This window comes from Osmerus eperlanus, chromosome 6, assembly GCF_963692335.1.
Source record: "Osmerus eperlanus chromosome 6, fOsmEpe2.1, whole genome shotgun sequence".
Classification (NCBI taxonomy): Eukaryota; Metazoa; Chordata; class Actinopteri; order Osmeriformes; family Osmeridae; genus Osmerus; species Osmerus eperlanus.
Genome location: NC_085023.1, coordinates 16297868 through 16558479, shown reverse-complemented (window position 1 = coordinate 16558479; position 260612 = coordinate 16297868). Strand labels below are relative to the sequence as shown.

Below are 260612 nucleotides of genomic sequence, written 5' to 3'. Positions count from 1 at the left end.
CAAGCCAAGTGTCAAGAATGGTGATGTAAGGAGTCTGGGGTTGGCCTGGAGCACAGACATGACTCCATGTGGATGTGTGTCACACGCCTGACATGACTGCAGTGGGCGACAAGGAGGTAGACATTTTGTGGGCGGTTTTCACCTATTATTATATCATTGTGAGGCTATTTATTCTGAAGTGGAACACACACACACATCTGGAAATAGCTGGTCCATAAAAAATGCATACATTGATTCATGTGATGATGCGGTATGGCGTATAGTTGCTGGAGAAGGAGTACTAGTCCACGCTTGAAGTAGTATTTCTTCTATCTTTTCCATTTTGGCAAGAGGAAAAGTCTGCAAAGAATCCTCCTTTTAGGAGTGACTAAATGGCTTATGCCATTGCATAATTGGGATCAACTGGATTTAGTTACCAGGGTGCTGCAAGCAAGCATGCTTCAAAATATACAAATCCTGGAAAAACTACTGAAAAGAAACGTATTGTAACCTTGTCTGCCTATGAGTATGAAATCAAAGAATGTACACATTCTGAATCTTCCAGCCTCTTGATTCCATTGAGACTCTTTCAATACTACGGTACAAGAAATTCTGTACTATAAAGTCTGTAGTGTGGAGAGCAAGAAAGGAGCTGTTCAAGAGGGGTTTAGAGGTCCTACCTCCAGTTCCTACATTCCTCTAGATGTCCCAGGCACTCTGCTTGGTCTCTCTCATGATTCTCCCAGGGCGGTGATAAGGCTGTCGACAGATGTCTTCATCCCTTAAAAGACTGATGGTCTAGGCTATTGGCTCCCTTATCTCACCTGCCCAATGGAAACAGGACCTCTGACCTGGCCCACAGAACCTGAAGGGAACCTTTGTTTTTGCCATGGATAACAAAGGGGCCCTCTCCAATGAGCCTCAATCTACTTCTTTCATCACTGGGTTCTATAGAACAATTCCACCTTTGTCTCTAGTGTATGTCCATCAAACAGTGGAGAATGTAGAGTCTGATTAGTTCAACAACATCTACCTGTTGTGGATTATCACTATGTGGATCAAATGACTGGTAATAATTTGCTTTCCCTCTTCTAGGTTGTCATAATGACCTTTTAAATGATTTCCTCCTGAGGTCAATGTCAAAATATCCAATTTATATTATATTTGACAAAGGAAGAGCACACAGTTTGTGATATAGTCTACCAAACCTTCCATTGTTTTATGACTCTAAATGCTTGATCAGAGGCCTTAGTCTTCAAAGAGCCTGCACAGAATAGGAACATAGCACACTGGTTTCATCAGAGATTAAATGAAAAAATGAGGATACAGCCTGATGTAAGTTATCAAAAATGTATGTGTATATAGACTTGGTTTTTCCTGATACGTTTTTCCCATGACTAAGGATGACTACTGAGACTGTAATGATATGTTGCCGTGTGCCCACAGGCACAGTTCACAGGTGAGCTAATGATGACCCAGTCCATGGAGGTATATTCCTTCTTTTTTTGCACAAATAATAATTAGGCTTCTTGCTTGGTCAGACTTGTCTGTATGTCACCTGTGTCAAATTGAGTAAACCTCTGTTATTACTTTCTGAACATAGAACTTTACATGAACTTTACTTTACATGGTGTGTGTTACCACACAAAAACTACAATGTCATGTAGCTCTATAATTATGGAACACACAACCAATCATTTCTGCTGCCTACAGTATTTGGACATCTGCCACTGCTGCTGCCACCGTGCTTGTGTGTAGCTGCCACCACTCTTGCATGTAGCTATCAAAGTTGCGATAGTGAAACAGCCTTGAAAATAATACTGGTTGCATGAAAACTAATCTAGGACATATTTTCCTTTTCATTTCCACATAGCATAGTGCTAAGCAAAATACCAGTAGGATGTCATGTTGATCATTTCAGACAAAATGGCACCACAATGTTCTTTACACAATGATCCCTTGCCACAAAGTTTTTTTTACGCTTCCTGAGGTGTAGGTTTGGCTAATAAGGTGTGTGTGTGTTGATTTCCCTGTCAAATTCACATCTCCTACAGCAACATCTGTTACCATTCCAATTTCCCGCCATGACCATGATTTTCAAAGTGAAGGGGACAACTAAGGAATTTCAATATGCAGAGAAGACATACATTATATAGTAATGTACGTCAGTAGGGTTTTGCTTTGCAGACACGTTGCCCAGGACTAGCAGTGCTGTGATGGAAAACAACAAATCTCTCTGTCACACTCTCAAGTCAAGCTACAGTTGATGTCAGTAAGTATTTTTCCTGGGTGGGACAGAAACACACCCAATATGTCTAAATAGCTTTAAATAAAACCAAGGATTGATCTGTCTACAGTGACGACATTGGTCTCAGAGACCCTGTCACAATATGTAGAGAACATAAAGTTTATTTCAATAAGAAAGTTGATTGCCATGATTTGAGGCCGATTCCCTAATTTAACATGAAGTCAAGAGCCTTTGTTGGGCCAAACTGAGGGATGGTGTAGGAAATTACTGAAGTCATAGTGGGTGCCAACAGCATATGACTTAAGGAATCAAAGCAAAGCCAAAACAATGGAATAATACAACCTTTACAGGGCTCACTATTTTTCTGACATATATATATATATAAATATATATATTTCTTGAAACTCTCTCAAATATCTGTGCAAAGGGAAATAAACAATCCCAGATGATTTTGAAATGTTGACATCAATTAGCAACGCACAAACAAATGAAAACAAAGGTTTGTCACTAAGTCCTGCCAAATGTGTTGAATTCTGCACCCTCCTCAAAACGCAAGGAAGGAATGGTGAGGCTTACACACCACAATGGGAAGCTGTCAATGGCACTTTCAGCAAGCCGGTAATTACTGAAGGGCTTAAATCACACATCCAATACTACATTGAGGAGGACAGCTTTGAGTCTCACTGTAAAAAGCCTTCTGAAGATCAAATACTAAATGCACAAATAAAGGCAAAAACAAAGAATTCAATTGGATTATAATTTTAATCCGAACTCAAGCTGTTTGCCAACAGTTTGAAAAGAGAGCTAGGCTCCCCAGGTAAATAGAGAACCCTTCTTGGCCTACTTACAGACTGGTATTTCAGTCTGTCATTTAGGTAACCACAACATTGTTTGTGTTTTGCAAACAGTATGTGCAATCATTCAATTAACTGGATAAGTGTTCTATGCAGACAACGTCTTTCCGAGACAGTGGTTACAGTTTTGTGGGCCTGCTGGGAAGATGGATTGCTCAGGATTGGATTGGAAAATATTGCCCCATCTCACATATGGAATCAGAGCTTTCTCCATAAGTAGTTGCCCCTTCACCCTCTCTTTTGCAGAATGATTGTTAGTTTGTTTTGAGCTAACATTAATGTATCCACATGTGGACCACCACCCTGTAGCTGTCGGCCACAATGGACAGATGAGGACAGGAAGGATACATTAAAGGCTAATTGTTGTACGAATATCTTTGTCACAATCAAAAGTGCAGTTCTGATTCACCAAGCTGTAAACAACAAATGCAAAATACAAATAACATTGACTCATTTGTTTTTGTTTTCATTTTATTTTGCAAACAGTACGATCAGCACAATTTATTAAGAGTTACACAAGAGCTTCATGTAGTATTTGAAAACACAACACTTAATACAATTTTCTAACAGTATGTTGTGTTATACAACAATAATTTTTCAAGTGTTGAGCAAAATTAATTTGAATAAAACACTTAATTTATTACAGGAAATATCCAGAGGAATATAGCGTTATGGTTCCCAAAAGTAGTTTTGAGTTAAACATACTTTGTCTATAAGATCCGTCACTGTCTCTGTCTGGTTTCCATCACATTTTCTCCTCCCTCATGGTATCATTTCATGACAAGACAGTACAACAAAAAGTTGTCCGGGCAGAGCTGCCACACGAAAGGGTTGCACTAAAACAATAACTCAACAGCAGCTCACCTTACATCTACGCACACTGCTTCTACTTAACTCTCCCACAGGAACCAGGAACAAGGCCTTGCCCAAGTAAAAAAAAATAAAAAATTACCAACAGACCACACATTATTAATGTAATTTAGCAAAGCATAAGCATGTGAGCAAAGCCTACATTCCATATCATAATTATTTTGTCAAAATTCCACAGTAAACAGAATGTCAAACACTGTTAATAAACACAGCAATGCCATGATAACTGCCTAGTCTATCTGTCTAGTACAAGCCCAAGAAAGGGGTGTGTACTGGCTTGTGTGTGTACGTGTTTGCGTGCGAGAGCCTGGAGATTACATAGTCCTCGTGTGTTCCTACAGCTGAAACCTTGCCAATCCAGTTTGGGATGTTCCATTCAGCCTGACACACACTCCATTACCTGGTTACATAAAGGAATGTAAACTAGAAAGAATGGAATGGGCCTGTCTGTAATAAAAGGCACTCAGTCACATTTTACAGAACACAAGATTTTATCAATGGAAGGGGACATTTTCTCTCATACCATTCATAAATCCACACAAATGTGCTCACCTGCTGGGTCACATATTCCCAAACAAGTATCTCACTGAGTGACAAATGTCTACCAAATGTCTGTGCAGTGATGAGCAACTGTAGAAAACATGGCTGCCCAAGCCATCTCCTGTATAATTTATCGTTGTTGGAATTGGAGCAAATAACCTGCAGAATGGTCGAATATTTTGAAAGACACTTCAGTCACATTGTCATTTACAGGTACTCTAAGATCTCAAATGGTAAAACCCAAATACACATACAAACATGCCAACACACACTTATGCATGCAGGCACAGAATTAACCACAGCATTTGTCTGGGTCGTCTCTTAGTTATAGGAGCCAATCCAAACACAAAAAGGAAGCGTAGGTTCCTCAGCGTGTCAAAGTTATCTGCTGCTGTCACCATACATCAAAGCCTGCTGAGACAGAAGTAATCCAAACTGACAGGCCAGCCCTCACCTACATGCTGGAGTACCAACTCCATGACAGCCCATCTTAATCTCCTCTTCAACTGCAAAAACAAAACAACCCTGAACAACCCTGGCACAACTCAAGACGTCTTGTTAAACCCTTAGCAACCACTGCCACAGCAAGGGAACTGAATGGTTGGCTCCCGGGTCGGACTGGCCGTCGGGAGAGCTGTGAGATTTCCTGAACAGACGGTCAAACGACTGCGGCATAATGCAAAAAATAAATAATAATAACAATACACGGTCGGGGGCTGGTCTGTGTTTCAAAGTCCCGGCCTGTTTTTCAGTCCCAGTCCAGACCTGGTTGGCTCTAAACATGTATGCAAAAATCACAACAACACGGTAACACTCAACATATGAGTGAAGCAGCTAGATCACACGCTAGAGTGTAAATGTCATAAACAGTCATAATTGCCAGAACTCATGTCTGCTACAAATGTAATTAATAACTGAAATGGACACATACACCATATTTACCTATGGGTACAAATAAAGAAACCTGAACCTACTTCTAGGGGTCAGGGTAAGGCAGATGGGTGTGTGGCATTATTTTGGGGTGTGGTAGGTGAATGGGTTCTAGTTCTGGTGGGGTTCCTAGGAGGACAGCTGTACTGGTCTTCCTGGCAGGTGGGTCCACAGAGCTCCTTCTGTCAGTCCATGTCTCCAGCAACGAGCAGGACAGAGACCAAATCAATAAAGAAAACTCATTAGAGATCTACTCAGTTTATTGGAGCATGGCCGTCTTTGTGGCTTTGACGGTTAGGAAACTCAAGCTGTGGCTGATGGGATCTAAATTGGACTTTCGTTTGATGGAAACATCCACATTTATTTTTGAGATGAACGCTCAGCAAAGGAAGGCTCTGTTGAATACGTTGTGTATGGTCATTCAAAGAAAATGTATTCATCTTTGTATACAGATGGAGAGAATCTTGGACAAAAGAAAGTTGGACATTATTTTGGTACTATAATTCTGTTTCCCTTTCACACATCCCTCTGTTAGCATGAGGGTTTTAAGACTTCCTCAAACATTCCATTACATCATACAGTAACAAGTTAGAACAGCAGAACTGCACACAACATGACATTACACTGTAGTTATGGGCTGAAGCTTGTTGAAGCCGTAAACAGGGATAACAGTTTGCAGGCTTCCTGAAATCTGTAAACATGTGCACCCTAATTACTTTAAGACATAAAATGGACAATAGGAATTTGGAATACTCTAAATCAGCAGTGTTTACACTAATTGTTCAAATACTGTAATCATCTCCAAAAGGAACATTTTGGCGGCACCAGTTTTTTTAAATACTGTACGTTGGTTTATTGTTTTTGGACATTGTTTCATAAATCAAGTTGAATATTATAATGGTCTGTGCCCAGATAGGAGAAATGCAGACCAATTATTTGCCATAATGAGCTGAACCTCATGGTTCATTTTGTCTACCTGACACTTGTCACATTCTGCTGATGTTGTGGCAACATAGTGAGAAAGATCTGCTTGAAAAACTCAAAAGGTTTCCAGACTCTTTGAATTCTTGAAAATGTTGACCATCTAACTTGCAATTTTACTAACTGTATTAAGTTGTCAATTAAAACAGTCTCTAAGAATGACCGCCGGGTATACCTCAGACTGTGTTCATAAGAGAAGAGAAATGTATGGACACAAAAACCTAAAATGGGTCAAAGACATACAGCCATCTGAAAACACTTTTTAATTTCTTCTTAACTTAATTGACTTATTATTATGTCCCCTCATCTTAGAGGTTGAACCTTAACAATAGCTTTAAGACCAACACAAACCAGAACCTGAACAAATTGTCCTCCACAAGACTTTTGGATAAACCGTTGATGACGTTTCAGCAGCAACCAAAAGCTTAGACGAAATACCAAACCCTCTCTGAAACAAGTCACTGAAAATTGCAGGGACCCAGAAGAGACTGTCAAGGAATTTTCTCTTTAAGGGGAATTTTTCTCTCTTTCCTCCAGTGTACCGAAGTCACGCAAGCCTCGAGACATACTGGAACACCCTGACACACGTGAGTCATCGTGAGAAAAAAGACGATCACTGGAAAACATAATCCTCTGTGTCCTCAGTGGCTGAGACAAAATTTGGTCCTGAAGATTGATTTAAGAATTATTCCTGCAGTCTCTTTTAGAAGCAATAATTGAAGATTATTTCCAAAGCATTGGGGTATTCTTATGTATTCTAATATGTACAGTTTACACAGTCCAGTGTTCACAAAACACACATCCAGAAACAAAGATGAGCACTAAGGAATTCCCCAAAATGTAAAAGGCGCCGGGTTTTCATCTTCCTTGTCCAGACAATGAGTCCAAAATACGATCATCGGAGAAAAAAGACAAAGTTCATCCTGCGTTTGTGTGGCAACAAATTTGATACACTCTTGGTTTTCGCATGAATGGCAAGGTAAGTCACGGTTTAGTGCTCCAGAGAACAGTCTGACAAGCCTCTTTCAGGTCGTTCCCAATACCTTAAACTTTTTAACTCTATATACACTTTGGGTCCCCTCTGTGCAGAGATTGTAAAAAGAAGCATATAGGTAAAACTGTGATGTCAAATTAATTACATGTATTCAATGGCAATGGGTTGATCATTGGGGTTTCATGGAATTGGGGTCGATCCGTTATTGTTTGTGTACACATAATAAAGGTAACCTGACGGGAAATGTAGAAGTTGGTAGAGATCTGCAAAAGCATTCAGAAATCGCTTTTAAGAAGCTGGTGTTATTAGAGTCGGCCTAATGACTGTCCATGAGCATGCTGAGCCATGCTAAGGTGCCCCATGACTTCTGAACTATGAAGCAGACAATACACCTCGCGTGACTAGCATGCTGCAGGCTCATGCCCATCGTATGTGACGCTCAGTCATCATTACCTGCTAGTGAAAACACAAAGATTGGCTTTAGAAGGGGGTAAGGGGGAAGCTTTGCTTGTCTTTGAATTCTGCTTCACCTCTGACCTCTCACAGGGGGAAACAGATCAACAGAAGGGGGGGTGGGCTGCTAAGCTTGAGTGACTTTTAATGACAGACTTCCTAAGGGTTGGAATAGCAACACTGTCATCTTGTAGAGAAGCAGGGCAGAAAGCCTGGTTATCCACAAAGCTCTGTTCCCAGTGTTCAAATGCCTGAAAGATTCCCGCAACCACAGGAAATGTTTAAGCTATGTGGTTTGAAGCCGAAAAATACACATCTTGTATCTATCTGAAAATAGAAACAACAAATTGTTTTATATTATCTGGACAGTTATTTATGTACAGGCCAAATGTAATTTGTTATTACAAGGAATATATCCAGTCCCCTGTCAGGTCACACAAGACAAAACAAAATATCTCTAGACTCATAATGAGGTTTTTCTTTCTTGCTTTGATTGACTAAACCTTTTACATAAAGTAAGTACATTTGTCTCTTTAAATAAGACCATAAAAACAATGATAGCAACCAAAAAGGAGTAGTGAGGATGCGTCAATCTTCCCAGAAAGCGCAGTCATGCGATTTGACAGGCACTATACAGACGGGCTTCCATTCTTCCCAAAGTACCAATAGTTCAGCTGGCCTTCCCAGACTTGTTACAATGGCTTTCCTTCAGAATAACAAAAAATCGGATTCAGGATTCAGAGGGAAAATGCCCTTTTAGTGTGGGGATGGAGGGAGACGCCTTCACGGGCTGCTGGCTACGCTTTTGGAAAGGGCCTCAACAGCAGTTGGCCAGACAAAAAAGACCACTCACATAGAGGTACCTCAATGAACACTCAGTTCATCCGCAAGGTCATTAGGATACTAACACTCATTAGCATGGTTCCCTTTTCATGAACTTTTAGTTTTTTTTTTCCTGTCTGTTTCAGCAAAACACTGGATTTGTGCTTCTCTGGGTCGTGTCTGGGGGGAGCAGGAGGGAGGGTGTAGTTGTGGGGCAGTTTGACATTGGGAGTCAAAGAGGTCATTCGGTTAACGAGGAGTAAGAGAGAGCGGGCCACGGGAACAGGGTATGCCTCTGTGTATAACCCTAGCTGTGTCACACCGAGGGACGCTTTACTTGCCTGGTAGTCAAACAACCTCAGAGCGTCAGGTTACTTCATCTCTCACATCAGAGAGAGGCAGGATAAATCCATACGGACAGGTACTCTTATATTGCTGTATCAGTAAGGCATGTGGATATGTGTACGCGTACATTTCAGAAACTTGTGAGAAGAACAGGGTTTATCTTCCCGTGGTGTTGTGCTCCAATCACAGTTGTACTGACACTAACCTGATCACGCTTGTAAACCCACTCATTAACATCAGGACACTAGCTATCCATGAAGAAAGTTGGGCCCTGTATTGAAATAAAACTGCACAAGGAACATGCTCAGGTATGTGTAACAGGTCTTCATTTTGGTTAACATTTGTGTCCGACGTCTTTCAATATACACAAGATCATAACTGGTTTGTGGCTTCAGTACAGTATATCTAATCTATGTCATACTGTGTGCACCTGAAAGGCCTAAGGAATGCACATTACTCAGTGGTCATGTCTGCCTGACAAATATATGCCATAGGCACTGGTATGTATCAAGGACTTTATAACCTGTGTGTCACTACACGTTATTACACAGTTACTATATGGTCTGTGTGTTTGGCCTCTTCTGAATAAATGCAGTAAACACTGAAAAATGGGATGTCCTTGAAGACTGAGAAGTCACGTAACAAGTTGGTGTGATGTGTTCAGATGCTTTTTAAAAGGCTGACTGCAAAACCCATTCCACACACTTCACTCAGTAAGCAATGCAATTCCAAACCACACGCAGCGTTGCGTTTTAGTGAAGCTGTCAACAGCATTCCCCTCAAAAGTCACTCTCATGATAGAGTGCACTTGCATGACTGCTCTCTATGTTTGGAACAGCCTAAGGCCATTCTCTCGGGTCGTCTATCTCCACCAGACTTTCATAGCATCAATCTGAAGATGAAGATAAGCCAACTGAGAGCAGAAAAGTGCAGACCTCTTTTTCGTGAAAAGTTCCACTAATTAATGACATAAATCAATGAATGGGCCTTTTCTTGATTCATTAATGTTGTTGCCCGTCTTGTGTTTTTCTCGCTTTCAGCAGTTGCCTCAACTGTCTTGTCTGCTGTACAGAAAAGCATACCCTAAAGATACATTCTCACATCACCTTTTATTTGTTACCATCGTTTTTAAATGCAATGTCAAGGAGGGATACACAGACACCCAACCTAAATCCCTCAAGGATGATAAGGGAAAACTCCAAAATCCTGGAAGAAAAAATTTAAGAAACCTTGGAAGAAGCAACTCAGTGAGAGATCCCTTCCTCCAGAGATGGTTGGTGATACAGAGAGGTGCAGACCATAGGCTGAATAGACTTATGCAGTAATAATAGATATAATAGTAAATATTTTGCACGTAAATGGAAGGTAAAACAGATATGCAAAGTTCTGAATAAGTAAAGCATTTGAAGTGTTCTACATTGGTGTTTGTCAGTTTGGGATGTGGTCAGCTAAAGGGCTTGGGAGTACAGAATTAGCACAACACCAGAGGATAACAATGCAGGAACCAGGAGCTCTGTGTGGTCCATCAGAGGGCATACGTGACCAAAGTCTACGCTGCAGTCTAGGTACACAAGATCTAGTCTAAAAATGTGTTTTACATTTTTTCTAGCTTTACAATTCAGTCAATAGTGAAGGAGTTATCTCCCATAGATTATTTGGGCTTGCTTGGGTCGGTCAAGATTCATTGCAGAGAAAAGGTCCACACACACGCATGATGTCCCTGACCTCATAAATCTAGGTTGCCCGACACTGAGATGCTGACAGATGTCAATATAACACAGCTTGGTGCCAAGGGAGATCACAAAACATTGTAGTGGAACCCTGATTTCTTAGCCATTTTTTGGGCAAAGTCTGTATTGTGAGGAATTTCAAAATGTAATTAGCTTAAGTGAGTTTGATGTGAAACGCAATGTTAATTTAGATTGCAGTGCATTAAACGGACTAGGTACAGAAGAGAAAGGTTGTCGAAGGAGAATGTGTCTTCGGAATTGGATTTGACTGTGTTGTTTGCCACATGAACCCTTTCTCATGACCGCAGATGTTCAGGATCACCAGTTTGACTGAGCAGAGCTGGCCAAATCCAGCTCATAGGCACACACACACACACACACACACACACACACACACATAACCTTCTGTCAGGGTTCAGCTCACTTCCTGAGTCTTGAGTCCAACAAAGAAAAAAGTGTGTGGATGTAGTTCCAATTACTGAGGTTAAGAATGGGTTTTTCCAGTGACAGGGGCTGGGGATAGTCTGTGTTCATCTACTTCTCTCCGCCCTTATGGGTCCCGTTACCAAAGGAACACTACAGGCTGGCACACAATCACCAAGCCAGGAGGAATTCCATAGAACCAGTACAGCTAGACGGCTCTAAGTGTTCATTTATTCTTAATAACTCAGGATTCAAGATCTGAATCAATACCTAAATCTACAGGAGCTCCAAAAGAAGATTTTATGTTGGATATGATGTCTGACAATAAAAAGGGTTCTGATAGGACTTCTAATTAATCCAACTTTGATAAATGTACTTCTAAGACTCAAATAACATTTTAAAATATTGCAGATAGTGTTTATAATCACATATTTATTACACTCGCATTTATTGTCTCACCATGTGAGGTATCGTGGAGGTATCATGGGGGTCTACTATCCTGTATAAACATTGACAGTAATTATAAAACACATAGGTTGAAGTTAATGCAGCCCAAACTTTCGACAAGGAAGTTTAGTTTTGTAAATCAGATTTGGCCCACTTTAAACCAGTTGTAGGAATATATTAATTATACAAGGTTCATGGAATAGTGTGCCAAATTAAGTGTGTCTATGCTGACTGGGCACATGCCCAACAGTTAATGTACACACTAGTCAATTATTTTGTCTATACCAATTTTTTTTAAATGGCTGTGGCTTTAAATAGCATAAGGTAATATGATCCATGTGATAAATAAACAAGAGGTTATCTCGTATGCGCTGTCCGTGGTACTGAAACCCTCAACAAGTCCTAACAGGTGCCCTACCGAGCTCATGCTTGTGTAAATTAATATTGATGCTGGGTGTTTATAGAAAGACGATGCTTTCTATAAATAAGAAAATCTGAGGCTGTGAACAACATTGCATGTCTTACCTCATTAATTTGCATACAAAATAATCTGTAAAAGTAGCCTAGGTTCGTAAGGTTAACTTTACACAGGCTTAAATATAGGTCGATTAGGCTTTTCTTACGCTGTAAGTGATATTTTAGTTCTAGACAAACACAAATAGTCGGATACGGGACAATAATAACAGTTATATTTTTCTTCTGTGAAAAATAAAACTGCTTAAAGATGATGGTAAAGTAATCTATATTTTGCAAAACATTTGAATGAATGCCGTCTTGACATTATGGTTGCTAGCTTTTGACGTGGGTCACATATTGCCTAATGTGTTTAGCCAATAGGCCTATGTGTTTTTTCAGTGCCTGATAACAATAATAATAATCCCCATCACATGATAAAATATTACCTGCTAAATAAAAAGATGCACGTAGCCTATGGGGCAATATTATTATGGATTTTGAATAGAAATGCCGGCTAAACGGTATAGCTTTAGCAATATCCTTATATCTTTTACTAATTGACTGTAGGCTAATTCACGAAATAAACGAAATAGGCTAAACAGTGATGACTTCACAAAGCATTATGTCACAACCAGTTTACCAATAACCAAATAAAACTGTAAATATATTCTCCGTATTACATTTCAATCACAGTTGGTTCAGTTATTTTATGGTCATATAACGTTTGAAGTTATAACACAAATAATTAAAATGTCATTTTAACTGTAAACTATATTTTTCATTATTAATACAAATTACAATAGAATAACACTGCTGTTAATAAACAATATGCTAAAAATAATATGAACCAAATGTTTGTAAGCCTACAATTCAGCTCTAAGATTTTGTATTCCACATTGTACCTTAAAGCTTCTACAATAGGGGGCTAGCCTACATTCATACATATGCAAACATTTTAAATGCATTTTTGCTATTAAAGAGACATTGAACAGAAACTGCAATAGGAAAAGGCAAGTATTTTGAAAACGAAGCTCCACGAGGACAGTCTTGTGCAGCTGCTTGTCGGAAAGTGCGCTACAACTGTTTGAGAGAGAGCAAGAGAGAGAGAGAGAGAGAGAGAGAGAGAGAGAGAGAGAGAGAGAGAGAGAGAGAGAGAGAGAGAGAGAGAGAGGGGGGGGGGGGGGGGGAGAGAGAGTAGTTGGTGGTAGCGGGGCTGAGGGGGCTGACACTATGCAACCTACCCACCCATTACAACAAATCACGACGGTGACGGTCTATGATGCTATTTAACACTCCTCTGTTTATGATAAATCATTTGACTCAGGGCTGTCAGGTGTTTGATAGACTACTTGTGGAGAACGAGTGGAGTGCCTGGAACTTTGCGATACGTTAGGTGAAGATGGTTGTAGAGACATTGGAAAATGATTGGCTATAGACTTTTTAATAATCCGTTATGAGGACACAACAATCGGACATCTCGATCGTCAAACGTTACCAATTCAAGTGATGGATATAAACTTTTTACAAACAGCAAAGTAATTGTCGAACATCTAAACAGACAAAATATCGTCGCATTTAAGAAACTTTGTGTCAAAACCCAAAGCCTTTCTTTAAGGACGCAACTTATTAGGCTAACTGCAAGGTGGTGTATTCATAATTGCCTATTTGATGTCTAGCATGGTTTGCATTCTGCTTATGCTTAAAATAATATGAATATTAATTATAATAATAACCCCTGCAAAACACTCTGAAATCTGACTTTTTGTAACCTGCAAATGCACTTTTACATTACATTTGACATTTTATTCATTCAGCAGACTTGCAAAAAAAAGTTTGACAGAATGGAAGATATGTGTCATAGCCTATAAATACATATATTTGGTTATTTCTGACATCTGATATTTACTCATTATAGGCTTCATTATGAACGTTCTAGTTATGTTTAAGGAGGTCAACCGCTTATCAACACAAGCTATACTACTGGCGTCTGTTACTGTACTGTTTACCATTTACCTATGGCGATGCATTCGGCCATTCGGCAGTACTGGGACGTACACCATCCGCCAGGACCCTTCCCGTGGCCGGTTATCGGTAATGCTGCACAGATAGGCAACATGCCTCACCTCTATTTCTCTCGCATGTCTCGGATATATGGGAATGTATTTCAAATCAAACTCGGCCTCCGGACCGTGGTGGTGCTGAACGGCGACGCAATCAGACAGGCGCTCGTAAAGAAAGGAAATGATTTTGCGGGAAGACCAGACTTTACTTCTTTTAAATACGTTTCGAATGGCAATAGTCTTGCTTTTAACACATTCACTGAGTGGTGGAAAATTCATCGAAAAATTGCTCAGTCAACTGTAAGGACGTTTTCTACTGGGAATATAAACACCAAAAAAGCGTTTGAGAACCACCTAATTTGTGAGGTCAGGGAGCTGCTTCAGCTGTTCATTAAAAAGACCGAAGAAGAAAAATATTTCCAACCTGCTGCATATCTAGTGGTCTCAACGGCCAACATAATGAGCGCGGTGTGCTTTGGAAAGAGATACTCTTACGATGACGCTGAGTTTCAGCAAGTGGTGGGACGAAATGACCAATTCTCCCAAACAGTGGGGGCTGGAAGCATTGTGGACGTGATGCCCTTCCTTCAATATTTTCCCAACCCAATCAAAACAATATTTGATAATTTTAAGGCTCTAAATCGGGAATTCAGCATTTTCATCATGGAGAAAGTAGTCGATCACCGAAAGACAATTGATTTAAGCACAATTCGGGACATGACAGATGCTTTCATTCTGGCATTTAAAAATGTCAGCGGTAACACGAACGAATTATATCCTCATTGGAAGGACTACGTGTCTCCCACTATAGGTGATATTTTTGGAGCAAGTCAAGACACACTGTCAACCGCACTTCAGTGGATCGTCCTTATTCTCGTGAGGTAGGTTGTCAATAAAAATCTATAGCCTACTAAAATAAAATGGGCTGTACGTTACCGTGCATATACCTCGGTAGAATTTTCAGCAGTATTCTGCTGAAACAGTTGATAGCTGCTTATATGAAACATTATAACAGTAGAAAATGTTTTAAAAATACATCCCTATTTCTAAATCTGTTACCTTTACTTTGACCTTTAAGGTTTCCGGAATTGCAGTTGCGTCTCCAGAATGAAGTGCACGCTGTGGTGGAACGCAGTCGGCTGCCAGTCATCGAGGACCAGGCTCATTTGCCTTATGTCATGGCCTTTATCTATGAAGTAATGCGCTTTACTAGCTTTATGCCTCTCACCATCCCCCACAGCACCACCACCGACACCTCCATCATGGACTACAACATCCCCAAGGACACTGTGGTCTTCATCAATCAGTGGTCCATCAACCATGACCCAAACACATGGGCCGATCCAGAAACCTTTGACCCCCAGCGCTTCCTGGACCTGGATGGGAACCTGAACAAGGACCTGACAAGCAGCGTGCTCATCTTTTCAATGGGCAAGAGACGGTGCATCGGTGAGGAGCTGTCCAAGATGCAGCTCTTCCTATTCACATCACTGCTGGTCCACCAGTGCCACTTCAGTGCAGACCCAGACAAGCCGGTGACCATGGACAGCATATATGGCCTGACCCTGAAGCCTCAACTCTACTCTGTGGCAGTGACGCTACGAGACAACATGAATCTTCTGGATGAGGTCTGCATATAGCCCGTACGTAGAGGGCCAAGACAACAGAAGACTGCTTAACTCGTTACAAAAGACAATACAATTAATGAAGGTTGAAGGACAATGAAGTAGTCTTATTAACTGCAGTTTCATCCTTGAGTGCCATCAGGTAGTTTATAGTTATGCTAAGTGAGCTCATTAAGGATAAGGACAAATATGCAAAGTCCAAATGTGCTCATAAATGTAATAATGGACTCAAATAACTCAGGTTAAACACACATCTTACACATCTGCATTTTACCTGATGTACAGGATCTACTCTTCAGTGTTACGCTGGATGATCTCATTCACTGGAAACCCTGATTGTACAGTACTACAGTTTACAATAGAATTCTTATCAAATGAGAGGTTCTATCATAGCCGGTTGCATTACCATGTGTTTGATTCTGTCCTTATGCTTGTTTCCCCCTAAACTTGTTCACTATGTGTAGTGTTGACATCATGCCAACATTAAATTCCAATCTTCAGTCTTGAATGATATGGATATATATATATATATATATATATATATATATAATTATTAGGCTCACATGTAGTTGAATAAATATTAACATTAGAGATATAATCAGAAGTGTTGCAGAATACAATGTTGTGTGGCAGTACAACATTGTACAATCTTTGCAATCTTAAGTTTTTGCAGTGGTTGATAAAAAATAATAATTATTATGTATTCCCCATAAAATGGTTTGCAAATATAACAGAGGAATGTCAGTGAAATCATTTGTTCCTTTTGTCACAACTGACACCCATGACCAGGTCTGGACTGGGACTGAAAAACGGCCCACGACTGTATATTATTATATATATAAAAATTGTTATATATATATATATATATATATATATTGCATTATGCCATTTGACCGGCCGTTCGGGAAATCTCACAGCTCTCCCGACGGCCATTTCAAGCCTGCCCATGACTACTATACTGTAACTGTAGCATATCTCATAACATTACAAAACAACACAAACAGAATGGACCAAACAAGCTTTTGATGAATACATAGCATAGGCATATTTATGACATACTCTAGGCCTATCTGAGCAGCTACACAAATAATAATAAAACATACAATTATTCTAGATGTGACAGTACATTCAATTCACATTTATATGTGTAGTAGAATATTCAGTAATTACAGTACTTTGTTGTTGTACCTATTAGTTCCCTGATAGTTTAAATATATGACCTATGTTTTTGAATGTTAACTAACTTCTACTTTCAAATAACAACCCAAAGGCAATGATAGGATAGATTAAGGGTACAATCCTCTAGTACGGTTTGTGAATGTTACTGGTTTCTGTGAACTGTTAGCTATTTCATTTGATTAATCTAAATACTAATATCAGATCTACGAGATGTGTTATCTTGTATATAGTCATATTCAGAGAGATGGTTATTTTTATTACACAGTACTCAATCATTTTGCTTTCTTTCGATTGTATGTTACACTTTGAATTATCTTAAATGTGCAAGATGCTGCTCTTCAGAACTGTTGGGTAAACAGTAACCCTAAAATTGAATCTCAACTTAATGTGCCAGTTACAAAATATTCATTCTATTTCATAGAACACAGAAGCATGCTTTCTACTGCAATGATGAGAGGTTGCTCTTCTCTCATGTATTTTTATATACAGAACAAACTGACATAGCTTTATTTTGTGTTAAACTGTATATCAACACTTAATAAATAACTTTTATTCTCTAATTTGTAACTGTGAAAAACAGCATTTTATGGCAGTAGAGCATCCTGTATCATACATGCCCAACAGAGTCAAAGAAAGAGTGGCAGTTTAATTAAGAACATCCTCATTTAGCACATCCTCAGTGTAACGTACAGAGTATGTATCAGAGCAAGTGGGAAGAAAAATTGGAAGAATTTAGTAGAAACCTTTTGGCACGTTTATCCAGCTGTTTATCTTGGTGAGGCTTGCAGCTGGCTAGCTTTAGTTTTGTGAACATTTGAGATAAAGCCACTCGTGAGAATGAACACTGAATGTTGCCTGACAATGTCATCCCCATCAGTAGTTACTAAAGTATATTGTTAACAGGTCCTTCTCGGCCTCACCTCTAGGTTACAGGTCCTGGTAGGCCTCACCTCTAGGTTACAGGTCCTGGTAGGCCTCACCTCTAGGTTACAGGTCCTGGTAGGCCTCACTTCTAGGTTACAGGTCCTGGTAGGCCTCACCTCTAGGTTACAGGTCCTGGTAGGCCTCACCTCTAGGTTACAGGTCCTGGTAGGCCTCACTTCTAGGTTACAGGTCCTGGTAGGCCTCACCTCTAGGTTACAGGTCCTGGTAGGCCTCACCTCTAGGTTACAGGTCCTGGTAGGCCTCACCTCTAGGTTACAGGTCCTGCCACCGATTTTATATTTTGTCAAAAATACTTTATAGTGAAGGCAGACACAGTTGATACACCGAAATTTCAAAATTGGCACATTTTTCCCATTTAGAAGTCTGCTTACACCCATGTTTTTGACCTGGGGATAAACCCAGGCAACTGGCCAGCATTTGTCATGCCCTGCTTAGCCCCGCCACAGGGGTGCACAAGGACTCCCCCTGTTCTCTTGTTCTCTTTAGGAATAATGAGGGTGGGCAAAGAGCTCAGGTTCTTTAGTTTTATGTTGGTTTTGGTCCTAGCTACAGCTCAGGCACAAAGGAAACTCAGATCTCTGGCTGTATATATACAACACAATAAGAAAAGGTACAGTAATTAGTATTGTATTTTGCTACATTAGAGGTCAGCAAGACTTCACTCTCTAAGCTCACACGCCTGTCCGTGTCGGTCTCTATAATTTCCCTCTTCTTCAGATGTCAGTAGTTGCAGCAGAAGAAAAAATATGAGTTTTGAAGAACACCTGAACGTTCACAAGAACTTATAATTCATAGTCCAGCATTTGCTGTGATAGTTGACTTTAATGCAGCTAGTACGCACAAAAACTAGTCACAGTGGAATGGGTCCAAATATGAGGCAAAAAACCTTAACAAGAATCTTTCTGATTCAAATGTAGCTCTGAGTAAACACTTGTGTTTATGGTTCTGCCAAAGATAACATGAACAGACTGGCGGGAATTAGGAATTGATTTGATCCAATGACAACTTCCAAAAGACTGTCAAAAAAAGTAAGCTGGGCTTATAAATAAAACTGAACATTCACCTCAAGTCAGAACTTGTTTAAATTCCTCACATTTCTGTAGCATTTGGTATGAGGCCAGTTTAAATATTTGGTTGGTTTGGTTTAATCAAGTGGACAATTCATCAGAAAAAACACAGTTGGAAACTGTTGTTAAAAGCGTTGTATTTTGTTCAATGACCACATGCGACAAATATCTGGATTGCACATATTTATTGACTTAAATGGCAAGGAGATACTCCACTGCCATTGAGTAGTGTGTGATGTAGCATTTCTACATTGTGTACTGATTATATACATTTTATATTTTTAAGACAATTTACTTCACAACAAACAGTATAAGTCGAGACAAAAACACAATCAATTGCCTTTTCTGAAACAGAAACATTAACATAGAGGGCAAGACATTTAATCATTCATAAAGTTCAATTGGAGGACCATCGTGCACACCATCAAGGTTATACAACCTTAACTCATCAGCAGCCAATAACCAAAATATTTTATTTTACCAGAAAATAATCCTAAAAGATATCAACGTTAAACTGACATACATAATCCACTATCCAAAGTTTAAAATTAAAAAATATTGTATCAAAATCACTGTATCAATTTCTATGCCAATGAATGCTGTTGGAATACAAAGTACAGCACCATGATATCAGGTAAGACTGGTACCGTCCAGAAGTGTAGATCTCCCCTAGATCGGTACTAGACCCGTCGCTCCACTACAGACAGTCTGCTATGCTCAACTCTGACTATAAAGATGACAGGACCATGACCCTGGAGTCTTTTCAGGTGTTTTCTAAAAATGACAAATATTTGAAAAGATGTCAGAGATGGGGGGATACTGGGTAAAACAAAGACAGGACATGGAGAGAGAGAGAAAGAACAACAAGACTTGAATATCATTTAGTCAAAACCAGGCAGTTAAGAGGAACTTCGGGATATATAAAACACACTGTAGAGCATGCCAATGCAGGTAAGATCAGTGCAATAATCAATGTCATACAGTCTTACTTGATATGCATCCATATGTGTTGCTGATATGATAGGGGACTCCAACATGGATAAAATAAATGACTGTTAAAATCTTCCATTAGAATTGTTATCTAGCTACATAATACAATGTAATATGCTTTAATGTGCCGGAATTAACCTCAAGGTCCCTTGATAGGTTGTAATTGTAGTTTCTGATCAAAGATGTCACCTGGGACTCCAGGTATGTTACTGTTTGCGGCACAACCAGATGAATACAAATGAAACATTGTAAACGTTTTTCCAGATAACAGCGATAGACTTTTGTGTTTGGAGATTTTACACAATGTGATCCTTCACACAGCTGATTCAGTCACCTCCACTCACAGAGTGCACCAGCAAATACTCTGTCCCCCCTCTGTCACAAGGCTCCCTGTGGATACTGCTACTGAGGACAGACTTTTGGTTCCCTTAAAGAGCATGGAAGTTCAGGGTCTTGTGGGTAGTTAGATATAACCCTTGGTCCTCAAAGTCCTTAACCTAGCGATGGGTGAAGTAAGTCCAGCTCCTTCTGTGCCTCTTCATCCTTGAAATAAGACAGAGAAACAACTCGCATATGGAGCACTGTGTCTAAAATATGGACCCTTGGCCTTAAAGTGCAGTAGTAAGTCATGACATACCTCTTTGGAGACTGTGTCCATTAAGCATGCATCTTCACACATCTTCTTAGCCTGGCCTTTCTGACCCAGGTCTTTGTAACACTGGCCACACAAAAAAAACCTGTGTTACTGCCCATGGAAAACAACAGGGTACCGTACACATCTGACCAATAAGGCATCAAAGAAAAAAATGTATGCCACATTCTTACCTTGGCTAAAAACACATAGTTGAGTTTGGAATATTTGGGACTGAGCTCCTCCACCTGTGAGGAAAATCCCCAAATAACACGTTATACATTACGTTATTATACTATTTTTTGATAACAACTGTACAGAACACACTTTGATGCATAAATTCATCAAATAAGTTAAGGTAGGGTCTGAAAGGCAATTGTCTGGAACACAACAGCTCTCCGGATCTACTAACAGCTATGCCTCCCCCATCCCACCCACCCCCTAACCATTACATTATTTGCACAATTGGTATAGTAGCCCATGTACTATATACACCTGAGCCCTGAGTTGCCGGGTTTTTGTTTTTGGCTGTCGCTACCATCAGGATGTGTTTGTGGAAGCGAGACACAGCCTCTGCAGAGTGCCCTCCTCGTGGCCAAGAGGAACAAGTCACAACACAGACCACTTCAATCCAATAGATTGGTGAGATACACAAGGCGTGAGGCTAAGGCATGAAGGGGAATCTTGGCCATTTTAATTTCTCTATATAAACATGCGAAGCACGGGAACACACAGATGAAGCCTCTTTTAAATACCTGGGGTCTTGGAACATATTATTTCCAGTGCTATAGGTATGTTTGAATGGAAGACGCCGAGGTTTGCAGAAGCCGTGCGTCTCGTATGTACCGCCTAAATCTAACAACTTTGTACACGTGTGCTCTGTACAGAATGGTGAATTAAAGTACCTTGAGGAAGTACTCAAGAGCATCTTGGACGGTGGCACTTGGAGGCTCCCCAAACAATGTAGCAGCAACTTTCCTCTCAATCCAGGACAACTGGGCCACCTGAAAAGAGTCAGAAAGGCCACATAAGTAGGACTGCTGAACCAGGCTGCAGTTCCCAATCCTAGAAGACACCACAGGAAACAGGAAAAAGCTTCTAATCTCCACAGACATGCTCAATTTGACATTTGGTGAATTTAGTTGAGAATCGTCTAGCAGCACACGGACCATGGCACCATATTCAGTCTGGGAGTCAGCTGGCTGAGCGGTTAGGGAATCGGGTTAGTAATCTGAAGGTTGCCAGTTGGACTCCTTGGGCAAGGCACTTCACCCTACTTTCTTCGGGGGAATGTCCCTGTACTTACTGTAAGTCGCTCTGGATAAGAGCGTCTGCTTAAATGACTAAACGAAATATTCTATTACACATTTCCAGGAACAAGATAATTGGGTCAAACACACGCAGAGCTCCTTCCTTCTCCCATTCATAATAGCAACCTGTAATTGCAGGTGTAGTATTGCCCTGGCATCAGCAGTAGCCTTTCAACAAGGCCGCTGCCTGAGCTTCAACAGAAGAACATTGTTGAACAGGAAGGTACTGATGTAGCAAGACTTCTAGATTCACATTCGTACAACATTATTGAACAGAAACGCAATAAAACATACTGTGTTGGGAGAAAAAATGCATTTAAGGCTAACAATACTACAGAGGGCAAATAAATGCCATGGGATAGCTAAACTGTACAAATGAATCTGGGGTTTGGCCAATAGCAGGATCCATTCAAAAAATGATATAGAAATCAAGAAATCAACAGTGATGTAAAGTGGTATAATAGATGTGCTGGTGCAGTGGTCTCTGTCCCTTGAGGGAGAGCACATACCGCATAACACCAACGACCCAGCAAGTAGTAGGACATGGGGTCCAGAGGCTTCAGCTCGATGGCTTTATCTAGATGTTCCTGTAAATAAGAAAGCGGGAGGGAATAAAAGGAGCCGTCCTGCTACACGCACTTGCAGGTATTTAACAATTATCACTCACACACGCGACAGCACGAAAGCCCCACACACTCCCTCGGTATCTATCATGAAATCTCCATTTGCTCCCTCTCCTCCCTCCCCCCCCAGTCTTTTTCTCTCTTCTTTCATACCCTCCTGCTTTGTTTGTTCCCCTAGACGGCTCACCTGCTAGGCCTTGCAGGTAAGCCGTGTTTGGGAAATGACTGTCAGCTAAGATAAATGCTACGTGCCGTTTCTTCTCACGAAGGCGTTATGCAACCGACGCCGCAAGCTCGTGAGTGGCAGAATGGAAGTAGTTTGAATAGCCAACGGGCATTGAACACCTGTATCGCATAGAAGCACTGTCCTCATTTGTGTGCACAGGCACAGTTGTTTCTGTTAACTTAAAGCGCATGTAAATGATGCACAGAATCATTCATATCTGACAGACTAAATGGGTTAAGACGTCAGAAACAAAACCTTTCTTACATTAATAATTTTGTATTTATTAGTTCTTACAAATTCAGCTGGCATAAGTGATCAGTTGAGATGCAGATAGTGTGGTTACTGTCAAAAGTACTTACCTTAAAGATATAACCATTCTTTATCCTATTCTGGACAGTCTCATACTCTGCCATGATACCACACATGATGGCATACCTTTAAACAAAGAGAAAAACACAGTGGTGCCCTTGATCGTTACTTGGAAAGGGAAATGCACAAAAAGGAGGACTAAAAAGTGTTCTAATTCAGCACACACAGTCACGGCCTCACTTGTCTTGTAATGCGGATTTGTACAGTAATTCGACCTCGCTCCCACAGGAGTGGTAACAGAGTGAGAGCCGAGGGTAGGGCACTGGGCTGGGTACCTAACACCACCCATTCCTTGGGTCACTAACCAACACTCAACCCAGAGGCGCTGGACGCCCACAACACCCAACTCCCGCCCCCCCCCCCCTCCCCCACAGCCTCCTCGTTACACAACTCCATCAGAGATAAGATCAGTCTCCAAATGACTAATGAGGGGTGGCTAGGGCCAGTCAGGGGCTGAGGGGTAGATAATACTAGCCTGTGTGCAGGACAGGGGGACATGGTCACCAGCTCCCAGCGGGTAACTGGGCTCTGTGGTGAGGTGATCAAAGTCCTTTCACAACAAGGTTGCTCTAATCCTGCTGGTACTCAGTGTCAAACACTACAGCGGGACACAAACACCTTTTGTACAAAGAAGGGGGGGAGGGGGGTGTGCGTGTGTGTGTGAGGGGGGGGGGGGGGGGTTCATGTGACAGTGAAGAGGCTATTGGCACTGATGGTAGATTGGTGTGTGTGTGTGTGTCGCTTGATATTCAAAAGAAACAAGCTCAAAAGACATCAGCTAGGCACACTGTAGTGTAATGGACTGGGCTGTGGCTACAGTTAAGTAAACTAAGAAACCCTTGTTTTAGGTTAGTTTGCCTGTATTTGTCCATTCAGACTGTTTTAGATTCATAGCTTCAGCCTTGGCTATAACTAAAGCATATAAACTGAAGACAAGTTCACACTGATTGTATGCAATTCCATAAGTGGGTGGTAAAAAAAAAAAAAAACTGCAAACGAAAGAACAAGGAAAAAAAGAAAGAAAAGTAGGGCGTGTCTTTTCCATCAATTCTCCTCCAGGGCGATAGAAGGCAGCTTGTTTAAGTGTTACTCAGAGTTGTTTATTTTAACAGATCTGCATGGGGTGCAGCCAGAGAACCGCTAGCTGACACTCGCTGTAGTGGGGATCTCAACACCTTCAGATATTATCTGCTCAGTTGTGCCGACTGGCTTCCAATGAAGCTGTTGTGGGGTGTGATGGTCTTAGCAGCTGGACGTTAGTTGTGGACAGTTCGACAGTTAGTTGTGACCAAACCAATGGATGATTATCTGGTTTCACCCTAACCTTTGTTGAGGTCCACTTTCCTAATCTGGGAACTAAGAAATACTACAGGGTTGTTTTATAGTATGTAGAAATACTACATGGTTGTTTTATAGTATGTAGAAATACTACATGGCTGTTTACAGTATGTAGAAATACTACGGGGCTGTTTTAAAGTATGTAGAAATACTACATGGCTGTTTACAGTATGTAGAAATACTACGGGGCTGTTTTAAAGTATGTAGAAATACTACATGGCTGTTTACAGTATGTAGAAACCAATGGATGATTATCTGGTTTCACCCTAACCTTTGTTGAGGTCCACTTTCCTAATCTGGGAACTAAGCAGACACCAGGGCTCAACGTTAAAACCAAAGACTATAAGTTATGTTATTCTGTTAACATGTCTAACCATTTATTAAACACATCCTGGATATAAAAAGAACAAAAATGAAATCACATTGCTAGTGATAAAAAATTAAAAGGTAATAGTCAGCAAAACAATGGACATTTAACCTCAAACATGACGTGCTCTGTCCCCTGCTGACAGCCATCTCTGCACAACTCTGCTTGGCTGAAACTGTGAAACCTCTGGTCCCTCAATGCTAATATATAAAAGCTTCCATAGCATTTCATCAGTATGATACTGAGTACCCAAGTCGACAATATTCTTCTGCTGCAGTTCAATAGCCCGGGGGAACGAGGCGAACGTTTGGTCCGTCTTAATTACGTGATATGCCGTTGTTATAAGTCGTGCAATAACACAATGGGCATCTGCATTTAAATTCTGACCAGCATGGTCAACGGCCTGGAAGATGGATTGTCAACCACCCGTTTAGCTGTCACGCAAACCAGGTGCTGTCTGCTATTAGCATGGCTGGTCAGGGATTGTTTTCGAAAATTGTCGGTGCCTGTGTAAAAAGATCCACTTTTGTCTGCTTTAGACGGGAACATATGACAGACGCCACAGTGCATCTTAGTTCCATAAAAAAAGTAACGTCCATTTGAGCTCGTAGCTTTCCTTTGCTGCCATCTTCACTTCAGTATCTCGTGCCAGTTGTTATTTTTTTTAATTGAGATTAGAGAATTACAATTTGACAACCACTCGTCACTCACTACTCATTCTTGATTGGCCAACGGTGGCCCAATCGGGACAGTGTTGGTAGTTTAACTGTCCCAACGTAACTTTTTTACTGGCCCCGGGCCATCGGGCCATCGTTATTGTCGAGACCTGAGACACACTTTGTGACTTAAAACGTGTTCAGGGTCAGAAACTTACTAGAGGAGGGGCTAAGCACCTTGAGAAATACTGACATTAGAATACTTGACAAAATAAACAATGTACTAAAGAGACAACTAGAATGAGGTACCATCTGTCTAGCACCCATATACAGTACTCCACTTATACGCTTGCAATGTGAAAAGAATGACAATGGAAACAATACATCTTTGTCTAAGTCAATATAATGTGATGTAGTAATGTTAACTGCAATACATTTAGTGTGCAGACAGGAGAGGAGAGCACTGAGAGGCATACCAGTGGTTTTTAAGTTGTGTGCAGTTTTTAGCACGTGTGCGGATAAGTTGTTTAGTTTTTAAATTGTTTGTAGGGACTGACTAAGCTGTAAATGAATTGCCCTTCTTGGGATCAACAAAGTCTGAATCTGAATGTAACCGTAGACCCGACTGTGCACAGGTGAGGGACGGGGGGATGTTGCTCAAGGGTTACCACAGGGCATGTTTTCCTGCTCTGAGTGGTGAGCTTAGTATTATTCAGCATATAAACAGTCTGGCAGTGCCTAATGAGAGGTATGTGTGGATTCAGGGGTGCTGGGGTTGAAAAGAACAAAATGATCTTGGCTCATCATGTCTTTTAGGAGGGCTGGAGTTCCCCTGTGAGGAAATACACCAGGGCTGTTATACAATGTGTAGAAGTACTACAAGGCTGTTTTACAGTATGTGGAAATACTACAGGGTTGTTTTATAGTATGTAGAAATACAACATGGCTGTTTTACAGAATGTAGAAATACTACAGGACTGTTTTACAGTATGTAGAAATACTACAGGGTTGTTTTATAGTATGTAGAAATACTACAGGGTTGTTTTATAGTATGTAGAAATACTACATGGTTGTTTTATAGTATGTAGAAATACTACATGGCTGTTTACAGTATGTAGAAATACTACGGGGCTGTTTTAAAGTATGTAGAAATACTACATGGCTGTTTACAGTATCTAGAAATACTACGGGGCTGTTTTAAAGTATGTAGAAATACTACATGGCTGTTTACAGTATGTAGAAATACTACAGGACTGTTTTAAAGTATGTAGAAATACTACATAGCTGTTTTACAGTATGTAGAAATACTACATGGTTGTTTTATAGTATGTAGAAATACTACGGGGCTGTTTTATAGTATGTAGAAATACTACATGGTTGTTTTATAGTATGTAGAAATACTACATGGCTGTTTACAGTATGTAGAAATACTACGGGGCTGTTTTACATAATAATAGTGTAATGGATGGTTACTTCTGATCTGGAGAACAGATTAGGTTTAACCTGCGTTACATTTGCATATTCATCCTTGTCAACTACGGTCTTAACCCTTCCTACTCCTCCACCCTACTTGTAGACATTCACCTGTCACTTGTCAAGCCGTTTCCAAATCAAATCTGTTTCTCACGTTCTTTCTAGGAGAATTGGAAACCACTGTTTATGTAACGTTTACATTTGATACAAGTATAGAGAGAGAGAGAGAGAGAGAGAGAGAGAGAGAGAGAGAGAGAGAGAGAGAGGGTAGGTGAGAAGGCAGGGGGTGGGAAAGGGTGTGCTAAGCCTCAGGGGCCTTTCTCATATTCAGTCTTTTTTCCTCCCTCTGCTGAAATAATATCTTGTATAACTTCTACGTTCCACTTTGTGTGGCGGTGAGGCAGCAAGGAGTGATGAAAAGGGGGATTGCACAAGATTGCTCTTTATCTTCCGCAAAGGCCATAAAAATCCCCCTGGTCTACAGGGCGAATAAGTGAAGGGGTCTTCATGTCAACTGCTTAGCGGAAGAAGCAGATTAATTTCAGTCTTCAAATCCAAACATAGATAACTAATTTAAGTAAAGACAGGGAGAACCAGTGCCGCGGGTAAAACACAGCAGAACAACAAGAAGGGGGAACTCTGGTTTCAGGACAACCTGTTTTGGAGTTTGTGGGAGTGGTGTGTGCTAATGTATTTAGCCAAAGGAGATGGAACAAATTGTGCTTTGCGTGTGTTTTTTTTTTGGACACTGTCACAACTGTTTTTGACAGCTTGTGAAAGTGCGAATCGTCGTCAGCCGCCGTCAGATGCTCTAGAACATGTGGAGCCAGGGGAACATCTGATCAAACCAGGTTTGGGTGGCGTGCGGGTAGTAACACACGGAGCAGAATGCAACGATGTCACGGAAAGCAACAACAAAGGCCTGCGTGGAGTTTTAAATGGCTGTCCCACGGGTCAGAGTGACCCCCCTCCTGACAGGCACCGACTAGTAATCCTCAGGCCTTTGTACTGGCCTAGGGGCCTTACCGTTGGGGATTTACATGGGCTAAATTCAAACACGAGGATCAATGAAAATGCACCTAGAAACAAAGCTGGTGATGCCACAATGCAATTATGCCTCCTGTCTGCCAGCTGAGGTTATCCAAATACACATACAATGATACCCCATCATACACCAACAGCATGCCGTGCCCCCAGCAGCTTCAGAGCTGCTAAAAGAAGCCTTTCACATAAACTATACTGTGTTGGGCAGATTGTTCTTGTGGTTGAAACTAGTTCTATTGTCGAACTGTCAAGTAGCTCTACTATGTGTGCAAGGTAAACACTCAAGGAGAGACAGTGTGGATTGCTATGAGCAGCTCAATTTCACTGCCTTAGGTTTCTGAAGTGACTCACAGCAGTGCTACAGTGTTTCAACAGGGTATACATTGTCTTCCTCCCTCGGACTGGAGCTTGATGTACTTCCCCCCGTCCGTTAAACCAAACCACCGTCTCCAAGCAGTTTAAGATTCCTACAAATTCCATTAGTGTGTATAGGATTAAGCATTAAGCTTTTTTAGCTGTTGTTGTTAATTAACTAAAACAACAGACTTCTCTTTCACTTGACATCCAGAGAGCAGCGGTATGTGCAGGAGCTAATGCAAATTAATTTGGAACGAGCTTGGCAAACAGGACTGCTGACTCACACAAGAGCACAAGGCACTCCGGGACACTTCCATAAGAAAATATAGAACCCTGTGTCTTGTGTTCAAGAGCACACACTGGAGATACAGTAATGATACTCACGAAGATCACTTCCAATGGGGAAAATATGTATGTGCATAGGCTTTGTAAAAGACTTTAAATACAACAAACTTACATCATAGTAAATAATGTATGACTATATCTAATGGACTGAGTCATTAAAAGATATAAAGATACTGAAGTCTAGCCAAACAACAACAAAAGTGAATTGGTAACACCGATTTCAGAGTCTGGAAGGTGTTGCAGTATTATAGTCACTGGCTGGATATCTACTAAAGCTGTACCCCATTCAGGTGTTTAGTGTTCTGTATGATGGGCAGTCAAGTCCTGACATGAGCAATGTTCAGATTAGCAATGCAGTAGTGGGACCTCCACCAATACAAATGGGAGGCACATCATTGGCTCGCTCTGCAGAACTCATTAAAAGCAAGGGGATTTCTCCTTTGATCGCTAAGCAACCAAGGTAGCACAGCTTTTTAATCAAAACGGAGGGAAGGGGAGCAGGGCGGTGGGCTTGCCCCTGTCGAGAACCCGTCTTTATCACTGGCCTAATAAAAACCCAAACTGTCCAATCACAACTGCATGGAGGGTTTTAACATCCAACTCTAGCCATAACAATACTGTACAGTATCTGCAATCCTAACAGCAGACTACCGATGAGTGTCATTTAGTTGTACCCAGGATATCTGAAAAAAACCCAAACCTGTTTACATTCCTGGGCCTGGAGGGGATGTGATGATATCAGCTGGAGGGAACTGAACACTAAGTTTGGATATTTCTTGTTTCAGTAAAATTATCTAGTGGTGTGTGTGTGTGTCTATGTATGGGTGCATGTATAAGTATGTGTGTGTGTGTGTTTGGGGTGTGTGTGTGTTTGTTCCCGCACCCTCTACACAACAATGACTACTGATGACGGGCAAGTTCTGCATGTTTCTACAGCCAAGAGAGTAAGAGAGTAAAGGCTCTACTCTCACTACTACTATGAAGTTGACATATAGTAAACACCGACATGTAACCAGCGCTACATCTACCTATCAGATCTGCTCATTGGTACAGAGGAAAACCTGAAATTGTTTTCCATGTAGCGCCATTGAAGTGATGACGACTGTTCTCTTTCGGTTTTTAACTCAAACTAAACATACTCAAGCCTAGTCTGCAGCACAGGCAGGTCCGGGTAACACCCTCTCTCCTGGGGAAACGGACTCTTCTGCAAACATCCAGCCTCTCTCAGGTCTCAGAACAACCGGGAAGCTGTATTGGATCTGAACTCAACCCTGACTGCATTTATGTCAAGAAGGTGCTCCAAAGATAGCAGCACTCCAGGAGGGGCAGTGTAAAGCAACATGTGCTCTTGTGGGAAGTGAAATCAAGCTTCAGTTTGTTTCCGGCTGATTTTGAACCCTGTATTGTTGGTTTAATTACACCCCACACAGTACAGTACAGTTTGTGACCATCATCTCTAACTCTGTCCTGGGAGAGAACGCAGGCATTGTGAAGAAAGAGAGGCCACCTAGCTAACACAGATCCAGTTACAATACAACGTATCACAAAAATTATGACTTGGTAACATTATCCCCGGTTTACCTGGGGAGGGGGTGTATACTTTGCTATACATAGTCCTTGTGGCGTGCCTGCTATTAAAGGGTTTGAGGAAAGAGCTGGTGTCGACAACAGACATACCACTGGTGGATTTCAGCACTGGTGGGGTCCAACGTTACAGCCTCCTCTCCAACCTTCTTCCCTAATGTGGAGATAAAAGGAGAAATGTTCAGGGCATCTTCAGAGAATATCAATCCGTCCAGCACAATCTTCACACATAACATCTATAGGATTACAGTAAAGAAAACAAACACAATGAGACACCTGTACTGGTCGCTTAAATTGTCAATACAAGAAACAACAAAAGGATTCACACACACACACACACACACACACATCAGAAAGACCTAGAATCAGGATAAGACAATAAACAAACAAGATATGAAATTGAATCCAGGAAGGAACATAAACCTTTCATCACTCTGGTGACAGTCTGGTGACTGCGTGGTCTATTAATAATCAAATGATGCCTGGCTTATCTGACGCTGGCTTTTCTTTTAATAGACTAGAGCAGCATCATTCTGTTTCCAGACCCATGACAATAGCACCTTTGCGGAAAGCACCTGGCTCGCCTTGATTCAAGGCTCATTAATGAGGAAAGATTACAAAGAGAACAGGCCAATCCTGTCTGAACTTCAGTACAATCAAACAGTCTCCGTTGAAGGAGGAAAAAAAAAAATTGTATGGTATAATATTGCACTTCCTTCGCTGTGTGCTCATGGTTCTTACTGTTACAGTGCAACACAAACCACGCAGTGTGGGAAGTTATAGTGGCTCGCTTACAAGAGCTGCCGGGGACACAGGGTTTGGCAGGAGTACTGTATGCAAAGAATCAGCAACTTGAACTTGTTGGAGGAACTCTCGATTTCAAGGCTATCTGTCCACTTTGTAGTGGTGCGTGCACTCAGGGCTGAGAAATGCAAACACGACTGCCGGTGTGCTTGAACTGGCTGTTTTACAGAAGCTCTTAAAGGTTGTTTCTGCTGTGCAAGAGCATTGCTCTTGCACAACCTCATTACGTCATACTGTGCAAGTGCACATACCAGGGTATGACTAGCCCTCTAAACTGTGTGTGTACACGACTAGCAATGGTGTAGTGGAGGTAGTGTTCAACATGCATTGTATTTACACTGTATTTCACAGCGCTTTCTAGGAACCAAGTGTATGACAAACATCTGTGGGGTCGAACTTGGCCAAAGCTCAACAGGCACAGTTCCAGCTAGCGTTCAGTGGGCTGATCCCTAGAGTGGCTGATGGACGACATGGATGCTACATAGCTGGACGTCGACTGGGATTTCCAGACGTGGTTCAGTTGTAGAGGTTTTGTCACACTGACATGTGGGTGGCCTGCCGAGCTCCACAGCTTGGACCACGCCCTGAAAGCCACAGCTGGGACCACGCCCTGAAAGCCACAGCTGGGACCACGCCCTGAAAGTCTCCGGTCTCCTTGGGAAGATGGGATCTTTGGAATGCTACATGGGTTTGGAAGGGAGTGTGCGTTTACCAGTTTCAGCATGGGCTTTCTTCTCTTCTGCGTTGGAGCTGATGTCATGAAGGTCAGAGTAGGCACGGACGAATCGCCATAAGAACTGAGAATTGCATCCAAACTATGTACAAAAGATGAATATAAATCGATACAAGTTTTAAAAAAACATACATTTGGGGAGCAAACTCTGCCACAGTAACTTGACAGTGGGCCATTGTGGTTGATGTGACTGACCTCCTCCTTCTTCTCCAGCAGCGTAGCGAGAGACTCTCTCTTGTCGGCTTCTGTCCCTTTATGCAGAACGTCGACCCTCCCCAGGAGCACAGACAGCTCGTCCACAGGAACCTGTTCCTCCCCACTCTGATCTCCTTCGCTCTGCTCCCCTTCCTCAGAATCTGTCAACGCTGTCATGTACCTGGAAAACAGACACACGTTCTCTAAACGTTCCTTTTGGCACATGTAGTGGTAGCTAATCGAGGAGGAATGATAATGAACTGAGTGTGCATGTGGTTCCAATCCCCAGAGCGGTTGCTTCCACACCTCACAGCCCTGAGCTACAACCTTGGCCTGGGCTGGCAGCTCCACAAGCTTTGAGATGAAAATAATTAAGAAATACACGGCTTCATCAGTTCCCTTGGGTCATATGAGTATCCCAATGGTCTAAATGACTAAATGCACAAACTTCTTCTTCTTGTGAGGTGGATTGAAAACATCTCAATGGAGGAATCCCTCTGGTCATGGCAAGGCACATGAGCAATCATTATCAAGTCCTAACGAGGGCCTGGCGTTTCAAACTCTCCTCTGCCATGTGCCATCGCAGGATTAACATTCACTGCATGTTAACACGCAAACAGATTTATGTTTGTTTACACGAGTGGGTCGCCTAGTTTATGCCGGTTGTTAAGAACGATTGATGTCGTAATGTGGATACCTGAAGGCTTTGCCGGAGGGGAACACAAGCCGTCTTGTTTATCCCAGTCATGGAGAGGCACGCTATGTGCCGCATTAGCGCTGCATTTACGGTCTCCAAAAGTCCCTTTTCAATTACTGTTAACTGCGTACCAACACCCTCAACTAACACTTAGAGTAGAGGCGATGAAAAAGCTCCATATTAATGACATGGGTAGGTAGAAATGAAAGGCATGGAGAAAAGTGAAAACATGAAAGGCCTCCATTAAGTGTTGGCAGCAGCTGCGTGTGCGTCACCAGCGGTTGAGGGAACGTTCGGGTCTGCGAGGGATTGTTCTGGGGGGGATGTGTTGGAGCGGGCTCCTGACAGAGGCGCTGTAAGCCCAGCAGGTGCCGGAGGCCCCCGTTGAGGTCCCACCTACACCACTTCAGCTCCAAGCAGCCTGATAACTCTGCTCTTAGCCCCTAGCTGTTTGGTTCCTAGCAGCAAAACAGTAACACTGCTAAGACAAGTAGCCAGGTAAATGACTAGTCAATGGTGGAATGTCGTTACCGACTGCTAACCGACAACATCTTTATCTAGGATCACTGCACCCGTGCCGTGTAACCCATCAAGAGAGCTTCAAACATACTGTAAAAGAAAACCTTAGGGTAACTTTGGTTTGGTCTTGAAGTTTATAGCTGTCTTGTCTTGAAGTCACCGCAAAGAAGCAGAATGTTTGCAGGAACTTCCATTGCTTTAGGCCCAATTTATACATATCTTTAATCCAAAAGAGGCCCTCTGATAAATGGAGACACACCCCAGTCATGGAAGTGCTTTCTCAAGGGATTACACAGTTGTCAGTCAATCTATCGTCCTAGTGTTTGTGTGGCCGGCAGGCCCAGTAGGCAAGCCTGACTGAGACTGACTCCTTGAGCTTGCTGCTTTAATGCCCATGTTTGCTCGAGACCCAAGCTCCTAATCTGTCCACACACACACTGCACTGACAGAAGACAAACACACTTAAATCAGGAAAATGTCCTGGTACCTGGCCCATTCTGGTGACAATCCCTCTGTCTGTGTCAATTAGGCCGACTTGACCTTCCAAAGGACCGACCACCTGCTTCTCAGTTTAGGCCGCAAGTGAGATAATTCATGAGAAACAGCCTTTGTCTTCAGAAATATATGGCAAGAAAATGTTCTATAGACAAACATCGGTATGATTTGACTGGTCTACCCTAATGCAGGGATGCAAATCCAGGTTACTAATCCCTGTCTGTGCAGTGACCCCACAAAAGGGCCTGAACCTGCAGGTCTTTGAACAGGGATTACATATCTGAATGGGAACCTCCTTTTGTTGGCCGTGGGCATTCACTCTTGAATTGCCGTGTTCCATCAAGCATTGTTGTTGTTTTTCCCATTGCTATACAATTTCATTGCCACAGCTCAACCCAACCTAGTGGTAGGCAAACGTGCGGAACTCTACAATGACTGTTACTCTGCGTCTGGGACACTGAGTTCACTTTTTGTCACTCATTCATTTTTCATTTTCAGGGTTTCATTCAATTGTCCTGCCATTCCGTTTGTCCTTTAATTCTTTCTGCGCTCTCTCTCTCTCTCTCTCTCTCTCTCTCTCTCTCTCTCTCTCTCTCTCTCTCTCTCTCTCTCTCTCTCTCTCTCTCTCTCTCTCTCTCTCTCTCTCTCTCTCTCTCTCTCTCTCTCTCTCTCTCTCTCTCTCTCTCTCTCTCTCTCTCTCTCTCTCTCTCTCTCTCTCTCTCTGTCGCTCTGTCGCTCTGTCGCTCTGTCGCTCTGTCGCTCTGTCTCTTGCTCACTCTCTCCTCAGTAGACGTAGTGAGAAAGCCCGCCCAACTACTACTGCATGAACAACACATTCCAGTTCATCATTCCACAGCCCATGAATCATTTCAGGTAAGAGGATAAAAAGCAGGTTGGGATACGTGTGTGCATACAATATGTGTGAGTGTGTGTCCTATCATTTCAACATTTCAAGATGTACTTCACCGCCCTAACAGAAAAGACATCAAAAGGCCCGACTCATCAAAGTAAACACACTAGGCCCTGCTCAACTTCGAAGCCTGCGACCGTGGTGTACGAGTCTGACAGGGGTAGGAAGGGATTTGGTCAGGAGTGCAGAAAGCTTTAACCCTACACTGAGCATTCAAAAGCAGGTACAGTTTAACATGGCCAGTGTATGGAGTGTAGATCTGAGGTACACAGTAGGAATTCTAAATGCAACCTTTTGTAATCTCTGAACTGGTCTAACAAGTCGCCCTCGGTGCTGACTACATGGATACCCAAAGTGATCTACATCTCAAAAATGTTGCCATGACATCATGTACAAGGCCTTGCTCGTAACTCTGAAGAAGCTTAATAAAGATCTCGGATGAAAGGAATTCCTCCCGACTGCTTTGATGGCAAAGAGTGATCGCTGTACACCTATTGATCTCTAATCCTAGAGGTTTGCGCAAAACTAACACCAATCACTCTAACGTGATTTGAGATGTAATGCATAATGTCTCAAATGATCTGAAATGTTAGCCCGTTCAATTCATGGGATCTGTCTCACTCATCGCTGTGATTTGTTAATCTTACTTGACATCCACTCACTACGTTCTCCCCTGCATTCTCAACAGAGACTGGGTACTGCAGAGGAGGAGTGGAGGGTCTTTCAAGGGAGCTTAGTAGCAGTGGTAACCCAGCTAAAAGTCCCTTCACAAACAGCCTAGGGGTGGGCGATATGAGCTAAAATTCATATCACGATATTTTCCACTGTCCAGACGATATCGATATGATATCACGATATATGACGTAAAAAAATATGAATCACATTTTAATATCCCTTCTTGGTTAAATTATATTAGTTAAGGAAAAATATGTATTTGAACCTTATATAACCAGAAAGAGTGAGGCATTGGACCGTATGGACCTGAAAAGTTTTTATTTGTATTGTGCAAACATGCATTCCGTAAACATGAGGTAGGTAGGCCTATATATATATATATATATATATATATAAATTAGATATTAAGTAAAATTAAATAAAAAATAACAGGAGATAAAGAAAATAAGGTAATTACAAATTCAAATACGTGTGTTTGTTTTGGCTACGGTCCGTAGATATGTAAAAAACTAACCGTTTGAAACTAAACCTTTCAAGCCTCAACCATCAATTATCAACAATATCAACAAATCTTCACTAGAACTTTCTTCACAAGTTCCGTGCCAGGAATACCAGCATGTTGACTGTTTCTGGCTTTAGTGCTGCCCTGTGACATGTCACCACATTGCCCCCAGTGCTGAATGCCCTCTCAGAGGGGGCACTTGTGGCAGGGATGCATAAGTATTTCTTTGCCAGACAACTCACACGTGGAAAATTAGATCCGTGAAATCGCCACCACTCCAAAGGATCAGACTCGCTGTCTGCTGCCGTTGCCAGAATGTAGCTATTCAGCTCTTGCTCAATGATCTGCCTCTCTGAACATGAGGCAGGTGCACTGCTGGTCTGCTTAAAGAAGCTCCCAAGGCTCTTCTTGGGCTTCTTGCCTGATTGATGAGCAGTGGAAGCTTCTTTCTCCCTGTCAGTGTGATCCTCTGCAAGAGACGATTTTCCCAGGGCTGTGTTCTCCACCAGGAGGGCTTCGGTCTCTGAGGCAGCTCTCACCTTAAAAAATGAAAATAATTAAACTTTATTTGTATAGCACCTTTCATACATAAAATGCAGCCCAAAGTGCTTTACATTTGAAGCAATAAAACAAGAACAAATGAATAAATACCTTAATGTCCTCCAGTTTCTCAGCGGACATGTACCTGGTCTTGAACCTTGGATCTAGAAAGGTAGCCATGGAGAGCAGCTCATCTGTTGCAGGGTCAGTGTACTTGTTATTCAAGTAATCAAGAACCTTGATCTTGATCTCTTTGGTCAGTTCTGTATCGTCCTTGCTCAGATTTAGAACCTCTGCATTTAACAGATTGATGACAGGCTTCAAATAGGACACGCTCACATACGCTTCTCCTGACAGGGCATCTGTAAAGTCCTGGAGTGGCTTCAGTGCTGCTGTGACTGATTCCAAGACCTGGATGTCTTGCCAGGTAGGTACAAGGTGCCGTGTCTTTTTGTCCCCTGCCAGGACCTGTGTAATGGCCTTTTCCTGCTCCAGGACTCTTTCCATCATTTTCAGACGAGATCCCCACCTTGTCGGAGATTCTGTGATGAGCTTGTGCAGGGGCAGGCTTAGTTCATTCTGTGCTGTCATCAGGGCCTTCTGCTTTTTCCAGCTGTATGAGAACGTGCTAACCACCTTTTTGCAAACCCCTGTGGCCCGGGAAATCGCACACCCCTGTGGCCCGGGAGCGTTTTGGACACTCCTCTCTGGAAATTGGGAATAAGAAATCAAAATAATAGGGTGAAAAATAATCGAATCACAATACAATAATAATTAATAATAATGCATTTTTATATAGAAATCACAATACAATATAACTTTTAATCTTTGTTTGAGGATTTACGGCATTTACATTCAACTGTTACACATTTTACAAATCTGATGTGCTTAGATTTAGCCTACGGTACATGGCTGATGTGAGCTGTATTTTTTCTTAATAATAAGCATCATACAGGGTAGGCCTAGGCTACAGTCCTGAAACTTACCAATAGCATTGTGCAGCCTGTGTCCGAAACATCCAAGGTTTGCCCACTTGTTCAGCTGCAATGCCTTGATCATGTTCGATCCGCTGTCGGTCGTCATACAAACTTGACGCGACTCTTTTAATCCCCAGGACGACAGTATGTCCCTCAGCCCACCTGCAATTATTTCCCCGGTGTGGTCGTCTGGGAAATAAGACGTCTGTAGGCACTTACTTTTCAGTTTCCAGTCACCGTCTATGTAATGGATTGTGAGGCTTATATAAGGTTCTGTGGTACGACTTGACCATAGATCGGCAGTAGTGGAGAAGAATGGAATGTTATTTATCTCACTGTAAACTCTGTCCCAGCATTCTGTGTAAAGCTGTGGCAGGCATTTTTGGCTAAAATATTTGCGGCTCGGGATCTCATATCTTGGGTCCAGAGTTTGAATCAACTTTCTGAACCCCTCTTTCTCCACAGTTTGAATCGGTACCATGTCCTTCGCTATGTGATTTGTAATCGCAGCTGTGATGTCTATCCATTTTTTGCTCGTCTTCTCATAGCAAGTACCGGCAGCAAATGATGATATAATTGATTGTTGAGTGCGAGTCTGGCTTGTCTTCGGGCGAGCTCCTGGGCTTACTGTCTCACGCATTCTGGTGCATTGTTCATACTCACGGACATGTATGTTTTTTAAGTGATTGAACAGGTTGGTCGTGTTTCCACCTTTTGCTAAGACAACACGACGACACAACTTGCATAGGGTAGTGTTTTGGTCGGGGTCGGAGATTTTAAAGCCAAACCAGTTCCAAACAACAGAGGTGCCCCCTTTCTTCTTAACCAATTTATCCTCCTGCTCTTGAGCAACATCAATTTCTGTGTTTTCGCTCATCCTGGATTGTAAAGTTTTCCCCCAATAGTTAACCTGCCTCCTAACTGCAGCTGCCTGCACACTTCTTTGTTGCTAGCACTACATGCGTGCAACAAGTGCATGCGACGTGCGCTCATAAAAATAGGTCAACATATTAACATACATTCTTTTATTCGTAAGAACCAAGAAAGGTTGGATAAAAAAATAAAAAAAAAGATGTAGCTACTTAGTACTATCACTCAGTTGAAATTTGGAACAAAAAAATATTGATGCAAAATTTGAATTTATGAATTCTGAATAAATCGCGGTATCCATGATATTGCTAAATCCATATCATGGCGCGGCACAATACCGGTTTTTACTATCAAACCGGTATATCGCCCACTCCTAAAACAGCCCCTGATGAAGAGTTACCATCCCAACGTGCACTGGTCCTGGGAGTATTCAGCCCACCTCATTCAGCATAAAGCAGATGCCTGTGGTCAGGGCTATTCAGAGGGAGAGAACGCAGAGAGAACTCAGGGAACTCAAGAACCTGGGATCAGGTTTCCCTAAGACACCAGCTCATTAGGATGCATCGGACACCTCTGCAGTTGACCAAGTCACCCTTGGCTTTTCCAAGAGCTCCGGACGAGTAACGCTAGCTCACTTGGTCCATTGGAAAAAGTTATGCCAGGTCATTGATGACTTTGGGACTTTTCTTCCATTACCTGCGGAACATCATTATAAGATTATGGTCCAGACTTCTGCTTTGTTGTCTGGTGATATTGAGCAAGAGGGGCTGAAAGCAGTTTCCTTCTCATGGAGACTTGCCAGGGAAGTGAATGGATAAGCGATCCGTCCCATCAGTCTGGCAGACTGCATTGTGACCTCAGATCACTTCTGCACAAGGAACCTCTTTGTCTGCATAGGAAGCCTACGCTCGTAAATGAACCTTGCCAAAAGACCATTAGGCAAGAGATTCTTTCCAACAACACAAACAAGGGAAAGGGAGAAAAATGTACACACAGGCGCTTATGACTGCAACTTGACTGCACCTGCACTGATTGCAAAGCAATACAGAAAAACCATCAGTGATATACTGGAGGGATAGGTGACTGGCCTTACACAAGGTTCTCTTGAAAAGGAAGGGACAGAAATGGTGCTTTGTCCTCTACAGACTGGAACTCATGGGACAGGAAGCAACGAGGCTCGCCAACCACTGGCTGGCACTTGGTGGGTTGCATCATCTGTGAGCTGCAGTTGTCAGTGTTGCAGGTGGAATGAGTTATCCAGCTTTACACATCGTGTATGTGACCTCATTTTCCAGAAGAATCCTTTCTACAGGGGTGTACTCTGATTGCCAGGTGACTGGAGGCCTACTAATGGTGCGTGGAAGGAAAGCCTGGAGCCTAGCGTGTCAGTGCCACGCTGAAAGAGAAATGAAAGGAAAGTGTGATAATGGGGGAAGGGGGTAGTAGTGGGTGGTCACGATCACTGTGGTAAGCGGTACACGGATATGGTGTTGCGCGGTAGGTCTTCCTGGGCAAGCTGGGAAAGTAGACCACAGATCTCAGAGGGGTTCAAAATTAGCGAAATAAGGTAGATGAAAACTGGCTATGACATAATTTGGTAGGTAGCGTTTTTGATGACAACAGTAGACAATGAGTTCCTTTTTCTCTTCGTAAACCTGTTTTAGTGGATGATCAGACATGCCCTTTATTAAATAAACAAAAGTCTTCTCCTTAAATCAACAACTATCCAATGTCATATTAAACACTATTATTCTCGACACAAAAGTTAGAATGTCCTAAAGCTACACAGAGCAGTGTGACGTGAATAAACTGCAGTGGGAACTAGGATTTACAAGTTCCTACAAGACGTTTTGAAATGAACCAACTGACAGCTCGGCACACATGTACAGGGATTGATGGCCCTGTGTGGCTGGGGAGGAAGCTGTAAGGAAGCTGTTATGACAGATGAAGACTAAACACCGCTGACTGTGGGAGAGATTCACCTTGTGTGTGTACAGTAGCTACTTTTGTAACCCAGCTGACGTATTCAACTAGCCCTTGTCTTGCATTGATCTGTGGCGTTGAGCTGACGCTACTTCTGCCCTGCTCTTCAAATAACTGTTAGGCCATGCTTGTTTGAGCAAGACCTGTCCTGATCAGCACATTTGATGCCAAGTTTGCCAGTCATAGTCTGAATGTTTAAAATCCTGCTTTACAAGAACTAGAATAATTTTGTATGAATTAAACTTTCACATGAAAAAAAGCACAAAAGGTGACAGTTTAAGATAGATCTGTTCAATAACTGTAGGCTAAAGTACCATGTATTACCATATCATTTTACCAATATTTGGGATTACTTCTCAAGACAAAAACTTGGTAAGAGCATTTTTTTAAAGTGCGATGCAATCATCACCGTCACCATCACCGTCAGAAGGTGTCTTGGCTTAAACAGTTCTTAACACGGTCTCGGCACTACTGTGAACCGTGAAGGCCTGGTGAGTTAAACAATTACATTTTGCAACACTTGGATCTCCAGACAACAACATTTCAGCTAGAGCGTGATGGTGCTAGGCAACAAATGATCTATGATCGCTAGGATCTTCAACAGTTCCGAGACGGCACAACAGACAAGTAAAGCTGTTGAGATGGATGCTGGGATTACGGGAGCAGCCTTGCTCAGTACGTCTGGGCGAGGGCCAAGCTTTCCCTGCTGCTCTAACAAATCATAGTGCAGAAGCATAGGCTCTTTAATTATGGGAGGTGTGCGTGATTTGACTCCATTCAAAGTGTAATAACCTGGGCTGTAATTTGATGTGGCTCGAAGCAAGCTTCTCTGTGTTCTATAGAGCGGTCTCCTTCCAGAGTTTGGCTTTCTATCTAAAAGGGAGGGGTAGGTGAGTTGAGGTAAGGTGAGAAATGTAGCAAACCCATATGACCTCAACAACCAATACAAATCATATGATAGCCTACACCAAATGAAAACTTGGCCAATGACACAAGCATACTGATAAGGCTAACACCCAGAGCAGCCAGGTGTTGGCCTGCTGTTCATTTTGTTCCAGAGAACTCTGACAGGAACTACAGTAAATCTGGAGCACACCTGGGAAGATCCCCAATCACCTCTGATTTACATCCAGGTACACACCTCCTCCCTGCCCACTGGTTAGGCCAATCCTGGAAGCAGTGTTATTTCCCACCCTTGGCAAATCATATTAGGTATGTAAACTAAATACACACAGGGTTATTGTCATCCCAGGGTAATAGACCAGAGCATACCAGGACAAGTTCTTAATCGTGTTTTATCATATCCCCCCTTGAATGCACTGAAATAAATTCTAATAATCGGGCCCAAATTTACATTTCCATTTCCATTTAGTCATTTAGCAGACGCTCTTATCCAGAGCGACTTACAGTAAGTACGGGGACATTCCCCCGAGGCAAGTAGGGTGAAGTGCCTTGCCCAAGGACACAACGTCAGTTGGCATGACCGGGAATCGAACTGGCAACCTTCGGATTACTAGCCCGATTCCCTCACCGCTCAACCAACTGACTCCCCTTTAAATTAATCCAGTTCATAATTTTTTGTATTGATTCTGCACTAAATGCTCCTTAAATGCACTAGCAAAAAGACATTATGAATAAAATGAAGCCCGGGAGAAGTTTGACACCTACATATCCTGCGGTTCTTTCTTTCATATTTCCTACTGTGTCAGTCAGTGTGATTGTCACGAGGAGCCATATACTATAACAGAAGACAGCTTTTGTTTATATTATTTTAGCCTGGCGTGTGATGAAGGTATTTGGCTGCAGATAGAGGAGGACGACTGGGTGTGTTGTGGAACATTCTAAAAGCAGTCTCTCACACCGCGGGCATATTCTCATACCTCTCATTGGGTGTGCTCAAGCCTTCGGCGAGAGCACAACCTTTGTTCTCTCACATATATATTATTGGGTGTGCTCAAGCCTTCGGTGAGAGCACAACCTTTGTTCTCTCACATATATATTATTATTTATTTATTGTTTATTTTCGCCCCCCTAAAACTCAGTCAATATTTGGCCTACATACACAACGGCGGTGTCAAAAGTTTCGTCTTGGTAGCGATTGCGTTGCTTCTATTGGAATTTACGTTCCGTTGCATGGTTTGGGCTTAAGTTAAGTTTTTGTGGCGAAAAGTGAAGCTAACGGTGGCTAATTTGCTAGCCACAGTCACTGACGTTACTAACGTCACTACGTCGCTAACGTCACTACGTCGCTAACGTCACTACGTCGCTAACGTCACGAAAACACGCGTGACTACCTTTGGCAGAACATTCGTTTCGCATCTGTTAACTTGGGGGATAGCTAGGCTAACTATAGCTTTACTGCAAGGCAGCTGCAGAAACGCCACAAGCAAAGAGGCTAGGGTGATAACTATTTACTCATTTTACTTTGTGATATGACACACAATTGTGATGTGTAATGTACAATATACGCTGATATTATTAAGGAAGTACATCTACTTTCGGAAACAGTAGTCTACTATTTCACTGAAGTATTAGCATCATGACGTTAGCCTGTGTTGCCCGGGCAACACATACTACAGTGGTCTATGATGTATCTGTTTTCAATCGTTAAAATAAACATTCCTCACATATACATTTTCGTTGTAGGATTTATTCTGACATTAGTAAACGATTTGTTGGTGAAATTACCATTACCTGTGGTTTCTAACCAGTGTAGCTCACTGCAACACTGTAGCTTACGCGAGACACACTACAAAAACATCTACACTACACAGCTGTTTAGGAAGTCAAACGGCGACAGAACATGTTCGGCACTCCCCTTACTTAAATCAAAAGTCTATCTAACTACTAACCTGAACTTCATTGACACATCCTAAACGTTGTCAATCTGTTCATGAAAATAATTAATTTCAGCTTAAACCGTACAACGGAACGTTAAATCCAATTCAACCAACGCAATCGCTACAGTACCAAGACGAACACAGCAGTAGTCTAGTACTGTACCGTAGTAGTACAATTTACCGGGGCAGCTTCTCCATACAGGGCTATATCGCATTTTGCGTTGTTACTGACAATGATCGCTACCAGTGTGCTTTTTATAAATGAGCGATTTTCCATTAAATAAATGTCAAGCTTATTTACGTTTTGGGGGGCATATTTTCAGTTAGCAGATGGTACTGTTTGAATCGCGATTCCATCTTCTACTGCCGGGTAACGTCGTAGAATAATCTTCAAAGGGGGTTCTTTATTAATGAATGAATGCAATGAGTAGGCTAAATGCCTGAAAATATCATGAGAAGGGAAAAACTTAAAATGACGTTTAAGTCATAGAGATTTGGTCAATTTTTACACCGGTCTTGTAATCTTTATAAATAATAAGTATGCATTTTTATATAAAATATACAGAAATATCAGTTGTAAAAATGTCATTCAAAAACGGACCCCTGTGCAACCGACGCAAGCAAGCACACCCTACAATTTCCCCAGAAATTGTACCCTCTCTAGTTAAGTCATATAATGGTTGAGCAGGTCAATTTGGCAAATGTGTTGAACAAGCATGTGGAGTTGGCTAGATCACCAAAGCACAGCTGGCTTGGATTTGGTAATACTAGTAAGATAAAGCAAATATAATCTAAGATGGGTGGCAGACAGATGGGATGAAAGTCAGGGTTCTTAGCTCTGATGTAGAGTCCTTTTTCACATTTAACTACAATCTTTTAAATGTTAAAAGGTTATGAATGATTAATTTGCATGCAATGTAAACATAACAGACTTACCCCCCTTCGCTTTCTGCCTCCTCTGAACTTTGACCCTCGGCTCTTGCCGCGGCCCCTGCCACTCTCCGCCTGCGAGAGGGGGTGGCCCGGTGGAGGGGACTGGCCCTACGCACAGTAGCCACCTGCCCACCACGCCCCCTCAGCTCATCCCTCACATGGTCCTGCAGCATTGGGAGGGCTTCCTTTAGCGCCCGCACCTCATCCTTCAGCTCCGACACACTTTGCATCAGTGCTCCGAGACGTTCCAGCACCTCGGCCTGCCCCCCCTGGAGAACGGAGCCGTCCACCACCACGAGCCCACCCACTCCACGCTCATCGTTGGAACTGAGGTGGAGCTTTGGCCAAGAGGCTCTCCGTCTGCTCTTCCTGGTCTGGTACAGCATGATGGCCAAACTGATCCCTGTTGCACAAGTCAGGACCCCCAGAGCCAGCACCCTGTGGTCTGACGACTGGGTCATCCTGCAGACCTGGAAAGAGAGGGATGGAAGATTAGGATGTAAAGAGGAGTTTGGTTGAATGCAAATCACATAAGTACACCTCACAGTTCAGGTCTTACTGTAGAAAACAGTGCTTGCTGCATTATGCTTTTATTCAAAGATGTATTCCTACTACGTATGAAGTACAATTATTACCACATCTTACAAAATAATACACATGCACTGCCCACTCAAGAGGTAGAGTAGTATTTGATCAACAGATGAGTCACAGACAGCGTGCACGTGAAATCTGGAAGTAAACTTTGTTTCCTACTATTTGGCATTCTTACACAGTTGGTGACAGGAATAATTTATCTTCCACTGATTCAATGGCATCAGTTAAATTAGCGTATCAATTTCACTGGCACAACTAAGGTGTACTTTTCAAGGTGACCGCATATTGTAGCTATATATTCTTAGCACAGCAAATCTAAAATTGGCAACCCTAATGAGGGATTACTAGTGTAATGTTCTCCATTCACCTCTTGGTGTAGTAGTACCTACTTTACACGGCGCAGTCTATGAAGGACTACTAGCACCACTAGCCTAAATGGATTACAGTCTCAAATGAGGCTTATCTGTTTGCTAGCTAAATAACTTTGTCAGTCACAATGAGTTTCACTGAATGGGGTTCCTTAATTTATGACATGTTACAACAGTCAAGAAACAAGCATGTCAGCACTTCTGCATGAACAATTTCACAGCCAGAGACCTTGAAAGGGTCGAGTTAGCTGGTTTGCTAAGAGATTAGACTAGCAACATCTCTGCCAGGGAGGACTGCTTACATTCAAAACAATTACATAACATAACACAAAGCAATATGTATTTCGTCATACGAATACGTGTTCAATAAAGCCTAAAATTTTAACTGACGAAAACCTTACTGGGGAGGAGAGCAGCCCGCTCCTACTGGGGAAAACCTTTCGCTTTCAAAGTACTGTTTAAAGCAGTTTGACAGTACTTGGTGCAACTACCAAAACATTCCGTACGATTTGCCTGGCGCCTCAATTTTTTTCAAACGTTCCGATAACATTAACTAATGAGCACACAGGTAATCTTCATTCAGATGAACATCAATTATTATACAGCAAACTGTCCAAAATGTTATAAAGGGTACCATTCAGATAGTCTCAGTGTTTGTCTGAAAACAGAACACAGACTGTCACAATCTCCTCAAACTGAATTTGCAAAATACAAATACAAAGATTATGTTAATTGCTAGGTGCTTAAGCAGCAGTCACATTCCTTAACATTTGTCTTAAAGTGTATGCAGTTTTTGCAGTGTAAATCGAAAAGCTGGTTTTAGGTGCTGGATGCCCAGCACAAATGTGTCCACATAATCATTTGTAAACTGAAAGACTAAAGTTCACTAAATCATTTACCTGTGCCACAACCTTTGTAACAGTTAAAAACAGCCCTCTCAACAAAGTATTTTAATTGTATTATTCTCTTTAGGCTACTCGACCGTGCACGTAGTAAATGTATTCTTTAGCAGTGTAGCCTGAGATCTTTATCCTAGATCTGAAATGAGCATGCTCATTGAAAACATCACTATTAGATTAGGAATAAAAAATATGTCATGTAATGTATAATGCAAAAAGTAATGCTAACTCACTTACCTCTGATATGTTTGTGTCTCTGACAGCTTTTTTACAGTGTATGCAGACAAGGTATACAAATACACGTATAATCTGATCAACCTTGAACTTGTAGACAGCTAGTGGAGCTCTCCTATTTGGCTTTCTTTTAGTGCAACAAAAATAATTACGATTCAGATTTTTTTAAATAAGCCTCTTTATACTTCGGTTATAAGGTATTTCATGCACGTGTAACCATGACTATCTTTTTATCTTTCATTTTGAAAATTGTGTCTAGAGTGACGTTAGTATATTAATATTATAGTATATACAAATGTTAATCAAATGTATTTGATCAAATGTATTTGATTAACATTTGTTACAACCTCACTTTAGTTCAGAGAATGAGGACAATTTGACCAAAATATTAACATTTCAGCAGCAGTTACTACAATGTAGTGCACCACAGAGTGACTACATCCTGTTTAGTCCATTGAAGATAAAGGGAAACTTTTTTATTTTTTTAATTTTTTTTAACATACTTAACTTAATAGTGTAGACACTGTGGTTTGTAATATTACGTTGAAGTTATATATAAAAGGGTCTACTTGACTTTTCAGAAGAGGGGAAAGTCTAAGAACATTGATTTGGTGTGGGATAGGGGGTGGTTCCCATGGGTGATGCTAGGATAGCTACGTGCAGTTTCTTCAGTGTTTGAAGTACAGAGTATTGTTTTCCAGCCCACAGCCTGCATTCTCCCAGCAGGACAAGGAACAACCCATAGGCATTGCCTCAAAACCAAACTGGCCAGCGCCCCTGGGCTCACAGACACAGGCGTAGCGATAAAAGAAAACCATCCAGCCGTGGCCTTGCTCCCATCAGGTCAAAACCTGCAGATAAGGGCCCATCATCAACACTGATCTATTATCCACCCACCGCAGCTGCCCAAGGACTCCATCCACACAAGGAAAAGAGAAAATCAGCCTTGGATTTGCTTTCTGCACAGAAATAGGCTCCTTGCTGTTGTGACAAGAAAGAGGGTGAAGTCAGACTTTGCTATCAGACACCTGGTGGGAGACCACAAAGTTTAAATTGTTCCCACTCAAAGTCCTATGGGGGTTTTGACAACTTACACGAAACTGGCTATCTCAGATGAGGGAAAAACCACCCTAGTGTTCCTAACCTGTATTGCCAAACCATTGACATTTTCAGCCACAAGGAAGGAGTATGTGTTGCATAACAGCAGGCACGTTATCATCAGCATGTACCTCTGAGTGCCTTTAAGGAAGTCCAATTCCTGTGATGTCTATCACAGTATCAGTCCATTCTTGAGCTACAGTCTATTGTTTTCTTCCAGTCAGGCATATGGAAGAAACGTAGAAGATATAATCAAAATAAACATATAAAACCATGTAAATCCCTTTCCTTGCGGATATATGACAAACGTGTATCAGTTGGTCATATGAATAAGTACTTTTTTATTGTAACATTGACCTATTGTTTTACATTTCATTATGTTGGAGTGCAGTATGATTCTGACTACTGCCTCTCAGGTATACTTTGACACCAGACCAACATAAATCTATAATAGTTTCTTGGTAGTCTCTCTTCTACAGGGTCACATCATGTGCATTCCCGTGGCCCGCACACCCAAGGCTCTTGGCACTGCTTGGCATGGCAGTCACCCCCAGCCTCCACTGCTCTGCTTTATAAACCGCCAACCAGCTTAATCTGTCATTTCTTTCTTCATTACACGCTACTGTGCACTTGGTGTGATTGTGATGTGTGCTTTTCACCTTCCAAAAAGGATTTGGGGTTAGAGATATTGTGTGTGTGTGGTCTATACTACAAACATAAAAAAAACATTGATGTTCAAATTTAGGGAGGCACATAAGGAAGCAAACACCTACAACTTGATGTTGTAACAGTCTGAGAGCATTTTTGGAGTAGGTACAGAATGTTTGTGGTGCTGAACAAAGATAGCACTGCCCCTCAGTCAATCAGTGGTATTGCAATCTATGGTTGAAGACCTAAAGATTACATTGAAATTATATTTGCTTGCTAGATTCAGACAGTATACAATATGATGATACTTTTCACTTTGAAAATAGTGATTATGAATTGAACATGGACACATATTCTTTTGAAGCTAGCTTGACTTTCAATTCCCCATCAACAGCTGAGGAACACTATACGGCTACATTTCACAGGGACTAGATAGTCATTTGTTGTTTGAACTAGAGGCCTTCAGTTTAGTGGCTCTGGGGCTGCACATGACCGAAGACCAAGAGAAATCCAAACCACATGGGAAAGGTGCATATCTCCTTTTTATCTATCCTGAGGGAGAACCAGGATATACCCTTGTGAGCTCCTGTAGCAGATAACCCCCACACACAAATACATACTACAGCAGTTTATTCAGCATTTTCTAGTAAATGTTACATTTAGTCAGGACACTTATCCAGAGCAATTTACAGCAAATACAGGGACACTGCTTGCCCCAGTGTACCTCTGCATTGATACTTTGTTGCCAACCCTTGCTTGCCCTAGACTACGAGATCGCGTTGAATAAAACTCTTCTACCGCAAACCACCCCGCTTCCTGTCCGCATTTGGGTCCACCATCCTGCCTTGTGACAGGTTAATGATTCATTGATGCACCGTTGGTATCCAAGCACCATTTATTCAAAGCCTACTACATGAGACGTGATATTATAGCACATGTTTACTGGAAACTGGTTCCTGGCCTTGAACTTTGTTCAGGCCAGTCCATTTGCGCAATGACGTTCCTGGAATGTGCATGGTGTTTTGACTGGGTGTTAGATCCACCCAAGGGATGCACAATCATGCATTTATATTCAGAATTTCCTTACAACATTTTCCATCATGTTTAGTCCATTTAAAATTAATAGGTGTCAAACCTGTGACTCAGTGGCAACTCACATTCTAGTTCTCATAACATTGACAAAGATTTCCGTAAGTTTACATAATGTCCCAGATTCTTTACTTTGACTATTAGATGTTCTGGAGAAAATTCAATCAGATCATTTGTTAAATATTTCCATCCTTCCTAATCAACACATTCTTTACAAGTCTGGAAGTCCTAATCTTTGCCAGCAGATGGCGCTTGAAGAGCTGTCTTTGGGACATGCGAAACAGACAAGACAAATGGACAAAAGGTACACATAGTGTTTTTTATTTATTTTTACTACTATGTTACGCTTATACATACTTCAATAATTTGTTCACTCAGATTGGGACTCAGATTGGGTGTCTGGACAAAATAAGAACAACATAATTACAATAATTACACCACGTCAACATGCTGACTGATTCAGAAGCATTGCATAGTTTTCCATGCTACCTCTCCCTTTGGTTCAGTTCATGCCTGTCTGTATGGGTTTAATATGTCTTAGTCAGCCCTCCCGAGGTTGTTGCTGGATGTCTGGTCTGCTCAGGTATGGCGACCAGGGATTAGACATGGGTGAGCACCAAACAGGGTCTTGCCGGGGAGGCGGAGGATGGGTTGTCGTAAACACACAGGCCATCTTTGTGTCAGTGTAAATCATTAACCTCTGTTGAACACCTGCAGACTGAGGTGAAGTCATGTCTGCTCAAAACCACCATATCTGCTGCATGTGGCTTTTGTGAGACACATACCGGTATCTGATCAGCCTAGCATGTTAGCCACTGTACTGAGTGCTCCTCAGTGTTTCTCAACCAGAGATCTGTTCAGGGGAATGGAGGCTGCTTTGTCCTGCATGCCAGTGGTCAGGGGCCAGCCTACACACCCTTTGCTATTTATGTCTTTCGCTCTTTCCTTCTCTGCCTCTCTTCCTCCAGCTCAAAAGCCAGCTGCCCTACACACAGTTCGAAAGAGAGATAGATAGAGTGAGTGAGAGACATAGAGAGAGAGAGAGAGAGAGAGAGAGAGAGAGAGAGAGAGAGAGAGAGAGAGAGAGAGAGAGAAAGGAGGAAAATTGAGTACATGGTAATTATAGTAAATTAATTTTCTGAGGTATTTATACAGTCGGTACAGTATGCACAGTATCTTAGCAAGATGTTAAGCAAGTGAAGTGGTCTAAGAATTGAGTGTGATTTAAGTAAACAAAGCATAGGTAAGAACTGAATATTCTTGTCATTCAGAAGATGTAACCGTCCCTTTAGTTTAACACAGTATATAATGTGCTCTCTTGAGACTAAACTGAATTAAACATATTAAACTGAATTGAACATAGAAAGAAATAGAAGACTATAAAATGATTGTAAAGTGCTTGAACTCTTTATAGAGTGGTTGTTGTTTGAAGAAGAACTGCGATAACGTTAACATATTTTTCTTCGGCATTCCTGAGTGACTCAAAAGAGTTGCATTCAGTTTGTATGGACATTAGGGGGATTTTTCCTGCTTAATGTCCACCTCGATAAACAAGCACCCTGTGACTCATATACACAAAGACACACATAAATATTCAGGTATGCATACTCTCTTACACAAACATTCTCTCATCTCTCAGTGTCAGGCCTGTTCATTTCAACCACTGCATACATCTCTCCTTGGCCAGTTTCTCTAGTAAAAGCAGTAAAGGATAATGCTGTGTCTTGGCTGTACAGTGACAGATAAGTAGGCCCAGATGGAGCAGGACTGGTTTGTCTGCCTGCATGATTTATCCCTGGGTCTGAGACAGGCAAGTCGGCTGAGGAAACCAGACCTGCACCAGTATCACAACTCTCCCCGTTCCTCAGTCCCATAACCCACCCGGAGAAATCCAAACCACATGGTAAAGGTGCATATCTCCTTTTTATCTATCCTGAGGGAGAACCAAGATATACCCTCTAGTGAGCTTCTTCTTTTTTTCCCATTTGTGATAGCCTTTCTTTCGACTCTGGGATTAAAGGGTTTGGTTATTTTGCAGCCCCTTTGAACTGTAGGTTACCCACTTGAACCCATCATCTGATAGTAGCAGGGTCATCTGACAAAAAATTCAGTTCAACTCATCAAAGATTTGATCGTAGGCATGAAATGTTCAATCTGCATCCTGTGTGCTTCATATCTACGGTACGTTGTCAAATTCAGTGCTGTTTCTATTCTGTCCTCCACTGTTTTGATTTACTATATTTTATTATCTTATAAATCGTACCTTTGTAGCCATTTTACAATAAACTCAACCTCTTATGTGACTTTTCAAATACAGACATCAATCTCTTCTCAGCCTCTGAGCGCTACACTTTCTACAAGTTCCACAAGTTCTACACATTCTGTGGTTCTAGATGTTGCTTGACATGAGTTACCTGACTCTCAAGCCAACAGCACATGTTCTATAGCTCTAAGTATGTTCTCAGGTGAGGCCATAAATCTGTGTTCCTAGGATGTTGCCTTCAACATATAATTCACCTTTTTCCTTGTGAACAGTTACCCAGCTACAATTTCAGCCTGATGTTGAGGGTTAGCTAAACTAAGTTCCAAGCTTAGTAGATAGGATATGGTTAACTTTAATTATGGTGATGTGTGAATGGTGTTGAATAATTGATTGCTTGTGTCCATGGAGCAGAGTTCACTTTATGCCAATAACAATTACATCAAAACTGAGGAGTCTTACACCATCAAGAAATGGTGTAAGTCTAATCATGAGAAGCATGCATGGCTCATTGGATCTTGCGTGGTTATCAAATGATTTCAAAGGCCTATTTGTCTTCCATTTATAAGCCAGACACACAATCAATGAGTTCTTTCTTTGCCTGTGTTGATGACACAAGCTTAATGCCCTGTGCCCATCACAGCCCCTTCCTTTTGCATGGTCAGCTCCTTTGTTTCCTCTCCGAGCTGGGGACCTTTGCACACGCTCAGTTTCACCACACGCGCTCAGTGTCTCTGTACTTCTGCTCGCGCTCAGTGTCTATTCTTCTGCACACGCTCAGTAGCTCTGAATACAATAAAGGCTGAAGTATCTGTGGCATGTGCCTTAGCCCCACAGTCGCCTAGAGAATCCCTGACACAGGCTAGAAGTTCTGAGAGACACTGCATTTAAAGACCATTAGTCTGCAAAGTCTACTGAATTATTACCAATCCGTTATCGACTGTCAGGACAGAAGCGTAATGCCGCTGCACCTGTATTTAAAGCACTTCAGTCTGTTGCTTTGAGCAAACCAAAAAGACAACGGGACAAGAAAGCAATAAAGTGTTTATTTTGTGTTCCTACACTGTCAAAGAGTCAGTGATTGGTCCTCTTGATCTTCTAAATGTTCTGTTGTTCACCAGGCAAGTTCAGACAGGTAGAACCTACATCCTACTTTTCCCATCAGAAATTTCCCTTTCCTACTGGTTCAGGCAGGAAGACTCAGAAGTAAGTTAGTCATTGACATTTTATTGTCAGTGCAAACACTTCGTTCTGGAAGTATGGTTTTGCTCACAAAGGCTCTCTGCAGATAAATCCTATAGAGACTACGTTTCATCATCTGTGGCAGAGAGCTATGATATTCATCATTCCCCCAGTAGAGAGAGCAAGACAGAACCAAGGGTGGAGGCTGCGGAGGTGGAAGCAACACAATTGAAGCTAAGCACATCCTGTGTCACACATCCTGTGTCACACTTGAAGCAATGAGTACGTGTGACTTTGGTCCTTAAATAGACCGCCTTGTATTGGAGGAGTGGTAATGAATGTGAGTAATATGACAATGATAGTTGACTGACATTGAGAACATCTCGGAGGGCATGAACCAGCTCCACCCGTTACTTCAAAGCAACAGCAAAGTAAATGATCACTTTTTGGACTAGGAAGTGAACGCCCAGTGTCTTAAACCAAACTAGCTGAAGATGGCCGGTAGAGATACAGGAGACAGAAGACAAGCTCTAGATGAGAGCTGTATTCTAAGTCGGGTTTAATATTTAGATGATAGCTTTTACTGTTAAGGACTAATGAGTGACATTATGCCAACACAACAGATGGCCCTTAGTGGTTCTGATATCAGGTTTGAGAAATATTCATAATTTTGAGAGATGTATGTGAAATATTACGTACATTCAGCTGCCAGAAACTAGACTGTCCCATATTAGTCTGGTAAACGCTTTCTATGTATTCTTATACTCTACATTCCTATGAATTCAGTCAATATGATGGTTTGATTGAAGCAAGAAAACAAGTTAATGACACCATCTTTTAGGTGACAGCTGGGAGCTTCCATGGCTGCTAAGAAACTGTTGAGCCTGTGTGAGTCAAAGCTGATGGGGATGTAACACCAGATGTCACATGCATATTGCTTCACTGAGAGTAAAATCATGAGAAACTGGATGTCTACAATATTTAAAGCAGATAAGTATATGAGCACAGTCTGATTGTATGGGAAAATATGATTTTTAGATTTTAGCAATATAGTGACTCTTCAGTACAGCAAAGAACACATTCTGAATGTAACCCTATGTGTGAGTCAGGATTAACAATAATACCCGATGTAGGACAGTATATAAAAGCCATGAGAGAGCCAAGAATGGCACACAGCAGAAATCCAAATGTTCAAACTAAATCTTTCTCCTGGTCATTTTCTCTAACTTCGGAATGTTATTTACTGACCACACAGATAAGACTTTTGGAAATCCCAACTAGAAAGACATGCGGTCCCTATGGACGTTCTATCACGGATGCAGAAAAACAGGAAGCTCTCATATGATCAGATTGCAGGGACAAACTGACACACTAATGCATTTCATGGGAGGGCATTCTTACTGGCAGGGTCAAGAAACATTAATCTTTTAGATGTGGCGTGTTTTTGGAGCAAAACAGTCATTTGTATAACATCTCACAATGTCAACACAATTTTTTCACTTTCCCCTGTGTCCAATTGCTTCCCCACCATCTACCTTATTGCAATCAACACTCCTGACTGTCGGTGAGACTGACATCTGAATCTCACAGTTTCTTTTCTTTTCCCTTCAAATGATCCGATGAGGGAAATACAATTATATAAGCTTTTAGTGTGTACATTCTTAGAATTCCTAGGCTGTAGAACATGTTCCCGGAGACTTTAGCACGAGTCTAATGAGAAACAGGCTCTGACAGGGGCCATGTCTTTCGCAGGATAAATCAAGACCTACCAGGGGCACCGAAACTCCACTATGTTCTTCCAGCTCCATCAACCCCACAGGCCACATACAGCATAACAATAACCATCTGTAACTGGTGTCAGGAAAACTGATTTTATCTCACGGTTGGCCGCTCAAATACTTTGTTATTAAGAATTGGAAGCTATTGGTACTGTATGAGGTCACATGATGGCCTCCTTTTCAAACTCCAGCACTGGGGATGAGTTATGTAATGGCATCAAAACAGGAATTTCATTCCATGTGCTTTATCTCCTGAAAATAAGAATGTGTCTTTCTCTTTCCTACTTAACTCTAGCCTGTGTAGTATTGGAGTGGCATCAATCCTTGGTCTTGGTTTGGCCTCCATTTGACTTCAGTCTATGACCTACCACTGCCTGTTGTCACCACCAGTTATCAATCTAGACAAGAATAAGCCACCAGTTCATGTTCCCATGGCAGAGATAGTGCTGTGGTTGAGATTGGAGCAAATTAAGGGCTGGTACTACCGGACAACCACAAACTGATTGCAGGACAGCCTGAGGCAAGCCTACTGGACTTCCTTCCAAACATCTCTGGTTCTCTGATCTCTTCTTAGCAGTAGTAGGATTTTGATACAGCTGTCTAGGCAATTACTTTTTTGGTGAAGTTCACAGTTCAATCTTTCGTACTGTGTACAAGAAAATACCAGAAGTCTTCTGCCCCTACAGTGTGTGGTCTACTGCATTCGCCTGTGATCTGAAAGACAGCTCCTGACCGTTATCTGCACATGAGAATCATTTAGGGAAAATGGCCACAGAGCAAGATGGTGTTTAAGCAACCCACAATGCCCTCATCTTTCCACACAAGTCTTTGAGCTGCTTTCTAGTTCTCTCTCAGAGAGTTGGCCAGTACCCACAGAATGGGTTCCTCCCAGTGAAGATGAAAACATGAAATGAAATGTTTACCATCAATCTGGAAATGAATGTTCACATGACAAACATTTGTAGACAAGAGCCTTAGAGCAGGTCCGATAGTACTAAAAATTACTCATTTTTGAGTGGCCTTTCATCAGTCCTCAGGACTCTACAGTTCAGCATAGGCAACTATTATGTACAATGAAGACAGAGATGGCAAAGAAAACAAGAAAACAGAGAGAACATTTTGTCCTCGTTAAATTAATCTTGATTTTATTCAAGAATGTCACCAGTTTATGGGTGAGAACATTTTTCTCTGAGCCCCAGGAGAGAAGGGAATGTGGGGGGGATTTTCATTGTAATCTCTTGACATATCTGCATTATTTCAGTGCTGTTCTCTTAAAAGGCCATTCATCCCATAATAACAGCCTCTTCTGTTATTGTTCCAAATACCTCAGTTTTCTCAATTTTACTCCCTCAGTTAGCATGTGATAATAGTGAATCTAACACTCTGGCTGGTGTGAGTGCTTCTATCTCTGCAGCCGGCTTGGGAAGGTGGAAGACAGAAAGGAGGGGGGATGTGTTGATTGTCTGAGAGTAGATGAGCTGTCAAGACAGAATAAGAATCCAATACTGAGATTGTACAAGAATGGTTGGGGCAGCGTCATGGTAACACTAGAAACAGGTTACTCCCCTGATGCAGTCATTTTTCATTCAGCAAAATCCAGGTTTCATTAGAGTGCATCACAAGTATTTCTGTAAAGAGGATGAGCAAGACTTGATTACTAGGAATAGAGAGAACCGGACATAAAAAACATGACAGTATAAGGTATGTAAAATGAAGGAATTTGACTAGGAAAGTATAAGGATTGTAGAATTAAGTAAACATAAGAGGTTTGACAGCTGAATAAGATATTTTGTCGGCAAAAAGTATAATTTCAGACATTTCAGTTTGATGGGCCTGTGAGGCTTGTTTACCTCCTGAGAGCCCAGTGTTTGGTGTGTTTGTCTTTGGGAAGTGTCTTCAGTAGTGGTTCAGTCAGAACATACAGGGCTGGAGAGACAAACCACACACACATAGAGCCCTCTTATTCAAGGGACAAACATACTAGCCAAGGCAAATGCAATCTGATGGATGAAATGGAGTAATTTCTCCCAAAACACAGCCTAAATGAACGTTAAACATAACATTGATGGAAAAAAACGAACGACACTTGACAACTTTATTCCTGGCATTATATGCAGTACAGTATGTCTTCAAAGGAGTTGGTGTTTGGCATATTTATATTTAAGGCTGTTGCCAAATGGGAAGACTAGCACCGAAGGGCAGTGGAAAAGCCCATTCCTCCATTCAAACGGTTGCCTGTGAGAGTATGCTTAGAAAACGCTACAGTGTCAACAACATTAAAACACTGCAAATCTGAAACCCCATTAAAAACGTTGAGTGTGAGTATAATTTCAAGTCTGCGCTGACAGATTACTCCCTCTCTTACAGTTTATCGTTTGGGAGGAGTTATTTTTAGTTGGTGCAGTAGCAAGCCCTCCAGCCCTGGAGTTTCCGCTGCTTCGCGGTGTCTTGAAAGAAGAAGACAGTGTGGCGTTCTCATCTCTGATCATGTGCTGGCCATGTGTCCCGCTCAGTGACATCACCCTGGAGCGGCATTGCACCACCATTCTAAAAGGCTTGCTGTTTAAACTGTGCCAAATGATGCAGTTTAACTCAAATAGAGGGTGACTGCAACTGTAAGCTGTCTACACATAGACATGCAACACCCACAACATAGACATGCAACACCCACAACATAGACACACACTCAAACAGAGACACACACCCACACATAGACACACACACACAAACACACAAGCATTTATATATAATTTCAGTAAATACTCTTATGCAATACACATTATTCACAAGAAGTCAGTATATTGGCAGATCTATCTCATAAAACATCATTAGATTTTTGAAAAAAAAGTGTTTGGAGAATAATTTATGTATGTTACATTTAGAGAAGAGGAATGGGAATTTGTGGTTAGTGTTTAAGAGTGTGCTCAGACACAGCTTACATCCAACATGACAGGAGCATCAGTATAATGTGTTTAGACTCGCAAAAACACTCACAACTATCCACAATCACAAACTAAACACACAAACATTCTCTGTGACCCCGCTTCACCCGCCTTCTCTCTCTCCTTCCCTCGCACTCTGTCTCCAATGACGTCACAGCGGAACAGAGCTGGTTTCCTAGGTGACAGGCTTTTTTTTGGGGGGGGGGGGGAGAATGGAGCAGGGTGTGAAGAGCTGCATGATAATCTACTAATGTTGTGGAACACGTTCCTTATGTCCTTGACTGGAGGGTGTCAGAATTGAGGCTTTACACAGTAACAGTGAAACTCTGTAAACATGGTCACCCCTGCCTCTTGACCAAAGAGAAGACAATTAAACACATGCACACACACCAAGTGGGTCTCCTTAAACCCATCAGCCAATTAATGAATGTCCTCTGGTGCTGCAGTGCTGCAGTGTTCTGCAGTAATGAACTAATTCAGCCATAAAGCCCATGTTAACCACAAAACACATGTGGAAGGAATATACACTATTTTCAAGAGCAGTGAGTGAAGAGCGTTCAGATAATAGTAAGGGAAACAGCGTGAGAATGTTCGACATTTTACAGCGGAGGTACGAAGGGGTGGAGAAGTGTGAACGTGTGAACGAGAAAGGTAAGGAGAGAAGGAGAGAGAGAGACAGCGTGAGCAGCAGAATGAGCCAGAGAGCATGAGAAAGAGACAGCCCCCTGACTAAAGCCAGTAAAGTATCTGCTGTCTAACTTTCAGATTTACATGACAGCTTTTGATGTCATGTTTTATGAAGGTGAGTGTGTGTGAGAGAGAGAGAGAGAGAGAGAGAGAGAGAGAGAGAGAGAGAGAGAGAGAGAGAGAGAGAGAGAGAGAGAGAGAGAGAGAGAGAGAGAGAGAGAGAGAGAGAGAGAGAGAGAGAGAGAGAGAGAGAGAGAGAGAGAGAGAGAGAGAGAGAGAGAGAGAGAGAGAGAGAGAGAGAGAGAGAGAGAGAGAGAGAGAGAAAAGAAAGAGAGAGAGAGAGAGCACGAGAAAGTGGGAAGGGGAGTCAGAGCACAGACAGCCCTGTTTTGGAGAGGCGGGATTTCTTACAGAGCGGCAGCATACCGTCTTTACCTCAACACAACACAGGACTGTTGAATAGCTGTTGAGACAAGCACCAGAACCAGACAGCGTCTCCTGACCGGCCTCCATCCCAGCCGACAGCTGCCCACCCAGGGGAAAGAGAAGTGGCCCACCAGGGAGAGGACCTGGGACCAGGAAGGATCCCCACCAGGATTCAACCAACAGATATCTGTGGGTAGGGAGGAGACAGACAGGCACAGGTGCTGCAGAATAAGAGAGAGAGCGAGAAAAGAGGAAGAGAGAGGAAGAGACAGACTGTAAAGAGAGAGCAGAGTGAGAGAGAGAGAGAGAGAGAGAGAGAGAGAGAGAGAGAGAGAGAGAGAGAGAGAGAGAGAGAGAGAGAGAGAGAGAGAGAGAGAGAGAGGGGCCAGAGAGAAAAAGAGAGAGAGAGTTTAAGGGTAGGAGGAGACTGCTCTGGAGAGGACTAGAGCCCGTCTGAGTGGAATTCCTAAACAGCTGTCCGGTATAAGTCCCCAGAACAGAGCTACCAGACAGACACGCACACACGCGCACACACACACACACACTTACACACAGAAACGTGTACAGAAGGCAAATCAGTGTCAGACAGGCAAAAAAGGAAAACACTACATCTCACAGTCACCATCTCCACATACTCTAGGACTGCCAAGCTCACAGTTCTACAACTTCTACTGCCTGGAGCCCGGAGATCAGCTCTGCTGCACTACAAGGTAAGAGAGAATAGGAATGGGATTGCAGAACTGTTATGTTACCTGCTGTGATAACCAGCATTACCTCAGTATTTGCTGCTCTTATGTAAGTAGATAAGGTCTGGTTTAACTTCATTGATGAGCTGCTTGTCTTTGTATGAGTTAGTTGGCTAGATGCAATGCTTGCTGTGTTAGCTGCATTGTTAGATGGATAAATAGTGACAATATGTGCGCGTTAACAACTCAGGTGAGAAATAGGTGCTAAACAAGATATACCGTTTGCAAAATGTACTCAACATGTTGGCTCAGCAAAATTGTTTGCACATAACAGGACAAGCGACGGCGTCTCGGGGCAACCTGACACCTCCGCCACTTTCGTGGAGGGGCATTTTTAGTCAGGCTTCCCGCTGGCTGCGAGGTCTCCCGAGCCTGCTCTCTTAACCTCACCATCGAGCAGCGTCGGTGCTCTTCCCATCACCCATGTGCGGTGGTGTTGACGTTTCCTTCATGTCTCATATGCTTTTATATGGTTTCCTTCCCTCCTGTCGTTCCCTCCCCCCCCCCCCCTCTGCCAAGGACAACTGAGAGACAGTTGGAGAGCATTGCTCAGGCTAGTGGGTGGCGTTTGGTGACTGGGTGCGAGGGGTGGGCTGGCACAGCGGAGGGAAAGTCAAGGAGAACACACACTCCGCCCTGCCATTCCCTACGGTTCCAGCCCACCACTAGGCCCCAGGAGGAAGAACTTTGCCTATAATTGAGGTTTCTTTATGTAACAAAACAGCTTGGACCATTCTGTAAGGCTACCATTACTCTCTGTGGTATGTGCTCCATCTTTTTATAACAATCCCAAAAGAGAGGGTCGTTGGTCTATTCATGGACATGCCAGAGGGGGGTTATGGGTTACAGGTTGAAAATGCATTATGTATGAAATGCTTCAGTTATATTGTCATGCCTTCCTGTATTAATGATTTATGATCCATCATGATATTGTATGGATGGAACTGTCAATCAGTTTAGGTAGAGTCAATACTATGGAATGCTGTGAGGCCAAAATTACTTTAAAGGCTGGATAGTTAGGTGGATAGTAACAGTTTATTTCGGTCCAAATTGTAGCAGTTGCTTTGCTCGAACCAACGTCTTCGTCCTTTAGCCATCCCTGCCCATTGTGTCTTTCTGTGTATCGTGAGACCTAACTGCACGGTGTCATCATCGCACTTATTTAGACTATGACACTGTTACACTTGTTGTAAGAATAAGCTGACCTAGATAGGCCGCACGTGACTGTTGATTAGGGGAGGTCTCTCCAAAACAGACGATTAAGATGAGATGAGCAATGAGTCTTTAATCACCAGACTCCCACTCCCCCTCATAACCTCCTTGATCACGACACACAAGTCTCAGCACCATCCTTGCTCTAAGAGTCTGATGTAACTCCGGATCTCATCTCACAACACACACACACACACACACGCACATACACAGCTGACCCAGTGACTTTATCCAGCACTCTGACTGATTGGATCGTCGCTCAGCAAGCACTTGTGAGGTCGGCGCCACTGCATCCCTCCTTCCCTGGCGGTGTAAATGAAATCCACGTCCGCATTCTGCAGAGGCGTCATGGGCTGGGCCTGGCCGGGGCACTGAGCACGTGCCAATTCCATGCTCCCCCTGCTCTTTTTGGGCCGCATTCCAAATCACAAGTGTAAATCTGGCCTTTGGTGTCCGAGACAGACCAGCAAACACCTGCTCAACTTCTAACACCTTCACCAAGATGAAGTAGGAGTCACAGAATCAGCCAGCCTCAGGCATTCCCCCCAGATGCTTCTGTAATTTGATTTCCTTTGTTGTTGTACTGCTGGAAATCAGCAAAGCTTAGATCAGATGAGTTCATTCAGTAGCTAGTTTGACTGGTGTGACTGGCCAATGAACTGACAGAACCATGGTGTCATCATCAGTTGCCTCACAAAGAGGATGGCAGGGTAGGGAACGGTCAGATGAGTAGCATTCAGCTTCCTGTTTTTTTACTGGTGGCCTCTGACATTCCTATCATGTTTGCCACATGAAGCCAAACGAGAACACAAGGATAGTTGAGACAAAGGTCAGCCTTTCCCTTCACCAGCTGACATCTCATGAGTCCCAACTGTTGACCTTGGGTGGGATGCCCCGCAGATGTCGCTGTGGGAGGTGTTTGAGGAAGTGGGGGAGCTGAGCTTGGATGAAGAATTCCAAAAGGTTTCATCTATAGTATCGATTTCAAAACATTGTTATCCTCTATAGTAACACATGAGCTGTGCATTTTGGAAGGCCCCATGAGGATAGCAGATCGTGATTGGTTTCTCCTGGACACTGTAGGTTGTCTTTTTCATGTTAGAGATGGCGGAAAATCAATAGATATATGTCTGACTGTTGCTGTCTGTTCCAGTGACCTTGTGTAGTTTGGGTTTAAGGAGGATTGAATGACATGACCGGAATCTGCGCATCAAAGGCACGTGGACACTCATGGGAGACTGGCTCGGGAGGTTTGGCTGTTGTCTGGCTCTCTTACTTGCTCTTGTGGCCCAATTCACAGCTGCAGTGTGCTTCAACTGCCAAGGTCAAATGGAAGCAAGGAAAGAGGAAGGAACAGTGAGACAACAAGTGAAAGTGGTCCAATCCTGTAAGCCAGTGGATCCCTTCTCTTTTGTTACCTTGGCCAACACTGCAGCAGCCTCCCTCGTCTTCTCTCTCTCTCTCTCTCTCTCTCTCTCTCTCTCTCTCTCTCTCTCTCTCTCTCTCTCTCTCTCTCTCTCTCTCTCTCTCTCTCTCTCTCTCTCTGTCTTCTGCATACGCTTAGAAACAGCAGTAACAAAACAAACACATTCCCTCTCTCGCACGCATGGCACACGCTCAAACTGCTATCTCTCACGAGCCTAGTAAAGCACCTCATCCAAACACCAACACTCACTCCGACACTCAAACACACACAGCCCCTTGGAGAGCCATGCTGCTGTTCAACACAATAACACATTCTCCATCCTTCCATCATGCGGGTCATGGGTATATTTAGCAGCAAAGGACTTAGTATTGACAAGTTTATTAGTATTAGAGTATACTGCCAACATTTTCTCAACTTCTCGATAACGGTCAGGATAATTTGAGTTTAAAAACCTATTCTCAACGATTCCCCTTAATAAGGATATGTACCATAGGCAGGTCCTGAACATGCCTGTGGTACAGTACACGCAGCACATGCTGTGTAAAATCCCTTCTTCTCTTGAACCATTCAAAAACCCAAACAACAAAACTCGGACTTTATGACTTGTGGAGAAGATTATGCTCTCTTTGTTTTCAGAGTCACCATGACATCCGGTCTGTAATCCAGACCCATATGCACTCAAGTGTCTATGGCACGCCCTGCTAAAAGAGAAATGTGCCACATTTCGTAGGGCTCTGATAAGGAGTGTGTCGGCTGTGGATGGGCTCTGCTGCAGCTGGAATGTGGTTGTTTCCTTAGTTCTTTTGGGTGGACTTGGCCGCCCAGGCACTTTTGTGCAGCGGTGCACTCTGTGAGAGAGGGTCACTACTGACAGACCTCCTACACGTAAATAAGTCTATAAATGGGCAAGCACTCTCCCTTCTCTCCATTGCTTCATCTTCTCCCTGCCCCCAACACTCATCCTCGACTCCCCTCTTCGTTGAGCCTTTCTCCCTTTCTCCAAGGCTGATACATTCTGTCAAGCACCCTTTCTATCTTGTTTCCCTATCCAAATTCATCCTAATTGATCTTTCTACTAAAAAAACTAACACACACACACACAAAAGAACATTGGTCACAAAATATTTTGGAAATACATCGTTGGAACGCAAGCATTTCTGGTGGGCACTGTATACAATTCCATATCCAAGCAGCCTCTTTATCCTTGTATTTTCAAAATCCACCCCAGTAATCTGTGTGTCAGTCCTCCATGAAGCACCCCAACCCCTACTCTGTAATGTTCCCCCACTCTCCTTCTCCCTCTCTGTTTGTGCGTGTCTGTGCAGTAGCCCTCTCCTCTATCGCTTGCCTCGCTCTGATCCCACTAAAGCTCTCTTGCCTCTCTTCACCCAATCTGCCGTCCAGCTGTTCTACATTAGCACGTGTGGAGTGGAGGGGAGCCTGGGGGTGGAGGGAGAGAGAGTCTCATCAGTGGAGCTGAAGCCAATGCAGGAGCTGGCCCTTCAAGTCAAGCTCCAGCAGCAAGACCTGCCTGTCCCCTCAGCTGGCTCTCTCTTTACTCTCTCCAGATGCAGGGAGATGATTAAGATGAGGGGGATGATGAAGATGAAGGGGGATGAGGACACTCCAAGGGGTTGGAAGGTTTATTTTTGCAGCATTGTGTCAGTAACTTAATATCTTTATCTGGCAGAACAGGGAATGAGAGTATAGATCTCTAGAGGCAGATCAGTGTGAAAGAAAGAGAGGGAGATGTCGGAAAATCTGTTGATGCTGACTTCTAGTTTGTCACATAAATATTGGGTGGAATGTAAACTGCTACATTTGCGTGAGCATCTTTGCATGCAACATGCCACAGAAGCACAGTGCGCTCTAGATACTAGACGTGTATGTGGCAAACAGTGTACCTTATTTGCAGTGTTTTTGAATGGAAAAAATAATCTAACCTCTGGCTTTCTCTACTTTCTTTCCTCAGAAAAGGAACCCCCTGTTGATCCCCTACAATCACACTGAGGCAATCATTGGAAAACACAAAGCTTTCCTATCATTGAGAATGTGACTCTAGCATCTTTGACGATCTTCCGAGTGGCAAAACCTTCCAACTCTTTGTTTTGGAATACCCTCTGCTATTTCTCAAGCGTCACTGAGTTGAGTTCAATAGCAAGAACAATGCCAGCCAAAGCACCCATCTACCTGAAACCCATCAACAGCAAGAAAGGCAGGAAATGTCGCCTGAGGGACATCCTCTCCCCAGACATGATCAGTCCTCCACTGGGGGACTTCCGCCACACCATCCACATCGGCCGGGGCGGGGAGAGGGATGCCTTTGGGGACATGTCCTTCCTTCAGGGGAAGTTTGAGCTTCTCCGTGGAAAAGGCGAGATGGCCCGTCCACAGTACAGCCCCCATTGTGAATTCCTGCGAGCCAACAGTGCGTCCGACGCCTCGTTCGCAGAGACGCCCTCGCCTGTTCTGAAGAACGCCATCTCCCTCCCGTCCATCGGGGGCTGCCAGGCTCTCACCCTGCCCCTCCTATCCACCACCATGTTCTCCCTTCCTGCTGAGCCCCTGGAGGGCATGATAGGGCCTACAACTCCCATGAGGGCCACAGACAGCCCTGGTGAGCTGGAGATCCTGCAGATGGACGCCCTGCTGCGCTCAATGGAGGTCTTCAGCAGTGACCACGCCCCCAAAACAACCGGCAACCAATTGAGACCTGATGTCCTGCTTGATCTACTGGAGAAACCCGAGAAGCCATCAATGAAAAAAACTCAAAAAAGCAATACAATTTACAATGTGGAAAACGAGATTAACAAGCCACCCTCCCGTTACATACACGACAAAAGCAGTGGAATGTGCAAAGACAACAACAGCTTCAATGATTACAGCAGAGGCAATGGTGTCTACAATGGGAATGGGAACTTTAGTGAAAACACCAACATCCAAAACATCCGCAATGGAAACGTTATTGGTAAAGATAGCCTCAAAATGACCTATAATGGCAATGGAGACTTCAATGGTACAGGGCAAAACAATGACATTTCAAATGGCAATGTCGGGTTCAACGGGAATGGCAACTGCAATGGCTATGGGAGCTTCAACAGTGACATTACTCTGTGCTGTGAGAAGGATGTGCCTGACTGCAACGGAGACTGGGTGGACAGGGACAGTGGGGTGGAAGAGGGCCGCATCTGCGACTTGGATTTTGAGTTCCTCAAGGAGAAGAGTGCGTCACAGGAGTCCCTCTCCCAGATCACAGGGTCAATGCTGTCTCTCGAACTGGATCTGGGGCCGTCCATCCTGGACGATGTGCTCAACATCATGGACAATCCCAAGGCCAAGAGCAGGCCATGATCAGTGTTGTGTACAGACGCGAAGGGGAAAGGGATATATATGAACTTACTGAAAGAATGGACATGTTGCCTGCATATCTTTGGGATGAAAATGAGCTAAATAGGCAGAGTTCCTTATGTTGATACTTTGAACGCAAGAAACAATTCTTGCTTCTATGGAGTGTTGATGCTTTACCTTGTTTTTCCTTTGTGTTGGCAGGCATGAGCGATGCATGTGCTTTTGAGTCAGTGCTAAAACACACCCATTGTGCCTTTGATTTCGCAATTAAATTAAGATTAAAGGCTAGTATTATGTTCTTAACTTGACCTGAAAAGGGTACTTTTAAGAGTGTGTTCTGTGGTTGCTCTTGCTTTGATACACAACCAGTTTTCCCTGTAATGTTAATACATTTTGTGTGACTTGTAATGTGTTTAGCAAAAGCACGGTTTTGTTCCTCACATTATTATATTGTCACATACTATTTTAAACCGATAAAAAGTCCTATGCATATATTTGTGTTTTGTGGCACGAATAAATACATTTGTCTTATTTTGTCCCATTATTCATTTTAAAAGGTAGGGAAAGCAGAACACTTTGACTCCAGAAAACGTAATGAAAAGTACTTTTAAGCGAGAGAGGACGTATAGGGATGTGTCTGCATATAGGTGAAGCAGAAAGACCAGGAGGTAGACAAGCACAGAGAAGAGAAGGGGTCAGGATAGGTTGAAAGATAGAGCGATGGACAGAATGGCTTTCTTTCTTGCCTCAGGCATTCTTTACATTCTCCCACTCTGCCCTACAGTGGAAGAGCTGGTGGGATAGCAGTCCTTATTTCGCCCATGCAGGCGTCTGGCCCGTTGGTTTGCGTGTGGATAGGACAAGCAGAGGAGGGGGTCTTTAAAATTCCCAGCATTCCAGTAACAGAGAACAAGCGTCCAATACCGGACATAAATCAGCTGTTTCGAGTGGAGGGGGACGGGCTTGTTCTCAGAGTCACTCATCTATCAACCCTGGATGTATGTGGAGGGGGCTGTAAAAGACAAACTAAAAACTTACAAGGAGATGGATGGGCCCTCTCTTCTGTCTTGCCACGATAAAAAGGTGTTGACCCAGCAGTGTTGATGCAACAGGCTGAAAGGGCAAAACAGCTGTGATTGCCTGTGCCTACATAGAGGGCTCTTTACCCCCTGAAGGACTGACCTTCCTGTGCTCTCCACATGCCGCACTAACATTTGTGCTTGTGTCTGCAGACTGATTTCACATGCAAAGGCTTAAGTGTGTTTGACTTCATTTCTGTCGAGGCATTTTATCAATATGGTAAAAGTCTCCTCTTCACATCAAAACCTCACCACGTCCATAAACAAGCCGGAAGCAGATGTGAGCAGAGACATGAACCAACATGCACTAGCAGAGGCTTCCGTCTCTGGAAAATCCCTGGTTTAGGATTCACACACTGTATATCTGGAACTTCTAAAAACGAGTAATAGAAACCTTGGCTTGGAGATAATGACTGTGTTTATACCTGGGATGGTACGTCATTGAGTTGAAGACTGTCTTCAGACAACAAGCGTGGGCCTACGTATGTGAAGTTGGCAAGCGTTGGTTACAGACAATAATGTACCCAAAGTTTAGTATGTTATGTAACACGTTCGTGTTCTACATGCTTATATGAACAAAACTCTTCAAGGAAATACCAGAAATGGTTTAATCCAATTCACGCACACTACAGCTGAAAGCTAAAAGCACACCATATGTCATGTATTAAATAACTGCTTTAGATCAAATTTATGTGAATCTGGTTTTAAAAGTGCCAATACTTTTGCTGAAATGTTTGTCTCTGTGGTTATCCTCTAATAGTGAAGCATTGTGTTCTTGAACATGTGGCTCTTCTGCAACCAAATGGTAAAAGGGCGTCACCGTCAAAACTTGAGCTTTCCATCATTTCCTCTTTTCAGTCTTTCAGTATTTTAATCTCAACCCCGACCTACAGCTAGACTGTTGCTACAGCAAGTCCCCTTCCCCAGATTGCCCTTTCCATCTGGAGGTCTAGACTTCTCAGAGACCCCAAGGGAGAAACTGGGAATGCCAGAGATTGTGTGTCTATATATAGATGCAGGGTTGAAAATAGCATGGTTGGAGTTTTTTTATTTATTGGAAGAGGGCCAGGGCCAAGGTGGCCAGGGTTTGACCTGGATGAACTCGGTGTTCCTCATCACCACAGACTAATAGTCCTGAAAACCCCTGAATATCATAAACTAAACAGAAAACCACAAGTAGGCAGCACAAGGACTCATTTGGCTTGTGATACACCCACAGACATATGACACACCACAACAATGTCCCCAATTGTTTCTCTCTCGCCATCCAGAATTCCCTATTGTTTTCAGCTTGAATTTCGACCTCTGAAAATGTGATCACTACAATAGGCTGTATTCAGGATTTATTCCCCATGTTTGCGTACTTGACTGCTTGGGAGCCAAACACAAGTGTCTTTTAGCTGCTGGAACGGCAGGGGGCATTATAATTGGCTTAGCCAGATTAGTGACCCATCAAAGTGAAAGAGAGAGGCGGCAGGGGCGTTGGCTCCACCTGGTCCCCTGTCATTTACCCAGACTGCTTTGCTCACTCGCTGTGTGAAAACAGCAACTTCAACTTCAACTCAATTCTGTGAATTTGCTGCTGTGGCTTGGCGATGCTGTGGCACTGAGCTGGGAATAAGCAGAACATGAGTGGATAAATATGTTTACTCCCTCACTTATCCCACTGATTCTTACAAGAGACATGGCCAGGAAACATGAGCAAACATTGTGGGAACTCACCAATAGCTACAGTATTTCTGTCATCAAAAGACAACTCATACAGTCAACTCCCTATACAGTAGATAGGAATAAACCATGGTAACCCATAAATCACTCCATACTAATTATCTCAATGCACAAAAGATGTGCTAACTGGTTACTTTTATCATTCAAAACATCAATACCTTAGAACATGCAAAACAGCCCAGAATCACATTCAAGCAGTCCTGTATTGGAGATCATGGGAGTTCAGTTCAGTATCCGGAGGCAAGGTGTAGCTGTCAGCTTTCACATGAATAAGCTCTGTCCGGTAGCCGCGGGTGCCAAAGAAAGCATAACTCAAACCTGAGGAAATTTTCCAACCCAGCTCCACCAGAGTCCAGAATAATGTGCACACTGTCTCTTACATGGAGGTAATACTAAGAAAGCCTCTCATAGCGGTGCTATGCCGGGTAGCGCAGACGTGGGGAAAACTTTAACAGGACATTTCCTTGCTCTCTGGCCCTCGATACAGACAGCAGACAGTTAAGAGGAGAAAGGTGCTCTTGTTCTCCACCGTAACCCCTGTGCCACAACATGAACCCAAACATGACTGCTCTCTATTTATGCGGGTGGGAAAACGACAATAGATGTTTGACTCCTGTACCGTCCAATCAGGAAAGGACCATGGTTGTGGTATAGACATGAGACAGAGATATTGTTCACTGTAGTGAAGTGGACGTACAGCAGAGTGTAATGCCTGGACGTGGAGAGTCAAGTCAGGGTAGCGCACTGTAGAGATTGCTTGGGGATGCAGAGCATGAAGGCAGGGATCAAGTGTTCCCTAAAAAGCTGCTGAATCAGTGCTTTGAAACCCCAGGCTCACCTCAGACTGATAACAACAAAAGAGAGAGCGTGGTATGCTGGCCCTGGGGGGCCAATAAAAAGGAGAGAGGAGCGACGCAGAGCAGACACAAGCGAGCGCGCGGCCAGTGTGGTCTCCAGGCCATGAAAACGTTCAGCCGTACAGTGTTGATGACTGTTTTGCTCCATGTTTCCATGGAGAGGGAGTTTTGTATCTTTGGCACGTGGATGCTGTGCCGAGGGTGGTTGGAGGTCGAAGGTCAAACTCTGGAACAGTGTCACGATTGCAGGCGAGATTACAAGACGAGAACCAGACATCATTCCAGACGAGGACCTCACTGTCCAGCCCTCCCCAAAACAGCCCAAACAACAGCACCACTTAAATACACAAGAACCCTTAACATTGATGAAGATATGTCCGAAGAAACAAAACTGAACCGTATCCAGCCTCATAGTCATGGGCTGTACAGTAGCACTTACATGCGAGGGTTTTACCATCGCGTCGGCCATAGCGCACAAGCTCGACTTTACAAGTGTGTGGCGCAACTCAACAGAACTATAATTTCACAGAGCACTGCGCTTCCAATGTTGCATGACCCGTATTTCATCTCACCCAGACGCATGTCACTGTGCCACCGAGTTCTGGCTGCAGTTAGACACACAGAGAGCCACACTGTGTAGGCCTGTCAGCTCACGGTGATTTATACAGGAAGGCTTTGGTGAGACACTACACAGCGGCAGTCGTGCCTAATGTCTCTTCCTTGCCCGCTAATCTGCTTCATTTATGACATCCCTCACACTGCAAACTGCATGAATAATTCATGTCTATCCCACATTCAGACAGAATGGCTCTGTGACAGAAGTCAGAGGGAGGTAATGTATGCACAGTACAGTAGGACTATATCTGAACTGTCCTCAAAAGGCATAGCAAGAGACTGGCACAGACAGCTCTGGCCATGTGATGCATTCTAATATCATCCTCAGCTCTATTTTGACATGCAGTATTTTGAATTGCTCTGCTCATCTGCAGGGCAACAGATGCCCAATTCAAGTAGGCCACGTCTGTCCAATAAGATGGCCTATATTCAGATATTAGTGGAGGTATTTCTATCTTTGCTCTTTGAGATGGTTCCTCAAAATCCATCCGGGAGAATTCAACCGATGCCAAACCACAGGAAGGTTTGTAGACTGTCAGGGGGAAGTGTCCACTTATAAATATAGTTCAAATCCTGCCAGAGTGACATCACTTGCTCTATTTTCCCTTCACCCCCCTTTCGGCAGCAATCACTGAGCACAGCAACACTTCTGTCACTCTTATTGGACTACTGTAAAGAAGGCCCCAGTGTCACCTTTCTAAATCCCAAAGTGGAGTGGTGATATAGTTATCAACTTAGTGTGCTCTGTAAGCATGTATGGAATAGCTTCTGAAATGAGAGACACCAACTTCACAATGGAGCCTCATATTTTGTTATAACCCTTTTAACTACCTTTTTTAGACTGTGACTAATTCACAGCATTTTGTTGGCAATTACCTGCAGTGATCACTTCATCTTACTGTCCATAACCAATATTGAGACCATGAAAAAGGGAATCCACTGCAACACGCATGCACATAATGTGGATCTGCCCCTTTCTCCCATCTCAAAATGGAGTGTTCAGGTCAGCGGGCTGCATTCCAACTGTTATGGCCCTGCAGACCACCGATTCTGCCTTTTAAGGTAAGACCATACTCTGTGATTCTCTTCTTCCTTCTCCTCTTCCTGATCCCTCTTCCTTCAGGGGACTCCTCTGGTGCCCCAGACTGCTGTAAGTTGTTGTCACTGGGCTGTCATGCAATCACTTCAGCGAGACATTACAGGCAGGTTCTTCTGGCCTTTCGAAGAAGCCACAGCTGATGGCTATATCTTTTGGTTTGCACACAGAAGCTGTGTACGTGAGGCTAATAAATAAGTATGTCAATCTCACAGTAAACTTTGATCTAACTGAGCGTGAGAGCCTCCATTGGAAACATAAGGTGAAGTAAAGCAAGTCTGCTAAATGTTTCTAGTTCACACATGCCAACACGGGGGTGTATTGTAAAAAGTGACAACACATAAGCTACTATTTGGTCCCTACCCTTGACCTGTCAATCACAGCAGAGGACTAAGAGGAGTGTGGTCCAGCTCTTAAGGGAAGTCAGCATGGGGTAGGTCTGGAAGAAACCTGAGGAACTCTGGGACACAGAGTTCCTATGTGCCCTGGGTATTTACTCATAGGACAGAAATGCAGAGCTAGAAAATACTTACCGGTACTAGGCATTATAAATCAAATATACAGCCAGTGCACGGTACAAAAGCCAGAGAACCCTCAGGCTCTAGTCATATAGTTGAAGGATTATGGCACATACAGTACATTGAGATGTCAACCACTCAACGTTAACTCTCTAAACCGTAGGTTTGTTGTATGATATCACAAATTGTATACATACAAAAATTATATTCATGTCACCATCATGGGAGTATCAAACATATTTCCAAATATGAGAAGTCATACTGGACATCCATCACGTAGAGGTCAGCTCTTACATAACGACTCTCTCCAAAAGACCAAAGGGTAAGACAGAGAGGTGAGGTTTCCCAGATGCATGTTCTTTTGGTGGAAGATGCCTTTCTGAGAAGAAGCCAAAGATAGATTGCTAAAGTCCAGTTGAATGACGTGTGAAGACCATTCTGACCTTACCTCGGGCAAGGAGAGGTCATGGTGTTCTAACAGTCCCTTCCAGATTCCTGGAAGCTATTTGTCAGCCACTGACAAGTTTTGCAGTTGTCTTGTTTGCGTTTATGATGACTTATGGCACAGCATGTATCACAAGCAAAAACAACAAATAAAAGGTTAAATAAAAACCACCACCTTAGGCCGGTTTTTCTCCAACTTGATTTGACGTGAAGAAATACCTGGTACTAAAATGGGCCCTACAGTACTTACAGTATACTTTGCAATGGCTAGCAGCACCCTCTAGTGTTTGCAGGAAGTCAATGGTTGATTGATTGATTCACAACCCAACTTGTGTTTTATCACCCAGAGGTGATTCTAGTCTGGAAACACCCGTGGTCTCGATAAATACTCACAGTCAGAGAGGATTAACATTTGTTTCACATTTCAGCACCACATCCAGGCCTCGTTCACCCAGATTTGTCTGACCACTTAACTGGAACATTCCAAAAATATTTCGAAATGTCAAATACGATAAGGCATAAATAGCAGGGCTACTTGCTAATTCTTGGAACTATACTACAGTTATAAGTCTATTAATACAGAATATCATGATGTCTCATATGTGACACATGTGGTTAGTGCAAAGCCGGCAATATGTTATTCACATTTTGAGCCATTCATGTTTTAATCTAGATTAACTAGTCCTTATTAAATCAATACTCAATTTTCTATGAATTTTCCTCTTTGAAAAGTTTCCCTTCACAGTTGGAAATCTTCCTAATCTGGCGCCATCAGAGACTGGCTGGGTTGGGCTTAACCTCAGACTTGATGACCCTGTATGTAGCTGGACTGGTACCTCCAGGTATAACCTATATCCCAGCTCTAGAACCTCTTCTTTTATGTCCCAGCAACCACATACAGTCAGAAAAAAGGTTTCATAGAGGAATCCCACACAGGGATCACATGCTATGAGTAACAAATCAGCATTATGGAAAGAGAAAGACAATGTTGCATTGAAAGATGATCTTGCTATCTTAGTAAGTAAGACAGTAAATCCACTCACTCAACTCAAGCCACCTGTGATGTGCCTCAGTGTTGGTTAATGTAAGCTACTGTGTTAATGTTCAGTCAGTTAGGCTAAAGCTCTAACAAAAGTTATGTTTTACTAATAGGATTAACTCTGATTATGCCTCCCTCCCTCACAGAGTGTAGACAGAGGGAGCGAATATAAAAGGGAAAAAAAGAAAATTACTAAACCATTTTTGCAAATTGGCTTGACCCCAAGTCCTTCGCATGCAACCTGCTAATTCGTCCGGCTGGCTAACGACCCTATTGCGTGCCAGCCAGTCATTAGAAGAGTTCCATTGCACAGACGTCCGAAACAGTCACCAAATATGTCACATGCTTGGGTCACCCTGATTTGGGGTCGGAGCCCTGGGTTGTGCAGGACCTGAGGTGACAGTGTCACAGTCGCCAAGCTCCTTGGTCAGAACACTAATTAGCAGTGAGAAACACAAGGCTCTTAAAAAGGGCTCGTGGGGGTAAATAGAAACAAGTGCTACTGTTTGAGATTATTGGTCCGTGGAGCCGTACAAAGGGAGACAGGAAGGTGGGCAGGGGCTGCTGGATGTGCCTGGCCAGCTATGTGAAATAGGTAGGACCCTCTGACGTAAAGTGGATAAGTGGGGCTAGGAGTAGAATTACAAACACATTTATTCCACTTTTGGGAAGTTCTCCAAGTAAAACAAAATGTGAAAAGCCTCTAAAAGATTCCACTGGCCCTTTAAACACATTTGGCTGTCAGGTCAGATTAAGGTGAAAGGATGGTTGAAAATAGATGAAGATGCAATATTAGACAAGTTAAATGTTCACACATCCAGCACAGTCTTCAACACTATCCTGCCTCCCTGCCCAGGGTGGACTGACAGGCTACCAAACAGGAGCACAAGGTGGCACATTTGCATGTGTGGCAGTGTGTGGACACCTCACTTCCCCTGTGAACAGTTGTTTCCACTTAACTTTCAGGTTCACGATGCTCCGTTCCATATCTTGATACTCAATGTTTTTACATTTTTATTCATAGCTTCACATCTATCATGTCAACCCGTTATCAAATCTTTAACATTTCAAAAACAGGTTATATAAGAACTTGTATAACACTGAAAAGTTAAAGAAAAGATGAGTAAATGTTGAATAAAAGAAACCAGATTAGGGACTATTCCATCTAAAACAGGTTCTTCTTTCATGGCTTGGTTCATGTTTACATTGGGCCCCTGTGCTAATGCAGCAAACTATGAGGAAAATTAAAACAGCTTAATGCTTGCATGCTAACTGATCCTCTAAAGCCCCAAAATGATCCCATCCGAGAAAGCTTTCTTAAATTACATAAGCCATATTAGAAGTGTTTAATAACTCACAAAGTGGAGCAGTCACAATACAGTCTCCATATGACTCCAATCCAATCTCACTGCAGCAAAATGGATGTTGGTTTTAAAGCCTTTTTTTCATTTGAACAAAATACACTTTTGAAATGAAACAGTAATAGGGTTGCCAGCTTTCCGTGTGGCGTTGATGTATGCTAATTCACCCTTATTCATACCTATTTTCATTTCAACAGTTATGTTGTTCTTGTAAGAAATGTATGTGTCTAAAGCCCATCTGTAATGCTTTGAAATGTGTGATTTGTGTGTGTGCGTGTGTGTGTGTGTGTGTGTGTGTGTGTAATTGCAACTGTAATTGTAAGTGTTGCTATGTGCCTCCCAGTGTACCTGTTACAAACTGCTCAGGATGAGAATCTCATTGCACAACATTAAAACACTGAAGATCAAGGAAATAATCAGACACACTCCTTATTCATGGTCCAACTTCAAATAAATCAACGCGAGCCTCGAGCATGGAACAAAGAATTACTAATAGTAGAATTATGTAAAAGTCTATGTTAAAAGTGATAGTCCCCCCCAGCTACAAACCGTATCGGTGTTATACCGACATCAAAGGTAGTGTAGTGTCTAATCTCTCGTGAATTAAAGAAAAAATGGGATGTTGTTATAGTTGTTACAGTACTTAGAGTTGAGCTGATTAGTAAAACTGAGCTGCCATCTAGTGCTCATATCAGGAAATGAACAGATGTATATAGCACGTCTGATAGTCTACCACAGAGTCTATCATGTGCACATTGAAATCTATGTGTACTGTTTATGCTTTTCATCAGAATATTGGAGAGGACGAGACTGTCTTTGTCGAGAACCAAACTATTGCATTGTAGGTTTCAGTTTACATAGGTTGAAAATGATTTGCACAGTCTTAAAATATATGTTCTACTGTCAGTATGATTTCCCACGATTTATGCCATTAACTAGAGTAGACAAACACAGCAGCCAGCATTGTATGCAGTCCCTATAAGAAAGAACCCACCTTACTAATTCAAATATTCTGTACTTTAAATCATATCTGCTTCATGGATTATTGGACTGAATAGTACTACATTTGTGTAGATCTGTTTTACTCTGTGCCACATGGAAAAAGCCTGAACTGTCTCTTGCTTGTAAGACTAGCATGAATTTCAGGTGTATTTTTCTCATGTGTTCCACATGAGCTGATGGAATCTGGCACATTGTTGGTAGCTGAGGGAGAGATGTGGGTGTTCTGATCCCACTGGAGGGCATCCAGGGGCTTTCTTGTGTCCCTACTGCCTCTCCATGTAGCCTGGCTCCTCAAGCTAAATACTAAGATATCATCACACCATGCACAAGAGTGTTTATATAGGTCCATCTCCTGATGGTGGACCTAGAAAACACACAAGTAAAATGAACATTCCTTGTGTTAAATGAACACTTTTACATTTGGGTTGTGGGGTACGCGGGGTGTCATTGGGGGGAGGGGTGTGGAGTTGGTAAGCAACCTTTGGTATGTTATTGGTTCTAGACAGTTTGTTGGCTCTGTAGCGGTCTGTAAACAAGTGTCCTTCATGCCCTTGGTGGCTGTACTTGGTGGCTGTCCATGATAAGAGGACCTCACTGTTTCACCCTGCTGATTATAATGATAGTCATGGGTTGGTGTCTGACCCGCCACTACAGACTTGAATACAAATGTACCCAGATCAATAATTAGATGGTGAAAATTGTACAGGGTAAGGTTTAAAAACAACAACTATTACATGTACTTTATCTAAATGTACTATAGGACACTCATTCTCACTTATCATCATCTCTTATGCAGCAAATCTTTCATAGGGTCTGAGACATGGATAAGCAATGACTGGCATTCAATGGGAAAATGAGTGCACAGTAGTTACAGTATTATCATCAGAGCAACCTTAGAGGACTTGAGGCAAACAAATTACACTGACAATGCTGTGTTGTAATTTGAACTAAGCAACTAAACTTTAGCAGGCCATTTTACCTAAAAGTGGAAATGTTGCTTTGTGTCAGAGATAAGTGTATGATGATTTTGAACACCAGTCTAGAAAGGTTTACGGTGTATTTCTCACAGCAAACAAAGTCCAATAAATTAAACTGAAATGTTAAATGTTAAGTAAAATCCCCACTGCCATGAGTGTTCATACATCTCAAAACATCTTATTACAAAATACAAATAATCCATGATCAAACATTTAAAAAATTTAAATACAAATATTGGTTAGACACATTTTTACCAGATCAGAACTGTGCAGTTAATAATTATAAATAATCCAATGACATACTATAATCAATATAAAATCATAATACTAGTCTGTTTTGATATGTTGCTGCTGTCACCTGTAGGAGAATCACTGTTAGCTCAATCAAAAATAGGTCACCAGTAATATATAGCCATTTAGCCTTGGGGCTGGAGAAATGAAGCTTGCGCAAGTTCAGTCAGGCAAGACCGATCTCTGCACTCGGGCTGCACACCGCTAAGAACGCCCTACCTTCCCCCGTTCCCTGGTCGGGCGGTCACTAGGGTTCAGGTCGATTAGCGCTCCCGCTATCAATTAATGGTGTCACATGATCCGTGCTTTTAAATATGATTCTCTCCCTGTGTAGTTTGTCCATGCTATCAAGTGCGCAACCCTCCACCACCCCGTCGCCACCCGGTTCCTGCCTCAGTCTTCGGCTCGATTGGTCGTCGGCTGCCGCCACCGCCACCAGTGTCTGGACTCCGTGGGGGATTCTTCTTCGGGCGTTGGGCAGGCGCCCGTTGATCTATATAATTCCCTGTGGGGTTCAAGCTCCAAACACCATAGTACATTTATTAGTCTGTAATAAACATCTTTCACTCATCCCAGGTCTCTCCTGATTGAAATTACATTCACTGATTGTCGACATTTCTATAAGGGTTCCCAAAAGGCAGTCACAATGAAGGAAAGGGCACCGTGTTGTGTCCATAGCAACACAAGAACCACTATGTAATTGCTGCAGCAGAAATAAAGTCACACGCTTGTCTCTTTCAGAACACAAACTGTAAGGTGTCTTGCTCCAGGATAATTGTAGTTTTGCATATTTTGCTGAAGTTGATTTTTTTTTTGTACATCCCATCACTGTCATTTCATCACTCTGACATCCCACCAGTCTATCATCCTTTCCCTCTGTCATCCTTTCGCTCTGTCATCCTTTCGCTCTGTCATCCTATGCATAATAACAACCAAAGATGGATTTTTATTATTCATTACCAACCATCTTTTTGGGAGACACTGCTTCAGTATGGTAAATCCAAGCCTCCTGTTCATCTCCTCTCGTGGAATTCCAATCCCAGGTGCACATTCTTGTAACAAAGGATGGTTAGAAATGAATGTTAATGTGGGAACTGGCTCATTTCCCTGGGAAGCATTCGCGCGTAGAGCTGTGAGACATGAGGCCTTGTGTTCCCCTGTTGTGTCGTTTGAGCAGGCTTTGTTTTTAGAAGAGTGTCAGGGGACATCATCATTCTACAGTTTTTTGGCAGCAGACATGCTGTCTGCCGTCTCTCTCCTGTCACAACACAGCACAAGCGCCAATCCACATGATCAATATGCGTACCTTGCTGCAGTTGTACAGACATACTGTCTCTACTTCTACTTCTACTATGTTGTGTGTAGTCCTGGGTAATAAGACAAAAAGCCTTTCTGAGCATTGTAGACATGTCTCAGACCTGTCAAAGAGTTGCGAGTGTACCGTAGGGAATTATCGAAGGCACATAGTATTGATTCTCTCATCTGCTGGCCCACAGATCACAATGACTGACATTCAATGACAACCAAGCCCTGTTCTGTTGCCTAAAGCCTCTCTGCTTTTGCTTCACCAGTACTGTAACAAGCTTAGCCACATAGACCAACCACTTTTGTGAACTAATTGAGATGGTAAAATGAGCCATACCAATGGTGTTGACTGTAAATGATCACTTTCTACCCTTCCAAACATACTTGGATTTACACACACAAACATGTAAAACATACACAGGCTCTCACACAACACACAAAGAACAAACAAATGCACATTAACAGTGTACTTATGTCATCACAATGCATGAACACAATTACATGCATGCCTAGTGGTGCTGCAAACTACACATTTTAAAACATTCATGACAGTGTGGTCATTGATTAGACCTCAGTGACTTAAGGCCATTGTCATTAGAATATATCTTTTTAAGGGAACTGTTGTGAAGTTCAATCACCAGTAAACCCAATAGTTTGCAACTACCCTGTCTCAGCAATATTGGTTTGATTAACCTTCAATTGATTCAAGCCTCAGAAGGGTTCAGTGCTGACTTACTGAAAATGTTCACAACCTCACATCTTGCTTTCATTACAGTGCTGCTACCTTCCTAATTTGAATGCTGTTCAGCCAACCACTCAGCATAAACCTTTTAACTGGACTTTTCTTTCTATTTTGGCAACCCAAGAGTATGACAGATCTCAGACAAGGCAGAGATGAAAAAAGGTTCCCTTGGCCCCTGTCGGTGATCACAAAACCTTTTGAACGTTATAAAGTCATTTTAAAAGCCATGCCTGAAATTAGAATCAATTCAGCTCCTTTTATAGGTCTCTGGATTCTCAGTGCATTCAGAGCCGAGGCACAGGCAAGTCCCTCAACTCTTATTGAGGGAATTGTTTCTCTTGTTGGTTAGTTGTAACTGATTTAACTTCTTGTACTCGCTTTGAATTATATTATTGTTGCTTGCTTTCCTACAGGTACGCTCTTGCACTTTTGAGGTTCATGTTGTTTAATTGTAACTGCTCTTGTGTTTCTTCCCATTGGCACTTATTTGCTTTTCACAATGTATGCTTCATGTTTTGTCTACTCACAATGTTTTTGGGGCTATTTCGTTGTTTATGATCATTGACCTATGCACTTTTGTAAAGCTCTCTCTTGGAAGTCGCTTTGGATAAAAGCGTCTGCTAAATGAATAAATGTAATGTAAATGTAGGAAGTAAAAACTGGGTCAAACAATTCAAACTGTCTGTCCTTGTGGCAACTAATAGTCTTTCACTGGTATGATTCTAAAAGTTGCTGGATTCTCAAATAGCTTTAAATGATTCAAGACATGAATCTGGGATTCATGTAAATTCTCGCTTTTGTTTCTTACTATTTCTTAAAATAGGTAGATGTGTTTCAACACCGCAACACACAGTGCTCTGTTCTCAAAGTTCATATGTGAGAAATTTGTGTTTTTATTCTACTGAAACAATATGTCAGAGTGTACAGTTGTTATACATGCAAAATACAGTTCTATAAAATAAGAGATAAAGTATTTTTACATTAAATATTTTGAGAGAAAGTTGCATGAACATTGCGACATGTTTTTGAGTTGCAGTTTTATTTTAAAAAGTGTTGCAAAGTGTGCACTCAATAAAAATTTATTCTTTACTTGTTCTTTACAAAAGATTTGCTAAAGCTAATGAGTCTGAACTTGAAAAGTCGTTTATTTGTATACATAAAAAATGGGTCCCACAAGTGTCTGACAAACATTCACTTCATTAATTATCCATTTTTCACAACTCACATCCTGTTATATTCACCTGACTGAGAACATTGATTTCCTTATGATGTAGACAGAAAAACATACCACTAAACAGGCTTTCAAAATGACATTCATCTGCTTATATCACATTGGATTATGCCCAGATGTGCCTGCCTAATCAATTGTGTTGATGACTTCATTGAACAGCAATCTTCTCTATTGCAGGCTTTGAGTAAAATCTTCAATTAAATAAAAAAGCTTTCATCAGACATGATTAGCACAGCTGACTGAATATTCCTAAACCCATTTAACAAGAGCAAAGAAACAATTTTGCACATCATTTGACTGTACTGTATGCTTACAAAGCATTATAGAAGACTGGAGTTCAAGGTCAAATGTGATAATCGGATGTAATCTACACTTAATTATTATTAAAGGCAAACCCTGGAGTACAAAACAAAAGTAAGACCTAGGGGAAACACTCGACTATATTCGCATCTTTACTGTCTGGGAGTGTTGATGTGCCTTGTGTTATACAGTCCACACGCTTCTCTAAACAATCAAGTATAAGTGTTTTTTGATAATGCTAAGAAACCGTAGACTGTTCCTTGGGCTAGATATAGCTGTCAACATCAATGTGCACTCACAAGTAAAGACTCTTAAGTGCACTATAACAGCAGAGTAAAGGTTGTGGGGTTACCGTTCCCATGACAATGAGAAGAGAGAGAAGAAAAGCACACAGGAGACGTGAGTAAAGAGATAGAGAGAGAGAGAGAGAGAGAGAGAGAGAGAGAGAGAGAGAGAGAGAGAGGGAGAGAGAGAGAAAGAGAGAGAGAGAGAGAGAGAGAAAGAGGGGACAGGTTGTTGGAGTGTGAAGGTTGATGCAATTTCTCACAGTCAGGTTGCAAAATACACAGTATCCTCAAGTTAACAACTCTCACAGTAATAATCTGCATTGCAACCCCCTGGTAACGCTTGGAGAATGTTTGTCCAATACTAACCAGGGGTGTGTTTCCCGATAACGATGGATCGTAGCAACGATCAAGCAAAATAACGAAACCATCGATATTTCTTACGTGCGTTTCCCAAACATGCTCTAATTTAATCTACGAATTTTCAAGAGACAAGTCAGCAAACAAAAATGACAGAAATCATGATAACAAAGGGACAGATAGCACAGGTCACATGACATCTACCTTGAACCAAAGTGCTTTCTAAGCAGTAAATATGCTCCAGTCCATCCTTCTGTCATTTGATAACTCGAATGATAAATTAAACTATATCTCAATCTGTTACTAAAGGTCCTTATGCCACATGGGCCAAATAAAAGCACTGAGGTATTACCGCACAATTACACATGCATTGTGGGAGCTGCCCTGACCTTGCCTTCGTCACACCATTCAACACTACACATACAAACCAACGCACACAGACAGACACACACAAACAAACCCAGTCAGTCACAAAACACAAACATACACATTCACACATGAACACATACTCTCCTCTCTCTCTCTCTCTCTCTCTCTCTCTCTCTCTCTCTCTCTCTCTCTCTCTCTCTCTCTCTCTCTCTCTCTCTCTCTCTCACACACACAACACACACAACTACACACTGCCTCACACTCAGGTACATACAATATTCATGGCCGAACCCGTTTCCTGGCTCCTTTCCATCTTATTTCAACCTTTGGTTGAGGTCAGAATGAATTTGAGTGGAAATTACATGCTCTCTCAACTCCAAATGTACGACCGACCTTTGATGAAGCCAGTTATCCCATTTTAATGTTGGCATGTGCCAGAAAGCCTCAGGGTCTATCTCCAGTAAGTCTATAGCTCTGCCTTTCCGCAAGCCACAAACCTTGACTGTCAGATGAATGACTAGTACCAGCCATGGTGAAATACATTTCATGCCCCTGCGGTTTTCAACCACCAGTATACGTATTGCAGACATGCTCCCAGGTGGCAGGCAACATGGGCAAACATCGAGATCAATTATGAACAGAGGGAAAGAGCCATAACAGAGGAACATATAGGGTCCTTGGGGTAAGTGAGCAACGCTGTACAGAGGCTCACCACATTTCAAACAATTTTGGATTGAATTGCTACCCTTGAGATAATCTGCCTCTGTACAAACAAAACCGGCCATTTTTTTCCAGTAAAAATAACTCCTCTCTAGTCTTTTGCCTTGTGCTGTGAGAGTGTTCACCAGCTCAACAAAAAAGCTTGTTATCATATTTGTGTCAAGACGTGGCAGACTAAGTGTAGAGAGGACCTGGTGCCATTCTGCAACTTGTAACTATGGAGTTTGCTCCCCAAAAGATTCACTTTACAGTTACCTGTCAGTTCTGCATTCTGTTTTTGGTGTGTATTGAAGAGGCTGATGAGGCTGTTGCCAAGAAGACACAAGACAATAACACAAGACAGACACATATACTGTCCCATATTCCCAGCAGGAATAGATAACACACTAAAAAACATCTTCACCAAAGACTAAGCCAAAGGCAGGTCCATATTGTGTGGAAGTATTTTAAAGGCTTATGATACTATGGCAGTTTTACTGTATAGTTTGTGCTTCCTGATATATGAGTTTATAAGCTTTATAATTATCAATTAACAAGACTCTTGTCTTATTCTTTCACTGACTGTATAATTTCTTCTTTCATTTACATGTTTTGAAATCCACAATCAGAATGTACGTGTAGAGATGTTATTCCTCAATTGCAGTGTCACTAATATGGTACAGACACAGGGAAGTATAATTTGTATCTACGATTAATTTAGGTGACAGAAATGACCTCATAAAGTATGGCACTGATTGTGTACATTTGCTAGCAAACCCCTTTTGCTCTGAAGCTGTTCAGGAGTCTGGAGCTGTCTGTGAAATTAGAATGATCATTTAATGCAAGCTCCGCCTTCTGCTTTTTTATAAGCTCGGCACATCGGTCTTTTTGGAGGGAGAAATGAAAGGACTTAAAGTCCTCCCACCCATGGTCCCAAATCCCTCTTAATTCCTGACATCCATAATCCTTTGAGCACCCTTTCTCTGATCTCAGTCCAAATAGAGCGGTTATCAGGCGCAATAAAAGGTTGTTCAATTCAACGCTCCAGTTCCTTCGGTTCACTGGTGATTGTGTTGCCCTGCAAGGGTTTCTGGGGAGCATTTCTGCCTCACTAGCTAACCTGTGTAAAGTGGTTATCAGCTGGTCTGGCTGCCTGTGTTCCAGTTTAAATACCTTTGGAGCAGTCTCTCTGCCCCTCTCTGTCTAGACAGTTGAGTCTGTGGCACCTAAATATGACACACTCCACTGTCCCCAAATGAAGTGTTGAATTGACAAACAAGTGTATTTCTTGTGAATACTGTTGTGCGTCAGGCACACTTAGAAGTCTGCCGTGTTGGGGAGAGGATGACTTCCTAAAGGGGCACAGACATGCACACACGTTGTGGCTATCTATTTGGACTTTAATGAAAGCGGTGGAGGTTGATGATTTGGCTCATTAGGCAGGCTAATGAAAAAGCTGCTGTTAATGATGTGTCTGCATCGTACTCTCCCTGTAGGTGAGAGCATCATGTGGTATGCAAGGACGACAAGGACAATTACACTTTACATTATCCAGGACTTAAACAAAGCCCTAGCATCACACATTACCTCCCCCTTCAATACACTCACACACGCATGCGCCCATGTCCAGGTAAATGAATGGACAGGAGTCCCTGTACCGCCTACCCGTGTTGGTGACTGATGTAAGGGTAAGAGTAACTGCTGTTGGCTTGTGATAAGGTTAATAGAATCAAGCGAGGAGCAAGAAGTCACTATTGAAAAGTCACAAGGAGAGTGAGGCACCTTTGGGAATGTGGCTGAAAAACGGATAAATCTGTCAACACTGCGTTCACATGTGGGAGAAATCAGAGATTTCTTCTGTGCATTATGTTAATCCCATTGCCTTATTATCTGTTCATGTATTCTGTCTAATTATTCATTTATGTAAATGTGTTGTTGTTTTTATAACCTTTGTTGTGTTTTGATGATAGTCACGGGTCTATGATGTAGTCTGTAACGAACATCTGTTGGCTTTATGTTATGTTTGTTTTTCCCTAATCACTTAAAATATCATGCTCTAACAGTGTATTAACAGAACGAGTGACCTTCTGTGGTTGGCATGTAGTCCATCCTCAGTGCATCCATTGCATGTATTTACATGACAAATGAACAGAAATAAGACCACTTCCATCCTACATGCCATTCATTTTACTAAACTACTCTCTTGCACATACAGACACAGACCATCAGAATGGCAATGAAGCCAATAATGCCTGGGAGATAAAATACAACCTGGGAATGAGTTATTTAAATGAATTGCCACAGTTCACAGAAAATGGCTGTAAACCACAAGTGATGACAGGAAATGATCCTTGAGTTGATTCTTAATTATAGCCTGCAGTGTTTGACCCACATACAGCACACGTACTTTGTTGCAATTATTTGTTTGCACTTCCTGTCTCTGACCTCACATTCGTTTTCATTTTACATCCAATGGTTTGTCTTTGACAAGATGTTTTCAATTAAAAATCACACCAATGTAAAAACACAATTAATAAACAGCACACAATGTTAGCAATGTGCTGCAAACATTATTTAATAAACAACACCATGGCCACTGGCTGCAATAACCTTGGGGGAGATCTTCCTATGACGATATATGTGCAGCATGCAGTGATAATTCATCAAATAATCCTCCTGCCAGGGTGCCCAGGCAGGGTTGATGAAAAAGGAGGATGGAGGGATGAAATGTCAGCAGTGAAGGGACTGATTGCATGTACACTCTCCTCCGAAGGGACTAGAGTCAGAAGACACGTCTGGCAGGGTTATATGGTGGAGGGATTATCATGTTTAATGTTGAAATTGATTCTGAATAGTAATCGAGCCCTGCTGTGCTTCCCTTGTAAATCACCAGGAAAAGAAATCTTGCAACAGTCACCAAGTTGGAGTTGGATGTTACAAACGGATAAGAAGAATGTCTCCGTTTGGCGCAGTGTGGAACACATTTCTTCATACTAGTACAACACATTTCTTCATACTAGTACAAAGATGGTGTGCCCAACCATTCATGCCTTGTATTGAACATCCAACATTTCTAATGTACCATTTGAAAAATGATATTCATGGTGACATTTCAACAAGAATCTCTTCCTGTCCACTGCTGGGCTTTGTGAGCGTTCTGATCCTGCTCTTTGTAAGTCCTGACTTGTAGCACCATGCAGCTAAATACTAGCAGGAACCGAATGAAGGACCCATAGCTGGATCTCATCCTTATATGCATCCAATGTCAGTCTCTTTAATCCTGTACAGGAAGTCACTGAATGCTCAGTTACATCTCTGAAAAAGTAGGACTTTAGTGTCATAAACCAATAAACACTCCATGGCACTGTGATTTTGACCAGCAGGCTCAAGCAGTATCAATACAAGGACCGATCTGAGGCTCCCATGTCCTTGGAAACAAACATGTGAATTGATCTTTAGGGTCCTGGATGTTTCTGGAATTGCATCTTATTTTCCATGTTCTTAAATCTCTACAAGCCCCAAGAGGGTCTGCAGTAGCGTCTCATTAGTTGTACACGGCAAGCACATGTAAGTTGCAGTACAATGTATGTTTAGCATCGGAACATTAAAAGACACTGGGTTACCGTGTCCTCAAAGGGTATCTCTTTCTCACCTCTGTCTTTGTCTCAACAATGGAGGGGGAATTTACACTCCCTCCATTGTTGAGGCTCTCATTTGAATATTGTGTCTCAGCCCAGCAAACCTGAACCGAGTCTGGTATACAGATGCTGTCAGAACATCGGAGCACATCCGATCAATAACACACATGTATGTATTATGATTTCATAATCTGAATTTGCAACCACTACATATGTACACCATTATATATGTATATTTAGGATCAGATATACTGGGTATACACACAAACAATCTGAATACACACACACAAACACACACACGCATGCAGAGATACACACACATACTCATACATCTGCACATACACATACACACAACAACTTCATTAGCACAGGTAGGGATGCATTGCGAATAGGCTTACAGGAATATTGGTTTCTGTCTCCATTCAAAAACACTGTCAGGCAGCCCGTTCTCTGGGGTACTATTCTATTTTCCATTGAAAACAAACACTTCCTACCAGCTGGGTCAAAGCCAGTCTTACCCTCAATGTGTTCTTTTAGTATCATTGTCACTCCACCAGACATGAATAGGGTCGTTACTGTCATAGTGCTTGTCATCCAACATAAAGCATGTCCTTATTTACAATCTGTTTACGGCTGGGTGGATGTTATTTAGATGCTACCCCACTCAGAAATGTGTCAAATACAGTCTTGTTTTATAATATTTCCTGGTGCCTCCCCAAATGTACTTACAATCACTGCACTATAATTATCTGACACAAAGTCACATAAAGTCACAGCACAGGTCACATGGTCTTGATTGCTCGATTGTTCACATGAGTGGGATGTTACTGTCATGGCCACAGCCACGCCCCCCTGTTGTTTTGGTATTTAACCTGCCCTATTGTCTTCACTATTGTCTCGTTTAGTGGTTTGTTTCGTTAGTTTCATTGTGTCCACCTATGTCTTGTTTGGTTCTGTGTATTTAGGGTCCAGTTTTGTGTCCAGTCTTTGTCTTGTCATTACCCTTGTTATGTGAGTACCCTGTCTGTTCCCCGTTTAGAGAAATAAACCCCTTTGTTTCCCACTATGTCTGCCTTCTCTCCCGTGTTTGGGTCCTACCCCACTTAATTAATTTGAATATTACAGGTTCGATAAAATATAATTTTTCAAGGCCCTCTTTGTTCTCATGAGCGTGTGTCTGTTTAGGTGTGTGTCTGAGTATACCATTGTGGCGCTTGCTGATACATTCTAAGTGGCAGGTTGGTCTTTCGTTAGATGGCCATGGTTGCCTGCGGGCAGTGAGAGGGCTAGGGTGGCAGAGCTGAGGCAGTGTGGCAGGCTGCTGGGTCAACACAAGGTAAGGGAGTTTGAGACATGTCACCCTCCACTCGACCATGGTCCACCTTATATCTATAGCCAGAAAGTGACCTCAGGCCTATTCATATCACTAAAGAGATTAGATAGTTAGGTGGGGGGTAGTGGGAGAGAATATAATAGCCTTTATACAGCCACCATTCTCAAACCAGATACTCTAGTTTCACCCTCGCCACTTACCGGAGACCTTTGGGGGGGTGAGTGGAAGGTCTAATGGTCATTTGCATTTTATCATCTCTCAACAACTTGTCCTGGCCCTATCTGATGTAGTGGAGTGGCTGATGGCTTCAAAGTACACAACATGTGGGTCTGCAGGACAAGATGGGACTTAGTATCTGATGCAGCTGTTGCTGTAGCTACTGGGCACATTATTATACACTTCACAGAACATTTTTCGGCTTATGTTTTTTTAAATCTCTATATTAGTGAAGTGATTAGTTAAATGTTGGAGGGTTAAAAAAAACAAAAACCTAAGTCTGGTTAATGATTTACTTTCAAAGAATGTATTTTCAGGTGCCAGTTATATAAGTACATATTTTCTGCTGCTAAGTACAAAGTTGTATTTTTGTTAACTGAATATTGTATAATAGATGCAAGATATTGGCTGTAACGATGGTAAGACATTTCTGTAAACGGTTCCAAGGTCTTTGTCTTCTCCCCAGTAATTCCATGACATTTACCTGACTCTTTACAGGCCCAGCCCTCTGATATATATCTGGTTTCACATGTTCACAAGTCCCCACAGAAAACCAAAAATATTGGAAAAAAGAGAAATTGTACAGTTCATTTTCTGACACACTGCCAATAAGACTGAGATGAGCCAATAAGACCTCTCGCCATGTTCATGCCTTCATCTTGTCGTCTCTCACAGAATTACCTTTTCTCTGATCATTCTGGCCAAAGAATAGAGCTGGATTTCTAGACGTGATTCCAAAGTATTCAGGATGGCCTTCTAGATTTGGCAAGAGGCTTTATCGACTTAATTGAATCGTTATGAAAGGGTTATTACGTATGAAACCTTCCCCTCTAAACCCTGAGTGCTAGTTATTGCTAAATAATGAAATAAGTTTCGAGTTGTGAAGATATATCTTATATTTTACCTTTTGACTTATTTACCTTTGAGGCTCCCACTGACACCTACATTTAAACAGTAGACCTGGCCTAGCAACATACAAGCCAGGATGTACAACATTATACAAACAACATGATGTGATAAGTAACGGGCACACTGCAAAAGTAGAGCAGAACCCCTTAATCGAAGAAGAAGCTCCTTTCCAATCAGATATAACACCATGCCATGCACTTAGACTCCTTTGTTTGAAGTGGAGAGAAACAATCACTTTATCTAAAGTAGAAAGACATTCTGGGGACCGGAGCGGAAGCAGCACAGACATGGATTTTCGGGAGATGGCACATCCCTCAGGAAGAGACAAGCTCAACCTATGACAGAAGAGCCTAGAGTTAAATGCTGTGTCATGTCACAGGAGATCAAAGTCTGTGTGTGTGTGTGTGTGTGTGTGGCATCTCTGCTGAGGACAAACTAATCCTCTCTGTCACAAATCTAGGAGCTTTAAGTACCAGGGGGAGGGAGAGGCATGCTTTCACAAAGTCAATTTGCAGATGATGTCTAAAAGGATTTTAATTTCCTCACATCTGAATTAGCTTGTTTATGTCAATATGCTTTTCAGAGTAAATGTGAGTAAAGTGTACAAGCAGCATTCAAAGGATACAAGGACATGAAAGAGAGAGTGATAGAGAATGAAGGACAGGCAGTGATGACGAAAAGATGGAGACAAGCAATCGCCGACCAAGTAAGCTGACACAAAGAATATCCAGCATCAAAACTCTTTGTTGGATGCGGGGAAACATGGTTGTGGGTCACAGGGTTGACAAATGCATATTCCACAAAAAGGAGAAAGGTATTTCCCTTTTTTTGGTGGGTAAATGACTACTTAGGGTCTTTCATCTGGCACAATATTATACAGAGAAAAGCACCTAAAGTGCTTCCTCCCTTTCTAACACAAACACTGTGTCATCGATTAGTGTAACCTTGTCCCTGTCTCTTTCACATCCTCATGACATCTTTCAACACACCCTGCCAGACCTGGTGACACAAAGTGACACAAGACACCAGCTGAGTTTTTTCGAGTATTGTTGACACAACCTCAGAGGAGAGGGAGAAACCAGATATGGACACCTTTTCTTCTTCCACTACCTATGAGCAAAGCTGAACCTTGACATCAATAATTAACATTTTCATCTGTGCGGTCAAATAATAGCTAAACACACTTGCTCTAACACTCATAATATACCCAACCCTTTCTCTCTTCCTAGGCATTCCCCTCTTTTTCACTTCCCATTATCTGGCCAAACACATACACACACACACACACACATACATACACACACACACACAATGCATAACCAGATAAGGGCTACCATGATGAATAATTCACAACTGCTTCTGCTGTAAGATGCACTTTAAAGGTTAAGGTTTTAATTTAGTCTCTGCTAAAGTTAATTCCATTTAAAGATGACTCTGTATTCAGGTGTCAAACTCATCAATGGCTCTGATAGTCTGTTTGCAGGAGCATCGTCAGGTTGGTACCCTGTGAGTCACTATGTCATTAGAGTCTTTGTTTTCAACACAGGTATATTCGTATTTATCTGCAGTTTTTTTACTCACTCCTTCTTGTGCCACTCATAGTTTGCTTCACTATGAGGGAACATTGGAACCAACTAATTCAACACATCAGAAGAAAAAGGATGTATCAGCAACGTCTTGTGGATACGGCCAATGCGCCATGGGTAATTATGCTTTCCATTACACCCAGAACATTGGACAAATAATGTAATCTTCTTTCTGTTCTGTTTTTTTCCTAGCATTGCCTCCAGTAGTGACAGTAATGTAGTAATGTAGTGTAGATGTGATTCTACAGACTCCTAGGCTTAATGTAGACAGAGCTTTAGATGAAATGAGACATGAGGCACTTACCTAATACCTGACCCGTAAGAGACTTGACAAATGTCAGTTTTGTTTTTGATTGGAAAACTAATCCTAGTTGTAGACTACACGTCCTGTTGAGTGGAAGTCTGTGGGAGCAAGGACATCATTCTCTCCCCCACACAATGTTTGTTGATGTCATTTCATAAAATCATGGTGACTGAATGGATCTCAAAAATAGAGAATGTTCCAAGGCAAGGGCATTGAGAGTTAACAAATATGAAGGATCTCACCACCTTCTCCTTCTGTTCCCATGAAACACTTTGCCACCAAAAGGACTTCATCACATGACTCTTTCAAATAAAAAACTTTGTAATGGAAAACAGGTATAATTTCAAAAGCATGCCACTTCAGTAGGCTTTTCTGTCTCTGTGGGTCTTCAGCATCCACTTACCAGCTAGACGTGACCATGCATTAAACAAGTGTAACGGCTAAATGGCAGTCTAGAAGACGTTTGGGAATCATTCCTCTTGGCTGCCTCTTAGACCAAGTTGTAGAGCATCACACCACGTACATGGACATTCACTAAAATAGGTCATTTATTAATCCAGTGACACAATTTGCAACTCAACCCAAAATAATTACACACTGCATCCATTTGTACTGTACACAAAGTATTTGTATTTTGTTTAGCAATTTTCCAAGTAATGTAAAAAAAATCTGGGTCATTGTTATTATTATTATCATTATGTCAAACATGTGTCCATAACAGTTGTGTTAAATGAGGCATTCAGTGAGTCTAAAGGATGTGGAATAATTTGCTGGCCAAAGTCATAGAGCGATAAACTGCTCCTTACTGAGATTGCAATCAGCACAGTCAATGCTGTGAATTTCCCTGAATGGTACCTCTTATCAAAAAAGGAGGGTGGGAGTACATGACAGAGTAAAATGCTTCGATGAGAGTTTGACCTAGTTCCAGACATTGACTACAACTAATATAAAAGACACAGGGAAGACATCCTTCTTGGTAATTACTGGAACTGCTGCAGAGTTCATGACATCATCAAGCAGAGGAGGAACACTACAACAGTTTATACGAATGGGATTCACACCATGGAGTAAAAATAATATGACTTACACTTTTAATATAAATATCCATTGATGATATGTTGTGTTGACTTAATGTACACTTTATTATATTCACCCAAATGGCTTTCTTGTTTTAAAAATACCTGTGCTACATACTTGTTAGTCTGTTTTTTTTATTTTTTTATTTACAGGATCTCTGAACTTTTTTATCCAACAGTAGGCTCTGATTAAGAAGTTGAGTCATAATAATCAATCATTTCTCAAGACCAACACGGTGACAGATAAAGGGCGTTTTAGAAGGATTCTCAAAATGCTCTGCAAAGATATGTAGCCTACGGAGGTCCATCACTAATTATATTATCATACACACTTCAATGAGGCAGATTTTGAGTAAGCTTACATTTGTATATCATGTGATTTACATGAGCCTATATAAGCTCTGTAATTGAAACGTTGCAGTTATTCATGTAGGCCGACTATATTTTTAATAGTCAAGAATGCGATAGGCAGTTTCATTAGGCTTCCTCTACGAAAAAAGCTAGCCGGGTAGCAGTAGAGAATATGGCCTACACTAAGCAATGAGTATAGGAAGATGAGGTACACTAGATAGATACATTGTGTGTCGGTAGGCTATTAAATGACTTTATTAGTGCTTAACTTTTTTCCCTCATTATCATTGTCGGTTCACACGACGCGTGACCTACCCCATGGTATACCTTAATCTAAGATCTCCAAACAATCCCCTGTATAATTGTCCCGATTTCTTGAACGTCAATCGTCACAGATTTAATTTGATGTCAACAGCACTCGTAGGCTGCTGAAAAGCGGTGCTGAAGATCACACGATTTTTCTTAACACTCGTAGCAGTTTATGATCAACGCGTGCAGCACAATGTTGGGAACGAAGTTATTCACGCAATGAATCCTGAGAATGAAACTACGACTGAAAGAAATACAGAACAATATATTTTTGCAGTCGCTACATACAAACTCCTTGCCTTCACAATCGGAACCATTGGAGTCTTTGGATTTTGCAACAATGTTATTGTCATCATACTGTATTACAAATTCAAGCGACTTAGGACTCCAACAAATTTGCTATTGGTGAATATAAGTGTAAGTGACATACTCGTGTCTCTGTTTGGAATCAACTTTACATTTGTTTCGTGCATCAAATGCGGGTGGATATGGAACTCCGCAACATGCATCTGGGACGGGTTCAGCAACAGTTTATTTGGTAAGAACATCGCTTGATTTAGTTTGATTCAGCATCTAATCTAGATTGAAAATAATTAAGTTATCATAGTTTTTGGTTTGTTTCAGAGTTGTGTCAGAATAAACGCAAGTAATACACCATCCACAGCCTACGTTTTACTTTAGGCGAGGCAAACCACTAATTAAAGGCTATAATTTACATTACTTGGGACAATTGGGACTATTATTTTTACGCGCCAATTAACACCTTGATTAAACAGTTTCTCGTCATTTACATAGTGTTCTTATACTCTATCCCAGTTGTAGTCTATATGTATATATACCGTGCAGCAAGGTTTTTCCGTGTTATAAATGACTAGTTTATACTGCGTACGTATTTGCTTCTGTCTGACCCACCAAGTTCCAATGTTGATTGTAGCAGGTTGATCAATCCTTGACTGAGCTGCTAATTGTATACACAATTAATAACTTTCACTATCATTCATTAGAGTTATTAATAATCAATAGGAAACGATTAGTGTGATGAGTTATGAATGCAATCTTACCCCCCTTGATCAACTGTGGACACGGAAAGCGCAAAATCTTTCGTTGTCATCTCATCTACAGTTTATTGCCGTGGTCTGGTTTTTATTTTAAAATAACAAACTGTTTGGTACTTTGTTTTCACAATAAGTCACAATGATCAGGCATCTTAATGGACTATTGAGGACTGCACGTGCAGAATATGCAATATAGTGTTAAACTGACCTATTACCTCCATAATGAATCCTTATGTCGAGTCTGTGACTTGAATGAATGAATGCATACTTGTTTCCAACAGCAATTGGCAATGACAGAAATTAGGAAATTGATTTCATGTAAACAGCTCATATATCATACTGTGAATGTCCTTATTCATCTTTACTCCAAGTTCATAAGTTCATTATTGATTTTATACAAACGTGCCACTGCCCTCATCAGTATGTTGCTAGCAGACAGAACCAAGGTCATCCATACAAAGACTCCAATACAGTGCCACCTATTCCCAAGTTTAACTGTCCATCACCTCACCATGATAGGGCAAAGACCAACATGTTTTGATTTTGGTCCAGATAAATAGAGAAAATATTTGCCCGGACATGCTTCTAGACATGATCACAGTTAATTAAATGGATCATTATCTGGGGCTGATGTTTGGAGCTGTCTATCACAGCCAGGAAGGCGTATAATTTGATTGGATGTGAATAGCTGGAGTGTGAATGTGGAAAGTATGACAGTACAGATATAATGGGTGTCTTAAAGTTATTCACAGCATGAAACCAATACTCTGATAATAATGAATCAACATCACAGTTGTTTTCCTTTCTACCTTTGACACTGCATATGGTATATTATTTACATTGCTGAATTCCAATAGTTTGGGATATTCGCGAGTATGTTCGAACATACTCGAACATATTCGAGTATGTATCATTTCCCCACATTTTACCTACCCTGTTGGTTACTTGCCCAGCCTATTATACTGCTCCTCTCTCTCTTCTGATAGGCATTGTGTCCATTATGAGCCTGTCGGCGCTGGCCTATGAGCGCTACATCCGGGTGGTCCATGCCACGGTGGTGGACTTCCCCTGGGTCTGGAGGGCTATCACCCACATATGGCTCTACTCGCTGGTCTGGACTGGGGCACCGCTCCTGGGATGGAACCGCTATAAGTTAGAGATCCATCAGCTGGGATGCTCCCTGGACTGGGCTTCCAAGGACCCCAACGATGCCTCCTTCATCCTCTTTTTCCTTCTGGCTTGCTTCTTCGTCCCAGTGGGCATTATGATCTACTGCTATGGGAATATCCTGTACACAGTACGAATGGTGAGAACCAGTCCATTTTACAGCAAAGGCCACTCACCGCCCAGCATATATTTATTAACATTATATATGAAATTAGATCCAACCCGATTGCTTATAGTTTTATATAAGCAGTTTTACTGTTGATTCACTTTCACATAAAATAACTCTGATCTTCACTGTCCATTCAACACAATGTGATGTTGCTCACCTCCTCCACGGACAGTCAGGGTTTTGTTTATCATAATATGTCACTATATGCATGTACCCCCTTGGTGTGTGCAGTTCAGTGGAAAAAAAGCCTTTCAGAGCTCATTGTCCACAGTAGCAGACATAAATCAGTGGTGTTTATTGACTGTGGCTGTACCTGAGCAGCCAGAATGAGCAACCATGTGTAACTGATCTCATCTGCTTCTCACACCAGCCAGCCTCGCGTTAAAGGATGGCTGCCTGGAAGGATGATTACATTTATGCAAGGCTTGCAGAGCAGTGGACCACACTTTTACTTTGGGAGGACTTTGTGTGTGTGTGTGTGTGTGTGCATGTGTGTATGTGTGCAGGTAAGAGACAGGATGACAGTGGTGTCTCTCTGTGTAGGTGGATGTGGGTGGGCCATAAACTGGTCACCATTTGTAACCCATTGATTCAGATGTCTAACAGCCAGACTTACATATGTCTTTCTCCTTTGAACTATTGCTATTTGGGTAAAGTGAGTAATGGATCAATAATCAAGTGCAATTGGGAATGTGCAGAAATTCTCTTATCACCACTATGACCTCTAATGAATTCATCCTTAGTTCCGACTCTCATTATAATTGTAATCAAATTTACCATGCCTATTAGGTTATATTGTCTGACGTTACGGATCAGTGTTAAAGGGCTAACTCGGCGGTTCTCAGAAGGGGGAGGGATGGGACCGAGTGATTGTGGCCTTATGAGATTCATCAACCCCCCCACCCCTCCACCCCATCCTCCTTGCAGCTGCGGTCCATCCAGGACCTCCAGACAGTACAGATCATAAAGATTCTGCGCTATGAGAAGAAGGTGGCTGTCATGTTTTTGCTGATGATCTCCTGTTTCCTGGTGTGCTGGACTCCATACGCCGTGGTCTCCATGATGGAGGCCTTTGGCAGGAAGAGCATGGTCTCCCCCACCATCGCTATCATCCCTTCCTTTTTCGCCAAGTCCAGCATCGCCTACAACCCCCTCATCTACATATTTATGAGCAGGAAGGTGAGAGGACTTCTGGTAGCCTGCAATTGATGCTTTGTAAAAAGGTTTCCTAAAATCATTGCAATAAACTGCACACGTATGCACACATACATAGAAAATGTATCATGTTTGTTTCAAACGGTAAGACCAGGCAGGTTTTGTTTGGCATAATGTATTGGAAAGTGGACACTAATGATATGGGCTGGGAGGAGGATTTGCTCCTCATTAAGCCTCTAATACAGGCTCAGTCTGTTGACATTTTTCTCTGTTTGGCAGAAAAAACAGGGATGTAAAGTAGTAGTTGGTGTTGTGTAATGTAACTCTGTTCTCATCTTCCTCCACCTATGGCAGTTCCGGCGCTGCTTAATGCAGCTGTTCTGCTCCCGGATTTCCTTGCTGCAACACAGCATTAAGGACCGCCCCTTGACACAAATTGAACGTCCCATCCGGCCGATTGTTGTGCGTGGGGGTAGAGACCGCCCCAAGAAGAGGGTTACCTTCAGCTCCTCCTCTATCGTCTTCATCATCGCCAGAAACGATGTCAACCACCTGGAAATGACCTCCAAAAACAGCCCCTCGTCTGAGGTCAACGTCATCCAGGTGCGACCGCTGTGACCTTAGGGTACACCGTGAAGACTGATCATGCGCCCCATGTCCGGTTCCTGAGTACACCTCAGGTCATGCAACTCTACAAACCAAAATACCAATCTGATGCAGGACTGGCAATGTTGTATTGAACAGAAACGGTTTACCCTGGATTTTCAAAGACTGGGTCAGGGACTTGGAAGTTTTCAATGAATACATTCTGTGAGAAAGTGAAGTCTCCAGCTCCTACTATAGTATCAGACATGGCAACATATACTGTAGCAAACTGGCTCGTTTAGATGTTTTTCTGTAGTTTGTCCAGTTTGATTGGCACCTGTCCTTTCAACATGTGAACCACTTTTCAGGATTCTGGCCTGAAGACCAGCAGCTGCTGAGGAGACACCATCAGGGACTGAACAGGCACACCACAGTTTTCACAAACTCCCTGTGACTTTTGATTCGATAAAATAAATCCTACTTAAAAATATGAACGATGTATACTCTTTCATGGCACACAGCAGTGCAATAAGTGCAATCACTAAGGAATTAAGTTGAGTGTAATTATGTTCATTATGAGGCACGAGTATTAAAATACATTGATGGCTGTAAGGATGAGGTTGGAGTCCACTGGGAGGAGTGATGACAAATCCAGCAGTGCTCCTTAAGAAAAGCTACCGGGTCATCAGCTATGAATAGAGATGAGTAGATTTCAAAAGCTGATAACCTTGCTCAGCTTCAGAGTAGCTCGCAGCACAGCAGCCGTGATCCTGGACTGGCAGGAATTTAAGCCAATCAACAGACAACACTTTTAGGTTAACCTTTACTGTACAACTATACTTTAATGCAGGTGTTTCAAGATGGCCTGTTGTGAAAAGCCAGTGCTGTAATGATAGGGAGAATGAGGGTGGCTAATGGAAACTGCTGGGAGCAGCAGGGGATGTTCCTCTGTGTCCCTATGTCGATAAATACCTCAAGAGTCCCTGTGAAAAGTGGCCTTTCACTCTAGACATCTTTTAACCTTAGAGGAAAAAGCTCATTTCCATCCCTTTTTGAGTGACCCCGTCTTCATCTTGTTTTCAAGTATTACTTGATTGTATTCTGACCACCCTTTTTCCATAATTGCATTTATTCAAAAAATATTGTCTGCTTTTTAACAAGTGTACATACAAATTACTTTAATTGGAAAATTAACATTGTGAAGAAGCATGGATAGCAGCTTATTCAGTCATTGCAATTGATCATTGTCTTTAAGTAGCTTCAGATTTGTTTGGTGGCTGTACTGTTTTTAGTTCCATCTGAACCCCTCTCTCTGAGTGTGAGTTGGTCTGGTCCAAAGAAACACTCAGAAGGGTTTGAATGCCTGCAGCCTGGTCCACAGGTGGTCAACGGGGATTTGGGAAATATTAGGGGGGTGTTTTACAAGCAGGTAGGTGCCCCCAAGCAAAGCAGCTGTGGCACTGATGAGTAAGCCATGGTTAATCACCTGGGGAAAAGATTTCCAAACGTCATTACCTCAGATTGCGTTTCATAACCGACACAGCAAGCACACATTGCAAGAATGGAGGATCCACAGCAAAAGCCTCAAAGGACATGTGATGTTTTTCCCGGTCTCACCACCAACAACATGTCACTCTTTATTAGTCATGTTTTGAAGACGCCTTTAGGTTCTGCTCATCCATCTGTCATTCTCTCTGACTTCTAACTTCCAGATGCCACCAGGGCAGGGAAGGGCACATCTGACAGTTGGAAACAGCACAGGGGACTCTCTCCCACTACACCTACAAATAGTCCTGAAAATACTGGAGCATCTTAGTGAAGCTAAAGATAACTTAATTGTTTTGATTCCTTGCTTGCTAGTTTTAGTAAGAATCATTTTCTGTTGAGAATAATTTCAGTTTTAAAGTCCTAGTTACAATTGCTAGAGTACAGAAGGTACTTCTTGGTAATATACAGTGCAGACACAATTTCATAATAAACCACCTAGGTACGGAATAGGAGTAGAGCTTGAACAAAGATAGGATCAGATAGGAGTCTCTTACTTTGTCTTGCCAATGCCAGCGCTTGATTGCCTCATGGTACCTTGTCCTGGTGAAAGTTACCTGGATTGAGGTAGCATGGAAAGAGACAGAGGAAAGAGATTTTAAGCATCTCCAGTCAAATATCAAAATAATCTGTCCATTTGTAAGATCAATAAGAGGAATTTACCATTGTGTACAAGGGGATTATTGTCCTTGGCATGATAATGTGGAGGAAGTTATCCACATGTTTTCGAAAAAGGAACCATTTGGAGTTAACATGTGCACGCATCTAAAAAATACACAATAAATCTGTTAGTGCACTACAACATCTGTGTACAAATGATTACAAATTCACAAAAATCTGAAGAATACATGAATTATATAAAAGGAAACCAATTACTTTAAAAAAACAATCTGAAGTATTTAAAGCATCTCAAACATTGCGCTTTTAGTGCATTTGCTAAAAAACAAGGTAGCTCATAACAGTGAGGAAGGCCACCTTTCTTCTAGACCCTTCTATAACCATATCCTCAGAAAAAAAGATACATTTAGCTCTTTAATCAGGTGTTTAGCTCCGGCGTTGCATGTGCAAAGACATATGCTGGTTCTGAAAAGACCAATCACGTTGTTCAGAACAATTACTTCCATTGTGTTGGTAGGATTTAATGTATGCATGGATATGAAGTAGCGTGCACATAATTACATGATAGACATCTCTGGATGGTTTACTGTATGCTAATTTGTGCTTCAACTACCCCCAACCATAACACTTTACAATATCCACTATCCTATCATGCACCAACACACGATGCAAGAGTATACATTACAGACAGATAAAAAGGTGTAGTATAGTAAACACAGGTTATATTAGTTAATTCATTGTTCTTTTGATCATGATCAAATGATCGGTTTTGACACGTTCATTGTGTCTGCAGTAGGAAATGCGTATTAGATTGAATGGTAATCGAAACCAATCTTTTCTAAACCAAAAAGAGAACTGTAATTAAGTTGTAGTTCCTCACAATATACTTTTTTACAGATATATAGAACGCATTTTCCTGATGTAAGCACTCTTCAGTGTCACACAGACATCATATTTAGTAAGCCTAATTTACAGTACAAGAATAGCATGAATGATGGATATGGACATTACCTCAACATAGTTGTACATGGCCAGGTCTGCGATGGCGTGGTCGTCTGGAACTCTGACTCTACTGTACTCTGGCAGCACAGCACCTGGAAAACCACCAAGAATTAGAATGTTTACTAATGCTCCGGAAGCTCTGACTGTCAAAGTAAATTTCTTATTCAATCACTAAATCTGACTCATGGACTCACTGAAGTCTTCCTTTAGCTGGTCCATTATTTCATTGAAGACGAGACAGTCTTCAAAACCCTAAGCACAAGGATAGATAGTATTTCTCATGATTTATTGCGCTTTTTTGCAAACTCTATCGCTACTCCTCTCCTACTTACTGCGTTCATGCCTTGCCCATAGAATGGTACCACAGCGTGGGCTGCATCCCCCATAAGGACACACATGTTCCCAAGATGATATGGGGAGCACTTCACAGAGACCATGGCCTGGGCTGGCAGGCGGAAATAATCCTTCTTCAGGGCTTCACTGCAAGACAGACACACATAAATCCCAATCCCATTCAGACACTATTGAAAAGAAAAACATGAATTTATAGGAATTAACTTATTAAAATTAATTAATGTACAAAATTGTCGATACATCCATACAGTTCTGAGAATTACATAGTAGAATGATTTCATAGACAAAAACCCACATTAATATTTTCCACATTAGGTTTTATCAAGCATTGAACTTGCGCTGATCACTGGCTTCAGCAATGCATTGAACTAGAAGATTCAAAATGACAAAGATCATTTGAACTCGTTCTGACAGCACATTGACAAAACGTAAACCTCCATTCAGCTATTTTTTCCTTGTTGCTGACCATTACATCAACCCTGAAAAAAATGTAATGAGTTACACACCTCAACTATTCCTACTGTCCAATATTTCCAAGCCCTATGTAGCCTACTGCTCATCTCAAATTAATAACTCATCTCTCCAGGACTTGTAGACACTGTAATTTCTCTGCTAAATGCATAAATGTAATTTCACAGTTCACTGAAGATGGGTGTGGTCTGAGCTGCTCAAATGCAGGAAAAAGCAAGCATGTGAGAGAAACGAGAGGATGGTGGGAGATATGAAGGTAAAGAAGTACTAATGGAAAGAGTGGGAAGGAGGGCATGGGTGTCTTACACTCCTATTAGAGGAATGGTATCTGGAAAGTATTTCTCGAAGAACTCGATGACCTGGTCACCTGTGGTGAGCTTCTCAAACTCTTCAAAGGGCATGAAGAGAGTGCAGGTAAACGTCTTGTCCTGGGAGCAAACAGAAGGAGCAAACAGTATAAACCGCCGCATATTTACATACGGGTGATTATATGCTGAATATGTGTTTCGGCATTTGAACGGAAAGCGAATGTTCTACAATTAGTTGAATCGCTATGCAAACTAAAATACTGGCAGTCAGAATGCGCAGGATGTGTGATGGACAGGAGGCAGATGCCTCCTCATCTATCCAGTAAGCAGGTGTTATCCACTAGTATCAGGAGTGGTGTTTTCATAGCATTTTTTCCCCCTGGCAGCGGGGGACATTTTACAGGCCCTAATGTGTGTTGAGTGCTGAGCGTCAGTGCCAATGTGCAATAGAATGAAGTACTTTCACCTGGCTGCACTACAAAGAGTGTGTGTTCTGCTGAGTCAGTAAGGCAGAACTATCATTATGACATTACCAGAAGGTAATGTCCCAGGAAAAAAAACAGGCCAGGGCCCAAGGGACATGGGGAAAGTGTTTTTAGTTTTTGTTTGTTTGTTTGCGCCATTTGGGCAGTTTGGTGTGTATACAAACATACAACATATGTTTTCACATTCTTACCAAGTTTGGCAATGCTATCATCATGAACGTATTCCTTGGCCAAATGTGCAGAAAGTTGGGCTTCATAGTAAACTGGAACAAAATAAAACAAACAAGGTCATCATTCCAAACTAGAAAACATCTCCACATCAGCTTCCCATTGATCAACATCGGATCAATGGCACCTCCAGACCTAACACTGTGCTGAGGAGAGGATGAAAGAATGACATGATCCATGACTCACGTCTCCGTTCCGGGGCGGCATGGTGAGCTCCAGGTACCCGTGGGGGATGTACGTCTGGCTGTAGTTGAAGCGGCTCCTGCGCAGGAACTGCTTGCGGATGGCCGAGAAGGCTCCATCACAGCCTACTATCAGGTCCGCTTGGATCTCCTCTTTGGTTCCTTCAGGCCTGCACAACAGCAACAACCCAACAAACAGCAACAACTTATCAATTTATGCTGTGTCCCAATTTTTTAACTTTAAATACTATTTGTACAGGTAGATAAACATGCTGCATGGTTTGGTTCAGAAAGTGTTTCATGTTTTGAGATATGCGGGCAATTTCTACCAAAGATAAGCACCAATGACCTGACAATTAGATTGTTAACCAACTCATTGTAAATAATGACCACTCATTGAGAGAATGACCACTGTGTGTGTGTGTGTGTGTGTGTGTGTGTGTGTGTGTGTGTGTGTGTGTGTGTGTGTGTGTGTGTGTGTGTGTGTGTGTGTGTGTGTGTGTGTGTGTGAGAGAGACAAACATCTATCAGTAACTATTTACCCAATAAAGGTCATTGCCCCTGTTTCAGCGTTCCAGTCCAGTAATTTGTGGTCAAAGTTCATCTTTGTGTTTGGATATGTCTCAGCCTCTTTTGAAACAAAAAAAAGGATTACACAAAGATCTTATATGACATATAACACCCATGACATAACAGTGCCATGTTTTCAACATACTCTGTGGCAATGCAAATGTTGTGCAAAAGCTTTGACAAATTATTATGGTTCTGCAAAATGGAACATTATAGAATGGCTATTGAGGATGGGTTTGCAACTGTTATATACTGAAACATCACCCTTGGAGCATCCAAGAATGGCCGGTTGTTCTGTGACTATCGGCATTCAAACTGGCACACATTGAGAAAGCCCCTTGATCATTAGGTTTACTCTGAATCTGAATCTATAGTACCTAGTTAATTGGTCTGGCTTTTGGAGAAACCCGTTCTAGGCCTGTGAGTATCTAGACAAATTCAGTCACACTTAAAAGTACGCCTCTACTTTTATCCTGAGGCTTGAGATTCATTAAATATTACGAATAAGCTTTTACAGAGAAGAAACACTTCCCCTGACTTCAGACTCTATAGTCTACAGCCTGGTTAGCTAAAACACAGGGGAAATCTCCTGAATTGGATTTAAAGACACTCAAATTATTTAATAAGCCAAGTGGAAATTAAAAGACACTCCCTGTCTATGTTTTAGCTTTAACTTTTTCGAAGGTGTAGACTTTTAACATGGATTTAAAAAAGTCTGATTGTCTATCAGCACAGCAGGCCATCGATCAGATCCCTGCTAATCTAGATAAGAGTGCTTGGTGCTACATATTTTATTCAATGACATTAATAAGTTGTATTATCATCCTACCTGATAGAAGTTCTTTGTTGAGGTTGGCTCTGTCTACAGACAGAATGTACTGAGAAAGAGAACATGCTGTGATGTTATAAATACATCTCTCTGTGCTTTTGGTCACTTAAATCACTGATGTATTTAACATATTTGGGTGCTTTAAGAGCTCAGGGAAAAAAAATTAAGTGACATCATACAAGCTGACAGTGTGATGCAAGACTCCTGTTGTTTCAATAACCTTAAGTTACTGTATGTAGTGGGTGTTCATGTACTGTTGTGTGGTTGGGTTAACTTCATATATCTTAGAGAAGTTATTATAATATAATGATCCATCCATGTAGCAGTCTTTCAGAAGAATGGTCTGAAGAAGATCTTTGTGACAACTTCAGTTACATGTGTATAGTCACTTTACTGTCACTGATATTCTGAGACTAAAATGAGAAGCCCGCTTAAATGTGTCTCTTTAGTGCCGTCACATTTCCAGGTGATGAAACTTAGCAGCCAATTATTGTTATGAATAATGGGGTATTTTGGGGATGGAGGTCATGTTTGTTTTAGTAATTCAATGGCAAATGATCCTGTTTGTGTAACTGTGCTGGCTGCTTATGAATAAACAGTAGAATTCTTAACAGCTAGTATGGAAAGACTAAAGACTATGGTACAATATCATTCAGGTTACATCCAGCACATACTCTTGTTTGAGTGGGTGATTAGGTAAGCTATGTGTAGACTACCTGGCCCTTCTTGCCATAAGGTATAGCGGACTGTTTTCCATTCCGGGAGTGGATCATCCTGGCGTGCATGGGGATTCCCTTGGAAACAATCTGAGAAGGATTTCAAATCAGATTTTAACGTCTTCTCACATTTGAAAATTGATCATCATTACTGTTAATTGTGCAGGCAAGTTATAGTTCATTGCAGTTTCTTACAAAACATGCTGACGGACTATATTCTAAACAGCAAGTAGAAGTAACGAGTAAAGATAGGGTGAGGGCAAAGTTCACTGTCCCTCTCATTACGACTGCCCTTGGATGTTTATTTGAAAAGTAGTTATATTTCTGTCATGCTGGAAAGGCATGGAAATGTAAAAAAAAAACACTTTGGATCAAACCAATTAACAAATGAAATGTGGAAAAAGGGCCATATGAATTTCAAAACATGCACCAAATGTGGGTCAACATAAATTGCTGACCTAAAATGCTGGAATAAAATATTTCCTTAAATTGCTAAGCAGACAGGACATGGGGAATGAACATTTGAGGCTTGTGAATACATTACATTATATAATTCAAACTGTTAATATTTAAGAAAACTGCTTTTACTGCCATTTCCATTTAGATGTTGAACACGAGAGCCTGGGAGTGAAAGGGTTGAAATGCTTGACCACTGATAGGGAAGGGTAATGATGTCAAACAAACATACCTTGTCTTCCATCCCAACTTGCTTCAGAGCCTGACGGCCCCTGTGAGATAGGGCCAGGTTAATACTCCGCCCCTTCACTATTTTGGCTTTGCGAATGTCTGATTAGAAGCAGAGGCAGTAGAAAGATTCAGGCACTTCCACATACACCAACGACAGTATGAATCTATGTCGAAATGCTGAAGTGACAGTTTGTATGTATAAATAAATCAGTTTGTATAATGATATCATTAAACACTTTTAAATCAAATGGCCTACTTCGGGTTCTAAGCATGATGGGGGCTGTAAACTTGATGTTAGGTAGTGTGGGAGCACTGAGTGTTGATCATGCTTACCTTCTCGAGATTCAAATACTTCCACTTGAAACCCTCTTTTTGCAAAGTAGCAAGCATTCAAAGCACCAACCTAACACGTGGTTGAATATACAAGGTATGTTAAAAGTTGAAAGGTGTACTGTGCTGGCTGCTGTAGTAGCATACTTAAATAATAATGTATCGTAACTAAAATCAGCTCTCAATATAATATTCACTTTTACTTCAAACAAATTACAAATAATAACTTACCAAACCACCCCCCACTACAGCTACCACTTTTTTGTTGCTGGATGATCTTCTGTCAATGTTTGAATAATCCATAATTATTATGTATGTGTATGTCGCTTTAGCGCCAGTGTATTGTAGAGTATCCGTATACCGTTAAGTGATTTGGGTAAAAAGAGACCCACCTGTTATAGTCCATGGCCAAAGATTTGGGGGAGGAGCGAACTGAGATTTTATAAAAGTCACCCACGGCCGGATTGTCATACAACAACAATACAAACGAAATTTATATATTTGGAGTTGAGGAATTTCACAGTTTCGCAACCCACAGTCCTGGCAAACATTTAAGATAGGTTTGCAATTAAATCTCTTGCTCCCTCTAGCGGCTACGAGAATTCACATACTGTGAGAAAATGAATTCACATTTAGGTGAAATGTTCCTTTAGGACGTTTGATGACGTAAACTTTAAACAGGGTGTGTAATCAATTATTTGATGCTAATGTAATAAACCAGCATTAAAGCCGCTCTTGTATGAATCTATAACTGTGTATTTTGTAAATATTAAGATAATAAGATTTTTTTCTCAGGAAATTCATTGTATTAGCGTGTGGTTCATGTTACATTTTGTTGTCCTCCGCCATCGATTGCTTTTGTCTGTTGAAATCTACCACCGTAAAGAGAGGTATTCTGTTGTTCATGGTCCAACCAAAGTATGCTGCAATGTATTAGCCGACCGGCCCAGTTTGTGAGATACATTTCGATAGCGGGGAATAGTTGTAACATCAATCAATATTTTAGGTGAGTGCTGTCAGTCTACTATTAATTACATACACCAAAATCAAATATACTTTTAACTTGCATTATGATGTATGTTTTAGAGAGCACCTCAGGTTACCTAGCTATGTTGATGTGCATGTTTAGTTAGCTTGCTAAAAAAATTATCTAGCTAGCTAGCGCCTGACTAAGCGATTAAGCTAGCTAAGCTAGCTACGTTAGCTTTTATTTGCAGCACATGAGTATGTTTTCTACCTGTTGAGTACTTCACCCCTAACAGGCCTTAACAGCCAACCATAAGCAAATTACTAGTAGCAGAGCACCAATATTGGCTAGCTTTTTACTATCTATCAATGAACCCAACCGAGATTGAGAATATGAGCCTGCTAGCCTGGCATCGCGAACGTAACTAAGTAGCCAGCGTTACTGTAAGACACATGCTGTCTTCGCAGCCGCAGGCTGTATCAGATGTTTTAGCTAGCTGTACAGCTAACGATTTACCAATCATTGCAACGATGTCATTTATCAAGTTTATTACTAAGCTAGTGTTTGGTAAACTACTGTAGCATGCGTTGTACTGTGACAGAACAGGTAGACCTAGCTCTCTGGAGGCTTTAGCCAGGATTAGCTAGGTTAAATTAACGTCGTATCAGTTTGTCTATTTGCTGTCTAAAGGAGTTATGAAACGACATCACACACCGCAAACTAGCTAGCCTACTTATACTTGTCTAGGTTAACAATATACTCTAAATAAATGGAAATTGATTTAAGACATTGCTTTATTTATGTCCTGACATCTGTTGAGATGCCCCTGAAATATCCTTCCCCCCCTGGCAACAGGAATATGCTGGTCGGTCCTCATTGGGATTTAATTATACTTTTTAACCTATGTAGATCCCCTGCATTATTTTGTGCAGGTTTGTGTCATCGCTACCCCTCAGAATGACCGACCCGGCCGTGAAGAGGGTGGTGAGTGACATCATCCGCTCCCCAGAGGACAAGCGGTTGTACAGAGGCCTGGAGTTCACCAATGGCCTCAAGGCTGTCCTCATCAGTGACCCCACCACAGATAAATCTTCAGCAGCTCTGGATGTACAAATAGGTACGCCAGGTTACCTATACTTCCGATTACTCTTGTATTCAACCCATTGAAACAGTTACTATTTCTACAGGGAGTCAGGTGGCTGAGCGGTTAGGGAATCGGGCTGGTAATCTGAAGGTTGCCAGTTTGAATTACGGCTGTGACAAAAGACATTGTGTCCTTGGGCAAGGCAATTCACCCTACTTGCCTTGGGGGAATGTCCCTGTACTTATTGTAAGTCGCTCTGGATAAGAGCGTCTGCTAAATGACTACATGTAAATGTATTTCTATCAACACAAGCTCTATAGACACTCCTTCTGTACTCCATATCTTAGTGATGTATTACACCACTTATTGACGTCATTTATATTGTTCTCATTAATCACATCTTTGCTTTTCAGTCAGGTTGTTGCATATCTTTCTCTGTCTTGCCTCTGTCTTGCTGTTGATCTCCCACTGTTCCAAACAAACATGTTTATTTTCCTAACATATTTAAGCCTCACTTTTATCATGCTGACATGCCTGCGTTACTGCAGTCTGATATCATTTCAATAATTTAGTCTCTTTCGAGCTAACCATTGGGCTTCTCTCCAGTGTTATGGCTGCTGTCAAGAAGGACATGCAGTTCCCTTTACCTCAAGTATAGCTGTTTTTGGAATAAAAACAAAGCTGAAATGTCTACAGAGTGCAGAACTTTCAAATGGTACATCCTGGAGGAAATGCCACCTGTTGATGGTCTCATCTTTCGTAGGATCTCTCTCGGACCCTGCGAACATCTCCGGCGTGGCCCACTTCTGTGAACACATGCTGTTTCTGGGGACAGAGAAGTACCCCAAGGAGAATGAGTACAGCCAGTTCCTGAGCGAGCATGCAGGCAGCTCCAATGCCTTCACCAGCGGCGAGCACACCAACTACTACTTTGATGTGTCCCATGAGCACTTGCAGGGGGCACTGGACAGGTGAGGCAAACTGCTTATATATTAGGGGAGGCTACCGAGAAATGGAAGGCTAATTTATGCATTGTGTATGTGACATTTCTTAAGTATGAGGTTGGTCTAGTTATGTCTACAGGCATTAAAATGTTAAACTAGGTGTGCCACTGTGTCTCTGGCTGTACTGTATGGCAGTACTCATGAATCATGTGTCCATGTGCTATCAGTTTAGGGAGCCTACAATGGCTTATAATCAAGACTGCTGCCTATAAGGCAATAGAGAACATACTTTTCCAGTGTGAGGATGCTAGTTGTCTGGCTGTTGTACTCTCAAGCCATCACAGAAGAACGACCTACGTGTTGACTACTGATTAATATGTGATGCTCAGGTGTTAGTCCCAGAGAGCCATCAGGTCACTACTTTATGTCTCCAGTTACCTGTTCCTTGGGTGGCTTGTGTAACAACTAGCGTTGTCTTCCCCCCCCCCCCCCCCCCCCACCCCTCAGCACCACCTGATACCTCTGGGACAGTATGGGATCAGGTTCTCTGGAACTGGTAGCTGCTGGGCTCATGTGTCAATTGCAGTGTTAGGCTCAGACCACTGAAAACAGAAAATGTGCGAGGCATGTCTGAACCAAATGATCTCTACAGCGTCCCCCTCAGTGTCGGGTCTTCTGAGTTTTGTGACGTTTTTGCAGTGCCGTGAAGACATTTGGGAGAAGGATGCCCTTTTGTTTTACTCAAAACGCCTGTTCATGCCTCACAGACTTCCCTAATTGTTCCTTAGTTGAACTGTAAACCACAGACCACACTGTAGAACTGAAGACCATCCGGACACAATGGCAAGCCACAGTGCTGAGGAATACTATAAACCAGACACAAATGCACGTATAATCTGATTGAAAAACCATCCGTCTCTGTGGGGCCCTTTGTAATCTGGAGCTGCAGCCAGGCTCTTATCTTCACAAATATATTCAAGCCTTCCTCATTTTCATAGTTACTTTACAGCGTCGATTTGCATCGATGACATGCTGCTGTCCACATGCAGAGTAGTCATGTTAAGGTGGATGTTATAGAGTCAAGGCAATTCTATACTTCTAATAACATGGAAAAGAGCAAAGTGTAATTGACCTGTAAACTTTTACAGCTGACCTACAAACTAAGATGGATGTGTACAATACCATCAACCTTTGTGTTTTTCACTTTGTAGGTTATTTAGCAGCCCCTGTTCATTTGACTCACAAACACACAAGGATTTCAGATAGGTTCAGGTTTGTTTGCCAGTGTGTTAATGTGCATGCCATGTTCCATGCACCTGTAGGTTTGCCCAGTTCTTCCTCTGTCCACTGTTTGATGAGAGCTGCAAGGACAGGGAGGTGAACGCCGTGGACTCTGAGCATGAGAAGAACCTGATGAACGATGCCTGGAGGCTGTTCCAGCTGGAGAAGGCCACGGGGAACCCTGACCACCCTTTCAGCAAGTTTGGAACAGGTGAAGACCTCCGACTGCTGTCCTCCACGACGAGGGGCTTTCGAACCAGTGACTGGTTACAGCCCAGCCTTCCCACCATTGGGTTTTATTTTGTTGCACATGAACAGACGTCAACTCGAACCAAAATGTGTATTATGTAGTGAGATCCAAGGGGAAGGAAGACTTGAAATAAGACCACACATGTGAAGGAACACACACACACACACCTATGGCTTTCAAAGAATTGAATTGCTGACTTTTGTTGTGTCGCTTTTTTGTCTGGTATTTTAAACTCCAACCCCAAAATAGCCACTTGGTGGCAGCATTGAGTTATGTAAGCGTGACTGGAGTTAAAAATAGAACAGGATCAGAATGGCTCAGTCTTATTAAAGGACCAGACACACACGGTCATGACATCCTACACAAGAACTCTCACTTCTTAGAAAAAGTTAGCCAACTCATCTCCACATGTGGAAAACTGTAATACACTGTGATGGAAATGCACACCTCCCTTGTACCTGGCCCTGCTAGTAATTAGGCAGATGTCCTTTTATGAAAATCTTAAGTTTTGTAGTATTGCATCCATCTTATAGTTACTTTATAAGTAAAAAAGAACTTTTTTTCAATGCATTATTTTAGGTAACAAGTTGACCCTGGAGACGAGACCATTGAAAGACGGGATAGACATTCGCCAGGAGCTTCTGAAGTTCCACTCCACCTACTACTCAGCCAACCTCATGGGACTGTGTGTGCTCGGGAGAGGTAGGATACTGTGTGTGCTCGGGAGAGGTAGCCCTCTCATCGGCTCAGCAGTGTGTTTGAGACGACGGGTCGGTCCGGTTCAGAGGGCGAGACAGGAAGGTCCCAAAAGCCTTTGTTCTACTCCAGGGCTGGGATCTGCTGCGTGACCAGTCCTGCTCAGGGCTGGGATCTGCTGGGTGACCAGTCCTGCTGCAGGGCTGGGATCTGCTGCGTGACCAGTCCTGCTGCAGGACTGGGATCTGCTGCGTGACCAGTCCTGCTCAGGGCTGGGATCTGCTGCGTGACCAGTCCTGCTCAGGGCTGGGATCTGCTGCGTGACCAGTCCTGCTCAGGGCTGGGATCTGCTGCGTGACCAGTCCTGCTCAGGGCTGGGATCTGCTGCGTGACCAGTCCTGCTCAGGGCTGGGATCTGCTGCGTGACCAGTCCTGCTCAGGGCTGGGATCTGCTGCGTGACCAGTCCTGCAGCACCGTCTCAGCCATGGCACTCAGCAGTCTAGCTGGTTCCTCCTCTAACGTCAAACTAAGACCGAGTTCATATTAGAAAGGATGGAAGAGCTCTACTTTTACAAGGCTGATGCTTTTCCTACGCTGGAGTTTAAGTAAATAATTTCTCCTGCTTGTCAAGCCACAGACTCGGTGCCGTCAAATTGGCCTTTAGATATGGCAGGGTGCCGCTACTGTGTTAATTACCAGTTGAGAAAGGGGCGTTTTGTAACACTGTGTTGAAACTGACTGCACCTGAAGGCCGCCTTTACGATGGCACAACATCATAATTCTTGGCCTTCACATTTCCATGCTAGAATGTGCCTGGTTGATGTGCGTTAGCAAACAGCACTGACCTTTTTCCTCCTGGGTTGCATTCAGACCGACTCGGGATCGAAAAACGACTGTGAATGTAATGTGGTTCATTCTGAGTCATCCCTTGTTACTGTATTTCTAACACGGGAAATGTAATTCATGACTGCAGTGTTTCGGTCAGGCCTCATGTTGTGTTGAGTCATTTTAAATGTCACGTTTTAAATGTCCTATCTCCTTGGTCCGTGTCCCCCCCCAGAGTCCCTGGACGAGCTGACCTCCATGGTGGTCAAGCTGTTTGGGGAGGTGGAGAACAAGAACGTGCCTGTCCCTGAGTTCCACGAGCACCCCTTCCAGGAGGAACACCTCCGGGTGCGTCCCCTCTGCCGTCTCCATGGAGACGCACATTTTGGAAAAGCGGAAACGCACTCGTATCACTTTTAACCGTCTGGCGTGTCTGCGTTTCCCCCACAGCAATACTACAAAGTGGTGCCCATAAAGGACATCAGGAATTTGTACGTCACCTTCCCCATCCCTGACCTGCAGAAGTACTACAAGTCCAACCCGGGCCACTACCTCGGACACCTGATTGGTCACGAGGGCCCTGGCAGTCTGCTTTCTGAGCTCAAGTCGAAAGGTAGGGAATGGCGATTTACAGACACGGCTCAGGAAATAGTCCTTTGGTTACTGGTATATGCAGGCTTATTTCAGAAGACTTGTTTGGATCAATGGTCGTAATGGTGTTTTTGTCGTTGTCCCCAGGCTGGGTGAACACACTGGTGGGCGGCCAGAAAGAGGGAGCCAGAGGATTCATGTTCTTCATAATCAACGTGGACCTGACCGAGGAGGGACTGTGTAGGCTACAGTATTCATCTGTGTCTGTCTGTATGTGTGTGTGTCTGTGTGTTCCTGTGCACTGAGGTGTGTGTGTTTTTGTTCCTTTTAGTGCACGTAGACGACATTATCTTCCACATGTTCCAGTACGTTCAGAAGCTGCGCACCGAAGGTCCGCAGGAGTGGGTGTTCCAGGAGTGCAAGGTCAGTGCCAGCGCCTCCATCCTCTACACCTTGGTGGCGTTAATGCATTAAGTCTTCTGTTTTCCTTGGAGTGTTACTTGCGTGTCATCGTCAACTGGTTTTCTCTGCAGGACTTGAACAACGTGGCCTTCAGGTTCAAGGACAAGGAGCGTCCCCGTGGTTACACCTCCAAAGTGGCGGGTTTACTGCACGTAGGTTGCTTTCTCCTCCTCCTCCTCCAAAGGCCGTATCCACGGCAACGCACAGTGGAGATCTGTGGCTCGGTTTGGGAGGTGATGTCACCAGTCTGCCTGGGCTGCCAGTCTCTCCTCTTGGCTCCAAGTCACTGTGGAGGCGAGCAGGAGATTATACCCTGGGCAAAATTAAACTGGCATTCTTGCTCAGGGCAAAACGATTACCATGGCAGTAAGCAGGGGCTAATAACAGGATGTCCAGTATCTGCCCTTTTAGAGCTCCTTATGAATGCTAGGTATATACAATCAAAATACTGCTGAGCCAGACTGGAAAATACTATGGTTATTCCCAATTCACATGCCATTGTTGCACTGTCAATCATCAGTACTTGACAACTATTGTATTACTACATGTTTCAGTATTCTGTATACCTCATATAAGTGTGTGTGTGTGTGTGACCTGACCTTTTCCCATGTGTGTTGCAGTACTATCCCCTGGAGGAGATCCTGGCTGCAGAGTACCTGCTGGAGGACTTCAGACCAGACCTCATTCAGATGGTCCTGGACAAGCTGAGGCCAGAGCAAGTCAGGTGCGTCCACACAGCGCAGTGTCCCGGCCTGGCCTGGCCACACGCTCCCCGAACCCCCACAGCTGCCCCCCTCTACCACAGAGGACACGCTTATCTCTGGAGCTTCACTTTCCAAAAACGAAGCCTTCGTGAAAGCAAGTTCAGTTTTATATGCATGAGAAAGTGAATCGGCGGAGAAAGACCTGTTCAGATGGCCTTCATCATGCGAGGGATTGACGTCTGAGTCCAAGAGGAACACTCGTTCTCCTCTCCCAACGTTCCTTTTATGTCAGGAGTTGACCAGGTGTCTCCTTTTGGAGATAAAAGATCCAACTTTTCAGTCGGCGCCTTTGATAAAACTGGTGTCTGTATGGGATGTTTTGAAATGAGCCGCTTTTCAATTTTCCCTTCAAGTGAACGCAAGGCAACTTTACAGATTCAATTTCCTCTCAGGCTTCAAAAGGCTGTTTGTTAGTCTAAAGATAGGTATGCTGTGCCCCCGGGGGGGCCCCCTATACTGTTGGACGTTGGTGGATTGTGCTTTGGTAATGGGATTTCACATCAGTTCATGCTCCACAGTTTGGTTCTCTTTGTGTGTCTGGGTGTACCTGCTGCTTCAATCCCTGCACGGGAAAAAAGCCAGTAAGGCATTTAACCGTATTCAGTCAACGTTTTACTATGTCACTATATTTTGACGTAGGGGAAAATGTTTGACGGGATCTAAAAGAAGATGCATACTAGAGATGGTAGACCTTAAGTACATGAAAACATACACTTGTATTTTTGCCTATCAGCATCAAGGGCTACCTCCCCTCCTTTCTAAACTTGGCATCCTAATTTTTGTAGGTATAAATAAATTCCTCGCTTCCAGTCAATGACGTGACCTAAATGGTCAAAGCTGGGTTGTACATAAAAAGGAGTTGAATCTTCCAGGGCTGAGTGGAGATGACCTCTATTGGTTATCTGAACCAAAAATCTGTTTCCCCACGGACCCCACACCCTGTCACTGACCACAGAAGCCCCACCACGGTCAGCTACTAGGCCGAATGATTGATGCAGGAGTGTGAAGATGACTCCTTCTAAATGAGGCCATATCGATCGCAGTCCCTGCACAGCCAAGGTGCCGGACTTCCAAACATAGCTCATCGATTGGAGAGTTGCTCATCGATTGGACAGTTACAATGCATCAATTCCCCTGCCCTCCGGCAGCCTACAAATAGACCGCTAACATGAAGGATGCTGGAAAGCAACCCGATCCCGTCTGCTCAGTACAGGGTGCTGTGTTGTAGTGGTAACAGAACCAGAGACGGGAGGGTTAGTTCTGGCCCGGCTTGGAGAAAAGGGAAGGTTTTGTAGAGGCTAGTAATCTGACCCATCTGTCCTCCTCTCTGCAGGGTGGCCGTGGTGTCCAAGTCGTTTGAGGGACAGACCGACAGGACCGAGGAGTGGTACGGGACTCAGTACAAACAGGAGGCCATCTCTGATGAGGTCATCAAGGTGAGAGATTTTTTTAATGCTGTTAACACGCACACAGATGCTCAAGAGTTGCCTGCTAGGAAATAAGTGTTTGATGCCGTGCGTTCCTCAGTCTTTGCGGAGGTTCGAATTTGTCCCCGTGCAGCCGAGTGGCTGGCACGCCGTGGTGCATCGCACGAGCCCCATAACATTTTGCGTGTTGCAGAAATGGGCGAATGCGGACCTCAACGGCCAGTTCAAGCTGCCCATGAAGAATGAGTTCATCCCCACCAGCTTTGAGATCTACCCCCTGGAGAAGGACTCTCCATCCGCCCCCACCCTCATCAAGGTAAACCTCTCCCTCCATCTGTCTCTCTGTCTGCCTTGCATCCCTCTCAGGGCCCCTCTCTCTCTCCCTCTCTCTCTCCCATAGCCCTGCAATATCAAAGCGCCCCTCATCTCTTCCTGCCAAACAGCAACAGACGTTAATGAAAGCCTAAGTACACATAAAGAGCTCCAAACACGCAATCAGATTGTAAAATGCTAATAGTTTTGTCAGGATTGAGACGTAACAGATTTAGCCAGAGCCGTTGGTTGTTGAGGTGCTCTGATCATGAGAAGTGAGCTGTAACCATGGCTGACAGGGCAGATTTTCCTGAGGCACCGCCGTGGGGGTTCGCGGACAGCGTTTCACTTCATTATACACATCCTGCAGTGTACAAAGGGAGAGGAGGCTAGTTTAATGTGCCTCATTTCAAAGTGAGTATGCGCACCAAACTTGTTCCTCGTCCGCCCTTGACTCTTGCTGATGAAACTTGCTGCTTTTGTCTTCCAGGACACGGCTATGAGCAAGGTGTGGTTCAAGCAGGATGACAAGTTCTTCCTCCCGAAGGCCTGCCTGAACTTTGAGTTCTTCAGGTTGGTGACCAAACCAAAGAGCCCTTGTTCAATGTAAACGTTCGAGGTTCACGCTACCATGTGACGGTGTTCAGGAAAAATGAAGATGGTTTTAATGATGCTTTGTTTGTTTTTTTTGGCTCTCTTGCAAATAATGTCTCAACTGAATTACCTCACTTGTGCTGCTAATCCTTTTTGCACAATATATATATATAAGCTTCAGTGCTTCGGCTCGCTTCTGTTCCAAGGACGAATTGTGGAGCTGCCTCAGTCGATGTCATGTGTGATTCATCATTGCCATTCTCTCTACAGCCCATTTGCGTATGTGGACCCCTTGCATTGTAACATGGCGTACTTGTACCTGGAGCTTCTCAAGGACTCCCTGAACGAGTATGCATATGCAGCCGAGCTAGCCGGCTTGAACTATGACCTCCAAAATACCATCTATGGGATGTATGTAAGTATTCAGAATCCTCCCCCTCCGATTCCCATTGATTTCACACAGCGTCTTCCGACCCCCTACCCCACCAGCCAGACATCCCACTTCCTGCGTTCTCAACCTGGGCCTCTGTGTCCACCCTCCGCCCCGGCAGGCTGCGTCCTCCTCTTCATCCCTCCTTCCTCTCTCGCTCCCTCCTCCCTTTCCATCTTGGCTCGTTACCACCTGCACACTCTGACGCCCAGAGATGTCTGTCCGGCCTCCCGTTCCTCCAGATCTGTAATGGGGCTCGACGCCACAATCGCTGTCTCTTCTGAGGCAGAGGAACAAAGTTTTTTTTTTTGTTTTTTTTTTTTCAATCCAAACTCCCCCCCCCCTTATCAAACATAAGTGGACACCTCAGAGCTCTTTAAAGGGCATGTCGTGTTCTACAGCGAAGGTGCTCGCTGTTGCGTCAGTGGCAAAAAATTGTCCGTCGCCGTCTGAAAAAGCTGGCTGCAAGGCTGCATATCCATACTCTCAGTCTTCCTGCTCTGTCTTGTCTCCCCCCCCCCCCCCAAACCACACATCTTTTTGTTCCAAAAAACCATACCTTTTTTGTTTCTCTTCTTTCCCCGCCCGTCAGTCGCTACCTATACGCAGACCCCCTGCACTGCAACATGACGTACCTGTTTCTCAGGTTGTTGAAGGATGATTTAAAAGAGTATACATATGCAGCCCGCCTGGCAGGGCTGACCTATGGCATAGCCTCAGGGATGAATGCCATCCTCGTAAGTACAGCCTCCACCCTCACCCCGTCCCTCTTTTCTAACTGTGCAGGGGGGCACCAGGGAGGGCCCAGCTTGAGGCTTTGAGAGTGCGCAGGACTGGCTTGTTTCCCCCCCCCCCCTCTCCTCCTCTTTACGCTGTGTGTGTGTGGGGGGGTCTTGGTCTGTCTGTCTCTCTCTGAGGAAAGATGCAGAGTTGTCTTCACCCCCATGTCTTGTCAGTCAGTGGATGTGTGTCTGTGTGGGTTTTGCAGTGGTGTTCGTTGGCAGTCCTTCAAGGCAGGCAGTTCGAATGTTAATCCTTTTTCCCAGCTCGGTCTTGGCAGAGTTTCTCGCAAAACCCGCTAGCACAATTGTTTATTATGAATTGTGTTTCTGTTCACCCGTTGGCTTGCGTGAAATGCAATCCTTATCTCGAAGGTATCATCTAATGCCATGCTCACAGCCTGAGCCAGCCTTTAAGGACTTGCCCTGCTGGCAGATTCACTCAGAATCTAATCTGTCTAATACAAACAGAAATAGTTGAAAGGACGAGACGAAGGAGAAACTCTAGATAACATGTTCCTGCATTATTTTTTTATTTATTACCAATCCTCTTTGGCAGCCGTTTTTCATCTCCCATTGTTTCAATGTCAGCCAGACTGGGGAACAGTGTCTTCTTCTGTAGTCATCAGGAACCAAGCCAGGATCTGCTGATCCTCCTGACATATTTATGATTGCATTCTGCTGAGTTGTTTTTCCAAAAGCAAGTTTCAGTTTGAACTACATATTCAAAAGTTTGCCAACTTTTTACGTTTTTTTTTTTAGTTTGGTGAACTGTATTTTTCACGTTAAGGTGCTTGTGTTCCCAATTTCACCTTTCTGTCTAAACTATGGTTTTGTGGTGGTGATGCCTACTAACCTGCTTCTACACCTCACACGCATCCAAACTGTCTTTCATACACTCACTGCAGCCGCAGGAAGACTAATTCACTTGAGTCAGCATTTGCGTGGATGGCTGGCGCTCATCAAGGGTAATGATGCTGAAGGAGGTTCGAGTTAACTCGTGTCAGAGACGGAGGGGGGGGGGGTAGCATTATTTTGTGAGAGGGAGGGAAAAGTGGGGCCATGGTTCTGCTGAGTCATGAAAAGCCACAAGGTTTGGATGATGTTGCAGAGCCCTGCTCTGAATATCCTTGAGCGTGCTTGCGTATTACTTTTATTTGCATCAATAAACACATTATTCGCCGCAGACCCTGTCTTTTAGGGAAGTGTTCCAGCTTTTCCTCAGAATAGAAAAATGTTTCGTTTTTTTCTCCCCCCCCCCCCCCCCCCTATAGGTTTAGCAAAGGAAGTTATTCGGTCATGCAACCTGTAACCTTGTCCTAGCAGCCCGAGGTTGACAACCTGGGCTAGATTCTCACCCCATTAGCACTTAAGTAAAGGTGAGAAAGATGTTGGTCCAGATGGCCCATCCAGCTGAGCGTGTGAGTGTGTTCCCCAGCCGAGCGTGCTCTGAGCTGGGTGGACACGCTCGCTGCTCCAGAGCTTCTGTGTGGCTGGCAGGGTGTGACGCCTAGCAGGGTGTGACTCCTGGCTGGGGGGACGGATGTTTCCCCAGGAGGAAGCACGGCAGCCTGGGAGGGCAGAGTGCTCTTAGCGCTGTCCCAGTTCACCCCTCGAGAGCAGCTCTAGAACACACACACACAGGCGTGCTCACGGTCACACACACGCATCCCACCAGCCTGTTCACGACTCCCTGCGGCCGTGTCCGTCCATTGTACTCATCCTGTCTTTCTCTCTCTCTCTCTCTCGCTCTCTCTCTTGCTCTCTCGCTCTCTCTACCCCCCGCGTGTCCCAGCTCTCTGTGAAGGGCTACAACGACAAGCAGGACATCCTGCTGCGGAAGATCATCGAGAAGATGGCTACGTTTGAGATCGACGAGAAGCGCTTTGACATCATCAAGGAGGCCGTAAGCACGACCAAAGGGCAGATGAGATCCTGTGATTCATGTCACTGTTGAACTTGGCTGCAGCCCTGATTGGTTGGTCTGTCCCACTCCCTTCTCCCCCAGTACATGAGGTCTCTGAACAACTTCAGGGCGGAGCAGCCCCACCAGCACGCCATGTACTACCTCCGCCTGCTGATGACCGAGGTGGCCTGGACCAAAGACGAGCTCAAGGAGGCTCTGGATGGTGAGCACCGGTCACCCACTTTGGCTCTGTCTCTCTCTCTAGCTCAATTTCAATTTCTTTCCGTTTCCATCCCAGCCCCTTTCTTTCTTTCCTGACTCTTCCCAGATCTGCGTCATTCCGTCTGTCTCACCCTCTCTCTCTCTCCTTTCTTCCCTTTCCACCATCCTCCTTCCCCCTCTGCCCCCCTCTCCTCATCTGAATGCCGAGCCAGTCATCCCTTCCTCCACTGCAGTCTGCTCTCTGCAGTGGCGTTCTCTTCCCTGAACGCACGACTGGCCGGCTGCCTCCGCCCCGCCTCTCCGTGTGCACACCAGGCTCAATTAGCCGAGAGGTCAAGGCTTGCTCTCTCACCGAGGGTGCAGTACAGCTCGACAGCAGTCCCTCCTAATTGTTACCCACTTATGACTCTGTGCCGCCAGTCCTTGGGCCTCCCAGCGCCCTTTGCCTGACCTTTTTCGATTCCTACAGCCCTCCTGTCCCTGGTTTAACTAGCAGGTGTTGTGTGTGTGTGTCTCCTGTGTGCACTCCTCCTCTGCTCCCTCCAGCCATGGCCGCTCCTTCACATTTCTCCTCTCCTGGAATCTGGGTCAGACGCTCGGTGAATTCAGATTGACCGACTTGCGCCTGGAGGGTGTGTGCGCGTGTGATTGCATTTGAAGTGTGTGTGTGTGTGTGTGTGTGTGTGTGTGTGTGTGTGTGTGTGTGAAGGTGATTTGTGTAGTCATTGTTTCTCTGCCCGTGACAGGACTGCTATTCTGTGGCGTCGCCCACATGGGTGCGCAGTGCCTTTTTATCGTGCCCGGCCCTGATTGCAGGTTGGGAGAAGCTCCGTGATTGATTTCTCTCGTCTGGTTCTGTGTTCCAGATGTCACACTCGCCCGCCTCAAGGCCTTCATTCCGCAGCTATTGTCACGGCTACATATTGAAACCCTTCTCCATGGCAACATCACCAAGGAGGTTTGTTTTGAAGTTGTATGTTTTCATTGAGCAGACAACTTTGTACTTTATCAGCTCCTCACAGGCCTCTCTCTGACACGGAGGCCGTATCGTAAGGTGTGCTGGTGTGTGTCCCCTCTGCGCTCACAGCACGCCAGCTGTAGCACTTATTCAGAAATCATCGACAGGCTTAACAGGTTGTGTGCTGTCGCCCCAAAGCCTCCCGCTTCCTCCAATTCCCTTATCGGTTCTCTGGCCAGCTTATCACTGACAACCTCTGATAAGTCCCTCAGATCTAGTGACGCTTTCTAAAAGGTCCCAGCTGCCAGCCAACCAGCCAGGCCCTGCTAATGATGACTGTCCCAGTCGGCAGGGGAGAGAATTGGATGCAGCACCAGGGGGACAGTGGGCCTCATCACCATAGAGACCCACAAGAGAGGCTCTGGTTACTAGGCATTCAGAACCATGCAAATATCCAGTCACTATAAAGTTGTGTGATTGACTCGAGTCCCGGTTATCCGACATGGTTGACACCAGGCTGTTCAAGAGGTCCTCTGGGAACCTCCTGGGTGAATGAAATGGATAAAAAGGGAAATGCCTTGTAACATTGAAAACCTCAAATGAAGCTGTCCTCTGTCCTCCCTCTAGTCTGCTCTAGGTATGATGCAGATGGTCGAGGACAAGCTCATCGAGCACGCCCACACCAAGCCCCTCCTACCCAGCCAGCTGATTCGCTACCGAGAGGTGCAGGTTCCAGATGGTAGGTCAAGTGCTCTTACCCAACCCCCCTCCCTTCCACAAGCCTGTCATGTCTGCCCCATGGTGACCCCAATCAAGAGGCCTCACCCAATAGTGTGACTTATAGTCACACTGTTGAACCCTCAGGTTTAACACTTTCTTCCACAGGTAATAATGGTCTGATAAGATTCTTATCAACAATGTGTTAATAGACTCACTCACCTATGTCCGTATTACCCGTTAACTAATGTTATTACAAGCACCACGATCGAAAGTGTTACCTGACCTACATAACCGGTTGTTGAGTAACACCCTCAGTGTCTAGCGTGCCGCATGCACCGAGGGAAAAGAGGTCATTAGCGAGCAACGTGTCAGTTGGCAGCACAGACACTTTCTCTCATTCATATTCATACGCACGCGTTATGCATCTGTGCTGCCTTGCTGATTACAGTAGGAGACTCGATATCTGCGCCAGGAAAGGCAGAGCAGTCGGGGTCACCTGGAAACATCCTGGGACCCACTGAAAGGTTCCAGCCCATGTCCAACCAGCCATGCAGTCAGTCAGCTTCCCATCCAACCAGTCGTGCAGTCAGTCACTCATCCAAGCACTGTGTCCGGCACTCATCCAACCAGCCAAGCAATCAGTCTGCCACTTGTCCAACCAGCCAAGCAATCAGCCTGCCACTCGTCCATCCAGCCAAGCGGGGAACAGAAGCAAGTGTGAAGGACAACCTGACCCTCAGACTAATTAGCCAAATGACACAGCAGAGTTGGTTCTGAACAGAAGGTCCACAGAAAACGTTGTACTGCCCACATGTCTTCCAGTTTCTGATTGATTTTCTTTATTTTGACCTTCCTAAGGAGAATCCCCTCTAGTTTTAGACGATGCAAACCATCTCGGCGGTTGCTCTCCCGTCTCCTCCGATTCAATGTTTGCTTGATCGCTGAGGGCTCAAACGCCGCCGCCCCCTCCCCCCGAGGAGGCCCCCCTCCCCCCGAGGAGGCCCCCCTCCCCCCGAGGAGGCCGCCCTCCCCCCCGAGGGGGGAGGGCGGCCTCTCAGCCTCCACTTCCCCTCAGATGAGGAATGAAGAGGGGCTGCGATGCCTCCGCTCACAGGCACTCGCCGAGTGGAAGATGGAACGGGGGCTTAAGAAACTGCTGTCTGGAGAGTGTCGCCGCTGTCCTCGGTCTGAACTCTGCTCGTGTTCTAGTCTGAGACTGGGCCCTGCAGCGTGTGTTCAGAAGTCGTTTCAATTCGAGAGCCGAGTCTGATGTAGTGTTATGCCGGCTGTCTTGGAGAGCACTGTTTGTTCCAGAATGTTTTGGAAAATCGAAGGTACTTCAGTCTCGATTTCCACTTCCTGTTAGATGGAGGATGTCATGTGTGCCGAGTTTAGACTTTTGTCCCACAACAGCTTCAGTGATGTGGATCAATCAAGTAGTCTGCAATAAATAAATAAAATTCTCTCTTCCAGGGGGTTGGTATGTGTACCAGCAGAGGAATGAGGTGCACAACAACTGTGGCATTGAGATCTACTACCAGACAGACATGCAGAGCACCCATGACAACATGCTGCTGGAGCTGTACTGTCAGATCATCAACGAGCCCTGCTTCAACACACTGCGCACCAAGGAGCAGCTTGGTGAGACCACACACACACACCCTCCTGATCTTGGATAATTACAGACACTAATGTTTTGAGTTGTATAATAACTTTTAGAGTCTGGTCCTGATCCTCTCGTCACCTCTGACGTGTACTCTCCCCCCCCCCCCCCCCCCCCAGGCTACATAGTGTTCAGTGGGCCGCGCCGGGCCAACGGGGTCCAGGGGCTGCGCTTCATCATCCAGTCGGAGAAGGCCCCCCACTACCTGGAGAGCCGCGTGGAGGCCTTCCTGCGCACCATGGAGAAGTCTGTGGAGGAGATGAACGACGAGGCCTTCCAGAAGCACATCCAGGCGCTGGCCATCCGCCGTCTGGACAAGCCCAAGAAGCTGGCCGCCGAGTGCGCCAAGTACTGGGGAGAGATCATCTCGCAGCAGTACAACTTTGACAGAGGTGAGGGCTTTGTAAACACACACACACACACCCTGGCTGGTGACCTAAGCACCCAGTTGAAGCTTCTCAGGTGGCTGAGCGGTGAGGGAATCGGGCTATTAATCCGAAGGTTGCCAGTTCGATTCCCGGTCATGCCAACTGACGTTGTGTCCTTGGGCAAGGCACTTCACCCTACTTGCCTCGGGGGGGAACGTCCCTGTACTTACTGTAAGTCGCTCTGGATAAGAGCGTCTGCTAAATGTAAATGTCTGCTTCATAGTTATTGAGAGGGATTGGGTCCCTATTAGGTTTCTCTCAGATTTGAATTCTGCAGGATTATCAGTCTTGGAGAATCCTTGGGGGAAGATAATCATGTTTTTTTTGTGGAGGAGCTGCACAAATTAGCATTGATTAGGCCCCAGAATAATCTTTGCCCAGAGTCTCTGTCTCTCTGGAGTGCTATTATAGATTGTAAATGGTCTGATTTGCTGGTAATCTGCCTAAAGGCCTGTACGACAGGGAGCAGACATTATGCGGAAGGGGAGGGCGAAGGAGGAGGGGGGGGGATTGGTAACGCACCGTCAGGAAGGATGAGGAGACTCCACCAAGGACGTGGAGCAGCAGCCAGGAGGACCGGCCAGGCCCCGGCACGGCCAGGCCCCGGCACGGCCAGGCCCCGGCACGGCCAGGCCCCGGCACGGCCAGGCTAATGGGGCTTTTCCCAGGCTACAGCGAGGATCTTAGTTACATCAGGGGATTTCCTTCAGGAGTTAGGAAAATGTCTGATTTTTTTTTTAATCATTATCAATAATCTACTTGGCCTTTTTGTCTGTCAAAATCCTGTTTTGCTTTCTAGAGAGGGGGATTTTTGAAGCTACCCATGGTTAATCCTGATATGTTGTGTTGCGTTTCAGACAACATTGAAGTGGCCTATTTGAAGACACTGACTAAAGAGAACATTATGCAGTTCTACAGGGTGAGTAGAGCTGTACTGTCACCATGGAGAAACTCACTTCCTACCCTCTATTGAAACTGTACAATGTCACTCACGCTGTCTCCTCCACTCACACACACTGTCATAGACACACACACACGAGCTCCAGGGTGGAGCGTGTTTTTTTTTTTTTTTCCTGACACGAAACCATGACACCCAGTGTCTTCTCTTCGTCCGTCTCCTCCTCCTGCTTCTATTCTTAGCCATGGAGGTGACTGTGACACAGGCCACGCTCTCAGCATATCAGCCCCAGTAATGACAGGTTGCAGCACAGGCTGCTTCCAGGGGATAAGGGAGGAGGGCTCTCTGTCTGTCTCTGTCTCTGTGTCTCTGTCTCTCTCTGTCTCTTCCACCCACTTCAGGATAAACAGGCTGGATGTTCTTTTAGTGTGGCTACAGAGGAGGGAAAATCTCCCATGTCTTCACCTTGCACTTGAAACCAAATGTCCTGTCCTCTTCTGACCTCGTGCTCCCTCTCCCCGCAGGATCTGTTGGCCATCGAGGCTCCAAAGAGGCACAAGATGTCTGTCCATGTCCTCTCCAGGGAGATGGACTCCTGTGAGTATGGAGTTGGGAGGCAGCGATGGGCAGGAGTTGTGTGTGTGTGTGTGTGTGTGTGTGGGGGCCATTTAAGTTTGTGGGCATGTTCATTTGGATGTGTTTGCCTTCCCTGCAGGCCCCGTGGTTGGAGAGTTCCCTGCCCAAAATGATGTCAACCTGGCCCCTGCCCCCTCCCTGCCCCAGGTAAGGGAGACGTGGAGCGGGACGTGCTCACGAACAGCCGTCACATGTCCTGTGTCCAACACTAATGACACCACTGTTCTAATTCCCTGTCCTTGTCCCTCAGCCCGAGCTGGTGGAGGACATGACAGAGTTCAAGAGGAGCCTGCCTCTCTTCCCCTTGGCCAAGCCTCACATCAACTTCATGGCCGCCAAACTGTGAGAGCAGCAGGCCGGCCCCAGAGCAGCATGGGAGCCCTGGGGCGGGGGGGGGCGGGGGTTCTGAACCCCCTCCGCCAGCTGGAACACGTCTGAGCGAGCCGGCATGTGTGTTTTCTCTGTGTGTGTGTGTGTTCATATGTGTGTTAGTGAGTGAGCGTGGCAGGCTGGAGCCACTAGGAGATTCTGCTTGTGAAAGTGTGTCATTCACCAGTCTTGGAGTTGTGGTTTTCATAGCTTGGATTACATAGGTCACACACACACACACCCGCACACATACGGCTCACCTCATATCTTAGCCTCAAGACGCAAACCATTCTTCTCACCGCTGTGTAGTCTGTTGTAGCGGAATAGTACTGACTTGAAGAACCACAGCATCACAGGCCAGGACCCTGGGAAACCAGTATTTCTAGAATGATTCACCATGCCACAGAAGACATGTTTTTTATTTGACCTAGCCACAGTGACATGCTGCTTTGAGAATGAATTTTGGATTGTTATTGCAAGATGAGGTGAAGCCGTTTAAGCATAGGATAATAGCTCTGTAATGGTTCCTTCTGTCATTCAAAATATGTTGAACTGAAACAATTTTTTCACTTTGTACTCATGCAACATGTCAAGATACCACAACCTCTCTTGGGGGTTTCACAATGGCACTTTTGAGTTCACTCCCTGGGCTACAGATGTTCCAATATTTTAGGCTCATTTATGTATCATCAAAATAGAATATCTGCCTTGTGAAAAAAATTGTTTTAATCAGTGTTCAAGTTTTTGTTTTTGTTCTGTTTTTAAACTGGTAAAATGTTGGGGCCCTCTGAAGAGCTGTTTTAAACTGCTTATTTGGTGGATAAAAAACAAAAAAACATTCATAATTATTTTTAATTGTTTGCATTCTATAGGCTTGTGTATTTTCCAGACGTCATCTCAGGGTACCTCAGCATTTTGATGATTTTTTTTGAGACTAAAGAAAAATAAAATTGCCCATTTGTCCTTTAGACGTTACATTTCTCTAGTCATAAATGAACTGTGTTCTTAAGGCAATGATCTTGAGTGCTCTAATCTGAATGAAGATGTAGGTTCTGAAGGCCTCTTGCTGCCTCAAGATGACTGCCTGTGCCTTTCACTGGAGATCTGTGGTTGCTGGTTGTAACTACTCAAGGTCTTTATTAAACAGGGCACTGAGCTGAACACAGGCGTTTGACTGGCAAACTAGCTGCTCTGTCTCTGTGGGTACGACGGGAGCAGGATTGTTGAGTTTTACAATTGCACTCTCTTAAAGACGCAGTACCCTTGACAAGCCATGCCATGGCAGAGGGGTTATCTAAGTGGAGCCTTGCCTTGACCCCCAAAATGTTTTTATACCTTTAAAAAAAAAAAAGGGACTTTTGGTGACTCAGCTGTTTGTGTTATGAAAACACATCACTAAGCAATACACTTTTTTGACGCGAACCTGAAGATCTAAATCTCAAAGCAAGTCTGAACTGTACTGTTGCGTCGTTAGGACAACACTGTGTATTGTGATGGCTAGTTGAATTTTGGCCACAACAGCTACGCTGCGATCTCAGATGCTCCCTTTGCTTCTGCCTAGTGTGTGGTTGCCACATGGATCCGGTCGTACCAGCGCTGTCTGTGCGCCACAGCCTGATCACTCAGGTGTCTAACAAACCACCGCTATGGCACAGCCAAGATCAGCTCCATGAGATTCCCAGTACTCAGGCCTACATCCATTAACTGGTGCTGTCATGTAGGGAAGCAGAATATTCATTATATGAGGTTTGTTGAGAATTTGGTCATTACCTTTTGGAATACGCTTTGTTCAAAGCAGAATAAAGTTTTTTTTTGTTCAGCATTTTACCATGTTTAACTACTATTTCATTTGATAGTAGAAACCCATTCTAATTTAGTCCTTTTATGTGTTGATCCATTTTAATCCTCCTGGCACTGTTCCCTTTAATTCTGCTGATTTAGGATCAATGATTACCGGTGGCTGTCCTGCCATGGTAGAGATGTCATACTGATCTGAGGTCAGTATCCTTGGGTTTAGGAAGGAAATGGGCTAACAACCAGTTGTGCCCCATCATTGCTTGGTAATGCTTTTAGTCAGGAAAGGCTTTTGTATGACATATCAGGAAGGTGAGCCAGTGTCTAGTCTTTCTACAAAGATGGAATAACTGGATGTGGGTGGAAGTTATTTTGTGTTTTCTTTTTTACTTTTCTTTGGAAACTGACATTGAGTTTGGGTGGGTTTGCTGCACATGTATCCCAGTATATAGCTGGTTATTTTATTTGTCATGTGTGTCTGATTAATAAATGACTATGGATGAGCTATGACCATATATCCATTATCATTGACTTGTTCACAAGAATGTAATTTACCTTAAAGGACACACATTGAGGTTGAATGGGTAATACCTATCACATAAGATCTAGCATTAGCAATATTTTGAAACCTTGGACAATATTCGTGCAACACAGTACACCCACATTAAGATTTGAAAAAATACATTTATTGACAATCGACCATGAAACTAAATTCCCAAGCAATGTCTGTACAACACATTTATACAACTTCGATGTCATTCTTTTGGCATACTTGACTTTCTTTCATGGGTTTGTGTAGTTGAGAAGCCAAGCTGATCATATTTGCAGACCTTTGGACTAGTTCATCTGTCTACCAGGCACAGCTTAGAGCTGTGCACAATAGATATTCAAGTGGTTTGTTGGTTTATGGCAAGCCTTTCAAATTCAGGAATAACTATAAAGAGGCAGTACTACAGTATATAACTGAACATGTGAGTTGTTAAAGTGAATGTCAGTTAAGGTGAGATGAATGAAGCACAAACGTTAAGTCTTCAACAGGCGACATCACATACGGAAGCACCAGCGGACTAGGTTTTCAAAGGAGTCGTAACACCCAAGACCTTCACAATCGAAGGGTCATGGAGCTGATGTCAGTGCTACCAAGCTTTCTGCTAGCTCTCCTCAGAAGCATATCCTCCACCACCAAGTACCAATGCAGACCTCCATACAGCCTCTCAGAGCTCCTGATCACAGACTGACGGACACACTGACACAGCCATAAGGGGGATTTATAGGAGAAATGCCAGTGATCCGTCTCTGTAATAAGGGTCCACTGAGGTATTATAAAGAGTATCACTCAACAGGAACGTCAACAAAATGAGATATAAAGCTAAAAAGAGACACTTCAAGGCATATTGTGTAAAAAAAGACCCTCCTCATTAATCTTTCAACATGATACAGTTTACTTACACCTTTTTCACTTATCAGGTTTGCACTCATTAATCTTTCAACATGATACAGTTTACTTACACCTTTTTCACTTATCAGGTTTGCACTTTAGTAAATGATTAAGTATTGATACTTATTCTATATGAGTATTATAGGACTGTTCTAGAGGAAGTAAAGAGTCAGGTTATGAGAGCTACAAGCTATATGGTTCACTGTGATTTCAACCCATTTCAATTATCCTTAAGTGATATTTTTATAATTATTAATGACTTAAAAAAAACATTTTATACATACAAGAAAACAATATTCCTGAACATAACACCCTTAACATTGGCAAAGGTAATTTCAAAACGGCAAAAATTAACATTATAAAACAATCTTTGATAACTACAAAACTTTCTAATTACACGTGCCACATATTAAATTGCCTCTTAAAATACAACAGTTGTTGTTTACGTGGTAAAAAAAGAAGAAGCAACCACTCCGAACTTACCACTCCAACACTGCAGTGACAAAACAACGTCACATTCAAGGGAAATGAAAGCTTGTGTGCATGAGAGAGTGTGTTTTGTCAATGAGCGCAACGCTGCACACACACATTCGTAAGATAAAGTCTTCATAGTCCGTCTGTCTACTCCATGTGAAGCTTTGAGAGTTTTATTAACTAAACAAACGACAGCACAGTAATGATAGTGTTGGCAGCAGCGTGGATAGAAGACTCCACAGAGCAGAGCTGAGGGGAGGCAGGGGAGGCAGGGGGTACCACCGAGCCCATCGTCCAGTCTTCCTACTCACTGTTCACTGCCATGTGCTCCCCCTGCCTGCCAGCCAGAACCCTCCTCCTCAGGCCTCCTCCTGATCGGGGAAGTTGAGGATCTTACGATGGGCTTGCCTCAGGTACTGCTGCTGCTTGAAGTACACCTTAAACGCCCCCTTAATGGCCACAAAGGCAATACCTCCCTGCAGGTGAAACACACGCATGCACATTAGCGGTTATCGCTCTACACAAGCAGTTCACTCAAATCAAATACAAGTAGTGATGACCCATTTAGTTTTCAGGCCATGTTGTAGGGGTTTTCCCATACCCTGATGTTGTCTTCAGATGAGGTGGATACTATAAGCCCCTGAGAACAACACAGCCTACCTCTCCTGGCTAGTTTACCTCACTGTTGGCTAGTTTACCTCACTGTTGGCTAGTATGAGTGGGAGAATGTGGTATGGGGATAATACAAATGGCTGTGTGTGTGCACGTGTTCCTTCGTGACTGTATGTCTGTCTGCGAATCGTGGAAGAGAGAGGACAGAATGTCCAGTGTCCAGAGTAGGTCATTTGACACGAGTCCTACCTCTCTGGTTACCTGGCTGTCAGCACTCATTCAGGTGTGTGTGTGTTTGTGTGAAAGGTTCAGGGTTCACAGGAGGAAAAGTAAAGGGTGGCCTTAAAGATGACAAAGATTAAAATCGGACAGTGATATGGGGGGGGGGGGAGGGGGGGAAGGCTATGCAGGCAGATGTTTCAAGGTGCTACAGGGGATGGTACGGATACTCCTCAGGAGGTGATCACATCAAGTCACCGAACGACGATAATAATGACATATTGTAGTATCCTACTGGCACACAGGGGTACGGAGGGTCTTCCTCACCAGGATGGTCCTCTGCAGGTTCGAGTTGACGCTGCTGAACATCAGCTTTCCCACGATGGTGGCGATGGTGGGGAAGACCAGGGCGCCACACAGGATCCTAGTGGCCGACACGTGGTCGGCGAGGGGGCTGGCCTCCGCGGGGATTCGGGGCACCGGACAGCCAATCCCTGGAAAACAGACGGGGTGGAGGAGGAGAGCTTTAGTGTGAGTGGCTTTGTTCCTGTTTTTATTTAGTTTTGTCCTCAGGCCATGACAAGTCTGTAAAGTGATAAAAAAAACATTCAGTCAGTCACTTACTCTATCTGTGTGTGTGTGTGTGTGTGTGTGTTTAGCTGGCAGGCCAGTGGGGGTGGAGGAGCACACCTGCTCTCGTCCAGGCAAGCTGAGCCTGCACAGACAGAAGGCTGCAGGGTCGGGCTGAGGCTGGGGTCTGGTTTCCCCTCCAGCGTCAATCACTAGCTTTAATGATGAGCTCAGTGGAAAAACCCTAATGGACCTCCCAGCCTTCACACCAGTGCCAGCAGACCACCCCAGCCTGCTCCGATGTCCACACACACACATATGTTGACCCAGGGGGTTCAGGTGCAACATTCATGTAATGTCGCCACGATATCACAGCTACGCTCCCCTAAAGGATATCTCATATTCCCGCCTGCTTTCAAACATAGTCCCGACGCTGAAACGCCCAGCGGTCTTATCAGGCTGGGCCGTGTCCCAGAGCTCCCGGCGGCAGAGTGAAGGTGTGCCCTGACCTGGGAAGATCCTGTCGAGGATCTGCAGCTTGTTGGAGTACTTCCTCCAGAGGCGCAGCACGTAGTCCTCCCAGCGGATCATCTTGCCCAGGATCAGCATGACCGGGATGGTGGGCAGGCCGATGAGCAGAAACAGGGGGTCCGCCCGCTCCATCACATCCAGACCTTCCTTGTGGCCCACCACCTAGGAGGGGAAGGGAGAGGACGGGGAGGACGGCCATTTTATTCACCCATTTAGTTCGAATTCAGACAGGAACTGGTATTGGATACCAGCCAGGATGACAGAGAGGCTGACTCGAGGGGGTCAAAACCTCAGGTGTGTGTGTGAGGCGGTGGTCTGACCTGCATGACAGTGACCGCCCCGTACGTGACGGCTGTCCAGTAGATGGAGCCCACCATGATGCCGGCGGCGGCGAAGGGGCAGGCCTTGGAGATGAGCCTGTCAGCCAGGTCCAGAACATACACCACGGGACCTGAGAGAGCACACACACACACACACCACGGGTCAGGACCACGCCCAGGCATACCTGGGCTGGAGCTGCAGACAGGAACACAAGGCAAGGGCGCTCCATGCATACCAGGGCGTACGTCTAAGGATGGCCTAACCTGCCGAGTGTTGCCACTCAGTAGATCAACCGATCACACAGATCACACTGCATTCCGCAACGCGTCATTCCCCTCACAATGGCCTGCCTGTCTCATGTACGCTTTGAGCTGAGGTAGAAAGATTAGCCTTGCAAAGAAAGCCAGAACTACTGGTCTGTACCAAGCGTACGGCGAGGGATGGGGAGAAAGGGGAGAGCCTCTGTCCAGCAGGGGTCATTAGATGGCTGTTCAGTCCTCTCAAATCCTCACCCTCACCTTCTTAACAATGCTAAAAAAAAGAAAGGAGCACGTGAATTAGCCTACAATGAGGAACGAGGCGATGTGAAAACAAACACGTGGCAATGTGGAAACGCGAGTGCACATTCGCACACACTCCTCGTACATTCTTGAAGCACAACAAGGAAGGTGACCTCAACCATGCGGAAATGCTCAAGAGAATCGACTTCCTTCGGTATGCCACAGTTCTCAGAGAAACAGCAAGTCACTGGGTTGGACTGGGAAACATTAAGGAATGTGTGGCGACAGAGATACTGAGAAAACATGACTTTTCTTCCCTTCTCTGTGCTCCTCTCACTGTCCTGGACCAACAGCATTTCAAGACAGACTTACAGACCCCAGTTTCCTTGAGGCAAATCCCCATAGTATGACTTCACTGCCTGTAAACGTGTAAATAATGACTGCATCATTAGAAACCTCTGAGAAACCCAGTGGTCCACATTGACACCAATATTCAAACTGTCCCCAAGATATGCACCCTCTCCTTTACTACTGGGACCTCTTCATCTCTGTTCTCATCTGCCTCCTCCTCCTCCTCTCCGGCATTCCAGGGCCACTCCAGGGAAATCATGCAATATTTACGGGAAGGCAACCCGATTTCCTCATACAAGCCCTCCAGATGCTATTAATACTGGCCCCAGGAGCTCATACTGTCGAGCAGGACAGACAGACAGAGGCAGGGGACCCCATCTCTCCTGTCTGCGGCGTATTCATGTCCCCCCCCCCTTGTTGGGCTTAAGCCGTTTGCCTCAAAAACGACAGATAAGGGGCATCTGGAAGTTCTTTTGCAGTGTCCTTGTCCTCACAGAGCTGTGTTCAGTGCCATTTGCAGCTCTGGTAGGTGAGGGGAGGTAGAGATATCCTCGGGGACGAACTGAATACGTGGCACTGTCGTCACATTGTGACAGCGTTGCCATGGCACCCCGCTACCATGGTGCTTGCGGTGCCCATACCCCCTAGTGGACCTCATTACTGGCCTTCTTCAACCCAGTGACAGACATTCAACCCTGGCAATGTCCACTCCAAACTGCTTGTTACTACCTGGGGAGAGAAAGAATGAGACACTTTCTCCCATTAAGAAAATTCACCCCAGAAGTCAGAGTTTGCATACAAATTGCCTTTTGAGGGATATTAAGCCCACTATCCTAAAAGGAGTAGTGTCATTTTTCAAGCTATTCTTAGATGACCAGGGTATTCTGAGGTTTAGACTTCAGGCACTTTGAGCATTATGGGGAAAAAGCTATTTTTAATGACATTTTTGGCTAACCATACCACCATGAAGTGATTATTTATAAAGGCAAGCCACAAGTGGTCAAACTATGTTGCCAATTCTAACACGCTTAGGGTTTCCGAAAGCTTGTAGTATATGTTCTATCCTTGGAGAAAGCTATGAACATTTTTCTTGGATGTTGTTTCTGTTTGGCGTTTACGGACAAAATAAATACTTCCCCACTGAATAGTCTCAGAAACCACTAAGCATATAAAGCCAGTCTTATAAGTTAGAAAGACGCATTTGAACAATGAGTGTGAGACATTTGATCTGGCATCAGAGCACATTTCATTTCCTAAGTTGTCCTGAACATACCGGCCCCACTTGCGTAGTGCGAGCATACTGCCAGCTAGTCGTCTGTCCAGGTTTCTGCTTTAGTGCACCTGTGTTTGCCAACCTGATTGATCTTGTACCGCTTGAGAGCATTAATCTGGCATATTTCGATGACAGTGTCGGAATCCCTTCCGCTTTCTCCTTGCCTAAGCATTACGTGATTCCAACCAGAGGGAACTAGGTCATCCTTAATGGCCGCTGGCAGAAGGAAAAGCTGAGCAATTCATTTCAAGCCTTGGCATTTGATTCCATAATTAAGATAATTAAAATAAGGATGAAGAGGGAGAGAGGGCCATCTCCTCTTTGGCGGCCGGGCAGGCATGTGTACCCTTCTCTTCCAGCAGAGTGAAGGGGGGGGGGGGGGGGGGGGCGACATTAGCTCTGCTGTGTCCAGAGGCGCACCACCGCACAACTGATGTTCACCCACAGCTAGCCAGCCAGCTAGCAAGCCTGTCCTCGCCCGCTGCCCGCCACTGCAGCTCCCAGGCTGAAGCTGGGCCCTGAGAGGGATGGGTCCTGTCAGCTCGGCAAATGAGCTGGCCTCCGCAGAGCCCCCAGAGGAAATCCCTTCTGTCAGCCTGGCGTTGGGACTCCTGACACCAGCCCCCTGCTCCGGCGGGGCCCCTTACTACCCCCCCCCACACACATGGAAGGCTGTCCTCCTCATAAATAAGCTGTGAAGGCACCCCCCTTCTAAAGGGGTAATCGAAGTCCTCGCAAACACCCGACAAGCCATGTAACCTCGATAACCTTTTCTTGAGAAGCGAAATGGGAGAAAATGTGGCCGCCGAGAAAGCACACGCGGTTCTTTCCAATCTCGTCCCCCCCCAGTGTGTAAGTACACCACGCAGGGCCCAACCCTTCACTTCGCTTCAGACGACTGCAGCAGGGAGACAGCAGAATTTGTGCTAATGCAGCATTCTCTTCCCTTCCAAGTGCACTAATGCATATCTATGTCTCCAGACCACAGACGGCGGCTCAAAAGATCTGTGGCCAGACTAAGTGAAGCACTTCTCCTCTCAAGGATAAACATATTCTGCTATGCAACGACAATACGGCAAGACCAATGTTATTCAGGTCCGAATTAGAGACCGCTCTTAGCTTAGACGTACTGCAGTGGGTGCGCCATCATGCACACCATTGTTTTGTCTATCTAGAGTAACACATTTTTCGGTGACGTCTCTCTCTAGGATTAGGCTTTACCACCCGAGGGCTGCGGTGCGTTTCCAAAAACCTCCTAGGGAGAAGTTGAGTGGAGATTCTGGCCCTGATGCAGGCTGGGAGAACAAAAGGAGAACGGGGTGCTAGGCAGAATGCTGATCCAGGTGATGCCATCATCAGCACTCTGATTGGTCGCCTGCTGTCCAAGAGAGAGAGCGCCCATCTATTTTGGGGTGCTGGGGTGGGGGGGTGGGGTGGGGGGGTTTAGTGATTCATCAGCAGAGCAGTGGTGGCAGCCCAGCCTCTACTTTCCCCTGCTTTTGTCTCTTCCACCACCGAGCTGAGCCGTTCACTCTGCCTCCCCTTCCCTCTCTCTCTCTCCCGCCGTTTCATGGCCTCATTTCCTCTCACTCGTTCTCCCTCTCTCTCTCTCCCTCCACCCGTTTGTTGGCGCACACGGTTGAAAAGGGAACACTTTTTCCTCCCAGCGCAGCCTTGCTCTCGCTCTCTCTCTCCGCCTCGTCTGTCTGCTCACAGAGATGCGAGGGGGGGCCTCTCTCCGCCTCGTCTGTCTGCTCACAGAGATGCGAGGGGGGGCCTCTCTCCGCCTCGTCTGTCTGCTCACAGAGATGCGAGGGGGGACCTCTCTCCGCCTCGTCTGTCTGCTCACAGAGATGCGAGGGGGGGCCTCTCTCCGCCTCGTCTGTCTGCTCACAGAGATGCGAGGGGGGACCTCTCTCCGCCTCGTCTGTCTGCTCACAGAGATGCGAGGGGGGACCTCTCTCCGCCTCGTCTGTCTGCTCACAGAGATGCGAGGGGGGACCTCTCTCCGCCTCGTCTGTCTGCTCACAGAGATGCGAGGGGGGACCTCTCTCCGCCTCGTCTGTCTGCTCACAGAGATGCGAGGGGGGACCTCTCTCCGCCTCGTCTGTCTGCTCACAGAGATGCGAGGGGGGACCTCTCTCCGCCTCGTCTGTCTGCTCACAGAGATGCGAGGGGGGACCTCTCTCCGCCTCGTCTGTCTGCTCACAGAGATGCGAGGGGGGACCTCTCTCCGCCTCGTCTGTCTGCTCACAGAGATGCGAGGGGGGACCTCTCTCCGCCTCGTCTGTCTGCTCACAGAGATGCGAGGGGGGACCTCTCTCCGCCTCGTCTGTCTGCTCACAGAGATGCGAGGGGGGACCTCTCTCCGCCTCGTCTGTCTGCTCACAGAGATGCGAGGGGGGACCTCTCTCCGCCTCGTCTGTCTGCTCACAGAGATGCGAGGGGGGACCTCTCTCCGCCTCGTCTGTCTGCTCACAGAGATGCGAGGGGGGACCTCTCTCCGCCTCGTCTGTCTGCTCACAGAGATGCGAGGGGGGACCTCTCTCCGCCTCGTCTGTCTGCTCACAGAGATGCGAGGGGGGACCTCTCTCCGCCTCGTCTGTCTGCTCACAGAGATGCGAGGGGGGACCTCTCTCCGCCTCGTCTGTCTGCTCACAGAGATGCGAGGGGGGACCTCTCTCCGCCTCGTCTGTCTGCTCACAGAGATGCGAGGGGGGACCTCTCTCCGCCTCGTCTGTCTGCTCACAGAGATGCGAGGGGGGGCCTCTCTCCGCCTCGTCTGTCTGCTCACAGAGATGCGAGGGGGGGCCTCTCTCCGCCTCGTCTGTCTGCTCACAGAGATGCGAGGGGGGACCTCTCTCCGCCTCGTCTGTCTGCTCACAGAGATGCGAGGGGGGACCTCTCTCCGCCTCGTCTGTCTGCTCACAGAGATGCGAGGGGGGGCCTCTCTCCGCCTCGTCTGTCTGCTCACAGAGATGCGAGGGGGGACCTCTCTCCGCCTCGTCTGTCTGCTCACAGAGATGCGAGGGGGGGCCTCTCTCCGCCTCGTCTGTCTGCTCACAGAGATGCGAGGGGGGACCTCTCTCCGCCTCGTCTGTCTGCTCACAGAGATGCGAGGGGGGACCTCTCTCCGCCTCGTCTGTCTGCTCACAGAGATGCGAGGGGGGACCTCTCTCCGCCTCGTCTGTCTGCTCACAGAGATGCGAGGGGGGACCTCTCTCCGCCTCGTCTGTCTGCTCACAGAGATGCGAGGGGGGACCTCTCTCCGCCTCGTCTGTCTGCTCACAGAGATGCGAGGGGGGGCCTCTCTCCGCCTCGTCTGTCTGCTCACAGAGATGCGAGGGGGGGCCTCTCTCCGCCTCGTCTGTCTGCTCACAGAGATGCGAGGGGGGACCTCTCTCCGCCTCGTCTGTCTGCTCACAGAGATGCGAGGGGGGACCTCTCTCCGCCTCGTCTGTCTGCTCACAGAGATGCGAGGGGGGGCCTCTCTCCGCCTCGTCTGTCTGCTCACAGAGATGCGAGGGGGGACCTCTCTCCGCCTCGTCTGTCTGCTCACAGAGATGCGAGGGGGGACCTCTCTCCGCCTCGTCTGTCTGCTCACAGAGATGCGAGGGGGGACCTCTCTCCGCCTCGTCTGTCTGCTCACAGAGATGCGAGGGGGGACCTCTCTCCGCCTCGTCTGTCTGCTCACAGAGATGCGAGGGGGGACCTCTCTCCGCCTCGTCTGTCTGCTCACAGAGATGCGAGGGGGGACCTCTCTCCGCCTCGTCTGTCTGCTCACAGAGATGCGAGGGGGGACCTCTCTCCGCCTCGTCTGTCTGCTCACAGAGATGCGAGGGGGGGCCTCTCTCCGCCTCGTCTGTCTGCTCACAGAGATGCGAGGGGGGGCCTCTCTCCGCCTCGTCTGTCTGCTCACAGAGATGCGAGGGGGGACCTCTCTCCGCCTCGTCTGTCTGCTCACAGAGATGCGAGGGGGGACCTCTCTCCGCCTCGTCTGTCTGCTCACAGAGATGCGAGGGGGGGCCTCTCTCCGCCTCGTCTGTCTGCTCACAGAGATGCGAGGGGGGACCTCTCTCCGCCTCGTCTGTCTGCTCACAGAGATGCGAGGGGGGACCTCTCTCCGCCTCGTCTGTCTGCTCACAGAGATGCGAGGGGGGGCCTCTCCCGTCTTTGGGGACAGGAGGCAGACTGCCTGCCAGGCACGCGGGGTCCAGACTTGAATGTCTGCCGCATCACGGGGGGCCCTCTTCGGTTTCCCATCTCCCACGTCTGTTACGCTGGGATGCAGCCTCGCCCCGTGTGGTCTCGGTCTCCTTCATCTCCAGTCCCGCCGCCCCCCCCCCCCCCCCTCCATCTCATTTTCTAAACATGAAGGGCGTCGATCTATTCCTCTCCTCCATCCCCAACTCCCTCTACGCCCCTTCCTCCCTCCCCTTTCCTGACGTCAAGGTGATTTGTGAGATTTTGTGTAGAGGTTCATCCCTCATCTCTTGACATCGATTGCACACCCGCCTGTCCGGTTGGTTGCCTGATACAGGAAGTCATTAAGTGATTGGTTGCACACAGGTCTTCCCACGCAGCAGCCCACCTCTACATGTGCAGAGCTGTCAGAGACTTCTATACACTGTTTAATCAGACTGTAAACCTGCCAAAGCCTCGGTTAACTTGTTTACCAGCCTCAATAAATGATGAGTGATGGTGGCCTACCAATATGACTGTATAAGGGCAGCCTCTCTCAACGTATTAGCGCCAGATAGAGGCTTATCCCTTTTCAAATAAACCGTGGTCCTCAGGACTATTGTTCTATGGCGGTTGGTCAAACCGCACAAGTTATTTGGAGACAAAGAAACACAAAACAAACTCTGGAGTGCTTGTGAGAGAGGAGCGGCTGAAAAATAAACACGTTCCATGGCAGCTACATCTGGTGGAAGAGGCTGGCTGAGAAAACAACTAACCTCAAAACAGGCATATCAATATTGTGGTCTGTCGAGAGGCGGTTTGGAAATGGTAGCTACTGGAAGATGAGATTAGACACAAGTGTGTGTGTGTGTGTGTGTGACAAGGGACACCTGGGATACAATCAGGAGACACTGTGGCGGAGTTCACGTTTTCCACGCTCGTTATGCGCCGCAGACTGAAGGGTAAACTGGAGAAATGGGCGCCGCAATTTCACAGCTGGCCACGGCATCCCAGGCACTGTTCCGCAGCCCCAATCAGAACCAGAAGAACCGGCGGCCCGCCGGCCGCTGAAGAGACGCCGCAACAAGGTTATTCAGTCAGCCATCCCTGCCACGCTAGGCTAGCCTAATGCAGTTAGGCTAATCTATACGCAGCACATTCATTTCCATAATGGGAAAATAAGAAGATGAGGCAGAACGTCCCTGACGGACAAATAGGAGTGTGGAAACTTCCCATTGAAATTGACCCTTCACCTTGTCTGGTCTACCCAAGGGATTAAAACAAGCACCGATGACATTTGAACGCCTGCCCTCCAACCAAATCATCTTCACTTACGTGTGGTCACAGTAAATACTATTTGAAATACTAGGCTGTGAATATTGTACAATTTCATAGTATATACTTTAGCCAGGCCACTGTTGAGGAAAGGTAATATTGGCTTTGTCAGTAAGCCAGGTCCTTCAATGAGGTGGGAAGCGAGTAAATGGGCAAACTGTACAAATGGTTAACAAACGACTCCTCAAAAATCACTCTGACAACCTCGTGTGGCTGTACTTTGGACGGCAAATGAGTCAGTGCTTCCTGTCCTGTACTTACAGTCCTGTGCTTGACCTATGGCGTTGTCTTCCCAGTCAGGGCTGTGGGGAGTGCGTGTCCTGCCGTCCACCCTTAGCAGGACATGCTGCTTATAGCCGTGACTGAGAGCACAGCCAGCTCCTCTATAAATACACCTGGAGCTGTTTACCAGGCCTGCAGCCCTCCTGCTGCCCTTCATTGTCTTGTGGCCAGGCGCCACCCGCTCCAAGGTGGCACCTCCACTCGAGCATGCCGGCTATGTAGAGGAGAGGGGAGAAAACGTTTAGCCGGTAATGACGCTCGTTCTTGGCATCGCTGTACTCTTGAGGGCTGCTCGCCTATCCTAATTAGATGTGTTACAAATCTGCGTGACAGGCGGTATTTCCTGAACCGTTGTCAGAATTTCACCTTTCGAAAAAGGCCTCTGCGTCCCCGACACTGTCAAGGCTGAGATTGCGGTCATTAGAGAAGCAGTGGGATGAGCTACGAGAGAGGGAGAGGAAGAGTAGGGAAGAAAAGAAAAAAAAGTACACAAGAGAAAAAATAGAAAAGAGAGAGCGATAGAGAGGGCAAGAGAGTCATCAAGGCAGGGAGAGAAGTTGTAGTCGTCCGAGGAACGGTGGTGTGCATACAGGGTGACTCAGTGCCTCTGTTTGGAAACAATTCATGGTCCCGTCACTCTGACGCGTTGGAATAATTACAGTAGGCAGCACCTCTCAATTGCCCCTTTGCCAGGCAGGCTTGGAGCTTGCCAAGATAATAGGCAGGCACACAAGCTTGTTCCTATTCCTCTGCTAGCTGAAAGGGTGTACTTACTTCACCCAACACTGGCACTGCAGTAAATAAACCTGCTATGAGTCAAGGCAGGCTGAACGGCTTTAGGAGGTTTGTGATTGGCTCCCTGCTGCCTGGTTCTAACTCACAGCCCCTACTCCAGTTATTATGAAGACGGACTGAAGCCGTTAAGACTGTACTCCCAAGGAGTACTTGAACGTGCAGTTTACATGGGACATTGCCCTTGAACGATGCTCTAATATTGTAAAGTAGAGGAGAAAAAGGGTTGCTATGACATTATGGCAATAAAGCGGGCTTACTGTAGAAATAGGAGTGATTGCTACTTGATGGCGTGCAAATGGACTTCAAAGCAGTCTCATTTCTTTCTAATACAATCTCAAGCAAACTGGCAATCACAGGGAACAAAACCATATCAATATTCTCCACAGAGGAAGTTAAAACAATTATGAAGCATTATTTGGTCATTTTAGATGTTCTATATCTACTAATCAAGCAGTCCTCCATCCCTCCCCTCTCCTCCCCTCCCCTGTCGTACCCAGCTTGGGGAAGACGATGAGGTACTCGGCGTTGCACTGTGGACAGGCTACGCGCGCCGTACTGTTGCCCCTTTGCTTCTCGTCCACCCAGCGCTGCAGACACGCCTGATGCACCCACTTCGTGGAGCCCCGGCAACGGCACGGACGCACCCATTCGGCCGTGCGGTCGTCCTCGTCCGTGGCGAAGCACACCCAGCAGCTCCTGCAAAACAGACGGGAGAGAGTTCATCCACACGTCAGCCGACACAAACACATCCACTGTTTGTTTGTTTTGTAGCCCCGCCCCCATCATTAGACGCTCGTCAAGCAATAACTATTCAGATGGATCAGGACTCTTGCATGCCTGTGGTTTATGTGCATTCTGATTACGTGGCCTTCCCCTGTGTAAACATCAGAGCTACTGTGAGCACACTGGATGATTAACGGCTGTTCCCAGGGTAGTGCAGAGACCGGCCTGGGCCACGTCATAGCCACTCCCCTCATATGGGATATAACGATGGCCTGGCCAGGGAAGTAAAGCCTACAGAAGCTCCTCCCCTTCTGAGCTGAGTGGCAGGCAGAGTAGGAAGTCGGGGGGGGGGGGGCAATGTATTCAAACATACATCATCGTGACCTTGTATTCCCCCTTAGGTTGCAGACAAGCTTTCAAAAGCAGTACGGCTGAGCTCTCAAAGTAAAGTTTGTCATGAAATCCTCAAACATTTTTGTATTTGATAGGGACATCGGAGAAAAACACCCCGGGTGTTCACCGAAAAAGCTGTCCGAGAGAGAAAGCGAGCAAGAGAAACCTCCAAATTTTCTGCCATATCCTTAAGGTGACTGCAGCACCGGCGGTAGACTGTCAGCTAAACAGTCACCTCTTAAACATGTTCTAAGCCTCAGTATGGTCACGCTGGAGGCATGTGTGAATGACAACAGTGGTGCTAGTCATAAAAGACTCCCATCTGAGAGACACCACAGTGGAATTCTGTGGCTGGCAGCAACACAGAAAAGTTGTCGGCCAGTGACAGCGCACAAATCAAACAAGATCGATAGCAACAAGGAGAAAAAAAAGAGCAAGAGAAAGAAGAAAAAAAAGCACACTAGCGAATAATATCAAGCACTCCCTTACAGAGTTAAACGTGTCAAAACCAACAGCCTGGACTGCCCATTTCCCTCTGTATCTTGATCCAACAAACTCTGGTCAGATTAAATGGTCGGAAATCTGTCGATTGACCAGCTTGTTTTGCATACTTCCCCTTGAAAGTGTTCTTTGTACCTTGGTGGCAGTGTACACCCAGCTGATAGGATGCTGTAGCTGGACTACTAGGCAGTAAAACAAGGGAGGGCGGAGAGATAGTGAGACGGATGCTGTTCCTCCTCTCTCCCTCCCTCCCTCCCTCCCTCCCTCCCTCCCCTGCTTGCCTGCCTGCCTGCCTGCGTGACATCCAGACAGATGTTGTATCCTGAACCGTTGCCAAGCCATCATTTAATATATCCCCCCCCCTCCCTCCCTCCCTCGCACACAGCCAGGGAGCAGGCCATAACGAGACATTAATCAACCTCTACTCCTCTCCCTTCCTCCTACACCATCACGTACACACCATCACGTACACACCATCACGTACATACCATCACGTACACACCATCACGTACACACCATCACGTACACACCATCACGTACACACCATCACGTACACACCATCACGTACACACCATCACGTACACACCATCACGTACACACCATCACATACACACCATCACGTACACACCATCACGTACACACCATCACATAAACACCATCACATAAACACCATCACATACACAGCATTTAAAGAGGAATGCCTTTTCAGTCCAGGAGAAAGGAGTATGGCTGCAGCCTAAGCAATATCAGTGAGACACAGCCTACCTTATCTATTGCCCACTCACTAATAAGAAGAGACATGACTTGCACTGAGCGACTGATCTCCAGTTAATCACACACACTCCCTGCATGACAAATTCACATGACATATTGGTTTGGTTGCCAGAATGAGACCACCATAAATTACAAGTGTCTCAGTTTAACTTCTGTGGAGATACCAGATATCTGACTATCATGACCTTGTAGAAATACGAGTATACCGTTTTAATCAATCTGTGGTGTGGGACCTATGCCCAGAGTGTGTCGTTGGGTAGCCAAGATACTAATGAGGGACTACAAAAAAAACACCACATATCTCTCCCCTGAGGGTGGGCACAAGGACATCAGAACTATATTAACAGTGCTAAATGCTAAATGAATGCTAGCTAAATATTAACTACCAAAGAAAAAGCAGAGACAATAAACTACAGCGACTGCATCTAAGCTGCCATTTTCAGCCTCGCACTCTCTCTTACAATGGGAAGTTCCATCGATGCTGAGGCCCTATTTGCAGCCCGCCCAGTCTGTATGCCATTTGCATTCCAATTTCCATTATTACACTGAACCTTGAGCTGCTGGCATTTGAGCGGCTGAATGAAGCAATGATTAATCTCCACCTCTAATAAAATTATGGCATCTATTAATATGACGTGACAGAGGGTGACAGTTGTCTTGAGCTCGTATAGGTCTCCACGGATATTATGACATCTGTGAGAGTTCTCCTCCATGAATAGGACGTTATGGCCATATCTTGGTGGTCCCATAAGAATGCAGGCTAATCACTCTGTCGTGGAAGATTAGCCGTTCATGACACATTTTATGGGAACATTAACCTGCATCGAAACTGTATCCAAGTATATCCCACAGTGCTCACACTGCTTATTGAACCAGGCTAAAGTTTGATCTTATGGTCTACATTCCAAGTATTTGAGCAGCACGCTAGAAATTGGAAGTTCTCTCTCCAAGTAAAGAAAGCAGTGGGCAAACCTTCTCTGACCAAACAGGATCACGTTGAGCCGACTCCTACTTCTTGTCTGTATGAAAACACATGGCAGTTGAACCCACAGGGAACATGTGACTCCCCCCCCCCCCCCCCTCGAAGAAAGATGAATGAGCTATTACCAACAGCATTTCATCCCACAGAGTATCACCCTACATCAGCTTAAGTGTCAAGTATCATCCCAAGAGCCCCCATTGTCTTGGTAACAGTGGGTAGCAGCGATCTATCAAGCTAGAAACTTCTCTGGAGGAAGAGAAGGAGCCAATACCCCAAACTCGAGACACAAAATGACACTTCAAATCGATATCTACTCCGCTACTTTGTCTTGTTGTGCTAGTCTTCTAGGGCATCCTCCATGCAGTCACTCCTCCTACACTGGACCTGGTCCATCACGGCTTGTGTGAGCAGTAGGAGGAGGCCGAGATGAGATCAGACATGGCTGAAGAGAATCCCATAATACGTCATGTATAATTAAACCTAGCCTTCTCCCAGACCTGCATAATGGATGCCAAATCTCTGGGCATCTCTGTCAATGCCCCTCAGCCCTGGGTGCGCTCTGCTACGGGGGCCACAGGGGGCATGGTGGTGGGGGCCATCTAGCCTCCCTGAAGGGCTGTTACGGGCCCTGCACACCCGCTCGATCAGGTACCCGTCTTGATTTTCCATCCTCCAGCCAGAGCTGAATAAACCATGAGACTGCAGGAGGGCTCTCCAGAGCTCAGGGATCGAGCTGCTCAGGTGACCTGGACCTGGGGCCGGCCCGTGTGGAGAAACTGAGACTGGGACAGAAGCATTGACCTTGCAGCTTCCCCCCCCACCCCCCCCACCGCCCCTCTCTTTACCATCCCCATCCTGACCTCTACCATCGTCTCTTCCCATCACTACACATCTCAAATGACTTGGTTTGATGCCTATTGGCCGCAGTCACCACATGAAGAACAAGCCTCCTTTTGAGGGGGTGACAAAATAGAGGAGCAGGTTATTTCCTGTTTTAAGTACGGACACTCTTTTTTTTCTCCCTGATCGTCAGACCATGGAATCACGCGGAGGACATTCGTTAGCATAGCCTGGCTAACCTGAGCTGTCCATGGGTAAACAATGGCCCGAAAGGTAAGGGATCGCTTGAACATGAGCTGAGGGACAAGCGGGGACAGAGACGGGAGGGTTGAAATGGGACGATGAGACGCTGATTGGAACGGCGGACAGACGTCTCCACGGGAGCGCGGCGGCGGCAGGAGAACAAAGCCGGATGCGGGCGCTCTCCCTGATTCTGTTGCCGTAACCTGGCCTGGCTGCATGACAGCGCCCGGTACAACAGCAGAGAAACATTATCTCCCCCTCCGCGAAACTCGACCCCCCACCTCGGCCCTTCTCAGCAAAATACACACATAAGCAGGTAAGGCCGTGTACCAAACAGATACAGGTAGGCACAAGGATTCCCTAATTCAATGTTGGTGCCACTTGGTCCTGTACTTGAAACAAGAGACAGTACTCTGCTTAACAACAGTTTACTGTAGTTAGACCACGACTGTCCTACATGTCTCAACATGTCTTAAGTCATTTAAAAGCAGCTTTTGTACTTCTGAATTAGCTCAGTGAGGGGTTTAAAAACAAAAACAAACTAGAAATAACTCGAATCTACACATATTGAGAAGTGCTTTACAGAAGCTCATTTCTGCAAGGTGACCTACATTGTATCACTTATGTTAAACAGGCACATTGAGTAAGGTCTTGCTGTTTCAACAATGCACTTTGTCCAACCATCCACTAAGAGACTTCTTAGGAAATCTCAAGGGTAAGGAGGACATGTATTAATTGTCTTCTTTATGTGCAATAAAGCTTGGTTGGTTTTGAACACCCTCCAAGTTCAACCCTCTCTGCCAGGACTGCATAAATGCTGCTGCAGCACAGCAACCAAAGTAGGCTACTATTGGACACAAGTGTTTATATGAACAAAATCACTGGGAAGAAATCTGGGGGCTTTTGAGAGCCAAGAAAGCAGTTCACCTACAGGTTGGTGGTCTCCACCTCATAGGTGCAAGACAAAAGCAAGCCAACAGGGTAGGGTGGAGTATCCCGGGAGGTAGAGGATGTGATTGACGTTGTGTACAAAGATGAGTGCAACGGCACAGCTATTTTCTCATCGTTTCACAAGTCAGGCCCTCACCCTTTAAGGGCCTAAGCTATTCCACAAAGGCCTCTTTCAGTCCGCGGTGGTCACGTGACTGTGGGAAAACTAGAGGTTCTGCAGCACAAAGGCACAGAGCAGGAGCACCGGATCCCAGCCCACAAAGGTTTCAAATAAAGGATAAGGTCTGGGGGCTTCTGCACGTCTGCCTCTCCTCCAAAACAAACAGGCCCTGTCTGCCTCAAGTTCACAACAAACAGAAACTATCCACTCCACAACAGTGAGATACACTCGGGCCCACAACAAGCCTCAGCTGCAACTCATTTTTCACAAACAAGTAAGCAAATGAACAGCTTGGCTCCCTCGGCTACAGTGCGGTGACACTAAGATATTGCTAAGGACAGTTACTCCATAATTGCTACAAACACCTGCATCTAGGAGTACTCCATGACAACCTTGTTCATTTCTACACAGTCTAGCACATATAGGTACTTCATTCCCTGTTGTGTTATTTTTTTAACACCTGTATGGAAAAAGCAGGCTGGGACTTGCCATATGGTTTTTGTTTCCAGTCTGACTGGCCCTGTTGCACCAAGTGGGGTCTTTCCTATATTTGACTGTTTGGCTGGTGGATGGGATCCGGCTAGCTCCCCTGTCCCCTCTATTCTGCTTGAGAAAGTCACAATACACGCTAAGGATCGCATTTCATGCCAGTGTGCTAATGTGTTTTCCCACATACCCATCACACCCACTTTAAACACGGCACCTAGTAGCACTGACTTTACGCTACGTTCTAATCATTTGTGTCTGTCGGATAAAAATGTGTGGGCTAGAAAAGGCCCATAGGATTAGAGATGGAAATATAGGTTAAAATAAAAGACAGTCTGGCCAAATGCAGACAAGAATAGGAGGCGGGGAAGGGGGGTGGGGGGGTGGAGGTTGTGTGAGCCAGTAAAAGGTCAGGCAGGATTAAAGCGTGTCTCCCTTCTCTATTCCTGAAACACTGCATTGCAGGGGGAGTCAGCTGCTAGTGGCAGGCCTAGATAAGAGCCTGTGGAGCCTTGTGTTTGTCACTGATAGAGCCCAGTACACAACCTTCCAAAAACCAGTGGAACATAGCATATAGTACTTCTTCCTGCTATCTGTTTCTTCAAACAACATCAGGGTTGTTGCTTCTGCACGGTGCCCCACGAGCACGCAGCACTGATGTACATTTCTCACACAGGGTTCCTTTCAGTTCTTGGACCTCACAACAACAAATAGTTTAAGTTCCAATCTTTGACACAATAATAGAAAAATGGTGCGTTACGTGACAAGGTTAGACTGCTTAAGCATGATGTCAATTGTGTGAGATTTCTGATGCCAATGTCTAATTCAAGAAAAACAGCTCACTAATGCACGTTGGTACTGTTGTGGCAGTTTTTATTTATTTTATACCATTCAGACAAGAGCTGGGAATATTCTGCCAAATACTATCCAGAATTAAACAAAGATTGTGTTAGCAGGGTCAGGGCAAGCAGTTCAGCCCTGCTCCACAACAGATCTATAACTCAATGCTGGATCTCAACCACTGTTGTGTCATTCACCAGAGGTCACTCAATACTCAACTCAGAATGAGGTTAAACAACAAATTGTCTGAAAAATCAAGGGAATCGACTTGACTACTCATTTAAGATTAGGCATTTCTTGCACAGCTCAGAACAAGAGAGCAGGGTGGTAATGGAAAGTTAAACACAAGGCTCTACTCTTTATGACAAATAGCTCTTTATGACTTTACCCTACTCTTTATGACTTTACCTTACTCTTTATGACTTTACCCTACTATTTATGACAGTCAAGACAGACAAATTGGCGTACAGGCTATGCACTATGCATTTCAAAATAAATTCTGTGCCTTATTAATAATTTTAAAAAATACACACTTAGCTGTATGTTAAATAGCCATTTAAATGGTGCTTATTGAATTAATTAAATCTGTAATTGAAAGAATACTATTGCACTTCCCAACATGCTCTAGGCCTATACCATGTTAAAATACCATGTATTTTACCTAAATCTGCCTGTTCTCAATAACTGGTGAAGCTATGTTACTTTTTAAAGGAGTGTACATCCGAGTAGATACTGACAACCTTCAAAAGAAAGAAAAACATTTTTGTTGTTGATTCCTACAGAAATTGACTGTGTGACTTTGCTGACTGAGTAGTCGGATACACACAAACTTAACCCTGGACTGTTGTTGTGAGTCCTACTTTGGTCCACATTATCTGGGTAAGAAAACAGGCAAACGGTGAGAGACCTGATGCTGGTGCAGTCGTGTTTATTCAGTCAAAAGTTATTGATGAGACCTTGGAGAGGAGACACGCCCTCACCCTAACACACAAGACAGACAGCTAGTAGTACTACTACTGTAGTTAGTTGGCTCATCCGCTCCCCAATTCAATTGGACACACCTGCCTGGCAAACTTTTTACAAATGTGAGCAAGTTTAGCTTGAAAATTGTGACACTGTGAGATTAATCTGGCCACGTTTTTGATTATTTAGCTAGGTTTCGAATCACAAAGCACTTACTTTTGACTCAATATTCATGGACACGGCGATGCTGATAACTGAGTAGACAGCAGGGCCAGTAGCTGTTAGCTTGATAGCTAAGCTAGAAAGCTTTAAGCTGGCCATTTAGCGTTTAAACATTAGAACTTTATAGAATCCTTACGTCGAGTAAGTTACTCACCTGTCCAAATTTTGTTGCATTGCCGTCGCGTTCTGTTCCGCCATAATCGAAGCAATTTGAAAGCACCCAACAACACTTAGCTAGTTACCAGCTAACTAGCTAGCAAGCAGCTATGCTGCAGTGTTTGGCCTAGCAAGCTAGCTAGCTAAAGTCGGTCAGCAGATCAGGCCTTTTGTTTTGTAACGACACGCAAGTGTGCAAGCTCACCAAAATAATGAGGAAGCTTGCTTTTTCAACATCCAACAATAACCCGTAACATTGCTGTCATGTGAGTTAAGATAGAATCTTGCTCAAACACTTAATTGCCATGAGTATTTTTTACATCGGTGTGACCGCTTGACAGCCTGTCTATGAGGTAACGCAAAGGACCTGGCGATGCGCACTGCGTCACCAACCATAACAAACCCGTCAGCGGCGGAGAGCGCACACATTTGCAATGTGTTTGGGATATGTAGTTCGAAAATATATTTTCCTCCCTCATGTGGCCAAAAATATCAAACTAATGTTGTAAACCGTTCTGACGGAACTACCTAAAAGGCACCAAGCCTTCTTTGGAGGACGAGCATCATGAAGATACACATATGGCTACAGAACACATCTTATTGCGGTAGGATTCTTGCTTGTATATTAGTCAAAGCGTTTTCCAATACCATGTTCATTCTAAGGGATATGGAATGCATGCCTGATTCCAATTAATCCGTTTCTTAAATTGTGATCGCATAATGGTAACCTGCAAAGAAAGGTTTATATTAAGGAACGTCGGTAAAGAATGCTTTCAAGAATGGATTTTGGGTGGTGTAACCTATCTTGCTTAGCCTAATTTGCACAATCAATACAAATTCAGGGACACCAGAGTTGGACTACATTTAGTGAACAAATGCCATGATTGTTAGTAGGCCAACTTAATCAAGTGAATATTCTAGAATAAAATGTTCATCCTGGCAGTGTCCGGCTTTTAGTAGCCAATAAGACTAAACTTTGCATTCTGAACGAGTTGCGCAAAGAAACTACAACTCCCAAAGCCTCTTCTGCATCATCCATGCGCCGCAGTCAATCAGCTGTTGAAGCAACTGCTGACTCTCGGCACAAGGGTAGTTCATTTGTCATATCTAAACCCAGACGAGGCAAACAGAAAGCCTTATTTACAGAGTCTGAAAAGGTGAACGATAAAGGTAAAAGAAATTCCTTCTGAGACAGAGAAGTGACTCGGAGTGCATGCCATTGTCGTGTTTGTGTGGTGATGTGATAATAGGCTACACCGTTGTGGATTAGGAGGTTGTTTCTCTCAGCTTTCTCTATGTATCGGGTGTTGTGTAACCAATGCGAAGGGTAGCCTAATGTGCTCAATTTTGGTTTAGATTTGTATTTTCTTTTTGCCGACTGACCCATAGGCCTATATATTACTTTAATGACCTTGAATAGGCAGCGCATCGAGGAGAAACATATGGATTAACTGGACACAGAATACCGTGCAAGAGGATTTTAGCCTACTGCAAACAGCAACCTCACACCTAGCCTACAAGTTTTGTAGAAACTAAATAGCCTAACAGCTGGGTGATACAGCACCCAGCCTTTGCTGGGTGCTGTATCACTCTCTACAGACTTGAACTACAGGATTTGTATTTGAAAATGTGGATGGTAGTTGCTCAAATGCGACGACTTCAATTAATGTAACATGTTTAGATATGACACCTTGAAGTTGATACTCTATGTTTAATCGCAGTTGATGTGATGTTGAAAGAGACGGCAATATTGTAGACCAAAAGATGCAGCTGAACAAAGTTGAGGCAAAAAATGTGAGAAATAGGCTAACCTACAGCGACATTTGACTATCATAGATGATTATATCATATTTTACTGAATTTTGTGGGCATAAATGCAAAGATCGATAGGCTAACATTAAATAAGCTGCAAATGCTTATTGCAGCCCTCATGACAAGAGACTGAGGGTGGAGCTGTCATGGCGATATTATTAAGTTTAAACCATGGGCTACATTTTACAGAGGCTCTGCAATGATGGACCTATGACAAATTAATAGTTCTAAAGTAGTTCATTGTCATTGACAAGTGCGTCATCACGCAGCCCACTGCAGCAGTAATTGTCGCAGGATATAGAGATCATTGTATTTTCCATTGAAAATAGTATCCTGTGAAGTATCCTTGCACACAGACTTCCGACATATGATGTCTTGAAAGGGTATGTCGGGGTGGGTGGGTCAAGGTGTGTGTGTCTCTTTAACCTTGATGAAGGACGCAGCTGTATTTATTGACATATGCAAATTGATACAGGGGAGGTCCTAGAGAAGAAAAAAAACAGGAACAAGAATCAGTTTCACGTTGCAGTTCTGAGTTCCTGTGTCAAGGAAAACGAGACGTGGCGAATATTGGTGAATATCTGCAGAGCCGCATAGGCTATCTCAGAAAATATTTATCTTAAGAGTAAAAACGAGTGAAACTATTAAAGATCTTTTAGCGGAAGTGTATTCCTAGAATCATACCGGTTGTCTTTGATTTTTTTCTAAATGGGTGATCACGAATTCGCTTTGCAATTGGCTAGCCCCAGCAGCTGTAACATGCCCCTTTCCGAGTTCTCCTCCCATTATAACAGGCAGGCGAGCGTATATGACATCCTAAATAATAACTCGTCTCTGTTTTTCCCCGTTTCAGCTCAGCAAACCATGCAGGATGATTTACTGATGGACAAAAACAAAGCCCAGCCTAACCAGCAACAAGATCCAACCAACGTAGACCCTCCCTCCACCCCGACCCCCTCATCTGAACCCCCTTCATCGGAGGAGAGTCCGTCGACTGTGACAAACCAAGCATCTCAAGCGCTGAACAATAAAGAGAAATTGCCGATGGAGTCGCCGATCCTGCCCGGTTTAAGTTTTCATCAGCCGCAGGAAACCGGTGGCACCCTGTCCCCTTCATTTGGAAGCACTTGGTCCACTGGAACCACGAACGCCGTGGACGATAGTTTTTTTCAAGGAATACCCTCGGTGAACGGAACGATGCTGTTCCAGAACTTCCCCCACCACGTCAATCCGGTATTTGGAGGAAATTTCTCACCTCAGGTTGGCTTGGCACAGTCTTCGCATCAACAGCAGCAAGCCCAGCAACACCAGCAGCCGCAGCAAAGAAGATCCCCTGTTAGTCCCAACCAAGGTCCATTTCCCCAGAGAAGCGCATATAGCCATCAGACCATCATGAATAGCAAGGGTTCATCTTCACCCGCATCATCATCAGCTTGGAATAATCACCAAAATGCCGCTTGGAGCACTGCCTCCAATCCATGGAGCGGACTCCAGGCAGGCAGGGACCCGCGGAGAGCTGTGGGCGTCGGGGTTGGCGTAGGGGTTGGTGTCGGAGTGCCGTCTTCCCTAAACCCCATCTCGCCCATGAAGAAGCCCTATTCTAGCAACGTTATAGCACCCCCAAAATTCCCAAGAGCCGGTCCCCTCACCCCGAAATCCTGGATGGAAGACAACGCTTTTAGGACGGACAACAGCAACAATTTGCTGCCTTTTCAGGTAACCTGAAACAAATGTACACGATTCCTCATTTGAAACGAACTGAAAATAGGGCAATTAATTGGCTATGGTCGCATATGTGGAAGGTTTGTTAGTGTTCATGATGAAATTCTATATATTTGTGTGTCTGATAGTCCCTCGATCAATTTATGTCGTTGACATTGTAAGAATGAATTGATTATATAATTTACACTAATTAATAGAAAATTGTGACGCTTATCTTTTCTTCCAGAATAGGCCTGCTAACAAAAATTATAAACAAAAAACACTAAAAATAAGTAGGCTAAGTAAAATTATTACGTAGGCAATCGGCTAATTTATGATAGTTCTTGAAACTGTATGCTACATTCATTTTACATTTGATTGAAAAGTAAATGACTGCAGTGTCTGCCTACTACATGAAATGGTTAAATTTTCTCCGTATTTTGCCAGCTCACTCAGGGCTGTTTAAAGGGCACTCTGCCTCTTTGCAATAGGCTCGTTCCAGACTAGTGGGTGGGTCCTATCGCTTTCAATTCAGATTTGTACTGTTAATAATATTTAATAATAATATGTTTAATAATGTGATTTGTTCTTGTCAGCCTACATTGTTTTATTTCAAGAGGACTAACTAAATTTACCCAGACCCATTTCCAACTGCTCCCAGTTTCCTGGTTTGTAACTTGCCATAGACACTGACCTGTCAGCTCATTCTTAAAGGCAATGCCTTGACTGCAAGAGATACATGATACCCAATCTGTAATTAGATAAGGGTCCTGTTTTGGCACATTTCAGTATCTGATTGCAGACTGACAGACTTAAAGATTTAATAGAAAATACATTAACATGGAACTTTATGAAGAATAGGTCTAGTTTGTTTCAAGTGTTGCATCACTGACCAGGTGGTACAACACAGATCTTCAAACTTTCCAGTTCTGTGAAGGGCAGCGTTTGTTCACCCAGTCAAAAGAGAGCCCTGAGGAATGGGGTGTGAGTCAAAGAACTGCTACAGAAGGGACGACATGTGCCAACGCACCCCGGCCTGAGGTAGAGGGTGAAATTCCAGCCTGCTTGAAACGTAGCCCTATAACCTAGACTGCCTGCCTCTCCTTATACCCCACCCCCCTCTCCCTTTACTGAAATTAGTTATCGCATATTCCTTTTGTGAGCCCCTATCTCTTGGTTCTCTATTTAGCTAGCTCGTAGAGGTAGTTATCACTAGGACATAAGGTCAGGGGTCTCAAGGCAGGCTGTACAAAGGACCTTGTTTGCTGATGTGAAACATTGGGTTGAGAGAGGAATAGAGAAATGAAGAAATAGGGGAGTGGTTTCAGGGTCACTGAATATCACAACAGCCCCTCAGTGACAGCTGGACAACTCGTGTCAGGTGTATCTGTTATTCAGCAGCTTTAGATGCTCTGCAGATTCCTTGTTAGTCACGTGAATGAGGGGTGGAGTTAAGTCCCAGGTGCCCTGGCATGTGCTCACAACCAACTGCTGTGTAAAGGTCAGGAATGTGTGGAATTTAACTTAACGTTTCCATGTGAAAACTTAAAAACAAAATCACATGAGAATCAGAAAATACATCCTAATTTGAATAGTCAGTGGGGTGGGGCCCACTTAGGTGGGCTGTTCAAAGATCGTTATCATATCAGTGCAGATGGGATAAGAAGTTGACTGACTTGTTCTCCAGTCAAACAGAGCCTGAAAGAGATGTTTCACTACCGGTGGATGTGAGAAGGGTTCAGTCATTCTGAACTTTTCCCATGTTGAAGAGTGTTTGTCTAGATCATGAACAAGTCAGAAAGTGGAGCCTCTTTGTGACGAGGCTGGTTTCATAACTGACCATTTCACACAAGCACAATTTGCGTATAAGATCAAATCTCTTTAGGGATGAATACTTATCGATGACAAAACCAATGTCTGCTCCCCAGCCTGTTACCAGTTAGTTTGCCCGCCTTGTTGAGCAGACATGTGGTCACCCTTTATAGCTCAAAAACCTCCCCAAGCAAAAGTCCACTATAACTTTCATGTTTGGTCTGTTTCCAATCATGTGGCTACTGATATTGCTCATAAATGCGCTCTCACATCCTTGGCATAGCAGGATGGTTCGGAGAGCAGTGTGGCCAAAGAGCATGGATGACCTGGTCTGTATTCCACATGCTGTGTCTCTCGGACATATGTAGTGTGTTAATATGACAGGAAATCGAGTAACAGGAGTTGCCTGGTTGGGGAGCAATAAAGGGATAGATCTCCTCAGGCCATTTCACCCTACTGAAACATCCCCCTCACTCTGTCTATTGGAGGGGTGGGGAAACGAAAAGCTCAGCGTTTTAAGTGTTTACCGTTTGTACCAAGTGGGCAGATTTTTATCTGTGCGTCTGTGCCGGATCTAGAGAGGGGGGAATAACGCTTTTGAACGCTCAGCCGAATGTGCCACAATAGCCCTGGTGTGCAAACAATGTGGCCCGGAGCTAGGTCAGTGGACACAGGACACAGCTGCCAAGGCTAACCCCTAGCCTAGCTGAACTCCTGCTCTCTCTGTCTCTCCCTCTGTAACAGGCTTAATCCTTCTCAATCGCCTGCTTCTTGTTCATTCACTCAGACACAACTTAGGGTATTATGATGGAGGTCTACTCAAAACATGAGTGTGATCTCATTGACCCATTGGTTTGTTCAGTATTGAAACTGGAAGTGGTTCAGAGGCGGCTATGTGAGTCACAAGACCAAACAGATTCCAAATGGCTTTCAACTTAATGGACTGAAGCATATGGAAGCACTGAACTTCTTTTCATGAACGCAGGTGAAAGATGATGATCAAATGGTCCTTTGGCACCTAGTGCTTCTGTGAGTGAGCTCTGCCTCGATGCCTGAGGGCCAGGCTGCCAGGTCAGACAGAGGCAACTGCAGTGGAAGAGATGAGACACAGGCAGAGGATCAGGTGGTGGTCACGGATGCATTGCTGGTCAACCACCTAACCTCGGTGGACATCTGCATGGTGCTCACAGTACTGGTAACCAACTAGGACACACACACACACACAGGGGGGCGGGGATCGGGGCTCAAACTGTTTTTTAGTCTTTGGTTCATTTACAAAAAAGTCATTATTCAACTTGGAACACCTTTATTTCACAGGTGTTAAGTGACAGCCGTCCAAATGCTCAGAAAAGTACATGAGAATCCCCTGGACAAAAAAAGGGAAAGAAAACACTTTCATTTCTGTTGACTACAAACTGGTTTTCTAGCATTGTCTGTAAAGCTGCTGAACATAACAGTTGCTGGGGGTTGTCGTTACATGTCAGTCGCTGACAGTGACAGTCCTCCTCTGTGTTTGAGCAAGGTAACAGACCCAAATTTCAACCGTCAACGGAAATGCAAATCCCCGACAGTTTAAGTGATGGAAGCCACTATTAAAGGCAATTTTGTTACGATACAAAAGCCCCTCTTCTCTGATTATACTCTGCTGTAGGCATACTCATGGTCACGGACAGACAACTAATTCATCAACTAAAACCACAGTCACCCCCCAGAGTCACACGGGGCCCTGTGTTGGACCCCTGTCATCACCTTTCTATCTCGTCAAGTGACACTCCACCAGTGGAATGGTTTTTGCCCTTGTTCCCTATGACAAACAGTTGAGATAACTCTAACCTTTGACTTCTTTCTTCCCATCTCTCACAGGACCGGAATCGGCCCTTTGATGCGTTTAGCTTGCACTCTTTGGAGAATTCCTTAATGGATATGATAAGGACTGACCATGACAAAGGTAAACCCCACCCGGCCGGTGGCCCACCAATGACTATCGCTGATATTATATGGAGGAATCATTTTGCAGGTTAGGAATATTCATACATCCACGCTTATTTGGGTTTTTTGGCTTCATGGGAATCATCTCTGATCCATTTTTTTCTTTTGCTCTATTTGCCTTTCCTACCAATTATAGTACAGATTAACTTTTTAGCATTTTTTTTTATCACAAGAAAATTAACACCTTGGCCCTACCTGCAAAATCTTGCACAGTGTTTGATCTGTGCGTGAGGATGTGTGTTTCGTCTGTGCGTCATTATGGGCTGTCTTGCAAGCTGCTTCTCTGCATTCTCTGCTGACCTTAATCAAGTGACACTGCTGCTTCTGTTGGCTGGGTGTTTGTCACGTTGTAAACATCCGAAAAAGACGTGTTTGTGTTTCAAATCATGATGGTGTACACATACTTGTAGTTCACCCGTGTTTTGTTCTGTATGCCAGTGTTTGTGTGACCTTGTGCAATACACCTTTGAAAACAATTCTAGATTAAGTCAAACGCAAATCAAACACTTCAGAGACGCTAACCCTAAACCTACGCAGCAGTTCCTATGTAACTACAATGTCATTACTGTAGGTATTGCTGAGTAGTTACATGGTCGTTAATGTAATCTTAAGGTACGGCCGAAACATTCTCCATGTTCTCCAAGACCATCGAGTGTGTGTCCCATGGACAAATTCCTTAAGATAATATTTTGATGCTGAAGGTCACATGTCCATTGTAAAAACTCCAGTGCTTCAGATCCTGTTGGGCCGATGGCTCTCGTTAGGTCGAGTGTTGTTTTTGCGCCTGCCAGACAATGAAAACACAGGGGTGGTGGAGGGGGGATATTATGAATAGGGCCTGTTGCTTTCTCATGCGTTGATTCTGCTTTTTCTAATCTTATGTTGAGAGAGCATTGTGTGAGCGAAAAGGGTCATCTTAGCAGGGATCCCACTTCACTAGTGGGGAGAGAGACTGGAATCTCCTGTAAATGTTCCCTTTAAGTTATAATCAGCGTTGGGAGAGAGAGGAAGAGAGTGAGGAGGCTAGAGAGAAAGAGAGGGGGGGGGCGGGCACAGAGAAAGACAGACAGAGAGAGAGAAAGAGAGACCTGTTCCTGACCAGAAAGATCTACATTCCTCCCCCTCTGTCCTCCTCCTCATGTAAATGCATGCAGAGGCTTCAGAGAGGCACGCTACCATCTCAGGCTGTCACTGGTCTGTCCCTGCCACTCTCTTCCTCCCCGCCCCACTCTAGTATCCACCCAGCGTGCTGCTCTAGTCCCAGACATAGTCCTCTAGCCCAAGCCCTGGTCCTAACCACAATCCAGAGACAGGGATTCACAAAGATCTAAAGGCTGACCCTGGAGAAGTGATGAGGTGTCCCCTCTATTAAGGATGTAGGTCTGACTGGAACAGTCAGTCGTTTTTAGGATGCAGTGTTTGTGTTCCTGTGAGGCCACGGCTGGATGTGGGGGGGGGGGGGGGCATGAAGGAGAACACAGCGCTGTCTGATTGAGATGATGAATCAAGACTCCCTCTTTTGACTTTCGAAGAGTAGGCTTGTCCTTCCAAGGGGGAGGGTCACTTTGTTCTTGTGATCCTCTCAAACTCCCAAATGCTCATTAATCCGATCGGAATGGCATGCACAGGGAATTTACGCTCTGTTTTGAAGGGGTGTGAGAGGGGGTGTTTGGGGGGGGGGGGAGCTGCAGCGCTGCCAGGGTTGTCCAAAACAAACGGCCCCTTTCTCAGCACTGCACAAGGGAAAGCACGCAGTTCCTAAATGGGTCAGCTGAGCTCACGTGTGAAGAGTTAGGCCTCACTCAACATACACAAACACACACACACAGGTTCCTCCACTCAGCTTGGAAAAACACTGGCAGTCAGACGGACAGCAGCCGTCATCACCAAAGTCGCTACAGTCAAAGATGTGGCTGGGGATCATAGACTCCTGCTCCCATAGACGTGTATCCTGTTCTCCTCATACTTCACACACACACACATACACACACACACACACACACACCCATACACACAGCCACACACATCCACATACGCCCAGCCCAGCCCACAACCGGCCAAACATCAATGGGCCTACAATGACAATACTCCACCCAGAAACTCATACGCTTCTTTCGTACACCTAACAATGCAAATCGTTGGCTTAACTCCATGCAAAGCACTTCCATTTCCCACACTCTTGTATTCACATTCAAATGTGGGTCGTCTCAATCTTTTGCATCAACACTCAACACACTATGCTGTCTCTTGGCACACTATCACTTATATGACACAATTGCTTGTTTTTGTCTCTGAACTTTATTGACTCAAGTTCAGCTCTCTCCTTGTTTGGAACTTTAAACACTGAACACACACACACACACACACACACACACACTCCCTCAGCTGGTCTCTCTCACATGATCACACACACGTCACTGAGTCCCTCAGTTGAAAAGAGATTTCATTGTCTCATAGCTTTCTGCTCAACTTAAGCTTAGATAATGAGGCCTTTCATGTGTTTTAATTCATTTAGTCATGTTTAAGTTACCATTCAATTCCAGCAGCGCAGTTTAATGTGAGTTGGAACAGTTTTTAAGCTGTAAAAACATGCATTTGCTTTCAATGCTAGCAACTTGAGCTTTGTACAAATAAGCATTTATGGAAGAGAAAAGAGCTGTGGATTGTTCATGTGACAAGGTTTATCCCTGGTCTTGCTTGTGGAAGGTTATTTGTCAGAGACATGCACCAGTGAGTACAGATGGGGTCATTGGTTAGTAGCTGGTCATGCTAACTAACAAGTATGGATAGTAACATTACCATGACCTGAGATGAAATGTCACACTCCAAACATGTTGATTGGCTGGTCAGCGAATGAGCTTGACTTGACCCCTCATGTTTGAGAGTACTGTAGCTTCAACAACAAGAGAGGAAGCTTCTGTACTTTAAACGGTGTGTAATCATCCTAAAGAGATAAGGGGAACTGTTTGTTGGCAGTGGTAAAGGTTGAACACGCCCAGCCACCACTAGACGCAAGTGAAGAGCCCACACAAAGAAAGACTTAGTTGAAACTAAAGAGAGGTTATTCCCAGTTCAGCTGGGATTGCTAAATAAACGTTGAACCCCCTGTGGTGATCTGGTGCAGTGTCCTATGGTACAGCTGGACCTGTTATGATTCAAAGAAGTGGGCCACACTGACAGTACTCTGTCCCCTTATCCCAGTCTGTACTTTCAGTCAAAATGTTGTACACCCTCTGCTCTCTTCAGAAGGAGTCTTCTTCTGCCTGGTAGTGTGTGTTTTAGAAGAAGGGTTTACTTGATGGTAGCCAGCCGGAGTGGGAGACTCCCTCTTCTTGAGGTGTTTTTGTCAAGAGGGTTAATATTTCCACACCTCCCCGCTGGCTTGCTTTGCCCTCCTCATAACTGCTGCTCTGCTGCTTTCCAAACCCTGTTATTGGAGCTTTAATGTGCTCTCTAATGTGGAACAGAGGAGAGAGAACGTGTCTAGGGTAGAGCTGGAAAGGGCTCCAGGTGTGAAGCACCGGCGCAGAGTCTGGAGGGAACTTTAACCCATTCCGCTGTCTTTGCTAGCATTAGCCTACATCCCAGTCAGATCCTATTATTGGTCTGGGCCATGGATGGATTCACTGGGTTCTTCAGGTCAGTTGCCAGCCCAGTCTTCCTGTCACTCTACTGCCCAGGCCAGGAGGCCAGGCTGAGGTCATTGGTCAGTCAGCACAAGATGTCTGGGGACGAGCTGGCTTTGTTCCCAAGGAAACGGATGACATGTCTTTCCAGAGCCGGGCAGGCCCCTGTCCCAGTGATCACACACAGGCCCAGAATAGTCCAGGCCCTAGTTGAGTAAATGTCACAGGAGCAGTGTCCTAAGGCAAAAGCACCCAACTGGGGAAGCAGATGGCACAGTCCCAGAGCTATTTTAGGCCTTTTAGCGGGGCAACTGGACCCCCCCAAACCCCAAAATGGCTGGTTTACTATGGACCCCAGTTATTTACAAGCAGTGTAGAGCCTTTGTCACCCCTAATACGGCCAGGCTGCTGGAACAGAATGCCGTCTGTTGGTTGTGTTAATGCTAACAATCAACACTCGCAACTTTCAAAAAGGGTGATTTCCTCCACAGGAAGCAGTATGAGGATATTGTCTGAGAGAGGCTAATTGAGAAACAGTGGTAACTGACTCCTCATGTAAGGATGAACGACAACTTTTTAAATAGTTCGGGACCTGCATCCGTTTTGAGCATCACGAATGTTGAAATGCTTGTGGCCCAACAAGCCCACCCACTCGCACATTTTACAATACTGGCCCTCGGAGCACTGGGACACTGGGACACGCACTGGGATCGATGCGTATGTGTGCACACGTTTGTGGCATTTGGCTCAAACCTCCCTTTTCTTGGATCATGACGGGCAGAAAAGAGTCAGGAAATCAACTTCTATGAATCTGTTGCAGGTGGTATAGAAGCCCCTCCCATCTCTTTCATTCTCTCTTGGACAGCCCTCATCGGCCTTCTCTTAGCCGAGGCTTGCTTTTGAGACTTGTGACACCTTGCCTTGCTTACGCCATTCCAGCTGGCCTCACAACCACTCCATCTCTCTCAGTGACAGTTGATGGTGCTATTAATAAAGTGGTAAATGTAGATGGCAGCCCCAGGCTCTGCCGTCCTCCCACCCTGTAGAGAGACCCCAGGAGCTGGGCCACGGCAGCTGTGCTTGAAGCTCTGAAGGGTTTAAACCTGCACCCATTTTGGGGGCGTCTCGTTCCTCTCAGATTCTTTGTTGGGTAATGGATGTCAAAATATCCTCCACTCCAAGTGCTTGCTTCATTTCTCATTTCCTCACGATAGGTCTGTGTTTTGAGTGTTGCTAGCCAGCCAGTTTAGGCACGTCGAAAGGAAAAGCACTTGGAAGGTTTGAGGGTGTGTCTCCACGACGGCGCTGTGTTGGTCTAGGCGGTTGACATGACAGCTTGACTGTTGTAGTATCTTGGCACAACATTAATAACCATGTGTACTGAGGCTGGGCTGGGCGATAGGCTGTGATGTCTGACAGGCACACACTCACACCCCACACACACACTCACACCCCACACACACACACACACTCACACCCCACACACACACAGCAGCGCACCACAGACGGGGCTTTGTGACACTCTAACATTGTCACCAGAGCAGAATGGCTGCTTTGTGAAATTCTTGGTATTGTAGGCCCTCCATTGTTTATTCCTGTAACACGTGAGAGAGTGTGAGCGAGAGGTATAGAGGGAGAGAGAGAAGTGTTTGTTTCCATCTTGTTTGTCACCCTTCTGTTTGTGGATGTCTTTGAACGGGGCTGTTTCAGCTCAGCTGTGCAGCTTACTTCAAAAATATAAACACCCCAGTTGCACCCAGTATGGTCTTCTAGATAACATCACCTGGGGTTTCCATGTCTCGTAAAAAGTATGTGGCAATGCTACGTGTTCGAACAGGGGCTTGGTGTGTGGAGCACTGTGCTGAGCTGCCGAACAGATAGGAGTCTAATCTCCAGTGTGCTGTTCTCCTCCAGGGCGCATGGGCCTCAACTTTCACCACCCTGGAGCCGACCACATCATGCCATTGAACAGTGAGTACGACTTCCCCAAACATTCTGTTCTCCCCCACCCCCCAACACCACATGCCTTGTGTCCCCTCAGTATCAATGGATGCACTGTGTGTGGGTTTCATTTCAGCGCTAGCGTAACAATCAACTGATGTTACTATGTTGCGTGATGATATTCCATTTATGTGCCATAAAACACAACATGAACATGACGTTCTGCACAGCGATGTTAAAAATCGACGGCTTGACACGCTCTCCAAAGGTAGTGATGTGACAAGGCCGTTAAGACGAGAGCAGATGCCCACCCAGGCTAGGGCTCCCCCCCCCTCACCAGGTGTTACCCTCCTGACACTATAAACCCGGCATAGACCCCGAGAGGTGGGGGGACATGCAGTCATCTGAATACCACGTCTAAAAATACCCTCAACCTGTAAGACTAGCCTCCCCCTTGGTTCGCTCTCAGCTAGCCTGGCCCCCGCTAGCAGATGGAGACACGGGACAGACCTGGAAACACTCTGCCCTGCTCCTGGGGTCATGGGGTTGAGCCTAGCGCAGCCTCAAGTCGAGGCCAGTCGAGAGAAGCAAGTGTTTCTCCGAAGTTTGAGATTCATATTTCACGAAGTGTGTCATTCCCCCCCCCTCTTCCCTCACACCAGTGGCCGCGAGTGGAGGATAGGCTTCCTCCTTCGGCCTAGTGTAAACCTCAGGGTTGGGACTGTTAAAGCTCACACATCTGGAAGCAAGGCTCTGGTTCTCCTCAGTTGCCTGGTGAAGTCTCCCAGTAAAGGGATGGATGTGAGAGGAAGAGAAGAAGCGAGAGAAAAGGGAGAAGGGCGAGAGCAAAAGGAACAGGAGGACAGGAAGCAGGGGATCTGTCATCTTAATAATAAGGCAAGCCCTCCTGGAGCTTCCTACACTGCTGTCACAGCTTGACGGCGACGTGAACATTTGAGCTCTCCGTTTCGTCTTTTCATCATTGGACCCCGAAGGGGAACACATTCTATGGCAGTTAAAGTGGGCCTATGCCGGGGCCCAGAGCTGCAAGCGTCTCAGCACTCAGCTGGAGCAAGCCCTCCTGCTTGTAGCTTGTGATGGGTTTAGACAGCCAGGCTTCGGAAGCTGGGGATGGTGGCTCATGTAGTTTATCCTATTTCCTCCTCTCTGCCATTGACTCAAACGAATGGAGCCAGCAAGAAACCTTTGCTCTCATCGGTCTCGAAAATGCTCTTAAGTGGCTTAGATGGAAGAGGAGGAATCAGTAGTGAAGGTCCCCAGCATGTATGGGTCTCCTGGCATTCTCTTTTGAAGTGTTGCAGAGAGGGACAGGAGACAACTTCCAGTAGGCCTCCCCTCCCCTCCTCTGTGTGACAGATGCTTTGAAGCCAGGCTCCACCGGGCACATCCACTCATCATGCCCGGAGGAACCACTGAGACTCCATTTTCTCCATAAAGTCTTCCCTACCTCATTAGAGGTGTTACTGCCCTTTCCCTTTCTCTCCCTCCCTCTCTCTCTCCGGCCCGACCGCCACAGTTTACCAAACCACCACTTCTCACAGAACATGCGTTCCACCGTATCCCTGTCGTTGCTAAGCGCCTTTGTTTACGTCGAGGAGTGACAGAGAGAGCTCCGAGTCTGGAACACTGTGGCGCTCCGGTCTTGGCCGGGTGAGAGAAGTTTAATGAAAAACTAGTGAGAGAAGAGTTCTGGAGACAATATCTCCTTCCAGAGCCGAAGTGGAGGGGGTAGGCACACAATGACATGGCCACAATAGAGAGACATATTGGTTTTAGGAGATGACTGTCTGCACTGTGACTCATGACTATGAGAGAGTCTGTAGAGGGTATATTAGGCCGAGGTCCCCCCGCTGTCTGGAGGGATTGGATCCTCTTCTACCTGTTGTGTGCTCGGTCTGAGGCACTGTGAGACTTCTATTCATCTCATTTAGGAAGAGTTGAGCAACCACGCACACAAACGGTAGTCCAATCAGTCCTTAGAGAGAAAGTTGGTGTCAGTCTCGTCACTATGGGTGGTGAGACCTTTGTCCTGCTGTCTAGATCAGGATCTGGCCTGCACTGTCACTCTACTGTGCTTTCCAGTTCCCCTTTTAGTGCTGTCCTCCCCTCCCCTGCCCGCCAGCCAGTCAGCCCTCCTCGCTCAATTCCTCCTTATCCTGTGGGAAGTTTCCACTCACGCCTGGCCTGTCCTCTGAATTGCTCTAATGTTTCACCAGTCCATGATAATGACTAACCAGCAAGAGCTGCTGCAGCCTTCATTCTGTCATTTAGAGTCAATTCTGTGATCTCCATCATAGTAATGAATATTCACACCAGAAATGAGAATATGTGATCTATTACGCATTTATTAACGGCGATGACATAATCTAGCTGGGTTACAGCCTAGACAGTCTGTCATGTCTGGACATATTTCAGACCTCTCTGCACTAACCTCGCCTTCCCTACACAAGTCTAGCCTGTTACCAGGGCAGGTGTTGCAGGTTTACTGTTGGCCAAGGCCAGACCATAATAACTCCCCCACTGCCGACCGACCGGTTAGGTGTGGTCGTCTGTGGTTTCACTGTTGCCTTGGTGATGTCTCTGGTTTGTGTTGCCCACAAAACCCATGTCTCTGTCTCTTTCTCCTCATCCCCCTCTCCCCTTCTGTTTCTCTCTCTCTCCTTCTCTCTCTCTCTCTCTCTCTCTCTCCTTTTTGTCTCCTTCTTTTTGTGAACACAAGCAGCCAGGAGTTATGGCCGCAGAAGAGGTAATGTGTGGAGTTTTCTCTGGGTTTCTGCTTGTCATAGTGAAAAGGGGATCAATCAAACATTGATTGAAACATTAAAGCTAGCTCGCCACACAGGCATCTCCCTCCAGCCCGGGTGTTCTAGTGGGATGTCACCATCTGCTTTCATCTCAGCCTTGATTGGATGAAATCATATTAATTTGACACGCTTCTTTTGTTTTGTTTTTTTCATCATTGCCTTTAATAAGGTCTGGGATTTGGGATGATAAAATGGCCTAATCTTGATTTTTTTGTTGTTGCTTAATGAGCACGAGAGAAACAAAATCAATTTCACAGCTTTTGTTTTCTCTCTGTTGTTCTGAGTCATTGTGCTACCTGTGACATGTATGGCATCACTGTGACTGTTTGTGGATCCGCCATGTATTCACAAGCATAGCTGGTGCCCAAGTGAATGAAATAAATAATGAATAACATGATCCAAACGGACAAATACAGATCACTTCTAACAATCATCTTTGAAACGGCTCCCAGGTTATAATGTTCCTTCCAGCATTTCAAAGATTGCGGCTCAGAAAGGATGATTCATGTCTTGAATGGCAAGGGTTGCTGTTGTAGACATGCCTCTGATTGTGGAGTGTTCAACTAATTCCGCCGATCCTTAACGTGGAAAGCTGTGGTGGTGTTTGTGCCTGTATTTAAACGTTTTAAGGATGTTTAGACTGGGTTAGCCCTGCATTAGCACACACGCACACTATGCTCACCGAGTACACTGAGCTAATGGAGATAGGCTCCTAGAGGGACCTACATCTCCCACACCCATACCACTGCACTACCATCTCAACACGACAGATCCATGGTCTGTGGCCTGTAACAGTCCTCTCTACACCCCTCCCCAGCTCCACCCGCTGTTCCTCCATCCTACACCCAAGAATTGAATACTCTTGTTATTCCTACGCTATGTTATTTGACGGTTTCGACACAGACACTGGATTGGACTGGTTAGGGGTGGGGCAGAGAGGAGGACATACCCCATGTGAATTACAAGGAGGGCTTATGCAGCATGGTACAGTAGTGGGCTATTGTTTGTTGTCTCTGTGATAACACTAGATGTGCATTCTTCCTCTGTCTCATATACCATCTGCCCCCCCCCCCCCCGTCTTCCTTGTTCCCTCTCTCTCTTCCTCTCTACTGTCCCGCCGACTTCCCTCTCTCTTCTTTCTCCGACGTAGGCCGCTCATCCCTCTTTCCCTTCGAGGACGGTTTCCTCGACGATGGCCACGGGGATCCTTCGCTGACCCCCGGGCTGAACTCTCCGACGCGCTGTCAGAACGGCGAGAGGATGGAGCGCTACTCCAGGAAGGTGTTCGTCGGAGGCCTGCCCCCCGACATCGACGAAGGTAGGTGTCCACCAATCGCAAGCCAGATCTGGGACGGCAGGCCCCGCTCTGCTGGTTCTGTTGTCTGCGGGGCGGCCTGTGTGTCTTGTATCCCAGAGAGAGAGCTGGGTCCCTGGCTCGGTAGGCTGGTTAGACCCTGGTGGTTTCTGGCCTGGAGCAGGCTGATAGTCTGGCAGCAGATGTGTGATGGTTGTTGTTCCCACAGTGGGAAGAATGCTTGAGGCGGTAAGGACACTTGGGATCTGGAATGGTGACTTTGCTCAATGTGGCATTCATGAGAGACGTACGCACACAAAAAAAACGATGCTTTTAACTATGCTTGCCCCATGGCCTCTTGAAATATTAATGATATTAATAGAACAATGAGCCCAGAAGAAGGGAGTCATGTTGAGCAAAGCACAGCTGAAATCGAAACTGCAGTGCAGTAACATGCACTGTCTTGGTATGCACAGACTATTTTATAGTCAGCCTGCTTGACATGCGTATCGTAATGAATTGTTGCCATGGTGAATTTCTTTCAGGACCAAATTAACCTATCCTATCTCTGTGTCCCCATTTTAACAGATGAGATCACCAACAGCTTCCGTCGCTATGGGCACCTGGTGGTGGATTGGCCCCACAAAGCGGAGAGCAAGTCATACTTTCCACCTAAAGGTAAAACTTCCCTCTTTGTCCATCTTTTCATCTATTGGGCAGCTGAGAGTCCACAGCTATAGAGCAGAGAACAGAGAGCTGGTGTTTTTCACAGCCAGTTGTGTGTACTAGAGTTCATGTTACCCAGAATTCCTGTATCACCCGGGGTGGGTCATCGAGGTGTCTGCTTATTTAAACAGCCTCCTGCAGTTATCTCAGGGATATACATGCACAGGCACAGACAAGGACACGCACACACACACACACACACACACACACACACACACACACACACTTAGGTCTCCCGCAAGCTCCTCCAGAGCCCGAAGCTCTCGGACCAGGTGGTGGAGAGTGTTTGTGTGATTGAAGAATACCTTGGGAGTGTGAGGAGTGTCTCCAGGCCCCCCCGCTCCTCACTTTCATTTAGACAGGTGTCCAGGGCAGAGGAGTGCTTTCATCTGGCACTGCCATCTGGCCTCAGAGCCTCACATGACCCCAACTAGCCCCTGCTAGACCAGCTAGTCAACCCTAGACCAGCTAGTCCACCCCAGACCAGCTTCCCCTGCTAGACAAGCTAGCCCCTGCTAGACCAGCTGCCCCTGCTAGACCTGCTAGTCCACCCTAGACCAGCTTGCCCCTGCTAGACCAGCTAGTCCACCCTAGACCAGCTGGCCCCTGCTAGACCAGCTAGCCCACCCTAGACTAGCCCAAGCTGGGCTATCTAGACCACACTTGCCCCAGCTCTGTGTCATATTAGGGAAGCTATTAAAGCCTGGCTGGAAATAGTTAGCATTCCTCAGGCAGATGGTAATACGCTGCATCTGGAGAAGCTGCGAAAACTCTGCCAATTTCCCTCCATCCATCTTCCAATATTTTTGGTTCCTTGTTTTATTTGTATAATTTGGGGGGTGGGGCCGGGTGGTGGAGGCACTACTTTTCATAAAACCCAAAGCTCGAGAGGGAAAATGTGGCATCCTTTTAGGGGAATGAGTCAGAAGGCTGGAGGATGCCTTGTAAGGGGAGGGTTAGAGGAGGGAGGGGCAGAACATTGGTTAGCCGAAAGGAAACCACCTCTCGTTGTTAGCACCCACACGGTCTGTGGTGCCATGCGACCACCTACGTCTCTTAATAAAAGACTCTCTTCCTGTATAGAAAAGTGGGAAGCCAAGTGAAAGTGCTGAACTCTCATGTTTACTGTGCAATGCTAATGCTGCAGTGTGAACTCAGCACGTTAGCGTTAGCAAGAGAGTTTGGACTGGTGCCCAATGGCAGCCTTCTCAGCGCTAATGACATGAGGTTTGTGAGAACCCGTATGCACATGATTATGTGTGTGTGTCTCTCACATGGTCGGTTGCTGGTGCTTCGCAGATGTGGGATTTACATCAAGAGGTCATCTTCCTCTCCATATTAAATGTCCTTCCAGACTGACCGAATGGAAAGATACTGGTCACTTTTCCATCCTGCCATGTACTTAAGCTGCAGTTATGTGTCTCCGTACTATTATGAAACTCTGTTTTGAGTTTGTGGATGCGTCATGCTGTGGGCTCCCCAAGCCAGGCCATGCTCCATCAAGCTCTAGGTCTTCCGTCGGCTCTCAGCAGGTGACCTGTCAGACACGATCCTCTCTCAGCAGCTGGGAAGTCAGTTCATGGGCCACTGCATCATTTCTATCTAGGTCCCCTGGTCCCAGTGCTACCCTCACCCACTCTCTCTCTCTGCTTGCGTGCCTGTCCCATGACGTCCCTGATGGATGGGCTTGGTCACCTTGGAGCCCCTGAGCACACCTGATCTTTTGGTCCAGTCTGGACGTCCCTGGCAGCGGCGAGCTCCAAAAGCTAGCGAGCTATTTCTGTCTGTGGCCTCATGGAGGTAGAGAGGAGGAGGTGGAGGAGAAGCACTTCTAGGATTTAGAGTGTCTGCTTTGAGCCTAAAGTGTCCCCATGCTGGAGCCGGAATGATGGGAGCTTATCTGCCTCTGAATGGGGTTGTGGTTAGGCCTACCCTGGCAGGCAGGCTGGCTGGCACGAGGGCCAGGGGCACCAGCCTGGTCCGAGGGGCAGGGGGGGTCCCAGTGCCCGTGTCTGGCTCCCTCTGTGCTCACAGCTCTCTCGGCTGCGGAGGATCCAGTGACCCCTCCAGACTGAGACGATTAGCGAGACTTCATCTCATCCCTCTCTGTCTCGGCTGCTTCTCACCGTGTCACGCTTTAATGCCTCAGGCCCCATATTTGTTTTAGAAAAGCAGATGTTTGTGTCCTCTTCTTCCCCCCCTCCCCTCTCTCCCTCCCTCCTTTGTTTACATTCGGAGGCAGAATTACGGCCCTCTGTGGTTTTGTCTGCTGGGTTTCACCCCTCCTCCTACCTCTCATTAAGATCTACTGCACATCCGAGGCCAGGCTGGGAGGCTGTCAGACAGCTTCCAGACTAGAGACGTTTGCATGTTGGAATCGGGCTAGTAATCAGAAGGTTGCCGGTTCGATTCCTGGCCGTGCAAAAATGACGTTGTGTCCTTGGGCAAGGCACTTCACCATACTTGCCTCGGGGGAATGTCCCTGTACTTACTGTAAGTCGCTCTGGATAAGAGCTTCTGCTAAATGACTAAATGTAATGTAAATGTAATGTAATGTTGGCTTGTGTGTTTGTTGCTCTGCTGTGTGGGAGCTCTTTCTCATCATCCCCACCTGTTCCTAGATATTCCTCTTTATAGATTTTGAAGCGCCTGGAAATCCAGGTCCTTTGTTTAAATCTTGGGCCCTCTCTCTCTCGCCAATGCAGGGATCTAAATGAGGAGAGACGCAGTGTTTCCTGAGAAGATTAGCCCTGATCAGGACGTGTCACTGTTCATTTCAACGGACACGACACTGTACCACATTGTCAAACTTTTTGTGTTGTTGTCATCTGGGTTTAAATCCTAATCTAAGGGAACAGAACCATGTTCAATGGTGACAACAACAGCGAGGTCGACCTCAGAGAGCTACGGAGTTGAGAACATGGCAGAGACGTTTGCTTTATTCGATAAAGTCCTGGACGTTGTGTGTCATAATTAAGTTCAAGTTGTATCCTAATCGCGGCTGAGGTAACCGGTGTCATTCCTCGGTGAGGGCCAAGCCGTTCTTTGTGGCATTAGTGAGGCAAACAGTCGGTGAGGTCACTCTTGGCTACGGAACCATAGAGGCCGTCCTCCGCTCAGGGTTTAATCCGTAAACAGGATTCTTCACGCTGCAGAACGCGGCCGCTGCCAGTGTTTTCCTTCTCCCCTCCGAGAAGAAGGGAGCTCAGCAGCAAAGCTCTAGAGATCTGAGGCACGAGCCACTGCAGATCTGCTCCCCTCGTCTCAGGGTGTAAGCCCCTGCACTGCGCAAGGCTGACGGAGACACAGGAACACAGACAGGAAGGCTCAGTAGCACTGTACTGGGCATAGACTGAGTCCCAGAACCCTCAAGCAGTGTGTGTGTGTGTGTGGGAGCGGATAGAACCAGCCTTGCTCTGTAGTCCAGTAACCTTACCCATTTTGTCCTCTGCATAACGGGCCATTGCATAATGAATGGCATGGTCTCTGACGTCAGCTCAGAGTGTGTGCTTTTCAGATTTGGGTTTGATAGCCTTGGAGTTGGTGGAAGGTGACAGAAGTTAATCCTATACAGTTGACTCTGAGAGGGAACATGGTGTACCAGTACCCACAGCCAAGAACTGCCTCCGTCACTTAGCTGCTAAGGCTAGCCCCTTCCTCCAGTTCTCTAACCTCCAGCTCTGCCCCTCGCCTCCCTGTGCCAACTCCACGCTCTTCTCTCCCTCACCAGTTCTTTTCCTCTCCCTCACTCTCCTCGCGCAACCCCTGTCTCTCTTCCGCTCTCCGTCTCCTCTTCTCTCCCATCTGCGTAGGCTGTTTTTCTGGAGTCGCTCTTTTTTTTTTTCTTTTTTTTTTTTATTCATGCTGTTTGTTGGTGTTGCTCTCTTTCTACTTTGTCCTCTGTCCCCCTCTCTCTCTGTCCACCTCCTCCACTTCCTCCCAGTCTCCTTCCTCCCCCCTCCCCCCCCCCCCTCTCTCTCTCTCTCTCTCTCTCTCTCTCTCTCTCTCTCTCTCCTGCCTTGGGATGGAACACGCTGTTCCCTACTCTAGCTGTGTCGTTGGCTCCCGTTTGCCTTTTCATCCTACATTTTGAGACTGCAGTCTTTTTCAGGAGGGGATGTGAGCTCAGGACCACATACCCCCACCCCCTTAGGACAAACTTTATGTAATGAAGCGGGCAGGCTCTGAGGAAGCCTATACTTGTGTTTGCTGGAGGGAGGGGGGCGGGGGGGGGGGGAGTGGGGATGCACAGTTGCACATTGTTTCCATTATCCCGATTTGCCATTTTTACCCAAGTTACCCAGTGTGAGGGAAACTTAGACGAATTGTTCCTAAGGGGTTGTGGTTGATGTGATTTATACTGCTGTGTGGCTGAACTGGGTGTTTTCGGTCCAGGTTTTGGACTTAAGTGACTTAGTGCTCTGCAAGAACATTGCCATTTGGACAATGACGAGTGTGCATTCCACTGGATGTTGCATCTGCTTGCAGGCCTGTGTGCTCAGCCACTTAGTCGATTACAGGCTTGATGTACTGTGTTTACAGTGCTTTTCCTCTGTGATTCCCCTGTTGTACCCTTGTTAGTGTGTTACTCTGTCTCTTTGACTCTCTCTCTGTCTCTCTCTGTCCCTCTCTCTGTCTCTCTCTCTCTCTGTCTCGTTCTCTCGGTTTCGTTCTCCCTCTCTCTCTTTCTGATTTGATTAACTAGCCATGTCACTGATGTCTAGCTACAGCATTGACCTCCGGGGCTGTGTGATCTGCGACTGCCCATCGCTGCCCTGACGCAGGCAGCGATGGGCAGGGGAAGATGTGTGTGTGTGTGTGTGTGCAGGAGAGAAAAGGAGAGCGACGTCACTCTGACGTGTGTGCATAAAAAGGACTGCGTGTGAGAGACACACCAGAGACACAATGTACACCTTCTGATAACAATAGGTGCATACCCAAGTGTGTGTGTGTGTGTGTGTGTGTGTGTGTGTGTGTGGACTCCTTGAATGGTGTCTTGGCTGCTGTACCATGGTGGGAAGATGAGTAAGACAAGGCACGACTGAAAAACAGGAAGATGTTAGCCAAAGTGACACGCTTGCATGCTCACCTGCGTTACCCCCCCCCTCTCTCTCTCTCTCTCTCTCTCTCTCTCTCTCTCTCTCTCTCTCTCTCTCTCTCTCTCTCTCTCTCTCTCTCTCTCTCTCTCTCTCTCTCTCTCTCTCTCTCTCTCTCTCTCTCTCTCTCTCTCTCTCTCTCTCTCTCTCTCTCTCTCTCTCTCTCTCTCTCTCTCTCTCTCTCTCTCTCTCTCTCTCTCTCTCTCTCTCTCTCTCTCTCTCTACACACACACGCACACACAGACATCCCCTCATACCACAGTTGACTGCGTCTGCTGAGTCAGTATTTCCCCCTCCCCTCTTCATCTGCTGCAGTTACACTCAGGAATGCTCACTCTAACACATGACAGTTGCACATTCCTCTCTGCCCATTTCTCCTGCATCGCTAGCGGCGTGTGCGTGGGCCTTTCTGGGTGCGTGTGCACGCGTCCCGTCGCTCGAAATGCAGGGCGAGTGTCGCATGCGTGAGCGGCCTCGTGCTAGAGGCAGCGGGGCCTCTGCACCATGTGTCCTGTGAGCCTGCACAGGCTGCCCTGTCCTACCTTGCCCTGTTGTGCCCTGCCCTGTTACGGTGCTCTACTATGTCTTGTCCTTCACTTTCCTATCCGACCTACCCTGCCCGGCCCGATTTGACCCTGTCCTGCCCTACGTTACCCTTTCCTGTCCTGCAACTTATTAAGGGTTCCAAAATGGCAGTGAGCCGAGTTCATTAGCCACACATAACACCACCACCGACTGTTAGTCTTTCTCTCCCAAACCGACAGAATGACCTCAGACAAACCCTCTTCCTGAATAATGCATCGTTTGATAACGCACGCCGAGGTGCTCTCGATCTCTCTTTTCCTCCCCTCAGCCATCCGCGGGAGGAAATCTCCCCAGGCCCCAAACTTTCAAAAAGATTAGGACAGTATAGCCCGATCAATTTTGCATGGATCTTTTTATAATGGTGGGCCAGTCTTAGCTGTGTCAGCTCAAGTGGAAAGGGCTGAGCTGACTTATGGGAGCTGGGAGATGAACCAGGGCTGGGGAGTAGAGATGGATGATCTTCAGGATTGCAGTTCTATGGCTGTCAAGAGAGGACACTTTGGGCCGGAATGAATTCCCATGCCTAGTCACAAGTTTACAACAGGAAAATCGCACAATGCAGTTAGTGTAAAGATTGATGACTATGAAAAAAGCCTAAGCTTAGAAGCTGAGGCTTGATCATGAGTTCTTGACTGTAAAACCCGTACAATGCAGCGACTGTAAGAGAGATGTTTCTGTTTTGTGTCTCCCCTGTTTGTCCCAGGCTATGCCTTCCTGCTGTTCCAGGAGGAGACCTCGGTCCAGGCCCTGATAGACGCCTGCATCGAAGAAGACGGGAAGCTCTACCTGTGTGTGTCAAGCCCCACCATCAAGGACAAGCCAGTGAGTAACCACCATAGAACCGTTTTTTTTTCTCCCCATTTTCACAAGTTTTTTGTGTTTTTCTAAACTCCTATTGGAGTGTATCGAATAGAATGCAAGTATTTTGAAGGGGGTTACTCCTGTAGAATGTTTGTCTCGTGTTTCATGACACGTTTACTCCCCCTGTCCAGGTCCAGATCCGCCCCTGGAACCTGAGTGACAGTGACTTTGTGATGGACGGCTCTCAGCCCCTGGACCCCCGCAAGACCATCTTTGTGGGGGGCGTGCCCCGGCCTCTGCGTGCAGGTGAGAGATTGGTTGAAGCATGTCTCCTTCCTGTTCTGTGCTTTCTAAAACCTTTGTGCTGCCACATGAGGCAAGCATATACCGTAAAGGCTGTTTGCCATAATCAGTGTTGTTCAAGAAACCCAATGATTAACTCGAGAACATCAAGAAGCTCGGTGAGGAACTTCCTGCGGCGTGACCTAAGCTAGTATGACCAGGGAAAAACCATAGTGAGATGATGATGATGAATCAGACAATGATAGAAATCATCAATCACACACAAAAAAGTTCCACATCTCTTTCATATAGACCTTCCTCCCTCTGTCCTTCCTAGTGGAGCTGGCCATGATCATGGACAGGCTGTATGGGGGCGTCTGCTATGCCGGCATCGACACTGACCCGGAGCTTAAGTACCCCAAGGGGGCGGGCCGTGTGGCCTTCTCCAATCAGCAGAGCTACATCGCTGCCATCAGCGCTCGATTCGTTCAGCTGCAGCACAACGACATTGACAAACGGGTGAGTGAGGTCATAGGCTGCTGTGTTCTCAATGGCCGTCCCCTAGAGGGTTCCCCTGAATCCTCTGCTGGGTCCTACAGGCTGCTGTAGATCTAAACCTCTGGCGGAGCCTCGCCATCCATCCATCCAACAGTCATTAAACCATCAGTGGTTTCCACCCAACCATCCAGCCCTAAGCCTGGAGTACAGGGAGCCCCTGGTCTGTGGAACAGTCCTCCATGTAATCACTGCAGCCTTTGGCTTTTGGACGGCTGACAGATGTTTTAAGTTGCAGACGTGGGCCTAGTTAATTATAGGAGTTTCCTATACATGTATATATCCACTTCTGCCTGGCTATTTTGGGCTTTTCTTTGGCCATCTTGCCCATAGCAGCAGCAGCAGTGCATGGCTGACGGTAACCAACCAAGACTGGCCGTCTGCCAGGGATCCTAGGCTCTGTCTGGCCAGGCTGTCCACACTTCCTCCTGGCTGTCATCACACCACAGGCCTCGCTCTGACTAGAACTTTGGTTCAGTGGCGCTACACTGCAGATCCTAGTTCTGCTCTCCCATAATGGCCAATGTCATGGACCTGGACTTGAGTAATGAGGCATTTAATGGCCTATAGATTAGATCTCCTCTGCATTGCAGTACCTCATTATCCTGGTTCCCCAGCCACAACCATGGTGTGAGGGCCAAAGAGCAAGAGAGAAATGTTTTCTCCAGATACCCTTAATGGTCCGGGGCTGAGGGGCCAGTAAGAGGGGGTGGAGGGGGGAGGCAGCGAGGCTAGAGGCTACTCTAGGCAGACCCCTCCTTTCCACTATCATGCACTCCACATCCCTGAGTTAGTCAAATACCTCACCCAGGTTCTTAGTGAGCAAGCACTCAACGTTCTTCTTTTTACATTGTTATTAGTGCCCCAACTCAGGACTTATATTTAGTCATCCTTCGGGACCACAATCACTCCATTAACTGTAAATGGCTCTTAATGATGGAACACGTGAGACTCTATCACCTGAGGCCAGCCCCTCTGTGCTCTTCACTGAGGTGATAATGGCTGTTAACAGCCCTGGGTGTGCTGGTGGCTCCTCTGTCTCTGCCTTGTCCTCTCCTGACCTGGGCTTTTTACTGTAGAGCTCTGGGGGGGGGGTGTTTGTTCCCCTTGAGCTAAGTGGAGAAGGAAGCTGCTGATGCAGGCTCTGATAGCCCGTCATTACACTGTCATGACACACTGCGGAGGAGACGCCTCCGCTAGCTGCACCCCCCCTCCCCCTCCTCCCTCGCTCTCTCCAAGGCATCGCCATGACTACGCAGCCCTGCTCCTCGGCTGATGGTCAGGTTCAGTGCTCCCGTGTGTGGGAGGAGTGTGCCTGCCTCTGTGTTGGAGCTCTGTTTTGGTTTGGAAAGGCGATGGGTTTGATTCCCAAGTGCTTAGCGGAAAATAGACTAATAGGTCAGTGAAGCACAGCAGCCCATGTAACGATACAGCAGGAAAGATCAAACGCGTTTCATGACCTGACGGCAAATTGACTCTTGGTCTCGAGGAAAAACTTGAAAGTATAAAGAGAAGACAAATCATTTTTTGTTTCACCTTTGACCTCAGGTGGAGGTGAAGCCGTACGTCCTGGATGACCAGATGTGTGACGAGTGCCAGGGGGCGCGGTGCGGAGGCAAGTTTGCCCCCTTCTTCTGTGCCAATGTCACTTGCCTGCAGTACTATTGTGAGTACTGCTGGGCCAGCATTCACTCCCGGGCTGGTCGAGAGTTCCACAAGCCACTGGTGAAGGAAGGGGGGGACCGCCCTCGACACGTGTCCTTCCGCTGGAGCTGAGGGGGCCAGGACCAGCCCTGCCCTGGTCACCTCCCCGAACCGCCCCCTCCCACTCCCCACGACCAGGGACAGCGCTGAGAACCTCCCTACCCCCCGTACCCACCAACCCACTCTGCTCCCTCCTCCCCCACCTCTTCAACAGCTAAAAGGATAGCAACAAATACATAGGTCTTTCTTTTTCAAACCACACCGCTCTAAACTATTTTGTCTAGTGTACCCTTGAAAATATGGAGGGGAAATTAATAATGAAAGTCTATCAGCTTAGAATTTGCACTTTGGCACAAAACTCACTATACACACATGAGCTGGTATGTAAGCCAAAACCTAGTTGTTTTCAAGTTCTCAGTTCCATGTTCTGGGTGGGTTAGTGTCTCTGTAGGACCCAAGATGAAACTATACAGTACATATATCTGTAAAAAGTATATTGTTTTATATCTATCTATATAGATAATTACGTTTCATGTGAAAGGAGCATGCACTTATTTTCCAACAATATTGCCCCTAGTATGAATAATTACCAAAGGAAAAATAAATTAATGCATACTGAAAAATACAATAGGTGGCGTAAGATGTAGCAAGATTTAACAACTATCCAGTAGTGTGGGCTATAGAAGCTCAGATTGAAATAACATGGGCTATATTTGCTCTCCATTTTGAAATATTAGTATTTAATACCTCATGAGCGCAATCGGATTTATTTGCTTATAATTCCTAGGTCTTTATTTTTGTAATAACATTATTTTAGTGTTATGTAAATGTAATGCTGCAATAGCTTTTGCTGCTAAACCCATGGTATTACCAGATACCATAGTACTTTATTCAGGCTAAGGTGTTCAAACAACTATAATGGCACCCAGTTTAACGGATGACAAGCTATCATAGGAGGAGGGGGCGCTCCTAGAATATGATGGCTAGTTTGGTGGAGGGTGGGGGGTGGGATTTGCCCCTAACTGCATGTTTATTTCAATCAGGTTGCTGCATGCAATAGATTTTCAGTATCATGTCTACTATTCAATTCTGCCCATGTTTGCACAACACAGTATAGATGTACGTACAACTAGCACGGAACTGGAATTAACAGGGAAGACTGGTAAAAAGAAAAAGATGCCTCCAGTGAGATGGTCTGGCAGCACTGGATTGGCTGAGACGCAATGCCACAGGGCAGTGCTAGCAGACAGTCTCAGCACCGCTAGGCGGTGATCAACATACACCCACCAGATGAGAAAAAACAACCTTACTATTAATCAATCCAATTAGATTGTAGGATACCATTTAAAACTATGATAGGTGAAGTACTTTTTGCAGTGATTGTTAATATAATTGTGCAATTTTTTATACCGTATGTAGTTAGGTCTGAGTATGCCTAGAACTGTGATTCGCTTTAACTGTTGTTGATGTCCGACATAGAAGTCCTGTGAAACTTCATAGTTAGTGTGTACACACGTATATACGACCTTGTACTCACATTCAAACAAGTACACACACCCTCTCACACTCACCGACATGCGCACACACACACATACACACACTGACACTAAGTATGACCCAAACACATGAATTGCAAGACAGAATAACGTGAGCTTGACCTAGAAACACAACTGCTGTTTTCACCTTTTGACAAAGCGTAAGCTCGTGTCCCCCCCCAAAAAACCAAAGAGCTCACTTGTTCAACTTGTACCAACCACCAACACATAGAGACCCCAGGTGAAACTAAGCTGATGTGACCCTCGAGGCCTCGAGGTGGAAGGTAGATCGTTGCATCTGTGTGGTCATTGCAAAAAGGAAGAAAGACAGTGATGAGAGAGCAAAGACAACATTAAAGCTACTGGAGACTTGTGGTTTAGAAAACAGAGCTCCTCCTCAGCCTGCACATAATGTTCTCACTACACGGCTACGGAGTTGTAATAACATTGCCAGAACATGTGTGCTAGCTGGGTTACCATATTTATCCAGATTTTCCTGCAAAGCTTGAAGTAGAAAAATGACCTGCTAAAATGGTGGACATATTTTTTTATTAAAAACCTATGGTATATGGGGTGCAGTTGAATGGGCTGTGACGCTACTGCATAGGGTGGGAGGGAGGGTGGGAGCAAAGGGGGGCATTTAAGAGATCTAAATGCAACACTTACAAACTAAGGATTGGCTGTCGAATTTGGAGTTGGCTCGGGTTTGATCAATGGAGTTGGGGGCTAAGTTACACTGGTTTTAGCAGTTTTGTGGACAATCCATCTGGATCCTCCTACATCATTGCGAGTAGACGTGTCGTCCCCCTTTTCTGTGTGTCGTGATTGTCCCGTGCTGGCACCCCGCAGTCGTACTCTCTTGGTTTTAGTCGCAAACTGTTTCTGGTAAAAGAAAACTAATCAAAACTAAACAGAAGATACTTTTTTTACTTATAGAAAAAAAACTAAAAAGAGGCAAACAATGAGTAATAATAAGTATCCCTATGAAAGTGAATTCTGGGTATTTTTTGTGAAATTTCTTTCCCCACCCAGAAGGGTTTTCTATGTTTGTTCCTTCTCTATGATAGACATTTTGTTATGCACTACTCTTTGTATCTGGACAGTTTTCAACAGTCAGCAATTTTTTTTGTTAAAAGAAAAAAGGAGAAGTGTGCTTTCTGACTGACATGATGTTTTGCAATACCTCAATTTTGAAATATATTAGGAGAGAAATTGATATTTTCGAAGTAAGTTTATTCAGATAAAAAAAATATATATTAATTTAATTATTCGAGAGAAATGATTTAACAGATGGTTGATTTTATTTTTATCATGCTTATTTGCTTTTATTTTAAGATTTATTTTTGGAAAAAACATCAACTGAAGGAGCTAGAGCTTTATAACTTTAATATAATGATGTAGTTAGCTGAAGTACAGAGTCTACCTTATTACAGAGGAGGTTAGTGTGTGTCCCACTGGTCGGATCACCGTGGCAATATAGTGCCCCCAAACAACCCTAAAAGCTGTAGTGACCCAAGGAAAACACAAGTTCTCAAGTAAGAGATCTATAGAAATATCTGCTCTATCAGGTGCTCAGAGAAAACAACTGAAGATACTTCCCTTGTTTTGTATATTTATAATCAATCATTTACTATGCTGACCAGAATTGTGAAAGAAATCTTCTGTTCATGTTATTTTTTTAAGAAAACTTTTTTATGTTTCCTAAAAGTATGTGCTCCCTTTTGTTTTGTAAAAGCAACATACCCTGATTTGTTAGCCTGACATTGTTTGAAAATAGACTTTTGAAGGTCCTTGAGCAGATGGTGGAAAGAAAAGAATGTTATTTTTAAAACTAAAAATACAAGTGTTTCACCTGTAACTTGTTTGACCGAAAGCCCCCAAGGTGCATCAATTGAATGGTGGCCTTCTATTCACGCAAGACTTGAATTAGTCCCATTTTTTAAGGCTAGGAACCTTGATTCTTTGTTGTAATGTGCAATACTGTTTGTACTGTTTGTAAAAAAGAAGAAAAAAAGAAAAAGAGGCATAAATCTTTATTGCAGAATTATTTTCATTGCAAGCATTGTGATTCACTAAAATCATTTTCTACTGTGTATTTACCTACTCTACATGCTAGTACCTTCCAGTAGTAATGTAGCCTTTGTACTGAGAAATTTTTCATTATTTTTAGAGATTTTGCTAAAAAAGAAAAGAATTTAAACATATTTACATATTTTCATTTTTATTTCGTATTTTCTTTACAGACTTATTTCTCAACCATTAATAGTTATTTGTGGGGGAGACTTTCATATCTGGTCAATGTCATTAATATTATTTTGTATTTTTACTTGGAATAAATTAATTTTATGATGCTAATTCTTTAAGAAAGTTTATTTTTTTGTTTGTTCACTTATTTTTTGAAGCTGAAAAACCTTTGTAATATTGTTACTAAAATGTCTAGATTTTTGAAATGCAAAGCTTTATGTGTTAACTCGCTGATGTTGCTTACATTGGTGTGACAATGATCTAAGGAGAAAAAAAACCACATAAGCGTTTGGTAATTAATGTTAAGTGATTGGCAATGTAAACAAATAAATGGGCAATAAAATAAAATGACAGTATGGAGAATGGTATGTTATATTATGGAAGCTGTACAACACTACCTGCCACTCCTACTGTTTCTGCAAATACTACTAAGTACTTCAACCCCAATGTGTATAGTAAACTACATTTTATGACCATGATAGATGTCACAACACTTCTTTCGATGGGAAACATCAAACTTGTAGATAATTCACTCATGTTGCATGTCCTCCCCCCGTTTGAATTAGTGATAGTAGGTTTGCCCCTGTGGGTACATCTGGCCATGTCGATTGGTGTGATTGTATTTAAGTATGAATGTAAATGTTCAGAATCACTGCATAGTTGAATGGATAGAGGTGTGTTTGTGTAGTCATAAAAACTGCACTGGTCAAAATCTTTAATTTAGAGCTTTCTGCCCCTACTGTTAAACCCCCCGCTCCCCCCACCAACAAAATTAATAAGATAAAAATCACATACTTGACATGGTTAGCATACAAATGCCCTAACTTGTAAATCTATTTGGCCAAGATGCGCACTGACCCTCTCTTTTTTCATGTGCCCTCACTTCTATTGATACATGCTCTAGACGTGATGTCATGGAATCTCTTTCTAACATGGTCATCCAAGAGATAAAAGAAAAATGTCAACGCTGATCTGAGAATGTTATTTCTAGCTTGCCTTTTATACCATTTTTTACAGGTGGTGTTCTACTAATCCTCGTCTCTTATACTAATCTCATGGTTGCTTTCTCTCGAGGGTCAGTATTATACCATACCACCAAGTATTTGTTAATTTATTGCCCTTTTTTATTTTGCTAAGTAAACATTTTATACCCAATAAAACCCATGCAACTGTAAATGTGCAAAATGGAGGGCAAAGGTTCAATAGAAAGATGATCGTGTTTGGTGATTGAGGCCATTTTCATATAATCTTCTGTATAGATACTTCTATTTCATGTAACACTAGATTTGGCTAGTACACTGTATATTCACTTATTGCTTCATGGACGTTTCTCTCTGGGTAGGTAAACAGTAGGCCTCTTCATCATGTGATCTCAAAACAGGATATATATATATATATATATACATATGTGTATGTGTGTGTATATATATATATGCATATAGATATATATAAAAAAAAGTGCTCAATATTTCTTTTTTCACAGACAACCCACTACTTTTTAAGATGTACTTTTTATGTTATCTGTGTTTATTTTTAGGTTTGTAATTTGATTTGATAACTGGTTCTATCTTGACAAGGCTTTGAGATTGTTGACTTGGACTTGCTTGTCTGACTTTGCAGTATAACTGTGATAAAAAAAAAACATGGAGCTCTATGCTGCTAATGCTTACTACTGCTTCAAGTTTGTAGTTCCTACCTTACTTTCCCCTTTTCTGTACTAATAAGCAAATCTTATTAAACGTAGTTGTATGACGCTGTGAAACATTGTCGTGTTTTGCATGGCCTTTCCACCTTTCATCCCTGTGTACCTTCTGTTTGGAGTGGGGTGTCTGATCATCTGAGTAGAGATAGGAACTCACCTCTTGTACATGTAGATCGACAACTCAAGTCGAGTTAATTAGGAAACACCTGAGGCCAATGGTAATTACTGATATGAACACTTAAAAATGTTACTGCAGTATGTCAGTGAAAGAAAATCGTTATTGGCTTGATTCCATTCCAGTTCTTCCCTCCCATGTGACCTTATTCCACTCTCCCTCAAGACTCTGAGGTGGACGTGTCTGGGCTTGTCTGTATGTGTTTCTATCCAAACTTATCAGATCTGGAGAGAACAGCTTTACGCAGTGACAACGTCCCTGTAGTGTGGTACATTTGCATGCAAGTTAAAACCTTGCTATTGGCAAAGTCAGATCAAACTTCTGTGATATGCAGTAATATGACGTTGTATGCATCAAGCTGTTATCTTGCACCACTGTCACTGTCAGGTTCTCTATCGAGTCTCACTGCACAGCTACGCCAGATGTCAAGGGAGCATGTACATGTCTACATCCTCGCCTGCTAACTGAGCTGTGGAACCATTAGACATCCAGATTGGACACCTGGTGTGCCTTCTGTGTAGGCCAAACACCTCAATCTTATAGCACTTATAACACTGGAACTAACACTTTCAGCTTTGGAAAAGTCGAAAAACGTTTTAGCTTACGTGTAACAAGGATGTTACACGTAAGCAGTGTTCTGCTCTGCTGGTTATTCAAAGCCCAGCCCAGTTAGTACAGGACCACACCCTCTACTGGCAGTAATACAGTATGTTTGATGGTGTTATTGAGGTTGTTACAAACACAAAGAAACAACAGAAAGGTCTGAAGAATTTATTCAAATTCAATCAGTTTAACCAAAAAGCAGCAATTACTGAAATATTTACAGGTCTGCATTTTCCTAAAACACTAAGCGAGGAGTCTAAGGTGCCGGGTTTGGCTGGGCCCCAAGGTGAAGTCCCTGTAACGCTGCTTTGGTGCAGTGACAACTTCTCACAAGGGTTCTGTAGACGTTGCTTTCAGTGATCAGATCTCGCTGTGGTGACGAGGGGGGTCACGTGACTGTGCGTGGGCAGGGATGTGTAGAGCCAACCACCAGAGAGGATGGGAGGGACATCCATTATTGTAGTCTTAGCATGTCTATAACCCACAGCCCAATTCAGTAGCCAGCTACAAAACATCCCAGGGCTCTGTGGGTTCACCACAACGCATTCCCTTTCCCTTTAAATCACACACACACATTGTTTTCCAGCAGACAAGAAGTGGGTGTAGGAGGGCTTTTTAAGACTTTCGGTTTCTTTAGGAGGTTCATGATGTAGGGGAAAGTGTTCCATGTGGCTGCACCACGGCCAGGCCACGAGGCGGAGGAGGAACCCATGTGGCTGCACCACGGCCAAACCACGAGGCGGAGGAGGAACCCAGTCCCTCCAGTACCTCCATGTTCCCCCAAAAAGGGGAGAAAAAAAAAAGATACGGCGTGACCGGGTTGTGGGGCTGGTGACGTGGTTAAGAGTAGGGGGCCGGGTCAACACTGAACATGGCTGGGATTGGAAGAGGAAGGTTCAAGAGACAAGAAGCCAAGCTGTGTGTGTGTGTGTGTGACGGGGCTGGGAATCCAATGAAAGTCCAAAAGAGCCTGTAGAGTCCCCATGGTGTGGGTTACTGGAGGGAGTGCATGAAGCTGTCCAGGTCGTACTCGTTGTCGTACTGCTGCTGGTCCCACAAGTCTCCCAGGCCATCCAACACAGACTTCATGGAGGCCTTGGCTGAGGTTGACGAAGACTCACCCTTCTCCCCCTTCTCCCCCTGGAGATAGTGGGATTCATTAGAGAAGGAATTAGAACACACACACATGGAATGTGTCTGAATTTGGTAAGGACGTACATAATATAAAATCAAAAAACGGACCTTGTCGAGAGTAAACAGGTTGAGGAGCTGGTCTGTTCCCATGCTCTGTAGGCTGGCATTCTCCTGACTGATGATCGTGTTAGCGATGCTCATCTTGAACTTCTGTAGGCCCATGATCTTCTCCTCCAATGTGCCCCGCGTAATCAGTCGGTACACATTCACCACACGTTTCTATTAGGACAAACACACACACACACACACACACACACACAGCATTAAGTAATCACTACACATCTTTGATGCATTTTGACACATTACGTTTTGAGAAGAAACTTTGTTGAAACAAGCAGATTTCATACCCAGAATCCCCTTGAGTAGTGTGTGTGAACAGCATAATGATACTAGGCCTCTAAGTGTGTGTGTGTTGGCCCATCCTCTGGTACCTGTCCTATCCTGTGGGCTCGGTCCATGGCCTGCAGGTCCCTCATGGGGTTCCAGTCGTGCTCCACAAACACCACGGTGTCTGCGCCCGTCAGGTTCAGACCCAGACCTCCCACATGCGTGGTGAGGAGCAACACGTCTATGGACGGGTCATTGTTGAACCTGAGCAAGAGAGGGAGGAGTGAACAAAATAAAAATCAAATAAGTTCAGGTATACAGCAAGTGGGACAACTGACTTAAAATGGAGCACAGAATTTGCTTCCAACAGTGCGTCCTTGAGGTGCCCCCTCCTGGGCCTCACTCCCACCCAGCCTCACTGCAACCCAGCCTCACTGCCGCCCAGCCTCACTGCCGCCCAGCCTCACTGCCGCCCAGCCTCACTGCCGCCCAGCCTCACTGCCGCCCAGCCTCACTGCCGCCCAGCCTCACTGCCGCCCAGCCTCACTCCCACTCAGCCTCACTGCCACCCAGCCTCACCTGGAGACGATGGTGTGGCGCATGCCCGCGGGCACGCTGCCGTCCAGCCTCAGGTAGGTGACGCTGGGTAGCTGGGGCTTCAGCAGGTCCTGCTCCACCATGTCCAGCATGCTCTTCAGCTGGCAGAAGATCAGCACCCGGTGCTGGGCCACCACCACCTCCGGAGCCCCCTCTGCAGAGGCCACGGCCCCCAGCCCACAGTCCAGCAACAACTGGGAGGATGGAATGGTGGGAGAGAGATTAGGTCTTTAGGATTATAAAACTCACCTAATCTTAACACTATTGTCCTAAAGATAGAAGCAATTGCCAAGTGACGCATGTGTAAGGGTTGGTGTGGTTTGAGGGCGGTGTTGAAGTTAGATGGTGCATCAGCGCAGACGGGAGGAGGACGACAGTGCCGCACCTGTTTGAGGGCAGAGAGTTTGGGAGCGTGCTGGATGTCTCGGAGGCTGGTGTGTTGAGCAGCCAGCTGGTCTGTGATGCGTCTGTACTCGGGGTGCTGGGGCGTGAGGACCAGGCCAGGGTGGTTACACAGCTTCCTCAGGTACTGCAGGGCCTGGAGAGGGGGAGCAGTCAACCAAAGTAACCATGAGTAGCTCAAAGTAAATAAATACATACATTTTTCCCTTATTAAAATATGTAGGTAGTCTATGGGCCAAAGAGCAGCACGTGTGTGTTTACCTGGAAGACATGTCCAGTTGCCTTCAGCTTGGGCTTCTCCACCTCTTCCACTGAGGCTGTGGAGATGGTGTCTTCCACACTGACCTTGGCTCGTGACTTGGCAAAGTCTTCATACAACTGAACCTACAGACAGAGAGAGCCAGGGGCTTGGTTAGGGTTGCAAACTGGATAGGAGGGACATGAAAGAAGAAGAAGAAGAGTAGATGGAAGGAGAGACCAAAGAGGTTGAGGGAGGAGGGGGGGGGGGGTGTTACCTGCAGAGGGCTGAGGTTACAGTAGTAGTCCTGGATGATCTTGGGGGGCAGGTCCTGGAGCACATCCTCCTTCATCCTCCTCAGGAGGAAGGGCAGCACCTGGCGATGCAGAGCCTCCATGGCCAGAACGCCTGAGGAGAGGCGAAAAGCTCCCTTTTATTAGTAGACAACTCCTACCATCATCACCACGAGTCTAGTACTCGCTCTCAGATCTTACCCGCTTCCTGCTCCCGAGAGGAACTCTTGGCGTCGCGACTGGCCAGGATAGGCTTGCCGTAGCGGGCGGCAAACTGGCGTTCGGTACCCAGGAAGCCCGGCATGAGGAAGTCAAAGAGCGACCAAAGCTCCAGAACATTATTCTGGAAAGGATAGGTCACATCATCCAATTACATTCGAAAGATTAGAAAAGGATCTCTTAGGATTGAAACACGCCATTTAGGAACCTCACACAAAAGGCCTTTTGTCTAAGGAAAGTCATTTCCTACATACTGCCACCGAGGGTAATGCAGTGGTATATCTTCTCCTGAACAGCACACAGACTCAATGAGAAGCCAATGCAACAAATCCCACTGCGCAGTAAAGGCAGGGATAATTAGAGCGGAGAAGAAAACAGATTAGCAAACATTGATTTGAGGCAGGACTCGGCCCTCAGGAGGATTGCGTTCCTAAATAAAGATTAGGATCCAAATGCTAAAAACAAACTAACATACAGTCCTGCTGGTGTACAGGCAGAAATAATCTCATCTAAACTACAAAAAAAGTACAACAATAAACAAAGTTGTGGATCAACATCAACCACAAGTGCCCAACACTATTCCCACCTGGATGGGTGTTCCTGAGAGAATGATCCGGAAGTTGGCAGCCAGCTGTTTGATGGCCTTGGAAAGCTTGGTCTTCCCATTCTTGATCACATGACCCTCATCCAGGATACAGTAATTGAATTTGATATTCCTAGAAATGAACAAAGAAAATACAACATGCAAAAGTCTTCCAGTATCCCAAAAATAAATGAATATTTGATTTATTTTTATAATAATGAAGAAAATATACATACCTAAAAAAGTCAATATCGTTCCTTACAACATCGTAAGAAGCTACTATAAGGTTATGCTTTTTCACCTGGTGTTGCAACCTTGAATATGAAAACAAAAGGTCATTAAAAACGGGTCTCTCCCATACAAGCCTCTCCCAGCCAGTAGCGGCGTGCGTGTGCCTCTCACCGGGCTCTCTCGGTGGGGGGTCCGGTGTAGTGAAGGGGGTTGAGGAACTCTCTAGTGCAGAACTTGCCCACCTCATCTACCCAGTGGCCCGTGAGCGTGGGGGGGCAGACCACCAGGGACGGGAGGGGGTTGCTGTCAGGCGCCTTGGTCTTGGCATACTCTTGTGTCCTACACACACACACAAGTTTGTGACGGAAACATTTGATTAAATACGCTGACAGTGTGTAGTTGAAATTCAGGTGCTTGTGTGCGTGTGGTGCCGGCTGTACCTGAGGTAATGGTCCCCAGCCAGGATGCAGATGGACTGCAGGGTCTTGCCTAGGCCCATGTCGTCACACAGAATGCCATGCAGCTTGTACTTGTTGAGGAAGGACAGCCAGTTGACCCCGTCCTAGGAGACAAGACAGCCCCGTCACGATCCACAGACGCCACCAAGGCCTTATGTGGCCGACTCCCAACGCTAAGTGAATCATGTCACGCGCCAAGGACAGTGGTGGTATATCCAGTACAACATCACCGTTTACATCAAGCTAATGCATGTCTCCTTGAAAGGGAGTGTCAGCAGATTCCCTTCCACGCCCATGTCCTCCCTCTGCAGCGCCATGGTTGGGGGGGGGGTGGGGGCAGGGCGTGTCGGGGCCCATCCAGCCCGACAGCGCTGCAGCTCTGCTGGGCTCCATGAGGAGCTGGCCCAGTGTCTAAACCTGTTACCAGAGCTCCATTACAGAGATGGACAGGAGGCCGAGCCAGAAAGCACACTACCCACTGCCAACTCTAGAAGCTGCCAGCCCAGCCCAATCCCATCCATTCCACTACTTTAGATTTGTTGTGACCAGAAGCCATTCGCTGTCAGCAGTACACTAGCACCCCCCCCCCCACCCCCCCTACTCCCGCACCTTTTTTTCCTGGCTCTAGCCTTTACAGCAGAAACCAGTTTGTAGAGGCTGGCAGGAAAACAATGAGGGAGAAGATGGAGGAGCACATAAGTGCTGAATCACTGGCAGGGTTATTTAACTTGTTAAGAGCAAGCGCCTCATTTCTCTTCAACCGCCGGGAGTCATGTCATTGAGAAGCATTTGCGCGCACACACACGAAAAGTTTCCATCAGCCGCACACACCTGTTGATACTTCCTGAGTTCGGCCTTGATTGGGACAGGGATCTTGTAGTTCTCCAACTTCCTGGCATCCAGCAGCTGCTCCAGGAAGTGGCGCTCTCTGGCCTTCTGGCGAATCAGATCAGCCGACATCGCCGGAGGGTCTGGTATGCCCGCCTACACACACACACACACACACACACACACACACACGACACATCCATGCCATTTTCTGCATGTAACACATGAAACACCGCCCTCTGGTAGAAACACGACAGCTTCCTCTGAACTGCAACTTCCCAGTTAGTGTGGGAGCATAACTGTGTGCGTGACAGTACCGGGCAGTGAGAGGGCGTGCATGTGTGTCTACCTCCAGGGGCAGCAGGCGGATGAGCGTGGCGAAGCACTGCGTGGCCATGAAGCGGACGCTGTCGCTGGGGTCGCTCATCCTGCCCAGCACGGGCACCACCAGCAGCACGATGTAGGGCACGATGTCCACGTCAAGCTGCTCCATCACACCTGGGGAAAGGCCCGGGTCAAGGAGTCCACTTCACCTCCCGGTCCCGCCCACCCCCAAACACACCACAGGGAGGAACGAGGAAGGATACAGGCCATGGCCTCGATGGCGCCCTCCTGCTTGGTGCAGTCCTCGATGTCGGCCAGCCACGGCAGCACGCGCTCCAGGAACAGGTTCATGGTTTCCAGGGTGGCGATCTTGCTGAGCACGCCCACGCAGCGCGCCGCCATGTGACGCGTGGCCGTGTAGGGGTGCTGCAGGCAGGTGAACAGGTGCGGCAGGTGCTCCAACAGCTGGCGAGGGGGAGACACGGTCGTTAGCGTCACCTGGCCAGGTCTTCTGACAGGTCATTTTTTATTTAACCTTTATTTAACCAGGCAAGTCATTAAAAACCTATTATTAGACACTCTTAAAAATCATGGAGCCTAAAGAACCCTTCCAAACAAAATAACCCTTTCAGGTCCCTAAGAAGTGTTCTAGAAGAACTGACCAGGGGTTTGAGTTGGAGAGCCATGGCCCCTGCCGTGACCTCTAGAACCTGCAGAGAGTTGACCAGCTCCTGGGCGGCAGCATCTCCTCGCTCCAACTGGACCTGGACATCTGGAACACATACACACACTCTCAGGACACATTGCTCAATGACCACACACAGGTGATTTGATGATCGGGGGAAATGGAGTCAAGTCAGATGGCTGAGCGGTGAGGGAGTCGGGCTAGTAATCTGAAGGTTGCCAATTCGATTCCCAGCCGTGCCAAATGACGTTGTGTCCTTGGGCAAGGCACTTCACTCTACTTGCTTTGAGGGGAATGTACCTGTACTTACTGTAAGTCGCTCTGGATAAGAGCGTCTGCTAAATGACTAAATGTAAAGTGTAATGTAAGTCAAGGCCTCGGGACAGTGCAACTGGGATTTGGTTCGGTTGCTGCCGTACCGATGCCTTGGTCGTCGTCCACCACTGCCCTGAGAGGCCCCACCATGGTCTCCCACAGGTAGGGCAGGGAGCTGGTCAGCTCGGGGCCAAAGTGCCTGGCTACCGTCGTCAAGGAGAACTCAGCCCCTCTCCTCTGAACCAAACACGGCTTCTTACTCTGAAATAATACGAAGTAAGACACCCACAGAACATCGTTAGCATCTTTCAACAAGCCAAACGTTGTAAAAAATGTCATCATCCCCCCCCCATGTAGGACCCATACCTCGTCTGTTTCCGTGGTAATTGTACTGCCAGGGGGGAGTTCGGTGGTGGGGGTCTTGGGGTTCCTGGGGGCGGGGCCTCTCTTGCTAGTGATGGCGAAGGCTGCCCTCTGGAGGCGGTACAGGGTAATGATGCCTTTGGTCTTGTTCACCATGTGATGAGAGCAGTCTTTTTCAGAGGCACCAGCTAGCAGTCGGGGGGAGGAAGTAAACCGAGTTAAGCAGCTTCTATGGAAAGTGTTTCAAACGCGTGTAGGATGTGGAGAGACACAGATACTATAGTTTGTTGTGGACACGAGACGATGAGGCGTGTGTGTGTGTGTGTGTGTGTGCGTTCCTCACCTTTGGCCGCCTCCAGGTTGGCGGGCACGGGGCAGGCGGAGGAGGGCGTGAGCAGGGGGTCGACACACACCGAGGCACACAGGTTCTTGAGGATCTTGGGGTTGGGGCAGGGCTGTCGCCCGGCGCACTGCCGCAGCAGCTTGGCGATGAAGGAGGCGGCGTAGCCCTGGACCAGCGTGTTCTCCTCGCGCTTGGCCGCCTCCATCAGGGGCCGCACCAGCGGGTTCAGCTTGTCGGGCAGCGCCCGGAGGTTGACGAGGGCGCAGGCGGTGAACATGTGCACCCGCAGGTGCAGCTGCTGCCACTCGGCGCTGGTCTCGCCCACCGTGGCCTGGGCCTGCTGCCGCTTGCCGTCCAGGGGCTGCCACTGCTTGGAGTGCAGGTTGAGGCCCACGGTGGACTCGGTGAAGATGGTGGTCACCTGGGGGGGTGGTGAGGAGGGAGGAGGGTGTGAGTGAGAGACAAGAGTGGGGGAGAGAAAGAGAGTGCGAGTAAGAGTGCAAGTGGGAGAGTGTTCGTGCGTGCGTGCGTGAGGGCACGTCCAGCATGCAAGCGCGACGCCGATTGTCTGATGAAGCAGTTACTGGAAGACGTTAGCGATTTTGGAAGCGTTGCCTTTAATTACATTTTGTGTGAACCGTTTTGTTAGCCCTGGGGACCATCAATAACTATATCAGCCAGCTGCTCCTTGGTGTGTTCAGCCAAACAGATGAGAGTGGCAGAGGTGAGGAGCAGATAGTCAATATTGACACAAGGAGCATCTGCCACGCTAACAAAGCCTCCCCCCCCCCCCTCTCATATGACTCAGCGGAAAAACACTGGCACATGCATGACTGGGGTGATGAGTGAGTGCGTGCGTGCGTGGCGCCCTCCTCACCAGCTCGTTGGCCTGGTCGATGGTGAACACGCTGCAGTTGAGCCGCTCCCCCACGTCGATGTGGGTGTCGGCCAGCAGGCTGATGAGCTGCTTGCACTCATTCTGCATGCGCGTGAAGGGGATGGCGATCTCGTCGTAGTACAGCTGCTCTGATAGGATGGCCAGCAGGCGTGGCTGCACCATGGCAGACACCACCTGGCAGTCCTGGGAGAGACAGAGAGAGAAAGAGAATGAGTGAATGGAACGGTGGTGAAGTGACTGAAAAAAGGAGAAATTAAGTGTATGGGTCATTCCACAATTACAGTAATTCGGTATCAAAACTGAATCGACAATCTCCTCAAAACCGAGCTTCATAAGCTCCGGTATACAAGTTTTTGTTTCGTTTCTTACAAAAGAACAGCCAAATATGGAATAAAAAAGGAACACAAGAACGAGATGAACTGCCAGGCCCGGGCTTCACCTTCTGCAGAGCGGCCCACTCACACAGCACCAGAGCCACGGCGATGCGCTGCAGGGCAGACTTGGAGTTGAGGTGGAAGAGCAGCAGCTGGCCCAGAGACTCGGCGGGGCGGATCTCCTGGGAGGACGCGTTGAGCTGCGGGTCAGAGATGCACTGGCACAGCCCCCCCAGCAGCCTGCCCACACGGAGAGAGAGAGACACACACACACAGAGAGAGAGACAGACACACACACACAGAGAGACACACAGAGAGGGGATGGTGATGCTTTGAATTGAGCAAACCCCCTTGGAGCCAAGCTACCAAGCTAGGAACATTTGGGAGATGTTAACAGTGTGTGAGCAGGGTGGGTGGTGAAGGAGAGACTAACTTGGCAGCCATGAGGCGAGCCCGCGTCACCACATAGTCCCGCGTCAGGGGGTCTTCCGCCACAGTCTCCGCCCCCGCGATATACTCCTGGACGGCCTCCTTCACCTGACAGACTCCCTGGCGGGCCTTCACTCCAGCCTTCTCCTATCACACCCAAGAAAAGATCCAAGGTTCAATATCTTACCTAGTTTCGATTTGAAGACTTCATGGCAAAAGCATGAGCGATCGTGGTTGCTCTGATCCATGTGTCAACATGGTTGTGGGAACGTTGACCTTGGAGCGAGCCTTGACTTCCAGCAGCATGTTGAGGTCTATGGGGATGTGTGCCGCCTGCATCATGAGACACAGCCAGGCTCCCATCCAGGGACAGCTGGCTGCCACCACATACTGCTGGGGGGCCTGGTGGAGCAGAGCTGTCCACACCTGCAACACACACACACACACACACACACATTACAATCAAGGTGTTCCAGGAATCGGAACTATCTCAAAAAACCTGTGAGGTAGGTCTGTGTGTGTGTGTGTGTTCTGACACACCTTCTGGATGAGGTCCAGGATCTCCTGATTGCTCTCCAGGATACAGGACTGGAAGATGTGGCGCAGCATGTCTTGCAGGATGGGGTTGAGCCACAGCGCACAGCTCTGGAGACCACAACACCAACTGAAACTACAACTTCCACTGACTCACACCACAACAGCTGAAGAAAGGTGACGACCAACTCACTTAATTAGACTAAGTCTATTAAAAGGTACCTTTCACCCTCTTACCTGTAGTGATAACATTTGTATTTTGGGGGTAAACTGTCCCATTAACTAATTTAGGTGTAAACAAAGAAATACATGCTTGGTATCATTATACCTATTATTATAAGCATATTACCCTCACATCATCCCTCGCACACACACACACCTGGTCAGCCTTTGATAGGAGTGTGTACAGTGTCTCCAGTGCGGCCCGTCTGACGGATGAGATGGTGTGTCTCAGGAAGGGCCAGACTCGTGGCACCAGCACCGTCAGTGACTGCTGCATGCTGGAGGACACACAATCACCAGCAACAGGCCTACTTAGTGACGTTTGCAGGTACAAAGACTGTGTGCCATGTTTTAAACAGGGGCTACTTCGACTTACACTACATAAAGGCATAGCTTTTTGAGAGATATATGCGCTGACAAACTCATATACATTATGTTTAAACTTTGCAATGACATGAGAATTTCATAGTAAAAGCAATGTATTAAAATGTAATAAGAAATATGTATGCTCTGTGCAACAGGGCTTGTGCCTGAAATAAATAATGACTGAAAAAACACTTTTGGGTCCATGTTTGTGGCAGCACCATGCATGCACGTGGTACACGACAGAGCTTCGACCAGAAGCGGGGTGCCTGTGTGTCGTGTCGGCCACAGACCTGCACTGCCGGACCTGAGGGTAGGTGAGCAGCGAGGACAGCAGGGTCATAATACTGTTGGTGGAGGCGGTCAGGTCATCAAGCTCCAGGAGAGCGTCCCACAGGGTGTTCACTATGAAGGGCACCTGCACGCGCACACAGAAACACACACTCAGGAACAGCGTTCTGGAGTCTCCGGGGGGGGGGGGGGAGTAAACACCATCTCAACACCAGTGAACCTCAGCACCACTACAGCAGGTAGTGACAGGAGGGCGGGGGGGGGACAGACCTTGTTGGGCAGCAGCTGGACCAAGCCCTCCACCACAGGGATGAGGGAGGCGGCGGCCACGGCCCGGACGTCGTCGTCCAGGTCCTGCAGGCCCTCGGTGATGGCGGGGAGCACGCGGGGGAGCAGAGCTTTAACCAGGTCCTGGGAGGGAGACCAGAAAGGGGATCAGACTCGTCTTCTGGATTCACACAGGCTGATAAAACCACCGCTGCCCGGGCGGGCGGTGTGAGGGACGGAGCGTCGTACCTGCCGCACGGCCAGGGCGTACTTGATGCCCAGCAGGCCGCCGTGGCGGACCTCCCACTGGTCCTCCGTCAGCAGCTTCAGCAGGATGTCCACCGTCATGGTCACGCCGCCGTCGGTCATGTGACGCAGCGCCACGCCCAGGGTCTGGGCGCAGGTCTCTCGGACAGGAGCCACCACCTGACCGGAGAACGGCGACCAAAAGAGAGAGAGAACGAAACAAAAAGAGAGAGGATCAGATACCAAGCCAGCCTCAGCCTGTGTGAATCCCATGTCCGTAGCGCGGAGAACAGGCTCACCTCATCGGACACAAAGTCGCCGAAGCGGTCCAGGGCGAAGACGCAGAGCAGCCGGATGACCAGGTCCTCCAGCCACTCCTGGTGCTGCCTGGACATCTGGGTGGGGAAGGGTTCAAAAGGTTACACCTTCTGACACGGGGGGTGGGGGGGTTATGGGTCTCCGTGGGGAACCTACCTGTTCGGCCGTGCAGCCCACCAGCTTGCCTCCTCCCGCACCCTGACTCTTCAGTATCTCCCTCAGGCCCGTGCCTGCGCCGTGACGAACCTGCACACAAACACACAGTCCGCTCGAAACACGGCAGTCCTGGAGATCCTCGTCATGGATAGGGGAAACCTAGGCTTTTGGCGTTTGAAATGGACTGAGGAGGACTTCGAAAAGGTGGGCCAGATTCTCACCTCCCATGAGGGGTTGAAGAGGTCGTTACACAGCTCATCACAGAAGCTCTCCAGAGGCCACTCCTGGGTCTGCAAACAGAGCAGGCAATACATTTGAAGTGACTTTCTAAAAGGAGATTGTGTTGCTGAAGCTACTGTATGCATTACTGGCAAAGATGAAGCGTAAAGGTGTAAAATGTCACAGATCCTCTGAAGACTCTTACAAGGTGTACTATTAAAGATGTGAAGGTTATTTAAAAAATGTCTGCCCTTGTGTGTTCTTCGTGGGTACTTTGATTTTCACTGCAGCTTACCTCATCGGAGTGACTGGAATGATCTGGAACGTTGTCAATTAAGACTTTGTGCTCAGTTGCCGGTTGGTCGATGACAACGTTCGTCGTTTTCCTGCGTTTTTCTTCAGGTTCCCCCTCAAAACTGTCATTACTGTTAGGGGGAAGGCGTACATTAATGACACTAGATCTCACCCTTAAATAGTCAATAGTGTATCAAAAGAACGAACCGATGCAAACAAGAAGCTAAAAGTGTTCGAAGGCCGTTTCAAAAACCGAAGCTACCTCTTCTCATTGGGATCCAGGTCTCTAGAGCGCTGCTTCGCAACCAGCTTGGCCATACGCTTGGCTTTGTTTTTCTGTCGGTTGCTCATTCCAGGTCGAAACTCTGAGTCGATCAACTCTGCAGCTTGCATGGGCTGGGGAAGAAGAAGAAAAAAAAGCAGAGCGAGACTAAATGGCTCGTTTTGCTTCTGGCTTTGCCAATTTGGAGGCAGAAGCTACAACTAAGATCACATCGGGTAGATAGCGCATGAGCCACGTTCACACCCGTCACACTGAAGCAGATAAGACAACCGCAGCCATTACGGCTTCACATCTGGTCTAGCTGATAAGACAAGATGCAAAAACCACGCTAAAACAGCTGGGCGACATTCTGCTTCGCCTTCCACCTGACAGGATTTCACATCAGAAGACTGCATGAAAGAAAGAGGCCATGAAGAACATGGCATTTACATTTAGCAGACACTCTTATCCAGAGCGACTTACAGTAAGTACAGGGACATTCCCCCGAGGCAAGTAGGGTGAAGTGCCTTGCCCAAGGACACAACGTCATTTGGTTGGCATAGCCGGGAATCGAACTAGCAACTTTCTGATTACTAGCCCGATTCCCTCACCGCTCAGCCACCTGACTCCCTACTGGCAGTAGCGAGAGCATCGCATGCTAGTTCATCTCCTGACTTGGCACCTAAGCAGTAAGCAGCAGAGAGACAGCAGCGCCCCCCGCTGCTGTCTCTCTGCTGCTTACTGCTTAGGGGGGGGGGCTCGTCATCTTCGCTGCTCTCCGGTCACGCCTGTTTCCATATGGCCTGGTAATTCAGCCCACACTAGGGCAGTTTAAATACACCTGGAATCACTGCGGGACGCCAAGAGCAATTTTCAGGCAGGCTACTGAACCCAAAAGAGTTGGACACTCGCTAATTTTCCATACCTTTGCTGGCCAAAATAAAAGGTCCACCAAGGAGACAAAAACCTTACACTGCTTCTCCCAAGAGCAAATAAAATCTTTGTGCAGGGAATAATGCTCAGGATAAACACATTTTGTGATTTCTGTAATCCGACATCAAACTAATTTATGTGAAAGTGGAAGACTGCAGTAGCCAAGGCTTGTACTTGGTGCCACATGGTGTCAAGCTTGTTAAAATGGCTCTCGGGAGAAGCCGGGTCCTCATTAGCAGCTGTAGAAAGCACCGGAAGCCAGTGGTGACTCACCACGTGGTTCCGTGAGCTGGAGCAGGCGGAGGCCTTGGCCCCCGGGGCCTTGGCTGTGCAAGTGTCTTCCAGGTCTTCGTCGTTAAACAGCTCCTCCGTGTCCATGCCCAGCGCGGCGCCCATGTCCAGCCCCAGCTTCCTCTGCAGCAGCTTCCGCTGGCGAGCCAGGCGCTCTTTAGGATCCACCTCACCTGTGGAGAGACGGGATGAGAGGCTTAGGCCTGGGCATTTATGGACCAGAACAACTCACCAGGTTAAGGAATTGACACCCAGTAAGTGGTAATGGGTAAATGTTGGTAGGTTACATGTAGTATTCTGCATTGCATCTATGTACTATCTTGTACGAAATAAATTTAAAGTTAGAATGTTTTCCTTAAGCTTGTGTGTGTATGTGGGATCAGACATCCTTACTGGTTCAGAAAGAAGGTAAGACAGACTGAGTTCTAGAGGTTGAGAAAGTATAGGCCACAAGTCATTACCAAAGGGCAGGGAGTGCCAAAAGGACAACAGGCAGCAATTTCGCATTCAAATAAAGAACAGAGAACAAAAGGTAAAATCCTTCCTCCTCTATTCAAATCCATGCCAGATACTAACCTGACTTGTCATCCTGGACCTCAAACTCAACTCCAGCAGAGCCGAGCAGGGAGGCACCGTGCTTCAGCAGCCGGGACATATCAAACCGGTAGAAGCTCAGGCGGTCAGGTGAGGAGTCCTCAGGGGAGAAGTCTGCACATGACTCTGGAGAACGATTGGAGAGTGCATACCCACAGAGCAGTTAGAACATTCATCAACAGCCATCGTCTCCCATCACCCGAGTAATGGGACTGGTATGCTTATGCACAGAATATAGAAGACAATTACCCTTTGGAATCAAACACCTTCTTCATGGAACCTTATGACATGCTTACACCAACCTTCCTGGTCAACTCCGGCAAGAACTTAAATGTTCTATTAACAATGTTTCATTGCTACATGGGAATGTGCCCCCAGATAATTTGCTCAAATGCTAAAATTCACTTGGAGCATTTTCAAACTCCGGTTCCCTACTCCTCCACACTCCTCGTAACCATGGTAACCATCGAAACCAACTCCCACTTGTTACGCAAGTGCATTCAACTGGCACCCTTGTTGTATAACAACTCGTTGATAAACGTTTGACTGTTTTTCTTATTTTTGCACATACCTACTCCTTACTCCTGTGGCCTAGGTACTAAAATAAAAGCCATTCACTGGTTCAAGAAAAATTCAATAATGGTTAACGGAACATTCAAGCTTTTTCTGTTTCTTTTGGTGCAGAATATGACCGGATTGCAATTCATATTACCAGGGCCTGTGGCTCACCTTCTTTGGGTTTGGGTGCTGGGTTCCACTCAGGGATGTTCTTCACTATGGCTTCCACAGCCTGACCTGCTGCAATGCGTGTATCCCAGTTTGGACTCCTCAGGTAGGTCAACACCTTTGGCACATACAACTGTCAGAGATGCTGGAAGCTGGGGACTGTATAATAGTGTGACTGACAGCACAAAGCACAGAAAAACAAACCAGTCTATTTGTTCAAAACCTGTAACCTAGCTTAGTTTTATGATCAACCCAGTAAAAAGGAGAACGCTATATTGAATGTGAGGGGGTATGATGCCTGCACTGTAGGGAGGGGCATGTCTGGAGCTGACACCTCGGTATTGACTCACCTTGGCCAAAAGATTGTTAAGTTCATGTGGGTGGAGTTTGACAACATCTCCCAGCTGCTGGGCAGCAGCTTTCCTGGTCACTGGGGTTGTCCCCGTGTCCAGCAGGATGAACAAACGATCAAGCCTTAGTTTGGAAGGGATGAGGAAAATATCAGAGAGAATTTAGGGAAAAGGAGGATTAAGTAACAACGCTACACCGTTTCTTTCATCCTCTCAAATGAGACATGTTTTATCCTCCACCTGTGGGTGGATTCTGTCTGCATCAAGTTTGCTCCATTAAAAACAGGCGTGACTCCTTTAAATCTGGAACAGGATGTGCATGCTGCTACTCTGATAAAAACAAACGGCAGTAAAACAAACTCAATATTGACAACAACAAAATCCCCCACAAAATGAACGGCTTTCAGTAATAGAGGACTATAGCTTAACACAATCCTGCATAGCCTACTCTTCTGCTGCAATGTGAAACACCCCTACACATTGAGGTAGCTCAGAACAGTTGTCCTAATGCTAACTCTGTTACTGGATCAATGGATCTAGGCTTACTTAGTTATCACTTGTCATTAGCGGTCAGGTTTGTAATTATAAATAGATCGGATTAGCGAAGCCTGTGCACTGTCCCCAGTTCCCCCTACATAGCGTCACTGGTCACAATACAAACGCCGGTTCTTCAATTATCACAAACGCTGAAAACGTTTTGATGCACTATGAAATCATAGCTACATAAAACAAGATGTTTGATAATAACTCTAAGAAGATATCTGAAGTAAAAAAGCATGTTTTACAAGGCTACTATATGCCTGCTAGCTAGCCAACTAGCCTAACAATCATAATTAATCGAAAATACAGTTTTAACTTTCTAGATCTGCCTTCTGACCACTCACTCACAATGCGTTGATACAGTGGCATGTGAAGCGCAACGAGCATGGCCTTTACAGTACTACATGCAGCTAGTGTAACTAGCTATTGGCTAGTAAAGAAGCCATGACAACATGAGTAGCACCCCTGGCCCTACCTAGCATAGAACATGGCAAAGGCATGTACGAGACAAATTATGGTTGCTAGCTACGCTAGCAAGCGAGCTGTTGGCACTCACAATGCGATTGATCGAGCAATGTTAGCAAAACGGCAGTTTATTTTTGATCAACATAAAAGTTAATCTTACCGAGATACGGCCATGGCGAAATTTTCAGTTTAAATTTGCTATTATGCGTTCCGCATTCAACAGGGAGAACCATGTAGTAGAGGGCCTGCTGGTGCGTCTTGCCACCCGGATTCAGCCTAAATGCGTTCACCAATTCATGGTCCAAAGCAGTCCCTCTTGTTTCTTCAGTAACTTCTTGTGCAACGTATTGCCAATTTTCAACCATAGATCACTTTAAAGCTTGAATTAACCTTCAGAACTACTCCCAGATAAGAACTTTAATCTGATAAGTATTAAAGAGAAATTTTGTTGTTCACAAAGAGCAACCCAGGAGGCTGATTTTATATGAGGAGCCATCTTGCATTTATTCCTTTCTCCATAGCAGGCGGCGGCTGATTGGTTAGAAGCTATCGGAATAGCCAATCAAAGTCCACATTCAAAAAGGAAGCTGTAAAGAAGTAAAAACTGACAGGAAGTACTTTTTTTCTCTCCAAACTTTTAGATATCCAAACAAACTGCAATACATATCTAGTGTAATACATAGCAAATGTGACATTGAATTTGTGCAATTGAAATTGCAATGTGGTACAAGTATGAAGCAACGAACAATGTTTGGATTTAATAAGTAAAGTCATAATGTGCTAATGGTCCTTAATGAGTAGAGAATATCGTTTTAATGTTAAGATGCCTTATATATTTTCTAGACTTTTAAATTAAAATGTGTAAATTCCACCGTGAATTTACAGGTGGTCAAGAAGGTGATCAAGAAGCTGGCATTTTGATCAGAACCATAATTATCTGTGGGCGCTCTCCACGGTGTGCAGGTGCTGAAATGTGAAGCGCATGCCATCGAATGTCACGAACGCCAGATAAACGTTGCCCGCGCAAGTACATGCCAGTTGATCAGCAGTAGGATTAGCTAGCTAAGCTTTTACAGCGCTACATAAAATGTATTGCGATACAGCCAAATACCATAAATAGTACTCGTTTCACAGGTAGCTAGCTAGCTGATAAAACTATAATCAGTTTGTTTTTAGAAGTTAGGTTGCCAGGCTACCTATAATTAATTAAGCATATTTAACAAACAGGCCACGAAAATTGTCAACAGGCTAACAACAGCAGCTAGCAAATTTGAACTTCTAACGTTGTCTGGCTACTCTATCTGGAAGCTTAAGTTTATGATACTTAAGTTCAATTGGTATTTTAAATAGTTTAGAGTTCAGTGTGACTAGACACGATTTGTGGCTGTTCACCTATTCTACTTGGTCACCTAGCCTACTAGGCCTAACTTCAGATTTGTGACCCATTTTACTAAACATGTGGCAGTAAAAGTGTCAAAGACAATGAATACAGCCAAGCAGGTACTGTTGTTGTACTGTTTAACTTACAAGTTTGACCAAAAGGTTTAGTTCTCATAACGTGGCATGCCGTCTTTCTTTTTTTAGGTATACTCAGAGGAGGAAGCGTTTCACTTCTTCTCTTATGATCCTGACAAACCAAAAAAGAAACAGCCTCACACTACATTACAAAAGGTAACTTACAGTTGTAACCAGCACTTTCAGTTTCTCTCATACATGTGCACTTTACATTTTGCTACTTTGTAATTGGGTTATGAGATGCCCCTGCCATAGTATTGCAACCAGTCATCAAACAGTAAAGTATACCTTTCTAATTATGACAAAGACAGGAAGTGATAGTGTCATCCATATTGAGGAAGTGGGGGAGTCTTCCAGTCTTCTTGTTCCTGGTGAAGTTGTGAATCTTGAAGTAGATACAACACTGCTGTTTGTGCCTAGTGATTCACCAGGTGATATATAGTCACAGTTTTGTCCCATTTTGTGAATTGGGATGTGTGTTTTGAATGTATGTGGAATGTAAATTATCTCAAGCTGATAGGTGTACCTAAATCCATGTGAATGCAGTCAACTTGATGAGGACTGTACCAGGGAATAAAAAACCCCGCTTCCTCGAGGATGAAGGCCTGTATGTGTGTGAGAGGCCCCAGGTGCCTTGGAAGATGATGAATAAAATGGAGAACCGGCTAATAGAACAAGAAAAGGTCTTGTATACAACAGAACGACTCATGTTCCAGTTAATTTTAAAACATTTTACGAAGGTTGACTGACATGTTACATAAAATGCATTTGGGCCATTTAATTTCATTTTGAGCTGCCTTTTCATGGTTCTCTTTAGAATTATGATTACGAAACCATGTTATGCAACGCTTAACCCCTGTGCTGCCTTTGGGTCACAATGACCCGAAGGTTCACAACGACCCATCGTTGTGCTGCGACAACTTTACCCAATACAAAAAATATAAAAAGCATTTTCTTTTAACCTTCGCGCTGTGGGGGGTGTGAGACCATAGACACACATATATATATATATATATATATATATATATATATATATATATGTCTATGTGTGAGACAGCCCGACGGTTAAAATAAAATGCTTCACTTTATTTTTGTATGAGGTAAAGTTGTCACAACATGTGGAAGGGTCACAATGACCCGAAGATAACACAAGGGTTAAAATAATCACAGAGTGTGCATGCTATCAGATTATATTTCAGTACTGAAGCTACTGTATGTAGGGACCTGATGATAAAACAGGTTGAAATGCACTCTGTTCTGTCAATACACATTTCCTTTAGGGCAATATAACATCTGTTCTTTTTCTTTAGGGTCAGAGTTGGTTTGGAGAAAATGGTTGTATGTTGGCCCTGCTTGAACCAATACAAAAGCATTGGAGATGCAAAGTAGATGACCCTTTCCCAAGCCAGTCTCCTGGTCTAAGCACTGTGTACATTAAAGTGAGACTTTTCATGGTTGCAGCTCTGTCATAAAACAGCATTGGATTTTTTTTATTATCAAGAATGTGGTGAAAGTGTCTCACAAAAGGATGTAACACCATGCTTTTGGACAGCCTGTGACACACACAGTGTCAACCACCAGTCCTGATTGCTGCAAAGGAATGTGGCAGCTTGACATCAACCTCTTTGAACTGGTTTTCACCCACCATCCCCTGTTCAGCACTGAACATGTATTTGCCCAACGCCTGTTGGGTCTCTATGAGCATTACCAAGCTCGTGAAATAATGGGCACCTCTACCTCCCTGCAGGATAAGGTGCATCATTGTGATACGATTTGTGATTGAAATGATTCATCTAGGGAAATCATTACCTTCTAAGTTTAATTGCTTATTGATTAGACAGTACATAATTACTTTTCTTCCTGACACTGTTAGCTAGCGGGACTAAAGAAGTCAGAAATAGCTTTGAGACAAAGAAATGAAACTCCAGCTCCCTCCTCAAAACTGAAGAAATTAAGAAAGGAAATAAGGTGAGAGGGCATTTTATGTGAACCGATATGTTTCGATTTCTCGAATTAAATTTGTCTGTTGACATTTTGCTGCGGCAATTCTCTTTCACTCTATAGAAAGACCAGTGTCGCTTTTAACAATGAGAGGCAGGCAGACCTTGCCCTGGTGAGGAAAATGATGGAGGCTTGGAAGGGCATCAAGGCCCTCAGGGACAAGAAGGGCTTTGTTAGCACAACCGTGAAACTAAAGATGCACAGGTACACGCCTTTCTGTTTGGATGTACTACCATGGAGGTAGAGGTAGAAGATGCTCACGTCAGAAGGATCCCTATAAGCGGTGGCGTATCTTTGAATCTTTCTTCTGAACAGAGAGAAACCTAAGTGCATTAACAGTTCAGCCCACGGAGAGGGAGACACCGACAGGGTAATACAAATCTAGATAACATGTTTGTCATAGTAGTGTGCTGTTTGTGTGTTTTAGTTGCTGAGTTGTAAAAAAAAAAACGAATGACCGCAATTGTGCATAAACATCCACTTCCAGCCATTGGTCTATACAGATGAAAACGTAACATTCAAGGAGCAATTCCTGTGTCAAGAGCCCCAGATGACTCAGAATGAAGAGCGACAGCTCCAACGAGTGCAGGCCTCTGTTAGTCAGAGACCTGAGCACTCTGGCCTGATTCCTGTTGTTACCAGGACTGCTGTGATCACTCCTACCTCAAGATGTCCCTGGTGGGATGGCCAAGCTATAAATCCTGTTGATTTGTTTCTTACCAGTTCAGTAAAAAAGCTTTGGTGTTAGCTAATAAATGTGCATCTCTTACTGTAAGTTTCCACTTTCCAGTGATGAAAAAGAGAGGAGAAATAAGCTGCAGTACCATGGAATATCAATCAGAATCTTCTACAACGGAAAGCACGTGTCCACCTCTGAGCTAGCAGTGTTAGATAATGACTTCAAAGTGGACATCAAACAAATGTTCAACTTGCAGACATGCACAAACCCAGAAAACATCACCCTGGAGGTATCAAAAGGATATTTATGTGCAATCAGCTGACAGGCACATTCTAAAAGAAGCTCAACAATGTTCCAACTTCCTTGTTTCCAGATTTATGAGACAATAAGGAGTAAATGCACTCTTTTGGCCAAGGTGTTTGTACCTGTTCCAAACAGGAACGTGGTGTCCAGCAATGCTTGTGTGGAGAGATCAGAGTTCAGCAGTGACCAGGTGGTCAGGTCTCACTACGAAGGCGTGGGAAGCAGTGAGTTCTTCTCTACCTTGTAGGAATGCAGTAGAGAATCTAGTGACGGTAAAGCCAACTGCGATGAGGTGTTGAAGAAATGAGGCTTCTTGCAGATTTACCATTCAAACCAGATGAGAATGAGCCCATCATGTATCTCCTGACATCTGGTAAGCTGCTGTATAGTGTTTCCTGGGCTGTGGGTGACACTGGCTTCCCTTTGGCACCTGCAGTCTCATCAACACAACCCAGCTGCACCAGGTGACTTTCAACATCCCATTCTGTCTACCACAAAGTTGGCCTTTCTTACTCCAAACACAGCCCTGCCCCTCCTTGGTGCTCTCTCCAGAGTTCTCAGCATGATCCATTGCTTGCAGGGCCATGACAGCCTATGACGATGAGAGTCGTCTGCATTGGATCAGAGAGCTGCAGTTCGACCCCAACCACCCTGCTAACACGGTCCTCTCCGAACTTCTCAAGGTGGGTGACACAAAACAAGCCCAGCGGGAACGATGTAACCCCTTCTCACAGTGCCTTCTAAGGCCTGAAAACAGGAAGCACAGGTGGTACAGTGAAACATGTCCTGGTTTCCTGGAGCAGAAGGCCTGTGATCTGAGAGAGCGAAAGCTGGGCTTCTTCCGCCTTCGACCCCTGGAGGCGGAGTTTGATTTCACCACAGAGGAGCAGCTGGACGAGTCGAGACGCTTCCGTCTTCTGCAGCTCAGAAACTCTCGTGCCCCGGGCATTGTGTCCTCCGATCCTGTCCCTCTCCATGACAGAGACATCACAGAGAACATGCTTGAAGTAACCAACCCTAACGCTGGCGCTGTTGGTTTGTCTTATTGGTTTCAACTTGTTCGTCGGAATTGTCACCTTTCCTGCGTTTGTGTAACTCAAAAACCTATGTACACAGGAATACAATGGTTCTTCTCATTCGTCCGTTGTGGATGAAGATTATATAACATCTCAGAGAACACACTCTGTCTGCAACGTTGAAAAGGTAGTAGATTGTAGATGTGTGTGTTTCAATCAGAGCTAGTGGATTTCTTACATTTGACCATTTCAAATGATTTGTCACGTGGCTGTTCTGGCTTTTTAAGATACTCAGATTAGCCAGAGAAAGCTTTTTGACCCTGAAGAGGAGATACAAGTTTTCTGATATTGTTCAGGAGCACCAGGCCGAAGACTCAAGAATGTGAGCATCGAGACTCTCATGACCTCTATCATCTCTCTATATACAGTTGCTGAGGAAGCACAGAGTACTCAATGTTTGGGGCTATCTCGTTGTTATGATCAGTGACCTATGCTCTTTTGTAAAGCTCTCTTGGAAGTCGCTTTGGATAAAAGCGTCTGCTAAATGCATAAATGTAAATGTAATGTAAATGTACTAATCCTCATCCCAACTACTCAAGTGTGGCTTAACCCTAGCCTTTGTTAAAGGTCAGAATATGATACAGTGCACAACTAGTTTTGTTCTCACAGTCAGTGTCCGCCCCACTAGAGATTTCAACTGGGACATGTTCCAACGAGCACGACCTTTGAACCCTAAGCGAGCAGTGAGTGAGAAAACCAGCGCCACCGCTGTCACGAAGGGGAACCTGAACATCAACATTGCAGTCAACAACGCCAGGGGACTCCCTGTTCGGCTAAAAGCCCACCTCAAGTGATTATCCACCTTCTGTTCCGTTTCTGCTGTCCTGGACCGAGACTCCGGGTATAAGCGATTCTGTTCTTTTGCCCCTCAGGGAGATGCATGCGCGGACCTCATGCTGTGGCCTGACGAGCAGTAGTCACAGCATCAGACGCAACACAGAGAAGGTTATGTCACAGGTAAAACAACCCACCTCAAGAGTTTCTAAAGTAATACAGACAGCAGGGATAACTAGACAGTTCAATGTTTACAAGATTCTAAAGAGTGAGATGTATTACTTTATACAAAGCAACACCCTATTCATTATTAACCCTTCGATGCCATTTGCACGACTTATCTTCAAGCACATAATGTACAGTTTGTCACATGATCAGTCGATGGCATGGATCCGATGAGCGTATTCTATGGTTGTGGCAGGCTCAGGTTCAGCCCTTCGTCGAGGTTAGGTTTCAGGAGACAACCTATGAGAGCCGTTTTGAGCAGGGACCCAGCCCCTGTTGGAGGGAAGAGTTCTCTCTGCAGTTGAAGTATAACACACAATTCTGTATTAGCCCTGTACCATAACTAATCTGGACGTAACGTATTGTAATCCAGTTAAAACCCAAATAACATGTTTTTCAGATCCGAAGGTAATGACTACAGTCGAGCTGGCCTCTCCAAAATACTGGACAACATTGTCATCAATCTGTTTGATGAGCTTTCATTTCAAGTCGTCGAGGTACTAAAGTTTATAAGCTCACAGGACTAGACTTGGAATGACTCACATAGTTGAGATACTTACAAAAAGCTTTCATGTTGATTTCCCATGAGTGCTTTTGTGGAGTACGTTGCGTAACGTCGCTCTATTCTGATCACAGCTCTTTGTCTTTCTGTCTGTGCCCATGTCTTTGCCATCATTGCTGTACACGATACCATCCAACTTCAGAGCAGCACGCTAAGGGGCTGTGGCACTCAGGGCTTCTCTGGTAGACAGTGGCTGGGCTCCGTCACTATCCCCTTCAGAACTCTGCTGCAGCAGTCAAAGGTCACGCTCAAGCACACACACACACATACCACCGTTTCAGGAATGAGTGGACAAAAACACGATATACAACCAAACATGTGGTTGTTGTGCACTGGGACAGGTGTGTGAGACCCTAAGAATCTGTAATCCTGTGATGTTGCTGGGCTATACCTGGCCAGAGGAGGGTTTCCTTCATGAGGACGGTACACAGATCCAGATGGATGGAAACAACAGCTTCCTGGATGTCTTCATCGCCCTGGATCCACCCGTCTCGCTCTGTTCAGAAGCCACCACCAGGCTACAGGCATGCTATTGTTACAGTACTGCGACGTGCTTGCATGTGAAACTAAACAAGCACAAAACATCCACTTCATATTTTAATGAAATATTGTTCTCTCATCTCATATAGGATGAAGATCAGAGACAACTTTGGCAGGTACAGTCATTATAAAATGTTATTGTTCTCAAAACCTCTCCCACGCTATTGCTTGATCGTGTCCATCTTCAGTTTCCCACTGAGGAGGAGGACCGGCTCCTGGACTGGACCTTTGACTTTGAGAAGCAGTGCAGAGATGCAGCTGGAGGGAGGAAGCGTGTCATCACCATGGTGATGAGCAGTGAGGGCAGACTGGTCTTGGCCACCAGGTTTTTCAGGCCACTTCCTCTTCCAGAGGAAGTGCTACAAGATGTCCCTGGAGATAGTCTCATCTCTGTTTTAGTAAGATATCTACCACAACATTGCTCAACTCAGGTTCAGAAAGTGCTCAATGCACGTATATGGCCTAAATACCTTGAATGAAAACTATCAAATGACAATGTCTTGATTTCAGAATAGGGTAGCAGCTTTCGTGTACCTGATTCCTGTCCTGCCGTTCCCCTCTGATGTTGGAGACTGTGGAGACATGTGGTTCACATCCGAGGTAAACCAGTTTGGAAACATTCTGGAACGTTCTGTATCTTTTCAGTTATAGTCCTATTCTAGTCTTGTCCCCATGCGTCTCTATGACAGCAATGCCTGAAGTGGGTGACAGGAAACCATGTCAGTCTGGCAGTGCTCCTGTGCAACTTCTTCTGTCATCTCCACACTAAGGCTTGGCTTGTCTTGGGAAAATCAGTCGTGGAGGTAACCAAACCAGTTTCTTCATGTGATTGTTATGCAATACAACACCCAATGACCCTGTAGGATGAGCACTCCTAGGTTTTTAGGAAACACACAATACAAATGCACCACATTGTACATTGTAAAGCACTGTTATGAAGGATTCTCGATTTATGTCAAAAGAGAACTTGTATTTTCAGGGTGAGACAGCTTATGTCCTTACCAAGGAGCATGCTTGCTATACCTTGTGGAACCCTAGAGATGGAAAACACTACCAGTCCTCAGAGTCCTACTGCCCCCTGCGCTCTGTGGACTGCTTAGTCAATGGAGAAAACGTAAGACACCTACCAAGACGGCTCATTTCCCATTTCAACAATGTGTACACCATCCATCTCTCTATTTAACTCTATAGACATTCAACTGTGGTTTTGTCATGTGAAAAGGCTTGTTCTGTAAGTTCTGATTTAGAAGTATTTCAGGTGTGGTTCAACATGCAACGGGCGGTGAACACTGCTGTCCTTACGTTTGACACGGCCGAAAATACCACATGGAGACCTTTGTTCAATACTGCTTGGAAGCAGGAATCTTCTTCTGTGGTAAATTTAACATGAGTTATGTCCTCTACCACCTTCCTACTGTACCGGTTCATTCATTCAATAAATACATATATGGCCTGCAGCACACCTACATATTTGTATACACATACTGCCTGATAGAACTTAACTATCATTTTCAGCCACAAGAGATCAGGTATCATCCACCCAATGTGGATCTGGTCTGGCAGCTTCAGAAAAGGTACAGAATGATTGCCAAGCAACAGTCAACATCAGTCACAATGTTGCACTAATGTAACCTCACTTGTGGAATACATAGTGCATCTGACCCCTTGCACCTCAGGATGGAGGTTAAACTAAAGAGCTGTGTGATGGACTGGAGGAGACCCCACCCCACACGCTGGAGCCACCACTGCTCAGCCAAGCTCTCCATGCTCCTGCCCCATCTGGAGAAGTTCCCCGCCTCCTCGTCCTCCATAAAGACCGAGACAGACAACCTGCTGGACTGCATGCAGGACTACAAGGTTATGGGGCTGAAACCAAATCAAAGACAAAACTCCCAAAAGAGGAAACTGCCTAAAAATATCACTCAGACCAAGTGGTGGTTGTTGAGAAGAATCTCCTAACGATCCCTTGTGTTTTTAGGTGTCTGGCTTTCCCATCCGGCTGGCCTATCAGAACATGGGTTCAGTGATAGAGGCAGTGTACAACACACGGATCCACAGCACAGAGATACCTGGGACAGAGTTCGCCCTGGCCATCTACGTCCACCCATACCCTAACTACATCCTGTCGGTTTGGATCTTCCTTGCTACGCTGGTGAAACACCAGCGCGGTGCCTTTTATAATCCTGAGTGAGGGACTAGAGAAAAGCATCACCTACAATGGTTAACTGAGCTTAGCTCAGGATCTACAGTCTCTAACGTAATTCCACTGATCCAAGAATAAGAGGTAGACCAGGTGTCTCAGCCCTCCACAGGCAAATGGGAACACCAAAGTCCAGTGCTTGTTTTCACATTTCCTAAATATTAAAAAAGGCTCTGCTTTTGGAGATTTTTTTCCAACATAATATGTGCGCTTTCAGAGCAACAAATAGATGTGACATTTGCCTGATGGTGTTAGTACTTCAAAATAAAAGACAAGGCACCACTGACAAATTGCATTTTATAAAATAAAATAATCGGTCTTGTAAGTGCACAGCACTCACTAGGCTACATCTCTGTATGATTTTAAAGTTGTTAACATGACACACTCTCACAGAAAGAAACTTTCAATAAATCAACCAGAAAGCAAAATCTTAAATTGAACATAAAAATGACACTGCGCATAAATAAAGAAAAACCAAAAGGTTCATAATGCAAAATTGTGCAAAAACATGTACATATCCCACCATTAGTTGAAAAAAATCCTTAATTCTGCTAAATATTTCCATCAATACTCATCACAGTGACACAGAGAAAGACTAATAATACACTGGACATTCAACACTGAAGTAACTTGGCATCAATAGATATAGAACTGATGTTGGTCCATAATACAGCTGCAGTTACTGCAGCGTTTGTAGTGATCAGTCTGTCATCTGCACAAAATACATGTGCTTAGTATAACTCAGTCACCTAGTTTTAGATAGGAACAAAAACCTCCACCTGGTTAGCAACAGCATACAGCAGAGTAATATTATTGCACATTGTGTATGACACTTTATCCAAGTTGGAAATCAGCTTAACCAAGTGAAATATCTATCATGTGAAATTAAAAACATGCCTTTTGCATTTTAAATGACCCAGGATTACATCCTGTCTGCCATCCTCTCCCAGAACCTTTTGGATATTGGTCATCTGTCAAAGCAAGGAGCAGCACATGTATAGTGCATATTGACTTGGTAGGCCCTGTTAGGAATGTTAGCCTTGCTGTCCAGAGTGGCAGAGATGGTTTGGGGGTGGCTATGAGGAGGGGCATTAGGACCCTGCAGGCTGGCTGAGTGGTTGAGGTAGGTGGCAGACCCGTGGCTCGGGGCAAGGACAGGCTGGAGGGCCTGCTGGGGGTACTGGACACTGGACAGGTGAAGGTATTGAGCCATTGGGGCAGTCTGGCCAGAATTGTGGTACACAGTCTGACCAGGCTGCTGACCGGCCTGTGGGCACTTCTGCTTGGTGGCCTCCTTCATATCACTGTCATGTGCACTAAAATATATATTAAAAAAAACACACCAAGTAATTACACTAGCTCCATCTCTTAAATTGCATGAATGTACACACACAATTGCTGTATTGAAAACATGTACTGTAGAAAAGAGAATGAAAAGAGAGGCCCTCACATGAGTAGCTTCTCCACACAGGGGACAAGGCTCTCCCAGGTGTATGCAGTGAGGCGCAGCAGGCGCTGAGGCCATGTAGGCGACAGGCGGAGGATGATGCGGGAGGCAGCCGCACACCCTGCAGCCACCAACGACGGGGCAAAGCATAGGAACGCGTGATCTGGGGGGAAAACACAATAGCCACAGACTTTCCAATTGTGTCTTAGTCAGTTTCAAAACGTTTTTTCTTCTCATCCTTTCTGAAAACCTTGCAGTTATTGTGTGTGTGTGTGCATGTATAAATATAATCACATTAACATAAATCCCATGAAATGGAGCCCTTGCCTTGTAAGGAGACCTCCAGGAAGTAGTCCGCATACTTGGCCATGTACAATACAGTCTTCTCCAGACAGCCTATGGGCCAGCCATCATGGAGGTCCCCCTCATAGACTGCAATAGACAGGTAGTACTCTATGAAGTGTGCGGCTGTGGGCAGGTAGAGGTTCCACTGGAAGGTCTCCAGCAGGAGGAGCTCCATGTGCAGGAGGCCCTGCTTGGTCAGCACCAGGTTCATGGAGCTCATGCAGCCCAGGCTGTTCAGCGTCTCCAGCTTAGGCACCCGGTCTTCTCTCTCCTCAAACTTACCTGCAGAGTAATGGGGGAGGGTTTACCACATGAGAAACAGGCAATGGTGCCGTGTTTGCATTCAAATAGAAAAAATCCTTATGACTGGCAAACTAACTTACAAGCCAAAAGCAAACAGGAGAGTGCCACCATATGAAGCTGTTGCACTGTAATGTCATAGCGATCCATGAAAAGATCTAGTAAATAGACAGCGAGGTGTCTAGCAGCTGGACACAGCCTGAAGCGGTTGCTCACGATGGCAATAAGGTCAGCAAAATAGCGCCTGAGGTTGAGCTGGGGGGATTGGCATTTGTAAGACGGCAACTTCAGCTCCTGAAATCAATGTATACATAGATCGTCAGAAGCTTGTTTTTAGTCTTGTTTTTTTTTATGAATCATAGCTTATTATCTTTACTTACTTTGTATCGCAGAGCCTGGTAAATGTCACCGGCAAGTTGTCCTTTCCACCATTGCCCCTCAAGCTCCATTTAACTGAATCTCTGAGTGACAATAAATGAACGCCAAAGCGAATCTCAAAGTTCGGTTGGCTACTCGCAAGCTATAAAGACACTTAATTTGATTAAATGCCATTTGTTGGGCGTAACAGCTGAAGTCAAACTTAAAAATGTAACATTCAACAATGGAGGACATTGACAAAATGGATGAGTAGTCTACGGAAAAGTTTTTTTTTTTTACATTTTCAAGATTCAGATTTCCAAAGAATGGATTATGTACTACACTAGTGCTGCCTTCACTGAAATTCGAAAAAATCCCCGAAGTTAAGCTTGAATAGAACTCCATTACATATCGACTTACCCACGTCGCACATAAATGCGTAATGTATAGCCTAGCTATGGTCTTAGATTGGGATTTTCAAAACAAAGTTTCACTTCAAATTGACATTAAATATACTTTCATTGTTTAAGACAGGTTAAAGAGGGAGAACCTGAAAGCGTCCCGATATTGTTAGTTCTTGCCAAGAGAACCTCCCCTTAGAATCCAGATACATCCAATCACTGGCGGGGATCCATCAGACGTGGTTCAGATTGGTAATAGCCTCGTTAAAGATCTCAATGAATATTCAGAGAATAGTGTCAATACATAACACAGCTTATTGCACACAGCCTATAAAGAAAGTTACTCGAGACACCTATCACTCGGGGTTTATGGTTTTGCGTGCGTAGGCCTACCTGATCTTGAAAAAATATATAAAAGCCTACAGGCCACTGCACCTCGAAGGTTTTTTCTAGACATGCATGCTTGAACTTTCAAGAATTCAGTCACATGACATTTGTCAAACACATTCTTCCTCTACCAGAAAATCTTTATCGTTCTTACTGCATATCGAACATTATAACTGATATTATTTTATTAGTGAGCAGAAGCCTTGACGTTACTAATTCAGCATAACCCAGGAGTTCGTTTAAGGTAGGCTACACGCACGGCAAATACAATTTGAATAGTATGATGTGGTAGCCCATATTCCACTTTGGTTGTCTCTCTGTGGTATGGGAACATGCAGTGATGCGCTCTAGTCAGTCTCTTCTGGCACTCTGATGAATTACAGTTTAGTGTAATCCCCGGATGAAACTATCATGGCTGCCACTCGCTGAGCTGTCAAGCTCCTCACCAAGGAAAGGTAATACCACAAAGTGTGGAAATATTTTTTTAACCATCCTTTTGAAGTATAATGCATACTAGATATCTCTTGAGAAATCATATTTAATTTGCGATGCAACTCGAACTTTGTATCATGCATGTTTGACGCGCTGTTTTCTCACACCAAGCTCATCCGCCTACAGTAGGCTATTTAATTCGATTCAACTAAGTGTGATGTCTGGTCTACAGTTATTCAAAATAATAACGCTAACGTAATCGATGGGTATTAGGTTTCGTAATATGGGTGTAGTAGTATATTCCATTTAGAAAACTTACATAAACTATAATGTTCTAATGTTCTAAGTTCAAGGCAATTACCACTTTGTTTTGGTCACGCAAGCGACACAGAAATGGCAGCAGAGCAAACAAAGTAAATTGCATTTGCCATTTTGTGTCACTATTCATTAAATCCTTGCTGTTATAGTTGTTAAGACATACATTTAGGCTACATTATACTTAAAAAAATGTAGGCATTTTAAACACTTACTTATGTTGCTGAATTTGGTCTAAAATCAAATTTGTGTGAAATAAATCATTAATGAATTATCCTAAACACCAATTGCAAGGTAGGCTTGTAACAACAGGTGGAATGCTGAAATGAAATGGGACTTTAAATGAAATCATTTCTTACATAATATTTCTTGCATACTTTTGTTGACGACCCAGTTTTTTGTTACAGGAGCCTTAATTGCCATGGATTCAACAGGGAATGAAAGTGGTGTCCATACTGCAAAAAAAAAAAAAGTTGCTGCAGAGGATAGAAACTGGCACAATCGACTGCGTCTCAGGAAGGCTGCTGTTCAGCCCCCAACTATGCAAAGTGAAGATAAGCACAAGTCAGTGAAGATAACAGAGGATCGAGAACAACACATGAAACAGACTTCATTGAAAATTAAGTCTGCTTGTAAGCCAACACAAAGTAAACGTTGGACAAACACAACGGGAGATATACTCAGGTTCAGGTGCTCTGAGTGCGAGGACAGCAATACATTTAGTGCTAAAGGCTTACTGGGACACTTTAAGTTGAGGCACCAAGCAAGTAGACCAGTTTTTCCTTGTGACATGTGCACATTCAACACACATGAACTCGCTTGTCTTCAGGTTCACGTTCTAGGCCACCAGGACACTTTTACCGGCTGTGTTGTATGTAATGACAATGTGCAGCGGACTCTTTCGGAGCTGACTACACATTTGGATATGCAACACAAAGTGAAAGGCCTGTACTTGTGTGAAAGGTGCAAATTCTCTGTAAGTGATGTGGGAGCATTTTTAGAGCACATGTACCTACATTGCTTGACCATGTGTGACAATGGTGGTCAGTCAGGTCATGCGGATATGATATGCAAAGAACCCATCAAAGCAACAATAATCCCCCACCGTTATGAATCACCTCTAAACTGTACTATCACCAAGCATATTGCTACTGTCCATGGAGAGGACAGATGTCAGAAAACCAAGCAAAGAATGAGAAGAATTCATGAGACGGTGATTGACTCGACTCCCAGACCAAGGCATAGAATGACAAGAAAGGCAGCGAGGGAAATGTGCTGGATGTCACAAGACTGTCTATCTTTGCCTGGAAAAGAATTCTTGGATAAGTACTGCAATCTATCTGACCCAGGGACAGCTTTGGAGGAGTCCAGGCATTTTCTAGAGAGGTCTGTAGTAGCAGAATCAGGTACTGAGAAGTGGACCAAAGCTCTTCAGACTGTACTTTCAAATGTTCCACAATGTCAAATGTCCGAAAACGGCCCTGTGTCTAATCCTGGCAATGATCTCACTGTCCTAATGGTCAAAAACAAGATTTCTGTGCCTCAGAATCGTGCAGAGGCAATAGGGCTTACAATGGTGGAGGGTAAAAGAGATACTATTTTCAATGTTATGCCATCAGAAAAGCAAGACATTGTACCTGCAGAAACATGCTCTGAGATCTTGTGTCCCACAGCCCACGTAAAAACATGCCAGCCTAATTTAGATCTCCATCTTACCCAACCCACTAACGCACCCGGATCTCTCTTCTTTCAAAATGAGTTTTCAGGGTGCAATCAAAGTCTGGAAAATGGTGAGAATCAAAGAGTGAGGTTTGATCAAAAAGAACATGGCGACTACAGGAGACAACACTCTGAGGAACCTCAGAATGCTAATCTCTGTGAAAAGAAGACAAAGGAGTTGAAGTTGACAAAGATGATAAGTGAGAAAGAAAAATCTACCAAGGAGACACATTTAGCTAACAGGAAAAGGAGTAGGAGGAGGAAGGCGTTCAGACCAAAGATAGTAAATAAACCACCACCAGGACTAAAGCTATTTTTGAAGAAGGACCCAGTAAAGGAAATGCAGTGGACATCACAAGGTCCTTCCCTTGTGGCAGGGGGCAGTTTGCTGGAACAGTACCACAGTTTTTCACACCCCCAGATAACTTTAGAGGAAACACAGCAATTTCTACACAGAGCACTGACAGAAAAGGGTGGACTGAACTTGACCAAAGAAACCAAGGCTGACCAACTAAATATCTTAAAAGCCCTCACAGCTTCATCCCAATTGACAGAAAGGGAAGGCCCAGTCCCAAATCCTGGTCAGTTTAGCGTGAGTGACTTCAGTGTTCTTGAGGCCCAACAAATGACTTCAGTTTCTCACAATTGCTCTACAAATGCCATGGGGTTCAAAATGGTGGATGTCGAGAACCATTTTGTTCACAGTGTTATGCCCTCATCAGAGCACAGGGCACATCATGAAATAGTGGTGGGATTGCCTTCCTTTGAGGCAGAAGTTGGCAACGCCACATCTGAAAGATGCACCACTGTGAACCTGAACAGTTTAGTTGTAGTTGAGAACCAGACCAATTCCAGGTTTTCCTCAGACACCTTAAAAAGCAGTGAACTTTATTCTCATGTTGAGAATGCACTGATTCAAAACACTAATTTGAGTCCTAAGAACATACGCGGTAACCAGGATGGGAATGATGAAGCTAAATCAAACAAGGAACTAACCACACAACCTGAGGTTGTCATGACCAAGGGTAAGTAAACAGATTTTATGCACATGTATGTCGAATGTGGCCCTTGTTCTTCTAATACTTAAAAATACTTAAAATAAAAATAATAAAATAATTGCATTTTCTGTACTATCACCTTTCCTTTGACAGGTATGACACATTTGATAGACGATCCTTGCCACATCTTGCATGAAACTGTGTCTGTATCCAGGCCACAACCAAATGAGCAGAAGGTCACAGCCAAGAAACCAAGTGGGACGTCTACAGATGGTTGTCCCGAACCATTCTCAAAAGCCAACAAAACCTCAAGCCAAAGCCCAGGCCGAGAGGCCCTATTGTCAATGCACCACTGGAAGCCAGCCCCAAAACATGCTGAGAGGACTCTAAAGCTACTGCCGCTATCCCCGACTCAACTTATCAAGCGACCAAATGAAGACCAACCAGTGGTAGTGCTGAATCATCCAGACACAGACATCCCTGAGGTGACCAATATCATGGAAGTAGTCCACAGGTATCAAGGAGAGGTCCAGAAGGTGGTGCTGTCACGATCAACATTAAAGGCTCTATCAGCCCTGGAGTGTGAGATGGCGTGGAGAAGTGACCCAACAAAGTCCTGCAGCCCCTCTCGACGACGTATGTTGCCAGAGAATACAGTTAAAGAGAGGTTCATCCTAAAACTGAAGCTGAAAAAGATGAGCAGGAAAAAATACAAAGTGGTTGATGCAGACTCCCATAACACCAATCCCCCTTTGAAGTTCGACTGCTGGTTTTGTGGCAGGGTCTTCAGTAACCAGGAGATGTGGATCTGTCATGGTCAGAGACATTTGATGGAAAGCAAGAGGCGGAGCTGTGAAACGTAAAATGTCACCAACACTGGACAGAGAGAGATGTAGCGCTCCTGCACTACGATGAATAGTAGTGAACATGATGATGGACCAAAGGAGCCTCTCGAGTGATGATACTGACAATTCCACAAATAAGTTCAGTCTCAACAAGAGGGCTGACAGCATGGAGCCGTACTCAGGATATTTTATAGGCTACATAAAATCTTTGTGACATGTTGTTTACCCCTTGACTAAGTTCCCAGCTATAGTATCAACTTATTATGGGATGGACACCCTTTTTTTTGTATTATGTCTAAAAGCTATGATATGTAGATTTCAGTAAACTAGCATGAGGATTTTCTCCCATACACTGTACTGTATATGGTTCTATCGCAGAGTTCAAGATTGGATTACATATGGGGATTGTATACGGGTAGGCTATACTTTGTCTTTATGTATATATGTTACAGATGTATTTTGGAAAGTTGTTTGGTTTCCTGCGTTACTAAGCTACACCAAGAAAAAGTATAAATAGGATTCCATAAGCTTTTTATGTATTATTCAGATGATTGGCCATTGAATAGTTTTTATTTGAATACATACCAAATGCTTTTGTTTCTAGTATAGTATTACTCATGTGGGGTATATTTTGAGGGGCAGGGGAAGTTATTCTTGCAATAGGAGCAGGAGCAGTCCAAAGAATACTTTTTTATAAAGCTTAACTGTGGTCTGTAATTTCATTGGACGAGTATAGTCATTTGCATTTGTATAAAAGCTGGTTTTAAATGCAGACAGATCCTCTAGAATGTGATTTTTCTCAAGGAAATTACAATTGTGACTTGAAATAATCATATGTTTGATTTGTAATTGCACTATGAAGGGACAGTTAATATTTCCTGTTGCCTCACTTTATTCAGCCTATGACAATCTTCATACAGATGAGTAAATTGTGATTGTAAAGTCCCTTGGGAAGATGCATCCAAAACAATTAATGTAGCACACTTATCTTCTTAAATATCTAGACTATGTATCTGTCTCCCACAGTGCAATCTCTCAAAACAAGTTTGTACAGTATTGTCGAGTTAGAGGTACAGTTTTGACCGAGAATATTTGAGTTCACCAAGTGCCTGGCCTTTTCTTTTTACACAATGACTGCTTTAATCTTGTTCAGTCTCGTCTTATAGTATTTTATGTTGTACAGATAAATACATGCAAATGATTTGACAATCAATTAATGTGTGTTGGTGTCCACTTTGAAAAAACACTTAAGACTTTCATTTAACACAAAATACTGCATTTCTACTTATTGGCTGTTGGTTGAATCCCATAAACTTTGGATCTTGAACCACCTCTCATTACTGTTAATTTAAGATGTTTTGGTATTTCAGTATAATTTTCAGCATAAATACTCAGTGGATGGGGAGAACATTGAGTCCAGCTTGTTCAGCAATGGCAGTAAACATCTGCCTAAGGCTTCACCACATAGTTCAGTTTGGTGGAGTCCTTGCTGTTACTCTGGCTGTCAATCAGCACCAGGGGATGCCTCTGATGGTTCTCTATCATGTGAGAGACACTGTGGAAACACTGAGGAAGAGATGGAGAGGAAGATCACCGATTATGTAAAAAGATTTCAACATCTTTCAAAGCAGGAATTGTACTCCAATCCAGTACCTATTATGTATTGGTGCAATGATGACATACCTCTTCTCCTTTCTTCTCCCTCCCAAGAGCGTACTGCTGGGACACCTGGATGTAACGGATTGGGATGTTGTAGACCCTGCTATTGTAGAACACCACCAGTGTGTATGGTTGCTGGGTGTCCTGACCAGAGCTCTTCCTCACCAGGAAGGACCCATCCTGACGCACAAAATACCCCGTCAGCATAAGCTTTTATAAAGTCCAATTTTTATCCACTGAAATACTGCAGCATTTTTTGTCTACCTTTCAACATTGTCAGATTGAGTATTCACTGGAAAAGAAATCTTGCCTTATCAGAGCGAATCAACGCATCCTCTGCTTTCTTGCGGTCGGATGTACTTGCGTACCAGGGTTTATTTAGGATGTCAGCCCTCTGGAACAAACATAACAACATGACAGAAGGTTCAGACTCTGGTCTACTAATGTTCTCCACCAGTGATACATTCCACTCAAAAAAACACTCTTAAACAGCTCAACAGACATTCATCTGCAAGCTTGCACCGACATCACTCATGACACATTACCTAACACCCCAAATCAATTGTTTCCAAATATAGTCTGTTTCTGATTACCTCATCGTCTTTTGACCCATTTTCAGTGATAGACACATTTCTTCTGGCAACTTTTTCCTCTGGCAAATTTACCCTGTGTTCTGGGAATCAGAAAACATGTACTACAACGAAACACTAAACTTGATTTAAGAATGTGGCATTTACGTTCAAAATGTAGGTCTATATAGTAGCTTTTATGTGTCTCTGAGAAAGGCGGTGGTTATGGCAGTGACTGGGAGGCTGCTGAGTCAGCCTGAGGCCTGTCTCCTCAGGTCTGTACTTACTGTGGGAGTTAAACAGCTGTGGCAGAGGAATCCTGGGGAAGACAAAACATACTCAACATGACATTTACCAAGCCAAAGCATTCTGGAAATAGTGTGTAAATACACAATACAATGTTCAAAGTTAGTAATCTCATTTGTGTGTGGCACAAGCACAGTGGACAGACTGCAGTTTGTAGGATATCTCACTTGGGTCGTTTGAATTCGGATGGCAGTGATGCAGTGGAGGGTGTTTGACTAGTGGTTCTCATGGGAAGTGTTGACCCTGCGCAAAATGGCAGGTAGAATAATCACAGGTCTTACAGTATAATTTCAGAAACTAGCTTCTAGATTTTACATCTCTCAACAAGTTACCTTCATGCTCTCTGGAAGGTAAGTATGGCTTCTGCAATTCATAAACATACATAAACATAAACAAACCAAATGCATTCGTTTTATTTAGAACGATATATTCATTTTAATTATCCATGGTCTTAATGGTTACCTACTGATGAGAGAGAGGGTTTTGCAGCATGCCTAGAACAGAAAGGCTTCATTAGAACACATGTCCAGTATTTAACATTCCAAACTGTAGAATCTTGTCATTTATAAAGGAAGAATACATACCGCTCTCTGGGCAGTGGTTTTGGAGCAACACGTATAGGTTCCTCATTGGATTTAACGTCTACAGGAAAATATGTTCATGTAATAAGTGTATATCACACCCTGTTGTTGATGTGGTTCAAATGATTCCCTTTCTCAGCCACTAGATGGCATAAATGACCAAGCTTCTGCTTTTGGTTTCTCATCATGGTAAAAAAAAAAGGGATTTACAAAGAACATTGGCAGGAGTTCAAGTGGAAATATTTAGATAATCATTTAGAACATCTTCCAAGATGTTGGTAATTCAAATGAACACGTTTATACGTACCATTATCTCGGTCACACACTTCATATTCATCACTTTCTGGCTGCTGTACCTGGATAATGACACAGAATGAACATGAATCCTCTGCGGGTTTCAGGTTTGCTGAGTTCATGTTTTTATATATTTTTTACTCATATTCATCTAATTGTAGATCGCAAACAAAACACTTACTTTGGCGGGAAACGGTTGCGGTTTCTTAATATGCAATCTAGGGGGAGACAGTCATGGTATTTATTGTAACACTGTAAAAGCTCTTGGTCTAGACATTATTGTTCATTTTTCCTTATTACCTGGGGCTGGCCTTCGGTGGTAGAGTCTGTGAAGGAGCTCTAAGACCTGAGGGTCTACTAAAGCAAATGTCAAAACAACAAACTTAAGGTGTTGGACGGTCAACTTCATGAAGCCATTGTGAAAATAAAGTGATCATGTTCAAATCAACTATGAACATATGTATATCAAAAACTGACCTGCTTACTGTTGGGTTGTCTTCCTTTACAGATGCCCCAAAAAAAGACAAGTCAGGAACAATCCTACTGACTTTACTACCAATTCACCCTACGATTAAACAAGCCATCGGTATTGCTGGATTAGAGACTCACCTCAAAGCTTGGGACTTCATACACATCTGGAACATAATTAAACGTCACAAGTTAGGGTTGGAGCAAACCAATCTGGGAAAATATGTGACATGAATCCTTGATTCATCTCACACAGTTATTTCTCAGCAGTCAGCCCTTTCTCACCACAGAGACAGTTTTGAGAACTTGTTTGTGACTCAGACTGTATGATGTTTTAGGCAGCTGGTCAGCTTTGTGTTTAAGACCTACCAGAGTCTGGCCTCTCTGGAAGAGGCTGTGTGGGTTCTATATAGTTGTCTTCATCACTTTCTGGTCTGTCTTCCTGGAGACAGAGGGAACAAATATTTTGTTAGCCTCAAGTCACTGTCTGTATCCTCAATAAGCAACATCTCACAGCGCTATAGAAGTGATAATTACATTATCGCAGTCTGCCTGCTGAGGCTTTGGAAGCAGGGGTTTGAAGGTCTTCAGGGGGCGGGTGGGCTTCCGGGGAGAGGGACTCGGCCTGTGGTTGCAGCTGTCTGAAAAAGAGAAGCAAAAGTTGAAACAGGATATCAGCATTTGCATAACACGATACTACCCTGTGTCTGTCAGTTTGAGTTACCGGGTTCAGTTCTTCTCGATTTTCTACCTACTATGGTAATTTTTTAAATAATTAAATAGGATTTTCTTCATAACGAGAAGAGGGTACTCTACATGAAAACTCTTGGGATCAATTCATTAAGATCTCAGTTATTTAAAATCTAGGAAATCAGATTGGAGATTATTATCAATAATAAAAAGCTTTCATTTCTGCTGGAGGGGTTTTGAGTGTGTCCAGGTACTGACCGAGGTAGGCCTCTTTTGACAAGGAGGTGACGGAGGGATTGGGGGTGAAGAGCCTGTGACTCGGAGGAGGCTCATAGCTGTCATCTTGGTCTTCCTGTGGGTCCTCATAAGTGTCACTATCCTGTGGGGCGATCCCCAAGGTTTAAATTACTAGTCATGTCAATTATGGAGGATGTGATCTAGAGTCTAAAAGCCTGTGTAAATACTCACAAACTCATTATCAGACCAGTGATCATCCTGGTCACCTGTAAACACATGTCAATTAAGTTTGGCTATGTTTAGCCAGTCTTCGTGATTGAGCTAACTCAGTTTGAGCCTTTAGACCAGCCAGGTATCGTTTGCGCTCTCCTGGCGGGCTGTATCCATACTTTACATAACATGCTACACCATAATGGACAACAAACTCAATGCCCAACAAGCTGTGATTGAGAGACTGCTTGTGTAGTGAAAGGTGTATTGTGCAACTTCAGAGGGAGGAAAATGACCCACTGGACCCAAAGTATTGATGATCATGGTCATTGACAGATCAGCTATCTGAAAAATGTAGATTGTGTGTTTTCTGTGCAGACTGACATTCAAAATCAATGAATTATCGACTGTATGTGCCAAGTGCCAACCAAAATCTTCTTACCAGGATAGTCTCTTGCAGGTACTTTTGGAGCAGGTTTACTTTTTAATCTGTAACAGTGTCAAATTGCATGCAGGAAGTCAACTACTTGTTATGTCAGAATACTATCCAATGTAATGCAATAACTTAGGTGTATTTCTCTTTAAGGGAAGTTAAGTGAGAACCTATGGTTAAAGTACTTTCATTTAGTCTATTTTCAGACAGTGTCCTTATTCAAGGTTTCTTTGTGAAACATTTAAAGAAAGAGGAATTACCTCTTTCCATTACAAAAATGTTGCGGAAAGTGTTCGAAGTACAGCAAAGACACTAAATACCCCGAAGTAGAGACGATGTGTCATGTGATCTGTCACGATGAGCATTGAAGAAAGGATGTTAAGCAATGTGTTCACAAGAAATGTGTCAAACTTGTATATATACAGACTGACCTTCTAAATTTGTCCAGAATACTGCCATCGTTCTTCTTGATATCCTGCACCATCTTCTGAAGCTGTCTAGAAAACAAAAGAGACATGATAAACCATCTAAGGTATCCACAGACATGAGCCATTCAAGTAATAATAGCTAATTTCTTGAGAAACCTTGCTTGTCAAATATTTAATAAAATGTTGTGCAGATCTGGGAATTTAGGTGCTGCAATATCAGTTAACCGATAAAAAGATAACTGGTGTCTACATTACATTAAGTAAAACACAATTCCTTACTTTGTCATATTATTCATAATTGTACAGTTGGGTTACTGTGAACATACGTGCGCAGAGACTAATACAGACAGGCAGACACACATGATTACAAATGTTTGATGAAGCCAAGTGGACAGGTTTAAGACATGTAATCTGTACTGTCATCTCCCTATAGACAGTCTCTGTCACCCTCCTATTACTTGACCTTTTTGTGTAAATAATAATTTCATCTGTGTTGAAACAAACAGGTAATCTAAGTACAATGTACTACTGCATGTTTTGACTAGAAACATATTTTATAATGTACAAATGAGTACTCAAACAGTATTTTTTTTAAATCCCATAAGCACAGAAGTAGTTTTATTAAAATAACTAGTCTGGCATAAGTATCAGTTAATAGATCTTACCGATATTTTTTACCTGCAGGAACAGTTAGTTTACTTAACATCTCCATACTGTACGTCAAAAAGGCTGATGCTCATGCAATCTCCTCGGGTAAACTCTACTCCACAGATTCTGTAACATCTAATTGAACTCAGCAGGCAGTTTGCTGTGACTTACCACCCGGACACACCCAATTCTGTCATCCCTGACTAACAATGGAGGGGAAAACAAACACGAACAATTTCCCCTCTGTCCTTCTCAGTCTGCCATGATCCAATGATCAGAAAAACTGTACTGTATGACACAGAGCACACCGAAATATGTATGTTTTTCCATCAAGTGTTGCTCACTTGCGGCTCTTAAAAGCTGCTGACCTTGCACCTACGCTCGTGTGGGACGAACAGTCTGTCTTCTGGCTACTTATACAGCACTATAGATACTAGAGATTCGTTTGAATGGCAGTCCAACAAGATTATTTACAGAACGTAGCCCATATACTCTTCAAATAGTAGAACATCTGCAAGAGGCAAAGTAGTCCTGCGTCATGCTTGCTTTTGCTTTATAGATATAGCAGAATGTCTTGCAGTGTAAAGTAGGACAGGTTTTTGTAAAAAAACATTATTTTGCTGATGCAGTGGGAGACACAGTGAACACATCTCCATGTCAAATGCTTCTTGAGAAAACAAGGTGAGCGAGTGAGAATAATGAACATCTGAACGGGGGAGTGATGACCACTCGTATGTGTTCACATTGCAGGTGTAGAAATGACAAACTTCCAACTCAACCCTCAAAGGTCCTCAAAGGGTAAAAAAGACAAACCACCTGGCAATAGTACATATAGTATGTATACCAAAATATAGGATACATAATAAAGCAAAAAATCTATAGGTAGAAGTGAGGTATACAACAAGCAAAAAACATGATGCTTAAAGTGTACTTACAAAGTATAAATACAAACATTCTATACTATACATAGAAGCAGTCAAGAATGTGAGTGTACAAAATCAGTACATTTGAAGTAGATATATATATATAGTAGATATATGTTTTATATATCTTAAAGGGCCAGCATAACATTGTATCACTACATGAGCAGGACACCTGTGCACACCGTATGGACAATGTACTTCATTAAGGATTATAAGAACCAGTTTCACAATTGAAATGCTGTCTTATTTTTCATCTGGTCACATATGTGTGTGTGTGTTTCACCTACCGTTGGAGATGACTCATGCTACTATGTTTATCAGACTAAAACATTCTCTGTAGGTCTATGGTTGTTGCAGGAAGAATGTACAATGAGTCACAGATAAATACAAGAAAGTTCCTGATGAAGGTTATGATCCCCGGTCAATCAGACTAGACAGAAAAAGCTAATAACACAACAACACAACCACTAATCCATCTGCGATGCAAAACTGTCACCTTCTGTGAAGCTTTCATTTGAAATTGTTATGCAACTTCCTTATTGCACAGGTTTATTATTAACCATGCAAAGGGGGAACCAGAACAAGGATTGGAAGAACGCACAGTAAGGGTCGAGTGAATTGAACGGAAAAAAGATAGAATAGAGAAAAAAGAGATGGAAGAAATTGTTACTCACGGTTGGTGGATAAGACAGAAACTGCTCAAGTCATGGTTGGAAAGATTCTGTCCAAATTGTAACAGATGAAATAAACTGTTAACTAAAACAGTGTTTTTGAAAGATTCCCCCAAAATGACTTGTGCCACTGATTGTGGCATTTGATACACACAATTGTAAACCAGTACACATTTTGTTGTTGATAAAAATAGTTGAAATATATGACTGTATCACCTCCAACATAACACTAGATGGCATCAGGTCTCCAATGGACACATTATTGTTTTGAACAGCCCACAGTAAAAAAATCACAAAACATTCAGTTTTACTTTGCTTTGATGTGATGCATTTTACAGTGAAATTGAATGACCTTCATTGCTTTGTTTCATATTCCTTCAATAGTCCCCCACCTCAAGGTCATTATTGTCATTGTTAACTAGTACTTTTTAGTATCTCATCCCTCTGTATTTTTTTCTCTACAGTACATTGTCACAACTCACTTTGAAAGGAGGCAGTTGCCATGACTTCCATGGTGAAATCAAACTAAAATGATTATCATAAAATATGCTTTGAATCCTGTTAAATAATGTATTCTTCCTGACTTTCATAATTCATTGCCCCCGGTCCTCATTTGCTCACTCTCATTTATTTTCTCTCCCTCTCTCTCTCTCTCTCTCTCTCTCTCTCTCTCTCTCTCTCTCTCTCTCTCTCTCTCTCTCTCTCTCTCTCTCTCTCTCTCTCTCTCTCTCTCTCTCTCTCTCTCTCTCTCTCTCTCTCTCTCTCTCTCTCTCTCTCTCTCTCTCTCTCTCTCTGACTGTGTTTTAAACAAGTTGTAAAGATTCAAAGAAAGGTTCCTAATGGTCTTCCTGTGTTCTTACTCTGAGTCTGTGTGAAATGTTACCTGTCCTGACCCTCAGATGGTTAACCTTAATTTGAATAATGCAAAGATATATGGATGTAGGTTACTGTTTAAGATCACTCATTTGTGTCTATTTAATGTGTTAACAGACAATATGGTTCAGTAAGTACAGTAGAAGATTAATTCATTGTCTCAACAAGTGAACCATACACTGCTGTGCACTGTTACAAAGATGGAGTTGGCTTCTGGCAAAGTGAACTTTGGTAACTGACAGTTTTTGATTGAAACATCTGTTAATCAGTCAGACTCCTAGGTATTAAAGCCATCACCTGCTTCACAACGCAGGGTACACGCTTGATCAACTCAACCTCTTACAGGAAGGAAAAAAGCATGGGCCTAAAATCTGATTTAGCCTTTTGACACTGAATTAAATATCAAGTATTTCGCCCGAGTGCCTCCTCATAGACTCTCTCCCTCTATGAATTATTTATGGCCAGTTTCTTCGGCTCTTTGAATGAGACACAAGAGCCCCAAGCCCCACAACCAGTCCTGCATATTGAAAACCACCCTTCTGAACACCTCGAAGCTTCACTCTGTATGGCCTTGGAGCTTGGCTCTCACATGGCTTTGAAGAGAGTCTGTCCAAGTCCCAATCACATCTAGAAAGGGCTGCTGAGTCCACACTTTGACCCTGTGGTAGGACCTGGAACGCTACTGTCTAAAATCAACATCCATACGACGTGGACTCTGCGTCTACTCTACGCCTACATCCTGAGGGTTTGGGCAGGACCTCCGCACCACAGTCACTGGTCTCTCCACTCCTCTCAACACTCTGGAAGAAAACTACATGGAGATACCATTTTTTTTGCTTCATATAGCCATGCTTTCATCAAGCCATGGCTATGTGAGCTTACAGTGAGTGGGCTTGCATACCATGCCATGGGGTACTTTCTTTGTAACACAAATAATCCTTTATATTGCCAGACATGGTGTTTCAGAGATTGCCTCTTTAATGAACTTCCCTGCGTTGTGCTGGTCTACTGTAGTATGATAATGTGTCATGGTAAAGGAGACAAGAGGGGAAATGACCTTACATGTGAGCCACACAAACAACTAGCCATATGCTTTCGTCTATAAATACCATGCAAATTCCAGACGACCCCGACACAGCCTTACTCAAAGCCCTGCAAGCTGGGTAGCCCTGCTCTCACCTTCGGAGGCCTTCATGTCAGTATGTGCATGTGTGTGTAACGAGAGGGTTATAAAATGAACAGAACACAATAAAAAATTTTGGTCAATATGAGATGATCATACCAGTGTTTCATGCAACCCTGGTGGGCTGACTGGCTAGATCAATAAGTATGAGACTTATTGATGCACAAGTGGATGCAGGCTGGTGTAGACATCGATGACTCCAACATCAAAGCTGGATCTTTGTGAAACATCAATCACTGTGATTGATTTGGCTTGCTTTGCCCATTGACCTTATTTTGGGGAGTTAGAATTTAGAGTTGGTACTGAACCTTCTATTTAATCCGGAATAAATACAGAGAGAAAAGAGATGTGTAGTATGACCAAGTACCATGCCAATATTGTGCACATTTGCACATTGTGCACATTTTACGAACATTGCATTTCCCAGCCTTGTTAAATCTAATCCTGCATCAAAATGCCCAACCTCCAAATGAACAATACAAGTTAATTGACAGTAGAAAAATAATAAGTATTTGTGTTTTGGTCTTAGTGTATTTTCTGCAGCACTGGCCAAAACCAGCATTAGGAGCTTGCAATTATTTTGTTCCTTCCGAGGCCATGTTGTGCTAAAAAATGCAAGGGAATTATCTCTGGTCTTTTTTTGATAGCATTAGAATAACAAAACCATAAGAATAACAAGGCCAAAAGCCAACCGTTATTATGTGCCCTGTGCTATCAAATTACGTTTGCAGTTTAACAATTATGTTGAGGACATTTTCTCAAAATGCTTTCCTGAAAAACAATGTACAAAACAACTTACCAATAGTTTGCGTCCATCAATTTTCAGTCTTTTAATTGTAACAGCACAGTCTTCCATTTGATTCTAAAAACAACATGTTTTCATGCAATCATACTCTGTATGTGATACAGGAGAAGTCTGTCTATGTAGCACATACCAGAATAAAATATGAATTAAAAATATTTTGAGCTCCAAAGGAACTACGACACAGCTGAACCCTGTGCCCACTCACCTGGCACAGCAACAAGGACACCTGAGCTGGACTCAAGCCCTCACATTCCTCCCTGGTTGGCACGTTCATTCTTGTTTATGAAGAGGCGGCTGTACAGTATCTCTGCTGAGCTGTCTACAACAGGAAGAGTGAGTCTGACCCTCTTACTTCATTTAGCTATGTAAGCTAACCACAATGGGAGGTGGGCTGTCTTTCTCATCCACCTCTATACTCACTGTGTGTGTCTCTTTCTTAATGCTTCTTCTTTTACTTGGTAGGAAAATGTCAATACAAAATACGAAGCAAGAACTTCCCTAAAATAACATTTAAATACCATTTATAAGTATGAATTAAATACCAATTCTGAGTTGGTAGTTGGCAAACATGGCTCTAAAACAATCCTAATGCATATGAACAGGAAACAGAAGATAACCCACAGAAACTGTTCACACAGATCAGTGCAGTGTTACAATCCCATATCATGACAAACCGTATCAATGTGGATGTTTCTAATGACTCCTGTTTAGTGATCAAGTTGCATTTGTGTCAGCTGATTGCAAAGACAGCATGCTAGATGGCAACACAGTTCAGATAAGGTTAATGAGGATTCTGGTGCCATAGTTGACACCTTAGTCAAAGCTGGGGGTGAACGTAGTAGACTGTGCCTTCTTTGTGTCGGTACACTATTTCATCCGACCACCATTTGGACTGAGGCCAGCATGGCACACAGCTGAGCGATTGGGTGGAAGTGGCCAAGCAATTAGACTGAGTTTGGCCTGTGACATCAGTTAACCGCCTAGCATCATCCTTTTGAGAGTGGCACAGTGGCTGAATGATGTTCTGTCACACAATCAGGTAGTCACCCAAACTCTTAGACAAATAGATTCTCTTTTTACAAGGGTTCGGTAGCAGTTCCTGTGGGAGAACCCACTGCTCTTTAGTTTGCACATGAAAGTTGTAAGGCCTGTCTAATTAACTGTGTAGAAGAGGAAGCAATCTTGAAGGTGGTTTCTTTCAGTTCTCATTTGTGTTATCAGTTAGGTCATGGGAACAGCTCACAGGTTCTCCATGGGGCTCTGGACCATTTTTGAAGCTTCAGAACTGAACAGAACAGACAGTACATACTGTATGCTGACCATCAATCTGTCCAATGGTTTTTATTAATTGGCAATGGATCTAAAGCTTCTATATAGGTCCATCAGATCTCTAGGGATGGCTGAGGACGATTTCCATCAGAAGCTGAAAGCTAATTAAAGGGGTGGAACAGATGGTCAAAGCTCAGGCTGGACATTATCCAGGCAGAGGGTTGGTGGGGGGTGGACTGGACGTGCTCACACAGCTGTGAGGGTCTTTTGAGGTGAACAGCACCCCAGACACTCCCTGATATCTGGTTCCGCTCCAAGTCCAGGATTGGGATTCCTTGGAGCTACAATAAGAGGTCAAGTTTTCTTTCGCTCAGTTTTCTCTCATTTCGATTTTGCTCAAAGGGGAACCATGGACTTCCAAGAACCGAGGCTGTATCCACAGTAGGCTGTCACTATTGAACTACCACTAAGTTGTCCTCAGATCATCCCACATTTAATCGTTAGTATTTTATTCTGGCAGTTGAAATGTGATGAACACCAAATCATTAACACCTGTTGCCAGTGGTTTTTCCTGTCTGCCAGCACCAGGCAGACCTCATTCCAACTGTCATTCTGTCCTAGACTGGAGAAAACCAACAACTGTGGTTTTACCACAGAGGGTGTTTTCCTGGATATAAAAACATGTAGAGCATGACAGCAGACACAATTAGACGAAGGAAAAACCTACAGGTCTACAGTGCTCCTGTTTCACCTTCATCTGGAGACATGCTCCAAGCTTCATCATTGCAACTTGTAAGGAAGAGGCCGAGGCCAGCAGAGCTTGGCGCCCAGGGTCAGGGTCAAGTCAAGTTTAAAGATGTAGTGCTGTACCTAGTGGAGAAGAAGATGGGAAGCAGCAGGAAGACATTCCTGTCCAGTCTGGCCAGGTCAAAGGGATTTCGAGTGGAAGATGTTCTCAGGTAGGACCAGCAATTTAAGCGATTAAGCGTCAGTTTCAATTCCAAGTCCATGTTTAACCATGCTTGTTGGTCCTGGAATTATGGTCTTGTGTTCTACCCGTTCATCTTGGGACTTTTTCAAGTGATCGTTGACATATCCAGGGAAAATGAATCTAATTGGATGCCTGATTTCGGTATCTTAAAGATATCTTCACATGCTGTAACAACATCTCTGCAGGCAGAGGCTTGGGGGTGTGTGTGGGGGGTTTCCTTCCCTGTAACCCTGCATCTTCAGGGTCATCCGAGGCAGCTGATTGTGCTCCTGTTCAACAGGGTCTCGCAGGAATCCACTGTGTATTTCTGGACCGAAGCGATAAGGGGCCAATCTTGCCCAGCTCTCTGAGTTCTGCTGGGCAGACCCAGCTGTAGCGACCCACCGGTGGGACTAGCCGGGAGGGGGGGGGAGGCTGTGGGGCTGCTGCCGGCGGCACGCCAGCCTGGGGATGGCAGCTTTCCCAGAAACACAGCTTGAGCGCTCCTACGGTTACACTCGGCCTGATACAATTGTTTGAAACCAACCACAGGAAGTGGAGCGTGGCCGCCTCAAACTGACATCCTGCAAGCAGACAATTTGATATCAGCTGCAACTTGATGACACCTCCGGATAAACACATTCTTTCACACAAACAAGAGAGGCTCTCTCCTGAACATATGGTCGAGTGTGCGCATGCAGGCACGAGAACACACGCGCGCACACACACAGACACACACACACACTCCCATACATCCCCACTCGAGCAAGCACTCAAATGCACTTTAGCTGTTGTTACTGACACACTCACTCTGATTTGTAGCTTGCTTTACTCAGTGGGGTGGGAACAGTGGACACAGACTGGAACAGCTCTTTGCTAGTTCTCCACAGCTCTCCCTTTCTAAAGCCCGTTGACTTTAGCTTGTCCTTGCTCCCTGTGTTGGACTCAGGGTCCCACTGTTTCCGGAACCTTCAGTCTGGAGCAGCTTTGCATGCTTGCTAATTTACATGTCCAGACCCTTTTTTACTTTCACTGTTGGTTGCTATTCAGAGAAAAGATTCAATTTTAGGCTTACTATTTGAGAAGCATGGTGTGTGTATTCTAGTTCCGTGTGTAAAATGTGTTCAGAGGTGACAGTTTTTGAAGGTTCAGAAAATCAGGCAGCATGGTGTCGTTACTGAATAATGTCTGTCCCAAATTGTTATAGTCAACAATGTAACAACAACCAATGAATAATAGTTACGTGTGTAAGTTCTTTGTGATGAATCTTGTGGCGAGGATGTTTGTCTACATGCGGTTGGTGAGATGCTTGTCTCAGGCTTGAACACAAAGCAGACAGAAGATTAGTCTCGCCAGTGATTCGGCCAATTAGACAACACTGTTCTCTGAGAGGTCTGCCCTATTGGGATGTCCTGAGAGTTGTTCCGCTGTTCTACCCTCACCAGGAGAAAGGAAGTGGAGGACCATGGAGTGGGTAATTATTCATGGGCGGGTGCTCTGATTGGTACAGTGCTTCCACAGTGAGGTAGACCAGAGGGTCTTCTGTGTGTGAGGAAGAAAAGGCTTCTGTTGAGTCTCTGTAGATATGAGTGAGATAGGCTGGTTGGATCTCTACGTTTGGCTGTGCCTCGACTCACACACTGTTGGGGGAGGCTCTGAGCGCTGCTGGGGGACTGTTGTGTGTGCTACCCAGCCGTGCTGCACCCTCAGAGGCATTAACTAGACCCTGTGAGGGCCTACTCTGGAGTTCTGATATATTTTGAGAACACTACTGAACTATGGAGACACACAGGCATGAAAGGTCTTTTCTCTTTGCACACACAGATGCAGTAAAAAGGGTGAAAGTGCTGTGTTGTGAAACTGTGAAAATGAATCGCTGATCTCACTGCATTCATCCAAATCCAGACAAAACTTGGAGAAATCTTGAATTTTGTCGGTAATCCATTTGATATTGACCTTTAACCTTTTCTTTCTGCTTCCTGTGCAGTGATGAGGTCACCCATGTGGTGGCAGAGAACAACCAGGCCAGGGGGCTGTGGGCGTGGCTTAAAGGTCACGGCCTGAGGGATGTCTCCAGGATGCAGGTACTAGACATCGCCTGGTTCACGGACAGCATGAAGGCGGGCAGACCTGTCACCATGGAGACCCGACACCACATTCAGGTGAGTGGACTTGAGTGTGTGTGCATGTGTTTGTTCATGTGTGTGGGAGACAGGCAAGTCCTGTAAAAAGAACTGTACATAAAACTGGCTGTATCATGATCAGTAGATGGTGCTATAAACCCAGCAGGATCTTTCTTTTTGTGAGACTTGCTGTATAGGAAGGAATGACCACTTATGCTGGATTTAAATATGCAGCAGAACAATAATATCCACTTATGTGGATATTGCGCTGAAAGCGCTGAAGTGAGTGTTGATTGGGTAGATAGTTTAGGCTCACAAGACCCATAACAAAGAGTTTGGATATGAGAAGGAGGAACTGTGAAATAATTGAAGAAGTTGGCAAAGAAAACGTTTGATATATATGTTTCAGTGCGTTCATTAGGTGAATGTGTGTGTGGTTTCCTACATCTGTGGGAGGGCTTTAACAAGAAGTGTTCGGTGTAATGGTGAGAGAAGGTATCTGAGATCCTTGGGCTTCCACTCACATTGCCACGATACAGGAGCCAGTCAGAGGCCTCAGGACGCCCCGTTTGGCTGTGATGTGCCAAATAAAGCTGTCAGCGCAATGTCATAGCTTAGAGAGGGTAGCTAACTGACACTCGGAGCAGATCTGCTTCCCTTGGATGGCACTAGGGGGACCTCTTCAACATATGGGTCAAGAGGAGAGAAATATGCTGCTTAGTGGAGATGGACAGTCAATATCCACTCTCTGCGGGGTGAAATAGAGACGCAAGAGTCTCGTCTTTCATAGTTTCCAGTGGTGCTTGTTGAAAGTCTGTCCAAAGACCCTCCGTCAACAGAGATGTGGCATCCTGTGTCTTCACCAAAATTACTTGGCAGACCTCAACCCCCCCCCCCCCCCCCCAACCCGATCCCATGCCCCCCTGTTCCTTCTGTGGGCAGCCAAGGGTGCTTCCCTAAATGGCATGCAAAACTGTAACACAGCAATGGGGTTTCTGGTAGCTGTGTCGTAAAGCCTCGGAGCTAATGATGCAATGTTGACGTTTATCGACCCATCGCCCAAGGTAACCGGAAGACTGTCTCACTGCTTATACAGTGATGTATTCTCTCTCCGGAGTGAACAAGGCAATACACCGTGGCATTTACGTCGGCCGCGCTTCCAATAGATAGTTTTTATGAGTTATAAATCTATTTAAGAGGTTTGTGTAGAGATACAATAATACCCACGCAGGGTTTTCTCACCCTCTCCCCAGCGGCTCTCCTTAACATCCAAAATGCAGCTCATAAATATTCCTAGGCCACATGTGACTGAGGGAGAATATAAAGTATTAAACCCATTGAAATGTAATATTTCCATTAGGCCACCACTTGCAGACAACCTGTTTTGCTTAAGTGAAGTGGAATATGAGGAGTGAGACAGGCGAATGCGAGAAGACAGAATGAGATACTGCCGAGGGAACGGTTGCGAGTTTAGAGAGACGGTCTCAGCCAAAAGACCATGTGTCTCTGTGAGATGGCTGTCATCAATCTTCTGTTTAGAGCTGCTGACATCACAGTGCCCCCTGTAGGAGAGATGATGCCCCTGTGACTCCTGACCCTGCTCAGTGGCCCTGCCTGGATTTCATTAACCTGCGTGAGCACACCTCTGCGTCGGTGTGAATAGCATTAACCTGAGCAGACAGGCGATTCTGTCTTGGCGGTTTGTCAAAGGAGTGGGCCGGGGCCAGGATAGGGTCCTGCATCACTCATCCAGTTTTGCTTCTACACAGATGGCCCAGTTGTCCCTGTGGAGACAGTGTTTGTGGAGCATAGTAGCTATAGTGTGAATACAAAACGGAAGTTAAAACTAGCTGTCCCTTTAGTCAAACTGTAGAGAAAGAGGAGTCTGGCCTTAGGGAACATGTGGAGCTGTTTTCCATGGAGTTGCTTTAGAGCTCAAAGCTCCACGGAGTCTTACCTTCACACAGTCCATGCCATACGCCATAACAGCTAGGACCATCTGGAGCAGGCCCGTCTCAAACTGCCCCTGCATACTGACGAGGAGCTGCTTCCCTCATTGGACTCACAATCCAAATTACAAATAAACCACTGCAGCACTAGGGTGGAAAAGTAAAAAAAAAACTAAAACAGAAGAAAAAGGTAAAAAAGTAATTTTCTGTCATGATTGGCATAAAATGTGAAATAGAACCATGATATAATTTTAAATGTGTTGAATCCCTCCTTTAAAAGTGGAAGAGAAAGGCCTCTAGCTGAGAATAAATAATTCGTTTTTTTAATTATTTATGGTTGATTTAGCCAAGAGGTACGGAAGGTGCCCACCCTTTACAATATTGTATAACACCCTTATCACCTATTTTAAATGTTTTCCATCAACACAGCAGGGTGACATTAGCCTCTCATCTTCCTCTTCTGTTTAATCTGGCACTCAGAACATTCCATGTGTCATTTTCACAGACAGAATGTTCTATTGTGGTGTTTAATTGTCTGAGAGAACATTAATATCTGTAATCCGTTTGATACATTACAAATGGGGAGTAATTTCCCTATGGAATGAGAAGGCAATTTCCAGGAAGCAAATTGGATTATGGGTTGTTGAATACTTGATGTTACAGGTTAGGCAGTGAAATGGATTTCAATGCCAGCAGACTGTGAGATGAGTGTCATTAGTGTTTTGCCTGGGAAACACAACGGGTCAAATGTACAAAGGTGCAGTCATAAATTGGCCTCCAAATGTGTGAAAGATGTGTTATTTCATCCAAAAGCGAATTATACCAAAAACAGGACCAATGAGTAAAACTGCAGTCAATATTAAGGTGAAAGAAGAGTTCAACTCCCCTTTCAACTTCACACCTCTCAGTCAATGCTGACCTTTGCACGAGGTTAGAATCATGCAATACTTTTTTTTGTCTTCCATTTGAAGTTGGAAGTTGGAAGTTTTGGCCCCAGGACAACAGGGACATTTCTGCAAACTGTCTGTCATCAGCTACAGAGGGAATGCAACTTTTTTGAAGACTTTTTATATACTTCTTTCAAACCATCAGGTTTTGAACTTTGAATGATATCCTCAGTGAACAGCTGTGGGCATGTATTTCCAAGTACAGTAGCACATGTATTTGGAATGTACCTGAGTCACATCATATTCAGTAAGGTTTTCCTTTTGCACACAGGACACGTCGCCCACACTTACAGATGTTTTGACACCAGCTGTGCCCCCAGTCTCTCAGTATGCATGTCAGAGGAAGACCACAACGGAAAACCACAACAAGATTTTCACAGTAAGAACTGTACCCCTCACACTCACTCACTCACACACACACACACACACGCACACACACACACACACACACACACACACACACACACACACACACACACACACACACACACACACACACACACACACACGCACGCACACACACATCCATCTTCTACCCTAACAAGTGACCAGCTCTCCTCTAACTGGGGGTGTGTGCAACGTTTCACACAGAAATGCAGTAAAGCATCAGGTATGTGAATCCTACAAATGAGCAGCATCTGCAGGTCGGAGCGCGACGAAGGCCCCACGGACGGGGGTGCCCCGGAGGCCTGGCACACAGGCTGGCATGGGCTGTGACCCTGAGCACTGGCACGCAACGCCGAGATGGGCAATGGACGTGACGTTCCTCACAAACAATGATGGATTTGTCTCTCAGCCATCTGGCCCGCGGGCAGCGAGTGGCCATGCCACGGTGAGGGGGGAGGGGGAGGGGGGGGTGGAGGGAGGGAGGGTGAATGGAGGTGCGTTGCACACATTTTCCAACAGACTGTGGGGGAGCAGGTTATCTGGCTGTGCGTCTGAGAGGTACTCTAATGCCCTCTGCAGGAAGGTTGACTTTGAGTCCTTGAGAAAAATCCAACTGTCGTCAGCTGATGGAAGGGGGCTCTAAAAACCTTTCAAACTTTACCATCCTACGTAACCGAAACTTACTCCGTTTCTTGTGGGAAGACGATGGAATGGATGTTTAATGAGCTGTCACTATTATCACTACAGTAGCCTTGCCAGTGTTGGAGGATTTAGTGTACTACATGGGACTGTTCCAGACACATCACATCAATCCTTCAGTGTGTCTGTGTGGGAGGATGTGTCTTGGTGATGAGTTCCTGTATGGGTTATTAAGCAGAGCTTACCCACTGCCTACAGAGGCATCTGTTTCATTATGACTTTGGAGTCGGCGACTACACGTGTACGACACACACATGCACTCTTACACACACACACACACACACACACACACACACACACACACACACACACACACACACACACACGCACACACACACTCACACCGACACTCACACACACAAGGAGGTGCTCCATTTCCAATACTTTTCCACTGCATGACCACTGTGATCACCCAGCTCAGTCATATAATTAACTCATCATAATCCCTCTCTCTACATCAAAGACCTCTAGTGTTACTTTGGCACTAATGAACGAGGGGACGCTCCAGGCAGATAACACCATCCATGGAGATGTTTAGCTGTTGTGGTTATTGCAACTGAGTGAAACAACACCCATCCAGTTCCATGTGTCTCCAGAGATGCACCCATTTCAAAACCAAAGAGGATCTTCCTGGTGGTATCTCCATAATGAAGCGAGGAAGTACATGATTATCGATCGGTGATTGTTGTGAAACGACCCTTGATCTGATTTTCTCTTCATTCTCATCTGCCACAGACAGGGGTGATGTCATCCTTACTCATCTTTTGCGGGGCAGGACATTAGGAGGAGAAAACACAGGGCTCTGTGTGGAGCGACGCAGAGCGAAACGGAGACAGGGAGACGGAGGGAAGGAGAACATTTAGTCATTTAGGAGGCTCTTATCCAGAGCGATCCAGAGCGATCCAGAGCGATCCAGAGCGATCCAGAGCGATCCAGAGCGATCCAGAGCAGGATCCGGATCAGTCAGGAAGCATGTGGGGGTGAGGGGGGGCAACCCCCGTCCAGGTTTTGGGTGTGTGAGAAGTCATGGGGGGTTGGAGGAGGAAGAGGGTTGGGGGGGAGGAGAGGGGCTGGTGCGGGGGTGGGTGGGGGTGGGGGTGGGGGTGGGGGGGGGGCATTGTGGTGTCAGGACCGGGAACAGAGGATGAGCATCATCCACTCAACAGCACCCCCGTGAGCTGTCAATCACAGGAAGGAGTCTCTCTTCCTCTCTCTCCGGGCCGACACACCTTATTGATTTATTCATCTCTGTTTTCTCTTTCTCCTACCAATCTCTCCCACTCTCCCTTTGCTCCCCGGTTACCTCGCATTCCATCTCTTAGCCCGCACGTGTGCACACATACAGCATTACACATGCACACAGACACTTGAACACACACACACACAGACAGACAAACATACGCAGACACACTGACATACCCTCTCTCCATCATCAACCAAATGTCATCTTATTCCTCTCACTCCTCCAAATATTGACATGTGTGTCTAGGCTGATTGACATGCTGCATTAAAGGGCTCTTACCCCGATGACAACTCTCAGAGGGACTTACACAAACACACATGCACACAAATACACAAAAACACACTCGCATGGGTGTGCACAGGCACACACACACACACACACACACACACACACACACACACACACACACACACACACACACACACACACAAACACACAGACACATGCTCTGTATTGGAAAAACAAGCTTGGCTGGATTCTGGCTCTAATGAGATGTGTAGGGGAGAGGGAAGGAGAGAGATGAGATAGAGAGAAAGAGAGAAAGAGAGAGATAGAGAGAGAGAGGGGAAGAGTGCGAAAGAGCAAAAGATGGTAAAAGGAAGAGAAGTGTAGAAGAAAAGAGAAGGAGAGAGAGAGAGAGAGAGAGAGAGAGAGAGAGAGAGAGAGAGAGAGAGAGAGAGAGAGAGAGAGAGAGAGAAAGAGAGAAAGAGAGAAAGAGAGAAAGAGAGAAAGACAGAGAGGACTTAAGATATAGAGCTGTTTTCCTTCATCAAGACGTGTGGTGCTTGTCCGGCACATCGATACAGACTAGCACGAAGGGATGCCTTAGTTCTTAACTGATCTTCAGCTAAATCCCATCGATAACATCCATCACTCTGTCGAGCTACAACACACAGCTTCAGCAAGCAGTCACCCTCTACTGTACAGCATATCCCACAGAGGAGATGCCACACCAGACCTTTTCATTAAAGGCATGGTGCATGCATAAAATAAATGATTTACATCAGGAACAAAGGACATACTTTGGTTTGGAGTGCATACAGCATGCTTGTCATACAGTAGGATCATGGCGGTGCAATGAATTGGCAGATGATCAAGTACACCCCGTTCTGAGTGAACGCTCCCTCCTCCATCCTCCCTCCTCCCCCATCCACATCCACCCATGTGTAATTAGTCAGGATGGCTTCAGTGATGACTGACTCTTGGCCTCTAACACATTGCACGGTGGTGGGTGGTAAACTGGGACGCCACATCAACACTCCATGCATCCTCATCCCCACCAACCTTTATTACTCATTAATTAGATGAATGCAAATTTGCCCTGAGCTCGCCCCAGCTCTTTGCAGGAGGAGGAGAGTGTTGACAGCTGACAGGCCGGCCGCCGAGTGGGAGACGAGATGGCCCAGGTCTGGAGCTCATCTGTTTTGAGGAAGGGCCACATCACTCTGGGAGTTTGGGTTACCTGCTCACTGTCTGACTGAGCGCACATGGCGTCCTACAGTACGGTTGAACCGCAGGACCCCTGCGAGCTGCTGCGCTCCAGGGCCATCTGTCTCCGCTAGCCACGGGTGGCACTCCAGGTAGACCAAGTTGGTGACAACCTGCTAAGCTATTAGCGCAAGCCTGCAACGCCTGTTCAAGCTGGTTCCTACTGTGGTGTGGCTCTAGCAGGAGATGTCTGGACCAGTGCTTAGCAGGGTGTACGCCCTCCGGGCTGATCTAGGCTTCAGAGCATCCCCACACAGCTGGAGTGTGCCCCCTCACCTCGCCAATTAAGGGCTTGCTTCTCCTCGTTAGCTCACACTGGGAGGGGGGCCCCAGCTGCGTGTGTGTGTGTGTGTGTGTGTGTGTGTGCAGGAGGGCATACATTTATGAACAGAACATGCATGTTTGTATATGTGTGTGTATGTGTGTGTACGAGCATATGCATGTGTTTGGGTTTGTGCTCTCACTGCGTGGGGTAGTGAACGGGTCAGTGGTTCTCTTGCAGGGCCGGGTTCAGGGCTGGCAGACTGACCCTAGACAGCATGTTTGGACAAAGCTCCTCTGGTCCGGTCATGATGTGGGTCAGTGCCAGGGATGTCACAACAAAACCACAGTAGGAAGGACAAACACACAGAACTGCTACTCAGCTTTCCTGCCAGACTAGAAGCTGGCGGTTCCTTGGGAAACCAATGTAAAGTGAGCTGTCAACATTTCAGCCTCAGGTGTTTCGATATTGCCCTAATTAGATCTTCCATCTAGCATGTTTTGTATTATTACATTGCGAGGGTAGTGTAGGGCTAAGCTTTCACCCTACAGCTATCCCTATCCTAGATACACAAGCTCTCCCACAGGAATTTACATATTATGCAAATCTCAATATGTGCATCAAACAGGAACCTCTTCCGTGTATCAGTGCTTGGCCATCTCCCGGCTGTGTGTGTGGTATCAATGCCTCAGAGAGCCAGGTACAGTAGTAGGGAGCCAGACAGGATCCCATCCCTGAACAGCAGGTCCACTGGGGCAGCTCATGCATAAAACCCTCACTTCTCCCCCCAAGGCCATGGAGACAGCTTTTGAAAATAACAAAACAGAAAACTCCTGACAGTTGTCCTTTCTCTCGCTGAACCACTGTTCTGCTTTGGAGAAGGGGGGGGGGGGGGGGGTGGGAGGGTGGGTGGGTGGAGGGGGGGAGGTCCATTCCTGTGACCCCCTTCCCCTCCTCCCCCAGGGGAGCCCACTGTGAACGAGTGGAAAATGACGGGTTCCTCTCTGGTGCCTTTCGTGCGGTCACCCGGAAGACACCCGCATGCCGAAAGCCAGAGAGAGGGAGATGAAACGAGAGAGGGAAGGAGAAGAAGAGGAAGAGAGGACAGAGACATCAGGAAAGCAAAGAGACAACGAGCGGGATGGAAGAACAGAAGGAGAGAGAAAGGGAAGGGGGAGGGCAACGGAGAGAGGGAGAGGTAGAAGAGGAGAGAGTGAAGGTCTGTGTGCTCTGATTCCAGTGTGCCTGCCATCATGGGTCAGTGCATCTGATGTGTGAGTGCACAGCCAACACACCTCTTTCTCATTCATGCTTCCTCCCTCCCTCCCTCCCTCCCTCCCTCCCTCCCTCCCTCCCTCCCTCGCCCCTTCTCTTTTTGTTTGCATCCAGTCTAAATCACTGATCTTATCTTTCTCTTTCTTCTTTATCTTCACTGACAATCTATCTTATCTACTTCAACAACGCTTTGTTAATTGTGCTGCCCCTCCCCTCTGTCTACCCTCCATTCGTCGCCCTTTTTCTCTGCTATCTATATTCCTTCCTCCTTCTCTGTCTCTCCTCTAGGACGCCTTTGAGGTGCTGGCAGAGAGTTATGAGTTCAATGAGAGTGAGGGCCGCTGCCTGGCATTCCAAAGGGCCTCCTCTCTCCTGAAGAGCCTGCCCTGGAGGGTGGACAGTCTGAAGGCCACGCAAGGCCTCCCCTGCCTGGGGGAACAAACCAGGGCTGTCATAGAGGTGACTACACATCCACACATCTGTCAATGCCTGCTCAGACCACTCTTCGTTACAGCCTGGATGTACCCTCTAGCAAGCAAACGCACAAATACATTGCCCACATACACAGAAAGCCACTCAATAACACACACACATTGTTAATAAGCGCACACACACATACTGTCCACGCAGACTCACACAAAACACATACAGACATACGTATATACACCCATACACACTCAAACACACATACACACGCACAGTCCACATAATGCCCTTCACTAGAACAACTGTCACATCTTGGTAAACACAAGTCCCATTCCCACACACCCCTGGGCAGAAATAGCAGGCTGTCAGGGAAGGTGTCAGCCAGTGTTTACTTGGATGGAATTTAGAGCCACAGTATACTAGCAGAACAAGGTAAGCTCTCTGTGACCTGACTGTCCTGTGGACTGTCCTGTGGACTCCTCATAAATGTCTGGGATGAAGTCAGAATTTTAAGAAACGTTCCTTTTAAAATTCACATCAAGAAGGAATCAGTGACAATCCCCGATGAGGCTTTCAGAGTCACTCTTTGGAATCCAAAATGAGAGAAAGTAAAAAACTAAACAACACAAACCCATGGATATTGAAGTGAGTAGGAAAGCAGTCAACAGACAGAACTGGGGCCATTGTTGAGTGAACATCTGAGGGAAGAAGAAAAAAAGAAAAGACATTCTGAGCAGGGAAGCAGGAAGCAGGAAGAAGTATGCTTCCCCCTCCAGGGCAGAGGGGGGGTGAGCACTGAGGTCCATCTTGGCTTGAGGGTTGATAACCAATGAGTGGATGCACCATCGGGTATTGAAGGAAACTCATGAGCTCACTGTCAGTGAAAGTGAAAGAAACATGTGGGTCTACTGACGTGGACAACATCTGCTCAATTCACCTTTCACAGACGTATGGGATTCTCTGTAAAACGAATCACAGCTGCATTAAATGCGGTGCACCTTTTTTCTCCCTAGCATTCAGCATTTTCCCATTGTAACCACCCAAACATCCCTCAAACAACCTCAACCCCCCCAGCCCCCCACCCATCCACCGACCCCCACGCAAACAACCACAAGATAAATAGCAACGCTTGTCCAACAGTCTCTTGCGGCCTGTGTTTACCTGCCTGATAAATGTAATATGGAGACACTTAAAACATGACAAACAAATTAGTGGCGCTCCCCGGAGAGGAGAAAGACACTATTAAGAAGGGAACCAAGCCCTTTAAAAACAAACAGTCTAAGCGGCAGTCGGTTAATGGCAGTAAATATCACCCCAAGGTTTATTAACACTTGACACTGCCATTAACGAAGGTGAGATATGTGAGAGTTATGGAAATAAAAGAAGCATCTGAGGAACACTTGATGTAAGTGGGTTGTCTATTACTGGGATCCCGATAGAAACAGATATTGTATGAAATAAACAATGTTAATAGGCAGTGTGGAGGTAAGGTCCACAGTTTGCCATTTTTTTCACAGGAAGTCCTTATATTTGGCCGCTCCTTGAAAGTGGAGGAGCTACTGAGTGATGAAAGATATTCAACACTCAAGGTAAGAGTACTTAACAAGACTGCTGAGCAATTAAGACATTGCATAGGTTTTAATGCCTTATTTTGATAGCTTACAAGTCCTTCCAGAGAACCCTGAAACACTGCTATTTTCCTCCACAAGGAGTTTTCATTAGACTATGGATCTTTCTTTCCTCCTCTAGCTGTTCACCAGCGTGTTTGGAGTTGGACCCAGGACGGCAGAGAAGTGGTACCGTGCCGGGTGGCGCTCCTTCCAGGAAGTTCTGGCCCAGCCGGACATTCACTTGAACAGGATGCAGAGAGCGGGTAACCACACAAGCAGGAAACTTCTTTTTCAATAAATGAGCAATTATTAGACAATCATCGCCGCAGTTCCAAGTAATTTTCTGCAAATGGATTTAGCCACGGCCTCTTCTTTTACTGGTAGTGCCTCTTAGGTGCTCTAACTACCCAGTTGCTTGTATATCTTGTCTGTGTGATGAGAGGTGGTGGCAGTAAGGAATCTAACACAATGAAGCATCACCAAGGGGATTGGACAAGACCAAAATAAAGAAAGGGTAAAGCTTGTCATGGGATTCAGGCAACACGCTCATCCATCAACTGGAGACAGAAGGCCCATCAGCGTAAAGAGCAGGCGGGTGTCCTGACTCTCAATCACAGAGTTAGGATTTGTTTGTCACATTATTGAGGCTACATGGAGAAATGTCACTGTGTCTTCTGTTCTTCTGTCCTTGGGGGAGGTTTTGCAAGCTTCTGGACCGTAACATATGCTCTTCAGATTGGAGTAGAAAGACAGTGCCCACCTATTATTCCTTAGGCACTATGGAACTATGCCAAACAGCTCTATGGGGGTTGTTGTTACACGCAAGTAGAATTTCATCAGCAGCTCAGAAGCAGGTGTTGTTGTGCAGGAGTGACGTGAAAAGAAAGTCCTCAAAACTACCCGTGGAAAAGAGTTCAGAGAGAGGAAGTACATGTTTACCAAAAAATGACCCCTGGTGATTCCCCTTGAAAAAGAATACAGCGCACAATTGGATTACAGGTTGACAGGGCCCAGTGAGGGTGAACAGCTAGATTACTGACTAAGGTGTCACAGTCACTTAATCCTGCAAGAGAGTCAACGTTGCAGTGTGGAGGTACTGAGGAATATGGAGGATCAGCATTGTTATCATAGTGGAAAAGCCATACAAGTGGAATGAAGGGCTTATTTTTGTATAAGCTAGGGTACAACAGTGTGGATGGTGTCATGGTAGAAAACATACTGAGGTTTGCACTCTATAAATAATGGGTATGTGGCATTGCACTGTAATATACAATATTGTACTGTATTTAGTATAAGCACATACCTACCATGGTTATACATTATGCTAACTGGCTATTTTCCCCAATGGCCAGTGCAAATGCAAATGACTGTGATTGACAGCCAGCTTATAGTCTAATAATGGTCTTCTGCCTCCAGGCTTCCTGTATTATAAAGACATCTCCAGGCCTGTCAGTAAGGCGGAGGCTCAAGCCCTGGGGATCATCATTGAGGAAACTGTCCGTGGGATAGCATCAGACAGCATCTTGGCTCTGACAGGTGGCTTTAGCAGGTACTGTACAAGACTTGATTGTTTTACGGACGTCAACCTGGCATTCCATATATCCCAAGTTTCATCAAACCAGAGCATTACAAGTGTTGTATTTACCTGCAGCCATGCAAACACAAGCTAATTGCACTAACTAGTCTTGTGAGCTTTCCCACAATCCTTTGGGAAATCCCCTCGCTGTTTCTAATGGCCCTGCATGTATGTGGATGCACACTCAGGTGAAAGGAAGAGTGTGTGAGAGAACAGAAATGTGTGATCATGATGTGTGAGTGGGGGAGCTGAAAAAAGACCCTAGAAGGCCTCTTGAGTTTGTTACTAAGCAAATGTTTGTTACTAAGCAAACACTTTGAAAGTGTAATCACCTCTGCCCTGAGATACCTTCCAGTCTCTTCTTGATGTCCTGACAGTTGAGCAGATGCATTGCAGAGACAGACCTCTAATAGACTTTCATACATTTGTTGCAAGAAATAAACCTGTGCGTATTACAGTAAACTTTGACATCCAAGGAAGCAATTATAGTTAGCACCTGAAACACTGTCACAGACGCAATGTTACTATGTCATTTTCACCGTGGTTGCCGTAGTAAAGCAGCTAACAGAAGTTGTTCGTTATCAGTCTGCCTTCTTTATTTGTTTGGTGCTTTTTATGTGGGGTGCTTTGCGCCTGAGTTTTAAGCATGGGCCACACGGCTCTATGGTGTTATAAAGATGGAGCCGTTACCGATGGCTGTGTGGTAAATAATTCAGGAGCCGTCTGCTGGTAAGAAAGTGCGTTCTGCTTCCCTATGGGGGGGGTGCAGTCCTGCTGCTTCCTGTCTTTTAAACATCACAACCCCTCGTTGTTACTTTGTTTGACACTTCCGACAATTATCAAAACACTGGAAGAACGGTATATTTATAAGGGGAAACGTAGAGGGACAAGGATGTGCTAATTATATAAGTTTGTCAAGTAAAGTCTGTGTGAAAAGTATCCCTTTGCTTTACTGTGCGTAGTTTTCTACAAACACTTGGAAGACGCACCCACTCCAAGCTCACATGATGAGCTGGACATGTTTCATTGTGTAAATAACACATTCGCCAACAAAGGAGAGAGAAAAGTGAGAAGACTAAGTGAGACGTGAGAAAAGTTATTAAAATGGGCGCAGGTTGTTGACAACCGGACTGGAATGTGTGCTACTGTACATGATTTATGGATAGAGGATTGTTGTGTGGTGAGATATCATGTCTTCCCACACAAAGATAGAGAAACATGAATTAATCTGATATGATGTGGTGCACATTTACTGAGCCTTAAACAAAGACTGATTTGCATCTTGAGTATGTTGCTATGGAGATGATCTCAGAGTGAATTGACCCAAGTCTGTAATAATCAATGAACCCATGAGATTTAGAAGGTTGCTGAAGCACTTAGATTACTGCAGTGTACACTCTCATGAAAAGTGTTTTTAAATGTGTAATGTTTGATGATGATGTATGCTTCAATTCATGTTATTCAAAACTTATATTTAAAGCTTTTTTCTTTTCTTTTTTTAATCAAAACAGCATTTTGTAAAAATGTTCCTAAGAGGTTCGATAGGCTAGAAGCCTTTGCTTAAAGTGAGAACAATCTTAAAAGCACCTTTCATGTGTAAATATAGCTTTAACATGCCTTAGGAAAAAGAAAATTCTCCTTAAAGCAGACAGAGCAGCAGTAACTTGCCATCCTAGAAGTTTCTTCAAGTCAGCTGCCTTCTTGTAAACTTTACCAACCATCCTACTTCTGTAAAAAAGCGTATCAAGGATTTGTTGATGCCTGTGACATTAGCCTTATTGAAAGGACAGCCGCTGTGAAAGGCGGGTGACAAGGCTCAGAGCAGTTTGGTAGTGGGATTAAAAATAGATAGGCAGGAGGGAGAAGCAGCTTCTGCCACTTCAGAGTGTGAAAGGACCATGAGGTGTCAACGGACTGCTGTGTTTCTTTGCTTAAAATCATGGCCGTCATGTCACAGTGTTCTCTTCTCTCATTTCCCACAGTCTCTTTTCAGTCTACTTATTTCTACACTCAGCACATTTTTTTCATAACAAGACATTACTTTTCCTTTCCCTGCTTGGGTGACAGCCTTGAGAATGCTTATATTGTTTGAGAGGGAAATGGAGGGCAGGAGTAGGAGACATCAAATTCCATAAAATCTTGAAACAACAAGGTAGTAGGCACTTAAATAGTTCTGTCCATATTTCCAGAAACAAGATGCCCTATTCCAAAATGTTCTCTATACAATTGAAAGCATAGCAAGACAATTTTGTCTGATATTATTCATCCATCATCCGTCATCTGAAACCTGTAAATATTCATCTATATTTCATATGTTCTGCACTGAAACAATAAATCATTGACAGTTTCTCCTCACGCTATGCCGGTAAATACAGCCTTTCACAAACGAGATGACATGGAGATGTCTCGGAAACTTGGTAAGGGGTCGCTATTTGAGAAATGGAACAAAGCCGACATGTCTGGGTACAGCAGGGTAAAAGTCCGTAAGATTGAACTCCAAGAAAGCCACAGTAGTATTTCTGGAGTTTTCTGGGGTTGGAGATTGGAGAGCGGAAGCTTGAAGCTAAATAAAAACACTGTGTTGTGCACCCTTAGAGCAAAAAAAACCCAAAACATCTCTTTGCATGAGAGAAAAAATGTGACATGCTGTCATCTCCTTTTCTGCTGACTGGGTTGATTTAGAGGAAGCATCTGCATAGACAACAGGCTCTAAAAAACTAATCTGGTTCTGACCGAAGAAGCTGTTCTCCTTGGCGTGACTGATCCTTTGTCCCTTGATAAACTCAAGAGAGAGCACATCATCTCGGACTAAACCTTGGTGGGAAGAACAATATTGTGACCATGCATTCTAACTCAAGGACTTCAGTAACAGAGCAGCAGACCAGATACAAAGATGTATTAAACAGTTCTTGAAGGACAAAGCAAACTAGAAAACAGATGCAACACCTACAGAACGTCTGTCTCCTCGACAGCACCACTCAACACCTGAGTCTTAGTGTTAGCTTTAGCATCTTTTGTGGAGCTTTTAATAATGGCTGTTGTTGCACTCTCAGTCCACTAACGTTTAGTGGCTTCTCCACCTGGCACCATTTCTATTTCTCCTCAATCCCTCCTGCCAATTTCATAGTGGAATGGACGACAGGCAAAATCAAACAAGGATCCTCATGGCAATAAAAAATCTTATTTGTTTTCACACCAGACCTATTTGTCATCGTTTTGCTGTGTCCCTAATCATGAGATCAACGCTTATGACTGCATTATTTGCGTTGCGGTTGATAAAAGTAGGCTGATCAGGTTGAATCAACTGTATCCTCGCCTCAGTGCTTTTGGCAGTCAGCAGCCGGGTTAGCTAGATCCACCTAGGCCCAGGTTCAGAGAGGGAGGCCGGCGCTCTAAGGCACTGAATCAGAACCTGGGATAATAACCAGGCTAGAACCCTTTGAGGGGCAAATTCAACAGTCACAGGCCGTATTTACTGTCTTTGTATCAGTGTACTTTGTTCTCTTTCATGTCTGGTGAACCAGCCTTCAGGCTGAAGCCTTCTGAGCCAGAGACTAGCAGGTTCCCAGGATTTAGCATCTTCCACAGGGTCCATATAAAACAGGACCTCCAGTACTGATCTGAACAGGTTGTCTGAGGACTTAGGGGTTAGTTCGGGTCAACCTAGGAACAATACATTTCCCTCTTGTCTACAATTCAAGGACATCCTACATCAGAGCTAAAACTTTAAAGCATGTTAGAGAAGCGCATCATGCCAGAGCAGACCTTTTCTGCAAGGGTCTACATTTTTGTATGAGATAATCACTCATGTCGATCTCCAGTTCTCCATTGCTCTGGTTCTGCTGACGGAGACCCGATACATTTTCGGTTCTCACTTGTTCTCCGTGTGAATGTTCTTTATTACGCTCATCCAAGAGGAAAATGATGATCCCCCTAAAAAGTGAAGGCTGTGACAGCTGAGGCAACAAAAAGAGAGCTTAAAGAATTAACGATGCAGGACAAATAGCTTGTTTGAAGAATGAAAAAAAAGTCAAAGTCATTAGTATGCTCAATGCTCTTAATGGCCAGTCTGCCATTTTACTGTATTAACAGTCAACCACTGTGACTAAATACATCCTTGTGGAATCATATCCTAGTGGGTTAAAGTAGGTTCATCTCTGTCCTCAGGGGAAAGGACTACGGCCATGATGTGGACTTCCTGTTGACAACACCTGACACTGAGAAAGAGGAGGGTCTAATACTCAATGTCATGGACAGACTGAAGCAGAAAGTAAGTTTAAAGCCACTCATTCATATGGATATGTATCCAACGCAGAGAATACAGAGTAGAATCCAAATGATCCTTGTGTGAGTAACTAGGATAGAGCTGAGGACTAAAGGCTGCACCACAAGGCAGGATTTTCGTGTGAGATTGGGACACAGAGGTGAAAAGACTTGAGTACTCATATTATATTAAGTAATGAAAGCAGTTGGACACTTTCCAATATTCAGGACCCTGAATATGGAGAAGCATACTGGTCTTTTTTTTAAGTGGGGAGATGAAAGGAGCTTGGGTGACTGACCTGAATATCCCAGAAAAATATTCGAAGGAACACTTTGTGGAAAACGATATGTGTTCATATTTGGAAACATCTGAACATATAAATGAAGAACCTGGGACAGTTATAGACACATTAATGGAATTCAGAAGGCGAGAATGGATATAAAGAGAGAGAGAGAAAGAGAGAAGAAGCAGGTGTATCCATGTGTGCAAGAGGAGGGTTTCGGAGAAGGAGAGATATGGAGGATGGTGAACGAGGGAGAGTGGACAACAGAGGAATGAGAGATAAAGAGAGAGAGAGAGTGGTGGGGGGTTTATTTGGCACCACCACCTCCCTCCGAGACCCTCACTGAGGTGGGGGGTTGGTAGCAGACAAGTGTTTGATGATGAGCACAGCAGTCGTGTCTGGCTGCGGGGGACCTCTCTGTCATCCCGGCTGGATTTATAAATAACACCTTACCCCCCCCCCCCACCCACTGGCTGTGCTCCCTTCAGAGGTCCACCTTGCTGATAATTACCTTCACTGTTAACACCGCCCTGCTTCTACAGCTTAGAGCCTCTTCTGGTCCCTATCTTCTACTGGGCGGTGGAGGGCTCGGGTGGATGGGCCGGCCGGCAGGGTGTGGAGGGGTGAGATTGGAAGAGAGTGGGTAGGGTTGTTAAGGTGGAGGGCGGGTTGGCAATGTTGTTGTAGGCTTGGTGAATGGAAAGCATGGGGATTGGCATTGTGTGGGCCGGGGGGAGGGGGAGGGCAGGCTTCAGGGTGGATGGGTGCTCCATCCTAAGAGGTGGGTGGGTGGTTGGCTTGATGAGACCTGGGTTCATTGTCCTGGAGGAATTAGGATTGGGGGAGGAGCTTGGAAATTTGAGTGGTCCACTGGGATGGCCACACAGAAGCCAGTGATTGAGTGGATGTAGCAGAGGTTGACTTTAAGTCGTGTAACCTTGTCATCCGCGATCAGGCCCCTAGGGGTCTGCGTGTCTTCATCCAGGCCTAATATCACTGGCCGCTTTTTCTTTCTGTACTGCCTGGAGGGAGGTAAAAATACATCCATCTGGAAATGTCCTTGTAAAAACGGGCCTCATCATTTTTTTTTATACCCCTGCTGGTTATGAAAGCATTACTTGGGGGCAGAAGCAAGGTCAACCACCCTCTTTCCTGCGGTAGACGGATGAGATTCGGTTTTGCCCTGGGAACAGCAACCCAGAGCCCGAGAGGGATATGCCATATCTAACATCCACCAATCATAGACACTCACTAGATTAATGCCTGTTGCCATCCACTGTTGACAGAGTACCTTCTCATGTGAAATTTTATTATAGTATCACATAATAGTGTTTTTTCCTCATGCAGTTCCTTCCACATCAGACTTATGGGAGAGGATATGCCTTAGGTATGTAATGAGGTTTGAAACCCATAAACCTATAAACATAAACCTAAAGCAGTAAGACATCCGAGGTTTGCCCTGTGGATAAATCACAGAGCCAGTGAAAGAGCCAAGCCCAAACAGGCCAGGGGATGACAGACTACACACTGTTGTCATGTTGTTTGATGAGAACCAATGTCACATCTGAACTGCGGCGGATGGTTAAGAAATAGAACACACGCTTTTCCAAAAAATGCTTCGCTTTAATTTCAGCAATCAGTTTCGACCACTTGGACAATGCTCTGAATCAAAAGGAAAAGCACAGTTCAAACACACCCTGCTAACGCACGCTAATCTGGAACTTGAAGGAATGGTTTGATGTCTCTGGCTCTGAGTCACAGCCAATGTGACATTAGATCACTGAGCCTCCACCGTCATTCCTTTTGTCCTCTGAGACAGGTGGTCGCGGCACCGTCCTTCATCCGCTGTTTGAAAGTCACACTTTTAAGAAGAAAAAGTTGACGGCTGACCTTTTTGGCAAGTTGCCTCCATTGCCTTTGTGTGTGTGTATGTGTGTGTATGTGTGTGTGTGTGTGTGTATGTGTGTCTCAGTGTGTGTGTTTCTCTCACAGACAAACCCTGGATAAAGATTATCTAGCTGGTGTCCGCCTCTGTAATTCCTTCTGTAAACAGTTCTGGTGGAATAAGCTTGCTCTCCAATGCTCGCTGACATTACCTGCTGCGTAGGAGACGATTACGGCACATGGTTCGCTTAAACAGCCCTCGGCACTGCTGAAACGAAAACTTGGAGGCATCCTCCTTTCTACGGTGGATTTGTGAGACGGCGGCAGGCCTCATCCAATGGCAACAAGGGCGTCCATGCTCAGACACTTAATGGACTGTAAAAACTGTCGCTAACTCATTAATCCTCCAGGCTCACGGCATCCTCAGGATTCAAGGCTAAAGCCAGGAGCTACTCAGCCAGAAAGGCTCCAAAACGATTCCCCCAAATAATAAGTGACCTACATTAACAACATCAGAAAGAGTGAGTCGTGCACAACTCATCAGATGCAGACAAGATATCGTTTAAGAGTATCAGTAACGTTAGTGTGTCATTAGAAGTCTTCAAGTCTTTTCTTTGCTGTGTAGTACAGCTTACAATATCAGTGCCCTTGAACTGTCACCACCGAAAAAGACAGGGGCCAATACAGAGTGCTGGCGTGAGCTGAAGTACCACATCCTCTCTGCCTATCCAGGTGGGACATGAGCAGTTAGCTGTAATTGCAGACAGGAGAGGGTTTCCGGGGTTGAGGACGTGCGACATCAGGGATTTGTGTCTCAGTTATGAAGACGAGCCGGCAAACCTTATTAGCTTTGTGGTGTAAAACGGTCGAGGTTGGAACTTCCCACAGAGCGCTTCCCACATGTCACTCAGTCTCACCGCTGTCCTCAGTTAATGACTCCATCGTCACCTCTTCTCCCCTTGCCTTCGGGGAATCAGTCTTTCTCTGACAAGTGCCAGAGAGGGGAATGGACACGACTGGCTGGTACCAGTTAACGGTGTTTAATGTTTCATGATTAACCCCCTTGTCCCATCAGACAGGAGAAGTGGTTAAGGCTGCACTTTCTTTACAGATTATTGCTCTTTAAGGAGAAAGAGTCTGATTTATGGCCAGCAGAGGAGGGCAGTTCCCCAACAATTATGTTGGGAGCTGGAATTAAACTGACAATTTGTAATGTTAATCGCTTTAACGGTTTAGGATTGTGTTGCTGAATAATCAGCCAGGCAAATACCCAGAGGAAATCAATCCTTAGATTCTCTCTCTCTCTCTCTCTCTCTCTCTCTCTCTCTCTCTCTCTCTCTCTCTCTCTCTCTCTCTCTCTCTCTCTCTCTCTCTCTCTCTCTCTCTCTCTCTCTCTCTCTCTCTCTCTCTCTCTCTCTCTCTCTCTCTCTCTCTCTCTCTCTCTCTCTCTCTCTCTCTCTCTCTCTCTAACACACACGCACACACCATCGCTTTTTTTCCTGTTGAACACACTGATGTCTCACTTGGAAGTGATTTTCATTGCACATGAAGTGGGACCCTTTACCAGTGAAGGTGATTGCCCCCCCACGAAGGGAGACTGGGAGCTTGTCATTTAGCTACAGTAGGGTCTATCAGCTGGGAGGGTACACTGTAGCAGACGTTCACAACTCGAGGCTGAAATTAGACTTGACAATTTAAAGAAGTCGTCTTCAAACTGATGAAATTCTACACTCCTCTACATTTAGAAATGTGAAAGAACAAGCCAACCGCTCAAGACGGATGCATGCTCAAATAACCAATTTAGTATTCAACTACATTGTTGCAGGACAAAAATAGCGTACACCATCACACCTTATCAATAGTACCCAATGCTAAATGTTGTAGTCAAATACTGTATCGCAAATGTAATGCGTGCTCAAGAAGAGACTATGTGGTGGTGGTTTGTCCCTGCCCCTCTGGATCTCTCTTCCTCTCCACAGGGCATCCTCCTCTACTCAGACTACCAGCCATCCACCTTCGACATGACCAAGCTTCCCTGTCGCAGGTTTGAGGCCATGGACCACTTCCAGAAGTGCTTCCTGATCCTGCGCTTGGAGTCAGGGCAGGTTGATGGTGGCGTGCAGAAGGACTCAGGGGACACTCGTGGCTGGAGAGCGGTCAGGGTGGACCTGGTAGCCCCACCTGCAGACCGCTACGCCTTTGCCCTTCTCGGCTGGAGAGGTTCAAGGGTAGGAGAGGGTCTTCCACTGGGGTGGGGAGGAGAAAAAATGAATGTGGGCGGAAAAAGTGCAGTTGAATCAAGACAGTTGCTCAACTGACCGTTGGTTCTTTGTTCCGTTGCAGCAGTTTGAGAGAGACCTGAGGAGGTTTGCTCGGCTGGAGAGGAACATGCTTCTTGACAACCACGCTCTGTATGACAAGACCAAGGTACTGTACTGTACAGTTACTGTGCTCAGAACAAGACATTTACAATATATGTGGTACATTCACTTCTTATAATCAAGATATGTTCTTATGCCAGCGACAAATTCAATATCATGTTCAGTATCACTGGGGTATGGAAGGGCGGTTTGGGATTATTTTACTCTATATTAGCCCACTGGAGAATCCCATTTTCTGGTGTTGGTTTTGTTTGCGTTTGTGTGTTTGTGTGTGTGTATGTGTGATTCTGTGCATGATGTGGATGTTTATGGACTGTTTAGAGAGTGCTCCTCCTCTACAGACACACAATTGTAAGCACTAAATTAGTTTGAGCAAGAGTTTAATGTGCACTAAACCTTGACATTCATCACTATTTTTTTCTTTTGAACGTGAGAATATGAGAGAGAGAGAGACAAGGCAGAGAAACAGAGGGCAATGAAAAAAGCCATCTTGACTTTGTGCTGGGTAAAAAGGCAGGTTGTGATTCAGACAAAGTGCAGTTTCAGGTGGGATTATCTCCAGTGCCTTTCTCTAGACTGCGTGTTTATGAATATAGTAGGTGAATTACAGCACAGCCTTGTCCTTACAGCTATTGGAGGGATTACACTGCAGTGTTAGGGCTGGGAATACACACACACGTTATCTTGACTTATTTTATGCAATATGTGCTTCCTCTCTAAGTGAACAGAAACTTGATATTGGTGCAAGGGCAACTTTTTTAATTACAACAATGCGAGAGAGGATAATTTAGTGTACGTACAAACAAATGGAAACCCACACTTGCAGACAGTACATATTCTCTCTCACACACACCCACGCACTTCACACACACTTGAACTGCACACACACTTGATCCCATGCATGCACACATACAGATTCACAGTGGACAGGAAAAGCAATAAAGACACATCAGCTAAGTGAATCAAATCCATCTAACTGTTTCTTTATCAGATGCAGGTGGCGTGTTAAGGGGAAGTTAATTGCTCAGGGATGCACAGAGTTCATTTACACATTTCCAAATGAAATCAAGCGTCTTCGTTTCACCCAACAGGTGAAATAAAAAGGTGAAGATAAAGCAATATAAATCAATTCATGGCACGTCTCATTAATCCTGATGTCCAATGAACCCCCCCGTTTGCAAATGCAGAGTTACTGAATTTATCTTGGTAAAACAGTTTTTTCGAGAACTAATTATAATATATATATATATAGTGAAGTGACAACATTTATTTGGAGAGTGCATGCCAAATAATCTATCATGAACATAATATCAGAATATCAAAGAGAGTGGTCTTTTAGTCATACATGGTGTACACTGTTTGCATTGGACAGGACTTTGACGTCTGGATTTGTGATACGTGATGAGACCAATAGGGGTTGCGTTCTAGTCTTGTAAATACTATAATTATCTCCTGTAACTGAGGTGCTCTGACAGAAGACTCCAAGGTGCAAGCGAAAGAGAACGTTGTGAAGATGCCTCTTCATTTATTCCTGCTCGTTTCCACAAAGACAGAAACTTCAAAGAAATATTCTTCCGTACCTTTTCTGATGGGCACAAAGCAAGTCGAAGCCTCCCCAAAAAACGAAATTCCGAGACGACAGGCTGCATCCCAGACAGCAGGCTGGTAGTGCTATTCAGTACTCTCTCCCAGAGCCCTGCAGTGTCCTTCTCCTTCCGTGGTCGGGGCTAGGGGGACAGGCAGTGTGAGCAGGGTGCGGGGAACAGAACGCCAGGCGTGTCACCGGGCTGACCGACAGGGGGACGCCCCGTCACCGGCGCGTCCCTGTCAGCTCCCCCCCCACCCCCCACCCCCCTCCCGGGGGACAGGGGTCAGGGCGTGGAGATGCCAGGGCGGGCAGCTCCCTGACAGATATTATACAGGAGATGCCACAGGAGACGTTGTTTATTCAAACACAAGGGCAGAGAGACGCGCGCTGACGGTGCAGTGATCCGTGCACACGGCGACAGTTCGGTCACATCACGCACACGTCTCTCGCTTCCTCTCACACACACACACGCACTTATGTTTGTGGTTGGTTAAGTTGGTGGGAAACTTTTCGATTAATTGAGATGTTTACGCCACAATGGGCAAGCATGCCAACCACACCACACACGCACTCACCTCCCACTTTTTTCACCTCCCCTCACACACTTTCCTACACCCGACCTGCCTCACTTAATCTCCCTTCGACTCCGTCAGATATATGCGTGCTGGTTTCAAGGTCGCCAGCTAGTTTCAAAAGGGTGCGTGCAGACAGAATCATTCAACGGTGTGACCTGTTTCTCAGTTTCGCCTTGACATTACAGCCATAATTAAGGTAATGAAGATCAATTAACTGTCTCAGTCACTGCCACCCCCCGGTACAGATCGTTGACTATTCCCTCTGTTCTCTTCAGCCGGCGGGGGACGAGGGCCTTCTTAGTCCAGCCCCACTAGGCTGCAAAACCCTCATTAACTGGAGAGATGACCACCCTTTTATCATCTGCGGCTGTTCTAATTGACCAGTCTTTTTCAAGAGAGTCCGCGTGCTACGTGTGACTGGTGCGGAGGAGACAGGGGCAAAGTCGCAGATGGAAATTGTCGTTTGATTAGGGCACTTGTCTCCACCACAGGACATAGGTGGACCTGATGATCTTTAGGAGGACTTAAATCCGGTAATGTGCTTCAGAGAGCTCTCGCTAAACGCATGGCTCATCCATGTTATTATGAAAGGCTCCAAAAGATTAAAGCTAAAGTCTCTCTAACGATTTGATCCCAATTACCAGTAAGTTGGAGCTCAGGGAAAATGTCTTTGACTTACAGGTAAACAGGAAGTGAAGCAACTAATGACTTGGAGGAAGGAAGTCATCATCATGATACACACCATACCATAGCTGTGAAGCCATTTTGTCGTGTGAATATCCCCCCAATGTGATGTCAGTGAGAGCATGCACTCTGTTGTATATGGGTTTGGATGTGGTGGGTGCGTGTGTCTCTGTATTTGTGTGTGTGTGTGTTGGTGTGTACAAGTGTTAGTGCAAGATGAATGTGTGCACACGCATGTGTGCGTGCTTGTGTGTGTCCTCTACTGTTAGGCTGAAGGTGTGTGATAATTAATATGTGTGGTGGGTTTGATGAATGAGGACAGGCGGAGGATTTCATCAGGCACAGACAGACTGAATCTCTCCCAAAGCAGGAGGGCTCCATGACCTGTCCAACACCTTCCAAAACAAAGCATCTCTACCCTTGAAATTCCCTGCCGTTGTGTGTGTGTGTGTGTGTGTGTGTCTGTGTAAATAAGTGAAGATGTGTTTGTGCCAGTAGACTTGCATGGTACCATTGTGCATGGCACAATACAATAGTCTGTCCTGCACAAATGTGTTTCTGGTAATGTGATTTTGTATTGAACGGGAATGCATTTTGCCTACAATTTTGCCTTGCTGCATGTGACTGTTTGTGCATGTGTACTGGGGTGTGTATAAAGTCTGTTGCGGTTTTGTGTGTGTGTGCGCGCGTGCGTGTGTGTGTGTGTGCAGCAGTATATGTCACACAGAGGGTAATTACTCAAAGCCATATGTAACAGTGTGATTAATGAGGTGCTGGTCAGAGGGCTGGGGGTGTGGATGTCCTGGTTGGGGCTCTGGAGCAGAGGAACCACCACATCTCAACACCTGTCTGGAGTCCTACCCGGCTCCAGCTCTCCACTCTGGACCTCTGGAGTTTAACCAACATGCTGAAGTTCTGGTAGTGATTCTGGCGCGATTACTTCAGACTTTTGCTGGTAAAAAATAATCTCCAACGCCCAGAGACGTGATACCCTCCCAAACAGTCTGGACAGTACAGCATGTACTGACAGGGGATGTACTGCATGCTCACTTTCCAGTGATCATTTCGTCTTCATTTTCCAGTGCTCTGGAGACAAACAGTTTGGGAGCTGCCTGTTGTAGAGAGTGCAATGTTCACAACTTGTCCTGTTTCCCTCTGTTCCTCCCCCTCCTCCCCCTCCACCCCCCCCCCCCTCCTCCTCCTCCTCCCCCTCCCCCTCTACTTCATCCCCCTTCTTCTCCCCCTCCCCCTCTACTTCCTCCCCCTCTTCCTCCTCCTTCCACCCTCCATCCTCTGAGCAGCGGATGAGTGGACAATAACGGGGCAATTGCACTGGGCTTTGGGGATCGGCGTTTGTGAACGCTCCCCAGCTGGTGAGGAGAGGCAGTGTTTGCAGGGAGGATGAGAAGTGCCTGGAAGGGAGTCCTTCCCTGGAAGGAGAGAAAAGGGAGGAGAGGTTTAATTTAGCGGTTGGTGGCACAGCGGCCCCTCAGGGTGTCACACACGTGCACGCACACGTGCACGCACACGCGCGCACGAGCGCTCTCAAAAAGTGCACGTGTGCGGATGTGCACAGCCAAAGAAATGCATAAAGAGGCGCGCACGCTTGCATTCGCACAAAAAAAAACAGGCACACATTGATAAACAAACACACCCCTTCAAGCTGTGCCAGGCAGACAGGTGGGTTGTAGAGGGTGGGGTCTTTGTCCTCTAATGCATGCTGGGAGCTGTCAGAGCTGCGGAGCGCGGGCGTTTCTCGAGCATTTCTCCAGCGTTGCTCTAGCGTTTATCAACAGGGATGAGGAGGAGAGGTTGCGACTTGTTTCCATCTCTGCTTGGTATCTTGGGATATCTCTTTCCCTGAATTCCAATACGTTGAAGTGAATGAATGGAGCTTAAGCCTTTGCAACGGATGAGCATAGAAGGCTGTGATACATTTCTAAGTGGGAGTTGCCTCCATAGCTTTCTTTTCAGGGTGTTGACATTGAATATCCCATCTGCATAATTCCCCTGAAAAGGTGCCTGTTGGAAGAGGAGACTTGCAGATAGCGATTACACGGGAAGCTGTCTCTCTTTGTTGCTGAATAGAGCTCTGCAGAACTTCATCAGAAAGCCAGACGAGTAGCAAACTCTGAGAGGAGAAAGGCAGCTCAGCAAACACGCACACAATTGTGCAACAAACTCTCTCTCACACACACAAACACACACACACACACATCAATACAAATATCTGCCCTTTGACATTCCCCAGTATTTTATAATGCTTTAGGATGGTGATTCATAGGAATACCTCCAAATGAGACATTTTGTCAGGGACATCATTTGCTCTCCCCAGGACTGCAGTGTTGTGACACATTTGTGCCAGTGATATGCACCATTTCATTAAGCACACTAAAAGGATTACAACATGAATCGTCATTGATTATTGCATAAGTGGTGGGTTTTAGTGGGTACTCTATGAACAGTAAGCTAGTCATTAGAGCTCAGTGTGTGGTCTGTTTTCAGGCTGCTTTGATAATGATACTCAAATGTTTAGTTTGCTGTTCAGCAGATTGGTTGTCTTGGTTGACTTTGCATGATCTGTGTAATTAAAAACAAGATTAGGGTACAGTGGATATGGACACATAAATTATCTCCAGTAAAGATATAAACAACACACACACACACACAAACACACACAAACACACACACACACACACACACACACACACACACACTCTGGCTAGTGGAATCTCTTGCCTTAGTCTTTTAAAGATCTACATTTACCCCCCACCTTTCCCTTTTGATTGCTACTTATGAGGAACAGGCTGCTGAATTGGCACAATTGAATTGAATTGAAGTGTCTCAATGTGCATCTGCCTGGCAACAGACCCCCGCCCCAAGACTGTTTAGAACCCTTTCGCTCTCCTTCTTAGAACTGGGACATTGCAATTCAAAAGACAAGAGACTGTTCACAGCAAAAATGTGTATGTTTCAGCTCACTGTCAGTCAGGACTGGTTCAAGGACTTTCCTATGTAAGGGATTTGCTTTGATCACACACCAGGCTGGACGTGTTCTTTGGTCTATCCCTTGGTTTTGACGAGCCACAAAGCTGGGACTCTGCGAGGGGGACTGGGAGGGATTTGAGCAGACAGCTGAAACTAGGTTTGAACTACCGTGAAGAGGTAAATAGAAGTATCGGTACAGTTTGATGTGGATTGGAGTCATAGGATGTTTCTGGTTCCAGATCAATTTGACATCTGGCAGCATAACTTTAGATATCAGTACTTTTAAGAAAACGACATGCGCATAAAGTACTTATGCATGCATGAAGACAGTGAAACAATTTCCTATATCCACAAGAGATGCCATTTTTGAACAAATTAAAGTGTTCCATGGTCACAAAGCATGCCCAGATATGTATCTATTATGAGATGATTGTCAGGCTCTTTATCTTCACATCCCCTCACAATCATCTTCCCACAATGCCTTTCATCCTCCTCCATCTCCTTGAACATGGTGCCTTCTGTCGCCTTCCACCAATGAAATGACAGCCCCGGTGACAGGGGAACAATACAAATATGGACACTATTTTCCCTGGTTACAATTGCAGTGTGTGATTGGGTCGTTTCTCTTTAGAGGTCAGAGAACCAATTAGGGGGCGGTGTAATAGGAATGGTACGAGGGTAGGAGTGGATGGTGTATAATGAGAGAGGAGAGGGGGGCAGGGTGCAACACTGTAGAGTAGATTGTGAGAGGCTGCAAGAAGGGAAGAGAGAGGGCTAAGCTCTGGGACTTAGTTGTCATAGAAAGAGAGAGAGAATGAGTATGACAAAGTGAAAGAGACAGAGAGAGAGAGAGAGAGAGAGAGAGAGATACAACGGTTATTCATGTAGATTCTGATAAGCCTAGTCACAGATATACTATAGCATACTCTCTCATACTGTGGTGAATACAGAGATTAAAACAGAGGGGAAAACATTAACACATGCAGTGTAAACTCATAATTTAGGAAACAGCATCAACGCATAGTAGGTAGTGTAAACTGATTGACTGTAATTTTGTCACTGGTGTTTTTTTTAACAGCAATCTAAGTAATAGCATCTGGCCACCGTGCCGAAAGTTTATTTCTGTCTGTAGCTCTCACGGCTCTCACGCTCTCTCTCTCTCTCTCTCTCTCTCTCTCTCTCCTCTCTCTCTCTCTCTCTCTCTCTCTCTCTCTCTCTCACTCTCTCTCTCTCTCTCTCTCTCTCTCTCTCTCTCTCGTCTCCTCTCTCTCTCTCTCTCTCTCTCTCTCTCTCACACACACTCTCTAGCCTCTCTCTGTGCCACCTCTCTCACCATCGCCCCCTTTCCTCACCTACCCCTCCTCCTTCATATCCTCCCATCCGCCCACACAGGGCCCATTATCACTCTTTCCTGGGAGAGAAGGGTATTTTTAGAAGCAATTGCACCAATGTTTTTTGTGACTTGAAAAAACGGAATTCAATGCCAAGCTATTATCCCTCCAAAATCTGCAACCTGCAATCTTTTCCTATGGAATTATCAAAAGGAGGAAAATGAGTTGGTGTTCTAAACTGTGTAGGAAAAGAACAAAATGAAGAGGGAGGGTGAGAGAAACACAGACAGGGGGGCAAGAAGACAGAGAGAGCGCAAGGGAGAAAGTGAAAAGAAGAAAGATAAACAGGGATAAAGGAAGAAAGAGAGAGAGATCGAGACAGGGAGAGGGGAAGGGAGGAGGGGAGAGAGGGGAGTAGGGTGTCTGTCTTTTCCTCTGGAGACGGATTCCGCTCCATTATTGATGCAAGTGAATGGCAGAGGTTTCTACCAGAGCCCCGGTGTTAGGCCTGTCTGCCTGTCATGTAGCATTAATTGATATGGCGTTCGTGGTGGCCCATGAAGCCGTCCGTCCAAGGCTCCCATTTTCAGGTGGCCTCATGATTTATTAACAGGCAAGCCCACTGAACATTCATTGAGGTACCTGAGCCCTGTTCCTGTGGTCTCACACATAACCCCGCGCATCTATTTCCCAGCCCCACAACCCAAACCCTCTGTGTGAGAAGATGAATGCTGCTAGGAGGAGGATGTGAAGAAAAACGCATAAGCAATGTAAACATCCATACTCGTCTCACACAAACACACCAAGATATCCAAGTTAATTTGTACAAGGCAAAACCTTTACGAATGTACTGTACGTGTGGAATGCAAATGTGTGAACAACCATCTAAGTGAGCCTCCCCACTTATCGAAAGAAAAATGCGATATTCAGCTTCCAATCAAAGCTCATATTTTGCAGTTTTGTTGTTTTTAATTGAGAAGGGTGATGCTGATGCGGCAGCATCTGATCACACTGTCTGGTGCGGAAGGCAAAACCGTGGTCATGCAAAACCAGCCTTGTTAGTACAAACCAATTAATTATTTACGGGGTTCGTTGGAGCTGAGAAACTTAATTTATTGTTATCTTTAGAGGGCCGCTCTGTTTGGGCCTATACAATACTGAGCGCAGGCAGAAATCCCAGGCTCATTAGATTAAAGAGAAGAGCTTCACACAATGCTAGCACTTTCTATTGCCTAACAGAACTTCATATGAGAACTCTAGCAATCTCTTTGCTCAAGATGGGAAAGTAAAGGCAGAAAATGCAATTTGGCAGGGTGGATGCCAGTTGCAACGTACTGATATTTTGAGCATCAATTAGAAATGTTCCATGCGGAACCAGCTGAATATCCGCGTCACTCAATGTATATGTCTTCTGGCAGTGTTTTAGTATTCCGTACCAATAAACTAAAAAGCTCCTCATGCTTGAGACTATTGTAAACCACTGCCCTAAAAAAGATGTCTGACTATCTTTGGGAACCCTAATCAGCAACTAATGTTAGTGCGCTAATGTTTACGCTTATGATACATTGGGATGAACTGCAGATGAAACAAAGAGATAAAAAATCAAGGGAACAGAATGTAATGGCGGCTTTCTGACTGTAGTGATGGGAGAGGTTGATTGCTTGGCTCCTCCTGACTGGCCAGCGGAGCAGCTGATTAGCAGGCCGAGAGAGCCAGGGAATGAAAATCACATTCAGCTCAATAGGCTTTTTAGGGTGATGGTGCTTTATGGTGCTTTGTGCTAATTGCTGGCTTGATTGGTGAGGTGTCTGTGTCCTCTCCTCTCTCTCTCTCTCTCTCTCTCTCTCTCTCTCTCTCTCTCTCTCTCTCTCTATCTCCTCTCTCTCTCTCTCTCTCTCATCTCTCTCTCTCTCTCTCTCTCTCTCTCTCTCTCTCTCTCTCTCTCTGCTGCTGCTGTCCGGTGTAGACTTGCAGAGTGTGGGGGAGGTGTGTGGGGGCGGAGAGGTTTCAGGAGGAAGACACGGCAGCCTCATCGACTTCTACTTTTCTGCCCCTGTCAGCCCCTTCCTGTGCTGCAATAAAGATAGATTAACTTAGAGACAATCAAAAGATTTCTTTGGATTTATGCCTCTACTTGCAGTCAGGCTAGCGCCTTCCAGCTGACAGCAAGAAGATAGTTGTCCAAGGAGAGAAGGGAGGTTTGGGGGCAGTATAGTGTACTGTGTGCATCCGTGATGATTTGATAACAATGAGGCCACAGCAAAATAATTGGTGGTTCATGCTGGTTGTTGTGCTTCCCTTGACACAAGTATGGTCTTCAGCCCTCAGCATGAATTGAATAGGGAGACATTCATTTTCTGAGCCAAATTGTGCTGAATGTTAAGTCTCGTTTCAAAGCTGCATCCATTTTTGGCATGAAGTTATTGCTTACAGCCATATCACAATATTAAAAAGATACTCTCTCTCATTCAGTACTGAATCATTGGCTGTCAACCTCTGTCACACCACAAACAACTGCGTCCTTGATACATGCTGCTATCTGCAGCGCTACAAAGACACAAAGTCTAGCTAAGAAGTGACCAACATCTAAACTGAGTCACAGTTTAGGCAGTGTTCCTGATCCCCTGAAGCGCATTTAGCTTTCTGTCATGTTAATTTCCCTACAAAATACTTTGTGTACATTTGCATTTCTTTCACATTGGGTTTTTGCATACTTCTGTTTGTGGCAACCAGAGCTTGTGAGACAGATACTGTGCAAACACACACACACACACACACACACACACACACACACACACACACACGCACACATGGAATCACATGTAGGGCCAGTGGCAGCCAGCCATTTCCATCAGTTCCATCCATCAGCAACGGGCTGTGTTCTGGGAGGAGGGGTGACAAAGAGCAGAGCCTGGCCAGATGCTTCTGACGGGCTAATGTATGTGTTCACCGCCAGCAGGCCTGTAATTACTGAGAGTGCAGAGGAAACACACATCTGATTAGCAGTTTATCAAGACAAGGACACAAGCTCACTCACATATAAACACACTAATGCACAGGACTCTGCTTTTGGGCCAAGCTAGCACTCCTGATTGGAGCTTGACTGACTGAGTCAGATGTTGAGTGCAGTACCTTTAGAGCTCTGGTGACGATGGAGCTAATTGTAATTGCCCATGCTTAGGCCCAGGCTTTGCGTGACAAACCTTCCTGAGTGGTGCTTAAAGTGTTGTGACACACCTCACACAAAAGCACTTTAGCTATATTCCATAAAGAGACACACTGGTCCTGGATCCGGCCGAAACAAAAGAAATGAAGCTTTACCTGTCTCCTGCACTACTGGACTGCGTATGGTATTCTCCGTGGTGCAGTGGAAGGTTCTAGGGTCTAATCTCTGAGTTGGTATGCTGTGCTCTACAGTCAGTAAGTAAAGCAGAGAGCCCCTGGGAGGGAGGGAGGGAGGGAGGGAGAGAGGGAGGGAGGGGAGGGAGGGAGGGGGGGGAGGGGGGGATTGAGGTAGATTGGAGAGAGTGGACACGTCACTGGGAAGGCTTACTGTCTGATCCGGAACAATGGCTAAATTGGCCAAAGTCAAGAGCTGATTGTGGCTTGAGCTCTGTGGTCTTTCTGTTAGCAGGATCTGGGAGCTTTTCTCTGAGCCTTTTGACCAGTAGACTCTGAGCCGGTGTCCTGTTAGCCAAAGCCTTCTAGCTTGGCAGGCTGCTGTACTGTATATAATCACACCACCCGGTCTGGCTCCTAAAAGCCTGTTTTTGACATATAGCCACTTCATTGGTCCCTGCAGTCTGTGTGGCTAGGTTTTTTTTGTGTTTTGAGTGGCTGGATGCGACTGGGTTCAGGGATTTGAGTGTTGTGGAGAAAGAGGCAATGTCACACTTTGATGCAATGTAACTGTGGGGGCGTTTTCTATGTATTGTTCTTTATGAGAGAGGGAGCAAGGTTATCCTGCAGAGAAGCAATCATGCAATTCCTGCCAGTGTGTGTGTGCGTGCGCGTGTGCTGTCTGTGTGATGTTCCTGTGTGCCTCCATCCACAATGACTGAGAGAAATGGACGTTCATTTTTAAAACTGAAATGCTCGGATTCTACTGTCAGCGAACACATAGACCAAATGAAGGTGGAGTGAAAGTTTGGTATTTTATGAGGCCAGACCTGGACTGGTCCTGGCTGCCTTTACCCAGCTTGCACCCTGGGCCTTAAACCAAATTGTAACATCTCTCTTGTCATTTGCATTGGGAATAACAAACTAGCATGGCGGGACACATGCCTCAGAGTGCTTCTCCTCTCCCACCAGTTAGGTTTGGTTAGCGTCCACTTCTAGCTGGCCTGTTTTTTCCCTCTCCTCTCATTTCCGTCTGTCAGCTCGAGTTTAGGACTTCAGGGCAGGATGTGTCAGAATTATAGCTCTCTTTCGGCCTCTCTCTCTCTCTCTCTCTCTCTCTCTCTCCCTCCCTCTCTCTCTCTCTAGGCTCTCAAACTCTCAAGGTGAGTCAGCATTGTCGTTGTGGTGTTCCTATGGAGATGTTACCTGTCACGTGCTGTCCTCTGACAGGCGACTTATAGTGGTATGTCAGGGAGAATAGAGGGTAGTTACTCAGTTGAAGGTCAGGATTCAGATGACTGGGAGAGAGAGAGAGGACTGTCGAAATATAATCCTGGATGGTCACGCAATGTCTACAGTTGTGGAAAGGATATTGTAAACTAACCCTGTAATGTTCACCTTGACAAAACACAACCTTCTTACTCTTTTGTAATAATTTATACCACTAATACTTAATATAATTTGATTACACAACAATTCAACAATGTACCTACAATGTTATTACCATAGCTGTTGCAGTGTTGCTACATGGAAGTTAATGTAACCTTAAAGTATAACATTAACAAAAATCTCTTCTTACAGAGAGAGTTTCTACCAGCAAAGACTGAGGAGGACATATTTGCCCACCTTGGTTTGGAGTACATCGCACCCTGGCAGAGAAATGCATAAACACCTCTCTGTCTGACTGGAATCCATACAGCACAGCACACACCAAAGCTTACACATATAGATTGTATTCTCTGCTCTGGCTCTGTTGCTGCGCTTCACCACTGATGCTTTATATTGTCATTGGCTTTCTTGTTGGAAATGCTGTGCTTTCCGCCCGGCTTGCTGCGTGGCGTGGAACCAGAAGTAAACTATTTTTAATAATTTGTACATGGTCTGCTTCTCTTTTACCATACCTTCATATTAGCATCATATCATGTATGATAAAAGTGTATGACACACAGTCGAATCAACGAGGCGATTGGATCTGGTGTCTGCAAGGTAAAAGGGCGTGAGCGAGAGTATGAGAGAGAGAGAGAGAGA

The 260612-nt window shown here is 44.9% G+C and overlaps 15 protein-coding genes and 1 long non-coding RNA gene across 31 annotated transcripts; 8 read left to right on the top strand and 8 right to left on the bottom strand.

Annotated features, from left to right (window-relative positions):
* The first annotated feature begins 13349 nt into the window (after positions 1-13349).
* Positions 13350-16004, top strand: LOC134022417 (cytochrome P450 1B1). Its single transcript, XM_062463919.1, has 3 exons — positions 13350-13714; positions 13988-15013; positions 15211-16004. The coding sequence occupies exons 2-3, from the start codon at positions 14088-14090 to the stop codon at positions 15770-15772; spliced, it is 1488 nt and encodes a 495-aa protein (XP_062319903.1). The 5' UTR covers positions 13350-13714; positions 13988-14087; the 3' UTR covers positions 15773-16004.
* A 3114-nt stretch (positions 16005-19118) lies between these two features.
* On the bottom strand, positions 19119-45409 carry LOC134022415 (regulator of microtubule dynamics protein 2). 2 transcript variants are annotated; one of them, XM_062463918.1, is made up of 12 exons: positions 45298-45409; positions 44044-44404; positions 43938-43992; positions 31994-32174; positions 31778-31880; positions 30355-30415; positions 23088-23163; positions 22389-22466; positions 21475-21573; positions 20764-20817; positions 20576-20656; positions 19119-20481 (listed from the first exon to the last, which is right to left on the bottom strand). In XM_062463918.1, exons 2-12 carry the CDS (start codon positions 44393-44395, stop codon positions 20431-20433), a joined length of 1191 nt encoding a protein of 396 aa, XP_062319902.1. In that variant the 5' UTR covers positions 44396-44404; positions 45298-45409; the 3' UTR covers positions 19119-20430. The 2 variants fall into 2 exon arrangements, with proteins under 2 accessions (XP_062319902.1, XP_062319901.1); XM_062463917.1 differs by having other exon boundaries at positions 43938-44404.
* On the bottom strand, positions 35725-38388 carry LOC134022896 (E3 SUMO-protein ligase ZBED1-like). Its single transcript, XM_062464641.1, has 3 exons — positions 37318-38388; positions 36443-37038; positions 35725-36330 (listed from the first exon to the last, which is right to left on the bottom strand). The coding sequence occupies exons 1-3, from the start codon at positions 38183-38185 to the stop codon at positions 35878-35880; spliced, it is 1917 nt and encodes a 638-aa protein (XP_062320625.1). The 5' UTR covers positions 38186-38388; the 3' UTR covers positions 35725-35877.
* A 9803-nt stretch (positions 45410-55212) lies between the features above and the next one.
* On the bottom strand, positions 55213-58256 carry LOC134022414 (uncharacterized). Its single transcript, XR_009930645.1, has 3 exons — positions 58149-58256; positions 55935-56010; positions 55213-55712 (listed from the first exon to the last, which is right to left on the bottom strand). It is a non-coding gene; the product is annotated as an uncharacterized LOC134022414 (long non-coding RNA).
* Positions 58257-58516: 260 nt separating this feature from the next.
* On the top strand, positions 58517-65402 carry cdc42ep3 (CDC42 effector protein (Rho GTPase binding) 3). Its single transcript, XM_062463916.1, has 2 exons — positions 58517-58849; positions 63496-65402. The coding sequence occupies exon 2, from the start codon at positions 63690-63692 to the stop codon at positions 64872-64874; it is 1185 nt and encodes a 394-aa protein (XP_062319900.1). The 5' UTR covers positions 58517-58849; positions 63496-63689; the 3' UTR covers positions 64875-65402.
* Positions 65403-90822: 25420 nt separating this feature from the next.
* On the top strand, positions 90823-95589 carry opn3 (opsin 3). Of its 2 annotated transcripts, XM_062464639.1 has the most exons (5): positions 90823-91428; positions 92932-93251; positions 94209-94460; positions 94791-95039; positions 95390-95586. In XM_062464639.1, exons 1-5 carry the CDS (start codon positions 91110-91112, stop codon positions 95417-95419), a joined length of 1170 nt encoding a protein of 389 aa, XP_062320623.1. In that variant the 5' UTR covers positions 90823-91109; the 3' UTR covers positions 95420-95586. The 2 variants fall into 2 exon arrangements, with proteins under 2 accessions (XP_062320623.1, XP_062320624.1); XM_062464640.1 differs by having other exon boundaries at positions 90824-91428; positions 94791-95589.
* A 618-nt stretch (positions 95590-96207) lies between these two features.
* LOC134022412 (kynurenine 3-monooxygenase) lies at positions 96208-103734 on the bottom strand. The gene is made up of 15 exons (XM_062463915.1): positions 103578-103734; positions 103350-103419; positions 103018-103115; positions 102330-102419; positions 101614-101662; positions 100757-100844; positions 100219-100384; positions 99996-100067; positions 99318-99439; positions 98519-98666; positions 98381-98438; positions 98196-98278; positions 97230-97331; positions 97064-97123; positions 96208-96507 (listed from the first exon to the last, which is right to left on the bottom strand). The coding sequence occupies exons 1-15, from the start codon at positions 103647-103649 to the stop codon at positions 96367-96369; spliced, it is 1419 nt and encodes a 472-aa protein (XP_062319899.1). The 5' UTR covers positions 103650-103734; the 3' UTR covers positions 96208-96366.
* A 473-nt stretch (positions 103735-104207) lies between these two features.
* Positions 104208-124857, top strand: ide (insulin-degrading enzyme). Of its 3 annotated transcripts, none has more exons than XM_062463913.1 (25): positions 104208-104352; positions 105246-105430; positions 106161-106368; positions 107664-107833; positions 108452-108574; positions 109630-109742; positions 109845-110007; positions 110133-110225; positions 110317-110408; positions 110519-110599; positions 111068-111171; positions 112545-112647; positions 112832-112954; positions 113441-113523; positions 114567-114711; positions 116549-116659; positions 116762-116882; positions 117748-117839; positions 118467-118578; positions 120033-120200; positions 120342-120614; positions 121508-121569; positions 122073-122145; positions 122264-122331; positions 122435-124857. In XM_062463913.1, the coding sequence occupies exons 1-25, from the start codon at positions 104267-104269 to the stop codon at positions 122528-122530; spliced, it is 3048 nt and encodes a 1015-aa protein (XP_062319897.1). In that variant the 5' UTR covers positions 104208-104266; the 3' UTR covers positions 122531-124857. The 3 variants fall into 3 exon arrangements, with proteins under 3 accessions (XP_062319897.1, XP_062319896.1, XP_062319898.1); XM_062463912.1 differs by lacking the exon at positions 114567-114711 and adding an exon at positions 113815-113959 and having other exon boundaries at positions 104209-104352; XM_062463914.1 differs by lacking the exon at positions 114567-114711 and adding an exon at positions 113815-113959 and having other exon boundaries at positions 104237-104352; positions 105223-105430.
* Positions 124858-125011: 154 nt separating this feature from the next.
* marchf5 (membrane-associated ring finger (C3HC4) 5) lies at positions 125012-145853 on the bottom strand. Its single transcript, XM_062463911.1, has 6 exons — positions 145463-145853; positions 137724-137926; positions 128512-128642; positions 128170-128353; positions 127418-127584; positions 125012-126735 (listed from the first exon to the last, which is right to left on the bottom strand). Exons 1-6 carry the CDS (start codon positions 145504-145506, stop codon positions 126619-126621), a joined length of 846 nt encoding a protein of 281 aa, XP_062319895.1. The 5' UTR covers positions 145507-145853; the 3' UTR covers positions 125012-126618.
* An 82-nt stretch (positions 145854-145935) lies between these two features.
* Positions 145936-177754, top strand: cpeb3 (cytoplasmic polyadenylation element binding protein 3). 8 transcript variants are annotated; one of them, XM_062463902.1, is made up of 11 exons: positions 145936-146069; positions 148130-148992; positions 152653-152806; positions 158319-158375; positions 161086-161112; positions 162321-162488; positions 163053-163142; positions 169575-169693; positions 169864-169978; positions 170292-170473; positions 172058-177754. In XM_062463902.1, exons 1-11 carry the CDS (start codon positions 146030-146032, stop codon positions 172283-172285), a joined length of 2043 nt encoding a protein of 680 aa, XP_062319886.1. In that variant the 5' UTR covers positions 145936-146029; the 3' UTR covers positions 172286-177754. The 8 variants fall into 8 exon arrangements, with proteins under 8 accessions (XP_062319886.1, XP_062319891.1, XP_062319888.1 ...); XM_062463907.1 differs by having other exon boundaries at positions 145937-146069; positions 152653-152737; XM_062463903.1 differs by having other exon boundaries at positions 145938-146069; positions 161089-161112.
* Positions 177755-178625: 871 nt separating this feature from the next.
* On the bottom strand, positions 178626-195155 carry btaf1 (BTAF1 RNA polymerase II, B-TFIID transcription factor-associated). The gene is made up of 38 exons (XM_062463901.1): positions 194805-195155; positions 193640-193763; positions 193293-193407; positions 192546-192689; positions 191952-192142; positions 190746-190879; positions 190485-190614; positions 190192-190260; positions 189971-190060; positions 189796-189891; positions 189500-189676; positions 189254-189394; positions 188986-189110; positions 188487-188607; positions 188114-188218; positions 187850-187999; positions 187578-187720; positions 187210-187384; positions 186750-186953; positions 185873-186293; positions 185533-185717; positions 185271-185427; positions 184829-184938; positions 184430-184631; positions 184192-184340; positions 183846-183998; positions 182997-183118; positions 182728-182895; positions 182562-182639; positions 182329-182458; positions 181725-181866; positions 181508-181638; positions 181254-181376; positions 180976-181128; positions 180573-180784; positions 180098-180257; positions 179715-179885; positions 178626-179612 (listed from the first exon to the last, which is right to left on the bottom strand). The coding sequence occupies exons 1-38, from the start codon at positions 194816-194818 to the stop codon at positions 179466-179468; spliced, it is 5562 nt and encodes a 1853-aa protein (XP_062319885.1). The 5' UTR covers positions 194819-195155; the 3' UTR covers positions 178626-179465.
* A 4121-nt stretch (positions 195156-199276) lies between these two features.
* LOC134022781 (protein CC2D2B-like) lies at positions 199277-205121 on the top strand. Its single transcript, XM_062464531.1, has 20 exons — positions 199277-199606; positions 199723-199825; positions 199946-200149; positions 200259-200345; positions 200446-200540; positions 200847-201008; positions 201091-201175; positions 201414-201523; positions 201618-201714; positions 201922-202020; positions 202121-202339; positions 202409-202435; positions 202508-202717; positions 202830-202919; positions 203009-203122; positions 203299-203433; positions 203578-203694; positions 203835-203893; positions 203996-204176; positions 204298-205121. Exons 1-20 carry the CDS (start codon positions 199446-199448, stop codon positions 204508-204510), a joined length of 2568 nt encoding a protein of 855 aa, XP_062320515.1. The 5' UTR covers positions 199277-199445; the 3' UTR covers positions 204511-205121.
* Positions 204803-207599, bottom strand: ccnj (cyclin J). Its single transcript, XM_062463899.1, has 6 exons — positions 207389-207599; positions 206992-207072; positions 206695-206905; positions 206294-206593; positions 205970-206129; positions 204803-205835 (listed from the first exon to the last, which is right to left on the bottom strand). Exons 2-6 carry the CDS (start codon positions 207058-207060, stop codon positions 205487-205489), a joined length of 1089 nt encoding a protein of 362 aa, XP_062319883.1. The 5' UTR covers positions 207061-207072; positions 207389-207599; the 3' UTR covers positions 204803-205486.
* A 77-nt stretch (positions 207600-207676) lies between these two features.
* Positions 207677-213392, top strand: LOC134022403 (uncharacterized). Of its 2 annotated transcripts, none has more exons than XM_062463894.1 (4): positions 207677-208000; positions 208140-208211; positions 208911-211247; positions 211374-213392. In XM_062463894.1, exons 2-4 carry the CDS (start codon positions 208157-208159, stop codon positions 212081-212083), a joined length of 3102 nt encoding a protein of 1033 aa, XP_062319878.1. In that variant the 5' UTR covers positions 207677-208000; positions 208140-208156; the 3' UTR covers positions 212084-213392. The 2 variants fall into 2 exon arrangements, with proteins under 2 accessions (XP_062319878.1, XP_062319877.1); XM_062463893.1 differs by having other exon boundaries at positions 208095-208211.
* Positions 213204-223344, bottom strand: blnk (B cell linker). Of its 4 annotated transcripts, none has more exons than XM_062463895.1 (23): positions 223249-223344; positions 223038-223100; positions 220186-220232; positions 217944-218009; positions 217522-217568; positions 217101-217135; positions 216891-217011; positions 216480-216583; positions 216312-216384; positions 216084-216109; positions 215952-215974; positions 215775-215831; positions 215656-215692; positions 215488-215536; positions 215184-215241; positions 215066-215093; positions 214932-214962; positions 214767-214842; positions 214581-214612; positions 214318-214397; positions 214035-214118; positions 213749-213904; positions 213204-213631 (listed from the first exon to the last, which is right to left on the bottom strand). In XM_062463895.1, exons 1-23 carry the CDS (start codon positions 223315-223317, stop codon positions 213515-213517), a joined length of 1479 nt encoding a protein of 492 aa, XP_062319879.1. In that variant the 5' UTR covers positions 223318-223344; the 3' UTR covers positions 213204-213514. The 4 variants fall into 4 exon arrangements, with proteins under 4 accessions (XP_062319879.1, XP_062319880.1, XP_062319882.1 ...); XM_062463896.1 differs by having other exon boundaries at positions 215775-215828; XM_062463898.1 differs by lacking the exons at positions 220186-220232; positions 223038-223100; positions 223249-223344 and adding an exon at positions 219799-220011.
* Positions 223345-225077: 1733 nt separating this feature from the next.
* Positions 225078-260398, top strand: dntt (deoxynucleotidyltransferase, terminal). The gene is made up of 11 exons (XM_062464638.1): positions 225078-225271; positions 227270-227444; positions 230573-230680; positions 235944-236114; positions 237599-237670; positions 237831-237954; positions 239108-239240; positions 243435-243537; positions 247678-247926; positions 248042-248125; positions 260166-260398. Exons 1-11 carry the CDS (start codon positions 225078-225080, stop codon positions 260250-260252), a joined length of 1500 nt encoding a protein of 499 aa, XP_062320622.1. The 3' UTR covers positions 260253-260398.
* Positions 260399-260612: the final 214 nt, after the last annotated feature.

Excerpts from the sequence above, each read along its gene's own strand:
- ide (XM_062463913.1), top strand. The coding sequence starts at position 104,267 with ATGCTGCAATGTATTAGCCGACCGGCCCAGTTTGTGAGATACATTTCG. Across the intron at positions 116,660-116,761 it reads TTGACATCATCAAGGAGGCC|TACATGAGGTCTCTGAACAA; the intron begins GTAAGCACGACC and ends CTTCTCCCCCAG. Across the intron at positions 117,840-118,466 it reads ATGGCAACATCACCAAGGAG|TCTGCTCTAGGTATGATGCA; the intron begins GTTTGTTTTGAA and ends TCCTCCCTCTAG.
- LOC134022896 (XM_062464641.1), bottom strand. The coding sequence starts at position 38,185 with ATGAGCGAAAACACAGAAATTGATGTTGCTCAAGAGCAGGAGGATAAA. Across the intron at positions 37,039-37,317 it reads CAGGCTGCACAATGCTATTG|AGAGGAGTGTCCAAAACGCT; the intron begins GTAAGTTTCAGG and ends CCCAATTTCCAG. Across the intron at positions 36,331-36,442 it reads AGAAACTGGAGGACATTAAG|GTGAGAGCTGCCTCAGAGAC; the intron begins GTATTTATTCAT and ends TCATTTTTTAAG.
- opn3 (XM_062464639.1), top strand. The coding sequence starts at position 91,110 with ATGAATCCTGAGAATGAAACTACGACTGAAAGAAATACAGAACAATAT. Across the intron at positions 91,429-92,931 it reads GTTCAGCAACAGTTTATTTG|GCATTGTGTCCATTATGAGC; the intron begins GTAAGAACATCG and ends CTCTTCTGATAG. Across the intron at positions 94,461-94,790 it reads ACATATTTATGAGCAGGAAG|TTCCGGCGCTGCTTAATGCA; the intron begins GTGAGAGGACTT and ends CACCTATGGCAG.
- btaf1 (XM_062463901.1), bottom strand. Across the intron at positions 190,615-190,745 it reads CTGGATCCCAATGAGAAGAG|TAATGACAGTTTTGAGGGGG; the intron begins GTAGCTTCGGTT and ends TCCCCCTAACAG. Across the intron at positions 179,886-180,097 it reads GAGCCCACAGGATAGGACAG|AAACGTGTGGTGAATGTGTA; the intron begins GTACCAGAGGAT and ends TTGTCCTAATAG.
- blnk (XM_062463895.1), bottom strand. The coding sequence starts at position 223,317 with ATGAACGTGCCAACCAGGGAGGAATGTGAGGGCTTGAGTCCAGCTCAG. Across the intron at positions 215,537-215,655 it reads CGCAACCGTTTCCCGCCAAA|GTACAGCAGCCAGAAAGTGA; the intron begins GTAAGTGTTTTG and ends GTCATTATCCAG. Across the intron at positions 213,905-214,034 it reads CGTTGATTCGCTCTGATAAG|GATGGGTCCTTCCTGGTGAG; the intron begins GCAAGATTTCTT and ends TTTGTGCGTCAG.
- LOC134022403 (XM_062463894.1), top strand. The coding sequence starts at position 208,157 with ATGAAACTATCATGGCTGCCACTCGCTGAGCTGTCAAGCTCCTCACCA. Across the intron at positions 208,212-208,910 it reads AAGCTCCTCACCAAGGAAAG|GAGCCTTAATTGCCATGGAT; the intron begins GTAATACCACAA and ends TTTTTGTTACAG. Across the intron at positions 211,248-211,373 it reads TGAGGTTGTCATGACCAAGG|GTATGACACATTTGATAGAC; the intron begins GTAAGTAAACAG and ends TTCCTTTGACAG.
- LOC134022415 (XM_062463917.1), bottom strand. The coding sequence starts at position 44,395 with ATGACCCAGTCGTCAGACCACAGGGTGCTGGCTCTGGGGGTCCTGACT. Across the intron at positions 20,818-21,474 it reads CTCTTGAGTACTTCCTCAAG|GTGGAGGAGCTCAGTCCCAA; the intron begins GTACTTTAATTC and ends TTTTCCTCACAG. Across the intron at positions 20,482-20,575 it reads TGGACACAGTCTCCAAAGAG|GATGAAGAGGCACAGAAGGA; the intron begins GTATGTCATGAC and ends TCTTATTTCAAG.
- cpeb3 (XM_062463902.1), top strand. The coding sequence starts at position 146,030 with ATGAAGATACACATATGGCTACAGAACACATCTTATTGCG. Across the intron at positions 148,993-152,652 it reads ACAATTTGCTGCCTTTTCAG|GACCGGAATCGGCCCTTTGA; the intron begins GTAACCTGAAAC and ends CATCTCTCACAG. Across the intron at positions 158,376-161,085 it reads CCACATCATGCCATTGAACA|CAGCCAGGAGTTATGGCCGC; the intron begins GTGAGTACGACT and ends TGTGAACACAAG.
- dntt (XM_062464638.1), top strand. The coding sequence starts at position 225,078 with ATGCTCCAAGCTTCATCATTGCAACTTGTAAGGAAGAGGCCGAGGCCA. Across the intron at positions 230,681-235,943 it reads ACCACAACAAGATTTTCACA|GACGCCTTTGAGGTGCTGGC; the intron begins GTAAGAACTGTA and ends TCTCTCCTCTAG. Across the intron at positions 236,115-237,598 it reads AAACCAGGGCTGTCATAGAG|GAAGTCCTTATATTTGGCCG; the intron begins GTGACTACACAT and ends TTTTTTTCACAG.
- LOC134022412 (XM_062463915.1), bottom strand. The coding sequence starts at position 103,649 with ATGGATTATTCAAACATTGACAGAAGATCATCCAGCAACAAAAAAGTG. Across the intron at positions 100,385-100,756 it reads GGGGCAATGACCTTTATTGG|GCCTGAAGGAACCAAAGAGG; the intron begins GTAAATAGTTAC and ends GCTGTTGTGCAG. Across the intron at positions 96,508-97,063 it reads GCTGGCATTGGCAAGACAAA|GTGATTAACCATGGCTTACT; the intron begins GTAAGAGACTCC and ends TCTTTTCCCCAG.
- LOC134022781 (XM_062464531.1), top strand. The coding sequence starts at position 199,446 with ATGAGGCTTCTTGCAGATTTACCATTCAAACCAGATGAGAATGAGCCC. Across the intron at positions 203,123-203,298 it reads TGGGAAAATCAGTCGTGGAG|GGTGAGACAGCTTATGTCCT; the intron begins GTAACCAAACCA and ends TTGTATTTTCAG. Across the intron at positions 204,177-204,297 it reads ACTGCATGCAGGACTACAAG|GTGTCTGGCTTTCCCATCCG; the intron begins GTTATGGGGCTG and ends TTGTGTTTTTAG.
- cdc42ep3 (XM_062463916.1), top strand. The coding sequence starts at position 63,690 with ATGCCAGCCAAAGCACCCATCTACCTGAAACCCATCAACAGCAAGAAA.
- LOC134022417 (XM_062463919.1), top strand. The coding sequence starts at position 14,088 with ATGGCGATGCATTCGGCCATTCGGCAGTACTGGGACGTACACCATCCG. Across the intron at positions 15,014-15,210 it reads ATCGTCCTTATTCTCGTGAG|GTTTCCGGAATTGCAGTTGC; the intron begins GTAGGTTGTCAA and ends TTGACCTTTAAG.
- ccnj (XM_062463899.1), bottom strand. The coding sequence starts at position 207,060 with ATGGAGCTTGAGGGGCAATGGTGGAAAGGACAACTTGCCGGTGACATT. Across the intron at positions 206,906-206,991 it reads ACCAGGCTCTGCGATACAAA|GAGCTGAAGTTGCCGTCTTA; the intron begins GTAAGTAAAGAT and ends CATTGATTTCAG. Across the intron at positions 206,130-206,293 it reads CCTGGAGGTCTCCTTACAAG|ATCACGCGTTCCTATGCTTT; the intron begins GCAAGGGCTCCA and ends TTTTCCCCCCAG.
- marchf5 (XM_062463911.1), bottom strand. The coding sequence starts at position 145,506 with ATGGCGGAACAGAACGCGACGGCAATGCAACAAAATTTGGACAG. Across the intron at positions 137,927-145,462 it reads ATGCAACAAAATTTGGACAG|GAGCTGCTGGGTGTGCTTCG; the intron begins GTGAGTAACTTA and ends TCTGTTTTGCAG. Across the intron at positions 128,643-137,723 it reads CATCGTCTTCCCCAAGCTGG|GTCCCGTGGTGTATGTTCTG; the intron begins GTACGACAGGGG and ends GTGCTCTCTCAG.